This window comes from Oncorhynchus kisutch, linkage group LG23 (genome assembly GCF_002021735.2).
Source record: "Oncorhynchus kisutch isolate 150728-3 linkage group LG23, Okis_V2, whole genome shotgun sequence".
In the NCBI taxonomy this organism is placed as follows: domain Eukaryota; kingdom Metazoa; phylum Chordata; class Actinopteri; order Salmoniformes; family Salmonidae; genus Oncorhynchus; species Oncorhynchus kisutch.
The window spans coordinates 17,284,588-17,511,536 of record NC_034196.2 but is presented as its reverse complement, the minus strand read 5'-3'; the positions used below and the strand labels follow the sequence as shown (position 1 = coordinate 17,511,536).

The following is a 226,949-nucleotide window of genomic DNA, read 5'->3' as shown; positions in this document are numbered from 1 at the left end:
GTTCAGAGGAGACTGCGTGAATCAGGCCTTCATGGTTGAATTGCTGCAAAGAAACCATTCATAAAAAGAAGAGACTTGCTTGGGCCAAGAAACACGAGCAATGGACATTAAACCTGGTAGAAATCTGTCCTTTCGTCTGATGAGTCCAAATTTGAGATTTTTAGTTCCAACTGGCGTCTCTTTGTGAGTCGCAGAGTAGGTGAACGGATGATCTCCGCATGTGTGGTTCCCACCGTGACGCATGGATGGAGGTGTGATGGTGCTTTGCTGGTGACACTATCTGTGATTTATTTAGAACTGATTGAAGGCACACTTAACCAGCATGGCTACCACAGCATTCTGCAGCGATACAGCATTCCATCTGATTTGCGCTTAGAGAGTGATGGAGTGCTGCATCATATGACCTAGCCTCCACAATCGCCCGACCTCAACCCAAATGAGATGGTTTGGGACGAGTTGGACCGCAGAGTGAAGGAAAATCAGCCAACAAGTGCTCAGCATATGTGGGAACTCCTTCAAGACTGTTGGAAAAGCATTCCTCATGAAGCTGGTTGAGAGAATGCCAAGAGTGTGCAAAGCTGTCATCAAGCAAAGGGTGGCTACTTTGAAGAATCTCAAATATAAAATATATTTTGATTTGTTTAACACTTTTTTGGTTACTACATGATTCCATATGTGTTATTTCATTGTTTTAATGTCTTCACTATTATTCTACAATGTAGAAAATAGTACAAATAAAGAAAACCCCTTGAATGAGTAGGTGTGTCCAAACTTTTGACTGGTACTGTGTGTGTATATATATATAGAAATATATATATACACATATATAAATATATTTTTTTAAAGGAACTCAAGTCAGGCTTTGGGTAGTGCGTCATGTTAGTCATTGCATACATGATCAACTATGTCCATGTCAGCTAACATTATTTTAATTAGGTTTTTTGGCCCATTGATATTGTTTAAAAAAAAATGTCACTCAAATATCACATTAATACACATTAGACATAGTATAGAATTGAAAGAAAATTTGCGTTAATACTGCAACATGTCATGAACAGTGCTGGTGCCCATAGAAATGGACATGGCGTGTGGGCTCAGGATGTGAAATGTGGGAAGGCCCCCCCCCCCCCCCCCCACCGAGTAAAAAAGTTTGGGAACCCCTGTAATAGAAGATGCACTGAAGAAAGAAAAGAAAGTCAAAGAATGAAATGAGGAATGAGTAGTCCTCAATGCTGTTTTTTGTTTTCATTTGATTTTCTTTGAGATGTATTTGAGCAAATATAAAAATGAGCAATCTGCAGTTGCTACATACATTTTGGGCTTATAAATCAATTATACACTGCTCAAAAAAATAAAGGGAACACTAAAATAACACATCCTAGATCTGTATGAATGAAATATTCTTATTAAATCATTTTTTCTTTACATAGTTGAATGTGCTGACAACAAAATCACACACAAATTATCAATCGAAATCAAATTGATCAACCCATGGAGGTCTGGATTTGGAGTCACACTCAAAATTAAAGTGGAAAACCACACTACAGGCTGATCCAACTTTGATGTAATGTCCTTAAAACAAGTCAAAATGAGGCTCAGTAGTGTGTGTGGCCTCCACGTGCCTGTATGACCTCCCTAAAACACCTGGGCATGCTCCTGATAAGGTGGCGGATGGTCTCCTGAGGGATCTCCTCCCAGACCTGGACTAAAGCATCCGCCAACTCCTGGACAGTCTGTGGGGCAACGTGGCGTTGGTGGATGGAACGAGACATGTTGTCCCAGATGTGCTCAATTGGATTCAGGTCTGGGGAACGGGCGGGCCAGTCCATAGCATCAATGCCTTCCTCTTGCAGGAACTGCTGACACACTCCAGCCACGAGGTCTAGCATTGTCTTGCATTAGGAGGAACCCAGGGCCAACCGCACCAGCATATGGTCTCACAAGGGGTCTGAGGATCTCATCTCGGTACCTAATGGCAGTCAGGCTACCTCTTGCGAGCACATGGAGAGCTGTGCGGCCCCCCAAAGAAATGCCACCCCACACCATGACTGACCCACCGCCAAACCGGTCATGCTGGAGGATGTTGCAGGCAGCAGAACGTTCTCCACGGCGTCTCCAGACTCTGTCACGTCTGTCACATGTGCTCAGTGTGAACCTGCTTTCATCTGTGAAGAGCACAGGGCGCCGGTGGTGAATTTGCCAATCTTGGTGTTCTCTGGCAAATGCCAAACATCCTGCATGGTGTTAGGCTGTAAGCACCACCCCCACCTGTGGACATCGGGCCTTCATACCACCCTCATGATGTCTGTTTCTGACCGTTTGAGCAGACACATGCACATTTGTGGCCTGCTGGAGGTAATTTTGCAGGGCTCTGGCAGTGCTCCTCCTGCTCCTCCTTGCACAAAGGCGGAGGTAGCGGTCCTGCTGCTGGGTTGTTGCCCTCCTACAGCCTCCTCCACGTCTCCTGATGTACTGGCCTGTCTCCTGGTAGCGCCTCCATGCTCTGGACACTACGCTGACAGACACAGCAAACCTTCTTGCCACATCTCGCATTGATGTGCCATCCTGGATGAGCTGCACTACCTGAGCCACTTGTGTGGGTTGTAGACTCCGTCTCATGCTACCACTAGAGTGAAAGCACCGCCAGCATTCAAAAGTGACCAAAACATCAGCCAGGAAGCATAGGAACTGAGAAGTGGTCTGTGGTCACCACCTGCAGAACCACTCCTTTATTGGGGGTGTCTTGCTAATTGCCTATAATTTCCACCTGTTGTCTATTCCATTTGCACAACAGCATGTGAAATTTATTGTCAATCAGTGTTGCTTCCTAAGTGGAAAGTTTGATTTCACAGAAGTGTGAATGACTTGGAGTGACATTGTGTTGTTTAAGTGTTCCCTTTATGTTTTTGAGCAGTGTATGTACCAAATTATTATATATATTTTTTACTTACTTCATGAGCTTAGTTCAACTGTCGTACCCCATCAAAACTAAAATATAAGCTTGTTTTACTCCAATGTATGTAAACAAAGAAAATGTAAACAAACACTGTATAGCCTCAAAACATAGTTAAAACTATCTGCTCCATGTGCTAGATCCAGCTGTGTGTGCCTCCTTCTAGCGCAAGTGAAGTGAGTTTCGGAACAACTGAAGGTATGCCTTTTAGAAGTAGTTTTCACATACAAATGTTATATGTCCGAATCAAAAAGGATTTCCAAAACGAACATGGTCGCTGTAGTAGAATTTAGATTTGGATTGGTCCCATCAGGTAGCCTGATTTCAGATATGCCCATGTAAACAGAATTATTAGGGAAATTGTTCTTCTTGCAAAGCAGGTAAACGATTTAATCAAAACTATTACATTAATCTGACTATCCTCAATAATTGTATTATTGTGTGCATGTAACGGTAATCAATGACTAATTTCTCTGAACAGGGGTAAATAACCATCATCAAATTGAATTTGGCATCCTCGTATCTTAATCAATGTTAAGAAAAGGTTTGGTCCAAATTGGATGTTGGGTACTATATTTATTGAATATTACCTACAGTATATGAATCCTGTACATTGAAATTGCCAATTTGGGTGCAAACTACTAGCTTAATTTAGTTCAAATTGTCTTTCAACAAAATACTTTTGCCGGAATTACCTTATTTGTTTCTAATTACAGAAACGATTTCAGAGACAATCTGAGATGTCGAAATCTTCTTTCTTGAGTTTTTTGAGGTGGAACGACCCTAGAACTACTATGATGCTGACAAAGATTCAATGCTGGCTACTTATGGCTCTCATCTGGAGCTATTCACAAGGGGGCAGAAGGTAGCCTAGTGGTAAGAGTATTGAGTCAGTAACCGAAAAGTTGCTCAATAAAGGTATACATATAAAGTAGTTGCAAACTGTTAGCTAGCCATCACCTGAGCCATGTAGCTTACTATTTATAGGTAAAATAGCTCGTGACAATTGTGTTCATTTAGCTGACGTTAGCGAACTACAGCACCTAGTATCTCAGGAATATAACTAGATAAATTAGCTAGCCACTAGCTTCAAGCAAAAAACAAGCTGGCTAGCTTGTTAGCCAGTTAATATAGTTATAGCTACAGAGATATAACAAACGTGTCATTGAGCTTTATCCATTATTGAGTCAATTATAGATGCATCTCATAATGTTTTAATTGTAAGTAACGTGTAACTAGCTAGGTAATACATTTTGTTACGTCAGATTCCCGCTCGTGCGCCTGCAGAAGTTCGCAAACACTGCATTGATGAGACGTCACAGACACCCTAGGGGTGCGTCCCAGTAAGTTTTGCTTCCACTACTTCGTCTGTAAAACGTTCCAGTTATGAATTTAGAACAAGCTTACTTGTCTCGTCCGTAAACTGTATTATGTCACTGTCAATGCCAGAAGCAACCCCTACGTACAAGGGAAACACTTCTCACGCCATTTCGATAACTAAGTTATTTTTTCGTAGCAGGTTAGGAGAACGTATGCAGCAGGTTGGGAGAATGAGCGTAAACAGGTTATATGATACAGATTGAGGTTACGGTTATGAAAAGAGTTGGGTTTAGCGAAAAGCCTCTCCTAACCTGCTACGAAAATCACTTAATGTTGAAGTTGCGTGAAAAGAGTGCCCCCCCCCCCCCTACTTCTAAGCTCATGTGTTGATCTGAAAGGTTTAGATAGTACTGAATAGGTGGCGTAACAAATGCTACCCATTTGTGACACGATAGATCCCCACGTTTTGGTCAGTGTTTCCCAGAGGACTCTAGTGTGAAATTGTGTAAAAGGTATACAACCACCCCTTCCTTCATTCCCTGCTCTTCTGGCTTATCCTATTATATCCTTTTAAAATTTAGATAAGGGCTCCCCCTCCTGGACATATGCTGTAGGCATACTGTTGATTATACCTTTTCTAACAGCAGAATACTTGAGTGTACACTGTCATATTAATTGAAACCATAAGAAATCTGTAAAGAAGCTTTTACTGTCAATTGATGTCAAAACCCTGAGCATGTGGAAAAACATCCCTAAAGTTATGTCTACTTTGTTTTTTAAAAATGTGTGGAGAATCAATTGTGCTAAGCAATAGCTCCTCTCCACCACACTCATCCCACTTTAAAGGCCACTTCCACCACTTTTCAACCTCATTTTTATTATCTCCAGCATAATACCAGTCTTATGTGAAAACTGCACATTTCTACAATAATATTAAGTTAAAAAGTAAGACTCGATGACATCATCAAAAGTTTAAACATTTGAATAACTGGTTTTCAAACACTATGAGATTCGCAGTGACGTGTGGAGCTAGAAACTCATTGCAGGTTTGTTTTACTTTATAATCCTACCCTGTGATGTCACAGAATTATTTTTTAAGACCTTCCTTCATATCTTTTTAACCACAGATCATAGAAACATGCTATTTTCACATGTTTATACACTGGTTTGGTGGTGGAGATAATGAATATGAGGTTGAAAATTGCCGGAATTGCCCTTTAACCTTGCTTAAATACTAGCAATTGTTGATGTAGACATAATCTGTCTGATCTGAGTCACAGCACAAATGTATGAGGTGGAAGAATGAAAGCAGAGGTTGTTTGGTGAACTACGTGGTGGGACCTTGTCTGAGATGTGATGCCTTGAACAGAAGGTGCCTAGGAGTCAGCTCAGTGGGCTAAATGCAAAGTCACGCAGACACCCAGGCTCACTACCTTGTCAGTAGACTTTCAGCAGTAAAACCAGGAGCTGAGTGGTCAGTGAAAGGCAGAGTAGAGTACAACAGGGGGAAAGATCCATCCTCCCATCCACCAACTACATCTGGACCCCTTTTGTGATAGCAAATTCATCAGAGACCCCCTCATAATCAGAACACAACTTGAGTGACATAAAAAAATAGCATACAATGACTTTGGCAGTGCTTGGCTGGTAAAACCACGTCTCGGCCCTGGGAAGGAACACTTTAAAGGCCCAATTCTCTACTTAATTTTAACCACGGCAGGTAGCCTACCAGTTAAGAGCGTTGGGCCAGTAAACAAAAAGTCACTGGATCGAATCCCTTTAGCCGACTAGGTGAAAAATCTGTCGATGTGCCTTTCAGCATGGCATTTAACCCTAATTGCTGCTGTAAGTACCTCTGGATTAGAGTGTCTGCTAAATTACCTAAATCTAATTCTACACATTTTGTCATGGGGCATAGAGAACTTTTGTTGTTGCAGCTTTGACGCTTATATCCTGCAATTCTACACAATTTTCTATGAGGCAGATAGACCATTTTTGGGGAATACAAGAAGTATTGAGTTGCAAAATGTATAATTGGTGGAGTACTGTGGATATCGATATCCCTGTGAGCCTCCCAGGCACATGTTACTCAGGGTTAAGAACATCAATTGTAGATTAATAATATGACATTTTATGGTTTTCCACACTTTAAACTTATTCTGGGGATCCCTTGGCCAACATTTGTTTCATCTGTTGTTGTTATAAATATTAATTTAAAAAAATTATGTCCAATTGTTTAAAAAAAATATTATTAAAAAAAATATATTTTGAGATTTGGCCGTGACCCCTAGAGTAGTGGTCCCCACTTTGAGAACCCTTGCTGTAAATAGCTCACAGCCAACATACATTATTACTTATTACTTCAGGTATTCATGTTTCATCAAAGAAATGCATGTTTCATCAATGAAGTGCTTTGTTATTTTGCAACAACATGTGGTGAACTTTATTGAGGAGCCTCTGTTTAAAATAATATCTCGGCTATCTATGTTGGTTTAAACCCATAGAATCAATTTTCTATATTTAAATATCAAATACAAATGTGCAGTCCTTGTGCATACTCACACAGTTTTCATGCTGCCCAGGACAATATCCCATGTCTTAATATAAAGTGCCTTTCTCTGCTAGACTGTCGAAAATCCAGCCCTTTTACGCACTCACCCACTGAGATCTATGTAAAGCTAGCTACAATAAGGATTCACCACATTAGTGGGATTTTTGGTTTGCCTTCTAAATAAATGTTCCCATTGAAAGTGATGTAAATGGATACAAATACTGTAATCGTGCCATATTTGGACTATATAATGCTCAACAAGGTTAGAATGTTATATAAATTCAACAAAAGACAATAATGAGTTAATTTGACAACAAAGTAAAAATCTTTTGTAATTGCACTGTTAATATATTCAAATTGGGGCAGCAGGGGTGGCAGGGTAGCCTAGTGGTTAGAGCATTGGACTAGTAACCAAAAGGTTGCAAATTCAAATCCCCGAGCTGACAAGGTACAAACCTGTCGTTCTGCCCCTGAACAGGCAGTTAACCCACTGTTCCTAGGCCGTCATTGAAAATAAGAACTTGTTCTTAACTGACTTGCCTAGTTAAATAAAGGTAAAATAAAAATTCAGAATTGTATTGGGGCATACTTGTGTGCAACCTTGCCTATGGATTGTAGATCAATGAAATTGGCTAGCAGTCTACTCAGTGACACCCACAGGACACAACTATAAAGAGTTTACACAAATATTTGTGTTTTTGTGTTCTGTGGGTGTCACTGAGTAGACTGATACCACATTTTATTGATCCACAATCCATAGGTAAGGCTGTACAGATTTGGGTTGTCATCTAAAACACTCGCAAACTTCTACAGATGCACAATCGAGAGCATCCTGTCGGGCTGTATCACCGCCTGGTATGACAACTGCACCGCCCTCAACTGCAAGGCTCTCCAAAGGGTAGTCCGATCTACACAGCACATCACCGGGGGCAAACTACCTGCCCTCCAGGACACCTACAGCACCCGATGTCACAGGAAGGCCAAAAAGATCATCAAGGACAACAACCACCCGAGCCACTGCCTGTTCACCCCGCTATCATCCAGAAGGAAAGGTCAGTACAGGTGCATCAAAGCTGGGACCGAGAGACTGAAAAACAGCTTCTATCTCAAGGCCATCAGACTTTTAAACAGCCATCACTAACATAGAGAGGCTGCTGTCAACATAGAGACTCAAATCTCACGCCACTTTAATTAATGGACTTAATAAAGGTATCACTAGTCACTTTAAATAACGCCACTTTAATATTGTTTACATATCCTACATCAATCATATGTATATACTGCTCTATACCATCTACTGCATCTTGCCTCTGCCGCACGGCCATCGCTCATCCATATATTTACATGTACATCCCTTACATTTGTGTGTATAAGGTAGTTGTGAATTTGTTAGATTACTTGTTAGATATTACTGTGTTGTCGGAACTAGAAGCACAAGCATTTCGCTACACTCGCATTAACATCTGCTAACCATGTGTATGTGACCAATAAAATTGGATTTGGTTTACAGAGAAAATGAATGTCCAATACACATAGTAGGTTGACTTGTAGGCTTAATGTGGCTCATTTCACATGGATTTCAGTGTTCTGTAACAAGAGCTACGATGCTAGTATTTGTGTAAACTCTCCACAGCTGTTTTCTGTGGGTGTCACTGTGTAGACTGATACCCCATTTCTTTGATCCACAATCCATAGACAAGGCTGTACAGTGAAATATGAATGTCATTACGCACAATAGGCTGCCTGGGGAAGTGATTTCCCACAGTTAAAGTCCCGTAATAAGAGCTAGGACGCTAATATTTGTGTAACTCTTCACAGTTGTGTTCTGTGGGTGTCACTGAGTAGACTGATACGCCATTTCAATCCATAAGTAAGGCTGCACAGTGAAATATAAGTATGCCCCCAATGCAATTCTGAAGTTGAATACATCCATAGTGAGATTTCTAATCAAATCAAATGTATTTATATAGCCCTTCGTAGATCAGCTGATATCTCAAAAGTGCTGTACAGAAACCCAGCCTAAAACCCCAAACAGCAAGCAATGCAGGTGTAGAAGCACGGTGGCTAGGAAAAACTCCCTAGAAAGGCCAAAACCTAGGAAGAAACCTAGAGAGGAACCAGGCTATGTGGGGTGGCCAGTCCTCTTCTGGCTGTGCCGGGTGGAGATTATAACAGAACATGGCCAAGATGTTCAAATGTTCATAAATGACCAGCATGGTCGTATAATAATAAGGCAGAACAGTTGAAACTGGAGCAGCAGCACGGTCAGGTGGACTGGGGACAGCAAGGAGTCATCATGTCAGGTAGTCCTGGGGCATGGTCCTAGGGCTCAGGTCCTCCGAGAGAGAGAAAAAAAGAGAGAATTAGAGAGAGCATATGTGGGGTGGCCAGTCCTCTTCTGGCTGTGCCGGGTGGAGATTATAACAGAACATGGCCAAGATGTTCAAATGTTCATAAATGACCAGCATGTTCGAATAATAAGAAGGCAGAACAGTTGAAACTGGAGCAGCAGCACGGCCAGGTGGACTGGGTACAGCAAGGAGTCATCATGTCAGGTAATCCTGGGGTATGGTCCTAGGGCTCAGGTCCTCCGAGAGAGAGAAAGAAAGAGAGAAGGAGAGAATTAGAGAACGCACACTTAGATTCACACAGGACACCGAATAGGACAGGAGAAGTACTCCAGATATAACAAACTGACCCTAGCCCCCCGACACATAAACTACTGCAGCATAAATACTGGAGGCTGAGACAGGAGGGGTCAGGAGACACTGTGGACCCATCCGAGGACACTGTGGACCCACCCATTCTACAGATGTGTTTGTCAAATTAACTCATGATTGTTTTTTGTTTAATTTATATAACAACATTCCAAAATGGTTTAGTAATAACTCATTCAAATATGTCATAATTCCACTATTTGCATCCATTTTCATCTTTCAAGTAGGGAGTTTTATTTTGAAGGCGAACCGCAAATTCCGCTATTGTGGCTAATCCTTATTGTGGCTAGCTTCACATATGTCCCACTGAGTTTCGGTCGACACTCACTCCACAGCAGTTTACCCAAAGCTTTTTAACGCCTCTCTATTCGCGACTTTCGGGGTTAACTTTTACGGCACGTGCTGCACCTTCCTTTTTGCAGATGTGAATTAAACCGAAGTTTATATTTGATTCTATTCAATCCGATGTCGGGTAGTAAGTCGACACTTACGGGAAGTGTGATGATGAGGCAGTTACTTCGTTGAGAATGAATACTTGGAGGGGTAGTAGCTTAGCACACTAGTTACGGTATTCAGGGAAGATCATGGCGGCGGTGGAGGTGAGTGTGAGTAGCGGCAGTAGTGACACATCTAGCACCGGCGAAGAGGAGAGGATGAGGCGGTTGTTTCAGACTTGCGACGGTGACGGTGATGGATACATCAACAGGTAAGTCTATTTTATCAACGACACGGTGGGGTTAGAATTGAAGGCTAACGAATGCAAATAAACAGATTTTTCCAGACATGTATATACGATCTGGAAATATGATCACTTGTTTAGTTAGTTTTGTAATGTGAACAAATTGCCAGTGACTTCCGTAGCGAACAAGTCCTCGGATTTTGATTCGAAGACATCGAACCATGCCCAGTCTCGATAACTGGCAAGGGCAAACTATCGAAAAACATCTGCATGCCATGGAAGTGTTGGCTTGAGTTTTTGAAAGCAACTCAAAATGTAATTTGACAATGAAAATGTTGCAACAGTGTATTTAGTTGAAACTAAGAATGTAGCTAGCTAACTAAAAAAAGCTAGTCTCCAGACAATCATACTCATATAACGTTACTAACTCCAGACTAGAAGAAACTGTTGGCCAATAACATACTTCCTATTATGTGACCAATATCATAATCATAACCATTCAGTTTGTAGCTTGTTGCAAAAAAAAAAAGTATGGACATTGCGTATGTTCTAAAAACTTGTGCACTGAGTCAGAACTGCTTTCACACATGCTCATTGAGGAGGGCTACTGCATAGTGTAAATAAACACCAACACTCCAACATAGTACACAGCAACTGGATTTGATGCAGCATCCAAAGACCTTTTTCATTTCATGTGCAGGCTGCAGAAAAGTGGCATGAGCCAGGCAAGATCACGGAGAAGACTCCTGAGCACAGAGAACCTAAACATTTGTCCATACCTCGGAATAGGGAATCTAGGCCTATTCCTGTCCTAACATATTCTTGTGAGTGTGAGTTATGGTGTTATTAAGTTACAGTTTACACAGCGATATGAGTTATAATCATAGTGGTGGTCTGTAATTATAAAATGCTCATGAACTCTGAAGTGTTGAATGTTCTTTCTTGGCAGTAAAGTAGGCATGCTTCAGGCTATACACAAGCAGAGAGAGCGGTGAGCAAAATTAAAACATGCAGGAGAGGAGAGCTTAAGAGCATTGGTTACTTTTGATTAAACTCAAACACATCTTTTTCAGCCCTCTCTTTTGTTACAGAAAAGCCCATGGTTTGCTTAGTCATTTGAGATGCATGTTTTTATGTATATTTGTGGCATAGAACACACTGCTAAATGGATTGGTTGCCCCTGTAAGGCATCAAAGATGATTCATGGAACCAGTTCTGTGAAAATGTATGCTTTGGCTATATTCTCCATGCATTCCAGCTGTTAGACATGAAACTGACGAATAAGATATCCATTGTGCTGAATAACTACAGCTGGAGGGGCATAATGTTCAATTTCCATGAATAGGGGAATATCGTTTGCTGTAATTGTATATGCCTTTCCACTTCATATAGGAAACCTATTTTTCCCCCTCCAAACCTGTCCTAATATTTGTTTATTTTCATTATTTTGAGAAGTGAAGACAATTCCTCAGGCTGCTGCCCTGGCTAACGTATCAGCAATTCAACTTGGTGCTGCAATTTTTACACCACTCTTCAATTGAAAACAGTTATCTTCCTGTCCTTCTCCCCCCCCCCCCCCCCCCCCCTCTCCTTTTACCTCTGCCTCTCCCTCTTCTTTTCTCTCTGCCTCTCCTTCACCATGTCCCTCCTTCACCATGTCCCACTCATGTTCTCCCTGTTTCTTTGCTTATCACCATACTTTTCCTCTTGCCTGTATCTCCTTCCCTCTCTCCTGCAACTTTTCCATCTTCCTAAAAACCTCCTTCTCTCCCTGTCTCCTGTTAGGAATGACCTGCTGATGGTGTGTAGACAGCTAAACATGGAGGGGTCTGTGGCAGAGATCATGGACCAGCTGGGAGCAGACGAGCGAGGCAAGATCTCCTTTGAGGACTTCACCCGCTGCCGCATGCAGCTGGTCAATGAGATCCGTAAGGAAGAGGGCGAGATCTCCCAATGCTCCCAGGACTCTGACACTAGGAAGCTCAGGGAACACATCACCTCCTGGCCAACCAGTAGTGAGATTAGCAGGGGTGAGTTTGGGGATAGCCAATCAAGATTAGCCAGAATTTTGAGTTACATTGTTAAACAAGAGATGCCAATTAATCATAGCTGCCTACAAGCATAAAACCAGCTAAGAACAGGCAACACCAAAAAACTAAATCTAATACCCAACATTCAACAACTAACTGCAAACAACCACTAACCCTTATTACACAGTCATTATTAACCATAAACAACTGACACCAAAGTGCTAAAATGAAACAACCAAAACATAACCTGCATGACTGAGGCTAGAGTTTTTAGCTCTGTTGCTAAACCCACAGAATTGTTTGGGAGTGCCAAACCTTCACACTGCTTATTAGGTATGAGTTATTACCTGTTATTTCTAAGTTTACTACCTGTTAGTTATCGAGTTATCATGTGTCCCCTAGGGGCCTTGTCAGGAGCCAGAGAGAGCTGGGAGTACTACTCTGGGGCCCGGGACCTTCAGAGTTCAGACATCCAGCCTCAGCAGACACAGACCCAGCAGCAGCCAGCCATTCTCCAGAAGCTCCTGGAACAGCCTGGGACGGTCCTAGAACAGCAGGCTGCTCTTCATAAACTCCTGGCCCAGACCAGCACCCGCTGTGCTCCCCTGGAGGGAAACTACCTGGAGCTGGCCAACACAGTGAGTGGACTGCTGTTGGTGTTGAGTGCGTACTGCATAGTGCTGGTGATAGCATTTGATGGATTCCTGATATGTTGCCTTTTGAATTATTTTGTTAGCCACCCAATGGCCAAAATAGTTGTTTCTAGTCAAAAGCCAGACTGCAACTGCGATACTCTCAGCTGACTGCTTAGCCTCTGAGTTACTGGATGTTTACTGCCAACGATGAAGGAATGAGTGTGCAATGAATGGTGGAGTCTGGAGATATTGCAGTTACAGAAAAGACAACCGTGTTGTCAGCTGGCACCTCCAACACTTATACAATGTCTAGTTGGTAACACACAGAAACCTAAGAAGTGTTGTGATGCTGTGTAAAATTTGAACCATTGAAAATCAATATAATCTTCCTGGGAAAAGACTTTCACCATGAAGATAGGGGGAAATTAATTAATTATAGGTGTAGTAAGCGTGGTTATGCTGCAGAGGGCAGTGCTGCTCATCATAACTCAATCTTCTTGCATTTACCTCTCCTGCTTAGAGCAGTCACTGGGCCTGAATGGCTTGACATCAGGGTGCCCCCTCATTATGGTTAGGATTTGAAGATACTGATCTTAACTGCGACACCGTCCCTGTTGTCTTTACTCTTCAGCAAGATAACTGTCAAACCTACAGACCTCTTCTGACGCTAGAACCACAGCGAGGTATCACAATGCTTTTTATGCTTCATCCAGGTAGGGATTCAAACTCTGCCTAAGTGTTGACCTTGGCTCTCTCTGTCACTTAGCCTTAAGGGGTATCATCATCAGGGTATCTGTATAATCTCCATCACCTCCCCTGAGCAGTAATCACACCCCTTTATTAATGCATCCATATTTATTATTCATCACATTGGGCTGTCATATCTCCTTCCTATATCAGGTTTCAGGGCTGGGCGCCTTTATGGACCCATAGAAATCATTTAGAAGTTTATTACTGACATTCACATCTTGACACCGTCCCTCTGTAGATTAGCACAGGCACCAGAGAGAATGGGAGGTTAAACGCTGTCGGTTGTGAGTGACAGAAAGTGATGTTTGTGTCTGATGTAGAAAGTGTAGTGACTAGTCACTTTCCAGGCCTAACCATTATGTGTGATAAGGTGCGGTGGTGTAGCAACTGTTTTTAGCCCCCCCACCCCCCACGCAATTAGGAGTCCCACTTTACGGGTTTGACCTGCTGGTAGCTGTGTTTAATGCGGCCGCCAGGCTTCGACCACAGGTCCAATGGAATATCTGGCTCCTGACACAGGAAGTGTCACGCCTTGGTCTTAGTGTTTTGTGTTTTCGTTATATATTTTGGTCAGGCCAGGGTGTGACATGGGTTTACGTGTTGTGTTTCGTATTGGGGTTTTATAGGATTTGGGATTGCTAGGTTTAGGGGTGTGTCTAGTTAGGCTTGGCTGCCTGAGGCGGTTCTTGATCAGAGTCAGGTGCTTCTCGTTGCCTCTGATTGGGAACCGTATTTAGGTAGCCTGAGTTCGCTTTGTCTTTCGTGGGTGATTGTTCCTGTCTCTGTGTAGTGTTCACCAGATAGGCTGTAATAAGTTTCACGTTCCGTTTGTTGTTTTTGTATTTATTATAGTTATTTCATGTATCGTCACTTTATTTTCATTAAAGATCATGAGTAACCACCACGCTGCATTTCGGTCCGACTCTCTTTCTACAAACGAAGAACGCCGTTACAGAATCACCCACCACATACGGACCAAGCGGCGTGGTAACAGGCAGGAAAAGCGAAAGGAGGACGTTATGGACAGCAATGGCATGGAGTATACGACGTGGGAAGAAATCGACAGGTGGGCGGCCGACCCAGAGAGAGTGCAGGAGCCCGCATGGGATTCGCTGGAACAGTGCGAAGAAGGCTATAGGCGAATGGAGTTGGAGAAACAGACACGGCGGCGCAGAGCGAAACCCGAGAGTCACCCCCAAAAATGTATTGGGGGGGGGGGCTCAGAGGGAGAGTGGCTGAGTCAGGAGATGGACCTGAGCCAACTCTCCTTGTTTATCGTGAGGAGCCAAGGAGGAGACCAGAACCAGAGCCGGTGTTAGAGGTGAGCGAAGCAGAGACTGTGAAGGAGTTAATGGGGAAAGTGGAGTGGAGAGTAATGAGGGAGTTGCTAGCTTGATGCTATAGATATCATATTCGTCCGACGGATCGTGTCGGGGATTTGATGGCACCTGAGTTAGCGCTCCATACTCGTCCATACTCGTCCATACACGCACCGTGTTAGTCGGCTGGTGAAGTTGGTGCCAGCCTCACGCACCAGGCCTCCTGTGCACATCCCTAGCCTTGCACATCCTGTGCCACCTCCACACACCAGTCCTCCGGTAGCAGCTCCCCGCACCAGGCTTCCTGTGCGTGTCCTCGCTCCAGTATCACCAGTGCCCGCACCACGCATCAGGCCTACAGTGCGCCTCGCCTCTCCTGTGCTGTCGGAGTCTCCCGCCTGTTCAGCACAGCCAGAGCCTTCCTTCCCTCCTGCGCTGTCGGAGTCTCCCGCCTGTTCAGCACAGCCAGAGCCTTCCTTCCCTCCTGCGCTGTCGGAGTCTCCCGCCTGTTCAGCACAGCCAGAGCCTTCCTTCCCTCCTGCGCTGTCGGAGTCTCCCGCCTGTTCAGCGCTATCAGAGCCTTCTTTCTCTACAGCGCTGCCGGAGCCTCCTGCCTGTTTGAAGCAGCCTGAGCTACCAGTCTGCAGGGTGCTGTCAGTCTGCAAGGAGCTGCCAGTCTGCAGGGAGCTGTCAGTCTGCAAGGAGCTGTCAGTCTGCAAGGAGCTGCCAGTCTGCAAGGAGCTGCCAGTCTGCAAGGAGCTGCCAGTCTGCAAGGAGCTGTCAGCCTGCATGGAGCAGTCAGAGCTGTCAGTCTGCATGAAGCAGCCAGAGCTGTCAGTCTGCAAAGATCTGCCAGTCTGCAAGGAGCTGCCAGTCTGCAGGGTGCTGTCAGCCTGCATGGAGCAGTCAGAGCTGTCAGTCTGCATGAAGCAGCCAGAGCTGTCAGTCTGCAAGGAGCTGCCAGTCTGCAAGGAGCTGCCAGTCTGCAAGGAGCTGTCAGTCTGCAAGGAGCTGCCAGTCTGCAAGGAGCTGTCAGCCTGCATGGAGCAGTCAGAGCTGTCAGTCTGCAAGGAGCTGTCAGTCTGCATGGAGCAGTCAGAGCTGTCAGTCTGCAAAGAGCTGCCAGTCTGCAAGGAGCTGTCAGCCTGCATGGAGCAGTCAGAGCTGTCAGTCTGCATAGAGCAGCTAGATCCGCCAGTCAACCAGAATCTTCCAGATCTGCTAGTCAACCTGAATCTTCCAGTTCCGCCAGCCAGCCAGGATCTACCGGAGCCTACTACCTACCTGAGCTTCATCTCAGTACTGGGCTTCCTCTCAGTACTGGGCTTCCTCTCAGTACTGGGCTTCCCCTCAGTTCCGGGCTGCCCCTCAGTTCCGGGCTGCCCCTCAGTTCCGGGCTGCCCCTCAGTCCCGAGCTGCCCCTCAGTCCCGAGCTGCCCCTCAGTCCCGAGCTGCCTCAGTCCCGAGCTGCCCCTCAGTCCCGAGCTGCCCCTCAGTCCCGAGCTGCCCCTCAGTCCCGAGCTGTCCCTCAGTCCCGAGATGCCCCTCAGTCACGAGCTGCTCCTTAGTTCTGTGGGGTTCTGGGTAAGGACTATTAGGCCATGGTCGGCGGCGAGGGTGGATTATCCCAGGACGCGAAGGGGAGGAACTAGGACATTAATGAAGTGGGGTCCACATCCCGAGCCGGAGCCGCCACCAATGACAGACGCCCACCCGGACCCTCCCTATGGTTTTGAGGTGCGTCCGGGAGTCCGCACCTTGGGGGGGGGGGGGGTTCTGTCACGCCTTGGTCTTAGTGTTTTGTGTTTTCGTTATATATTTTGGTCAGGCCAGGGTGTGACATGGGTTTACGTGTTGTGTTTCGTATTGGGGTTTTATAGGATTTGGGATTGCTAGGTTTAGGGGTGTGTCTAGTTAGGCTTGGCTGCCTGAGGCGGTTCTTGATCAGAGTCAGGTGCTTCTTGTTGCCTCTGATTGGGAACCGTATTTAGGTAGCCTGAGTTCGCTTTGTCTTTCGTGGGTGATTGTTCCTGTCTCTGTGTAGTGTTCACCAGATAGGCTGTAATAAGTTTCACGTTCCGTTTGTTGTTTTTGTATTTATTAGTTATTTCATGTATCGTCACTTTATTTTCATTAAAGATCATGAGTAACCACCACGCTGCATTTCGGTCCGACTCTCTTTCTACAAACGAAGAACGCCGTTACAAAGGCTGTGAAACCATCAATGCTTTGGTTCTCTAGGTAGCACAGGGACTTTATGGACATGGTCCCTGTCATGTTTTGGGATGTTTTCAGAGTAGGGGGAGCGTATAGATGCTGTATAGCCTATGATTGTATTTGTTAGTTATTTTTAATGCCTGGGTTGGTTCTTTTTATTTGGGTTTATGAAAAGTTGAAATGTAAAAGGTCTAAATGACAAATCAAAGTTTATTTGTCACACGTGCCGAATATAACAGGTGTAGACTTTACTGTGAAATACTGACTTACAGGCTCTTTCCCAACAATGCAGAGTTCAAAAGTAAGAACATTTTCTAAATAACAAAAAGGAAATAGTAACACAATAAAATAACAATAACGAGACTATATACAAGGAGTACCGGTACCGAATCAATTAACAGGGGTATGAGAGAGTTGAGGTGATTGATGTAATATGTACATGTAGGTAGAGGTAAAAGTGAATAGGCAATCAGGATAGATAATAAACAGATAATACGCAGAGTAGCAGCGTGCGTGTGGCGTCAATATGCATGTGTGTATATGTTTTGTGTGTGTTGTAGTGTCGGTGTAGTATATGTGTGGGTAGAGTCCAGTGCAAGAGAGTCAGTCCCCCTCCAAAAATGTAGGCTAACATGCTGACTAGACCGGGCACGCACCATCATGCGCATGTTGATTTTGTCCTTCCACACCAGATGCGTGCGATTAGGACACGCAGGTTAAAATACCAAAACGAACTCTGAACCAACTATATTAATTTGGGGACAGGTCTAAAAGCATTAAACATTTTACCTGAAATGCACAAGGTCCTCTAATCCTACAATTAATCCACAGATAAAATGTAAAACCGTGTGAGTTTCTAGTAATCTCTCCTCCTTCAGGCTTCTTATTCTTCTTTGGGCTTTATATGGCGGTTGGCAACCAACTTTAAGGTGCATTACCACCACCAACTGGAGTGTGGACCTCTGTTCATCTTTCAATCACCCACGTGGGTATATGCTCCTATAAACCAATGAGGAGACGGTAGAGGCGGGACTTGCAGCGCGTCAAGAACCACGTTTTAATTTAGCACCTGGCTACGTAGACGCTCGTGGGCAGTTTGGATTTAATGATTGAGTAACATGCATGTGTTACTCAATTGCAATGCTCGTGCATGTCACGCTAGTGGTTTGGTCAGCATGTAAGTTTTATCTTACTTCATGCACTCATGTAGACCATGTTAGTATGTGGAGGCCTTGTATGGAATTACGTTCTGACCTTGAAGGGCATTTGCAAATATTAAGAGATTATATACTGAACAAAAATATAAATGCAACATGCAACAATATCAACGATTTTACTGAGTTACAGTTCAATTGAAATACATTCATTAGGCCCTAATCTATACAGATATGCATCTATTGGTCACAGATACCTCAAGAAAAAGGTAGGTGCGTGGATCAGAAAACCAGTCAGTATTTGGTGTGACGACCATTTGCCTCATGCAGTGTGACATATCTTCTTTGCATAGAGTTGATTGTGGCCTGTGGAATGTTGTCCCACTCCTCTTCAATGGCTGTGCAAAGTTTCTGGATATTGTCGGGAACTGGAACAAGCTGTCGTACAAGTCGATCCAGAGCATCCCAAACGTGCTCATTAGGTGACATGTCTGATGAGTATGCAGGCCAAGGAAGGTCCTTGTGAGATGGGTTCATGCATTATCATACTGAAACATGAGGTGATGGAGGTGGATGAATGGCACAACAATGGGCCTCAGAATCTCGTCACGCTATCTCTGTGCATTCAAATCGGCATCGATAAAATGCAATTGTGTTCGTTGTCCGTAGCTTATGCCTGCTCACACCATAACCCCACCTCCACTATGGGGCACTCTGTTCACAACGTTGACATCAGCAAATCGCTCGCCCACACAACGCCATACACGTGATCTGCGGTTGTGAGACCGGTTGGATATACTACCAAATTCTATAAAACGACGTTGAAGGTGGCTAATGGTAGAGAAGTTAGCGTTCAATTACCTGGCAACATCGCTGGTGGACATTCCTGAAGTCAGCATGCCAATTACACGCTCCCTCAAAACTTGAGACATCTGTGGCGTTGTGTTGTGTGACAAAACTGCACATTTTATAGTGGCCTTTTATTGTCCCAAGCACAAGTTGCACCTGTGTAATGATCATGCTGTTTAATCAGCTTTTTGATATTCCACACCTGTCAGGTGGATGGATTATCTTGGCAAAGGAGAAATGCTTACTAACAGGATGTAAAAAAATATATATATATATTAAAAAAAATGTGTGCACAGAATTGGAAAGAAATAAGCTTTTTGTGCGTATGGAACATTTCTGGTATCTTTTATTTCAGCTCATGAAACATGGGACCAACGCTTTACATTGCATTTTTATATTTTTGTTCATTGTACATCAGCTGCTGAGTGGCGAGTGAATGCTACATTTTCTCCTGTGTTAATAGAAACATTGAGTGTGTGTGCGTGGCGTGCGTGAGAGAGGGAGAGCGTGTGTGTGTTTGTGCGTCAGCCAGCGCTGTGTATAGCAGAGAATACATTGCCATCCCTGGTTGAATAGAATCCCATGCCCCCTCACCCAACAGTCATTACCCAACTCCATATCCCTCCACACTCAGTAAACAACATTGTGTTTGGGGAAAATAAGCTGCATATCATTATCCCCCTGAGAAGAAACTTAATCCCTGGGTTTGCAGATTGCTTTCTGTGGCATTTTGAGTTTATTCACACCCCTGTTCATTATCTGGTATTTTGTTTGGCAAGTTAGGGGGAAGCTAATCACTATACGGGAATGATGTTACCCCGTTGGCTGCAGCCAGCATCTGGCCAGGGCTGTAAAGGCAGATTAACACTGTCAATGTAGACATGGGACATATGCAGCGGCCACCAACAGATTCAACAATGAGGACGGTACCTCACTGTCAAAGGGACTTTCCAACAGTATTGGACTAAAACTCACACTTTTCTCATTCCTCTTTGATTTGGATACCTTTTATTTTTCTACTCTTTTTTCTCAATTTCGTCGTATCCAATTGGTTGTTAGTCTTGTCCCATCGCTGCAACTCCCATACGGACTCGGGAGAGGCGAAAGTCGAGAGCCGTGCGTCCTTCCGAAACACAGCCCAGCCAAGCCGCACACCAATTTGTCGGAGGAAACACTATACACCTGGCCACTGTGTCAGCGTGCATTGCGCCCGGCCCAGGAGTCGCTAGTGCGCGATGGGACAAGAAAATCCCTAACCCAGACGACGATACCTTTCTGATTAGATTTTATTCGTCACATGCTTTGTAAACAACAGGTGTAGACTAACAGTGAAAGGCTTACTTAGAGGCCCTTCACAACAATGCAGAGAGAAAGAAAATAGAGAAATAATAAGACGTAATAATAAATACACAATGAGCAACGATAACTTGGCTCTATAAACAGGGTACCAGTACCGAATCGATGTCCGGTGGTATGAGGTAATTGAGATAGATACAGTGCCTTCAGAAAGAATTTACACCCCTTAACTTATTCCACATTTTTCAAAATGAATTCCGTAGATTTTTTTTCTCACCCATCTACACTCAATAATACCCCATAATGACAAATTGAAAACATGTTTTTAGACATTTTTGCAAATGTATTGAAAATGAAATACAGATATACTGTATATAATTGACATACCCCCCTGAGTCAATACCTTGTAGAAGCACTTTTGGCAGTGATTACAGCGATTTGTCTTTCTGGGTATGTCTCTAAAGCCTTGTTCACATTGGCAGTTTTGACTCAAATCCTATTTATTTGCATATCTGATTAAAATCTGTTCTTTTTTCCTGCAGTCTGAACAGCCAAAAAGCACATGGAATCAGATATTTCAAGCCACGTACAAATCGGTCTTGTCTGAACAGTCAAATCTGATTTATTTCCCCTCAAGTGGTTTTTATTGTAAAGGATTTCCTCCTCTTCGTCTGAGGAGGAGTAAGGATCGGACCAAAGTGCAGCGTGGTAAGTGTTCATGATGATTTTAATAAAGAAAGCACTGAACACTGAATCAAAACAATAAACGATGACGTGAATTTACAAAAACCGAAACAGTACCGTGTGGCCCAAACACTCACATGGAAACAAACACCCACAACTCAAAAGTGAAACCCAGGCTACCTAAGTATGATTCTCAATCAGGGACAACGATTGACAGCTGCCTCTGAGAACCATACTAGGCCAAACTCAAAACCCCAACATAGAAAAACACACATAGACTGCCCACCCAACTCACGCCCTGACCATACTAAAACAAAGACAAAACAAAGGAACTAAGGTCAGAACGTGACATTTATACTGTTATTTGGCATATCTTGTTGCTTGCTAGCTACTCTGTTGACAGTTTTGACAATAACTTGTTGTAGCTAACTAGCTTGTTAATCGTTTACAAACAAATGAGTTAATGTGCTAGAAAGCTAAACGGCTAGCTAGCTAGTTGACTGCTGTGGCTAGCCAAAAAGGACTCATTTTGAAAGTTGGATCATCTTATCCTTTGAGGCTTTAAAAGTGTTCTTACACTATGATTTTGAACATTCAAAGTAACTGGGAAACTTCCATGACAGGCATTGTTGTCACCATATCTTGCTACGTAACTTTTGAATGATAGGAAGCACGAGCACCACCACCAGTCAGCCTACAACATTGTGCACACACCAGGACTCGAATTTACAGGCGACGGTGACAACAGCGTTCTATGCCCCCATGTGTGGCCGTAATTCACCCCCAAGAAATCCATGCTTTGCAGCCAAAGTGGCCGTTGTGCCCTTGGGCTGAATATAATAATTCTCTTCTCACGGCTGCCAATTGCCTTACTCCGAAGCTCTTCTCACTCATATCGCTCTCTCAGATATCTAAATTCTGATTATAAACTGGGTGGTTCAAGCCCTGAATGCTGCTGATTGGCTGGAAGCCATGGTATATCAGACCGTATACCACGTGTATGACCAAAATGTACTTTTTACTGTTCTCATTACGTTTGTAAACAGTTTATAATAGCAGTAAGGCACCTCGGGGGTTTATGGTATATTGCCAATATACCACCGCTAAGGGCTGTGTTCAAGCACTCCGTGTTGCATCTTGCATAAGAACAGCCCTTAGTCGTGGTATATTGGAAATATACCACACCCCCGGGCCTTGTTGCTTAATTAGCCAATGCCTGTCACATGATTGGCTCCTTCTCACAGGCATCGCAGCTCCGAAGTAGACTAAAAGAGGACAGACACACATCGGGGTCCTTATCGAATTCCGAGGTGCTAATTGATGTTAGAAGAACTGTTGACATTTACTTTTCTTCAGCCAACAAGATGAGTATGCCTAACGAACAGCAAAAGCACTAGCCTAAGTCAATCAACAATCCCCCATAGTACACAAGTTTACCTATTCTATTGGTTAGCTTGACCTTCTGTACGAGAAATACATCTTCCAAACATACTCTCAAACAGTTGTGGGACGCGATAGATCCCAAATTAATACAACCACTGTAGCCTACAACAAAAAAAACATTTAAAATAAATTAGGCTGATGCAACAGATCAGAATGTTAAGCTTAAAATGTTACTAAACTGTTAGGCTTATTCTTCACATTATAAGTGCAGCAATGCGCACATGGCAGTAGGCTATAAGAGGGACTGCGGGCGCTTTCATATAAAAAAAGACAAAGAAAATATCCTTCAGAAATGTGTTGTTAATATGACTAGGATTGTCTTTTTAACAGAATAGCTGTTTTTTTTTTCATTTTTTCAAATCAATTTCATTGGCTATTTTGGTTAATGGCTTTGGTGCTCAAGCAGATGGCCTTGGTGCCCTGGCAGATTGGGCACCTCTTGAAGGCCAACATGAAATTCCAGGCCTGGCACACACCCATTGTTACTATGACAACTACCGTAGCCATGTCAGCATATTTTTGCAGTGCTGTCTGTACACACATCCGATTTGAAAAACCAAACTGAGTGAGCATTAAAACCTGCAGTGTGTACAAGGCTTAACAGCTTTGCACACCTGGATTGTGTAACATTTGCACATTTATATAAAAAAAAAAATTCAAGCTCTGTCAAATTGATTCTCAAGTAGATTTAAGTCAAAACTGTAACTCAGCCAGTCAGGAACATTCACTGTCTTCTTGGTAAGCAACTCCAGTGTAGATTTGTCCTTGTGTTTTAGGTTATTGTCCTGCTGAAAGGTGAATTAATCTCCCAGTGTCTGGTGGAAAGTGGACTGAACCAGGTTTTCCTCCAGAATTTTGCCTGCAGCTCCATTCCATTTCTTTCTTTATCTTGAAAAACTCCCCAGTCCTTAACGATTACAAGCATACTCATAAAATGATTCAGCCACCACTATGCTTGAAAATATGGAGAGTGGTACTCAGTATTTTTTTTATTGGATTTGCACAAAACATACAGTAACACTTTGTATTCAGGACAAAACGTTAATTGCTTTACCATGTTTTTTTGCAGTATTACTTTAGTGCCTTGTTGCACCCAGGATGCATGTTTTGGAATATTTTTTATTCTGTACAGGCTAACTTATTTTCATGCTGTCAATTAGCTTAGTATTGTGGAGTAACTATACTGAGCAAAAATATAAACGCAACATGTAAAGTGTTGGTCCCATGTTTCAAAGATCACATAATGTTCCGTACGCACAAAAGCTTATTTATCTAAAATTTTGCGCACACATTTGTTTACATCCCTGTTAGTGAGCATTTCTCTTTTGCCAAGATAATCCATCCACCTGACAGGTGTGGCATATCAAGAAGCTGATTTAACAGCATGGGCATTACATAGATGCACCTTGCTGGGGACAATAAAAGGCCACTATGCTGGGTGTTGAGGAGTGTTTCTGTTTATAATAAAGTACTTTTGTGTGGAAAAACGAATTATGATAGGCTGTGCCTGGCTCCCCAGTGGGTGGGCTTGGCTCTCAAGTGGGTGGGCCTAAGCCCTCCCAAGCCCACCCATGGCTGCGCCTCTTTCCAGTCATGTGAAATACATACATTAGGGCCTAATGCATTTATTTCAGTTGACTGATTTCCTTATATGAACTGTAACTCAGTAAAAGCGTTGACATTATTACATGTTGCATTTACAATGTTGCTCAGTAAACAATGTTGTTGATCCATCCTCAGTTTTTTCTATCACATCCATTAAACTCACAACTGTTTTACAGTCCCCATTGGCCTCATGGTGAAATCCCTGAGTGGTTTCTTTCCTCTCTGGCAGCTGAGTTAGGAGGGATGCCTGTATCTTTGTAGTGACTGGGTGTGTTGATACACCATCCAAAGTGCAACTAATAATTTCACCATGCTCAAAAGGATGTTCAATGTCTGTTCAATGTCTTTTTAATTTTTACCCATCTACTAATAGGTACCCTTTGCCAGGCATTGGAAAACCTTCCTGGTCGTTGTGTATTAAGTTCACTGCTTGACTGAGGGACCTTACATGTAATTCTATGTGTGGGGTACAGAGATGAGGTGGTCATTAAAAAAATCATGGTAAACACTATTATTTCACACAGAGTGAGTCCATGCAACTCTATTTGACTTCTTAAGCAAATGTTTACTCTTTAAATTATTTAGGCTTGCCGTAACAAGGGGGTTGAATACTTATTGACTCATGACATTTCAGCTTTTCATTTTTTTATTAATTTGTAAACATTTCTGAAAACATAGTAACACTTTGACATTATGGGTTATTGTGTGTAGGCCAGTGACCAAAATAATTATTGACTCCATTTAAAATTTAGGCTGTAGCACAAGAAAATGTGGGAAAAGTCAAGGGGTGTCAATACTTTCTGAAGGCATTGTACATGTTCTCTGTGAGTGCAGGCATGATTCATGCCTACATGCTCACATTGGTGTGTGTGTGTGTGTGTGTGTGTGTGTGGTTAAGTGTGATCTCATCAGCACTGCTGGATTACCCTCTGATCACACCCATGATTCATGCCTGACACACAGTTTATTGCCATCTCATTATCGGGCTCATTATCCTAAGAGCTCTCATCCGATGACCCACTGCATTCAGCCACGTTTACCTTAGTCGATGGTAGTTTTCTGAATGCTCAAGTAGTTCACTTTATCTTTATGCAACCAGAGATTGGCCTCGGAAATCAAGATTCCTTGAGTCAAATGGTTGATGACTTGATACTTGATTATTGACCTTGGAAAGTGAGATAAATGTTTTATCTATTTAACGGTTGTTACCAGAGTTGGCTTGGGGTTTCAATCTCATAGTGTGGTCAAAGCATTAACACATGATTCAATATTAACTCTACAAACACTGAAATAGGTTTGGAAAGTGATGTTTGCTCTGTAATGCTGTGCTGTAATTATGCTCTACTACTTTACAACATGATGTATGGTAAGCTAATGCCACAAGTTGCAACCATACGGACTGATCTAGGCTATCCATAGTCAGAGATGTCTCTTTACACTAGTGTTTTGCAGAGACTTTTGTATGATCTTGATTCCATGCCACATACAGTAGCCTATATTAACCTATATAGCAGTTTCTCTTTCAGCATGTGTAATATAACCACTGGTGTGGATGGTGAGGTTTTGTCCGTAGCAGAAGTGCAGAGCTGGCTGTATCTTTCTCACTGCTGTTCTCCATCTGGTGTCTCAGTATGAAATCCCCCTATGATATGACACTAGGTTCTCAGCCAAGCCCCAAAATAGAGCAAAGTAATCCTAATAGATAAGCCTATTTTCAAGACAGCAAAAAGCTAAATCAATATCTGTTAATTAGCCCTTTACACTCGTACCTGTATATGGGTTGAAAATGGCAGATGTGGGCACTGATAAACACAATGGTTGTACAGTAACATGCTATACATGACATCAGCGCTCCGGCTCTGCGCGTCACAGGTTTTTGACATTCTTCTCACAGGAGAGACATTCTGAACTTGAGCACCGTGCACGACAAGAATTTGCCTCCATCTCTCCTGCTAATTGGGCATCTTTTGCAAATGTTTTGTCGTCTGGGTGAGGGAAATGCTGTAAATTAAGAGGACTCTTGTGTATTTAGAAAAATGAGACGTTGAGGATTATAATAATTACAGCTTTGATGTCATACAAGCAAACCAAACACCTGTGAGTCCAAATGTGGACTTGACATTTCCATATCATAAAACGACTGTCATATACAGTGTCAACGTGTATGACCACTATGTTTGATGTACAGTTACAAGATTAAATCATACCCTGGGTTGTTCTGAACACAATGATCCTATGTTTGTCTATTGTGAAGAACATTTGCCATGGCAGACGTTCTTGTATGCACTCATAACTCCTTTCTATGTGCACCAAAATTAGGATCTGACCCAGATTGCGATTTATAATGGACTGTTTTTGGATTGCGAACAAAACAACTACAAGAGTTGAAGACTTCTTTGAGTCATAAAAGTGCATTGAAATGACTCAGGAACTGTGCACACTTTGGAGAGGTGTATATGGCCAATTGGAGACACCAGTTAGTCCTCTCACTCAAACTTGTATCATTTTTTTGTCTTATGTTGTACCTATCCCATATTCTCCAGGAATACTCTTATCATGTTACTAATTGTATCCAGAGTATGTTCAGATTTCGTTATAAACAAATGCTGCGAAAGTCCTGTAAATATAAAATGAACATCACATCAACTGTTTCTTTTTTAGATTCAGTCTTGTGTCAGGTGAAATGTCTTTGGTCTAATAATTTCCCCATAATCTCCAAAATGTTCCCTTTCAATTGCTACCATGGTTATGCATATGCTTTTCATATTTATTCTGTAAGAAACATTTCAATTTAGCCCAGTTGATATAGGCCAATTCCCATGACTGTAAAAAGGTTAACAGATGCATGCAGTATCTGATGGATTTAGGGAGGAGGAAATTTTATTTTGACTAAATGAGCCAGCACATGTCGCTCTCTTCGATATTGCAGTGGCTTATGAGGGAACAGTGTTTCACCAGAGGAAGAGAAGTGAGTGATGTTTGGAGGAAGATGATGAGAGAAGAGGGGAAAGGAGGAAGCAGAGGATGTAGACGCAGCCGAGCCGTCGCACCACATGTTCATGGAAGAGGGGAAGGAAGACACAGAGGAATGGGAGGAAGAGTGGTAGGTAGAGAAGGAAGAGGTGGACGATGTACACGCAGTCACCAAGGGAGTGATCCAGAAAGGAATGTGCTTACAGACAGAGCCTTCTGCTTCTTCTTCTGCCTCTGGAGGTACACACAACACTTACACATAGCAGGCTATCCCTTTACCACACCAGCCTTGGTTCATGACCTGTGTCTTGTAAGTTGTGAGCTAGTTTGGCTCCTGGTCTTACAAAGCCTGCTCCCCCATTAATTACCGTGCTCCCAAAGAGCCTAACCGAAAGAGCATAGCCTAGGTTTCTACATAGCTTAACCAGTATGAATCTAGACACACACAGGCTGCTAAAGGGCACCAATATACACTGAACAAAAATATAAACGCAACATGCAACAATTTCAGCGCTTTTACTGAGTTACAGTTGATATAAATAAATAAATCAATTGAAGTAAATTCATTAGACCCTAATCTATGGATTTCACATGACTGGGAATACAGATATGCATCTGTTGGTCACAAGTACCTTTACAAAAAAAAGGTAGGAGTGTGGATCAGAAAACTAGTCAGTGTCTGGTGTGACCACCATTTGCCTCATGCAGCGCAACACATCTCCTTCGCATAAAGTTGATCAGGCTGTTGATTGTGGAATGTTGTCTCACTCCTCTTCAATGGCTCTGCGAAGTTGCTGGATATTGGTGGGAACTGGAACACACTGTTGTACACGTCGATCCAGAGCATCCCAAACATGCTCAATGGGTGACATGTCTGGGGAGTATTCAGGCCGTGGAAGAACTGGGACATTTTCAGCTTCCAGGAATTGTGTACAGGTCCTTGCGACATGGCGCCATGCATTATCATGCTGAAACATGAGGGTATTGCTGCGAATGAATGGCACAACAATGGGCCTTAGGGCTGGGCGGTAAACCGTATTTATGATATACCGGTATTGATGCATGGACAATTTTGGGTTTGTGCTTTACTTTCTATAGCGGTATTTGAATGTTTGGTTTGTTAAATGTGATAGCTGTGTGTAACGTCCATTTTTATAGTTTACTTGAGTCCTCTCTCTCCATGCCGCATCCCATAGATTTAGCCCCGCCCAATTTGTGCCTAACTGCTGGTCAAAATTGCACAATTAATCGTTGTGACCAGTTGAGGATGTCATAACCAGTTGTGACAGGTGTTATGTCAGTCTTATAACAGTATTATGCCTATTTCCTGCTTTGGTGGGAGTTGTTTTTCTATAGATCAGACAATGTGATTAAAGGCCTTTCACTCAGCAGGTAGTGAAAGAATGACACCACCAGGCTGGCCGTGAGCCAGTCCTCCCTCTTTGGGGGCTAGCTGCCACTGTTTGGATTAGCGTCTGTAACTCTGGCTAGCGCTAAACCCATAGCCCCCCTGTGTGCTAGCTAGGCTAACTCTATCGTTATCTGCCCTCAACCCATAGCCCCCCTGTGTGCTAGGCTAGCTGCTATATATGCCCTCAATACATAGCCCCCCTGTGTGCTAGCCAGGTTAGCTCTATCGCTATCTGCCCCGCAGCAGATTTGATTTCACACACAGTCAAGTTGGGTTTCACTGTGGCACTGACACTGTCCCTTTCCCTGTGCCACTCCTCTTTTCTCACCCCCTTGGAAAAGTGCCCAGAAAAGCATAATAGAGTCTCCTGATACATCCTCCCAGCCAGCACCACTGCAATGCACAGTCACTGTGTCCTCCAAGCTCTGTGTTGGTCGCTAACAAGGTGTTAGCCGTAATGTGTTAGCCTAGCTTGTCTTTTTATATAGCTCTTTTGGACTAACATGTTGATGTTGGAGGGCTGTTGAGAGGACTGTACGTTGGTGATGAGGTAAGCAAGGCTGGGCAGGATGAAAGAGATGGGTGGTATTTCTGTGGGGAAAGTCGCTTTAGGCCGTGCCGGCCCTATAGCCTAGAGCTGATTTGCCAGGTTGGAGTGGATGTAGCTCGAGACCAGAGACCACTGCAAAGGGTAACTGTTGGGACTTGGATATCTATGTGGGTGAGATTGTTGGACATTTTAGACTGCTGTGTGGATTTGATGGGAAACATGCTGTCGATCTTCAGGGATGCCTCTCATTTTAGTCTGTTTGGAGAATCACTTTCTATTGAGGCCTATGTTATTTTATGTTCATGTGTATTTCAGTCTATAGCAGTATGATATGTGTACATATATGCCGTGCTGTATTACTTTACATTGATCTGGGAGATTTTATTTCCCTGTTGTATAGTGATGGTTATTTGAGTTTTCTTCCACTACTAGTAACAGCCAAATAATTTTTTGATCTTGCTATCTAATTATTTTTCTATCTGCCTAGAAAACCTCTTAGAAAAAAGAAAACTCTTGAGTAAAGAAGGGGTCTATTCTCCATATCATTGTTCTCGTTTAATTTTCACTGGTCAGGGAGAGAGGGAGACCAACTAGACTTCCTGCTCCATTCCATTTCTTTGAGTCACTCAATTAGAAAGTGAACCAGCTCCCAATGTACCGTAAGTCCAGCTTCATAAATGATGCATGCAGGTGTTTTTGCAAGGCCAGAGCAGTACTGTCTAAACGTAGCCCAGCAGCACCTCTGATATATTACTCCGAGTGCAGAGTCAGAAAATAAAAACTTTTTGTCTCCTGCTACGGCTCTCATCTTCTCAACTGTCTCCTGCTGTTAGAATTCTTTTAAATTTATTGTAATATTGTTCTCATAGAATATCAACTGGGAATGGTAGTTGAACTTGTTTCAGCACAGTTCTTTTAATATATTTCTTTTTTTTACCCCCTAGTGAAATGGATGAGAGAAGACATTGAGTTTATTTATTGAGTTTATTTTTATTTTTACAGGGACAGTGCACATTAATCAACATTTCAGTAAAAGTGCCGGTTTTAGCCAACCGGCTAATTTTCAACCGCAGTCCCTGGGCAGGTTATTAAAAACAATTACAATATAGACAATAGCAACATAGAACAAGGGTGGGAATGAATTACATTTACAATGAAATATTAATTTTGGATGAAGCTAGGGGGAACCTTGGGCTATAGGGTGGTAGGTTGAAGTATTACGACTCACTTGCCTTGAAGCAGACTTCTAATTAGGGGCATATGCCAGCAGGTGCCTGACTGTGTGCGTTTCCCCTCTTTATTCTGCTCTTTGTGAGTTTGCAGTGTCCAGCTTGGGGAGCAGCATGATTTGTAGCTGAGCTTAAAGGTCAGGATCACCCAAACGCTGAAACACCCCTTCTAAATGAAACGTCCTCTCACTGTCAATTGTGCTTATTTAAAAAAAACTTAACACGTGTAAATATTTGTATGAACATAACAAGATTCAACAACTGAGACATAAACTGAACAAGTTCTACAGAAATGTGACTAACAGAAATGGAATAATGTGTACCTGAAGAAAGGGGGGGTCAAAATCAAAGTAACAGTCAGTATTTGGTGTGGCTACCAGCTGCATTAAGTACTGCAGTGCATCTCCTCCTCATGGACTGCACCAGATTTGCCAGTTCTTTCTGTGAGACGTTACCCCACTCTTTCACCAAGGCACCTGCAAGTTCCCAGGCATTTCTGGGGGGAATGGCCCTAGCCCTCCCCCGCCGATCCAACAGGTCTCAGACGTGCTCAATGGGATTGGGTCCAGGGTCTTCGCTGGCCATGGCAGAACACTGACATTCCTGTCAAGCACAGAATGAGCAGTATGGTTGGTGGCATTGTCATGCTGGAGGTTCATGTCAGGATGAGCTTGCGGGAAGGGTACCACATGAGGTAGGAGGATTTCCTCCCTGTAACGCACAGCGTTGAGATTCCCTGCAATGACAACAAGCTCAGTCCGATGATGTGACATACCGCCCCAGACCATGACGGATCCTCCACCTCCAAATCGATCCCTCCCGCGAGTACAGGCCTTGGTGTAACGCTCATTCCTTTGACAATAACGCGAATCCGACCATCACCCCTGGTGAGGCAAAACCGCGACTCGTCAGTAAATAGTACTTTTTGCCAGTCCTGTCTGGTTCAGCGACGGTGGGTTTGTGCCCATAGGCACAAACGTTGTTGCGTTGCCAGTGATGTCTGGTGAGGTCCTGCCTTCCATCCTCTCTCAGCCTGTTGTGGACAGTCTGAGCACTAATGGAGGGATTGTGCGTTCCTGGTGTAACTCGGGCAGTTGTTGTTGCCATCCTGTACCTGTCCCGCAGGTGTGATGTTCGGATGTACTGATCCTGTGCAGGTGTTGTTACACGTGGTCTGCCACTGTGAGAACGGTCAGCTGTCCGTCCTGTCTCCCTGTAGCGCTGTCTTAGGTGTCTCACAGTACGGACATTGCAATTTATTGCCCTGGCCACATCTGCAATCCTCCATGCCTAAGGCACATTTGCGCAGATGAGCAGGGATCCTGATCTTTCTTTTGGTGTTTTTCAGAGTCAGTAGAAAGGCCTCTTTAGTGACCTGAGTTTGAATAACTGTGACCTTAATCGCTGTCTGTAAGCTGTTAGTGTCTTAACGACCATTCCACAGGTGCATGTTCATGAATTGTTTATGGTTCATTGATCAAGCATGGGAAACAGTGTTTAAACCCTTTACAAGTTAATTCCAAATATCTTTGAAAGACAGGGTTCTGAAAAAGGGATGTTTCTTTATTTGCTGAGTTTGTGTGTGTGTGTGTGTGTATGTGTGAGCATGTCTGAAATAGCTGCTTGTGTTGTTGTGTCCATCCACATCTTTGTGTGTGTGTGTGTATATGCTACTTTGCTATGTGGTCTCCTTGACACCTTGGTCGTTCCCCTAATGTGGCTTCCGGTCACATCTCAACATGTCATATCAAAAATCAAACCAATATCAATAGGGGGAGCAGTTTATTCTATGTTCCATTCAAAGTGCCGAGCAAGAGGTGGTCGTACTACGCATTTTTTCTAATCCTTATGTGACTGCCTTTCCCATTACCAACATAATCTAACCTATCTGAATTAGCTAGGCTTATCGGCTAACAAATATTGCGTTGATCCATGTAGTCAAACGTTCATTACTGGTTGCTCTAAACACCAGTCATCAATATATTAATGAAGTGCTCCAATCTGTTCATATTTAATGAGGCCTGAATGGGCTGCTAATGAACTGGTCTATTAGCGTACCCTACACACTATAATTAAGTCTACGAGAGGAGCCACAATGCCAGAAGTGCACTTTAATTGCTTTAACATCCTCCAAGAGTGGAGATGAGGGAAAGTTCTGGAATGCTGCCATTTCTAGAGCTCAGGGAGGGAGGGAGAGAGGGAGAGAGCATGCACTCTGTTGAACATACCATTAGTGCCGCGGCACTCTTTGGTGTGAGTGCTTGTCTGAGTTTCAGAGAGAGAGCGAGAGAGAGGTCTGGGAGTGGCACAGACCGACTGAAGGAATGAGAGGGGGGTGCTGCTAAAACTTGAATCCATATCGAAGAGAGGAGGTGGAGAGAACAAGGGGAGAGGGGGATAAGGAGGAACAACTGTAGACTGGAATCCGACAGACAGTCGAGCGGCAGAGACGATAACCCACTGGGGAACGCTGCCCGCTACACACACACACACAGACGCACTGAGCCTGGCCCCGGGTGGCGGCAGCGCGTGGAGATGACGGGGGAGCGGCAGGGAAAAGGCGAGCCAGCCAAGAGAGACTCCATCAGTTTTCCTTGGTTACACTCGGGAACGGTTCTCCTGAGGGGCAGCAGGAGCGCTAATGACTTAACTGATAACGGATCATGGAACATGTGCCGGTGTGTGTGACTGTGCACTTCTGAACGCGAGTTTGTGTATGTGTATTTACCTCCACCTTTTGGTTTTTGCGTGTATGCGTGCGTGTGTGTTCATTCTGATCACAGTGTGGGATTTTTCTTAATGAAGGTGGTTTGCCACAGCAGCCAGCAGCACTGGAGACTACATGCAACTGAAGACAAGGGACTAAGGGACTGCGTTTTTCTTTCATCGCATTTCTGTCGGGAGAGAGAGCTCTGGAATCTTAATATATTTTGAGAGTTTGGGGAAGTCATGAACTCTTCCGGAACAGTCGGAAAATTGGGGATCGAAGGGGGCGAGGTAAGACTGCACATTTCTGTATAAGTGCCACATCAAAACTGTCTACTGGCCACATCAAAAGTGTCTAATGTCTTGCTTGGAGGCTTGCCTCTTAGGTCTTTCAGGTCCACTGTGTAAGAGGTAGTAGTTAATTTGAAAAGGGTTGGATCTGAGTTTTCTCTTACTTTGTCTTAAAGGTTTGGTTTGGAAGTGGTTACTAGTGTCGTTAGGGTTTCTGTGAAATTCTCTTGTCACCCATTTCTAGGTCATTTCAAGGTTTGGCCAAGAAGTAGGACTCCTTTCTTATAACCCAAGCGAGTTGGCTGTCATTTCTGGAAGGTTTCAGTCAGAGCTGTCTGTCTTTCGTCCCTCTGTAAACACTTGTGCCCCTCCAGCTCATGGCTCAGACTCATCTGGGCTAGTCCTCTACCCCTTTCTCTCTCCCCGCAGTCCCCCCTGCTTGCAGCATATTAAATCCAGGTGGGAGAGAGTTAGGTTCAGGCGAAATACCTCTCAAAAGGGAGGAGGAGAAGGGGTAGGAAAATGTAGGCGAAGTGCCTCGGGTATGTTACGCTCCCACAGTGAAAATATAAGACCAGATAGCTTCCAAATCAGCACTCGCTCCCTCTTTTTCTCTGTCTCTGTCCTTCTGACTCTGTAAAACAAGCTGTTTGTTTTCCAAGGGCTTTCGAGAGGGATAGTAAGCAAGCTCTGACTGTTAGTGTAAGGTCTTCGACAGAAGTGCTTCTTTCAGTTTCAAGGTCTTCATGGCCCTTTTCCCTTCTACCCTCACATCGTCCACAGATGAGAACGGTTAAATCTCCCAGAAAGTCACAATGGCCATCTGTTTCTGAAGACACAGGAAGTGAGGCTCTGTGTAGAGGTGCATTGTTGAGTGCCTCAAGTGGCCCAGGGCCCCTAAGTCTCCATGTCTCTACATGCAGGGCCGGCCCTAGCCTTTTGGGAGCCCTAAGCAAGGTTTGATTGGAAGGCACCCCTACCTCACTGGCAAAGCATTTTAGTGGGCCTCCCCCCTCTTGACAGCGATTACATTTTTTTTTTAAACTACATTTCCTTCAATTCTACATATTTGTGACTCGTTTCAGGAAACTAGGCTTATGTCGCACCCCACTACTTCACAGGAGAGGCATTTGAATGCAAACATTTTTTTAATCAAAATGTGTTTTCTGGCAGAAATGCCTTCGGAAATGTGGCCTTTCATGCAAATTAAATTGTTAAATTACGAGGAGAAGTCGGACGATTTAATCAGAATAGCCGATTTAATTAGGGCCGATATCAAGTTTTCATAACAATCGGTAAACGTCATTTTTGGACACCGATTGTGGCCGATTACATTGCACTCCACAGGGAGCCTGAGTGGCAGGCTGACTCCCTGTTACGCGAGTGCAGCAAGAAGCCAAGGTAAGTTGCTAGCTAGCATTAGCTAGCACGGGTGATGATTTAACAAGCGCATTTGTGAAAAAAGCACTGTCGTTGCACCAATGTGTACCTAACCATAAACATCAATGCCTTTCTTGAAATCAATACACAAGTATATATTTTTAAACCTGCGTATTTAGTTAATATTGCCTGCTAACATAAATGTATTTTAAATAGGGAAATTGTGTCACTTCTCTTGCGTTCTTTGCAAGTAGTCAGGGTATATGCAGCAGTTTGGGCCGCCTGGCTCGTTGCGAACTGTGTGAAGACCATTTCTCCCTAACAAAGACCGTAATTAATTTGCTAGAATTGTACATAATTATGACATAACATTGAAGGTTGTGCAATGTAACATAAATATGTAGACATAGGGATGCCACCCGTTAGGTTCTGTATTTCACTGAAAGGATGAACGTTTTGTTTTGAAATGATAGTTTCCGGATTTTACCATATTAATGACCTAAGGCTCGTATTTCTGTCTGTTATTATGTTATGATTTGATATTTGATAGAGCAGTCTGACTGAGCAGTGGTAGGCAGCAGCAGGCTCGTATGCATTCATTCAAACAGCACTTTTGTGTGTTTGCCAGCAGCTCTTCGCTGTGCTTCAAGCATTGAGCTGTTTATGACTTCAAGCCTATCAACTCCCGAGATTAGGCTGGTGTAACCGATGTAAAATGGCTAGCTAGTTAGTGAGGTGCGCGCTAATAGTGTTTCAATCGGTGACGTCACTCGCTCTGAGACCTTGAAGTAGTTGTTCCCCTTGTTTTGCAAGGGCTGCGGCTTTTGTGGAGCGATGGGTAACGATGCTTTGAAGGTGGCTGTTGTCGATGTGTTCCTGGTTCGAGCCCAGGTAGGGGCGAGGAGAGGGACAGAAGCTATATTGTTACACTGGCAATACCAAAGTGCCTATAAGAACATCCAATAGTCAAAGGTATATGAAATACAAATGGTGTAGAGAGAAATAATCCTATAATTCTTATAATAACTACAACCTAAAACATCTTACCTGGGAATATTGAAGACTCATGTTTAAAGGAACCACCAGCTTTCATATGTTCTCATGTTCTGAGCAAGGAACTTAAACGTTAGCTTTTTCACATGGCACATATTTCACTTTTACTTTCTTCTCCAACACTTTGTTTTTGCATTATTTAAACCAAATTGAACATGTTTCATTATTTATTTGAGGCTAAATTGATTTTATTGATGTATTATATTAAGTTAAAATAAAAGTGTTCATTCAGTATTGTTGTAATTCAGTTGAGCACCTGGGCCTCCTACTCCTCTTTCTATTCTGGTTAGAGACAGTTTGCGCTGTTCTGTGAAGGGAGTAGTACACAGCGTTGTACGAGATCTTCAGTTTCTTGGCAATTTCTCGCACTGAATAGCCTTCATTTCTCAGAACAAGAATAGACTGACGAGTTTCAGAAGAAAGGTCTTTGTTTCTGGCCATTTTGAGCCTGTAATTGAACCCACACATGCTGATGCTCTAGATACTCAACTAGTCTAAAGAAGGCCAGTTTTTATTGCTTATGATCAATTAGTCTTGTAAAATGAAACTTGGATTAGCTAACACAACGTGCCATTGGAACACAGCAGTGATGGAAGTATTCACACCCCTGAGTCAATACATGTTAGGATCGCCTTTGGCAGCAATTACAGCTGTGAGTCTTTCTGAGCAAGTCTCTAAGAGCTTTTCACACCTGGATTTTTACAACATTTGCAAAAATTCTTCAAGCTCTGTCAAGTTGGTTGTTGGTTAATGGTAGACTGCCATGTTCAAGTCTTACCATATATTTTCAAGACGATTTAAGTCAGAACTGTAACTAGGCCACTCAGGAACATTCAATGTCGTCTTGGTAAGCAACTCCAGCGTAAATTTGTTCTTGTGGTTTAGGTTGTTGTTTTATGATATCCTGCTGAAAGATTAATTTGTCACCCAGTATATGTTGGAAAGCAGACTGAACCAGGTTCTTCTCTAGGATTTTTCCTGTGCTTATTGTTTTCAGTTTTTTTTTTTTTATCCTAAAAACCTCCCTAGTCCTTTCTGATGACAAGCATACCCATAACGTTGATGTAGCCATCACCATACTTCAAAATATGAAGAGCGGTACTCCGTTATGTTTGGTTTGCCCCAAACATAACGCTTTGTATTCAGGACATAAAGTTTATCACTTTGCCACATTTTCAGCTTTACTTTAGTGCCTAATTGCAAACAGGATGTTTTAGAATATTTTTATTCTGTACAGGCTTCCGTCTGTTTACTCTGTCATTTAGGTTAGTATTGTGGAGTAACTACAATGTTGATCAATCCTCAGTTTTCTCCTATCACAGCCATTAACTCTAACTGTTTTAAAGTCACCATTGTCCTCATGATGAAATCCCTGTGTGGTTTCCTTCCTCTCCGGCAGCTGAGTTAGGAAGGATGCCTGTATCTTTGTAATGACTGGGTGGATTGATACACCATCCAAAGTGTAATGAATAACTTCACCATGCTCAAAGGGATATTCAATGGCTGCTTTTTAATATATTTTTACCAATAGGTGCCCTTATTTGCGAGGCATTGGCATGCCTCCCTGGTCTTTGTGTTTTGATTCTGTGTTTGAAATTCACTGATTGACTGAGGGACCTTACAGATAATTGTATATGTGGGGTACAGAGATGAGGTAGTCATTAAAGTTCAAATTCATGGTAAACACTATTGCACACAGAGTGAGTCCATGCAACTTATTATATGACTTATTAAGCACATTGTTAAGCACATTTTTAACCCTGAACTTTATTTTGTCTTGCCATAACAAAGGGGTTGAATAATGAATAAGTTGACATTTTTAATGAATTGTGTAGGGCAGTGACACAAAATCTAAATGTAATCATTTTTAAATTCAGGCTGTAACACAACAAAATGGTGAAAAAGGCAAGGGATGAGAATACTTTCTGAAGGCACTAAAGTAATACTGCAAAAAATAGCACAGCAAAAATGGAGCTTAAATTCAAAGCCTTATGTTTGGGTTAAACACAACACATCACTGTGTAATTGCCTTATTTTCAAGCATGGTGGGGGCTGCATCACGGTGTGGTTATGCTTGACATCAGCAAAGACTGGGGAGCTTTTCAGGATTTCAAATAAATAGGATGCAGCTAAGCACAAGAAAAATCCTAGAGGTAAACCTGCTTCAGTCTGCTTTACACCAGACACTGGGAGAGGAATTCACGTTTCACCAGGAAAATAACCTACAAAAACAAGGCCAAATCTACACTGGAGTTGCTTACCAAGACAACATTGAATGTTCCTGAGTGGCCAAGTTACAGTTTTTACATAAATCTGCTTGAAAATCTATTGCTGTCTAGCCACGACCCCTAACACCTTGACAGAGTTTGAGGAATTTTGAAAAGAATAATGGGTAAATGATTTCATAATACAGGTGTGCAAACCTATCATGTGACTTACCCATGAAGACTCGCAGCTGTAATTGCTGCCAAAAGTGTTTCTAACATATATTGACTTATCTAATCAAGGCATATCAGTGTGTTATTTTTCATGAATCTTTCAAAAATGTCACTTTGACAATAGTATTTTGTGTAGATGGTTGACAACAAATGACAAATCCATTTTAATCCCACTCTGTAACACAATAAAATGAGAAGAATTCCAAAGGAGGCGTAGACTTTCAATCCTATGGATACTTTGTCATGCCTGGCCTGCAGCCAATTTCAATGGCCAGATGGGGTGAGCGGGGGAGAGAGAGTGAGTAGACAGAGTTCAGTTTTCGTAACCAACAATGTGTGTTCGAGCTCTTTAGGGACAGAGCAGGGGCTAGAGAGAACATTATACATGAACGTGTTGACACTTTTATTTCTTCCCCTAACTTACCCTGCAGCTCTGGTATATCAATGTTCAGTTACTTACCCTGCAGCTCTGGTAAAGCAATGTTCAGTTACTTACCCTGCAGCTCTGGTAAAGCAATGTTCAGTTACTTACCCTGCAGCTCTGGTAAAGCAATGTTCAGTTACTTAACCCTGCAGCTCTGGTAAAGCAATGTTCAGTTACTTACCCTGCAGCTCTGGTAAAGCAATGTTCAGTTACTTACCCTGCAGCTCTGGTAAAGCAATGTTCAGTTACTTACCCTGCAGCTCTGGTAAAGCAATGTTCAGTTACTTACCCTGCAGCTCTGGTAAAGCAATGTTCAGTTACTTACCCTGCAGCTCTGGTAAAGCAATGTTCAGTTACTAACCCTGCAGCTCTGGTAAAGCAATGTTCAGTCACTTACCCTGCAGCTCTGGTAAAGCAATGTTCAGTCACTTACCCTGCAGCTCTGGTAAAGCAATGTTCAGTTACTAACCCTGCAGCTCTGGTAAAGCAATGTTCAGTCACTAACCCTGCAGCTCTGGTAAAGCAATGTTCAGTTACTAACCCTGCAGCTCTGGTAAAGCAATGTTCAGTCACTAACCCTGCAGCTCTGGTAAAGCAATGTTCAGTTACTAACCCTGCAGCTCTGGTAAAGCAATGTTCAGTCACTAACCCTGCAGCTCTGGTAAAGCAATGTTCAGTTACTAACCCTGCAGCTCTGGTAAAGCAATGTTCAGTTACTAACCCTGCAGCTCTGGTAAAGCATTGTTCAGTCACTAACCCTGCAGCTCTGGTAAAGCAATGTTCAGTTACTTACCCTGCAGCTCTGGTAAAGCAATGTTCAGTCACTAACCCTGCAGCTCTGGTAAAGCAATGTTCAGTTACTAACCCTGCAGCTCTGGTAAAGCAATGTTCAGTCACTAACCCTGCAGCTCTGGTAAAGCAATGTTCAGTCACTAACCCTGCAGCTCTGGTAAAGCAATGTTCAGTCACTTACCCTGCAGCTCTGGTAAAGCAATGTTCAGTTACTAACCCTGCAGCTCTGGTAAAGCAATGTTCAGTTACCTACCCTGCAGCTCTGGTTAAGCAATGTTCAGGGCCTTAGGCGATTCCCCAGAACCACCAGCCAATTCAAACACAACGCTGGCTTTTTCCAAACTAGGATCTTCAGAAAATCACATTCCTGCATGCACGAGCGCATACTCTGAACCTAAACAGGGAAAGCACACACTTCCTTATCAGATGAACTGTACTTAGACCATCAAAGACAGCCCGTCTCCCATGTCGTTTAATTTTTTTCACTACCCTCACATCAACTAGAAAAACATATATTGTCTGGGCAGATGTTTTAGAAGCCCTTTACCTTCAATGTATAGTGAGGGAAAGCAGACTGGATCTATCAGTGACTTAACAGCCGTAGTATTGTAAATGTAGCATTCAGTCATCGTTTGCGCCGCTGATGTACTACAGTGGAGCGTAGAGCATCATAAACTATGGTCGAGGCACTCGATCGATGCAAGGGTGGATTTGGAAGAGACGACATCACACCGGACACGAAGGCTGCACGAACGTAGTCTCTGTCCCTCCACCGGTTGGTACGCAACCTTGATTTCCGGCCCCTCTGAATTGGTCTTCTAACTCCGCCAACTGAAAACAAGCGAGAAGCAGGGGCTGCAGGTAGAATTTATGAGCTTCTCCTGGTAGGTAGAGTAAACCAGAACAATGACCCAGTGCAGGAATGAATTAAATTATTACATTTTATTTATCCTCATATTTAATTATGGGTCCCCTCTGTATACTTGATGGTCTCTTTCAAATGTCCTGTCACATATTTCTGAATTCATTATGGGAAGTGAGGGAGCATATTGATTGAGACAACATTGAGTGCTATAATTTAACAGTCGCCTTCTCTGACGTTTATTGTTCAAGTGACAGTGATAGGCTACTTGCTAAACAAGACATTTTCATCTACATTTTGATTAAAGTTAGTTTAATAACATTAGGAACTAGACCTACATAATGTTAGGATCCCGAGTTGCGTATAGTGCGGCGCACAATTGGGCCCAGCATTGTCCGGATTAGGGGAGAGTTTGGCTGGGGTAGGCCGTCATTGTAAATAAGAATTTGTTCTTAACTGACTTGCCTAGTTAAATAAAGGTACAATAAAAACAATACAATTAATCATTGATAGTAGGTGTTGTGGTTTTATGTTCCCTTGTGGAATAGTCTGCATAGTGAAACACTTTAGTGTTCAGTCTCTAGGCCAGGCTCGCCAACCTTGTTTCTGGAGAGCTACTGTCCTGTAGGTTTTCCCTCCAACCCTGTTCATCCTGTAGGTTTTCCCACTAACCATGTTCCTGGAGAGCTACCCTCCTGCTCTAGGCCTATATATTTGACCAAGGTATCAGTAACTTTATAACAGGCTGTTTTTCTTAACAGTAGTTTAATGAGCTCTGTTTCTCCCTGGTAGCCTTGATAACAGAGGTTGTTTCATGCTAATATTTTCCTACTCTGTACAAACATCAAAGGGTTGTATGTGGAGATACGTCATACATCACACAGAAATAGTCAGGGGTTACTTGTGCTATGCATCATATCCATTCGTGTACATGGAGAGAAGGTGAGAGCATGGACTCCACCACTGCTTTATACGGAACATATACAGTGGGTATAGATTAGAGGTCGACCGATTTAATCGGAATGGCCGATTTAATTAGGGCCGATTTCAAGTTTTCATAACAATCGGAAATCGGTATTTTGGGCTCCGATTTGCCGATGTAAAAAAAAAATATATATATATATACCTTTTATTTAACTAGGCAAGTCAGTTAAGAACTCATTCTTATTTTCAATGGCGGCCTAGGAACGGTGGGTTAACTGCCTTGTTCATTGGATCCCCCGAGCTGACAAGGTGAAAATCTGTCATTCTGCCAATCTTCGAACCTTACAGTTAACTAGTTCAACGCAATAATGACCTGCCTCTCTCTCATTGCACTCCACAAGGAGACTGGCAATTACGTGAATGCAGTAAGCCAAGGTAAGTTGCTAGCTAGCATTAAACTTATCTTATAAAAAACAATCAACCATAATCACTAGTTAACTACACATGGTTGATGATATAACTAGATATTATCTAGCGTGTCCTGCGTTGCATATAATCCTACTGAGCATACAAGTATCTGACTGAGCGGTGGTAGGCAGAAGCAGGCGCGTAAACATTCATTCAAACCACTTCATATAATAACTACAACCTAAAACTTCTTACCTGGGAATATTGAAGACTCATGTTAAAATGAACCACCAGCTTTCATATGTTCTCATGTTCTGAGCAAGGAACTGAAACGTTAGCTTTCTTACATAGCACATATTGCACTTTTACTTTCTTCTCCAACACGTTGTTTTTGCATTATTTTAACCAAATTGAACATGTTTCATTATTTACTTGAGGCTAAATTGATTTTATTGATGTATTATATTATGTTAAAATAAGTGTTCATTCAGTATTGTTGTAATTGTCATTATTACAACAAAAAAATTAATCGGACGATTAATCAGTATCGGTTTTTTTGGTCCTCCAATAACTGGTATCGGCGTTGAAAAATCATAATCGGTCGACCTCTAGTATAGATCACTGTTTCCTTAGGGTTCACGTGACCGACCAGAAAAATGCAAAAAGCCAGTGCCAGCGCACCAGAGGTGTGTCGTCGTGGTGATAGTGCTCGAGCTCCATACATAATGTTCCCGTGCTGCTCAGTCAGATATGGCCATGTGCTTGTTGCTAATTACTTGCTTAAGTGGTTCTCCTTCATAGCTCTCATCCTCCATTCCCTCTCACCATAGGCATAGTCTTATGATAAGGAGGGCTAGAGCCACCCCAGATGGCAAAGGCATCCTTCTTAGTATAGACATAGACCCAGCACTGACTCTGTTCTAGTTCTGTGACGGTGTGTAGTGCATCTTCTCCATTATCGGCGTTCAAAGTCTGCTTGTGCGTTGCAAAGCCCGAAAGGCATGGTCTTGAACTGCAAGAGCCCTCAACATGTAGTGTGCTATTTAGGCAATCAACGAACTAGCGGTAGCAGCCAACGAACTAGCGACAGCAGCCAACGAACTAGCGACAGCAGCCAACGAACTAGCGACAGCAGCCAACGAACTAGCGACAGCAACCATTAAAGACCAATATCAGCAAAAGATATGATGAAAGATACAGGTGTTCTATTGAAGCCCGGAGTGTTTATTAGCTAGTCCTGGAAAACCTGTTGTAGGCTTTTCCAGTGCAGCTGCTCCTAAAATGTGGTCAATCCAGCGCTTTGAAAGAGACATCATGCCATTTTAAAGGAGAATCAAGAGACAATTTTATATTCTGTACTTAATATTTACCAGAGTGAACCGCTTACTTATCAAAGTAAGGCTTCATCTGAACACCAGCCATAGGCATTTTTATGGTTGTTAAGTATATATTTATGTTTGTCATACAGTATATTAATGTTCATAGAGTTATTTGAACTATGTTTGATAAAGATTTGATTCACGGTTAGTCCTTGTTGTTCTGTCTTTGTCATCAGTTCAAGACTGCCATAGAAATCTGCACATCAACCAACTCCTTGCCACTAATAACTAGTTTAACTCTGACACACTACATTAACACATTTCAGCCAATTCATTGAAATTCCATCTCTCTCAAACAATTCCACTTTAAATTACTCTGAAGGACTCTTACTGTATTTCTGTGACGTATTTGAATAAGGTTTGAAAGTATATGTACAAGGCTGAAAGTAGGGAAGTTAACCAAGGTTTCCCCTGACTAATGACCCATGTCAGTCTGACGTTGCAGTATCCTGGAGCAGCAGGACTGACTGGGGCCCTTACCTCAATGTACCTAATTGAAATCATTCATTTACTGGGGGAGCCCTCATTAACTCCCTTCTCTAGGTCTTTAGCAGGTAATTAGAGTGAAGTACCAGGGCCCCAGAGAGTGGAACACTGAGAATCACACACACCAATGAAAACATGCATGTTCATGTGCACGCACACACACACGTGTTCTATGCACGTGCACACGCACACCGACACTTATAGATTTACAAATTCACACACTTTCACATAGGCACACATTCAGAAACACACAATCACACATACATGCACTTTTGTAATCAGAAACACACATACACACTTTTGTATCTCCTATACTCACTCACACGCAGACTTTCTCACTCCATTTCTCTCTGAGAGAGAGGGTAGATCCACTGCCAATTAGGGCTGCACAAGTACTGTATAACCCTGTAACCGCCAGTTATGGATGGAGACGTCATGAAAATTAAATAACCGTCAAAACATTTATAAATAGATTACAAATAGCTGACTGAAAATGGGACGGCTGGGCATTTGTACAGTTATTTATTTTTGGTGTTATTCAAATGGTTATTACAGTGACCGCGGTATGGACCTGGAGCATTTAACAATTGGAAATGAGGCTTGAGAGTGAGGAGAGGGAGATAATTCACCTTTCAGTCTATTAAGCTGCAAAACCAAAATTTGAGCCTGTTTTCTCTGTTCCTCCCTCTTTCTCTCCTCTCTTTCTTTCCACCAGTCAAAACAAACCGGGCTATGTATAGAAATGAAATGATAAAATCTCTAAAGCTACTCAGTGAGAACATTAACAGGAGAGTAAAAAACCGAATGCTATAATGATGTTTTTTCTTGGTACAGCTCTGCGCAAGTCTCTGTAATGGAGGGGTGTGTGTGTGTGTGTGTGTGTGTTATTGTGGAGGCTTCTGTCACCCATGATGGAACATCTCATCCTACATCCAGGACAACACTCCTTGGTATCAGACAGATGCAGCTACTGCAACACTGGCCTGAGGCTGCAGGGGAAACTCGCTGCTCTGGACTGTGCTGACCACTCTGTCTCCCATTCCATGTACCAGAATACTGCCATTGGCGAGGACATTCTCACCTTTACTGTTAAGGCGAGGCTGCAAGTTCTACCAACAAAATATAGTATAGTACTCTGGTACCCTGCAAATCAAATCAAATGTATTTATATAGCCCTTCTTACATCAGCTGATATCTCAAAGTGCTGTACAGAAACCCAGCCTAAAACAGCAAGCAATGCAGGTGTAGAAGCACGGTGGCTAGGAAAAACTCCCTAGAAAGGTCAAAACCTAGGAAGAAACCTTGAGAGGAACCAGGCTATGAGGGGTGGCCAGTCCTCTTCTGGCTGTGCCGGGTGGAGATTATAACAGAACATGGCCAAGATATTCAAATGTTCATAAATGACCAGCATGGTCATAATGGCATGATAATAATAATCACAGTAGTTGTTGAGGGTGCAACAAGTCAGCACCTCAGAAGTAAATGTCTGCTGGCATTTCATAGCCGATCATTAAGAGTCTCTACCGCTCCTGCTGTTTCTAGAGAGTTGAAATCAGCAGGTCTGGGACAGGTAGCACGTCCGGTGAACATGTCAGGGTTCCATAGCCGCAGGCAGAACAGTTGAAACTGGAGCAGCAGCACGGCCAGATGGACTGGGGACAGCAAGGAGTCATCATGCCAGGTTGTCCTGAGGCATGATCCTAGGGCTCAGGTCATTTGAGAGAGAGAGAGAAAGAAAGAAAGAAAGAAAGAAAGTGAGAGAATTAGAGGGAGCATACTTAAATTCACACAGGACACTGGATAAGACAGGAGAAGTACTCCAGATATAACAGACTGACCCTAGCCCCCAGACACACAAACTACTGCAGCATAAATACTGGAGGCTGAGACAGGAGGGGTCAGGAGACACTGTTGCCCCATCCAATGATACCCCAGACAGGGCCAAACAGGCAGGATATAACCCCACCCTCTTTGCCAAAGCACAGCCCCCACACCCATAGAGGGATATCTTCAACCACCAACTTACCATCCTGAGACGAGGCCGAGTATAGCCCACAAAGATCTTCGCCACGGCACAACCCAAGAGGGGGCGCCAACCCAGACAGGAAGATCACGTTAGTGACTCAACCCACTCAAGTGACGCACCCCTCCTAGGGACTGCATGGAAGAGCACCAGTAAGCCAGTGACTCAGCCCCTGTAATAGCATTAGAGGCAGAGAATCCCAGTGGAGAGAGGGGACCCGCTCAGGCAGAGACAGCAAGGGCGGTTCGTTGCTCCAGAGCATTTCCGTTCACCTTCACACTCCTGGGCCAGACTACACTCAATCATATGCCCTACTGAAGAGATGAGTCTTCAGTAAAGATATAAAGGTTGAGACCAAGTCTGCGTCTCTCACATGGGTAGGCAGACCATTCCATAAAAATGGAGCTCTATAGGAGAAAGCCCTGCCTCCAGCTGTTTGCTTAGAAATTCTAGGGACAATTAGGAGGCCTGCTTCTTGTGACCGTAGCGTACGTGTAGGTATGTACGGCAGGACCAAATTGGAAAGATAGGTAGGAGCAAGCCCATGTAATACTTTGTAGGTTAGCAGTAAAACCTTGAAATCAGCCCTTGCCTTAACGGGAAGCCAGTGTAGGGAGGCTAGCACTGGAGTAATATGATCACATTTTTTGGTTCTAGTCAGGATTCTAGCAGCCGTATTTAGCACTAACTGAAGTTTATTTAGTGCTTTATCCGGGTAGCCGGAAAGTAGAGCATTGCAGTAATGAATTTTTCTGCCAAATGTTTGGACAGAAAGTTTCAGATTTTTGCAATGTTTACGTAGATGGAAAAAAGCTGTCCTTGAAACAGTCTTGATATGTTCGTCAAAAGAGAGGGTCCAGCGTAACGCCGAGGTCCTTCACAGTTTTATTTGAAATGACTGTACAACCATCAAGATGAATTGTCAGATTCAACAGAAGATCTCTTTGTTTCTTGGGACCTAGAACAAGCATCTCTATTTTGTCCGAGTTTAAAAGTAGAAAGTTTGGAGCCATCCACTTCCTTATGTCTGAAACACAGGCTTCTAGCGAGGGCAATTTTGGGGCTTCACCATGTTTCATTGAAATGTACGGCTGTGGGTGAACCGCATAGCAGTGAAAGTTAACATTATGTTTTTGAATGACATCCCCAAGAGGTAAAATATATAGTGAAAACAGTAGAGGTCCTAAAACGGAACCTTGAGGAACACCGAAATGTACAGTTTATTTGTCAGAGGACAAACCATTCACAGAGACAAACTGATATCTTTCCGACAGATAAGATCTAAACCAGATCAGAACTTGTCCACGTAGACCAATTTGGTTTCCAATCTCTCCAAAAGAATGTGGTGATCAATGGTATCTAAAGCAGCACTAAGGTCTAGGAGCACGAGTACAGCTGCAGAGCCTCAGTCTGACACCATTAAAAGGTCATTTACCACCTTCACAAGTGCAGTCTCAGTGCTACGATGGGGTCTAAAACCAGACTGAAGCATTTCGTATACATTGTTTGTTTTCAGGAAGGCAGTGAGTTGCTGCGCAACAGCTTTTTCTAAACATTTTGAGAGGAATGGAAGATTCGATATAGGCTGATAGTTTTTTATATTTTCTGGGTCAAAGTTTGGCTTTTTCAAGAGAGGCATTATTACTGCCACTTTTAGTGAGTTTGGTACACATCCGGTGGATAGAGAGACGCACAGGAAGCAGCTCTTTCAGTAGTTTAGTTGGAATAGGGTCCAGTATGCAGCTTAAAGGTTTAGAGGCCATGATTATTTTCATCATTGTGTCAAGAGATATAGTACTAAAAGACTTGAGTGTCTCCCTTGATCCTAGGTCCTGGCAGAGTTGTGCAGACTCAGGACAACTGAGCTTTGGAGGAATACGCAGATTTAAAGAGGAGTCCGTCATTTTTCTTTCTAATGATCATGATCTTTTCCTCAAAGAAGTTCATGAATTTATTACTGCTGAAGTGAAAGCCATCCTCTCTTGGGGAACGCTGCTTTTTAGTTAGCTTTGCGACAGTATAAAAATACATTTCAGATTGTTCTTATTTTCCTTAATTAAGTTTGAAAAATAGGATGATCGAGCAGCAGTGAGGGCTCTTCGATACTGCACGGTGCTATCTTTCCAAGTTATTTGGAAGACTTCCAGTTTGGTGTGGCGCCATTTCCGTTCCAATTTTCTGGAAGCTTGCTTCAGAGCTCGGGTATTTTCTGTATACCAGGGATCTAGTTTCTTATGACAAATGTTTTTCGTTTTTAGGGGTGCAACTGCATCTAGGGTATTGCGCAAGGTTAAATTGAGTTCCTCATTTAGGTGGTTAACTGATTTTTGTCCTCTGACGTCCTTGCAAACCATGATCCATTTTGTATTCTAGATGAGTCAAATGTAATGGAGTCCATTGCCCATGTTGTAAATGGCTGCTGTTCATACAAGGATTTGTACATTGCTAGACATGACTGCCTTGTTGACCTTATAGCCAGCGAGGTGAGGCCAGGGATCTTGCCAACAGCACGCATGCATAAACATTCTTGTAAGGGAAAGCTGGTTTGATGTTGATGATGTGTTTTCCTGTGTGCCAAATACACCAGGTATTCTTGTTGCTAGGCCAAGGGAAGGTGCTTATTTTACAAGTGGGTTGCTCATTTGACGGCTGACATTTGGCAGTCTCGGCCATGTTCACAGGCTTGCAGTGCGTTGCCTCCAGATTGTGGACCTGACAAAAACTAGGGCAAAGCAATTGGCTAGGTACTGGTCTGTTTCAGCTGTCGTGGGCAGCCTAGCTGTTTGGAGAAGGAGGTGCATGCAGAGACCTTTGAATTGTTTGGATCCTTTTTTTGTAAATATGATTGATTGGATTCAAATAAAGTATTTAAAATGTGTGTGAGCCTTCAGATCTGGTTCTGTAACAATACCTTTAGTGGTTTGTTTTTTTGGAGCGCGAACAAGCTAGCATGCAGAAGTTGAGTTGATTGCTCATGCAGACCCCGAGAACCCCTTTCAAGGTCGTAAGCCTATGTTTGGGCAGACACTGAAATTTGCAAATGTGTTTCCCCTATATTAATCAAAACTAGACAGTCGGGGACAATTTAAAGTAAAATGGCATGGCATGGTGCCCCAATTGATTTTGCTATAATGTTTGTGTCTCTCAGAAAGCATAGAAATATGGAATAAGCCTTGGCAAAATGTGTATTGGCGGAAATTGGCTTTAAAACTGAAAATGGTCACTGCAGCCAAGAGGGCCGCTACAATTGTGGTCGGACACAGCGCTATTGCCACTGCTGCTGAATAAAATTCTAGATTGTTGCCAGCACAAAAAAATAACAAATTTAAACATTTGCTTTTACATTTCTGCTGAGATGCGCTTTTAAGATCAGAGTGACAAGTTACAACAAGTTACATATCTTCCTCAGATTGTCAACAGATCGTCAGAGAAACGTCGAAGGTATAGCTAGCTTGTAATCCTGGAAGCGTAGCCAACCCATTGAGATAGATGGAGAACTCTAGTGTCCAAAAGCCAGTTTTAGTATGGGCAGCGCCAATTGAGGACTTTCACCATTTTGAAGTAGTCAACTAGGTGAGACTTCCTATGGGTTAAGGAAGGATCACATAATTCTATCCAGGTCATCAGGAGGGATCAGTCAATAAATGATTCCCTTGAGTAAACATTCCATAACTGCAGGTTGGAAGTAAATCACCAACCTTGGCTTTATATCTGTTCAAAGAACACACTCCAGGTGGCAGTATGCACCCTTTCAGTTTGTTTACCAACTCATAAAAGTAGTAGAAGAAAGAATTGACTACTTCAAAATGGAGATGGTCTCAATGACGCTGCCCATGCTCTCACTGACGCCATAATGGAACAGATACAGTGTTGCGTCCTCTAACACTATCTCTAATGACTGGTTGGTTGTTTAGCAACAAAACCGATGTGTTCGCAACTATGCGGCAAAACAGACCAGGTTGGCTTAGATTGTTGACAACATGTAAGCTGTATTTCGTCTTCAATGTTTATTGAAAACATATACATTTGCACAATGAGCACTTGTTGTCTCACTGATACATCAGTGATACACGCAGACGACACCATTCTGTATACTTCCGGCCCTTCTTTGGACACTGTGTTAACAACCCTCCAGGCAAGCTTCAATGCCATACAACTCTCCTTCCGTGGCCTCCAATTGCTCTTAAATACAAGTAAAACTAAATGCATGCTCTTCAACCGATCGCTACCTGCACCTACCCGCCTGTCCAACATCACTACTCTGGACGGCTCTGACTTAGAATACGTGGACAACTACAAATACTTAGGTGTCTGGTTAGATTGTAAACTCTCCTTCCAGACCCATATCAAACATCTCCAATCCAAAGTTAAATCTAGAATTGGCTTCCTATTTCGCAACAAAGCATCCTTCACTCATGCTGCCAAACATACCCTTGTAAAACTGACCATCCTACCAATCCTCGACTTTGGCGATGTCATTTACAAAATAGCCTCCAATACCCTACTCAACAAATTGGATGCAGTCTATCACAGTGCAATCCGTTTTATCACCAAAGCCCCATATACTACCCACCATTGCGACCTGTACGCTCTCGTTGGCTGGCCCTCGCTTCATACTCGTCGCCAAACCCACTGGCTCCATGTCATCTACAAGACCCTGCTAGGTAAAGTCCCCCCTTATCTCAGCTCGCTGGTCACCATAGCATCTCCCACCTGTAGCACACGCTCCAGCAGGTATATCTCTCTAGTCACCCCCAAAACCAATTCTTTCTTTGGCCGCCTCTCCTTCCAGTTCTCTGCTGCCAATGACTGGAACGAACTACAAAAATCTCTGAAACTGGAAACACTTATCTCCCTCACTAGCTTTAAGCACCAACTGTCAGAGCAGCTCACAGATTACTGCACCTGTACATAGCCCACCTATAATTTAGCCCAAACAACTACCTCTTTCCCAACTGTATTTAATTTTAATTTATTTATTTATTTTGCTCCTTTGCACCCCATTATTTTTTATTTCTACTTTGCTCATTCTTCCATTGCTAAACTACCATTCCAGTATTTTACTTGCTATATTGTATTTACTTTGCCATCATGGCCTTTTTTGCCTTTACCTCCCTTCTCACCTCATTTGCTCACATTGTATATAGACTTGTTTATACTGCATTATTGACTGTATGTTTGTTTTTACTCCATGTGTAACTCTGTGTCGTTTTATCTGTCGAACTGCTTTGCTTTATCTTGGCCAGGTCGCAATTGTAAATGAGAACTTGTTCTCAACTTGCCTACCTGGTTAAATAAAGGTAAAATAAAAAAATTAAAAAAACATCGTTACAGTTGTTGGTTAGCTAGCTAGCAAATGTTAGCCATATTAGCATTGACATGAAATCAGTCAAAACAAGACATATCAAGAACAAGATGAAATTAGCTTAAACGAGCCACTTATGATTCCACACATGGCAGTTTCTTGTCATTTTTGCTAGAAATCTGTCCATCCAGAATCACAACAACACACTGACTTCTGCCCCATGTAAGCGCGCACATCATTTTCATTACGTTGTCAGCTAACCCAACTATGACGCAACCCTATTAATAGATGTCTGTAATCATTGTTTTATATAAGATACAGTAACGTTACACTAGCTAAATTATTTTTGGGGTTAATTTAGAATTGGCTGGTGACGTTATTGGGATCAAATGAAACTGTCCTTGATTTTCCGATGAGTGTCAAAGGAATAATTACATTTTCATGCATTTTGGAATAGAATGTCTTTTTTTTGTCCTCAGAAGTGACCTTCTCAGTCATTTAACAAAAAAATCCCCCTCTGCCACCTACTGAAATAAATCCTAGTTTAAACACTGCTATTGTTCTGGAATGTGCTTTCATCTTTATTAGTCTTATTTACAAATCATAAAGTCTAACCTCGTAGAGAAGACTACATTTTGTATGAACAGACAGATAATAAAATCAGGTCTGAAGGTTGTGTAATTATGTATTTTAACAACCTCTTTGTCTTTTGATTCCAACAGAAAACAACTCTTTGATTGCATTTCAAGCTGAGATGTTGCTTAGAGGCACATCCTGTGGTGCTAGTAGTTAAATTCTCGCAAAACTAGATTTGTTTTTGTACAATAAGTCATTCCACTCAAGTCGAGTTGCCCCAAAGATCATTGTTATTTCCACCCGAATATCTTGGAATCGTTTTGGCTTTGTTTGCATCCGTGGCAATATAGTGTTTTTATTAGATGTTGGTTATATACCACTGCATCTAGTTGATCTCAGTTCGATTTCTCTTTCATCCGGGGTGAGGTGATCACAAGTTCCATTGTCCAGTGCCGAGCCTCCTGCGTGTGGAAACGCCTCATTTAAATAAAAACACTTTGACCTGCCCACAGCCTCTTGTATACTGGCGGGCCTCCACTTCCCACAGGAAGTCCTGAGGAAAATAATGGGCTGGGCTGTGTTCTCCCTCCAAGTGTTTACTTCCTGTCCGAATGCCTTTGGTGTGAGAAGTGAAGGAACAGACAGACTGTGATACTAGCCCTTACTGGGCTTTGTTGTGGTCACCACATAGGCTAAGCCTACTTATAGGGTTGCTTTGTCCACCAATTGTCTATGGTTTGAAGGCTGTAATCATTTGTCTGAAACATATGTCTTGTGATTGTGTCTTCAGCATTTCCAGACAAGTGTTTTGTCTGTACATTAGTGAGTTTTTAAAAATATTTTTATTTTACTGTATCAATGTTGAAAACATTATATTTAGGTGTGACTATAAGCACAGAACACTTACAGTACCTATGTGTTTTCCCCTAGAGACCTGACAGCTGATTTGCCTTTGATTTGTTTCCAGTTGCCTCCAAGGAGTTATATCGAACAGTGTTCAGGCAAGGAGGCTACTTATGTTATTGTGATTCTGCTAAAGGCCAGTTAAGGCTATATCTTACATTATGCTGTTACAGCCTAGTCTAGCAGTACATTTGTATGTTTCCTAGAGTGAACGTGGAGGGAGTGTTAATCACTTTAATATAAAGAAAGGGAAAAGGGATGTTGTGTCCCCTTATGCTATTTTGATGTTTTCTGAGAGGAATGAGCGGTGTAGTACTTTGTTTCTATACTTTGTACTGAGGTAGGTTTTGCTAGGTAACATGTGTTTTCTTGACTGGAAGGGATCGGAGCAAACAAGGTAATAATTCCTTTGCGGTCGTAAAAGTAGTGGGGAAAAGGAAAACAAAGTATAACCTTGAGGTATTTATTGTTTTCTTGTGAGAGAAATAAGGGATTCAGCACTTTACATACTTTGAAGTGAAGTTCTTGTTTTCAAGGTGGAAGCTACACTGCTAGGTCCTGGAATACAGTGGGGCAAACAAGTATTTAGTCAGCCCCCAATTGTGCAAGTTCTCCCACTTAAAAAGATGAGAGAGGCCTGTCATTTTCATCATAGGTACACTTCAACTATGACAGACAAAATGAGAGAAAAAAATCCAAAAAATCACATTGTAGGATTTTTTATGAATTGATTTGCAAATTATGTTGAAAATAAGTATTTGGTCACCTACAAACGAGCAAGATTTCTGGCTCTCACTGACCTGTAACTTCTTCTTTAAGAGGCTCCTTTGTCCTCCACTAGTTACCTGTATTAATGGCACCTGTTTGAACTTGTTATCAGTATAAAAGACAACCTGTCCACAACCTCACAGTCACACTCCAAACTCCACTATGGCCAAGACCAAAGAGCTGTCAAAGGACACCAGAAACAAAATTGTAGACCTGCACCAGGCTGGGAAGACTGAATCTGCAATAGGTAAGCAGCTTGGTTTGAAGAAATCAACTGTGGGAGCAATTATTAGGAAATGGAAGACATACAAGACCACTGATAATCTCTCTCGATCTGGGGCTCCACGCAAGATCTCACCCCGTGGGGTCAAAATGATCACAAGAACGGTGAGCAAAAATCCCAGAACCACACGGGGGGACCTAGTGAATGACCTGCAGAGAGCTGGGACCAAAGTAACTATGCCTACCATCAGTAACACACTACGCCGCCAGGGACTCAAATCCTGCAGTGCCAGACGTGTCCCCCTGCTTATGCCAGTACATGTCCAGGCCCGTCTGAAGTTTGCTAGAGAGCATTTGGATGATCCAGAAGAAGATTGGTTTCTCATTTTGTCTGTCATAGTTGAAGTGTACCTATGATGAAAATTATACAGGCCTCTCTCATATTTTTAAGTGGGAGAACTTGCATAATTGGTGGCTGACTAAATACTTTTTTGCCCCACTGTATGTGGTCTCAGGAGAGGTCTATGTCCAGACTCTGTGTCTGCTATGTCCAGCAGAAGGTCCAGGTCATGGCCACTCACTCCTGACCTTTCACCCTGGACGCAGCCTGTCCTTTCCACTTCACTAATCTTTCTCTCTACCCCTTTATCCAAACATGCACACACAAACAAACACACACGTGCTCTCATTACGTATTCCTGTCTCCACACTGTGCTAACCCATCCAACTACCTCATCCCCATACTGTTATTTATTTGATATATTTTGCACCTTTGCACACCAGTATCTCTACTTGCACACTCATCTTCTGCACATTATCACTCCAGTGTTTAATTGCTATATTGCCACTATGGCCTATTTATTGCCTTTACCTCCCTTATCCTACCTCATTTGTACACACTGTATACAGACTTTTTCTATTGTTTTATTGACTGCATGTTTGTTTATTCCATGTGTAACTCTGTGTTGGTGTTTGTGTCGCACTGCTATGCTGTATCTTGGCCAGGTCGCAGTTGTAAATGAGAACTTGTTCTCAACTAGCCTACCTGGTTAAATAAAGGTGAAATAAATAAAACAAATTTTTAAAATCTTGTAGAGTCCCCAGGGACCATTCTTTTTCTGACCAGGGCTCAGTCCAATAGCAGGCAGCCCCAACCCTGCGATCAACACCCCCCCACTCGGACAGGAAGGAAAGGGCGATGCTAACAACAAATTCAAAAATAAATGGAGAGAGAGCAGCGCAGCCCCTTGTTTCAGAGGGAACTCACACAGTCAAGCCTCCACAGCGGACAGAACTCCAACAACTACAAGGAAACATAATGGAATGCTGGGTGGACCTTGTGCTACCCCTGAGCAGGAGATGATAACGAACCACAGCTTGGAGGAGAAACGCACACAGAGCGCCTTGGTCAGGGGAGGAGGAGGAGAGGGGGAGCACAGGTAAGGATAACAGAGGAGCAAAGGGGGGAGAGGAAGAAAGACTGAGAAAGGAGGATGAGTCGAGACTGAGGAAGTAAGGAGACACAGAGGAGTAAAGAGTGGAAAGGAGGGAAGACGTAATCTCTTCAGAGAAGAAGAGATCCAGAAGGGATACCAATGAGAGGAAGGTAACAGAGGCCCTATTTGGGGAAGAGAAACAGAGGAGAGGAATTGGGAAGAGAGTCGAGGAGAGGGGGAAAAATGGACAGGGAATGAGAGGAAGGGAGTAGGAGGCTTTTCCACAACAGGCTGCGTGTGTGTTTGTTTGCGTGTGTTGATGAAAGGTGAGTTTGTTCATGCCTAGCAGCCAACCGTTGGGGTAATCACGGCTGAGGAGCCTGTAGAGGTTTGCTGGGAGGGTGGCACAGATGCTGGAGTTTGATATATATACTATTATTATTATTTATTTATTTTAAACATTTTGTCCAATCCAAGAAGCACGTTCAGTTTGCCTTGTCTCGGTCAAGTGGTGGTGCTTTAGGTTGAGTGTAGGGAGACACTTTGTTATCTTGCCTTTTTAAATTTCATTTATTCAGACCATCAGTTGTATTATTGCTGTACTTTGTCTAACAATAGCTTTTTCACTGTGCTCAGGCATCTTATAACCGTCACAGTGACCATTCAATTTTACGGCACTGTTAAGCTAAACGAGAAGGGCTTTGTGTGAATGGTAATGAAGTGGATTATTTAATTATCTATGTCTTTGTCCCTATGACTTGGCCTGTTATTTGTGCTGCTCCAGATGTATCCTGTAGGATGTCACTGATTCCTTCCTTATCCCCCTTGTTAGAGGTCATCCTTCATGAAAGGACAATACTTCTAAAAGCCTATATCTGCGTTAGTTATTTCTGTAAAACAATAATGCTATAATTCATGAATCCGCTGTCAACCAGGTTTTTGACTTCTAGAGAGTATAGATCAATTGGCCTGCTAACCATTTTCAGAAATACCTAAAATATTGGCATTATTGTGTATTATAATATCCACTTATATAGGCTACTAGTGCTCCCTCAGCTTTCTCGTTACAGTTCCAACGCAAGGTCATGGTGAGTGTGTACACATCTTATTAACTGGTGTGTATTCCTCCGGCACCACTTTGGTTCCACTTGAGTAGCCGTGTTAACCATTAGCATTTTCATGGGCTGGTGGGTCTGTCAGTGTGTAGCAGCCTAGCCCCTGTCCTCAGTTGTAGTGTAGGCGGTTATGTATACTGCTGTGCTGAGGTAAGGCTTTGGAAGCAAAAGTGCTTGGCTGTGCTCTGTCCGAGACCTTGTGTCAGCATGGAGCTAACTTTCCCTCACTCCAGTCTACACTCTAGAATCTCATTTAGGGACTCACGCTACGGTAAGGCTGGGCGATATGGCCAACATATCATATCAGTCTTTTTCAAATTTATGATGGTATTTGATGTTTTTGAATAATACAAGTTCTACATTTGCTTCAGGAGTAGTGCATGACCTGACACATAAATTCAGATTGATTTCATCGGGTCTTTTTCCATTATGATTGTTTTATACTGTTCCTTTAAACATTTTCATAAATTTCCTGCACTCGCTTGAAATCTTGAAATTTCCACACTGCCACGTAGGGCTGCACGACATGGGCAAAAAATGTAGGCCTTAGTTGCCAAATGTTCCGATTTGACTTGCAATTTAGATCAATACACTTGGGTGAACTGTTGGAATCATGGAAATATAATTAGTATTCTAATTCTATAGTTAGAATATAATTGTTGGCAGTTTGAACACACTGTTGTTTGACATGACAGTGACTGAACATTCCAGGGAGGAATTATTCTGACAGGGTAGGAAGTATTGATCAGTGTTTGCTAGGGGACCTTATAATCTTTGGCTATATTTAAATGTTTTCTCTTAGCTACTTCATATAGCTAACATATTCATGCTTCGCCTATTCCCCTTTGATTTAGAAGATACTGTTGCACAAACAACGTGCAGATTTAGGCCTAGTCATGCATTTCACATGACTAGGTAAGGGCGCAGCCATGGGTGGGCATAAGCTCACCGACTTGAGAGCCATGCCCACCCATTAGGGAGCCAGGCACAACCAATCAGAATGAGTTTTTCCCCACTAAAGAACTTTATTACAAACAGAAACACTCCTCAGTTTCATCGGTTGCCCAGGTGGCTGGTCTCAGATGATCCCACAGGTGAAGAAGCTGGATCTGGAGGTTTTGGGCTGGCGTGGTTACACGTGGTCTGTGGTTGTGAGGCCGGTACTGACAAATTCTCTAAAACAACGTTGGAGGCAGCTTATGGTAGAGAAATTAACATTCAATTCTCTGGCAACAGCTCTGGTGGACATTCCTGCAGTCAGCATGCCAATTGCAGGCTCCCTAAAAACTTGAGACAACTGTGGCATTGTGTGATAAAACTGCACATTTTAGAGTGGCCTTTTACTGTCCCCAGCACAAGATGCAGCTGTGTAATGATCATGCTGTTTAATCAGCTTCTTGATATGCCACGCCTGTCAGGTGGAGGGATTATCTTGGCAAAGGAGAAATGTTCACAAACAGGGATGTAAACAAATCTGTGCACAGAATTTGAGAGAAATTAGCTTTTTGTACATATGGAGAATTTCTTGGATCTTTTATTTCAGTTCATGAAACATGGGACCAACACTTTACATGTTGCGTTTATATTTTTGTTCAGTATAGATAGCCAGCTAATTAGTGATTAGCATTAGCAGCTAGCTTTAGCGGCTAAGGCCATTTAGCCATAACTTTCTAAGAAAAGAAAAACTAGCTGTTTGCAGATGTAAAAAAATATAATATATTTTTCGTTTGTGGATTTATATTAAGAAGAAAAGCAGAAACAACATCATCGTAAGTGTCTCGTGGTCAAGCAACTACAAATAAGCTCCTTGAATGACAGGGCGGGGCTAGGTCTGTGTGGAAAGTGGCATGGAGAGAGAGCAGAGTAAACTATAAAAATGGATGTTACAACAGCGTATCACATTTAACAAACCAAACATTCCAATACCATTCTAGAAGTTAAAGTAAAAACCCAAACCGGTCCGTGCATCAATACCGGTATATAGTAAAATACAGTACACTGCCCAGCCCTACACTTCGGCCATTACTGCTGTTTATGCTGTCACTGACCAATGTAGCCTAGCTGTCGTAGTAAGCAACAATTTCGATAATTGTTTTGGGGGGGTAGGTAATCAAACAGGCGTGGTCTCAATTGTGGAGTATGTTCTTTTCCAAAGGGATACCTATGGGCCTAGATCGGGAGGGTTGGAGGTGTTGCAGAGAGGTGGAGGTATTGAGGGTTGGATGTGTGACGTGTGTGGGTCTCTCTAGAAATTCCAATGCTTTTATGGTAATTATAATCACGGAGAATTGATCAGTGAGGTATGGCTGGAATGCCGAGAGGGGGAGGGCCACTTCATGTGGCACATAGGCATGTCATTAAAGGAAATACAATGTGGGTGAATGTAGGCTGTCAGCATGTCACACAGACACATACCACTGGGAGAACCTTTAAAACCTTTCTGAGCGCTAACGTGCTAACCTGTTTGCACTTTCATAATGAGAAATACCTCAGCAAAGTTGTCTGATCCAAGGTCAGTTGTGTATGTTAACCTGATACACACACCCTGCAATACAGGTAAAGGGAGTTGTCAGCAGCGCCATATACTGGGCGAAAACGATAACAACAAACCAATTCATCACTAGGTACAACACAGTACTACTGAATAAGATGGCGATGCTGAGGAGGGTGCGTGTCTTGCCGGTTCCTGCCCGACTGCTTTTTTGGTGGCTATTTTTGCATTAATTATTACTTTGTTTACTCAGAATGTTCTTGCAATAATGTCCTATGGCCGACAAAGACTTCTGGATCATGAATAGGAAGCTACATACTTATTTCTCAGCCTCCCAGATCTGGAATACTATATTCCCTCCTTTGTTCCCCACACAGCGGGCTTACCTGTTGCTGCTGACCAAGATGACTGAAGGCAATGCCCACGATGGTGAAGAGGAAGGAAAGTGGGTCTCCAAGCTAGGCTGAAAAGACAGGCTACATGGCCTCCTCCCTAGTATCTTGATGGCTAATGTCCAATCGCTGGAAAATAAACTTTGAACTCAGAGCAAGGCTTCAATCGTAGAGGGACATCAGGGAATGCTGTGTCTTTGTTTATTCAGAGACATGGCTTACGAACGATACACTCGACTCTGGTTGAATAGCAGACTGCTTTTCCATTTTCCATGTAGATTGAACGCTGGTTCTGGTAATAGTAGGAGGGAGGGGTATGTTTCCTCAACAACAAAATAACTCAAGCTCCTCTTCACCCAAACTGGAGTTTCTGATGCTTAATGTGCCGACCCCACTATATGCTGAGGGGATTCACATGGGTTATTATCACAGCTTTGTACATACCGCCACAAGCAAACATCAAGGCGACACTCAGCGAACTGTACAAGATCATTAGTTAGCAAAAATCCTCTAACCCAGAGGCAGTCTTTATTTATTTATTTATTATTTTAAAAATGTAACCCCTCCACCTCCTTCGGAGGACAAATGTCTTTTTTACAGCTTTCTTGCTACGTATACATATATTTTACATACATGGTACTTTTATATAAAAAGCCACATTACAATAATACATTACCAAACATTTTCTTCAAAATATCCCCAACATGTATTCTGCCGCACAATAAAAAAAATAAAAAACCGCTCTGGACCATGTACACCGAGTACAAAACATGATGAACTCCTGCTCTCTCCATGCCAGACTGACCAGGTGAATCCAATGAAAGCTATGATCCCTTATTGATGTCACTTGTTAAATCCACTTCAAATCAGTGTAGATGAAGGGGAGGAGACAGATTTAAGAATAATTTGAAAGCCTGTGTTAAGAACTGCACCGCTGCTGGGTTTTTCACGCTCAACAGTTCCCGGTGTGTATCAAGAATGGTCCACTACCCAAAGCTTCAAGATTGAAGAGTTACCATATGATAATTTGTCTCTGTCTTCTTCTGGCAATAACACAAGTTAGATGTATGAATCACATTTTCCCTCAGCATGTGGAGCACCAAACTATTTTTGGTGCCTGGTGGCGAGGTGAAATTGCTTACAGCCTCTTTAGGAGCATCTGTTTGCGGACCCTGAGAGGGCAATTAATTGTTCTGTTGGTTAAGTAGGGCAGCTACAGTGAGTGCCTTCAGAAAGTATTCACACCCCTTGACTCTTTCCACATTTTGTTGTTACACAATGATTTAATTGTAATTTTTTCTGTCAGCAATCTACACAAATTACTCTGTCAAATTGGAAGTAAAATTCTAACATTTGTAAACTATTAATGAAAAATAAAACACTCATATTTAACCCCCTGAGTCAATATACAGTACCAGACAAAAGTTTGGACACACCTACTCATTCCAGGGTTTTTCTTATTAGGATAAGTGCCATGGGATCTTTAGTGACCACAGAGAGTCAGGACACCTGTTTAACATCCCACCCGAAAGACAGCACCCTACACAGGGCAATGTCCTCAATCACTGCCCTGGGGTGTTGGGATATTTTTAGCTGTTTTTTTGACCAGAGGAAAGAGTTCCTCCTACAGGCCCTCCAACACCACATCCAGCAGCATCTGGTCTCCCATCTAGGGACTGACCAGGACCAAACCTGCTTAGCTTCAGAAGCAAGCCAGCAGTGGGTACTCAGGACATGAAGTTAATTACTTTGCCACAATTTTTTGCAGTGTTACGTTAGTGCCTTATTGCAAACAGGATGCATGTTTTTGAATATTTTTTATTCTGTACAGGCTTCATTCTTTGCACTCTGTCATTTCAGTTAGTATTGTGGAATAAATACAATGTTGTTGATCCATCCTCAGTTGTCTCCTATCACAGCCATTAAACTCGGTAAGAGTTTTAAAATCACCATTAGCCTCATGGTGAAATCCCTGAGCGGTTTCCTTCCTCTCCTGCAACTGAGTTAGTATCTTTGTAATGACTGGGTGTATTGATGCACAATCCAAAGTGTAATTAATAACTTCACCTGTCTGCTTTTACATTTTTTACCAATAAGTGCCCTTCTTTGTGAGGCATTGGAAAGCCTCCCTGGTCTTTGTGGTTGAATCTGTGTTTGAAATTCACTATTCAACTGAAGGACCTTAATTGTATGTGTGGGTTACAGAGATGAGGTAGTCAATCAAAAATCATGTTATACACTATTATTGCACACAGAGTGAGTCCATGCAACTTATTATGTGACTTGTTAAGCACATTTCTACTCCTTAACTTATTTAGGCTTGTCATAACAAAGAGGTTGAATACTCATTGACTCAAGACATTTCAGCTTTTCATTTTTAATTAATTTGAAAATAATTCTAAAAACATAATTCCACTTTTTTATTTATTTATTTATTTATTTTACCTTTATTTAACCAGGTAGGCAAGTTGAGAACAAGTTCTCATTTACAATTGCGACCTGGCCAAGATAAAGCAAAGCAGTTCGACAGATAAAACGACACAGAGTTACACATGGAGTAAAAACAAACATACAGTCAATAATGCAGTATAAACAAGTCTATATACAATGTGAGCAAATGAGGTGAGAAGGGAGGTAAAGGCAAAAAAAGGCCATGATGGCAAAGTAAATACAATATAGCAAGTAAAATACTGGAATGGTAGTTTTGCAATGGAAGAATGTGCAAAGTAGAAATAAAAAAATAATGGGGTGCAAAGGAGCAAAATAAATAAATAAATAAAAATTAAATACAGTTGGGAAAGAGGTAGTTGTTTGGGCTAAATTTTAGGTGGGCTATGTACAGGTGCAGTAATCTGTGAGCTGCTCTGACAGTTGGTGCTTAAAGCTAGTGAGGGAGATAAGTGTTTCCAGTTTCAGAGATTTTTGTAGTTCGTTCCAGTCATTGGCAGCAGAGAACTGGAAGGAGAGGCGGCCAAAGAAAGAATTGGTCTTGGGGGTGACTAGAGAGATATACCTGCTGGAGCGTGTGCTACAGGTGGGAGATGCTATGGTGACCAGCGAGCTGAGATAAGGGGGGACTTTACCTAGCAGGGTCTTGTAGATGACATGGAGCCAGTGGGTTTGGCGACGAGTATGAAGCGAGGGCCAGCCAACGAGAGCGTACAGGTCGCAATGGTGGGTAGTATATGGGGCTTTGGTGATAAAACGGATTGCACTGTGATAGACTGCATCCAATTTGTTGAGTAGGGTATTGGAGGCTATTTTGTAAATGACATCGCCAAAGTCGAGGATTGGTAGGATGGTCAGTTTTACAAGGGTATGTTTGGCAGCATGAGTGAAGGATGCTTTGTTGCGAAATAGGAAGCCAATTCTAGATTTAACTTTGGATTGGAGATGTTTGATATGGGTCTGGAAGGAGAGTTTACAGTCTAACCAGACACCTAAGTATTTGTAGTTGTCCACGTATTCTAAGTCAGAGCCGTCCAGAGTAGTGATGTTGGACAGGCGGGTAGGTGCAGGTAGCGATCGGTTGAAGAGCATGCATTTAGTTTTACTTGTATTTAAGAGCAATTGGAGGCCACGGAAGGAGAGTTGTATGGCATTGAAGCTTGCCTGGAGGGTTGTTAACACAGTGTCCAAAGAAGGGCCGGAAGTATACAGAATGGTGTCGTCTGCGTAGAGGTGGATCAGGGACTCACCAGCAGCAAGAGCGACCTCATTGATGTATACAGAGAAGAGAGTCGGTCCAAGAATTGAACCCTGTGGCACCCCCATAGAGACTGCCAGAGGTCCGGACAGCAGACCCTCCGACTTGACACACTGAACTCTATCAGAGAAGTAGTTGGTGAACCAGGCGAGGCAATCATTTGAGAAACCAAGGCTGTCGAGTCTGCCGATGAGGATATGGTGATTGACAGAGTCGAAAGCCTTGGCCAGATCAATGAATACGGCTGCACAGTAATGTTTCTTATCGATGGCGGTTAAGATATCGTTTAGGACCTTGAGCGTGGCTGAGGTGCACCCATGACCAGCTCTGAAACCAGATTGCATAGCAGAGAAGGTATGGTGAGATTCGAAATGGTCGGTAATCTGTTTGTTGACTTGGCTTTCGAAGACCTTAGAAAGGCACGGTAGGATAGATATAGGTCTGTAGCAGTTTGGGTCAAGAGTGTCCCCCCCTTTGAAGAGGGGGATGACCGCAGCTGCTTTCCAATCTTTGGGAATCTCAGACGACACGAAAGAGAGGTTGAACAGGCTAGTAATAGGGGTGGCAACAATTTCGGCAGATAATTTTAGAAAGAAAGGGTCCAGATTGTCTAGCCCGGCTGATTTGTAGGGGTCCAGATTTTGCAGCTCTTTCAGAACATCAGCTGAATGGATTTGGGAGAAGGAGAAATGGGGAAGGCTTGGGCGAGTTGCTGTTGGGGGTGCAGTGCTGTTGTCCGGGGTAGGAGTAGCCAGGTGGAAAGCATGGCCAGCCGTAGAAAAATGCTTATTGAAATTCTCAATTATGGTGGATTTATCAGTGGTGACAGTGTTTCCTATCTTCAGTGCAGTGGGCAGCTGGGAGGAGGTGTTCTTATTCTCCATGGACTTTACAGTGTCCCAGAACTTTTTTGAGTTAGTGTTGCAGGAAGCAAATTTCTGCTTGAAAAAGCTAGCCTTGGCTTTTCTAACTGCCTGTGTATAATGATTTCTAGCTTCCCTGAACAGCTGCATATCACGGGGGCTGTTCGATGCTAATGCAGAACGCCATAGGATGTTTTTGTGTTGGTTAAGGGCAGTCAGGTCTGGGGAGAACCAAGGGCTATATCTGTTCCTGGTTCTAAATTTCTTGAATGGGGCATGTTTATTTAAGATGGTTAGGAAGGCATTTTTAAAAAATATCCAGGCATCCTCTACTGACGGGATGAGATCAATATCCTTCCAGGATACCCCGGCCAGGTCGATTAGAAAGGCCTGCTCGCAGAAGTGTTTCAGGGAGCGTTTTACAGTGATGAGTGGAGGTCGTTTGACCGCTGACCCATTACGGATGCAGGCAATGAGGCAGTGATCGCTGAGATCTTGGTTGAAGACAGCAGAGGTGTATTTAGAGGGGAAGTTGGTTAGGATGATATCTATGAGGGTGCCCGTGTTTAAGGTTTTGGGGAGGTACCTGGTAGGTTCATTGATTATTTGTGTGAGATTGAGGGCATCAAGTTTAGATTGTAGGATGGCTGGGGTGTTAAGCATGTTCCAGTTTAGGTCGCCTAGCAGCACGAACTCTGAAGATAGATGGGGGGCAATCAGTTCACATATGGTGTCCAGAGCACAGCTGGGGGCAGAGGGTGGTCTATAGCAGGCGGCAACGGTGAGAGACTTGTTTTTAGAGAGGTGGATTTTTAAAAGTAGAAGTTCAAATTGTTTGGGTACAGACCTGGATAGTAGGACAGAACTCTGCAGGCTATCTTTGCAGTAGATTGCAACACCGCCCCCTTTGGCAGTTCTATCTTGTCTGAAAATGTTGTAGTTTGGAATTAAAACTTCAGAATTTTTGGTGGTCTTCCTAAGCCAGGATTCAGACACAGCTAGAACATCCGGGTTGGCAGAGTGTGCTAAAGCAGTGAATAGAACAAACTTAGGGAGGAGGCTTCTAATGTTAACATGCATGAAACCAAGGCTATTACGGTTACAGAAGTCGTCAAAAGAGAGCGCCTGGGGAATAGGAGTGGAGCTAGGCACTGCAGGGCCTGGATTCACCTCTACATCGCCAGAGGAACATAGGAGGAGTAGAATAAGGGTACGGCTAAAAGCTATGAGAATTGGTCGTCTAGAACGTCTGGAACATAGAGTAAAAGGAGGTTTCTGGGGGCGATAAAATAGCATCAAGGTATAATGTACAGACAAATGTATGGCAGGATGTGAATACAGTGGAGGTAAACCTAGGTATTGAGTGATGAAGAGAGAGATATTGTCTCTAGAAACATCGTTGAAACCAGGAGATGTCATTGCATGTGTGGGTGGTGGAACTAATAGGTTGGATAAGGTATAGTGAGCAGGACTAGAGGCTCTACAGTGAAATAAGCCAATAAATAAACACTAACAATAACACTTTGACGTTATGGGGCATTGTGTTTAGGCCAGTGACACACAATCTCAATTGAATCCATTTTAAATTCAGGCTGTAACACAACAAAATGTAGAAAATGTCAATGGGTGTGAATACTTTCTGAAGGCACCGTATGAGATAAATAGGCTGCATAGCTACTGCGCCTCTGTTGAATTGTTTGCCTCTCCTGTACTTTGTAAAGGTTGTAGTTGTACTGGCTTAATTCTGCCTTAGTGATGGCTAATGAACAATGTTGCCCTCTTCATTTGGTGGATTTAGTACACATTTCCACAGTGCAAACACAGAGGTTTCAGTCAAGCATAGTCCCGAGTACAAAACCCACTGTACTGTAGGTCTAATACCTTTTTACAATGGGGACAGTGGCAACAAGACCTTGAGTTAATAGCTCAGACACAGATTGGGGACAACCTTTTATAAGGTCACTCACTATCGTAGCCTTTTATATTACACCTGACCAGATATCATTTTGGTATGTGGCACTCTTGTATTTGTGAAGGTTTCACCATATGGGGAACATATAGTCCTACATGATAATTTTTTGTTGTTGCTGGTTTAGGCTAGATATGACATGTCTATAGTAATGATAATGTATCTCTACCAGTGGAGGCTCCTCAGAGGAGGAAGGGGATCAATCTAACTACATTCACATGGCACCAAATAACTGATTAAAACACCATGGTGTAGCTGGAGTCCTCCTCTGGGTTCATTGACGTCAATACAAAAATACAAAACCTAGGAGGCTCATGAGAGATTTTTTTGTTGGGGTGAATGGAACATGATTGACAGTTATCCAATATGCTGTAATAAAAATAAGGCCATGCTCATTAAAAAAAACATTGATATTGCTGAGAAATGATATTAAACTGAAAGGGTAAGGCTTTGATTCATGCTTTATTTCAAACCTTTTAGACTTAAAGTCCGCTGTTTTGAGACCTGCATGGTTCTGTCCAGATGATAAAACTATTTTTATCATCCAGATATTTCATAATATTTTATAATTATTAGATGACGCTTACCAGGACACACTTGTCTAAATTAATGGTTCATGTGAAAGAAATGCTATAACCACCCCTCAGCCACATCTAGCTAAGTGGATGGGTCACTGTAGTCTAGACATGTACACATGTTCATGAAATACAGTAGATGGTCGTAATCAGCCCCAGACACACCTGGCTAATTTGATGGGTCATGTGATCATCTGGCCGAAGTGGATTCTTTTTTTGTTTAGACACTAAACATACAAATATATTATAAGGAAGGCAAAATCTTATATTTAGTTGTATGCTATATTTAGAAAGCACATGTCATTTCATGTCTTATTCATCCAGTTCTCTTGAATAGGAAATACATTATATCAAATATTTCATATTTTCATATTGTCCTCAATTGTGATTTATAACAATGTTTTACCAGAAAGGTGAGCTTGAACCTTTCTTGAAGTATGCAGCCTTTCTAGTTGTTGTTTATGGCCCTCTCATGATAAATAATTACTTTTGAATTACGTACATTACATTTTCGATTACATTTAGTTACATTTAACAGGTTTTAAGGTTTGTGTGTAAGGTTGACATGGCAGTGATGGAGGTGTTAGAGGATTGCCCTCCGTCGGAAAAGAAGAACCCTGAATTCCCGGGAGTGGAATGTGTAGAACGGCCCTCTCCTCCCCAACCCCTATCTCCCTGCCCCCTACTCCCTCAAATAGATAATGGAAGTGCATCATGGAGCTCTAATTAATATCATTTTACCCATGAGATAGGCCTAACTCCCCCCGGAGCCTGAAATGGGCCCTAGCTGTGTGTTTGTATGCGTGTGTGTGTGTGTGAGGGAGAGATATGAGAGAGGGCTAAGAACCTTCCCAGGCAGAACTCAGTAAACACATCAGTGCCAGCTTGTCGCCTCCGACTGCAAGGGTCACTTGTCTGCCAGAAAAATTATATTAAATGGCACAGACAAACACACACATAAACACACACGCACACACACACTGAAGGCCAGGTCAGCCAATCATTGAGCGCTAAATATCAGGTCAGAGGAAAACTCAAATCATTTATTTAGGAGGAATTATGTAATTAACTCCAAGCCTCTTAGAAATAATAGTGCGGAGAGAGCAAAACATTGGCCTGTATGATTACTACTACTCATGATTTGTGGCCACGGAACTAGCTTTGATCATAACTACTCAGGCAAATTATGTAGGCAACAAGACTTGTCTTTTGGCACCAAATAATTACTGTTAGTGCTGAGCAATTAGTGCTTTATGAGGTTGGATCGATTATTAAACAACATCACAGATTTCGTTTTCGCTAAAAAATGTAGGACACTAAATGCGCTATGCATTATGTGGGTTGAATGCTGTAACAACTCTTCTTGAACTGCACTGTTGGTTAAGGGCTTGTAAGTAAGCATTTCACGGTAAGGTCTACACTTGTTGTATTCGGCAGAAGTGACAGATAAAGTTTGATTTGAAAACAGAATAAAACAATACAATTCCCTTGATGGTAGTGACTGCCCATTACTGCTTATCACTTATTAATCATCATTTATTCACATTACTTTACTTTAATTAAATATTTCAGTTGCTGTGTATATATTACATTTAGTTTTATTTAATTACATTATTATTTCCTTCCAAGTCATCTCATCTCTCTATTGCTGCTGCCTATGCGGTCTGACAAATTTTTTATTTTAGTTGATCTTCAAAGTAAATGGCATACTTTTATGACTGCTTGAATGTATTTTTTGGGTAGAGATACTTTGTGAAGAAAAGATCACCCGTTCTACTCTCTTCTCTCTGTCCCCTTGTCTGTTTCACACAAACTGGACAAGTAGGAGCGCAATGGATTATTGTTATTGTAGTTAATTACCATCATTTATGCGCTAAACTATGTAGAATATTGGCCTGTTGGAAACTACAACTCCCTACTACATCACACAGTTCGTGCTTGATCTGATTTATCTCTAGAGAAACTGAGCATTGAGAGAAAAAAATAACTAAACTAAATGGAATTCAAATAATTGAACCGATGTTGGTGAAATAGTTTCAAAATTGAAAATTACAGACATTTCAGTTAATCCCTCAGCACTAACTACTGTATTCAATAACTCCATTTGAAGAACTGTCATTGAAATAGAGCAGTGGTCCCCAAACTTTTCTGAGCCGAGAGCATACATTGAAATAATGTGCTTTCTTTATTTTACTGGACTGATTCTGCTTGCATCTGATGGTCATTCTCTGCGGAGGGAGAGCATCAGAGGTTCTGCCTCTCATAGTCAGACCGTCCCTCAGTTCTCACCCCTCTGCAGATACTGAGCGAAAAGGGGACACCGTCTTTGAGCTGATGGCAAAACACCACATTATTTCTGCCTCATGCATTCATGTTGTTAGTCCTATGACCAGAGAAAGTGAAATATTCCCGCGATATTAAAAAACACATCCGCTAATAATAACAACACAATCCTATCGCTACAATTTGCTACTCATTCATTGAAACTGCAGTGCTGGTTGCAGCGCAAGTGGAAGAGAGAATATCATGCTTCATAAAAGTATTGAATAAAAACATGAACTCAATCATAACAGGACCTCTTGGCAGTATTTGTTGAAAGTCTCTCTCTAGTCATGGTTTTAGACTTTTTGAAATCAAAGTATCAACTTTTCTGCACACTCCAGCAAACTGCAGACAGACATGGTGATCTGAGCAATCCGATTGGCTAGCGGTAGGCCTATGGGTTCACTTGATTTGCTCTCCGGGCATGCAGAGTGTGTGTAGTTTTTACCTTGAGACACATAAAATGGTTGAAAATGTGAACACTTCGCCTACCCAGGGCACAATACAGCTGAAATAAGTGCGCCTACTGCCAACAGCGCGAGACAGAAAAAATAAGTTATGCAAGGCTTTATCTTTGTTTTTTATATAATTGTTTCGCGATCGACTTGGAATGACTTGGACCAGTCGATCGCAATCAACCATTTGATGACCATTGAAATAGATTAAGGAGGTCAAGGCTACCCCGTCCTTTTCTCTCCTCATGGTGAATACCCAACACCGAGAACAAGGGTTGTGCTTGTGTACTGTATGGTGTCACTAATTACCTCTACTTCATACCTCTGCCGGCCTGATTTTCTGTCTGTCTTTCGTGTAATTTCCTCTTTCCACCGCTGATCTCTCTCCCGACTCTTATAGATTTTGGATGTGGACCAATGGTTAGTTCTGGTGGTTGGCCCCTCCAGTTGAGTGAATGATGAAGATGACTGTTTAAACGATACATTGATTTATGTCATTGTCTCACTCATTTACTTATCATGCAAGCCATTTCATACAAACTACAGTGTTTTATTTAAATATATATAATGGCCAATGCTGTGTATCTAATGCCGAATTGATTTAGATTATACATTTTGTGAACAGTCACATAGCAGCGTGCTTGCAGGTGCAAAGAGGCTCACTGTTCAGTATCAGGAGAAGATGTTTTACTATCCACTTCACCTGGATCTTCCCCACTGGATCTTCCCCACTGGATCTTCCCCACTGGATCTTCCCCACTGGATCTTCCCCACTGGATTTTCCCCACTGGATCTTCCCCACTGGATCTTCCCCACTGGATCTTCCCTCTATCTACGAAATAAGGCCTTTAATAAATGTCCCTTATTTGAAATGCTCCCTCCATCTCTCTCTCTCTGCTTGAGTGTTAAATGGTCCATTTGGAACAGCAGGTGAACCTTGTGATCCATCTCTGATGTTTCCGTTTTTTTTCACTTCCTGAGAGGATTCATTCAAAGCGTTTCTTCCGCTCAGGGCTCATCAGAGACGGCAGAGGAAACACACTATCGCTGGTTAATTCATTCAAATCGCTGCCGACGCAGCAATGTTCTATCCATAGTTATGGTGTTAAGAGTCCGTGTGTATGGAGTTCTTTGTATAGAGAAAATGTAGGTAAAGTGGGGGAAAAAAGATTCACCTTGAAGTTGTGTAAATTAATAACACTTTCCTTTTGTGCAATTGACTTTTCACCAAGAATGTACTATTCAGGAGTTATCGTCAAAAGTACTGAGTCCAAAATATTCACTGTTAATTATTGTAAGCCTGTTCTTTGTGTAGCCTGTTTGCTAAATAGTAGGTGGACACACTTGGTGGGTCGCGGACAATTCTTACTGCCTTTTGGCTTGTGCTGATTGTGCTGTGGTCACTCGTTAGGCTTACAACATTGCTTTGTCTAGAGGTCCACAAGAGAATTTGTTTTAGTTTGGTATCCAAAAAGTTTTGGAACCACTAGGCTATACTGCAAACTCAAGCAGTGAAAATCTTCAGGGGCTGGTTTGAGTTAGGTTAGCAGAAGAGGCTAATTTAAGAATCACAGGCCAGGATTGGATATATTTGGAAGTTGGTCTTTCTTCCCTTGAAAACCAAGTCAGCTCCCCTGTCTCGTTTGGAAAGGACTCTCCTTGCAGCTTAGTGGCATGCAGTCCCATGTGATGTGTCTGGACTTGGTCTCTGCTTAGTCACGACAGCTTTAGTTCCTCTGAGCGTTAAGCCTCCCCGCTGTATGGCGAAACAGAAACCTTGTCGCAGAGAAGATAGCAGTCTTTTTCTTATCCCGCCTTTCCTAGAGTTTTCTGTTCTTCTGTTGCTATATGCTGAGTTAAGGGGTAAGAGCAGAGTTTCTGAATGCCCCTGGGCTTATATTTAGTTTGAGAGACTTTTCCATGATATGAGAAAGCATGACTGTGCTGTTTAAAAAAATAAGTTTAAGCCAAGGCAGTCCTCTCCTCTGTAACTAACTTAACCTGTACTATTTAAAAAACTTGGTCATATTTTTTTTTTTATACCAAAGTTGCCTTTGGTATTAGGAAAGCATAGGGCTTAAAGCATGACTGTGAGCAGGTTACCTGACTAGAGGAGTGTGTATAGGACATTTGTGATCCCTCAGATAGTTGAACAGGCGTGTGTGTGTGTGTGTGTGTGTGTGTGTGTGTGTGTGTGTGTGTGTGTGTGACACCTCGGCCCACCCAAATGACAAGTCTGCGTGATCCACATGCTAGTGTTAGCACTCTCTCTGTTCTGCTTTGGGCTTAAACCCTTCCCTAGAGTGTCTATGTGTGAGGACAAAGAAGTGCGTGTGCTCTGTACTCACTGAATCTGTTTTAACTTGGTGTGTGTTATGGTTGTAACACTCTCTCCTCTCCCCTCTCTCTTTAGCTCCACCTGGCAGCCCTGGCCTCATTGAAGGGGGACGTGGTGGAGCTGAACAAGCGGCTGGTGCAGACGGAGAGAGAGCGAGAGATGCTGGAGAAGAGACTGGCCAAAGCACAGGTACTCTACTCTACTGGGCCGTAGACATATACTCAGTTTATTAGGTACACCACCTCGTTCACAAAATGGATCGCTCCTACAGACAGTGAGTCAGGTGGCCGTGGCTTGCTATATAAAGCAGGTAGACAGGCATCAAGACATTCAGTTACTGTTCGATTGAACGTTAGGATGGGAAAAACAAGTGACCTCAGCGACTCTGAGCATGGTATGGTTGTTGGTGCCAGGCCGTCGTGCCTTGCACCAACAACCATACCATGCTCAGAGTCGCTTAGGTCACTTGTTTTTCCCATTCCAGTACATCAGAAAGGCCCGGCCAATTGGGCTTTTCACACACGACAATGTCTAGGGTTTATCGAGAATGGTGCGACATACAAAAAACATCCAACATGAATGGCAAGAAATGTGGCAAGCTGACAGGCGGGACACAAACAGGCAAATAACGGTGCGGTACAACAGTGGTGTGTAGAACAGCATCTTGGAATGCACAACTCGTCTATCTTTGTCACGGATGGGTTTTTGCAGCAGACGAACACACCGGGTTCCACTCCTATCAGCTAAAAAGAACAAGCAGCTCCAGTGGGCATGCGATCACCAACACTGGACAATTGAGGAGTTGAAAAACATTGCCTGGTCCTGACGAATAGACTGGTCACTAGAAACACACGTCGATTTCAGAATTTTGAGAAGGTTCTGAGGATATGGATATACAGTGGGGCAAAAACGTATTTAGTCAGCCACCAATTGTGCAAGTTCTCCCACTTAAAAAGATGAGAGAGACCTGTAATTTTCATCATAGGTACACTTCAACTATGGCAGACATAATGAGAGAGAAAAAAATCCAGAAAATCACATTGTAGGATTTTTTATGAATTTATTTGCAAATTATGGTGGAAAATAAGGATTTGGTCAATAACAAAAGTTTATCTCAATACTTTGTTACATACCCTTTGTTGGCAATGACAGAGGTCAAACGTTTTCTGTAAGTCTTCACAAGGTTTTCACACACTGTTGCTGGTATTTTGGCCCATTCCTCCATGCAGATCTCCTCTAGAGCAGTGATGTTTTGGGGCTGTTACTGGGCAACACGGACTTTCAACTCCCTCCAAAGATTTTCTATGGGGTTGAGATCTGGAGACTGGCTAGGCCAATCCAGGACCTTGAAATGCTTCTTACGAAGCCACTCCTTCGTTGCCCGGGCAGTGTGTTTGGGATCATTGTCATGCTGTAAAACCCATCCACGTTTCATCTTCAATGCCCTTGCTGATGGAAGGAGGTTTTCACTCAAAATCTCACGATACATGGTCCCATTCATTCTTTCCTTTACACGGATCAGTCGTCCTGGTCCTTTGCAGAAAAACAGCCCCAAGCATGATGTTTCCACCCCCATGCTTCACAGTACGTATGGTGTTCTTTGGATGCACTCAGCATTCTTTGTCCTCCAAACACGACGAGTTGAGTTTTTACCAAAAAGTTCTATTTTGGTTTCATCTGACCATATGACAATATGACATTCTCCCAATCTTCTTCTGGATCATCCAAATGTTCTCTAGCAAACTTCAGACGGGCCTGGACATGTACTGTCTTAAGCAGGGGGACACGTCTGACACTGCAGGATTTGAGTCCCTGGCGGCGTAGTGTGTTACTGATGGTAACACATTACTGATGGTAGGTTTTGTTACTTTGGTCCCAGCTCTCTGCAGGTCATTCACTAGGTCCCCCCATGTGGTTCTGGGATTTTTGCCCCAGATCGAGGGAGATTATCAGTGGTCTTGTATGTCTTCCATTTCCTAATAATTGCTCCCACAGTTAATTTCTTCAAACCAAGCTGCTTACCTATTGCAGATTCAGTCTTCCCAGCCTGGTCTACAATTTTGTTTCTGGTGTCCTTTGACAGCTCTTTGGTCTTGGCCATAGTGGAGTTTGGAGTGTGAATGTTTGAGGTTGTGGACAGGTGTCTTTTATACTGATAACAAGTTCAAACAGGTGCCATTAATACAGGTAACGAGTGGAGGACAAAGGAGCCTCTTAAAGAAGAAGTTACAGGTCAGTGAGAGACAAAAATCTTGCTTGTTTAAGTGGGAGAACTTGCACAATTGATGGCTAACTAAATACTTTTTTGCCCCACTGTATGCTGTCCTCGGTGCTCACCCCAAAAATACAACAATTATAGCACAGCACTGGGCTCCAACTCACGGCGCTTAGACCAGTTCACAATTGTCTATCAAGCAAGGAGAGTACTTGAAGATACGAAATGGAAACAACAGATTTGATTTGATTTAGTTTTATGCTTTGCTGAAACCATAGCCCTAACCTAACCTTAATACCTAAACTTAACTTTTTGAGTTGTTTCTGTTTTAACCCTGTAACCATGTGAAATTAACCCGGTAACCATGTGCAATTAATGGGTCAAAAATCAACGTTCATCCAATTACATCAAAGCCGAAGTGAAGTTATAAGATCAAGTTGCTGACGAATCCCGGTTCCTGTTGCGTCATGGTGATTGCAGAGTCAGGATTTGGTGTAAGCAGCATGAGTCCATGGCCCCATCCTGCCTGGTGTCAACGGTACAGGCTGGCTGGGTGATTTAATGGTGTGGGAAATGTTTTCCTGGCACACGTTAGGTCCCTTGATACCAATTGAGCAACGTTTACATGCCCCAAATGTTGTTCTGGAGGCAAAGGAGGGTCTGAACCGGTACTAGATGGCTGTACCTAATAAACTGGGCACTGAATGTATATTCACATAGACTCATGTTCATCATTGTATTGGACACTCACTTAGCTAAGCTAGCCATTCAAAGTACCATGCCCAGAACGTTGGTGTAATGCAGTGGTTACTGCCACCACTCCATTTATAAATGACAAATCTTAATAATAATTCTGTCTACAAGCCAGTTGCAGTGGATCTCTCATGACCCATAATTGGAAAAAACACTGTAAATAGTTCCTCTTTTCTGCACCTGAGGATTAGACCTCTGGTATGGAAACTTTATTTTATAGGGTTATCTTTGCATAATAAACTGCTAAATAATGTTTTATTTGTTTAACCTTTATTTAACTAGGCAAGTCAGTTAAGAACAAATGATTATTTACAATGAAGGCCTACACCGGCCAAACCCTCCCCTAACCCGGACGACGCTGGGACAATTGTGCGCCATCTAAATGGACTCCCGATCACGGCCAGTTGTGATACAGCCTGGGATCAAACCCGGGTCTGTCGTGACGCCTCTTGCGATGCAGTGCCATAGACCGCTGCGCCACTCGGTCCCCCAATGATGGATATTAAAGAACTACAGTAGAAACCTGTGATGGAATTGAACTGGCTTCACATGAGTGAGATTTATTTAGTTTTTTGAAGAATATCCTGGAATAGCTGACATTGCACACAGGCATTTGAATTGAATGGCTCATCTATTACAATGTGTCTGGAAATCCTCCCCTCTTCCCTCAAAACACCCAGTCCATATGCTCCAATCAGAGTACATAGAGAAGAGGTGCAGAATGCTGATCATTTTTTTTGTCGTTACTATCATCCTAGCATGCTCGAAATTACCTGCTTTCTTTTCAGCTGTCGGTTATCACCTTCCCATAACATTACATTGTCTTCAGTGTAATGTTATTGTCCCAGTGACAGTGATTCTCTGTGACCTTGGGTGTGTATTAGAGGAGTAGGAGGATTTAATTCCAGCTCTGGTTCTCTGGATACCTGCTCTCATACAGTGATGAGAGACTGGAAGCTTTACTTTTTTAAATAAAGAGCAAATAGATTTTGGGATTATTTGGCATGAAGCAACACACCCCATATGTCACTGAAACCAGGAACGTCAGTAATCATGCCAACTGCTCAGCTTCGATCTGCTTTGTAGTTTTCCCGGTCCCAGTGTTTGGCACGGTCTCTCTCAGAGGATGGCGTTTTGGGCTTGCTTGGTGTGTGCGAGAACGAGAAAGGGGGAGAAAGCTTGTTTATGGAGAGAATTATTGGGTGTTTATGCATTTGTGTAATGGAGCGAGTGTGATAGAGGGAGAGAAATAGAGAGACAGATTGTGTGAGTACCTGTTCTATAAATGCCCTGGCCCCTTTCCCCTTGGACCTAGAAACAGACGCTGCTTCAAAGAGCTGTGGAATACCTCTGGTGGCAGCTGAATCAGCTATGGGTATTTACCTAGTGGTGGCGGCTGTAAACAATATCTGGTACTATTATTTGTGTCAAATATTAATGCTAGAAACATTAGTTTTTTATTCTAGTTTCCCATCAGTTCCACTGGAGTTAGATGAAGAGGGATAGACCATTCATTTTAAGATGAAGAAATGGCTTGGAATATACTTGTACTTGCCATTGTTGTTAGATTCCATTGTGATTAGGGTTGGGCCGTATCAACATTTTCTTATCGTCATTACTGTCCTTCTCGCATCCCGGTTTAGTACATAAGGGTCGCCAAAAAGCATCTGGGTGTCTATTACCAGAATGCTAACAAAATTAGAACAAGTAATAACGAATTTCCATGGAAGCTGCTAGCTAAATATGCTAATGAGCGCAAACGTAAATAAACTAATTGCAAAGACAGGCAGTCCAGCTCATAAAGTTATACATATATAGGTAGGAGCTACCGAATGTCATTTTTGGTGAGTTTGGACATTTACAAGCGAATGTGAATGGGAGACAGAGGAGAAAAAAACGCAAGGAAATCAAGATAGCAGTGGCAGCTGTACAGATTTCTCAAACTCTGCAGAAAGCTTAACACTATGATGCCCCGTCTCAAGATTAACTTTAAGCAAAACATTAGGAAATGTAGCTGGCTACATTCTTTCTATGATAATCATTAGAAATATGGCCATTGTTTTTCATTGTGAGCTCATGTACTTTTTTGGCTGCCAGACAAATAGCGTTGCACTTCTGTTGTCATCTGCTGAAAATGAAGCTATTTTCTGCCGAATGTGCTGCACAAATGTTTTCTGTGAAGGAAAACTATAGTTGCATGTCCCTGATCACTCTATTGAAGCAACAAAAAAACACTGTTGGCTCTATGCGACCCTTGTCGATTGTTATTTACAAATCAACACACTGTGTGACATGACAATGGCTGACTGGAAGCTGCTCTTTGTCACTGCAGCTCTCCCTGGGGCAAGGGAGCTAAACCACTCAGCTCTTCTAATTGTCACCGCTGGCCAGTTGACTGGTGGACTCCTGACTCAACACACAGGATAACACACAGACACATTGGGGCTCTGTCTCTGCGTGGGGACTCTGATGGCTGTGTCAGCCTGAGGCTCATATCTCGTCACCTGAACCCCTGACCTTTCATACACAGATGTTTTTGTTTAGGGTGAAGTATACCCCTGACTCCTGACTACCCGATCTATTGACCTATGACTCCCACTCTCAGAATCCCGGGGCTGAGACTTATTCAATGGGGCTCTAGTTTAGAAGGTCGCAGAACGATTCCACACGACCTCATGTTTCTCATGACAGAGGTTTGTCTTTTCATCATGTAATTCTATGACATGTTTCACATTCTTCTGGCAGTGTAATGTCTGTATACAAAAACATTATTTTCATGACGTTAAACCTTTGTTTATAAGTCCATAGTACTTGTATGGGACCGCTTCAAATCAAATAAAAGTGTATTTGTCACATGCGCCGAATACAATAGGTGTAGACCTTACTGTGAAACTCTTACTTACAAGCCCTTAACCAACAATACAGTTTTAAGAAAATACCTATCAAAAAAATGTTACAAATTAAAGTAACAAATAATTAAAGAGCAGCAGTTAAATAACAATAGCGAGGCTATATACGGGGGGTACTGGTACCAAGTCAATGTGCAGGGGCACCAGTTAGTCCAGGTAATTGAGGTAATATGTACATGTAGGTAGAGTTATTAAAGTGACTATGCATAGATAACAACAGAGAGTAGCAGCGGTGTAAAGGGGGGGGGGGCAATGCAAATAGTCTGGGTAGCCATTTGACTAGATGTTCAGGAGTTTTATGGCTTGGGGGTAGAAGCTGTTTAGAAGCCTCTTGGACCTAGACTTGGCGCTCCGGTACCGCTTCCCGTGCGGTAGCAGGGAGAACAGTTTAATGACTATGGTGGCTGGAGTCTTGGACAATTTTTAGGGCCTTCCTTTTCAGTCTTTTCAGTCTCCTGAGGGGGAAAAGGTTTTGTCGTGCCCTCTTCTTGTCTGTCTTGGTGTGCTTGGACCAGGTTTGTTTGTTGGTCATGTGGACACCAAGGAACTTGAAGCTCTCAACCTGCTCCACTGCAGCCCTGTAGTGCACAATCTTCTCCTTTGTCTTGTAGTGAATTTAGTGCTTGATTAATGTCAAATTGTATAAAGCACTAAGCAGACCCCTCTGTCTGTCTTTGTTTTATTTTCATGTTCAACCTCTGATGCAGGCCAGGAAAGGTCATTCTGAGGTCATTCTAGGAAGCATAGTATGACACACACGCTCAAGCCAGATCTCTCTCACACACACACTCTCTCTCTCTCTCTCTCTCTCTCTCTCTCTCTCTCTCTCTCTCTCTCTCTCTCTCTCTCTCTCACTCACACACACTCTCTCTCTCTCACACACACGCACACACACACACACATATATATATACATACCTCTTCTCCCCCTTCACTTGTAATATAGCTGAGTGGAAAGCGGATACCTTTCCCTCTCTCCCAGCCTCTGAGCTCTATGTAGACAATCCCCAGAAAAGCCCTTAGGCCTGACCTTGTACACAACGGTGCAGTGTGTGTGTGTGTGTGCATTTGTACGCCAGAGACAAAAATCTGGCAACCCAGCAGAGAATTTCCTCTGGATTTATTCCCATTCCAAATTACACGCGACTGTGTAGAAAGATACCTTTTGTTGAAATGCCATTCTCCACACTTCAGCATTGAATGGGCGTCATTGTTATGGGTTTTGAATGGTGGCTTTTTACAGTAACATGATTCAATCTCTAAATTGTGATGTCAGTTAAGAAATGTTGGATGTTTTTAGATTGCATTCCTTCCAAAATTCCCAAAATAACAGAATAGGTCGCCTCTCAGATATCAAGGCATTAGCTCAGTGGGATAACACGGTTAATGTGTATGCGTGTGTTTTGCCAGTGTGAGCAGTCCTATCTGATGCGGGAGCATGAGGACGTTCAGGAGCGGACCACCCTACGATACGAGGAGAGGATCACAGAGCTGCACAGCATCATCGCTGAGCTCAACAAGAAGATAGACGTGCTACAGGGCTCTACCATCAGGTGGGTGGTAGACACAAATGCACACTCACACACACACAAGCAGACACATACATGCGCACATAGGCAGGTATGCAGGCTAGGGTTGGGCAATATGGCCTAAAAATCATATCTCTATTTTTTTTTCAAACTTAAGGGCAGTTCAATTAAAACATATATTATTTTTTTCTCTAAATAAGCTTTGTTGTACATTTAAAGGTCAAATACACTGTATTTCAAAGAGTCAGCAATAATCTAATGAATTCAGGGCTTGTGAAATTATACCTAGGCTAAATATAAGCCTTCCACATCCGTAAGACCCACTAATAATTCAATGTTATCAAAATAGTTTAACCTGTTTTTTTGTTGTTGCAATAATCACTCATCTGGCTTTCACGTCTGTCTATGAAAATGCCCTATTTTGTTACCAATTTAACTAGAACCATGCGTAATGCACATTCACAAGTAATGACTAACTTCTTGTAGCAGGTATTATAGAAAATTAGCACAGGTCTCATAAACAATCTCTCAAACCTAACATGCCAGTGAGTAGCCAGCTAATCTTTATATTTCAAATTTAACCAAATTGGATCGATGTGTTAGCTAACAAGGTAGAACAGTTGAATTGTTATGAACACACTCTTCTGTCCATCTCCAACTGTTTGAACAGCATGCTAGCCTGTCCACTTTGTTCAGATGTTAAAATCAAGTGGTCTACCTAATTTCTCAGACTGAGAACGAGTTGCCAATTCCTTATCGAATTGTGTTTTATGCTTATTGCACATTTAAAAACACAGACCAGACAGCTAGTATAACAGTCTTGAGCTAAAATGCTGCTTGCGATATGTGGTACCCCAATGCCACGCGACAACCTGAGCATGAATTTTCCAGAATCAATGTTCATTGATACTCTCGTTTTAGTAGTGTCTGCTCTGCACGCAACTATATGAGTAGTAGAGACGTAAAAATGGTATCGTTAGAAAAGGTAACTTCTCTATTACAGTAAAATAATGTCTCTGTGTTTCGGTTTCCATGTGGACCAAACCTCAAACGCAAATAGCGAGTTGAAACTGCTTGTCAGAAAGGAAAATATGAACTCTCAACTTTGTTAATGTGAGGGGGGGGACGGGCTGTGTGTGTATGTGTGTGTGTGTGTGTGTAAAGCATAGAGGAAGAGGTGAAGTGAGAGGTTTCACTCTTGTTAAAATCTGTCCAAAATAAGGCCAATGGGTTTATGTTGGACCTAAGCTTTTTGCCTGCCTACCCGTCTTTGGGAGGGCGACTTCCATTGTTAGGGTGGAGACGTGCATCTCGTCATTATACACGGATCTCTGGTGTAAATGGGAAGGTGCACAGAGGAGCAAAGGAGACGAGACCAAATATACAACATGAGAACAAGCGGACATAAATGCTCAAAATAACAGGCATTTGGAATATTGCGCAAAAACATACATTCAAATGAATCTAATGAATTGAATATATCGCCCAGCCCTAATGCAACACACACACACACCACCTCCACCCTCAATCCCCTTAGGTGCCCTAATTGTGCCTCCCTTTGATTGGAATCCCTTTTTCGTACGCTGTCGTATAACTCTCTTCCTCTTCCTTCCTCTTCCTCCGTTGTTTACTTACTGTAGTGAAATCAAAATGGCAGCATTTGCATCAGAGGCCTCCTAAATGTTTGTTTTCCTAGCTCAAGTGCCCTCTCCAGCCCTCTCCATAGGTGCTCAGCACACCGGAACAAACTCCTCTGACATAACAGGCATGGTTTTGAGTGCTAAGCAGGAACATTACCAAACAATTCATTAGAATGAACTCAAGCATGGCAACCCCCCAAAATTCCTCCATCTCCAAAATGTGTACTGGTTTTTGATTAGGTTCATTATAAAGTCTGTTTTCTTTCATGCTCTGGTCATTTGTGTGTGTATGTGTTTGCATAAATTGTGCCATACCAATTCAGTGTATCCTGCGACATGAACAGAACAGCACATAAGTCTGTAAGTCAGTACTTTCTATTTGCCGACCTTGTGAGAACTCTGCGATGTGAAATTACTACCTGGCTATTTATTTCACAGATGTACAATAAAGATTGTATCAAATCAATGAAATGCAGTCAAACGACCCTATAATTCAGATCTACTGCCAGGACTTGACATATCAATGTTTGGTGGTAGCAGCAGTGAGGTTGTCTGTGCAGTACTACTTTCACCAATATAGTTTATTATTTCAATATCACATGCATACGGAATATTCACATAGCCCTATATGCTTGTGCATATATTTAAATACTAATGCCGAGAAGTTCATCTGAAGCACGTACTGTACATATGCGCGCACACACACACATACAGTATTCACACCACTGACTTATTCCACATTTTGTTGTTTCATCCTGAATTCAAAATGTATATATATATATTTTTAAACCCATCTACACACAATACCCCATAATGACAAAGTGAAAGCATGTTTTTAATTTATTGAAAGTGAAATATCAAATGTACATACAGTAGGTATTAAAACCTCTGAGTCAGTAAAATCAAATCAAATCAAATTTATTTATATAGCCCTTCGTACATCAGCTGATATCTCAAAGTGCTGTACAGAAACCCAGCCTAAAACCCCAAACAGCAAGCAATGCAGGTGTAGAAGCACGGTGGCTAGGAAAAACTCCCTAGAAAGGCCAAAACCTAGGAAGAAACCTAGAGAGGAACCAGGCTATGTGGGGTGGCCAGTCCTCTTCTGGCTGTGCCGGGTGGAGATTATAACAGAACATGGCCAAGATGTTCAAATGTTCATAAATGACCAGCATGGTCGAATAATAATAAGGCAGAACAGTTGAAACTGGAGCAGCAGCACAGTCAGGTGGAAGTTGAAACTGGAACAGCAGCATGGCCAGGTGGACTGGGGACAGCAAGGAGTCATCATGTCAGGTAGTCCTGGGGCATGGTCCTAGGGCTCAGGTCAGTTGAAACTGGAACAGCAGCATGGCCAGGAGGACTGGGGACAGCAAGGAGTCATCATGTCAGGTAGTCCTGGGGCATGGTCCTAGGGCTCAGGTCAGTTGAAACTGGAACAGCAGCATGGCCAGGTGGACTGGGGACAGCAAGGAGTCATCATGTCAGGTAGTCCTGGGGCATGGTCCTAGGGCTCAGGTCAGTTGAAACTGGAACAGCAGCATGGCCAGGAGGACTGGGGACAGCAAGGAGTCATCATGTCAGGTAGTCCTGGGGCATGGTCCTAGGGCTCAGGTCAGTTGAAACTGGAACAGCAGCATGGCCAGGTGGACTGGGGACAGCAAGGAGTCATCATGTCAGGTAGTCCTGGGGCATGGTCCTAGGGCTCAGGTCCTCCGAGAGAGAGAAAGAAAGAGAGAAGGAGAGAATTAGAGAACGCACACTTAGATTCACACAGGACACCGAATAGGACAGGAGAAGTACTCCAGATATAACAAACTGACCCCAGCCCCCCGACACATAAACTACTGCAGCATAAATACTGGAGGCTGAGACAGGAGGGGTCAGGAGACACTGTGGCCCCATCCGAGGACACCCCCGGACAGGGCCAAACAGTACTTTGTAGGAGCGCCTTTTGGCAGCGATTTAGAGTTTTCCACACCAGGAGTGTGCAACATTTGCCCATTATTCTTTTTTCAATTATTTAAGCTCTGTCAAATTGGTTGCTGATCATTGCTAGACAACCATTTTCTCAGGTCTTGCCATAGATTGAAGTCAAATCTGTAACTCGGCCACTTAGGAACGTAAGCATCTCCAGTGTAGATTTGGCCTTGTGTTTTAGGTCATTGTCCTGCTGAAAGGTTCTCCTCTAGGTTTTTGCCTGTGCTTAGCTCCATTCTGTTTCTTTTTTTATTTAACAACTTTCAGTCCATAATGATTACAAGCATACCTATAACATGATGCAGCCACCACTATGCTTGAAAATATGGTACTCAGAGAGTGGTACTCAGGAATGTGTTGTATTGGATTTGCCCCAAATATAAAACTTTGTATTCAGGACTAAAAGTTATATTCCACTTTTTGTTTGTAGTATTACTTTATTGCCTTGTTTAAAACAGGATGCATGTTTTGTAGTATTACTTTATGGCCTTGTTTAAAACAGGATGCATGTTTTGGAGTGTTTTTATTCTGTACAGGCGTCCTTGTTTTCACTCTGTCAATTAAGTTAGGTATGTGTGGGGTACAGAGATGAGGTAGTCATTCCAAAAATTATTTTAACCACTAGTCCATGCAACTTATTATGTGACTTGTTAACCACATTTTTTACTCTAACTTATTTAGGCTTTCCATAACAAAGGGGTTGAATACTTGTTGACTCGAGACATTTCAGCATTTTTATTAATATGTAAACATTCCTAAAAGCATAATTCTACGTTGACATTATGGGGTATTGTGTGTAGGCCAGTGACACAATACCTCAATTGTAATGAATTTTAATCAAACCAAGCTGTAACACAACAAAATGTGGAAAGAGTCAAGGGGTGTGAATACTTTCTGAAGGCACTACGTGCGGTATAGGGTCAGTCAGCTTGCATTTCACATGGAAAATTTCCATATTTGAAAAGGACAAATTCTCACAACTGGTATATACTGTATGAGAGGTATATATTTCCATATTTAATAATGCATAGCTAATCACATGAAATGGCTGTATATTGCCGTTTTACAGATGAACTAATGTTAAGCCTACAGTATATAGGCTGCATCTCAGAGGGGTCAAAGAGACATCTAAAGGTTCTCTCAGGTCATTTTTTCCAGATATTAACCATGTTAACTATATTCAAAGCTTTTAGGATTCACATGATGCATGGTTACTGTGTCTGCTATTATTAGATGAATAGCTCATACCCTACAAAACAAAAATATCTGTAATTTCTTCTTCAAGATCCTGTACACCATCATCTGGGGTGTGTGTGTGTGTGTGTGTGTGTGTGTGTGTGTGTGTGTGTGTGTGTGTGTGTGTGTGTGGTCATGAAAACAACATTGAAGTAAAAAACTGGAATTTGTTAGAATTCCTTCTTTTGAAAATATGTGTGAGTCGTCTTGTTGCCAGATCTGTTTATGCTTTAGCCGATGCCATTTGCCATGACAGCGTTATCCAAGCACAAACATATCTGGCAACAAGGCTACTGTCATATCTGTTGGACCTAACTCAGACATAACTTTGTGACCCTCTGTCTCCCAGGGAGGAGGATGAGTTTTCGGAGCTGCGTTCGGAGCTCAGCCACAGCCAGCAGGAGGTCAATGAGGACGGACACAGCCTGGACCAGGACGGGGCGTCCGTCTCACTGCCTGAAAACCACTCCACCCTGGTGACCGCCGACATGGGTAAGGAAGGACCCAATGTGCCTGTCCTGCTTGACTGTATATCAAGTTAAAACTTCTTACGGCTGCAATCCCGTTAACGGGATCGATATGACAACAGCCAGTGAAAGTGCAGGGCGCCAAATTCAAAACAACAGAAATCTCATAATTAAAATTCCTCAAACATACATGTATCTTATACCGTTTTCAAGGTAATCTTGTTGTTAATCCCACCACAGTTTCCGATTTCAAATAGGCTTTACAGCGAAAGCACCACAAACGATTATGTTAGGTCACCACGACACAGAAAAACACAGCCATTTTTCCAGCCAAAGAGAGGAGTCACGCATATCTCATTATGCATTGGTGAGTTACGTTCACTAGTTCCAAAAACATCCAGTGATATTGCAGAGAGCCACATCATTTTACAGAAATACTCATTATAAATGTTGATGAAAATACAATTGTTTGACATGGAAATATAGGTATACCTCTCCTTTGTGCAACCGCTGTATCAGATTTCAAAACAACATTACGGAAAAAGCAAACCATGCAATAATCTGAGAACGGCACACAGGAAGAAAAAAAAAATATCCGCCATGTTGGAGTCAACAGAAATCAGAAATAACATTATAAATATTCCCTTACCTTTGATGATCTTCATCAAAATGTACTCCCAGGAATCCTAGTTCCACAATAAATGTTTGATTTGTTCGATAATGTCCATTATTTATGTCCAAGTAGCTACTTTTGTTAATCCAAACGCTCGTGCAGGTCCAGCCAAATGTTGGACGAAAACTTCAAAAAGTTATATTACAGGTCGTAGAAACATTTCAAACTTCATTTCATCCGGCCCCACGTCACAGTAGAAGCCTCATTCAAGTTTCTAAAGACGGTTGACATCTAGTGGAAGCCTTAGGAAGTGCAACATAACCAATATCCCACCGTGTATTCAATGGGGGCTGGGTTGAAAATCGACCAACCTCAAAAATCGTCCCACTTCCTGTTTGGATTTCTTCTCAGGTTTTTGCCTGCCATATGAGTTCTGTTATACTCACAGACATCATTCAAACAGTTTTAGAAACGTCAGTGTTTTCTATCCAATACTAATAATAATATGCATATATTAGCAACTGGGACTGAGGAGCAGGCCGTTTACTCTGGGCACCTTTCATCCAAGCTACTCAATACTGCCCCTGCAGCCATAAGAAGTTAAGCTAAACCCATGTACAATCAACTCCTGATAACGGCACGTTACTTAAGTGCAAACTCTGTTTAAGAGCAGTGAAATTCACCCAGACCCGATTGCATTCTTTTGACTTGCTCCAAATATCTTCATACTCCGTTTTAGTGGACACATTTTTTTTTTTTTTACCTTTATTTAACCAGGCAAGTCAGTTAAGAACACATTCTTATTTTCAATGACGGCCTGGGAACAGTGGGTTAACTGCCTGTTCAGGGGCAGAACAACAGATTTGTACCTTGTCAGCTCGGGGGTTTGAACTCGCAACCTTCCGGTTACTAGTCCAATGCTCTAACCACTAGGCTACGCTGCCACCCACATTCACAACAGTCCCAAGCCATTGGCTTCTACACAACCAGTAAAATGAATGCACATACAAAAGTATGTGGACAACCCTTCAAATTAGTGGATTCTGCTATTTCAGCCACACCCATTGCTGACAGGTGTATAAAATTGAGCACACAGCCATGCAATCTCCGTAGACAAACATTAGCAGCAGAATGGCCTTACTGAAGAGCTCAGTGTCTTTCCATGTGGCACCGTCGTACAAGTCAGACTTTCCAACAAGTCAGTTAATTTAATTTCTCCCCTGCTAGAGCTATGCTAGAGCTACCCCGGTGACCTGTAAGTGCTGTTTTTGTGAAGTGGAAACAACTAGGAGCAACAACTGCTCAGCCGCGAAGTGGTATGCCAAGTGCTAAAAATCGTCTGTCCTCGGTTGCAACTCTCACTACCAAGTTCCAAACTGTCTCTGGAAGCAATGTCAGCACAAGAACTGTTCATCAGGAGCTTCATGAAATGGGTTTCCATGGCCTAGCAGCCGCACACAAGCCTATGTTCACCATGCACAATGCCAAGCGTCGGCTGGAGTGGTGTAAAGATCGCCGCCATTGGACTCTGGATCAGTGGAAACGAGTACTCTGGAGTGATGAATCACGCTTCACCATCTGCCAGTCCGACTGACGAATCAGGGTTTGGAGGATGCCAGAAGAACGCTACCTGCCCCAATGCATAGTGCCAACTGTAAAGTTTGGTAGAGAAGGAATAATGGTCTGGGGCTGTTTTTCATGGTTTGGGCTAGGCCCCTTAGTTCCAGTGAAGGAAAATCTTAGCGCTACAGCATACAATGACATTCTAGACGATTCTGTGCTTCCAACTTTGTGGCAACAGTTTGGGGAAGGCCCTGTCCTGTTTCAGCATGACAATGCCCCTATTCACAAAGAGAGGTTGATACAGAAATGTTTTGTTGAGATCGTTGTGGAAGAACTCGACTGGCCTGCACAGAGCCCTGACCTCAACTCTATCGAACAACTTAGGGAAGAGTTGGTCCGACCTCGCTAATGTTCTTGTGGCTGAATGTTAGCAAGTCCCCGCAGCAATGTTCCAACATCTAGTGGAAAGCCTTCCAAGAAGAGTAGAGGCTGTTATAGCAGCAAAGGGGTGACCAGCTCCATATTAATGACCATGCTTTTGCAATGAGATGTTCGACGAGCAGGTGTCCACATACTCTTGGTCATGTAGTGTATATACTCTCACTGATCAACTGCTTTGATCAGTGGTTCTTTTGAATCATCTCTCCCATAGAGAAACTGTTCCCTATCTGTGTATGTCCTCCCTTGATGGATGGCCTGTTACAAACCAGTGGCTATAGGGTTGATGGCACACAATACACATTTATAGGCTTCTACAGGAGCAGTTATGTGTGTGTGTGTACATGTGTGTCTCTGACAGAGTGAGTGTGTGTGTATGTGTGTGTTTGTGCACTCTCCCACAATATACAATTGATTCAGCACTCTGCTAAATCAATTTTCCACTGTGGAGGAGTGCACAAACACACTGTTGGGTCTGTAACAGAACCATTTCCCCCAAACAACACTGCACTGCATGGCAGTTCCTTCAAGATGCTATTAATAGTCCCCTCTATCAGTGGTGCTGAGAGCACCCAGCAATCAGTTGTCAACGGTAAAGAGCTTCATCGGTTTTTCTTATTCATCATCCTCAACGTTTAGCAGAGCGCTAGAAGAAAAACATCTTTCAATCTTCGCAGTCCTTCGTCCCTGGCTGTAGCCGTGGCAACCTTATCCCCACACGAACAGGATTTCACCAGTCAGGAAATTGTTTTCAACTTTTGTTCATCTTCACATTCCTTCGCACTGTGCTAATTGCATTTGCATTGTTGGCAGAATCTGCACTTAAGGGGGGCACTTGGGGAAATACATCCGCCACTCTCCACATTTTAATTTCCCACACAATGTACCCAGGCTCTGTTTGGTCTTGGACAATAATAATCATCATCATCTTCATTATTATTTTGGATGCAATATGGAAGCAGATGCTAACCATCGACATGCATGTCTTTGCTGCTTTGCAGGGATTGTATTAATATGCTAATTGAAATGAGTTTCCGATGAGCTCATTTGATTACCTCTGGAGATAAGAAGTTGAGAGTGAATAGTGAATAGGGAGCGGAAGCTCTGAAAGTGATGATGAAGCTTTGGTTGGAGCTAGTTACAACCCCAGGGTTGTGGGTTTGATTCCCGCAGGTCTTAACTGTAGGTTAATGTACGGAATGACAATATTGTCATAATATATCATAAAAAAAGAGTGGTCCTGCTTGTATCTTCATCACTGTTGTCTTTCAGATAGTTATGTGGTGTGTGTTGTGCTCTAAGCAGAAGATGTGTGTGATGTGTTTTACTAGCCTGCAGCATTCCTCCAGTCAGCCTCGGTTATTCAGTTAAACCATTAAGCACATGGCCGGTTATTAGTATGTCACTAGTTTTCTTTCTTTCTTTTATTTGACCTTTATTAAACTAGGCAAGTCAGTTAAGGACAAATTCTTATTTTCAGTGATGGCCTAGGAACACTGGGTTAACTGCCTTGTTTAGGGGCAGAACAACAGATTTTTACCTTGTCGGCTCGGGAATTCGATCATGCAACCGTTCGGGTACCAGTCCAATGCTCTAACCACTAGGCTACCTGCCGACTAGTACACAATAAATCATCACTATGCTGCTATGCTAACAAGGTCACCTTACCCATGCAGACTACAGTAGTTGTGTTGTTCTTTGCACATTGAGATTTTAACTATTTTCTCCTAGGTCTGTGTATCTGGCTCTAGCCCTATTATTTCTCCCTGTATCAGACACACTGGCATTCATTCATCTGATACCAGATCAGTTTATTTGACCCTGGCCCTGGGCTTCCTTGTTGTAGACTACTGCAGTGACCTCAACTCTGTTTGTAAACATTGATCTGTTCCTAGACCAGTTACATCTGACCCCGGCCCTGTGTTTTCTCCGTGTAGACAACTGCAGTGACCTGAACTCGGAGCTGCAGCGGGTTCTGACGGGGCTGGAGAGCGTTCTGTGTGGGAGAAAGAAGAGCACATGCAGCCTGTCTGTGGCCGAGGTGGACCGCCAGATAGAGCAGCTGACCACCGCCAGCGAACACTGTGACCTCGCCATCAAGGTAAGACACCAGGAAATGACTTGCGGCGAAGACTGAGACCCGTTCTAGAAAATCAATTTCCTTCCTCATTATAAACACAATTAATTGGGAGTTAACAGTAAAGGATGATAAAGAGTGGCCAGAGTGAGAAAAAAACAACATGCAGGATAGATGAATATAGGTGAACCCAATACTGGTGTGCAAACCTCTCCTATCAAATGCATTCACAGACACTGTAAATAAAAGAGAGTGAGATTAGTTATAATAACACACACTGTCATATGATGTTGAACTGTCCTGCTGGAAAACCTGAGCCACTTCCAGTAATCAGTCAGTAGGGGTCCTGGGGTGACCCTGGGTTGGACCCAGCAGTAACCAACCGCCTGTTTCAGCCTGGGGGCCGGGGCCTGTGTGAGTCAGACTGATGTCAGCCTAATGTCTGACTGATGGGGGCGTGATGGTGGTCCCCACGGTGCTGCTTCAACTCTGGTAATGGAACCCTGTCTGCCTAGTTGTCGTCTTCGCAGCGATGTGAGTGCCAGCAGTCCTGATGGGAATTCAGTCTGCTAGCTATTGGTTTCCTCGCAAAATTAATATACAACACACACATACACACTGAAAGATGAGGGGGGGGGGGGGGTGAGAGAGGCAGAGTGAAGGACGTAGAGAGAGCAAGCGATAGACTGAAGGGAGCTCCTTGCCTCATACACCTAGTGATTTCACTGAATATGAGCTGACGGCTCAATGGAAATATGTCCTTGGTGTTAAGACTACTAAAGGCTTGACAGACAATCACCATCACTGGCATTCCTTTAGTGACAGTCACAGCCCACTGTAATGTGGGATAATGGATTTACTTGGCTTTATTTAGCCAAGTAATAGATAGCCAGCAATAGATAGCTAAACAAACTAAAAGTATGTACACACCCCTTCACATTAGCAGATTTGGCTATTTCTGCTAAACCTGTTGCTGACAGGTGTATAAAATTGAGCGCACAGCCCTGCAATCTCCATAGGAAAACATTGGCAGTAGAATGGCCCATACAGAAGACCTCAGTGACTTTCAACGTGGCACCGTCATACAGTAGGATGCCACATTTCCAACAAGTCAGTTCGTCAAATTTCTGCCCTGCTAAAACTGCCCCAGTCAACTGTAAGTGCTGTTATTGTGAAGTGGAAATGTATAGGAGCAACAACGGCTCAGCTGCGAAGTGGTAGGCCACACAAGCTCACAGAATGGGACCGTTGAGTGCTGAAGAGCGTATCGCATAAAAATCGTCTGTCCTCGGTTGCAACGCGTTAGCACAATAACTGTTCGCTATAGCATACAATGACATTCTAGACGGTTCTGAGCTTCCAACTTTGTGGCAACAGTTTGGGGAAGGTCTTTTTCCTGTTTCAGCATGACAATGCCCCCATGCACAAAGTTAAGTCCATACATAAATGTTTTTTTATGACTGATGTGGAAGAACTTGACTGGCCTGCACAGAGCCTTGACCTCAATCCCCCCGGAACACCTTTGAGATGAATTGGAATGTCGAGTGTGATCCAGGCCTAATTGCGCAACATCCGTGCCCGACCTCACTAATGCTCTTGTGGCTGAATGGAAGCAAGTCCCTGCAGCAATGTTCCAACATCTAGTGGAAAGCCTTCCAAGAAGAGTGGAGGCTGTTATAGCAGCAAAGAGGGTAGCAACTCCTTATTAATGCCCATGATTTTGGAATGAGATGTTTGACGAGCAGGTGTCCACATACTTTTTGCCATGTAGTGTATCTACATTTTTTAACAAACTAATTGAACTTGGCTATCAAATTCAGTTTGTGATTCCAAAACTAAATCCTAAATCCTAAAACGTGATGTGAAAGAAGTCATTGAACACTGTTCTTGTATTTAATTTCTCTCCCTTTTGTTGGCTGGTCACAGTGGACACAACCAGTGCTAATCGATTAGGATGAGGACAAGAGCTTTCTCCTTGTGCTTGAAAGAGAGGATATCGAGCTGGCTTTTTCCATTATGAATCTGACCTCACTTAATCCTAATCCAATTACCTTTTGTGGGAAGAAAAATGGACGCCTTCACATTTCCAGTTGAGGCTTAATCCCAAACCGATCCCTGGAGTCGTCTCTAGACTGAGTTGTCCTAATGGTGTCACCCTCACAAAAACACATCTAAAATAACGGAATGTATGTCATTTGATAGAAACAATTATTGTCCAATGAGTATGAGAGGTGGATCGGATACCATTTTTCCTACATCGACCTATCCAGTCCTTTCAGATTTGCGAGGAGAGTCAGCCAAGGGTCTAGGGATGGGTTTTGGATTGGGCCATGGTATCCCGTGAATGTGGGCCCAATCCATTACCATGTACTAAGCCTATTAATAGATATTGGGTGTTCATTTGGCACAGACAAGGTTAAGTTACTCGATGTTCCATAGTGGTAGTTGGGCTTCTAAAACAGTTTCGATGCGGTTGATAAAGCCGATCCATACCTCATACAGAGAGAAAGGCGATGTACTTCATATTATATAGAGCCCATAGACACCATGCCTTCTTAAACCCACCAGAATACGCTACCATGAAGTCTGAAGTTTAACAAGAGAGTGTAAAATACATATGTAAAGTGTTTGAGCGTTTTAAAATGATTTATCAGAGTGAATTCAGGACATATTGGACCACACTCTGCTAATTGGGGGTATTTCAGTGCGTTTTCAAATATGTTACAGATTTCAGATGTTCTTCGTTAGAAAAGAACTGTGTACTACTACTGTACACAATGTATAAGTTCAAGCCAATACTAGGCCACAGAAATAGAGAATATTCTATACAGTACCAACCATCAGTATCACTGGGGCTTATTTTAACCATGCTGGGAGGACGCATGGCTTTCGACCTTCGTCTCTCCCGAGCCCGTATGGGAGTTGTAGCGATGAGACAAGATAGTAACTACTAACAATTGGAAACCACGAAATTGGGGAGAAAAGGGGGTACAATTCAAACAAAAAATATATGAGTATGAGGAAGGGAATGAGAATGAAATCCCAAGTCTCATTGACTGTTGTAGATCCCAGACCAGCCTAGCACTCAATCTCCCTAACCCGCGTGATGAGACAAGGATATCCCTACCAGCCAAGCCCTCCCTAACCCGGACGACGCTAGGCCAATTGTGCGTCGCCCCATGGACCTTCCTGTCGCGGCCGGCTGCGACAGAGCCTGGGCGCGAACCCAGGGTCTCTGGTGGCACAGCTAGCACTGTGATGCAGTGCTCTAGACCACTGCACCACCAGGGAGGCCCCTCCTTCTGTCTCTGTGTCTCTTTGTCTGTCTATTTCTGTCTCTCTGGCTGTCTGTGTCAGCTGAGAGGGAGATGGAGGGATGAGAGGGCTAGCTGGATGGAGGGATAAGCGAGATTGATGCTCTGTGGTGGAGGACAGATGAAGGCAGGACTCAGGCCTGTCTACACACCTATGAATCACTCACCAGAGATGAGGATCTGTAGAGGCAGACATGGTCATAGACTCCATCCCTCTGCCATATCTCACACTCACTCACGCACACACATGCGCACACACATACAGTTATACACTCTGAAATATGGGCACTTTGGGAGATCAGGGGTTTGTTCCACTGGATAAAAATAGGAAAAAGACACATGTACATACATCATAGTCTAGGATGCTTTTTCTACTCGTGTAAATTGAGACACATGGTGTAGGGCTACACTACCCACAAATTATGAACATGAAATTGGTGAACTGACAGGGGGAAATCCTGTGTGAAAATGTATGTGCCTGACGTGTTTGTATTCTTGTTTTGTCTGTCTCACTTTTGTTTTGTCTCTGTTCTTTGTTGACATTTTTTTCATTCATTTTTCTCATAATTTTCTTCTCTTTCTTGGGACTACTTCAAGGTACCTAAAGGTTCTTATTTTTGATGCCATTTTCATTGAGTCCCAGAGAAACCAGAGTCATTCACATTTGGTTACTAGAATTGTGACCATGTAATCGCAATCTCAACACTATACATACTGCTCTGTAAAAAGGTGTGCCATGAAACAACATTCCCCCTCTGTCCTTTCCTCCTTTCCCCAGACGGTGGAGGAGATCGAAGGGGCCCTGGGCCGGGACTTCTACCCCAGCCTGTCGGAGGAGCGGGTGCGCTGGGAGAAGGAGCTGGCAGGCCTGAGGGAAGAGAACGAGAGCTTAACAGCCATGCTGTGCTCCAAGGAGGAGGACCTGAACCGCACCAAGGCCACCATGAACGCCATCCGGGAGGAACGCGATCGCCTGAGACGACGGGTCAGTCAGCTGTGTCCCGTTTATTTATTTTTCATTTGGTCATTTTGTCTGGAGCGACACAATAGAGCTGTGTACCTATGAACCTTTCTATGTGACTGTGTTGGTGGCTGATAAACTGGGATGTAATGTTGCTTATTACTAAGGCAGGTTTAATAACATTTTGATTGCCTCTAGCCCATAACAGAAAATACATAGTGATACATAGTACCTTGTATCTAGCGAGGTGTGAGGAAAAAAGAAGTGGATCAAATGAGCAATGCATGTTTCTCAGTTTTCTTTCTATGTTTCATGTTTTTATTGGCTCCCAAAACTTGAGCCTGTTGCCAAATCTCCAGTAAATGTGTCCTAGTGTGAACCAGTTCTAGGCAGAGAACGAAGACCTGAATCAGACTGAATCAAAGAAATCTCTACAAAGAGGCTCTAAAATGGAAATGGCGGACCATAATTACATTGTTGGATTGAATGATCTGCGGCGAGGGGTTAATATATACACATGATCTCTGATGCGTTGTCGCTAGGCCACCGCACCAACGTACGCGGGCTTCCGTCTCTAATTACAACATGTTTATTCAGGGACGTCTGAAGGAGAAGAAGACATTACTGGGCAGGAGCGGTCAGACACATGTATTTATCCACACTTCTACAAGAATGAACCCTTTGAATTCTCCAGCTGCAAACTGAGACCTGTGTCTGAACCAAACAATGGTTCCCCGGTTAGGGCGGGCCTCCGAATTAATATGTAGAGCACTTTTAGACACATAATCAAATCTGGTGTCCTAAGGCTTGCTGAAGCTGGTTAAGGCGGTAATGCAATTGGGTCTTTCCATAAACTAGGGTACCAGTGATGATTTCCTACACTGGACAACTTGTTACAGCTGTTGATAAGTCATGTCATTAGTTTAAGATATAAGGAGGATCATAGGTATATTCGATAAAATTAACGAGTTGATTTAACATCTATGTTTAACCCTTTATCATGGTTGGTGTCTTGACGGAGTGATAAGTATAATTTTTTTGTCTTTATCTGTTGTGGTCTAGTACTGTATTTTTGCTATCTAGGGCCATCAACTTTAAGTGCTGCCTGTCTTCCCAGTGACCTACTTGGTTTGTGAACTGCTGACTGTTCACAATTTGCAGATAGTTGTTGACACATCAACCAGGATTAAGATGCAGGGCAATTTGTGACTTGTTTTGGTAATCAGTGGCTGTATTGGAGGGGGAGTGGTTTCAACTTTCCTAGGCAGTCAGCAGTTAGTACAGGAAGGTGTGCTTTCCACCTCTGCTAAGCAATTAGTGTTAGTTCTTCAGTTTCCCAGCTGCGGCTGTAAGCGGCGGTTGTGGTGGTTTTGTCGCAAAACAAAGACCGTTGCCAAAACAAAGACGGTTCTACCGAGTTGTTCGAGGAAGGAAAGAGAGGAATGCTCCACACCACTCTCTCACTTGAGAATCTTACCTAGTTATTTATAGATGATCTCATTTTTCTCTTTTGTAGCTTTATCAACTGTGTGTGTGTTTTCTATACCTGTTTGCACCTGTAGGCTTCACAGACGCTCTCCACCCCTTGGCTGCAACCCTTCTAGTTTAGTGTAGCCTGCGTGCACAACTCATGTGGAATTCCTGATCTCTGGCAGCGTTTGGAACTGCCGATATTGGGTAAGAACGCCGAGTTCATCTCAGCCTATGCTGCCCTTCAGTCCCTTGCCTTTTTGGACCTGACCGAGACATGGATCACCCCATTTGAATTTCATGCTGTCACTTGTCCACTCAAGCTTACCATTATTGTCATCTATTGCCCACCAGATGCCCTTGGAGAGTTCCTCAGTGTGCTTGACACCTTGATAAGCTAATTTCCTGATGATGGCTCACCGCTCTTTGTACTTGGCAATTTCAACCTCCCAACGTGTGCCTTCAACTCATTTCTTTCCAACTCTCTCTTCCCCCCCCACTTGTCTCTCTTGACTTCACCCTTACCCAATCCCCAACAACTTACAAGGTAGGCAATACGCTTGACCTCATCTTTACTGGAGTCCGCTCCTGCAGGTTTGTGCGCTACAACATCCGTAAAGTATGGCCCTATCCCACACAGGAAGCGGCGCAGATCCTAATCCAGGCACTTGTCCTCTCCCATCTGGACTACTGCAACTCACTTTTGTCTGGGCTCCCTGCTTGTGCCATCAAACCCCTGCAAGTTCTCTCATGTCACCCTGCTCCTCCACACACTCCACTGGCTTCCAGTCGATGCTTGCATCCACTACAAGACCATGGTGCTTACGGAACAGCTAGAGGAACTGCCCCTCCCTACCTTCAGCCTATGTTCAAACCCTACACCCCAACCGAGCACTCCGTTCTGCCACTTCAAGTCTCTCGGCCCTTCCACCCCTACAGGAGGGCAGCTCCCACCTAGCTCAGTCCAAGCTCTTCTCTGTCCTGGCACCCCAATGGTGGAACCAGCTTCCCTCTGAAGGACAGCAGAGTTCCTGCCCGTCTTCCGAAAGCATCTGAAATACTACCTCTTCAAAAAGCATCTTAAATAATCCTCTTCCCCCAACCCCTCTTCCTAGCTCTGACTCGACTGATAGCTATGTTATTGAGATTTTCTATTCTATTCCTGTGATATGTGGTTGTACCACCAAGCCTTCTTAAGATGAATGCACTAACTGTAAGTCGCTCTGGATAAGTGCATCTGCTAAATAACTCAAATGTAAAATGTATGGCCGTGTAAATTGTCATTTATATCATATATTAAGCATTAGTCTGTTAAATTAGACATCGCTTGAACCCTGTAAGAATTCCATATCTAGCTGTCAGACAGTGTTTTTGTATAGAGGGTTCAGACATGTAGTGTAACTACTTAACATTTCGTGTCTCCTTAGTTTTCACCCCATAACATGTTTTCATGGGCACACAAATACAAAATAATGTATGCATTGCAAAATTGAATGCTTCTAACCGAAAGAGTCACATACTTAACCTAAATCGATACTGTCATTAATGTGATTCTTTAATAATTATACATAATACTTGTTGGATGTGCATTTGGTGTCCAGCTGATTGGTTACGCCATGATATTTTCACACATCTTCAGATCCCGGAAGGAATTTTCCGAATGACAGTCAAGTGACGAACAGCTGTTGTGATAGCGCATGCGATGCAGCCAACAGCCCAAGTGCTGGAGAAAAGTTGATTGCGAGGAATGTCCAGAATCTTTTGGTGTCTCACACCAGTGAATATAGTTGTGCCTGGATCCACGTTGGTTCTACACTGAAGAAAAAAAATCCCAGATTTCCATACGCACAAAAGCGTATTTGTTGTGCACAAATTTGTTTATATCTCTGTTAGTGAGGATTTCTCATTTGCTAAGATAATCCATCCACCTGACAGGTGTGGCATATCAAGAAGCTGATTAAACAGCATGGTCATTACACAGGTGCACCTTATGCTGGGGACAATAAAAGGCCACTTTAAAATGTGCAGTTTTGTCACACAACACAATGCTACAGATATCTCAAGTTTTGAGGGAGTGTGCAATTGGCATGCTGACTGCAGGAATGTCCACCAGAGCTATTGCCAGAGAATTTAATGTTAATATCTCTACCATAAGCTGCCTCAGTGTTTGCTGAGGAGTATTTCTGTCTTTAATAAAGCCCTTTTGTGGAGAAAAACTCATTCTGATTGGCTGGGCCTGGCTGGCAAGTGGGTGGGCCTATGCCTTCCCAGGCACAACCCTGCCCAGTCATGTGAAATCCATAGATTAGGGCCTAATTAATTAATTTAAATTGACTGATATCCTTATATGAACTGTAACTCGTTAAAATCTTTTTGTGTTCATATTTTTGTTCAGTATAATATCCCTAGAGAATTGATGTTGAACATCTGTTGTCTGCTTGATTTACAGCAGGCCCGTTAGATTGAACAGAGAACGCTTCACGCAAATGAATTCATGTCTTCATATGTTTTTGTGCTTTGAATTGGACACTGAGTCTACTGTGTGCAATTGTGTAGGATAGACTATCGCGCAACACTCTATTCCTATGAATTATTCTGAATATAATGACAACAAATGACATAGCCTAGTGGGCTTATTCTAGTAATGGGTCATTCGTGAACGACTCTAAGAGCCGGCTCTTGTAGGTGAACGTTGTGAGCCTGCTCGCATATTAGAGGAGCCGAATCTATTTATAAAAATATTTAAATTAAGATATGAATAATCAAAAGATTTAAATGAATTAAGTAATAGAATTAAGTAATTCAAAGAATGAAAAAATAAATAAAATAATACAGGCCTAAATGCTCAAGCGCACACATTCGTTCTGACTGTCTGCTCAGACTAACAGCCTCACCTGTTGTTCCTGTCAATCAGACACGCAGTGTCAACCAATGAACCAAAGGTGTGTGAGGGATGGCCGAGCCAAATCACTCAGTCACACACTTAGCAGCCGAGGAGAGAGAGGAAGGACAGCTGTGATAACAACAGCTGGAAAATGAGTTAGAAGCACAGTAACATTTGGATGCATTTTAATAATGTACACAATGTTAGAGCACAGTGTAGAATTTGCCAAAACTAAATCTCATATAAAGCCGGTTCTATACACAACCTACACCGGCATATGTGAACTGTGCACCCAACTGTGAAGCTAGTAGCTGTAGCGGAGCTTCGAGAAACTAGCGGGCCTGCTAGTGATAGTGGTGGAGCCAGGTATCCACTCAGTCAAGTAGGCCTACTCCGCGACCCACAGTAACGCAGTCTTCTATGGACCAGTGTATGCCAAAGTCTATGTCTGTAGCACAACAAGGCTAAATTGATATTGCATTAGCTAAAATTATTGCCACCGATTTCCAGCCATTTTCGATCGTGGAGGACAGAGGTTTTTACAAATTATAGCAATAGTCTAATTCCAATGTACCTTATTCTAAGCATGAAAACCCTTTCAAAATCATTTATTCCACAACTGCACGAGAGCACACAGGCTTCAGTGCGGGAACGAGTCCAAAAAGCACTGCAGTTTGCCTTACCACTGACTTCAGGACATCAATGGTAACCACTTCTTACATGTTGGTTACATGTCACTTCATTGAAGATTTTACGATGTCTAGCTGACTGCTTTGAGTTCAGCGACAGACACACTTCAGAGAACTTGGCAGAGGAACTGTTGAGTGACCAGAGAATGGCAAGTAGATTGAAAAGTGGTCTGTTGTGTTAGCGACAATGCAGATAACATAACCAAAGCCATGAAAATGTTAATATGGACCCATCATCCATATCTTTCCCACACAATCAACCTGGTTGTAAGAGATGCTCTGAAGGTGATGAAGCCCACTGTGGACAAAGTGAAAGCAGTTGTGGAATACTTCCACAGGATCACAGTAGGTGCTGAACTAAAGTCGACACAAAGCCAGATGGGGATGCCTGAGCTAAGGCCTTAACAAGACTGCACTACAAGGTGGAATTAAAAATGTTATTTGTTGAAGTGGTTTCTTGAGTCCAAGGATGCCATCATCTCTACCCTGGCCATTGTCAATGCACCTGTTGATGCTCTGACCCAAGAGGAATGGGAGGTGGTGGAGGAGGTGTGCAGAGTCCTGGGACCCTTTGAGCAGGTCACTATGGAGATCAGTGGAGAGAGGTACAGTAAGCAGTTATTACAACATCATTACTTAATCCAGTATTATATATGTATTTGAGCAGTAGATGAGAATCAGTTGACACAACACGAACCTGAACTAATAAGTTACTGTTCTCTCTTTTCAGCTATGCGACAGCCTCAAAAATGATACTCCTGTGTAAGGGTCTGCAGCGAATCACAGCCAGCCGCTAGAGAGAAGCAAATGTAACCACAGGACATGTGACAGAGTTGATGGACACCCTATGTTCATCAATGGACAGAAAGTTTCACAGAATGGAATATAACCACGTGCTATCAGAAACCGCTGCACTTGACCCCAGGTTTAAGAAGTTAGCCTTCAGTGATGCCAGAGCGATTGATGAGGCTCTTTAAAGATTAACCTCAGCAGCAGGGACGGACACTCCCAACAGTCAGCTGGCTCAGGCACCAGGGCAACAGGAAGAAGAGGGAGCAGATGGAGCAGAAACACCAGCAGTAGTGCCACAAAAGTCTGATGTTTGGATGCTGTTTGACGAGAGAGCAACTGGGGATGCAGCACGAAGGAATCCCTCAGCAGATGCCATAATGGAGGTCCGATCCTATTTGGAGGAGTAGATCCTCTGAGCTGGTGGAAGAACAAGGCCTCTGTCTACCCACGACTTACTAAAGTCATGACAGGGAGACTGCATAGTGGGCACATCCGTTCCCTCTGAGAGGGTCTTCTCGAAAACGGGACAAATAATTACTGAGAGAAGAAACCGCATAAGCCCTTCGAAAGTGAGGCAGCTTGCATTTCTGAATGCAAATCTCTCATAAAAGCAAAATATGGTCAGCATTGCTGTGTGCTGCTGGTTATAACATGGCATTAAAGAAGAGAGAGAAAAGAGGGACCAGTTTAATGTTTTAAGTGGGATGCTGCAGTTGTGCACATTGTTATTTATTTTTCTTTGATATGGTGCAATATTCTATTATGCTGTTCAGATTGTATTAGTTTTGAATGGTTAGATTTATATGCACTTGTTTATATACATTAAAAAGTTATACTTTAAATGTAATGTTTAATAGCATTCTTTTTCATAAAAAACCAATGCATTTTTAAATACATTGTGGTTAAGGTAGAGTAGGATTTTATTTAATAATTAAATTAGAATCGTTTTAACACCAATCATAGTCAAACTATCGCAAACTGTTTGACTTGAAAAAATACAAAACATGTATTTTTTTAAAGAGCCGTTTGGGATTCAAAAAAGAGCCAGCTCTTTTTGGTGAGCTGAGCCGAACGGGCCTGCTCACTGGAAAGAGCCGGAATGCCCTAGCTAGCTTATTCACAATATGATCTGGTAATGAAATATAACAACAAATACTTTTAGTATTCCATGTTAGACCTGCAATTGTAAACAATAGAAGGGGCTTGAAGTAGCCTACTAGAATTTGGAGCTCAGAAATTCAAGTACTGGAATAGGCTTGCTTGAAAATCTGACATTTCCTCAATTTTGGTGCTTAAAAAGTTATTGTAATTATTGTAGCCAATTTATAAATTCTTCTACACCCTTAAATGTATCGGATGTTTTCAGTCTTTATCCGTTTTTGTGAGCGATGTGACCACTTTCATTTGTTTCCCGCCACTTCATATGAAGGGTGTTGTGCTACTCTGTTGCAGTAAAACCATGTGGTTATTATGAGGACAACATTAATGTTGGCTTCAACCTGGCCATACATACAAATCCTTCCATTAAAAAAGGAACATGGTTTTTGGTGTCTTTCTCATTATAAAAACAGCAATGGTGAGATTCAAATGGTGAGATTAATGCTACAGCAAGTCATGGTTTTATTATGTGTGCCTGCGTTGGCCACATAGGCTACAGAAAAATCACCATGTATGCATCCAATCTATTTATCTAATTGTAATCTAATTGTATGACATTGGGGGCTTTGAAAATTACAGTTAAGTGCTTGGAAAAGGCCCCTGAAAGTCCTTGAATTTGATTTGCCAATGTCTGTATGAATCCTGATTAAAGGATGTGTAATCCTAGGCCTATGATGTTGTATAGGTGAAGTTATGGGTCAATTTCTTTTAAGTACACATATGGAGGCATAGCAGTTCAGACGTCTTTTGTCCTCGTCTTGTCGTGTCCTGTATATATATATATTTACAACTTTTTCACATACATTTTATTTTTATTTTCCATCAACTCATCTTCAAAACACTCTCCTGCAACCCGCCTCACCAATGTATATTTATAAAAAAGTATTATTTACCTCAGATCTGTAATCCTCCAAGAAGCTAGCCAGAAACTCCAAGAAGCTAGCCTGAAACTAGCCAGAAGCTAATCCAGAAGCTAGGTCAGAAGCTAGTTAGCTCCTTTACTGGCAAATCGTTAGTATCCAGCTAACCACGGTTTGTGGTCATCAGCTATCCTTTAGCTCGAAAATCTATCGCCAGTTCTGTACGGCGCAGCGCGGCTCGGAACGGAACATACCGGACCAATTTTTCTCTCCATGTCCCTGGATTTCGACTGCTCTCTGGACATTCATACCCGGATCTCACAGCTAGCTAGCTGCTATCCGTGTGACTATCGGCCTTCGTCGATTCCGGAGCAAACATCAATTATTCCGGAGCTAGCAAGCTCCGTCAATCACTCCTGAGTTCCATCAATCACACCTGGGCTGCAGTCACCTATCCGGACCCGTTTTACTGCTTTCGCGGAGCCCCACCGGGCCTTCACAACTGGACTGCCGACGTTATCTACCCGAAGGAGTTATTCGGCTGGCTCCTCCGTCGCGACGTTACCTGAACGCCCATCTGCGGCCTGCTAACCGTTAGCTGTCTTACCGGCTGCTATCTGAATAGACAATCGGACATATTTTTTTATATATATATATATATTTTTTTTTTTTTTTTTTTTTTTTTAATTATTATTATTATGTTTTCTTCTTGGGCCTCTATAACTATATCTATTGTTTTTATTTTTGTTGTTGTTGTGTGATTTGGATTAATCCCCTCTACCACACGGAACCCCACTAATCTACTGACGCAAGAGGTAGCTAACAACAGACCTCCATCCTATGCTAGCTTGCTACCGATGCCCTGGCTAGCTGTCTAAATCACCAACCAACCTCTCCACTCACCGGACCCTTTTGATCACTCGACTAAGCATGCCTCTCCTTAATGTCAATATGTCTTGTCCATTTCTGTTCTGGTTAGTGTTTATTGGCTTATTTCACTGTAGAGCCTCTAGTCCTGCTCACTATACCTTATCCAACCTATTAGTTCCACCACCCACACATGCAATGACATCTCCTGGTTTCAACGATGTTTCTAGAGACAATATCTCTCTCTTCATCACTCAATACCTAGGTTTACCTCCACTGTATTCACATCCTACCATACATTTGTCTGTACATTATACCTTGATGCTATTTTATCGCCCCCAGAAACCTCCTTTTACTCTATGTTCCAGACGTTCTAGACGACCAATTCTCATAGCTTTTAGCCGTACCCTTATTCTACTCCTCCTATGTTCCTCTGGCGATGTAGAGGTGAATCCAGGCCCTGCAGTGCCTAGCTCCACTCCTATTCCCCAGGCGCTCTCTTTTGACGACTTCTGTAACCGTAATAGCCTTGGTTTCATGCATGTTAACATTAGAAGCCTCCTCCCTAAGTTTGTTCTATTCACTGCTTTAGCACACTCTGCCAACCCGGATGTTCTAGCTGTGTCTGAATCCTGGCTTAGGAAGACCACCAAAAACTCAGACATTTTAATTCCAAACTACAACATTTTCAGACAAGATAGAACTGCCAAAGGGGGCGGTGTTGCAATCTACTGCAAAGATAGCCTGCAGAGTTCTGTCCTACTATCCAGGTCTGTACCCAAACAATTTGAACTTCTACTTTTAAAAATCCACCTCTCTAAAAACAAGTCTCTCACCGTTGCCGCCTGCTATAGACCACCCTCTGCCCCCAGCTGTGCTCTGGACACCATATGTGAACTGATTGCCCCCCATCTATCTTCAGAGTTCGTGCTGCTAGGCGACCTAAACTGGAACATGCTTAACACCCCAGCCATCCTACAATCTAAACTTGATGCCCTCAATCTCACACAAATTATCAATGAACCTACCAGGTACCTCCCCAAAACCTTAAACACGGGCACCCTCATAGATATCATCCTAACCAACTTCCCCTCTAAATACACCTCTGCTGTCTTCAACCAAGATCTCAGCGATCACTGCCTCATTGCCTGCATCCGTAATGGGTCAGCGGTCAAACGACCGCCACTCATCACTGTAAAACGCTCCCTGAAACACTTCTGCGAGCAGGCCTTTCTAATCGACCTGGCCGGGGTATCCTGGAAGGATATTGATCTCATCCCGTCAGTAGAGGATGCCTGGATATTTTTTTAAAATGCCTTCCTAACCATCCTAAATAAACATGCCCCATTCAAGAAATTTAGAACCAGGAACAGATATAGCCCTTGGTTCTCCCCAGACCTGACTGCCCTTAACCAACACAAAAACATCCTATGGCGTTCTGCATTAGCATCGAACAGCCCCCGTGATATGCAGCTGTTCAGGGAAGCTAGAAATCATTATACACAGGCAGTTAGAAAAGCCAAGGCTAGCTTTTTCAAGCAGAAATTTGCTTCCTGCAACACTAACTCAAAAAAGTTCTGGGACACTGTAAAGTCCATGGAGAATAAGAACACCTCCTCCCAGCTGCCCACTGCACTGAAGATAGGAAACACTGTCACCACTGATAAATCCACCATAATTGAGAATTTCAATAAGCATTTTTCTACGGCTGGCCATGCTTTCCACCTGGCTACTCCTACCCCGGACAACAGCACTGCACCCCCAACAGCAACTCGCCCAAGCCTTCCCCATTTCTCCTTCTCCCAAATCCATTCAGCTGATGTTCTGAAAGAGCTGCAAAATCTGGACCCCTACAAATCAGCCGGGCTAGACAATCTGGACCCTTTCTTTCTAAAATTATCTGCCGAAATTGTTGCCACCCCTATTACTAGCCTGTTCAACCTCTCTTTCGTGTCGTCTGAGATTCCCAAAGATTGGAAAGCAGCTGCGGTCATCCCCCTCTTCAAAGGGGGGGACACTCTTGACCCAAACTGCTACAGACCTATATCTATCCTACCGTGCCTTTCTAAGGTCTTCGAAAGCCAAGTCAACAAACAGATTACCGACCATTTCGAATCTCACCATACCTTCTCTGCTATGCAATCTGGTTTCAGAGCTGGTCATGGGTGCACCTCAGCCACGCTCAAGGTCCTAAACGATATCTTAACCGCCATCGATAAGAAACATTACTGTGCAGCCGTATTCATTGATCTGGCCAAGGCTTTCGACTCTGTCAATCACCATATCCTCATCGGCAGACTCGACAGCCTTGGTTTCTCAAATGATTGCCTCGCCTGGTTCACCAACTACTTCTCTGATAGAGTTCAGTGTGTCAAATCGGAGGGTCTGCTGTCCGGACCTCTGGCAGTCTCTATGGGGGTGCCACAGGGTTCAATTCTTGGACCGACTCTCTTCTCTGTATACATCAATGAGGTCGCTCTTGCTGCTGGTGAGTCCCTGATCCACCTCTACGCAGACGACACCATTCTGTATACTTCCGGCCCTTCTCTGGACACTGTGTTAACAACCCTCCAGGCAAGCTTCAATGCCATACAACTCTCCTTCCGTGGCCTCCAATTGCTCTTGAATGCAAGTAAAACTAAATGCATGCTCTTCAACCGATCGCTGCCTGCACCTACCCGCCTGTCCAACATCACTACTCTGGACGGCTCTGACTTAGAATACGTGGACAACTACAAATACTTAGGTGTCTGGTTAGATTGTAAACTCTCCTTCCAGACCCATATCAAACATCTCCAATCCAAAGTTAAATCTAGAATTGGCTTCCTATTTCGCAACAAAGCATCCTTCACTCATGCTGCCAAACATACCCTTGTAAAACTGACCATCCTACCAATCCTCGACTTTGGCGATGTCATTTACAAAATAGCCTCCAATACCCTACTCAACAAATTGGATGCAGTCTATCACAGTGCAATCCGTTTTATCACCAAAGCCCCATATACTACCCACCATTGCGACCTGTACGCTCTCGTTGGCTGGCCCTCGCTTCATACTCGTCGCCAAACCCACTGGCTCCATGTCATCTACAAGACCCTGCTAGGTAAAGTCCCCCCTTATCTCAGCTCGCTGGTCACCATAGCATCTCCCACCTGTAGCACACGCTCCAGCAGGTATATCTCTCTAGTCACCCCCAAAACCAATTCTTTCTTTGGCCGCCTCTCCTTCCAGTTCTCTGCTGCCAATGACTGGAACGAACTACAAAAATCTCTGAAACTGGAAACACTTATCTCCCTCACTAGCTTTAAGCACCAACTGTCAGAGCAGCTCACAGATTACTGCACCTGTACATAGCCCACCTATAATTTAGCCCAAACAACTACCTCTTTCCCAACTGTATTTAATTTTAATTAATTTATTTATTTTGCTCCTTTGCACCCCATTATTTTTTTATTTCTACTTTGCACATTCTTCCATTGCAAAACTACCATTCCAGTATTTTACTTGCTATATTGTATTTACTTTGCCATCTTGGCCTTTTTTGCCTTTACCTCCCTTCTCACCTCATTTGCTCACATTGTATATAGACTTGTTTATACTGCATTATTGACTGTATGTTTGTTTTTACTCCATGTGTAACTCTGTGTCGTTTTATCTGTCGAACTGCTTTGCTTTATCTTGGCCAGGTCGCAATTGTAAATGAGAACTTGTTCTCAACTTGCCTACCTGGTTAAATAAAGGTAAATAAATAAATAAAATAAAATGGAACTGCATGAAAATCCTTATTTTTGTTTCAAACCATTTTAAAATGTTGATCCCAATCTCTCCCATTGGCCCCATTTATTTATAGAAAGACCCAATTAGACTGTGAGATGCATCAAGCGAAAACAGTCAGGCGGACCAGTCCTGCTAACCAACCTCACGGATTCTGTTTGCCTTGAGAAAGGAGATCCAGACGCAGCAGAAGAATCACTCCAGCTCAGCTCAGAGCGCTCGTTCCTCTCTCTCCTCATCCTCTTTCCTCTAATGAAATCTGTCCATTTTGCCGACTAATTGGACAAATGCATTGCATTGCTGTTTCAATGCGAGGCTCCTTGAAAGGATTTGCTATGCACACACCGGCGCATCCTTGGGGGCCCGTGTCCTCCGGCTCAGCGTTTAAAAGATGGATTCAACCTAATTTGAGTGTCGAGGTCCGGAGACTATCTTAACTTCCCTTCCTTAGGCTTTTACCTTCCATTGAAGGAGAGGTATTTACTTAGGTAGTAAGCATATTTTACACCTTTTCTAGAAACGGTACTGTATGTCGCAAGCCCACATATTTCCTCTGCGTCAGCAGTTTGTTTACGATAAAAAAGAGACTATTCTTGTATTATTAATAGCTTGATTTTTGAGGTCAGATACAGACCTCTATATTGTCAGGTCGTTGTAAGCATTCTAAGCTTTTACAATTCTCTCCACTCATAATACAACTCACAGATATGTAGGAATCAACCACTGCCGGTGGTAAAATTCAGTGGGACATTAGTCTTTTTAAAGATCTGTTGAATTCAAGACCTGTCCTTGGACAGATGTGCATGTGAGTTAAACCTGTTCACTCCCTCAGGCAGAGTGTCACAGTCGTAGTTCCTTTTGAAACCAGGAAATTACACGGAAGTCCTCGATTACATAATTACTGGCCAGGACTGAACAGAACCTATCATTTTCTTTGCCATTTCTTTTCTTGGGGATCATGAGGGAGGCAGCTGGCCAGGGGACTGGTTCATGATGGTACAGTCACAGTCCTCTTTGTGTCCTTTGGCAGCACATGGCAGCCATGTTGGCTTTTTTAGACCCACGGCTCCAAGGGAGTTTGGCAGGAGAGGAGAGCAGGAAAAACCGCAGTGTTCAAAGTCATGGCCAAGTACTCTCTCGCTCTCTCTTCTGCGCGCTCTCTCTCTCTCTCCCCCCTATGTTCCTTCTCTCCCTCTCTCTCTGTCACTCTCTCCTTCCCCATCTACCCACCCCACCCTTCTCCCAGTATCTCTCTGCTACACTGTCAGTCTTCCCCATCTCCATCTTCTCTCTGTCACTCATTCTCTCTTCTATTCTGTCTCCGCCTGTCCCTCCCCTTCTGTCTTCTGTCTCTGAAATTCATCCTGTCTCTTTCCTGAGGTCCCTGTGAAATAGAGGTGGGGAAAATCACTGACCGAGTTAGAGGCAGGCTTATCGCCTCATCTGTTTTCCAGACCATTATGTCTGGCTCTAGAGGAAGCCTGATTTACACACCTGCGTATGGCCGGGTAGCATACAGTGCATTCAAAAATTATTCAGACTCCTTGACTTTTCCCACATTTTGTTTCGTTAAAGCCTTATTCCACAATTAATTAAATCAATCATTTTCCAATCGACACACAGTACCCCAAAATGACAAAGCAAAAACAGGTTTGAAGACATGTTTACAAATTTATATAAAATACTAAACAGGCTGTATCACATCCGGCTGTGATTGGGAGTACCACAGGGCGGCGCACAATTGGCCCAGTGTCGTTCGTCATTGTAAATAAGAATTTGTTCTTAACTGACTTGCCTTGTTAAATTTAAGGTTTAAAAAAAGACAGATACCTTATTTACATACGTATTCAGACCCTTTGCTATGACACTTGAAATTGAGCTCAGGTGCATCCTGTTTCCATTGATCATCCTTGATGTTTCTACAACTTGATTGAAGTCCATTTGTGGTAATTCAATTGATTGGACATGATTTGGAAAGGCACACACCTGCCTATATTAGGTTCCACAGTTGACAGTACAGGTCTGAGCAAAAACCAAGCCACGAGGTCGAGGGAATTGTCCGTAGAGCTCCAAGACAGGATTGTCGAAGCATTGAAGGTCCCCAAGAAAACAGTGGCCTCCATCATTCTTTAATGGAACAAGTTTGGAACCACCAAGACTCTTCCTAGAGCTGGCCTCCCAGCCAAACTAAGCAATCGGGGGAGAAGGGCCTTGGTCAGGGAGGTGACCAAGAACCCAATGGTCACTCAGACAGAGCTCCAGAGTTCCTCTGTGGCGATGGGAGAACCTTCGAGAAGGACAACCATCTCTGCAGCACTCCACCAATCAGGCCTTTATGTTAAAGTGGCCAGACGGAAGCCACTCCTCAGTGAAAGGCACATGACAGCCCACTTGGAGTTTACCAAAAGGCACCTAAAGGACTCTCAGAATATGAGAAACAAGGCTCTTTGGCCTGAATGCCAAGAGTCACGTCTGGTGGAAACCTGGCACCATACCTATGGTAAAGCATGGTTGTGGCAGCATCATGCTGTGTGGATCTGTTTCAGCGGTCAGGACTAGGAGACTTGTCAGGATCGAGGGAAAGATGAACGAAGCACAGTACAGAGAGAACCTTGATGAAAAACTGCTCCAGAGAGCTCAGGACCTCAGACTGGGGCGAAGGTTCACCTTCCAACAGAACAACGACCTTGGCACACAGCCAAGACAACGCAGGAGTGGCTTCGGGACAAGTCTCTGAATGTCCTTGAGTGGCCCAGCCAGAGACCGGGCTTGAAACCACTCGAACATCTCTGGAGAGACCTGAAAATAGCTGTGCAACGACGCTCCCCATCCAACCTGACAGAGCTTGAGAATATCTGCAGAAAACTCTCCAAATACAGGTGTACCAAGCTTGTAGCATCATACCCAAGAAGACTCAAGGCTGTAATCGCTGCCAAAGGTGCTTCAACAAAGTACTGAGGAAAGGGTCTGAATACTTGTGTAAATATGATATTTCAGTTTTGTATTTTTAATACGTTTTGGAAAAATCTATAGTAACTTGTTTTTCCTTTGTCATTATGGGGTATTGTGTGTAGAGGGGGAAAAAATATTTAATACATTTTAGAGTAAGGCTGTAAAGCAACAAAATGTTGAAAAAGTCGACCGGTCTGAATACTTTCCGAATGCACTGTATACTGCAGACAACGTGCTGATGTTACATTTTTTATATACAGTGAGCTACAAAATCACTTTTATATACAGTGAGCTACAAAATCCTACAATGTGATTTTCTGGATTCTTTTTCTCTCATTATGTCTGTCATAGTTGAAGTGTACCTATGATGAAAATTACAGGCCTCTCTCATCTTTTTAAGTGGGAGAACTTGCACAATTGGTGGCTGACTAAATACTTTTTTGCCCCACTGTACACGTACTGATGTTTGTACAGATAGTTACAATGATGTAGATATACTGTACCTTTTTCTATAATGCCACATGTATATATACAATGTAAAAGATTGGCCATATTTTTGAAAACATGCAGGTAGCTAACATGATTTAGGCATCTTGACATGTCTGTGTATGCAGCTATATCCCGTTCTGCTAACAGCACATGCCAGTAGATGGCTGTGTGTGGTATGTTTGCGACATCAATGATTTATAATTCCATATATCTCCTCTCTGTCTGTGCAATGGGTGCTGTGAAAGCACAAAAGGCCGTTGTATCGTCATTGTTTATATTTTAGTTGGCCAGCGTTCAAACTAATGTTCCTTTCCACGCTCTTCCTGGCAGAGGAAGCTCTCTCCCTCCGACACACACACATACACACACCCAACATACATGCATGCACGCACACACACCTAGGGCCTAAACTGCTGTAGTGTTGTGAAGAGATAACAACAATTAAACAGCGTATGTATTTTGTACACTAGCTGCAAGCATAATGCTGACAAATCCAAGCTCGCATAACAAATTCATTGCAAGACCTGGCAAGTCTTTCCATGAGTTCTCTGATGCTTAATATAGAGTGAGAGAAGAAGCCTGTCAGCAGTGGAGCGACTCAAGTACCCTGTTTCCTCTGCATCATCACTGTCCCAAAATTCCTGCCTTTGCCCACTGCACAGAAGAGATCCGATGGATCCTCACATTGTCTCAAACTGGAGCAAGAAGTGCCTTAAGTAGCAACAAACTGAGTCCTTCTGTAAATCGTCTGTATGATGAGATTATAAGCAGGTGTGTGTGTTCTCAGCAGATCTGCGCCCATGAACCTCAGCCTGTGTGTCTGTGTGTCCCATAGAATTAAATAGAACACATTCACAATAAAATAGTGATATAAGGTATCTCTATGGTGTCTTTTCCCCAGGTGCGAGAGCTGCAGACGCGTCTCCAGAGCTCCCAGTCTGCAGGCCCATCCAGCCCTGGGCGTCTCACCCCCGCCTCCCGCCCCATCAATCCCAGCACTGGGGAACTCAGCACCAGCAGCAGCAGTAACGATATACCTGTGGCCAAGGTAGAATGCACACACATGCTATGTCATGCATAGTAAGGTACAAAACACCAAAGTAGTGGAATGATGGAGTAATGAAATTGGAACAATGGGATGTTGTACATTCGTATGAGGGACACACACACTGTGGGGATATTCTGAACTCTCCTCTGGAATGTTCTCCATCTCTCTTTTCTCTCTTATTGTATTATCACTTGAATGACACAAACACACACATGCTCGCACACACACCAATATGTGTACTAGCCTTGAGCTAGTCCAGCCAGAGAGGGACAATTGTAATCAAAGAGTCAGTCTGATCAACCATATTGCTCCTCCCCTTTCCTGTGTGTGTGTCCTTGACATTGACCCTCAGAAGGAATTCAATATATTAGAGATCCAGTACAATCCCTAAATTTATTTATTTTAGGGGCCAAGCACTTTTTATCAGTAATTCACAGTAATGTATTGAGTGTGTTGTCTTGTTGCTAGGTGGCAGAGCGGGTGAAGCTGTCTAAAACCAGGTCAGAGTCTTCCTCTACCGAGAGGCCTGTTCTGGGCTCAGAGATCAGCAGCATCGGGGTAAGGAGATACTGGATGGATATTCAATACTGAAGGCTTTGAGAGGGGAAATATGCAAACGGGTTTAAAGAAAGGAAGAGAGGGATGTAAGAAAGAGAGAGCGGAAGAGAGAGTGGGGTGGACAGGGAGAGTATGAGAGAGCGACATTAGGTAGGGGCACATTTCCCTGTAGCAGCTGGCCGAAGGTAACGGCAGCATCAGCAGATGTGTCAGAGATGGGTATCTCCAGTGAAGTGTGACAGACCTGGTGTCACTCATTCCCCACTGTTCCCTTCCCCTGGCACCCACACAGCCTTGTTGACACTAAAGGTGACCTGCCAACGTCCCCTCTAACAGTTATCACTTTCCTCTTCTGGTGCCCTTTTTTTCTCTTGTGCCTCCCTCCCTCTCTCTCTCTCTCTCTCTTTCTCTCTCCCTCGCTCCTGTCGGTGTGTGTTCGTGTGTGAGCGATTGGAAATCAATCCTAATGATTCCAGGGCTTGTCTTTTCCCTGAAAGCTCCGGCCATTAAAATTCTCCTCTCAATCTTTAGCCGGAACCCATCTGCTCCAAAATAGACTGAAAAGAGAGGAAGAGGGAAGAAAGAGAAAGAGAGGCAGACTGTTAGCATTCCTCTGGGACTAGGCAGCGACGGATTATGTAAAGTTCAGTTGAAAACCGGTCTCTTTCTGCTTACAGTCTCTCTTGAAAAAGAGATTTGATCTCAAGGAGACTAACCTGTATAAGTAAAGATTATAAACACTATCTGTATACACTGTGGATTAAGAGAGTGGAGGATCACAAAGAAATGCCCTCAGTCAGTCTGACCCACTGAATTCCTATTGTGTCGTTTTTACATTGTGATTTTTGGCTGCACCTTGACTCACATTGGTTGAAGCGCTGTCTACTCCCCTCCTCTCCTTGTTTGTACCCCAATTTACTATTTACACAAAAGTAGTGCACTTCATATGGTATAAGTTACCATTTGAGACTGGGAGGCGACCTTAGATCTATGTAAATGTCTGTCCTTGAGCTGTTCTTGTCTATTACTGTTCTGTATTATGTTATGTTTCTTGTTTTGTGTGGACCCCAGGAAGAGTAGCTGCTGCTTTTGCAACAGGTAATGTGGATCCTAATAAAATACCAAAATACCATGTAACCCTGTTCCTCCTCCTCCCAGGTGTCCAGTAACGTGGCGGAACACCTGGCCCACTCCCTCCAGGACTGCTCCAACATCCAGGAGATCTTCCAGACCCTCTACTCCCACGGATCAGCCATCTCTGAGAACAAGATCAGGGAGTTTGAAGTGGAGACAGAGAGACTCAACAGGTGATACTCAAACCATGCTGTCATTGTCCTTATTATGTCCTTATCATTTTTTTATCCATTCGTCGGTCCATCCATGCCTAATTAATACTGTTAAAGTGGAACTGACAGCATTTTAACAAACTGAAATCGTATTCAAATCTTTTCATATACACGGGAAGAATATGACACCTTTTTTTCATTTTCTGACAAGCGAGCACTTAGATATGGTCATTTTCACCTTTTCATAAATTCATAGAATGTTTGGTAATGACGAATAGAAAGGCATTTGAGAAATGTATATAGCAATATAGAGTAGGAAAGCGGCTGTGCGTTTGGACAATTAAGACACTGCAGTAAATAAAACCAAATAAAAATGTGTCTTGTCCAGGACCGGAGTCTATGCATACCATGAGCCATAGCCAATTGAGCTACAGTAGGTCTATATGCTAATAAGCCATTTGCCACATGGGCAGTGTTGCCTACAATATTTAACAAGTTTTCAGTACCCTCCAGCTACTTTTATTGGTAATAGATTCTAGCAAAAAATTCAGCTACTTACATGGGCTTGCCATCATTCACTTTGAACTGGACTGTGTGTTTACAGGCAGTAGCAACAACACGATTTTAGATCATTAGAAAGCATTTGCCAAAAGCCACATATTTCTGCAAATATATAAATACCGCGGGAGTCGTCTTTTGGGAACAACAGTCTTATTGATCAAACAGCCATGAAATGGTAGGCTGTTTCCCTCAGTTGTCTATGCACATCAACAATAACAAGATCATTAACTAATGTTAGCCAGAGTGAGATGAGCTAAAAATCTACAGAGAGAACAGTAGGTGAACCCTCTCAAACTGTTTTAGCTTATAGTTGGCTGTCAAAATTGCACTGCTAAACGATGGGAAATAGTAGCCTGCTCGCCCTTCTGCAGCTTGCCTGCCAACGTGCGGTGTAGTTATCTCTATGTTAAAGATTCAGACTCATTAATAATAATATGAATATCTCTTCATCGGAACGTGCAAGAATGATATAATTTACATATTCTGAATCAGCTGACAATAGCAAAAAAATTACACCCCTTGTTTTTGCAATTCGCCGTCCTTTTCTTTTTGGAGGTGAAATGTAGCTTAAACATTACTCTCCTCTACTCAAAGGGTTAAGGGGGACAGTCTTACAACTCAAATGCCTACTTTTGCATGTTAATGAATAGCTTCTCAACCACATGACATATAGCTCTCAAATCAATTTGACATCGTTCAGAGGCCTCTTCTTTTGAATTCACAGCAATTTGTTTAGCGTTGTTTTACTTGCTAGCTAACCAAATGACACCTGCATCTCTAGCTGTAGCCACAGAAAAACGATATGGGGGGGGGGGGGGGCGTCATTGTGATCATTGCCCATGCTTTGATTGTGTTGACATTCCCAGCCCTGGTTACATTTGTCAATTTTTGTCCAAAAATGAACAAGCTAAGATGAATGTTGTCAATATAAATATTTGTTCAGCACTTTTCAAATGCACAGCAACAGAAATCAGAACATGGACCGTTCTTACAGTATTCTCCCTGTACACCAAGTCAGAACTGTAGAATAGATAAAGGGGGCATATAAGCAGACAAATAAAGCTCTTATAATATTCAATGATGACATTTCTCTTAAGCAGCCTATAGGCTACATGTGCACCACCAGGTCAGAACAGTAAGCTATGTTCTGAGGGGGTAAGTGATCACATTATTAGGGTGAGGCACATGGGCTACTAACAGCTTACTTCACAACATACACTTATTATTACTTTCTTAGTTACAGTATACATAACTCCCTGACATATAACATATTTTATGCAGCAGCTTTTCATTTTTGGACATCATATTGTTGTGCTGTGCTCACTTGAACAGGAAGGTGGCGCGGCGGGTCTTCTTGTGGGAAAATATTGTCATCAAAGTCTGGTGTTCTCTGGATTTATCATGCTTTCAAAACAACTGGGAGCTCGGGGGAAAAAACAAGGTCTAATCATAACGCCAGTGAATCGTGACATTAGGTCGGAGCTCTAGAAAGAGGCCCGAGTTCTCGACTTGGAATTCCGACTTGGATGAGTTCAAAACGTATTTTCCCAATTGAGCTCGTTTTTTTCTGAGTTGTCTTGAACTCACTGAAGTCTGAGATTTCCCAGTTCTGAGTTTCCAGTTGTTTTGAAAGCGGCAGAAGTCATGCTGGATTGACAGCATGGTCAATCTATTCAACCTTTTTTGGCACATGGTGTTGCGTGTGAATGTTTATCATTTTAAGCTTGGAAAAGAGACCCTTTCAGACAGATGTTTTAAACCGTTAAACCCAGACTTGGACCACACACACTCTCCACTGAATAGTAGGCAGGGGAAGCAAAATAGTTAGCCACTGATTCCTTCCAAAACTACTCATTGTTGAATTTGTTTATGTCCAATGGCCATTGAGCACTGATACTGATACGTTTTATCTATAATTTCTCTTCATATAAAAAGGATTTGCCAGTAGATTGACAATGTGATTCATGATGATGAATGCTTGTCTAGCTTGCTAGCTAAGATTTTGAAAGTGTGATGTTGACATTATCAAATATACGGTGTATATATATAACGTGATTTGACGTCATTTTATCTGTGCCCAATGACCTTGAGCCTTCTTGGATGGTCACTTCTAATGTAAATCTATGGCAGCACCCAAGGGGGCTTGACCTGCCTAGCTCTCCCTGTAGATTCTGCGGTGATGTAGTGTCCCCATGAGTGGCAGAACACTGAGTCAATCACAGCGCAACTAAAGACGATTACCAATGCCTACCAATGCCTACCAATGCCTCCCTGCTCACAGGGAGCACTGAGCTTGGCTAAAAAACCTGATTTTTGGAGCTGCCTTACTCAAGAAAGCAAGAAAGAGACCATGTTTGTATGTGGCTTTATTCACTCAATAAATGTGTTTTTACATTGTTTGCAAAATGATATGTGACATGAATAAATGCCCAAATAACATGCTAAACGGGCAACAACAACAAACAAACAAATTGATGGGTCACCAAATCACTTAAAGGGATAGTTCACCTTAAAATCCAACCAGAATTGGTGTAATGGAGTCAATCCAAAATTAATGGGAAAGATCAGCACCTGATAATCTGTGACAAAACTTTGAAACTTTACATTTTGGTGTGTACTATCCCTTTAAGGTTGTTATTATGTGTTTTATGGGATATCCCATACGTTTACCACTAACGACCAAGCTGCTGACACACTATTTTCTCTTAATTAAGCCCAGAGTGCTTTATCGACGTCCTTGATTAGATGGATAGTTACGCGTCATTAGCTACTCTCACATAATCTACCCATAAAACCAAGGCCATTTGAGTTCTGTAGAGGGGGGTGGCTATAGTTTCCCTGTCCCTTTTTCCCCTAGCACTCACTTAAACTGCAATAGATAATGTGTGATGAGCGACCTGGCACAAAATGGATGCCGTGAATCACCCAGGTGGGTGCTTTATATCGCTGGTGGATGGGTGAGTCTCAATGTGAGATATTGAGATATGCTTTGAGATATGACAGGCACTTTATACAATAAATGTACCCCAATGAAGATTTTGTGTGTGTGTGTGTGTGTGTGTGTGTGTGTGTGTGTGTGTGTGTGTGTGTGTGTGTGTGTGTGTGTGTGTGTGTGTTCCAGCCGCATCGAGCATCTGAAGTCTCAGAATGACCTGCTGACCATCACGTTAGAGGAGTGTAAGGGCAACGCAGAGAGGATGAGCATGCTGGTGGGCAAATACGAATCTAATGCCACCGCCCTGCGACTGGCACTGCAGTACAGGTATACACACACACACACACACACACACACACACACACACACACAGCAATGCCTAACCTAATGGAGCATGTAACATACATAAGACATTTGCGCAGTCCTGGTTGGATTCACGCATCAGCCAGAAAGAAACACACCAACAGGATGAAAGCCTGAATGCAAATTCCCTGCTCCACTCATAAGCCTTGCATAGCTAACAAACACCTTATCAAGCTGTAAACATCAGAACCACACTAATGTTCCTCGTTAGAAGCCTCCTCCAGTAATTATAATTAAGCTGTACTCTTCGAGGTCAGGGCCTTTTTGTAGGTTCCATACGGAAGCGGCCATTTGCATCTTATTAGTATTCGCATCCCCTTGGTCAATCAAGTGTGTTTGTGTACGGCCCTTGGCCCCCATCTAATAAGGTGCCCTGAAGGTGCCCATTCAGCAAAGCTAACGAGATACGAAAGGGAAAAACAGATCTAATCTAAGTGGTATTTCTAATTAGCATCATGCTAATCATCCAACCATGATAATCCTGTGGGGATGTTATGAATTGCAGAAAGGCTGTTAATCCTTTTCTTTTCAAAGTTTAAGCAAACTGAAATGGAAATAAGTTGTATTTTCAGCTGTTGATATTGGCTGAATGTAATATTGTGGTGGCATGGTAACGTTACGTGTGTTTCTCATAGCATTCTGCATAGCATGTCTCAGGGAGACGGATTGCCTCAAAGCAAAGCTATGAGTAGATGAATAAACAGATACAAAGATAGATGACCGATACATAAATAGAAACGTTATAGCCAATAAAGATAATTATTAGTCTTGCCCATTACACCAGAGTACACAACACTTGAATAGTCCTCAAATGCATTATTAATATAACACCAGTTCCATTAAAAACACAAACACACACTAAGATTCATACTGTGTGTTTTTCCCTGTATGATATATTCATGAAGCCATTGATTTTATGTGATGTGGGGGACTGTAGTGTGTTTGTACCTGGAGGGAGAGAGGGTTTGGCCATCTGTGTCTGGTTTGTTGTTCACTAAAAGCCCAGATGTCAGTGCTTTGATTGAATTTCAGCCCCGCCAAGTGGGATGTCAGCGAGGGCACCCCATTGGGCCATTTGGGGAGAGATATAGTCTTTCATTGGATGGGGGAGTGTGGTGTGTAGGATTGCAAAGCTACCGGAATCTTCAGTAATTTTGGTAATTAACAGAAAATCTATGCCAATCGATCGGAATTTAGGTAATTTATACTTGAATTAGGTATTCAAAAATGTATTCGTATATACTGAACAGAAATATAAACGCAACATGTAAAGTGTTGGTCCCATGTTTCATGAGCTTAAATAAAGATCCCAGACATATTCCATGTTCCAAAATGTTATGCACACATTTACCAAGATAATCCATCCACTTGACAGGTGTGCCATATCAAGAAGCTGATTAACAGTATGATCATTACACAGGTGCACCTTGTGTCGGGGGCAATAAAAGGCTACTCTAAAATGTGCAGTTTTGTCACAAAAGACAATGCCACATATGTCTCAAGTTTTGAGGGAGCGTGCCATTGGCATGCACACCGCAGGAATGTCCACCAAAGTTGTTACCAGAGAATGTAATGTTAATTTTTCTCTATCATAAACCGCCTTCAATGTCATTTTAGAGAATTTGGTATTACTTCCAACCGGCCTCACAACCACAGACCACGTGTATGGTGTCGTGTGGGCGAGTGGTTTGCTGACAATGTTGTGAACAGAGTGCCCCATGGTGGCGTTGGGTTATGGTATGGGCAGGCATAAGTTATGGACAACGAACATAAGTTACGGACAAAGAATAAAATTGCATTGTATTTCCTGTCATGTGAAATCCATAGATTAGGGCTTAATTGATATATTTCAATTGACTGATTTCCTTATGTGAACTGTAACTCAGTAAAATCTTTGAAATTGTTGCATGTTGCTTTTATATTTTTCTTCGGTATATTTTACATGTGATAAGACCACACAGAGAGACAGAGATTATCATCTCTCTAGATGTCTTGTGATAAATACAATTCTTGAAAGATACTGCAATTCTGGTAGTTTACTGGTGAACTTTTCCCTAGTGGTGTGTGTATGTGTGCATTTAATATTTGGTGGAAGAATCTCCAAGGAGCTCTCTCTGTCTCTCTCTCCCTGTCTCTTTCTGTCTCTGTCTCTCTCTCTCTGTCTCTCTCTCTCTCTCTCTGTGTGTCTGTGAGAGAGACACTGTTTGTATATAAAAAGCAGTGTGTAGCCAAGCTAGTAAACGGTGGTATTAATCAGCAGTCTGGAAAGCAGTGTAATGTTATAAAGAATCAATAGAGGGCTTGGAGGACAGCAAGTGAGTGTGTGTTTGGCTGTGTGTGTGCGTGCATGGCTGCATTTGTATATGATCTATGCCAGTGTGTGCGTGTGACTAAAACTATAATCATAAGATTGAAACATCAAAAAGAGGAACACTGTGGTGTATGTTGATAATGCCGGCTAATTTATGGTGTTTTTGCAGGCAGAAACTTGCTGTGTGTGTATTTGCGTTCTTGAGAGAGTGACTAACTCGTAGTGTTGGCGTGAGCTATTAAAGTGTGTAAAAGTATCCACAGGATTTGTTTTGGTACAGCTGAACTAGCAGGGGACTGGAGTCGAGGTTGTGTGTGCGGGGATGTGTGTTTATGTGTGTAAATGGTCTGCCCCTTTAGCGTCATCCATCAAAACACACACACACACACACACACACAACAAATATAGACTAGCTATGAGGAGAAAATAACTTAGAGATGATAAATGTTTAAATTGAATGCAGGCTTCCTCCGTGGATGAATGACACGTTTTTAGGCTTAATAGTTAATTACCCTAGCTCTCTCTGTATTCGTTTGGAGAAAAGGTGGATTTTTTCCTGATGTGTAATCATTACCTGATTAAACGATAGAGCCTCGCTGTTTTTCTTCCATCCCCGGGCCCCAGGCAAACACGCACGCGCTATGATGACTGTAGTTAAATAGACATCAGCACCTCTCGGCCGCGTTCCTTTTGAACACGATGAAAGGGCAACACAGAGGAAGGATAAGTGGAAGCGAGAGGCCTCCACATTCCTCGTGTGCGTGAGAGCGCGCGAGAAAGAGGGAGAGAGAGCTTATGTGCGTTTTAATTTAGTAGTGCAAATAGGTTGTGTTTTCTGTCAGTCAGTGTATAGAGGCCTTTGAGCTACTGTGTGTGTGTGTGTGTGTGTTAACTGATTTGCATGTGATCTTTCCTCAGTGAACAGTGTATAGAGGCCTATGAGCTGCTGTTAGCCCTGGCGGAGAGTGAACAGAGCCTGGTACTTGGCCAGTTCAGAGCTGCTGGAGTGGGGACTGTAGGTGAGTCACACTTCGTGCCCACACAGGCTTGTTTGTTCTTTGATCAGTGCTGGTTTGCTCCTCCCTGCATTAAAAGACCCACAGTTGAACTCCTCCAACCAATCAAAGCAAAGAGGCCACCTCCCAAAAACACACACTTCTAATTTATTACTCTTTCACAAACTGCTCCACTCACCCATTTAATTCCTTCGCAAACCTCTCCTCCATCACTCCTCTTCCCTATTCACTACTCTCATCCGCCCATCATAAACGTCTATATCCTACTCATTTGTTTCCCTCCTTCCCCAACTCTCCTTCGGCTGTTGACAGGTGTCATGTCTTCAGTGAGGAATGTCATGCCTCATGACTCCCTTGTCTCACACACTTCCCCCACTCCCAACCTCACCTTTTCCCCTTCAACACAAAAACACTCTCTCAGAAGAACATCCCCTTAGGGTAAATCCATTTGAATTCAATCACTTTTTGACAGCACCCCTTTTTATTTGAATGAAATCTTCCATACATATTTTTCCCATTGTAGAAGTGCTCAGTAAGTTACTTTTTTGGAACTGAATGCCAAACTATTCAAGAGATTAAGGTGCTCAAAGTGGACCCATTTTTGCATACCCTACCATAACATGAGACATCCATGTCTTCAGCACTGGAAAAGATAAACGGTTGAATTTTATATAATTTAAAAGCTTACAAACAGGGCTGTCAAACAAAACAAAAAAATCTCTTTCCACTCACAGCCCTTTCATCCCGTATGTCAGATTTGTCATTGATCGGCGCCTCGCCTAAATTGGAACACAGTGCTCAGGTTCTCCTCTCCACAGCGCAGGATCGGTTTTTGACTGACATCTGTTATAGACTTGAGCACTGTGCGCGACAAGAAACCCCCATCCCTCCTGCTAATTAGGCTACCTTTGCACATTTTTTGTTGTCTGAGTTAGGAAAATACTGTAAATTGAGAGGAGTCGATGTGTTCTGAAAGATGAGACGTTGAGGATTATATTAAATACCGCTTTGATGTCATACAAGCAAACCACACACCCATGAGTCCAAATGTGCACTTCACATTTCCATATTTAAAAACTCATATACTTTTACAGTTCTTCTGTTACAAACATTTCAATTTGGCCCTATCCATATAGGCCAATTTCCACTAGTCTAAGGGGTTAATTAACCTTTAATGGCAATTATTAAGCTGTTGATTTTTATATTTACATACAGTACCAGTCAAAGGTTTGGACACACCTACTCATTCCAGGGTTTAACACATATGGAATCATGTAGTAACCAAAAAATATAACGTCTCCTCCAGGCTGTGTAAGGGCTATTTGACCAAGAAGGAGAGTGATGGAGTGCTGCATCAGATGGCCTGGCCTCCACAATGGTTTGGGATGAGTCAGACCGCAGAGCAAAGGAAAAGCAGCCAACAAGTGCTCAGCATATGTGGGAACTCCTTCAGGACTGTAGGAAAAGCATTCCAGGTGAAGCTGGTTGAGAGAATGTCAAGAGTGTGTAAAGCTGTCATCAAGGCAAAGGGTGGCTACTTTGAAAACTTTTTTGGTTACTACATGATTCCATATGTGTAATTTCATAGTTTTATTAATGTCTTCACTATTATTCTACAATGTTGAAAATAGTAAAAATTAAGAGAAACCCTTGAATCAGTAGGTGTGTCCAAACTTTTGACTGGTACTGTATGTTGTAGCTTAGATCCTATTTTACGTCATCTAAGGTTCTTGTGATGTGACCGCCATTGGTTGAGACACATGCTCTTGAATACCGAGTTGGTGTCATGTTTTGCCTGATGAATGTACTAAAATGGGAATCAAATTGATATGTCAGCTTTCAAATGGTACCACAAAGATGGTTGCAGGTCCACACATAAGAGAATGCTGACTTGAATGGGAATGTCTGTCGTTTTAAATTATACTTTCAATCCTCCATAGGAAACCTATTGAAATCATGGAAATATAGATAATAAAATAGACAAACATTTAAGTTGACATTTGACGGTGGGTTGTTGTAGTAATTAGAAGTTACAATTTCAATTAATTTAAAATGTCAGTGATATACCAGCTAAATTGCGGTAGGCCCATTCTATGAATTCTATTTCTATGATTGAAATGACACCCACCCTGCAATAAAGAGCAAGTTTTGTCTCAACTGATGGCGGGAACAACACAAAAACCTCAGATGTGAAATAAGGTCTAAGTTACAACATATGCGAATATGAAAAAACCCAGAGTTTACATGTTTTTGGCAGCAGGTATCCTAGCGGTTAGAGCATTGGGCCAATTGGGCCAGTAACCGAAAGGTTGCTGGTTCGAATACCCTAGCCGACTGAAAATCTATCTGTGTCCTTGAGCAAGGCACTTAACCTTAATTTGCTCCAGGGGCGCCGTACTACTATGGCTGACCCTGTAAAACGACTTATCCGGTGTATGTGACAATATATATTTTTTTATATATATATATTTTGTGGATAATTGACGTTAAATGTAAAAAATTGCCAATTTTCTTAAAACATTTTTTTATGAAATAATAAAATAATGTAGTTTGTACAACTTTTAAATGATATCAAACTCAATTGTTTATCTTTTCAAATGATAAAGGCATGGATGTCTCATGGTATGGGGTATGCAAAATGGGTCAACTTTCAACACGAATGTTTTGGTATTCGGGTCCAAAAAGTTACTTTCTGTCCACTTCTAAGATGGGATGCTGTAAAAAAAAAAAAGTGATTGAATTCAAATGGATGTGGTGCAGCGGTCTAAGGCACTGCATCTCAGTGCTAGAGGCTGTATCACAACCGGCCGTGATCGGGAGTCTCATAGGGCGGCGCACAATTGGCCCAGGGTCATTAGGGGAGGGTTTGGCCAGGGTAGGCCATCATTGTAAATAAGTATTTGTTCTTAACTGACTTGTCTACTTAAATAAAGGTTAAATAAAATTTAAATAAACGTATTCATCTAATGCTGACCAACTTTACATACAGTATTTATAGCCTTTTGTAGCCATATTTACGTTGTCAGTTTGAATGCTCCATTCAATCATTTTGTTCATATGGCATATCTCATTGGCCTTGTGAGAGCCCTAAAATGACTGCAGCGAATGCAAGTTATTTGACAGTTCTGTCTGTATGTGTGTTTGTGTATGCAGGTGAGCAGTCGGGAGAGGAGAGCATTACTCAGATCCTGAAGAGGGCCCACGACTGCAGGAAGACAGCAGAGAATGCAGCCAAGGATCTGCTGGGCAGGCTGGACGGTAGCTGTGGAGCTGCATTCGCTGTGACCGGCTGCAGCGTTCAACCATGGGAGAGCCTGTCCTCCAATAGTCACACTAGGTTTGTGTGTAAATGTACATGTGTGTGTGTATGTGTGTAGAGTGTCTTCTATCAGCTGTGTGTGTGGTGTGTGTACCTGTTTGAAAATGTCTGCACATTGGTAATTATCCCATGTGCAATACGTGTTTAACTCACCAATGCATTCTTGTTTCTTTTCTATGAGAATCTTTCTAGTTCATTACTTATATGGCAATCCATCCCCTAAATATTCTGTATTGAAACATAATTGCGGTCAACCCTCTGCTCACGTGCCCATGACAGCTCAGGCAAGGAAGCTGCTCCCTAAACAAATCATTAATCTACAACCACTGCGCCAGGAGAGAGAAGACAAGACATTCATATGTGGCTCACATGTTCAGGAGCACAGCAGACAATTGACAATTAATGTAGGAGATGAGAGTCCACGGTGCTGTGCTGTCAGACCAGTACACTAACGGACATTCCCTATGCTGGATCCACATCACTGATCCCACGAACGCACACACGCACAGCAGGGAATCACACGCTGGCTTTTTAGTCATAGACACAAATTCATAATCAAATCTTTCCCTCCCTCACACATGTACATACAGTTCATTCGGCAAGTTTTCAGACCCTGCAACTTTTCCCACATTTTGTTACATTACAGCCTTATTCTAAAATGGGTGAAATAAAAACATGACCTCGTCAATCTACACACAATACCCCATAATGACAAAGAAGAAACTGGTTTTTCGATTTTTTTGCAAATGTATTCAAAATAAAAAACAGATCACCTAATTTACAAGTCAGAAGTTTACATACACTTAGACTGGAGTCATTAAAACTAGTTTTTCAGCTACTCCACAAATTTCTTGTTAACAAACTATAGTTTTGGCAAGATGGTTAGGACATCTACTTTGTGCATGACACAAGTAATTTTCCCAAGAATTGTTTACAGACATGTTATTTAACTTATAATTCACTGTATCATAATTCCAGTGGGTCAGAAGTTGACTGTGCCTTTAAACAGCTTCAAACAATTCCAGAAAATTGAAGGCTTGCAAGCCAAGGAACACCATCCCAACTGTGAAGCATGGGGGTGGCAGCATCATATTCATGTTATGGGGGTGCTTTGCTGCAGGAGGGACTGGTGCACTTCACAAAGTAGATGGCATCATTAGGACGAAGAATTATGTGGATACATTGAAGCAACATCTCAAGACATCAGTCAGGAAGTTAAAGCTTGGTTGCACAATGACCCCAAGCATACTTCCAAAGTTGTGGCAAAATGGCTTAAGGACAACAAAGTCAAGGTATTGGAGTGGCCATCACAAAGCCCTGAGCTCAATCCTATAGAACATTTGTGGGCAGAACTGAACAAGCGTATATGCGAGCAAGGAGGCCCATAAACCTGACTCAGTTACACCAGCTCTGTCAGGAGGAATGGCCCAAAATTCACCCAACTTATTGTGGGAAGCCTGTGGAAGGCTACTCGAAACGTTAGACACAAGTTAGACAATTTGAAGGCAATGCTACCAAATACTAATTGAGTGTATGTAAACTTCTAACCCACTGGGAATGTGATGAAAGAAATAAAAGCTGAAATAAATCATTCTCTCTACTATTATTCTGACATTTCACATTCTTAAAATAAAGTGGTGATCCTATCTGACCTAAGACAGGGAATTTTTACTAGGATTAAATGTCAGGAATTGTGAAAAACTGAGTTTAATTGTATTTGGCTAAAGTGTATGGAACTTCCGACTTCAACTGTACATAAGTATTCAGCCCCTTTGCTATGAGACTCGGAATTGAGCTCAGGTGCGTCCTGTTTCCATTGATCATCCTTGAGATGTTTCTACAACTTGATTGGAGTCCACCTGTGGTAAATTCAATTGATTGGAGATGATTTGGAAAGGCACACACTTGTCTATATACGGTCCGACAGTTGGCAGTGCATGTCAGAGTAAAAACAAAGCCATGAGGTCGAAGGAATTGTCCGTAGAGCTCCGAGACAGGATTGTGTTGAGGCACAGATCTGGGGAAAGGTACCAAAAACTGTCTGCAGCATTGAGGGTCCCTAAGAACACAGTGGCCTCCATCATTCTTAAATGGAAGAAGTTTGGAACCACCAAGACTCTACATAGACTGAGCAATCAGGGGAGAAGGACCTTGGTCAGGGAGGTAACCAAGAACCAATGGTCACTGACAGAACTTCAGAGTTCCTCTGTGGTGATGGGAGAACCTTCCAGAAGGACAACCACCTCTGCAGCAGTCCACCAATTAGGTGGTAGAGTAGCCAGGCGGATGCCACTCCTCAGTAAAAGGCACATGACAGCCCGCTTGGAGTTTGCCAAAAGGCACCTAAAGGACTCCGACCATGAGAAACAAGACTCTTTGGCCTGAATTCCAATGATGGTGGCAGCATCATGCTGTGGGGATGTTTTTCAGTGGCAGGGACTGGGAGACTAGTCAGGATCGAGGGTAAGATGAACAGAGCAAAGTACAGAGAGATCCTTGATGAAAACCTGCTCCAGAGCGCTCAGGACCTCAGACTGGGGGCGAAGGTTCACCTTCCAACAGGAAGCACACAGCCAAGACAATGCAGGAGTGGCTTCGGGTTTCTGAATGTCCTTGAGTGGCACAGCCATAGCCCAGACTTGAACCCGCTCGAACATCTTTGGATAGACCTGAAAATAACTGTGGAGCAACACTCCCCATCCAACATGACAGAGCCTGAGAGGATCTGCAGAGAAGAATGGGAGAAACTTTCCAAATACAGGTGTGCCAAGCTTGTAGCGTCATACCCAAGAAGACTTGAGGCTGTACTTCAACATAGTACCGAGTAAAGGGTCTGAATACTTATGTTAATGTGATATTTCATACATTTTCAAAAATGTCTAAAGTATTTTTGCTTTGTCATTATGGGTGTAGATTGATGAGTGGAAAAAATGATGTTATCAATTTTACAATAAGGCTGTAACGCATCAAAATGTGGAAGAAGTCAAGGGCTCTGAATACTTTCCGAATGCACTGTATCTGCGTAGACACATCTTTCTTAGTTAACAGATTTGAGGCTGATTGACAATAATAAAGAGTTGTTTTGCAATCATGTGTCCAACCAGCTTACTATAGTTTGGTATCAGTCTTTAGCAGGATTTCTACACAGTGCTTGGTGACTTAATTTCTCCATGTGTCAGACTTGCTTTGGCTTAAATCTGCTCATAAGGCACAGATCTAGGAACAGTTTAGCCTCTCTAATTCTGATGTTAACTGTTCAGGGGGATATAAAGGCTAGATTCTAGATGCTACAGCTATCATCCAACAGTGCATAATGTTATGATACTATCTCTCATCTCTACCTGTGTGTGCGTGCATGCGTAGCACCACCAGTTCCACGGCCAGCTCATGCGACACTGACTTCTCCAGGGATGACGAGCAGCGGCTGAAGGACTACGTGCAGCAGCTGAAGAATGACCGCGCGGCGGTCAAACTGACCATGCTGGAGCTGGAGAGCGTTCACGTCGACCCCCTAAGCCTGGAGATCAAGCCCCGGGGAGACACACACAGGCTGGACCTGGAGAATGCTGTGCTGATGCAGGAGCTCATGGCCATGAAGGTGAGCGAGGGAGGGAGGGAGAGAAGGGAGAGAGAGAGAGAGTATATACGTAGGCTTGTATGAATAAACACACAAAACGTACCCTTCAGTTTAGGGAGTTAGTTAGAATCTGACACTTTGTCCCCACAGTCCTCCTATTTTAATGACATGAAAACCTAGTCCTCATGTCCTCCCCTGACCTTGGCGATCCGTCGGGTTGATAGGATCTTGTGGTGATGGCTCCACAGGAATAGGATTACACTTCCCCTCTGAAATACTAAAGATTGAAACACTCTCACCTCACCATGGATGGCTGAACGTTCTCTAAACAAGATGACTTGCATCAGAACTGTCCCTGTTTGACATTGACTTGCACATTATTTAGTGTTGTGGTGACATTGATAATTCCATGGCCTTCATTCTGCTATTGGCTGTACTGTGCACCATCAACTCTCTTCACTCAACCCTGACTGTAGTTAATCCCTCCCTTCTTTTCTTCCTTCCTTCCCTCCTTTATATACTTCTTTCCTCCCTCCATTTTTCCCTCTCTTTCCCCTTTCCTTCCTTCTATGTGGTTAACATCACTTGATCAGAATAATTTGTGGCTTGTGTATATTAACCTGTTTAATCCTTTCTTTCCTTGTGTGTGTTAAGCCTTTCTTTCTCTCCCTCCTCCCCCTCAGGAGGAGATGGCGGAGCTGAAGGCCCAGCTCTACCTGCTGGAGAAGGAGAAGAAGGCGGTGGAGCTGCTGCTGAGCACGCGGGAGGCCCAGGAACAGGCCTACCTGGTGCACATCGAGCACCTCAAGGCTGAGGTGGAGGAGCAGCAGGAGCAGCGCAGGAGATCCCTCGGCTCCACTGGGAGTGGTAGTAAAGACAAGAGCCAAGCCGCCAAGGTGAAGGGACACTCATACACACACACAAGAATTCACCTCAAACAACCCCCCAGCGCTAACAGGGACAAGTGCCAGGTTGAGGGTGCGCCCACATTTACGCCCTCAATTCTCGACCTCGAAGTAGACCTCTTCCACCTCATCGAAAACCCTAGCCCCAAACAGCCCTAGCCCCTAACAGGTCTACCTCAGAGCCACAGAACAGGGTTTAGGCTTGGATTGAGATTGAGACTTGTAGACCGACCTTATAGACAGTGTCTCTCCTGTATACAGCAGCACTCACTCTGACCCAGTCAGTCACATTAAATATTCAAGAGGCTCTCTGCTCTCTTTGCAGTAGTCTCTCTGTCTCACTCACACACACACACACACACACACGCACACTTTGTCAGTCTGTATGTATTGGGCTCCTGGGATGAATGGTGTTTGAGCCCCCATAGTCAACAGTCCTGAAGCTGTGAGGAGCTGTCACTCTGAACGGTTGGCGCACTAGTACCCCCGTTAGTGAGAATCTCCTCTGTGAGAAAGCGGCCTCTACTCTACTCCTAAAATAATTGGAGTCTTTCTTATTCTGTTGGGGTTTTCTTCTGGGGAGCTGTCCGTCATTCACTCTGAGCTGGGGCCCTAGAGACGGGGACACTGTGTGTCTGTGAGAGTCCTACTGTCTACACAGAGTGACAGAAATAAAAAGAAAAGACATGCAGAGGGAGAGAGGCGAAAGGGAGAGTTTAGGAAAGGACTATTGAGAGGAAGGAAAAGTATAGAAGGGGGAGAGGAGAGAGAAGCGAAGGAAGGAAGGCAAACTAAGATAAAGACTGAGTACTACTGTACTGCGTAACAGGAACTGACAAAAGGAGGATAAGAAAATGGGAGGAGTGGGTGAGAAAGTAGACAAAGGGGAGGACTTACAGAGTCTGAACTATCAAAGTCTTTTACCTGAACTCCAAAAGGTCTGGGAGGTCAATTCCATATCAGAGTGCTAAGCCCCGCACACCATCCCTGCCCTGGTCTTCTCTACCCATTTCTTTAATCCAGATAGATAGAGATCAGCTGTCTGTGGGTTGCCAAGATTAAGAAAGGGAGAACACAGGTGTGCTTTTCTCTGATCACAGCCTTGAGCTTCCAATGCTGGTGGCACTACATTAACCTTATAATCCACTGGATACGATAACAGTGTCCTTCCATATGTGAACACATGCACTTCACATCTCTTGGCATGTAGACACACACACCTCTATGTATGCACACACACCTCTATGTATGCACACACACCTCTATGTAGACACACACACCTCTATGTATGCACACACACCTCTATGTAGACACACACACCTCTATGTATGCACACACACCTCTATGTAGACACACGCATCTCTATGTAGACACACACACCTCTATGTAGACACACACACCTCTATGTATGCACACACACCTCTATGTAGACACACACACCTCTATGTATGCACACACACCTCTATGTATGCACACACACCTCTATGTATGCACACACACCTCTATGTATGCACACACACCTCTATGTAGACACACACACCTCTATGTATGCACACACACCTCTATGTAGACACACACACCTCTATGTATGCACACACACCTCTATGTATGCACACACACCTCTATGTAGACACACACACCTCTATGTAGACACACACACCTCTATGTAGACACACACACCTCTATGTATGCACACACACCTCTATGTAGACACACACACCTCTATGTATGCACACACACCTCTATGTATGCACACACACCTCTATGTATGCACACACACCTCTATGTATGCACACACACCTCTATGTAGACACACACACCTCTATGTATGCACACACACCTCTATGTAGACACACACACCTCTATGTATGCACACACACCTCTATGTATGCACACACACCTCTATGTATGCACACACACCTCTCCATCTGTATTCACACATAACATATACACTCCCCCCCCACTCCTTGCTATCACCGTAGCTCCTTTGGTTCAATAAAGCTTAATCCTCGGTTGCTAGGAGCAACCGGCATTGAAGATGACAATCACAGGACCATCTGTAAATGAAGGTGCTTTTCAGAGTGAATGCCAGAGCAGCGGCTATTATTGCCTTTCACCCTTCTCTGTCCTTTTCAAACCAGCCACCTTTTACATCTACAGACCAGTTCTCATTGTTAGGGTCTAGAAATGGCCTGCTTGATTGGATCTCGCATACTGGGAACACTAATAGGCACACACACCTCCTGCTGTCGGAGAGTATACATGCACACACACACACACACACACACACACCATCATTCCACTCTGTCAGAGCCATTCATCATGCACACACAAACACTGCAAGCCCAATCAAGCATAGTTCACACAACAAAGGCTATTCCCCAACACACACACCAACAAAACACTAACCAGCATCTCCCAGTATCTTCCCCTCCTCCCTGGTCTCTTCCCATATCCATTTCTCCACTAGCTTTAATGGAAGCCATGTTCCAATATCTATCAACAGCCCTATAATAAAATCAGGCAAGCAGCATAGCAGGCCCTGAAAGTATGACAGCATACCTGTAACTCGATAAGTCATGTAGCATGCTAAATGAATGCTCTGACATGCTAGTCCGTTGTGAATCAGGCTGTATTGTTCTGTAGTCCAGGTGTAAGGAAAATACACTGGGATAATAGGTTGAAGTGGTAGTGCTGCCACCTCATGAACCGGGTGTGCATGTAACAGCTTGAGGTAAACGTTGCGCCTAACCACAGATCTAGGATCAGATTACCCTCTTCAAATCATTACGTCAACCAGTATGTTGAGACATGCAGAGCTGACCTTAGATCACTGTCTTTAGAGGCAACTCATCCTTCTCTGGCAGGTCTGAGAGGGAATGTCCTGCGGAGTAATCAGTGTTTTGGGATTGGCGACATGGACTTGGTTTATTAATGCGATTTAGTTATATGGCTGGTTATGTAATGGTGTCTTGAGCTCTTTTCCTTGTTCTGTTGTGTGTTATGGTATTGAATTAGAGTGATTGAGGCCAATGTTTTGTATCTGTAGGCAGCCTAATCACCTCAGCCCATCACGTCACCAGGCCTGGTCTGAGAATGGTCATTAGTAGCACTGTGGGGTTGTAGACCAGCTCCTCCTCATGGAAATGTTATGTTCCAGGATTGTGGAGACTCTCCGGCCATCAGCTTGTCAGATCTGAGGACACTTAATGACAGCGACCTGGCAGCAGAGCTCACCAGCGCACTGAGACGGTAAGAAACCCAACACACTGTGTGTGGTTTTTGTTTTTGTTTTTACTATCCTTGTGGGGAACATAAGTCCTCATAAGAATAGTAAAACAAGGAAGATTCGGGGACATTTCACCAGTCCCCACAATGAAAAATGCTATTTTAGGTGTTAGGTTTAGGGTTAGGGAAAATAGGATTTGGAATCAATTATTTGGTCCCTATTTTAGGTGTTAGGTTTAGGGTTAGGGAAAATAGGATTTGGAATCAATTATTTGGTCCCCACAAGGATAGTAAAACAAACGTGTGTGTGTGTGTGTGTGTGTGTGTGTGTGTGTGTGTGTGTGTGTGTGTGACCTGGGATAACTATAATTCTAGCTATGCTTTGTGTAAATATTTTTGTTTTCAGGGGAACAGATAGTTACTTTGGAGGTGACTACAACTATCTGAATACAGATCTGAGAAAGCAACTACTTAAAAAAAAAAATGAATACAGATACAGATCGCTCTGCCATTTCCTGGTTGCTAAAATTCTAATAGTTTGCCTAATATCAGTTTGTGACAAAACAAGTAAGTATAGTGTAGAGAATCATTGTACCATCTAAACCGCTGTGAAATATATTTTCCAGAACCAAAACTATAGTATTTTCTACAGTTTGAAACCCAAAAGTAAGCGCAGGAAATAGTGCACATAGAACAGATCTACCGCTTCTTATACTTGCTTTCAATGAGTGACACATCTATAACACATATTTCTATGTGCATTTGGTCGGATTTCCCAAAAAGTTATATATGGCAGTTTTAAAGGAAGTGACGACTTTTCTGAAATGATTGAATTGGCTGCCTTCAACTAATGTCAGGGCTGTATCTGGAACTGCATGTTGAATATAGAAATAGAATGAATAGAGCACACATAATTGCATACTATTCCAATCTATCTGACAGTCATATTTGATCTACACAATACATTTCCATCAGAACATGTTGTAAATGTCCATTCTCCTGAATGTCCATTGCCCCAAGTGTACATAATTAAGTCAAAGCAATGATATTTTGTACAGATAAGTATAAATAACTTGTATTGCTCAACTACTGTATGACTCTTTCAACATGCCACTGAAAAGGTAGAATGCTGTAATACGTTATATGATACCTGTAAATACTGCAGAGTAATTCAAATACATTTGCAAACATTGCAAACAGCAAGTTGAACACTGAGCAAAAACAAATTCCAACCTCTTTGTTGTTCTGAGGGTAAGTGTTCTTGTTTCAAACACACTTTATACCATTTTTATTTTTTATTTAACCCTTATTTAACTAGGCAAGTCAGTTAAGAACAAATTCTTATTTACTATGACGGCCTAGGAACAGTGGGATAGCTTACTCAGAATACAAACTAGCATGATTTTCCACCTACCTTGGCTATAGTTGATTCAAGAAGGCAGTTTGGGGATATTTAGTTTCCTTTAGACACTTAATAGCCATATTTTGTTACTGTTAGCATTCTCAGTAACACTTAACATGAAACTGTTCTTGTGCCTGTGTAATAAAATGGTAATTACATAAGGAACAACATTTTATTAGCATGTTGTTGCATTATAACTTGGGAATTGCATTTTAATTGCATAGCAACAAGCTGCAAGTTTTTGTAAGTACTATACACAAGAGGAATGGTGACTTACTTATTCCATTCGTGTAAAAACTCCAGTATTATGCAATTATAAAGCAATTTCCAAAGTCCTATGTGACAACAATGCTGCTATTGTAATAATCAAGTTACTGCACCAGTATAGGACCTGGATGTCAAGTGTTACTGTATTGCCTTATGTCTCACTCATTATGAAACTACACTGCTCCAAAAAAATTAAGGGAACACTAAAATAACACATCCTAGATCTGAATGAATGAAATATTCTTATTAAATACTTTTTTCTTTACATAGTTGAATGTGCTGACAACAAAATCACACAATAATTATCAATGGAAATCAAATTTATCAACCCATGGAGGTCTGGATTTGGAGTCACACTCAAAATTAAAGTGGAAAACCACACTACAGGCTGATCCAACTTTGATGTAATGTCCTTAAAACAAGTCAAAATGAGGCTCAGTAGTGTGCGTGGCCTCCACGTGCCTGTATGACCTCCCTACAACGCCTGGGCATGCTCCTGATGAGGTGGCGGATGGTCTCCTGAGGGATCTCCTCCCAGACCTGGACTAAAGCATCCGCCAACTCCTGGACAGTCTGTGGGGCAACGTGGCGTTGGTGGATGGAACGAGACATGTTGTCCCAGATGTGCTCAATTGGATTCAGGTCTGGGGAACCGGCGGGCCAGTCCATAGCATCAATGCCTTTCTCTTGCAGGAACTGCTGACACTCCAGCCACATGAGGTCTAGCATTGTCTTGCATTAGGAGGAACCAAGGGCCAACCGTACCAGCATATGGTCTCACAAGGGGTCTGAGGATCTCATCTCGGTACCTAATGGCAGTCAGGCTACCTCTGGCGAGCACATGGAGAGCTGTGCGGCCCCCCAAAGAAATGCCACCCCACACCATGACTGACCCACCGCCAAACCGGTCATGCTGGAGGATGTTGCAGGCAGCAGAACGTTCTCCACGGCGTCTCCAGACTGTCACGTCTGTCACATGTGCTCAGTGTGAACCTGCTTTCATCTGTGAAGAGCACAGGGCGCCAGTGGCGAATTTGCCAATCTTGGTGTTCTCTGGCAAATGCCAAACATCCTGCACGGTGTTGGGCTGTGAGCACAACCCCCACCTGTGGACGTCGGGCCCTCATACCACCCTCATGGTGTCTGTTTCTGACCGCTTGAGCAGACACATGCACATTTGTGGCCTGCTGGAGGTCATTTTGCAGGGCTCTGGCAGTGCTCCTCCTTGCACAAAGGCGGAGGTAGCGGTCCTGCTGCTGGGTTGTTGCCCTCCTATGGCCTCCTCCACGTCTCCTGATGTACTGGCCTGTCTCCTGGTAGCGCCTCCATGCTCTGGACACTACGCTGACAGACACAGCAAACCTTCTTGCTACAGCTCGCATTGCTGTTTCATCCTGGATGAGCTGCACTACCTGAGCCACTTGTGTGGTTTGTAGACTCCGTCTCATGCTACCACTAGAGTGAAAGCACCGCCAGCATTCAAAAGTGACCAAAACATCAGCCAGGAAGCATAGGAACTGAGAAGTGGTCTGTGGTCCCCACCTGCAGAACCACTCCTTTATTGGGGGTGTCTTGCTAAATGCCTATCATTTCCACCTGTTGTCTATTCCATTTGCACAACAGCATGTGGAATTTATTGTCAATCAGTGTTGCTTCCTAAGTGGACAGTTTGATTTTACAGAAGTGTGATTGACTTGGAGCTACATTGTGTTGTTTAAGTGTTCCCTTTATTTTTTTGAGCAGTGTATATTTGTTAGTCATTTTGAAGCTGCAAAAGTGGTCTACTCGAATGATGAGGGGATTCCATGTCCCTCATGTATTTAATTATAGGCTGTATTAAGATTCATATCTAAGAGCCCTCCAAACCATGTGCTTTTGATCGTATATATTTAGACTAATTCAACAAACTGTTGTAGTTATTGGTTCTTCATTCTTCATTCATTTGGCAGCCATCACATAAATATTTGTTTCTTTTCAAATAATGTGCATATATTCACATACCTTCAAATATTATTTCGTTTTCTGACAGGTATTCAAAATACTTTAAAATGTTATTTGTTTTTCTGAGAACTGTATTTGAATATCAAATAAAATAGTTGCCTTTTAGTTGAAACCCTACATAAACTGCTGTATATTCGACTACCTTGAGTATTTAAAAAGTTTGGTATTTTCAAGTAAATTACAAAAATACAACTATTTTCTGCCTAGGTCTGGTGTGTGTGTCTTCCTGACTCATCCCGTGTGTGTGTGTGTGTCTCAGAGAGAAGAAGCTGAAGGGGCGTGTCCAGGAGCTGGTGGCAGCGCTGGAGAGACTAACCAAGAGCAGCGAGGTCCGCCACCAGCAGAGTGCCGAGTTCGTCAACGACCTCAAACGGGCCAACAGGTAACCACGACAACACACACAGGAGGGGAGGAAATATGTTTAGTGACTAAAAGTGGAAATGTTTATTGTTAAGACTTAATTGTGTGTGGGGTGGGGGGGGGGTTTGTTTATGACTACCAATAGATAAAGAATGAAAAGGTTTTGGAAAAATGAATACAGTTCAGTTCAGACCCTTCTTATTTGTTTTCCTGGAATTGTTTTGTTTTGTAATACAGCATTGCCATCTAGTGGGAAAGGGGGTGAATTGATATAGAACAGCACTATTCTTTATGAATTGCATCAACACAATTTTCCACCTAAACACATTCAAGTTAATTACTACATCTCACTATTTCACTTTCACTGCAACCCCTCAGCACCTCTTTCTCTGTGACTGAACTCAACAAATCAGAACCAACTGAAGCCAATCCATCCATCTGTCTGTCTGCATTGTCCTGTCTAGCCATTTGACTCTCTCTTTCTCTCTAACTCTCGAGTAACCTGGTGGCAGCATACGAGAAGGCCAAGAAGAAGCACCAGGGCAAGCTGAAAAAGCTGGAGGCTCAAATGATGGCCATGGTGGAGCGCCACGAGACCCACGTCCGCATGCTGAAACAACGCATCGCCCTGCTGGAGGAGGAGAACTCACGGCCACACACCAATGAGACGTCCCTATGAGAACTGATGCGATGCCCTAATGAGAACTGATGAGACGTCCCTATGAGAACTCACCAGACGTCTCTATGAGAACTCACCAGACATCACTATGAGATCTCACAAGAATACATGGCAATGAGAGACATCACTATGAGATCTCACAAGAACTCACTAGGAGAACTCCAAGCTCCACACCGACAGGACCTCCGTGTGAGCATTATTATGAGCGGGTTAGAGGAGGGGACGAGGGAAAGGAAAGACTGATGTGTGTTGAGAATGTAACCCTTTCCTACCAACCCAGAGATACCCTGCCGTCCTATTGGGCACATACACGTGGGGGAGGACACTGCGGTGATAGCTGCAAGGTCATTGGCCAGCTGATGGACTGGGAGAACTGCCAGGACCTATCAGAGTTGACACTACAAATGAACACTACTCTATCAATCATCTCTGGAGAACAACACGTAATCATAATGTACTTTTTTTGAAAGCACTACTATCCTTACTGGCAAATGATTCGCTATTATGTCTCCCACTTTATTTCATATGTTTATGGTAGTCTTTAGTAGCCTTTTTGTTATCTCAAGGTTTGACTGCAAATTATTTTGGAAATATTTTAGATCGGTGTTGTCATTTAAAGTTATTCCTTTTTGTTGCCATTTGGCACTATTTTGAGCGATTCCCTTTTTAAGGAATTCCATTCTCTCAGCTCTACTTAACAACTTCACAGTTTTCAGTCTACAATGTACACTCTGCCATAGTGAAGACTCACTGAACACAAGGGCTCTATTCACTCCAACCTGTCACTGGGTTTGATGTCTGAATATGTCAAAAACATCATTCTTCTTGCACTGTCATTTGAATTGTCACACAGGTAACAATGTTGTCTTTGATGTAACTGGCAAGCCTGCTTCCCAGATGGGGATAGGGCCCTAAGTCAATACCTCACAGTGTGCAAAATGTCCTTCCAATATGTATGGCAGTGTTTCAGCACGGGCCTTGAACTGTACAGCAGTGAATCAATCACAAAATACTGTAGTGGGTGTGTGCATGGAGGGGAGATAACAATAGGGTTTTAAGTGTGTGTGTGTGTGTGTGTGTGAGAGAGAATGTTTGAGACAGAGATACAAGATTATGCCTTGTCATCCCCTTCATACACACAGAGTTGTTGTACACACACAAACATCCTTTCCAGCCACAGCACTCTTCACTTCCCGCTGGATAATATCACCACATTGCCTTGTTGAGGACTCTTTGTTTTTCTGCAAGACTTAAACCTGCAAGACCTGTTAACCAATGGCTGCTCCACTTTCTCTGGACGAGGGAACCACATACTATTCTATAGCAATCTGAGATGCTGCATTCTCCCACTCTACCTGACTGCTATATTGTTCAACATACTGTATCTACAAGTATACTTAAGCAGGGACAGACTGGTACCCAGATGACACCCATGTTTCTAGATAACCCTCAATAGCCTGGTATACAAACATTTTAATTAGGCAGGGGTGGGTCAATTGCATATAAATTCCATCTAATTTATTCATGGAAATTGTATTTGACAATATTTTTGCTTCGATTCATTAACCAAATGTCCTTTTCATTCCTTGAGTTTCAATGGATTTACCCCAGTCCTGCTATTTGGTAAGACCACAGCATATGAAAGCAAGCACTGGCATGTAGACTATTAGTATAGTAGTGATGTCATTTCCTCTTAATAAACTGATTATAATATTACTTATCACGCAAATACCTGTATTCTGTTTCTGTTGCGCATCTCGACCAGACCACACTCAGGTGAATCTGGGGAATAATCCAGTTGAGTGGGTGGTCTCACCTTCTGTTCTGTGAATGAGACGAGGGGTAGTGTAGCAAAGGGGGGGGGGGGGTTGGCAAACTAATGACCTTATTTGCACAGATATGTTTTGTAATCAAATCTTGGCAATCATTGTTTTGTTGGTTTTAATACAGATAGTATTTGTTTATATTATAAAGTAATAAACCAATTTTAAAGTAAAAGGCCAATTGAGTGCTTCTCTGTTTTTCTTATGCTACAATAACGCCTGTCACGCAAATCAGCATTGATACATTCAGAAGACCAGGTTTAAAGTATAATTGTAAAAAACATGTCTGTCTGTATTACGAGACTACTCTATTTTTAGTAATGTACAACTTATTTCTCACTTACAATTATTCTTTGGAACGCTACTTCTCTTACACCGTTTAAGCTAGAAACGCCATTTAAACGTAAAAACGTGTAGACTGGTCAGGAACATTTTGATATCTTTTATACTTTTTAAAACTATTGTCATGTTTTGTGGGTGATTGTCCTTAGTGTCTTGATGTCCTTGTTCTGTGTGTATGTGCACCAGTATTAGGCTGTTTCGGTTTTCGTTACGTTTATTGTTTTTGTAGTGTTTGCATTTAGATTCGTGTTACTTCAGTTTAGTAAACATGGATCGCAATCTACACGCAGCATTTTGGTCCGACTCTCCTTCACCACAAGAGAACTGTTACAGAATCACCCACCACAACCGGACTAAGCAGCGTGTCAACAGGCAGGAGCCGCAGGAGAGGCAACAGAGGCAGCAGCAGCAACTACAGTGGGAGAGGCTGCACTACTTGGAGAAATGGACTTGGGAGGAGATTCTAGACGGGAAAGGACCCTGGGAACAGCCTGGAGATTATTGTCGCCCCAAAGCCGAGCTGGAGGCAGCAAAAGCAGAGAGGCGGCATTATGAGGAGCTAGCATGGCAGAGAGGATGGAAGCCCGAGAGTCAGCCCCAAAAATGTATTGGGGGGGGGGGCTCACAGGGAGTATGGCTATGCCAGGTAGGAGACCGGCGCAAACTCCCTGTGCTTACCTTATGCAGTGGTGCGCACGGTGTCCCCAGTGCAGGTGCATAGCCCGGTGCGGTATATTCCAGCTCCTCGTATCGGCCGGGTTAGAGTGGGCATCGAGCCAGGTAAGGTTGGGCAGGCTCGGTGCTCAAGAGCTCCAGTGCGCCTGCACGGTCCGGTCTATCCAGTACCACCTTCACACACCAGCCCTCCGGTGGCAGCTCCCCGCACCAGGCTTCCTGTGCGTGTTCTCGGTCCAGTACCACCAGTACCAGCACCACGCATCAGGCCTACAGTGCGCCTCGCCTCTCCAGCGCTGTCGGAGTCTCCCGCCTGTTTAGCGCAGCCAGAGCCTTCCTCCTCTACAGCGCTGCTGGAGTCTCCTGCCTGTTCAGCGCAGCCAGAGCCTTCCTCCTCTACAGCGCTGCTGGAGTCTCCTGCCTGTTCAGTGCAGCCAGAGCTGCCAGCCTGCATGGAGGAGCCAGAGCTGCCAGCCTGCATGGAGCAGCCAGAGCTGCCAGCCTGCATGGAGCAGCCAGAGCTGCCAGCCTGCATGGAGCAGCCAGAGCTGCCAGCCTGCATGGAGCAGCCAGAGCTGCCAGCCTGCATGGAGCAGCCAGAGCTGCCAGCCTGCATGGAGCAGCCAGAGCTGCCAGCCTGCATGGAGCAGCCAGAGTTGTCAGTCTGCATGAAGCAGCCGGAGATGCCAGTCTGCAAGGAGCTGCCAGTCTGCAAGGAGCTGCCAGTCAGCACGGAGCTGCCAGTCTGCACGGAGCTGCCAGTCTGCACGGAGCTGTCAGTCTGCACGGAGCTGCCAGTCTGCACGGAGCTGCCACTCTGCACGGAGCTGCCAGTCTGTAAGAAGCCGCCAGAGCTGTCAGCCTATATGGAGCAGCCAGAGCCGCCAGTCAGCGTGGAGCAGCCAGAGCCGCCAGTCAGCATGGAGAAGCCAGATCTGCCAGTCAACCAGACTCTTCCAGATCCGCCAGTCAACCGGACTCTTCCAGATCCGCCAGTCAGCCGGACTCTTCCAGATTCGCCAGTCAGCCGGACTCTTCCAGATCCGCCAGTCAGCCGGACTCTTCCAGATCCGCCAGTCAGCCGGACTCTTCCAGATCCGCCAGTCTGCCAGGATCCACCAGTCTGCCAGGATTCGCCATTCAGCCAGGATTCGCCATTCAGCCAGGATCTGCCGGAACCACCAGCCAGCCAGGATCTGCTAGATCCATCAACCTGCCTGAGCTTCCTCTCAGTCCTGAGCTTCCTCTCAGTCCTGAGCTTCCTCTCAGTCCTGAGCTTCCTCTCAGTCCTGAGCTTCCCCTCAGTCCCGAGCTTCCCCTCAGTCCCGAGCTTCCCCTCAGTCCCGAGCTTCCCCTCAGTCCCGAGCTTCCCCTCAGTCCCGAGCTTCCCCTCAGTCCCGAGCTTCCCCTCAGTCCTGAGCTGCCCCTCAGTCCGGAGCTGCCCCTCAGTCCAGTGGGGTCCGTTGTTAGGTTTCCTAGGCCAAGGTTAGCGGCGAGGGTCGCCACTCAAGGGACGCTAAGGAGGTGGACTAAGACAATTATGGAGTGGGGTCCACGTCCAGCGCCAGAGCCACCACCGCGGACAGATGCCCACCCAGACCCTCCCCTATAGGTTTAGGTTGTGCGTTCAGAGTCCGCACCTTGGGGGGGGGGGGGGGGGGGGGGGGAACTGTCACGTTCTGACCATCGTTCGTATGTGTTTTCCTTGTTTTAGTGTTGGTCAGGACGTGAGCTGGGTGGGCATTCTATGTTGTGTGTCTGGTTTGTCTATTTCTATGTTTGGCCTGATATGGTTCTCAATCAGAGGCAGGTGTTAGTCATTGTCTCTGATTGGGAACCATATTTAGGTAGCCTGTTTTGTGTTGGGTTTTGTGGGTGATTGTCCTTAGTGTCTTGATGTCCTTGTTCTGTGTGTATGTGCACCAGTATTAGGCTGTTTCGGTTTTCGTTACGTTTATTGTTTTTGTAGTGTTTGCATTTAGATTCGTGTTACTTCAGTTTATTAAACATGGATCGCAATCTACACGCTGCATTTTGGTCCGACTCTCCTTCACCACAAGAGAACCGTTACAACTATTAAGCTTTTTGTCCATCTTTTTATCCTCCATCCACTTATGGGATTTCTTCAGCATTCTAAAGGCCCCCATCCCAGCCCACTTCCAACATTCTATTCACAGTAAACAATGTAACTTTTGACAAAGATCAGCTACTTTGACCACTTTCCCAACAACTTAGTCAAGAACGTATAAAATCTTTGTCTACTTCTCTGCTATTGACATCTGAAATCAGAACTGAATTATCTGTTTTAAAGCTGTTTTAGAACCGCATCAACTAGTTTCATTAAGCTAACTTCCCTATGTTGAATATAACTGGAACTTTGAAAAATGTCAAATAGCAATGGAGAGCACAGTTATTTATACTGCACTCTAACTGCAGTAACACTGCAAAATTACTTCAGTAAAAATAGCTTATTTTGGATGCAGTGTTTGCACCATACTGCAGGTGTACTGCACTCGAACTGCATTTATACTGAAGTGTACTGCAATTATACTGCACTCTGACTGCAATTTTGTTTCGTAAGGGGGCCTTTCATGGCAAATAGTGTGGCCCTCTACGTCACAATGGGATTCGATGAGTTCTAGCTTCTGTTGCTAGAACTGTTGCTAAAACTTTCAACATTCTGACCGGATTACATAATGAACCAAAGTGTCTGTTGCTATGCTGGTTGCTTGGCTCTATTTTACCTCGTAGGAGGATGCAGGCAGTTATAGATCTATTTCACCTCGTAAATTATTACCTCAGAATTACTCAAAGGAGAGGTAGAGGGGGACACTATTTGGCCGGGAGACATTATTTGGCATGACAGGCCCACATTCAAAAGTAATAAGGTTGATATAGTATTCTATTAAAGTAATCAGACCAGATATTTTAATATATTCTACTGCTTCACTTAAAGAAAAACATTTTAAACTTCTTCAACTACCACAAAAATACATTTAAAGAGCTGAAGCAAGTCACAAATTGTTTCTTCATGGGAAATTACCATCTAGTTTGTAGTGCTACACTGCTACTTGCAAGTCTTAAGTATCTGTCTCCATAGTAACGTATCTGTCTCCATAGCAACTTAGGTAACATAACTAAAGTCTACTGTCTACTGCACCTATGAAAGGTAAGTGAGAATAGACAGTTAAACAAAAATAATTCTAATAATTCTTCTGAAGAAGATTGTAAATGTTTGATTCACTGTTCATGTCTGTCAGCTCTTGTGAGTGGGCCTATGTTTGTTAGATTCCCTGTTTGTGTCAATTTTGGCTACCTGTTGTCTGTGTTTGTATTACCTCTTGTTTGTCACAGTTAGTCGGTGTGTTAGTGCTTATGAATGGCTTCTGAGGACCAAGGTTTGCAGAACAGAGCTCTGGTGACCAGCTCAGGGAAGAGGAAGGAGAAACTCCGTCACAGTGTAGTGGCAAGGCCAGTCCACCTCAGCCCTGCAGGTAGGCAGCACACATGCATACACACACACACACCCCAGCTAGAACATCATGTTCTGAGAACCATATGTTTCTTAGAGCTTGGTAAAAGTGTGGTAGTCTGTTATTTTGCATACAACCTTCTCACAATTTTCTGGGTATGGTGCAGGATAGTTGCTTGGCTTTGGAACATTCTCAGCACATTTATTCTGTGGGAATTTTAGTACTCAGCGTAACGTTTCCTCATGGTTCTATTTAAAGTCATGATCTCATTGTTCAGAAAATGTTACAAAAACTTGCTGTAAAAACCACAAGAATACTTCAGTAACGTTCAGAGATCGTTCTAAGAATGTTATTTAAAAACATATACATTCCGTTCTCAGCATCAACAAAACACTCTGTCCTCTATCTTGTTAAGTGTGTTCAGGTGTGTTGGCTGCGCCCACTAATTGGCCACACCTGATCTTAATGAGTGCTTGTTTCCTTTGAAATGGGGTCTGTTGGAATAGACTAAAATGGACAGCTTTGTATGACTTTAAAAAAACATGTCATGCTAACGCCATTTTGGTTCTAAATCCATGGATAGATAACAGAATATCATACGTTCGAATCTCTGATGCCGTGTCACAATAGAAAATACATATTTTTGCGCGATTAATGCCTAAGCAAATTAAATGTATTGTGCCCTATCTGTGCCTGGAGTTCAACACAGTAAACCCAAACTAAGCTAGCAGTGTTATTAAAAGTCTTATTGTGACATTACCTTAAAATAACCTATAATTTCCGTTCTCAGAAAGTTAATAAAGCCTCCCAGGAAAAGTTTCAGGGAATCATAGTAAAATGTTCTCAGAACCTCCCTGCAACCTACAAATTCAGGTTCCAAGAACAAGCAACATTTTCACTTCCGTTCTCAGAATTTTTAAAAAGCTTTCGATTTTACCGGTCAGGAAACGTATGGCTACGTTCCCACAACTTCCAAGGAACCAAATGTGACACACACAGACGCACACAGAGAGAAACTTGATACAACCAAACTTTCTTGTGGTGTCTTTGCCTTGTTTACCTTTACTCCCTGTCCAACTGTACCTCAGTATCTACAGATACCAATGGAACAGTGGCAGTTCCCAAGTGGATACACAGTCACACACAGAGGCCTGGACAAAAGGTCAAGGACCTCATCGGCCCTGAGAGAGAGGCAGCACTGAAAGCTATACAGACAGGTACCACCATCCTCTGCTCACATTTACAACTAACAGATAGGCTCCTACAGTATTTTTGATGTCGCTGCTCTGTGGTGGTGTTGTATTCAGGTGTGTATGTGGGCTGGAGATGTCCAGACTTGACCTGGGATTGTTTTAGAGTGGGTGACTCCTCCATGTGCTTCTGTGGACATCACCTGTATGAGCATGGGAAATACACAGGTACAGACCATCTGTCTAAAAAATTAATTTAAAAAATGGTATGGTGTATATGCCTGGTCTACACGAGTGTACTTAAACTAGTTTGTGATTACATAATGGTGTGTCTGTGTGTGTGCGTCAGGCTCCAGTGTACGTGTGCCTTGCTTGGTCCCGTCCTGTAGCTGCGGGGCCTTTGCCTTCATTCCGTCCCGTCCAGAAGAGGTGGGGGAGCCATGGGTTAGAGGGAGACCTGGGTTTGACTCCCAGGTCTGGAGGGCCCTCTGTCGGTGCAAACACCCCCACCAGCAACACTCTCCCAGGGCAGGACACTCCTGCAGGGTGGGAGGTACGGTAGTGAACAATAAATGGACATGTGAGCCGCTCAATGATGTAATAATTGCAAACATAAATGACAGGACTGTATGTGTTCATACATTTCCCAAATGGTGGGACAGGACCCAGTAGTACAGTTTGATAGGGTTTCACTTTGTTTCATGGCACCCTTACATGGGATAAATCAAATAAATCAAAGCATATTTTATTAGTCACATTGCCGAATACAACAGGTGTAGGTAGACCTTACAGTGAAATGCTAACTTGCGAGCCCCTAACCAACAATACAATACAATACAGTATGGATAAGAAAAGAGATAAAAGTAACAAGTAATTAAAGAGCAGCAGTAAATTAACGAGACTCATATAGCAAGACTATATACACGGGGGTACCGATACAGAGGCAATGTGTGGGGGCATCGATTAGTTGAGGTAGCATGTAAATGTAGGTAGAGTTATTAAAGCGACTATGTATAGATGACAATAGAGAGTAGCAGTGGTGTAAAGAGGGGGTGGGGGTGGACAATGCAAATAGTCTGGGCAGCCATCTGACTAGATGTTCAGGAGTCTTATGGCTTGGGGGTAGAAGCTGTTTAGAAGCCTCTTGGACCTAGACTTGGCACTCCGGTACTGCTTGCCTTGCGGTAGCAGGGAGAAGAGTCTATGACTAGGGTGGTTGGAGTCTTTGACCATTTTTAGGGCCTTCCTCTGACACCGCCTGGTATAGAGGTCCTGGATGGCAGGAAGCTTGGCCCCAGTGAGGTACTGGGCCGCAGGCACTATCCTCTGTAGTGCCTTGCGGTCGGAGGCCGAGAAGTTGCCATACCAAAGCAGTGATGCAACCAGTTAGGATGCTCTCGATGGTGCAGCTGTAGAATCTTTGGAGGATCTGAGGACCCATGCCAAATATTTTCAGTCTCCTGAGGGGAATAGGTTATGCTTGGACCATGTTAGTTTGTTGGTGATGTGGACACCGAGGAACTTGAAATTCTCAACCTGCTCCACTGCAGCCCCGTCGATGAGAATGGGGGTGTGCTCGGTCCTCTTTTTCCTGTCGTCCACGATCATCTCCTTAGTCTTGATCACGTTGAGGGAGAGGTTGTTGTCCTGGCACCACACGGCCAGGTCTCTGACCTCCTCCCTATAGGCTGTCTCATCGTTGTCGATGATCAGGCCTACCACTGTTGTGTCATCGGCAAATTTAATGATGGTGTTGGAGTCGTGCCTGGCCGTGCAGTCATGAGTGAACAGGGAGTACAGGAGGGGACTGAGCACGCACCCCTGAGGGGCCCCTGTGTTGAGGATCAGCGTGGCGGATGTGTTGCTACCTACCATTACCACCTGGGGCCAGCCCGTCAGGAAGTCCAGGATCCAGTTGCAGAAGGAGGTGTTTAGTCCCAGGGTCCTTAGCTTATTGATGAGCTTTGAGGGCACTATAGTGTTGAAAGCTGAGCTGTAGTCAATGAATAGCATTCTCACATACAGTTGAAGTCGGAAGTTTACATACACTTAGGTTGGAGTCATTAAAACTAGTTTTTCAACCACTCCACAAATTTCTTGTGAACAAACTAAGTTCGTTAGGACATCTACTTTGTGCATGACACAAGTCATTTTCCCAACAATTGTTTACAGACAGATTATTTAATTTATAATTCACTGTATCACAATTCCAGTGGGTCAGAGGTTTACATACTCTAAGTTGACTGTGCTTTTAAACAGCATGGAAAATTCCAGAAAATTATGTCATGGCTTTAGAAGCTTCTGATAGGCTAATTGACATAATTTGAGTCAATTGGAGGTGTACCTGTGGATGTATTTCAAGGCCTACCTTCAAACTCAGTGCCTCTTTGCTTGACATCATGGGAAAATCAAAAGAAATCAGCCAAGACCTCAGAAAAAGAATTGTAGACCTCCACAAGTCTGGTTCATCCTTGGGAGCAATTGCCAAACGCCTGAAGGTACCACGTTCATCTGTACAAACAATAGTATGCAAGTATAAACACCATGGGACCACACAGCCCTCACGCGTTCTGTCTCCTAGAGATTAACGTACTTTGCTGAGAAAAATGCAAATCAATCACAGAACAACCGCAAAGGCCTTATGAAGATGCTGGAGGAAACAGGTACAAAAGTATCTATATCCACAGTAAAACAAGTCCTATATCGACATAACCTGAAAGGCTGCTCAGCAAGGAAGAAGCCACTGCTCCAAAACCGCCATAAAAAATCCAGACTACGGTTTGCAACTGCACATGGGGACAAAGATCATACGTTTTGGAGAAATCTCCCCTGGTCTGATGGAACAAAAATAGAACTGTTTGGCTATAATGACCATCGTTATGTTTGGAGGAAAAATGGGGAGGCTTACAAGCTGAAGATCACCATCCCAACCGTGAAGCACGGGGGTGGCAGCATCATGTTGTGGTAGTGCTTTGCCGCAGGAGGGACTGGTGCACTTCACAAAACAGATGGCATCATGAGGCAGGAAAATTAGGTGGATACATTGAAGCAACATCTCAAGACATCAGTCAGGAAGTTAAAGCTTGGTCGCAAATGGGACTTCCAAATGGACAATGACCCCAAGCACACTTCCAAAGTTGTGGCAAAATGGCTTAAGGACAACACAGTCAAGGTATTGGAGTGGCCATCGTAAAGCCCTGACCTCTATCTTATAGAAAAGTTGTGGGCAGAACTGAAAAAGCGTGTGCGAGCAAGGCCTTCAAACCTGACTCAATTACACCAGCTCTGTCAGGAGTAATGGGCCAAAATTCACCCAACTTATTATGGAAAGCTTGTGGAAGGCTACCCGAAACGTTTCACCCAAGTTAAACAATTTAAAGACAATGTTACCAAATACTAATTGAGTGTATGTAAACTTCTAATCCACTGGGAATGTGATGAAGGAAATAAAAGCTGAAATAAATCATTCTCTCTACTATTTTTCTGACATTTCACATTCTTAAAATAAAGTGGTGATCCTAACTGACCTAAGACAGGGAATTTTTACTGGGATAAATAAAAATTCCCTGTCTTAGGTCAGTTAGGATCACCACTTTATTTTAAGAATGTCAGGAATTGTGAAAAACTGAGTTTAAATATATTTGGCAAGGTGCATGTAAACTTATGACTTCAACTGTCGGTGTTCCTTTTGTCCAGGTGGGAAAGGGCAGTGTGGAGTGCAATAGAGATTGCATCATCTGTGGATCTGTCGGGGCGGTATGCATATTGGAGTGGGTCTAGGGTTTCTGGGATGATGGTGTTGATGTGAGCCATGATCGGCCTTTCAAAGCACTTCATGGCTACAGACGTGAGTGCTACGGGTCTGAAGTAATTTAGGCAGGTTACCTTTGTGTTCTTTGGCACAGGCACTATAGTGGTCTGCTTGAAACATGTTGGTATTACAGACTGGTTCAGGGAGACGTTGAAAATGTCAGTGAAGACATTTGCCAATTGGTCAGCGCATGCACAGAGTACACGTCCTGGTAATCTGTCTGGCTCTGCAGCCTGGTGAATGTTGACCTGTTTAAAGGTCTTACTCACATCGGCTGTGGAGAGCGTGATCACACGCACATATTGCCTGTTTGATGGTTCGTCAGAGGGCATAGCGGGATTTCATATAAGCTTCCGGGTTAGAGTCCCGCTCCTTGAAAGTGGAAGCTCTAGCCTTTAGCTCAGTGCGGATGCTGCCTGTAATCCATGGCTTCTGGTTGGTGTATATACATACGGTCACTGTGGGGACGATGTCATCAATGCACTTATTGATGAAGCCAGTGACTGATGTAATGCCATCGGAGGAATCTCTGAACATATTCCAGTCTCTGCTAGCAAAACAGTCCTGCAGCTTAGCATCTGCTTCATCTGAACACTTTTTTTATTGATCTAGTCACGGGTGCTTCCTGCTTTAACTGTTGCTTGTAAGCAGGAATCAGGAGGATAAAATTATGGTCAGATTTGCCAAATAGAGGGTGAGGGAAAGCTTTGTTTGCGTCTTTGTGTGTGGAGTAAAGGTGGTCCAGAGTTCTTTTTCCTCTGGTTGCACATTTAACATGCTGATAGAAATTTGATGATACAGATTTAAGTTTACCTGCATTAAAGTCCCCGGCTACTAGGAGCGCCATCTCTGGGGGAGCATTTTCTTGTTTGCTTATGGCGGAATACAGCTCATTCATTGCTGTCTTCGTGCCAGCCTTTGACTGTGGTGGTATGTAAACAGCTGCAAAGAATACAGATGAAAACTCTCTCGGTAGGTAGTGTGGTCTACAGCTTATCATGAGACGCACTACCTCAGGCGAGCAATAGCTCGAGACTTCCTTTGATATCGTGCACCAGCTGTTGTTTTCGAAAATACATAGTCCGCTGCCCTTTGTCTTACCAGACCCCACTGTTCTATCCTACCGGTACATCGTATAACCAGCCAGCTGTATGTTGATATTGTCGTCGTTCAGTCATGACTCGGTAAAGCACAAGATGTTATAGTTTTTAATGTCCCGTTGGTAGTTTAATCTCCCGCGTAACTCATAGATTTTAATCTCCAAAGATTGCACGTTTGCTAGTAGAATGGAGGGAAGTGGGGGTTTCTTCGATCGCCTACGAATTCTCCGTCCCCTCTTTCTCCGTCTCCACTTCACGCAGATCACGGGGTCCAGGAACTGTTCCCGAGGAAGCAGTATATCCTTTGTGTCGGGCTCTTCAGAGTCTTGAATTTTAAAAAAGGATTCTGCTAGTCCGTGGTGAGTAATCGCAGTCCTGATGTCAAGAAGTTCTTTTCGGTCATAAGAGACGGTAGCGGCAACATTATGTACAAAATAAGTCTCCGGCGCCATGTTTACTCCTGTGTGTAATGGTGTCTTATGGCCCCCAGGATGTCGCTGTGTTATCTTCCAGTCCAGCTTCCTGTGTGCTTCATGTGACCAGCACTGGGAGAAGCATGAGACGTTCTTCGAAACTGAGCAGTCCAGGAGAAAGCAGGGCCTGCCATACGGTGAGCTCGGAGAAGTCCTGGAACATTATACCAAATGGTCCACCCAGCCACTAAAAAACGTTGTTTGAATAGAAATATCTGTAGGGGAGAGTAGGGTAAGTGGAGCCATTTTTTACATTCAGCATCACTCCGTCAAGGGAAATACAGTGGGGCAAAAAAGTATTTAGTCAGCCACCAATTGTGCAAGTTCTCCCACTTAAAAAGATGAGAGAGGCCTGTAATTTTCATCATAGGTACACTTCAACTATGACAGACAAAATTAGAAAAAGAATCCAGAAAATCACATTGTAGGATTTTTAATGAATTTATTTGCAGAATATGGTGAAAAATAAGTATTTGGTCAATAACAAAAGTTTCTCTCAATACTTTGTTATATACCCTTTGTTGGCAATGACAGAGGTCAAACATTTTCTTTAAGTCTTCACAAGGTTTTCACACACTGTTGCTGGTATTTTGGCCTATTCCTCCATGCAGATCTCCTCTAGAGCAGTGATGTTTTGGGGCTGTTGCTGGGCAACATGGACTTTCAACTCCCTCCAAAGATTTTCTATGGGGTTAAGATCTGGAGACTGGCTAGGCCACTCCAGGACCTTGATATGCTTCTTACGAAGCCACTCCTTCGTTGCCCGGGCGGTGTGTTTGGGATCATTGTCATACTGAAAGACCCAGCCACGTTTCATCTTCAATGCCCTTGCTGATGGAAGGAGGTTTTCACTCAAAATCTCACGATACATGGCACCATTCATTCTTTCCTTGACACGGATCAGTCGTCCTGGTCCCTTTGCAGAAAAACAGCCCCAAAGCATGATGTTTCCACCCCCATGCTTCACAGTAGGTATGGTGTTATTTGGATGCAACTCAGCATTCTTTGTCCTCTAAACACGACGAGTTGAGTTTTTACCAAAAAGTTCTATTTTGGTTTCATCTGACCATATGACATTCTCCCAATCTTCTTCTGGATCATCCAAATGTTCTCTAGCAAACTTCAGACGGGCCTGGACATGTACTGGCTTAAGCAGGGGGACACGTCTGGCACTCCAGGATTTGAGTCCCTGGCGGCGTAGTGTGTTACTGATGGTAGGCTTTGTTACTTTGGTCCCAGCTCTCTGCAGGTCATTCACTAGGTCCCCCCGTGTGGTTCTGGGATTTTTGCTCACCATTCTTGTGATCGTTTTGACCCCACGGGGTGAGATCTTGCGTGGAGCCTCAGATCGAGGGTGATTATCAGTGGTCTTGTATGCCTTCCATTTCTTAATATTTGCTCCCACAGTTGATTTCTTCAAACCAAGTTGCCTACCTATTGCAGATTCAGTCTTCCCAGCCTGGTGCAGGTCTACAATTTTGTTTCTGGTGTCCTTTGACAGCTCTTTGGTCTTGGCCATAGTGGAGTTTGGAGTGTGACTGTTTGAGGTTGTGGACAGGTGTCTTTTATACTGATAACAAGTTCAAACAGGTGCCATTAATACAGGTAACGAGTGGAGGACAGAGGAGCCTCTTAAAGAAGAAGTTACAGGTCTGTGAGAGCCAGAAATTTAGCTTGTTTGTAGGTGACCAAATACTTATTTTCCACCATAATTTGCAAATATATTCATTAAAAAACACACTGCCCAGGCAACGAAGGAGTGGCTTCGTAAGAAGCATTTCAAGGTCCTGGAGTGGCCTAGCCAGTCTCCAGATCTCAACCCCATAGAAAATCTTTGGAGGGAGTTGAAAGTCCGTGTTGCCCAGCAACAGCCCCAAAACATCACTGCTCTAGAGGAGATCTGCATGGAGGAATAGGCCAAAATACCAGCAACAGTGTGTGAAAACCTTGTGAAGACTTACAGAAAATGTTTGACCTCTGTCATTGCCAACAAAGGGTATATAACAAAGTATTGAGAGAAACTTTTGTTATTGACCAAATACTTATTTTTCACCATAATTTGCAAATAAATTCATTAAAAATCCTACAATGTGATTTTCTGGATTCTTTTTCTAATTTTGTCTGTCATAGTTGAAGTGTACCTATGATGAAAATTACAGGCCTCTCTCATTTTTTTAAGTGGGAGAACTTGCACAATTGGTGGCTGACTAAATACTTTTTTGCCCCACTGTATATTATTCTTTCTAACAAAGACTTTGATGGGGTTAAGGTCAGGGCTCTGTGCAGGCCAGTCAAGTTCTTCCACACCGATCTCGACAAATCATTTCTGTATGGACCTCACTTTGTGCACAGGGGGCATTGTCATGCTGAAACAGGAAAGGGCCTTCCCCAACTTGTTGCCACAAAGTTGGAAGCACAGAATCGTCTAGAATGTCATTGTATGCTGTAGCCTGAACCATAAAAAAACAGCTCCGCCACCAAACTGTACAGTTGGCACTATGCATTCGGGCAGGTAGCGTTCTCCTGGCATCCGCCAAACCCTGATTGGTCCGTCAGACTGCCAGATGGTGAAGCGTGATTCATCACTCCAGAGAACGCATTTCCACTGCTCCAGAGTCCAATGGCAGCGAGATTTACACCACACCATCCGACACCAGCCGACACTTGTGTTCGGCTGCTCGACCAAGGAAACCCATTTCATGAAGCTCCCGATGAACAGTTATGGTGCTGCTGTTGCTTCTAGAGGCAGTTTGGAACTCCGTAGTGAGTGCTGCAACCGAAGACAAACGATCTTTACGCGCTTCACGCTTCAGCACTCGGCCGTCCCGTTCTGTGAGCTTGTGTGGTCTACCACTTCGTGGCTGAGCTGTTGTTGCACCTAGACATTTCCACTTCACAATAACAGCACTTACAGACCGGGCAGCTCTTGCAGGGCAGAAATTTTATTAACTGACTTGTTGGAAAGGTGGCATCCTATGACGGTTCCACGTTGAAAGTCACAGGTCTTCAGTAAGGCCATTCTACAGACAATTTTTGTCTATGGAGATTGCATGGCGGTGTGCTCGATTGGCTGTGTGCTCTGTTAGCAACGGGTGTGGCTGAAATAGCCGAATCCACTAATTGTATATATAGTGTGTATTTCAGGATGTTGTGTATCCCTGGAAATAATCGGAATTCATGTAAACAGTTTTGAAACATAGCTTGTCCAAAAAGTGGTCTCTTTACTCCATACACCCCGAGTATGGAGTAAGTTGAGCCATGGGACAGTGTAAGTTAAGCCACCTACAAACGTCTGTACTGAATTAAATATTACCACTGCCTTTTTTAAAGGTTTTATTTCCCAAACATAATTCAACACAATCACAATAGCTTTTTTTTGTCTTTTAGTAATATTTTAACACAGGCTTAACACCTAACAAACACTTTGTACTTTTTAAAACAATTTAAAAATAGGCCAGCCCCTGTTGTTACCTCGTATCCTAGCGATAATGCCTTGTATCACGCTTGGGAAGAAAACATAAATTTGCTCAACTTACCTCACTCTCCCCTGCAGGATTTCTAATGGTTGTGGCCCACTGGTGGGTTGCAACTGATTCCTCTTGGTCCTATAGAATTAGATATTGGTGATGTTCCAGGTTGTCTTTTTTTGCAGTCAAAATGTTTAAAGCAACAAACTGACATTTCCCTCTGCTTGGTTTCAACAGGAGACGCATACATGCCTTTTGCAGAGGTCCCCACCCTGAGAAATGCTGTTTTAACAGGCAGATTGAAGGACACCTATGACTTGTCAGACAGCACAAGAAAGGCTGTTTAATCATCATCATTCAAGGGGGGGGGGGGGTCTGGAATCAACTTTAAACTAATGACATGCACATTACTGCTTATTATCCATTTTGTCTACAAAAACATATTTACAAAAAATGACACAAGCCAGATACAAATGAACAACAACTTACAGACACACACAAACAATGTCTACATCTCATCTCCCCAGACCCGCATACTCACACCTCCATCCCTAGTGCCTCCATTATTGTTTGCCACTTGGCCTTAAATTGTGCCAATTCGTTTTTCTCGGTCGCCCATGCTATTTCAATATTTAAATAAGAAATAATTAAAACAGATTAAAAGTATGTTTACATTGTAATTCTTCTGACAGCCAACTTTCTAGCTCCACCCATAACTTCCGGACTTTATAGTATTCCCAGAAAGTATGGATTATTGAGTCATTGTTAGTTGACTCATTGTTAATTTTCAGAATTTTGTCTCTTGTATAATTAATTCTATACTTTAGTTTATACTGGATTAAGCATCAATTTTCATTAACTTGAATTATGTTATTTATGTTCCAACATTCCTCCATCTTGTGCTGATATCAGTTCTTTTTTAGTCTTGATTCCAATAGTTTAAAAAAATTCTAAGAGATTGTCAGTTGGATAGGCTCTCTGCAAGGTTTTGTATATCTTACCTATCATATGAACATCATTTTCTGACTCAAATATGGTTCCCTCAAGGTTGCGCTGATGTCTAAAAGATGTCAAATAAACATTTTGTGACGTGTAACTTTTGGTCAGTCCAAAATTACTTTTTAATTTGGTCATGGAAATAAATGTATTTACTGTTACCAAGTCATTCACAGTTTCTATGCCTTTAGTTTTCCATCTTGATCAATTTATTGGTGAATTCTGAATTAGTGAGTGATATTGGTTCTTGTAGAATACATTTAATTTTCTTCCATATTGTTATAGTGTTCTTAACTATGAAGTTGTTAATGTCCTTAGCTTTATCCTTTTAAAATAGACACGTACAAAGATTCTGGGGAGAGCATGTGCATCTTCAAAATGTACCCATTGTTCCTCCATATAGTATCACGACCCAGTGAGACCCAAATGCAGACACAGGAGGCAGATGGTTAGAGTCTCTGATATTTAATGATAGACAAGGCAGGTCGAGGACAGGCAGAAGTTCGTAAACCAATTCAGAGTCAGATGGGAACTGGATGGCAGACAGGCTCGAGGTCAGGGCAGGCAGAATGGTATGGCAGGCGGGCTCAGAGTCAGGGCAGGCAGAAAAGGCAAGAACCGGGAGGACTAGAAAACAGGGACTGGAAAACAGGGGTATGGAAAAACACACTGGTAGACTTGACGAGACAAGACGAACTGGCAACAGAGAACACAGGTATAAAAACAGGAGACAGAGGGCATGTGAGACGTAGGTTTAATTCTGGACACATGAAAGATGTATACGGAGGGTACGGGGCAACAGAAGACGAACAGCAGGAGGGGCTAAGGATCTTGGAGATGGGGAAAGGGCCGAAAAGTAGTTCAGTAGGTCCTATAATTGAGTGTAGTCTGGCCCAAGGGTGAGAAGGTGAACAGAAAGGCACTGGAGCGACGAACCTCCCTTGCTGTCTGCCTGGCCAGTTTCCCTCTCTCCACTGGGATTCTCTGCCTCTAACCCTATTACAGGGGCTGAGTCACTGGCTTACTGGTGCTCTTCCTTGGCGTCCCTAGGAGGGGTGCGTCACTTGAGTGGGTTGAGTCACTGACGTGATCTTCCTGTCCGGATTGGCGCCACCCTCGGGTTTGTGCCGTGGGGGAGATCTTCGTGGGCTATGCTCAGTCTTGTCTCAGGGTAGTAGGTTTGTGTTTGAAGATATCCCTCTAGTGGTGTGGGGGCTGTGCTTTGGCAAAGTGTGTGGGGTTATATCCTGCCTGTTTGGCCCTGTCCTGTGGTATCGTCGGACAGGGCCACAGTGTCTCCCGACCACTCCTGTCTCAGCCTCCAGTATTTATGCTGCAACAGTTTGTGCAACATGTATTTGAACTCAGCTTTGACTGTATGGAGGTTTAATCACAATAGTCTAGTGGCTTCCTTTCCTAGTGTTCTGTGCTTCATCTGCAGTAATCTGAAAACAAACAAAGAGTTAGAGATAGCAGTACGGGGGATTTCAGAAATGTGACATTTATTACCTTTCAGGATCTTTTATATCAGTGCAGACGAGGGGAAGCAGACAAACAGGAATCTCCTTTAGACCATTGAGACTAAGTATAGCATTGTTCAGCAATCTTATGCATTTCCTAAAATTATATAATAAGTAAACATAATAGCCTATTTATTGTCCCAATAAACCATTTGGATGGAGGAAACCAGGTTTAGCTTTCTGATTGGTGTGTCTGTGCAATTTCTTCTTTGCTTTTGCATATCAGACTTGGCTGTTCATATTATGCTGATTCATTTTGGAAGACCCTATGAAATAGGAAGTAGATATGTCAGATATTATGTGATATATTATGTTTTTGTATCGAGAGAATGAAAAATAGAAAAGTATATTGTTTACTCACAGATGGGTTTTTGTTGAGTTGGTGCCACATCGCAAATGTATGATTTAATAATATTTATTTGGCTGTGGCTATAAATAAATCTTCTTCAAATCCATTCTTATGTAATAGCATAATGTATTCTTATCCAATGAGTCAGGACCATGGATTAAATTGAGAATTTGGAGGAGCCTGATTTAGAGGAGTTAAGGTAAGGGTTGATCCAAGGTTGAACAAAAGGCTAGGGTTATGCCAATATTAGGGTTAGGGTTGTAGATGAGGCTAGAATAAGGTTTGTACCGGGATGTGGATATGAAGCTAGGGTTGTGGTTGAGGGTTAGGTTTGAATCAGGATGTGGATACGAAGCTAGGGTTAGGGTTGTGGTTGAGGCCAGGGGCGGTCCTGGACATAAGTGACATAGACGGTCGCCTAGGGCCCCCGGCCGCCAGGGGACCCAACCACCCAAAAATAAATAATAATGTAAGAACTCAGTCAGGATCTCAACTTACTGTTGAGTGTTAGAATAGTATGCACAAGGTGCTATTTCAAAATTTGGTTGTACATTAGTAGTTTTCCTCTTATGTTTTTAGATTGGTAAAGTGGTCTACCCAGCTATCTAAACTTATAGAAATCATGGTCAAATTACTGCCTGGGCACGAAGGGCACGTGCCCAGGGGCCCTGACCTCGAAGGTGCCCCATTGATTTTGTTAGTCACTCAGATATCATATTAACATGGCATAAGTCATGGCAAAATGTGTAGAATTTCAGGAAATTTGCTTAAAAATGGCAAAAATGTTTATCCATCTCATGTCAAAATGTGTAGAATTTCAGGAAATAATCTGTAAAACTACGAATGTTTCTCTCCGCACCATAGCATAACGTCATGAAATTAGAAGAAAAATGTAGAAATGTTCTCTCCGCCCCATGGCAAAATGTGTAGAATTACAGGAAATTATTATTTATTTATTTATTCTTGCCATCTAGAGGTGGGCCACTAAAATGTTTTGCCAAATCTCAACTAGGGCCCCCAAAAGGCTAGGGCTGGCCCTGGTTTAGTCTAGGGTTAGGGTTGTGGCTGAGGTTTAGGTTTAGGGTTGCACCAGGAGGTGGACATGAAGCTAAGTTTAGGGTTATGGCTAGGGTTACTGCTGTAAGGAAAATGTATTCCATTCTAGGGTTAGGATTAGTACTTTAATACTTTTATCCTTCTTCTACTCTTTGACCCAAGGTGCAGTAGCTCAGCTCTGGGTAGCTCAGCTCTGGGTAGCTCCGCTCTGGGTAGCTCCGCTCTGGGTAGCTCAGCTCTGGGTAGCTCCGCTCTGGGTAGCTCCGCTCTGGGTAGCTCCGCTCTGGGTAGCTCCACTCAATGTAACGGACGTTTCTTTGAAGATAAAAGAAAGGTTACCATAAGGTCTTGTAGTTGGGGATATGTTTGCATTATTTATGAATTTATGTGTGTGAAATGCTTGATTACTCAACTACAATAAAAACATGAACACTGAAAAAGTTTGGCAAGATCCTGCCAGTCATTTACCTATTTTATGACCATGGGATCTATGACCGAATGAGAGAGAAAGACACTCCTAGGTCATAAAAACCTAAGTATTGATAAGGGCTACAAATGACGTTACATACCTGTGGACAGAAGCTTATAGAACAGGATTTGAAAAGAAATCAACATCTTTCTGTTGGGGGGAATTTACGGTCTTGGTCTACCAGCGACAAAATGATGGCAAATCCACTGTTGAATATCTTTTTCCTGGGAGTTATGCTTCCTATAGCTTTGTCCATTGGTGAGTATATTCTATATGTCTTTACATTTCTGCATTCTCTCAATGAACCCTTCTTTGCTTTATCACCCTGATTTAACTACAGCATGTGTGTGCTACTGTAAGAAGTACCTGCACTCCTACTTTGTCATCATTTCTTTATGCCAGTTATATCAAAGCAAAATCAAGTAAGGCCAACATGGTTACTAAATCTAGTAGTGGAAATAATGTATTTTTTTTCCCTCGGTAATGAATGACTGATGATATCATGTATTCCATCCCATCTTACATGTAAGGCTGGGTTTACATTGTGAATGGGGTCCTTTCTCAATATTATTCAGATGCATATTGAATTTTTTTTGAGGTGTGTCAGAAATAAAGAAGGAAACACACAACTGAGATGGTTCAAACTAGATTGAGAATGCAATTGCAAATCATGAATCCACACTGTTTTTACTGTTAAAGAACTCAGTCCAAACTGTCAAGAGAACATGGGCTGTCACTACTCAGTTACTTCTTCGGTGTTGGGGAATTTACTCTGAAAATATAGTTTCAATTGTTAACAATTACTTCAAGCGATACTTAAGCTACCATTAAGAAAAACATAGCTTATTTAACTAAAGTGACTTAGAAAAAGTAGTCCAAACTACTTTGTGAAAAATTATATCTAAATCTGAAATGTCATAGACTACAAATTGCAAGAAAAGATCACTCTGAAGTCAGATGTTAACAGAATGTGCAATTTAGACTATTAAAAACAAAAAGTGAGAATTAGGCACACATAAAGTGAGAATTAGGCTTGAATACTTCACCCATATTTTATTTTTGCTAAAAAAGATGTGTAGTTCCAGTAATTAGCTACACCACTACATGGCAAAAAAAAGTAATTAACTACTGAAAATTGCAACTTGAATTTAGTTAAACTACCACCAAGCTACTGCAAAATGTAATTAAATTACTAGTTGAACTAAATGTAGCTCACTACTCCCCAACGCTGATCTTCTTCTCTCAGAACCGTTTTGCAGTAGGAAGATGGACGAGGGAAAGCCAGCGGAGGGAAAGGAAGATCTCACTAAACTGCAGTATTACTACGATGAGAGGGCAGGCATCTGCTTTCCTTTCATCTACAAAGGACTGGAAGGGAATGAGAACCGCTTCGACACAGACAGGACGTGCATGGAGGCCTGCTCTGCCAAGTTTGACGAGCTCTACCCAGCTGCAGGTAGGCTGCTACAGAGAGTGGGGAGAGAGAGTGGCTGCTGTATGGTGGCCATTTTTTTTAGGTGTAGATTCAAAGAGGACTAACAAACAGGAAGTCTATATGACAGATACAAACTGTACAGTGTTGCATTGGTGTATTGGATTTTATAATAATGGTTAGTGATTGATGAACTCATAATGGACAAGATATTGTCCAAACCATATAATAAGCAAATAGACATAGCATACACAGCAATTCTATAATCAGATTATTATGCTACGCTACTCTCTCAAAATGATCCATCCATTTAAGGAAGAATTGTTGAGCTATTCATAGAAGTTCATCAAACCCATAATTACCCCTCATATGTTCTCTCTGCTCTCTCAGGTGCAGTGTGTGACCTTCGATTAGACCATGGCAGTTGCTTTGCCATGTTGTTGATGTACTACTACAACGCAGTAGAGGGAACCTGCCGTATCTTCCACTACGGGGGCTGTCAGGGCAATGGCAACCGTTTCGAGACCAGAGAGCACTGTCAACAGACATGCATGGGTCAGTTCACGATCAATTTTTGTGATACCACTGTTTCTTATCTCTCCCTCTACATCTGAGGTAATGATAATATGTACCCAAAGATAACAACACCCCATTTTCAATATAAAGAACATACATATTTCTCTTTCTCTCTACTGCTATATGTAAATGCATCTTTATGTATGAAATGTGCATGAAAATAGTCTGTAGACACTAAAGGGCATTTTAGACAATGAGGTGCATTTCCTCCTTACACTGCACAACAGACACTCAGCTGACTTCCACTGTCTTGACAGTTTTTCTTTAGTCCACTAGAGGTCCTTCCTCCACCACTACATTACAACTACAGTATATTACTGATGCTTGTTCATCCTGTTCATGTGAGCTGTTCTTCTTCTGCAGCCAAAGGAGCCAGGGGTGGTGCTGCTGCAGAGCCAGGAGCTAACCCAGATGAGAGTTCCACTAATGCAGGTACATCAATACTTCTTGTGCCATTTTTGTAGAGTTCATTATCTAGAGTTGGAGATCATGTTGACCCTAACAAATTAGGTAGTATCTTGATGATTATCTTGGTAATGGACCCATATCGTCATTATGAAAGATTTATTTTTAACTGTCTGTTGTGTTTTCCCTTTTCTCAGGACTGATCGTGGGTATTTTAGGAGGAGTTGTGTTCACCGTGGCAGTGATCTCTGCTATTGTTCTCTTTGTTGTCCAAAGGTAGTAGGTATTCTTACAAAGTCAATACAGTAACCTTTTTTTAAGGAAAGGGATGAGAACACTATTTAAATGTCATGGTAATATCAATAAGTGTGTTACATTCTGACATTTTATAACATTCTTTTTCAAATTCACAGGAAAGGGACATCAAGCAAAGATGGGAGAGAGCAGGAACTACCTATTGAGATGTCCTAGAGATGTATTACCCTCGACACCATTTTCAAATTCCTTTTTTGTTTAGGATTTCATTTACATTTGATAGGAATTAAAATGTTGTACTCCATTTAGGTTGAATAAAAAATGTTTATTTTTTTTACTGTGGAATGTTTTTGACATTGGATAGACATGGCTAGACACTATCCCCCTTGTATTTGCTGTTGACATAGTTAGTACAGTAGGTAATGAACATTAACCAACCTGTAAATAATACAAAACTGCAGGTTGAATGTAGTAACAGGACTGATCTTATCAACTCTGATCTGATCAAAAGCATTGATCAACTCTCAAACTGGCCTGATATACTGTATATGTATATACTATCGGTCCAAAGTTTTAGAACACCTACTCATTCAAGGGTTTTTCTTTATTTTCACTATTTTCTACATTGCAGAATAATAGTGAAGACATCAAAACTATGAAATAACATATTGTAGTGACCAAAAAAGTGTTAAACAAATCAAAATATATTTAACATTTGAGATTCTTCAAAATAGCCACCCTTTGCCTTGATGACAGCTTTGCACACTCTTGGCATTCTCTCAACCAGCTTCACCTGGAATGCTTTTCCAACAGTCTTGAAGGAGTTCCTACATATGTTGAGCACTTGTTGACTGCTTTTCCTTTGCTCTGTGATCCAACTCGTCCCAAGCCATCTCAATTGGGTTGAGGTTGGGTGATTGTGGAGGTCAGGTCATCTGATGCAGCACTGCATCACTCTCCTTCTTTGTCAAATAGCCCTTACAAAGCCTGGAGGTGTGTTTTGGCAGGGCGACCGGGAACATTCAACCAGGTAAGGTTGGGCAGGCTCGGTGCTCAAGAGTTCCAGTGCGCCTGCACGGTCCGGTCTATCCAGTGCATCAGCCCTCCGGTGGCAGCCCCCGCACCAGGCTTCCTGTGCGTGTCCAGAGCCCAGTACTCCCTGTTCCTCCTCCCCGCACTCGCCCTGAGGTGCGTGTCCTCGGCCAAGTACGGCTCCACGCACCAGGCATACAATGTGCCTCGCCTATCCAGAGCTGCTAGAGTCTCCCGCCTGTCCAGAGCTGCTAGAGTCTCCCGCCTGTCCAGAGCTGCTAGAGTCTCCCGCCTGTCCAGAGCTGCTAGAGTCTCCCGCCTGTCCAGAGCTACTAGAGTCTCCCGCCTGTCCAGAGCTGCAAGGAGCCGCCAGAGCCCCCAGTCTGCCAGTCAGTCAGGATCCGCCATTCAGTCAGGATCCGCCAGAGCCGCCATTCAGACAGGATCCGCCAGAGCCGCCATTCAGCCAGGATCCGCCAGAGCCGCCATTCAGCCAGGATCTGCCAGAGCCGCCATTCAGCCAGGATCCGCCAGAGACGCCATTCAGCCAGGATCTGCCAGAGTCGTCAGCCAGTCCGGAGCTGCCCTTCAGCCCGGAGCTGACCTTCAGTCCGGAGCTGCCCCTCAGTCCTGAGCTGCCCCTCAGTCCCGAGCTGCCCCTCAGTCCCGAGCTGCCCCTCAGTCCAGTGGGGCCATTTAGTAGGGTTGCCAATACTAGGTCGGTGGCGAGGGTCGCCGGTTTAGGTTTGCGGACGGGAGTCCGCACCTTTGGGTGATTGTGGAGGCCAGGGGGGGGGGGGGGGGGGGGGTACTGTCACGCCCTGGCCTTAGTTATCTTTGTTTTCTTTATTATTTTGGTTAGGTCAGGGTGTGACATGGGGGATTTATGTGTTTTGTTTCCTGTCTAGGTCAATTGTAAATTGTATGTCTATGGTTGCCTAGATCCAAACTGTTACAGACCTATATCCATCCTGCCCTGCCTATCTAAGGTCTTCGAAAGCCAAGTCAACAAACAGGTCACTGACCATCTCGAATCCCACCGTACCTTCTCTGCTGTGCAATCTGGTTTCCGAGCCGGTCACGGGTGCACCCGAAGAGGGGGATGACTGAGGCAGCAGGGTTTAACAGGGTTCATTGCCTGTATCCGCTACGGATCCGCAGTCAAACGACCACCCCTCATCACTGTCAACGCTCCCTAAAACACTTCTGTGAGCAGGCCTTTCTAATCGACCTGGCCCGGGTATCCTGGAAGGATATTGACCTCATCCTGTCAGTTGAGGATGCCTGGTAATTCTTTAAAAGTAACTTCCTCACCATTTTAGATAAGCATGCTCCGTTCAAAAAATGCAGAACTAAGAACAGATATAGCCCTTGGTTCACTCCAGACCTGACTGCCCTCGACCAGCACAAAAACATCCTGTGGCGGACTGCAATAGCATTGAATAGTCCCCGCGATATGCAACTGTTCAGGGAAGTCAGGAACCAATACATGCAGTCAGTCAGGAAAGCAAAGGCCATCTTCTTCAGGCAGAAATTTGCATCCTGTAGCTCTAGCTCCAAAAAGTTCTGGGACACTGTAAAGTCCATGGAGAACAAGAGTACCTCCTCCCAGCTGCCCACTGCACTGAGGCTAGGTAACACGGTCACCACCGATAAATCCATGATTATCGAAAACTTCAACAAGCATTTCTCAACGGCTGGCCTTGCCTTCCTCCTGGCTACTCCAACCTCGGGCCAACAGCTCCGCTCCCCCCACAGCTACTCGCCTCTCCAGGTTCTCCTTTACCCAAATCCAGATAGCAGATGTTGTGAAAGAGCTGCAAAACCTGGACCCGTACAAATCAGCTGGGCTTGACAATCTGGACCCTCTATTTCTGAAACTATCCACCGCCATTGTCGCAACCCCTATTACCAGCCTGTTCAACCTCTCTTTCATATCGTCTGAGATCCCCAAGGATTGGAAAGCTGCTGCAGTCATCCCCCTCTTCAAAGGGGGAGACACCCTGGACCCAAACTGTTACAGACCTATATCCATCCTGCCCTGCATATCTAAGGTCTTCGAAAGCAAAGTCAACAAACAGGTCACTGACCATCTCGAATCCCACCGTACCTTCTCCGCTGTGCAATCTGGTTTCCGAGCTGGTCACGGGTGCACCTCAGCCACGCTCAAGGTACTAAACGATATCATAACCGCCATCGATAAAAGACAGTACTGTGCAGCCGGCTTCATCGACCTTGCCAAGGCTTTCGACTCTGTCAATCACCATATTCTTATCGGCAGACTCAGTAGCCTCGGTTTTCTAACGACTGCCTTGCCTGGTTCACCAACTACTTTGCAGACAGAGTTCAGTGTGTCAAATCGGAGGGCATGCTGTCCGGTCCTCTGGCAGTCTCTATGGGGGTGCCACAGGGTTCAATTCTCGGGCCGACTCTTTTCTCTGTATATATCAATGATGTTGCTCTTGCTGTGGCGATTCCCTGATCCTCCTCTACGCAGACGACACCATTCTGTATACTTCCGGTACGTCCTTGGACACTGTGCTATCTAACCTCCAAACGAGCTTCAATGCCATACAACACTCCTTCCGTGGCCTCCAACTGCTCTTAAACGCTAGTAAAACCAAATGCATGCTTTTCAACCGTTCGGTGCCTACACCCGCACGCCCGACTAGCATCACCACCCTGGATGGTTCCGACCTAGAATATGTGTACATCTATAAGTACCTAGGTGTCTGGCTAGACTGTAACCTCTCCTTCCAGACTCATATCAAACATCTCCAATCTAAAATAAAATCTAGAGTCTGCTTTCTATTCCGCAACAAGCCTCCTTCACTCACGCTGCCAAACTTACCCTAGTAAAACTGACTATCCTACCGATCCTCGACTTCGGCAATGTCATCTACAAAATAGCTTCCAATACTCTACTCAGCAAACTGGATGCAGTTTATCACAGTGCCATCCGTTTTGTTACTAAAGCACCTTATACCACCCACCACTGCGACCTGTATGCTCTAGTTGGCTGGCCCTCGCTACATATTCGTCGCCAGACCCACTGGCTCCAGGTCATCTACAAGTCCATGCTAGGTAAAGCTCTGCCTTATCTCAGTGGTCACGATGGCAACACCCACCCGTAGCACGCGCTCCAGCAGGTGTATCTCACTGATCATCCCTAAAGCCAACACCTCATTTGGCTGCCTTTCGTTCCAGTTCTCTGCTGCCTGTGACTGGAACAAATTGCAAAAATCGCTGAAGTTGGAGACTTTTATCTCCCTCACCAACTTCAAACATCTGCTATCTGAGCAGCTAACCGATCGCTGCAGCTGTACATAGTCTATCGGTAAATAGCCCACCCAATTTTACCTACCTCATCCCCATACTGTTTATATTTATTTACTTTTCTGCTCTTTTGCACACCAATATCTCTACCTGTACATGACCATCTGATCATTTATCACTCCAGTGTTAATCTGCAAAATTGTAATTATTCGCCTACCTCCTCATGCCTTTTGCACACAATGTATATGGACTCTCTTTTTTTTCTACTGTGTTATTGACTTGTTAATTGTTTACTCCATGTGTAACTCCGTGTTGTCTGTTCACACTGCTATGCTTTATCTTGGCCAGGTCGCAGTTGCAAATGAGAATTTGTTCTCTACTAGCCTACCTGGTTAAATAAAGGTGAAATTAAAATAAAACAATTAAAGAGGCAGCTGTCTATCGTTGTCTCTGATTGGGAACCATATTTAGGCCGTCATATTCTTTGGGTATTTTGTGGGTGATTGTTTCCTGTGTCAGTGTTTGTGCCACACGGGACTGTTTCGTTGCCAGTTCACTTTATTATTTTGTAATTGTGTTCATGTTTAGTTTTTCTTATTAAAAACCATGGACACCTGCCACGCTGCGTATTGGTCCGATCCTTGTTTCACCTCTTCTGAGGAAGAGGAGGAAATCTGCCGTGACAAGCTTTTGTGTATATCTGAAGCGGAAGGGTGTTAAAAGCCATGGTAAATTAAAATCACATCAAATCAAATTGTATTTGTCACATGCGTCAAATACAGCAGGTGTAGACCTGACAGTGAAATGCTTACTTACAAGCCCTCAACCAACAATGCAATTAAGACATAATGGGAAAATCAAAAGAAATCAGCCAAGACCTCAGAAAAAAAACTGTAGACCTCCACAAGTCTGGTTCATCCTTGGGAGCAATTTCCAAACACCTGAAGGTACCACGTTCATGTGTACAAACAATAGTACGCAAGTATAAACACCATGGGACCACCCAGCCGTCATACTGCTCAGGAAGGAGACGCGTTCTGTCTCCTAGAGATGAGCGTACTTTGCTGCAAAAAATGCAAATCAATCACAGAACAACCGCAAAGGACCTTATGAAGATGCTGGAGGAAACAGGTACAAAAGTATCTATATCCACAGTAAAATGAGTCCTATATCGACATAACCTGAAAGGCTGCTCAGCAAGGAAGAAGCCACTGCTCCAAAACCGCCATAAAAAAGCCAGACTATGATTTGCAACTGCACACGGGGACAAAGATCGTACTTTTTGTACTCGTACTCTCCTTTGGTTTGATGAAACAAAAATGGAACTATTTGGCTATAATGACCATCATTATGTTAGGAGGAAAAAGGGGGAGGCTTGCAAGCTGAAGATCACCATCCCAACCGTGAAGCACGGGGGTGGCAGCATCATGTTGTGGGGTGCTTTGCTGCAGGAGGAACTGGTGCACTTCACAAAATAGATGGCATCATGAGGAGGAAAATGATGTGGATATATTGAAGCAACATCTCAAGACATCAGTCAGGAAGTTAAATCTTGGTCGTAAATGGGTCTTCCAAATGGACAATGACCCCAAGCATACTTCCAAAGTTGTGGCAAAATGGCTTAAGGACAACACAGTCAAGGTACTGGAGTGGCTATCACAAAGCCCTGACCTCAATCCTATGGAACATTTGTGGGTAGAACTGAAAAAGCGTATGCGAGCAAGGAGACCTACAAACCTGACTCAGTTACAACAGCTCTGTCTGGAGGATTGGGCCAAAATTCACCCAATTTATTGTGGGTAGCTTGTGGAAGTCTACTCAAAACGTTAGACACAAGTTAAACAATTTGAAGGCAATGCTACCAAATACTAATTGAGTGTATGTAAACTTCTAACCCACTGGGAATGTGATGAAAGAAATAACAGCTGAAATAAATCATTCTCTGTACTATTATTCTGACATTTCACATTCTTAAAATAAAGTGGTGATCCTATCTGACCTAAGACAGGGAATTTGTACTAGGATTAAATGTCAGGAATTGTGAAAAACTGAGTTTAAATGTATTTGGCTAAGGTGCATGTAAACTTCCGACTTCAACTGTACATGGTTCATTCTGCCTCAGTCGATAATTTCACTGCTTTGCCCTTAGTAACGTGCACAGAATGGTAATTAGTATTTACAAAATGGAGGTGACAGGCATTTTAGTCATATGAGAGAATAGAGATTTTATATAATGTTGTTATATAATGGTGTAAGCAGCTTTGGTCATACATGAATATCATCTGTAAACATTTCATCTGGAAAGATATCCAGATATTCTAACATGTTATCTCTACTGCCTTGCAGTATGGTATCGCATATAAACTACATGACTGCATTTGAGTAAATCTCTAACCTCTAAAAAAGAAAGAAGTCACTTTTAATTCTGATGAATGACGCATGCCGAGCATGGGTGTGGAGAGGCAAGAGTTAACTTCTCCTCTCTAAGAAAGGGGAGGGGAGAGAGAACCCTTGCTTTGCTCGCCTTTTAAATTCACTGCTCCCCTGGGAATAGAGTAAACTCAGCTCACATACGCTGTGTGCGCTGCTGTCACAGTGTTTACATTTATTTTATTTTAATTACGGCACAACCTTGTCGTTTTTTTTTTTTTTTTTAATCAAGCTTCAGTATTGTCCAGTACATATAATATTGCGCCCACGTTTTATTGAATAGATACGATTTTGAAAGAAATGGAGGTGCTCCTCCACGAGGATTTGGCAGCTTTGTCAGATTTGGATGAACAAAGTTTGTTGGAATCCCTGAGTCAACGGTTCAGACAAGATCGTATCTATGTAAGTAACTTTACAAGTTCAGATTTATGTGCATGTGACTGCTGTGAAAGATATACAATTTGTTCCCCCATTACGAGGATATTTTGTATCTGACCAATGATTAAATGTTAACACTGATACTGTTATGTTATTGTGATGAGACCATTACTGTGCTTCAGGTTATATCGCTTTGACACTACAGTACAATCCCTGGACATGACCCCCCCCCCCCCCCCCAATGTTCTACCACGTCACCCATGTGTACACAGGACTTTGCACTCTGTAAAAATCCCTGTAATTTGATGTATTTTAATCTGCAACAAATCCCAACAAATCAAATACCTCAACCCTTAACATACTGACAGAACAGCTAGATTATCTAAATCTGTTTCAATGTATTTTATTACTTGACACGGCAGTAAACTCAACAGTGTTGAAGGGTCGGGATCGATGAATAACACAAATAGGCAGTCTAGTGGAGGCTGCTGAAGGGAGGCTGCCTCGTAATAATGGCCGGGAATTGTATCAAACACACCATTCCAGACATTATTATGAGCCGTCCTCCCCTCCGCAGCCTCCACTGATGCAGTCATATATCAACATGCCATTTTATTTCATGTCATTGTTGGCTGACAGAACAAAGAACTTTGTGCAGTGACACGAGTGGTGTTTGTCTTTGAATGTACAGTACACATTAATGACCCGCCAGCTGTATGTTCTTAATGTCGTAGTTCAGCCACGACTCTGTGAAACATAAAATAGATTAGGATATAAATTATTAGGATAGAAATGGCCTGATTTCTATTAAGGTGTTTCCATTTTTCAAGTAAGGAAAACCGGTTTACTCTGCTAATGTGTAAGGGAGGTTTCGTTAACAGTGGAGGCTAACAATCTGAGCTGACTTCAGTTTGAAAGGGAAACACTTGAAAACCAGTTTAACCTTGTCATTGATGGTAAACTCTTTCTCGCTCTCTTTCTTCCACTGCCTATCTCTACCAGACCTACATTGGGGACATCTTGGTGGCCATAAATCCATTTAAATACCTTCCTCTGTATGAGAAAGAGGTAAGTACTCCTACAAGACAAATAAGCATTCAGCTGTGCTGGCAGATTTAGTCCTAAAAGCTGCCCTAGCTGTCCAATGACTCCCTATGACCTGGAAAACATAGAAGTTCCACCAAGTATTTTCAAAGGCTTCTACACTTAAGCTTGCCTTATGGATTTAACCAACATAACTGACCAGTAATCTTTAGAAAAATCGACTAAACTGTTTGTAGACAGTGGCTTTAGAGATGTTCCTCCTTCTATCTGTTCAGGTATCAGAGAGCTATAAGTACCATGAGAAGACCAAGCTACCTCCTCACATATTTGCTGTGGCAGACAGGGCCTACCAGTCCATGCTGGGACGGTTGGCCACAGGACCCCGAAACCAATGCATTGTGATCAGGTGGGTCCATTAACAGTCTACAGTAGTACTTTACTGAGCCAAGCTGTATTGCACCAGCCTGTCACACATCCACTATAATAGTTTCTGGAAACATGTTATAAAGGATAATGTGAACCAAAAATATCCATGCCGGCACAGTTTAGTTTGGGTTGGCACGATTGTGTCTAAAAGATATATAAGGTTTCCTGAACACCACCCTAACAAATGGCAACAGACACCAGTGGCAGGTGTGTCTGCCCTGCTCAGGTCAGCGGTTATTTTTCTCTCTCACATTGACATTCCACTCCCAGTACAGCAGCTGCTTAGCTGTGTTAGCCTGTGTTTGTGGTGCCTGCAGACCAGCAGACCCAGGCTTGAGTCATGTCAACATGACCTTGCTGCTCTACACTGTAGCAGTAAATAGGTCTTGTGTAGCCTCCTGGTGAGAACACCGATTTCCTTGTCTGCCTCTGGTGACCTTCATCCAGCGTGAAATATGGAACCCTTTAATTGCAGAGGGAAGAGAAACATACTTCTGGCCATGTAGTGTATGTTGACACCTGCTCGTCGAACATCTCATTCCAAAATCATGGGCATTAATATGGACTCTTCTGGGAAGGATACCTCGTCAGTTGTACAACTGAATGCATTCAAATATCTTCCACATTTAACCAACCCTTCTGAATCAGAGAGTTGCGGGGGGCTGCCTTAATCGACATACACATCAGGGGCAGAACGACAGATTGTTACATTTATTGTATGCTGTCGCATTAATATTTCCCTTCACTGGAACTAAGGGGCCTATCCTGAACCATGAAAAACAGCCCCAGACCAGTATTCCTCCTCCACCAAACTTTCCAGTTGGCACTATGCATTTGGGCAGGTATCGTTCTCCTGGCATCCGCCAAACCCAGATTGGTCTGTCGGACTACCAGATGGTGAAGCATGATTCATCCCTCCAGAGAATGGGCTTCAAACTGCTCCAGAGTCCAATGGTGGCGAGCTTTACACAACTCCAGCTGCCGCTTGGTGATCTTAGGCTTTTTTGCGGCTGCTCGGCCATGGAAACCCATTTCATGAAGATCCCGACAAACAGTTATTGTGCTGACGTTACTTCCAGAGGCATTTTGGAACTCTGTAGTGAGTGTCGCAACCGAGGACAGAAGATTTTTACGAGCTGTACACTTCGGCAGTCCCGTTCTGTGAGCTTGTGTGGCCTACCACTTCACGGCTGAGCAGTTGTTACTCCTAGAGATTTCCACATCACAATAGGGATGCAACGGTACAGTGGGCCCACGATTCGGTATGTATCACGGTTTGTGGGCCACGGTAACGGTACAGTTTCGGTGTCTTTTTATATTTAAGAAAAAAATAAAAACATTACCCTTTAAACAATGAACTCTTTATTTTTCCTGTAGACAATTAAACTTTCCATTACGAAAAATGGCAGTACTAGGCCTGGTTTCTGTCTCTACTGTAGGTAATCAAGGGGAGAAAAACATTCAAATTAAAAGTGCTTCTTAGCTTTGACGACCTGACCTGTAGGTGCTTTGCCTTCTCTATTTTAAATAAACAGGGTACATACTTGTATAGGCAATATTAAATGTAAAAATAACAAAGTGCAACATTAAGTTGGTACCCTATATGAGGTATCTATTACTTTATGTTGAGGTTCTTCTGTAAAAAGATAAGCATGTCAACATTCTCTGAAGCAAGACAAGAACGACTGCACTGACAATGTCCCCTGCGGTGGAGAGAACGTTTACTTGCAACAGAGGTTCCCAGGACACTCGGGCAAGTCTTGCAACATGGGGAAACATTGACTGGTTTGTTTTCCACCACACAAAAGGATCAGCATCCACATGAAGGCAATCTGCTGCCTTGTATGAGGTGACCACCTCCTCAATCATTTTGGAAAAGGGCTTGGTCTGTTCCTATGCTTTGAAAATCTCCCCAAATAAACTCTAAATAAATTAATTAAAAGAGCCTGTCACTTGAATATCGTAGCACTCTCTTGCTGTCTTTCTCTCTCTCTCCATCAAATTGCATCTAAAATGGTTCCAGATTGATATATAGCCCTATATATAAATGTCCTAGCCTACCTCTTTTCACGTAATACATTCAATGCAGTATTTAGCTTATATTTAGCTAATTAATGATGGGTTATGCATAATAATCTTCTAATTTTAGCCTCTGTCTTTTGCGCAGTAGGCACGCACCTGGGCTCCGCTGGCCGCTCTCCTTATTAAATACTCCTCGGCTCTTGGAGTCAAGCTAGACTACATTCACTTGCTGGACATAATGTTTTTTATAAAGACTATTCGAAGAGGGACGCAAGCTCTTGTTTGCTAAATGTTAAATACAGCATCCAATAGAACTCACAGGTAGTATGAAAGAGTGAACGCGCAATGACGGTAGGCTTAAGGTCTTTTATTCAAACCCATAACCATTCAATCTTCGTGAAGAGAAGTCAAAGCCTTCTGCATCTATTAGTGAAGACAACAGAACTTATTTCATTTAACTGTTGAAGGCATGAAGCAACAATGGAGAGAGAGGTAGGCTAATAACATTAGGGGAAATATTATGAAAGGTGTGTATATATGCGTCAGCCTACTAATTATACAAATAGGCCCTATTATATTTTCAAAATCGCTAGCCTATACTTGTAACTTTGAAGGCCGCATGTGCTGCACCAGAATCACATGTTCTCTTCTGCTTTATCATGGTTTGAACGATGTGCGTAATTCAAATGTATTTAATTTATTTACCCAAGAGAACATATACTGTAGCTAGCTACATCTATGGGCTTTAATGTTTTTCTGTAATGTGCAGTAGCCTATATCATATGTATTGGATAAAGGCACAATCATTTGGTCTTTTTTTGGGCTTGGGCTCCATAAATGTATTTTAATGTAGGACTCATAATGTATTTAATATATGGCTCATGTGGCATCAGGCTTGAATTTTTGATCAAAGCTCTAATCAAATCATTAAAGAGCAGCAGTAAAAAAACAATACTGGGACTTTATACAGGGGGTATCGGTACAGAGTCGATGTGCAGGGGCACCGGTGTCAAGGTAATTGAGGTAATATGTGCATGTACAGTTGAAGTCAGAAGTTTACTTACACCTTAGCCAAATACATTTAAACTCAGTTTTTCACAATTCCTGACATTTAATCCTAGTAAAAATTCCCTGTCTTAGGTCAGTTAGGATCATCACTTTATTTTAAGAATGTGTAATGTCTGAGTAATAGTAGAGAGAATGATTTATTTCCTTAATCACATTCCCACTGGGTTAGAAGTTTACATGCACTCAATTTGGTAGCATTGCCTAAAACAATTTTAAGCTTGGGTAAAATGTTTCGGGTAGCCTTACACAAACTTTCCACAAAAAGTTGTGTGAATTTTGGCCCATTTCCTCCTGACAGAGATGGTGTAACTGAGTCAGGTTTGTAGGCATTCTTGCTTTTTCAGTTCTGCCCACATATTTTCTATAGAATTGAGGTCAGGGCTTTGTGATGACCACTCCAATACCTTTACTTTGTTGTCCTTAAGACATTTTGCCACAACTTTATGAAGTATGCTTGGGGTCATTGTCCATTTGAAAGACTCATTTGCAACCAAGCTTCAACTTCCTGACTGATGTCTTGAGATGTTGCTTCAATATATCCACATAATATTCCTCCCTCATGATGCCATCTATTTTGTGAAGTGCACCAGTCCCTCCTGCAGCAAAGCACCCCCACAACATGATGCTGCCACCCCCGTGCTTCACAGTTGGGATGGTGTTCTTCGGCTTGCAAGCCTCCAAACAATTGTCCTCCAAACATAAATGGTCATTATGGCCAAACAGTTATATTTTTGTTTCATCAGACCAGGGGAGATTTCTCCAAAAAGTATGATCTTTGTCCCCATGTGCAGTTGCAAACCGTTGTCTGGCTTTTTTTTATGGCGGTTTTGGAGCAGTGGCTTCTTCCTTGCTGAGCGGCCTTTCAGGTTATGTGGACTTATTGGACTCGTTTTACAGTGGATATATATAATTTTGTACCTGTTTCCTCCAGCATCTTCAAGGTCCTATGCGGTTGTTCTGTGATTGATTTGATGGTGTTTATACTTGCGTACTCTGGTTTGTACATATGAACGTGGTACGTTCAGGCATTTGGAAATTGCTCCTAAGGATGAAACAGACTTCTGGAGGTCTACAATTTGTCTGAGGTCTTGGCTGATATATTTAGATTTTTCCCATGATGTCAAGCAAAGAGGCACTGAGTTTGAAGGTAGGCCTTGAAATACATCCACAGGTACACCTCCAAATGACTCAAATGATGTCAATTAGCCTATGAGAAGCTTCTAAAGCCATGACATAATTTTCTGGAATTTTCCAAGCTTTTTAAAGGCACAGTCAACTTAGTGTTTGTAAACTTCTGACTCACTGGAATTGTGATACAGTGAAATAATCAGTCTGTAAACAATTGTTGGAAAAATGACTTGTGTTATGCACAAAGTAGATGTCCTAACCGACTTGCCAAAACTATAGTTTGTTAACAAGAAATTTGTGGAGTGGTTGAAACACCTTAGGTTGGAGTCATTAAAACTAGTTTATGTAAACTTCTGACTTCTAACTGTAGGTAGAGTTATTAAAGTGACTATGCATAGATGATCGAGATTAGCAGTGGTGTAAAGGAGGGAGTGAGGGCAATGCAAATAGTCTGTTTTAGCCATTTGATTAGCTGTTCAGGAGTCTTATGGCTTGGGGGGTAGAAGCTGTTTAGAAGGCTCTTGGACCCAGACTTGGCGCTACGGTACCCCTTGCCATGCGGTAGCCGAGAGAACAGTCTATGACTAGGTTGGCTGGAGTCTTTGACAATTTTAGGGCCTTCTTCTGACACTGCCTGGTATAGAGGTCCTGGATGGCAGGAAGCTTGGCCCCAGTGATGTACTGGGCCATAGGCACTATCCTCTGTAGTGCCTAGCGTTCGGAGACTGAGAAGTTGCCATACCAGACAGTGATGCAACCAGTCCAACCATCCTCTCGATGGTGCAGCTGTAGAACCTTTTGAGGATCTGAGGACCCATGCCAAGTCTTTTCAGTCTCCTGATGGGGAATAGGTTTTGTCGTGCCTGTTCCACGACTGTCTTGGGTGTGCTTGGACCATGTTAGTTTGTTGGCAATGTGGATGCCAAGGAACTTGAGGTCCTCAACCTTCTCCACTATAGCCCTTCGATGAGAATTTGGGCATGCTCGGTCCTCCTTTTCACAATCATGTCCTTTTGTCATGATCACTTTCAGGGAAAGGTTGTTGTCCTTGCACCAGACGGTCAGGTCTCTGACCTCCACCCTATAGGCTGTCTCATCGTTGTCGATGATCAGGCTTACCACTGTTGTGCCATCGGCAAACTTAATGATGGTGTTGGAGTCGTGCCTGCCCGTGCACTCATGAGTGAACAGGGGAGAGGAGGGGACTGAGCACACACCCCTGAGGGGCAACCTTGTTGAGGATCTGTGTTGCTACCTACCCTTACTACCTGGGGGCGGCCCATCAGGAAGTCCATGATCCAGTTGCAGAGGGAGGTGTTTAGTCCCAGGATCCTTAGCTTATTGATGAGCTTTGAGGGCACTATTGTGTTGAACGCTGAGCTGTAGTCAATGAATAGCATTCTCACATAGGTGTTCCTTTTGTCCAGGTGTGAAAGTGCAGTGTGGCGTACAATCGAGATTGCGACATTTGTGGATTTGTTGGGGCAGTATGCAAATTGGAGTGGGTTTAGGGCTTCTGGGATAATGCTGTTGATGTGAGCCATGACCAGCCTTTCAAAGCATTTCATGGCTACAGATGTGAGTGCTACGGGTTGGTAGTCATTTAGGCATGTTACGTTAGTGTTCTTGGGCACAGGGACTATGGTGGTCTGCTTCAAACATGTTGGTATTACAGACTCCGAAAGGGAGAGGTTGAAAATGACAGTGCAGACACTTGCCAGTTGGCCAGCACATGCTCGGAGGACACGTCGTGGTAATCCGTCTGGCCCTGCAGCCTTGTGAATGTTGACCTGTTTAAAGGTCTTACTCACATCGGCTGCGGAGAGCGTGAACATACTGTCATCCAGAACAGCATATATTCTCATGCATGTTTTCGTGTTACTTACCTCGAAGCGAGCATAGAAGTTATATAGCTCATCAGGAAGGCTCATATCACTGGGCAGCTACCGGCTATCCCTTTGTTGTCTGTAATAGTTTGCAAGCCCTGCCACATCTGACGAGCGTTTGAGCCTGTGTAGTGGGATTCGATCTTAGTCCTGTATTTAAGCTTTGCCTGTTTGATGGTTCGTCGGAGGGCATAGTGGGGTTTCTTATAAGCTCCTTGGAAGCGGAAGCTCTACCCGTTAGCTCAGTGCGAATGTTGCATGTAATCCATTGCTTCTGGTTGGGATATGTACGTACAGTCACTTTGGGGACTATGTCATCGACACACTTATTGATGAAGCCAGTGACTGATGTGGTGTGCTCTTCAATGCCATCGGAAGAAACCCGGAATGTTTTTCAGTCTGTGCTTGCAAAACAGTCCTGTAGTTTAGCATCTGCTTCATCTGACCACTCATTTTTATAGACCGAGTCACTGGTGCTTCCTGCTTTAATTTTTGCTTGTAAGCAGGAATCGGGAGGATAAAATTAGGGTCAGATTTGCCAAATGGAGGGCAAGGGAGAGCTTTGTATGCATCTCTGTGTGTGTGGAGTAAAGGTGGTCTAGAGTTATTTTAATTTATTTATTTATTTATTTTCTCCTCTAATTTAAGTTTCCCTGCATTAAAGTCCCCAGCCATTAGGAGCACGACCTCTGGATGAGCATTTTCTTGTTTGCTTATGGCGGTATACAGCTCATTGAGTGCGGTTTTAGTGCCAGCATCGGTCTGTGTTGGTATGTAGACAGCTACCAAAAATAATGGTATGTAGACAGCTACCAAAAATACAGATAGTGTGGTTTACAGCTTATGCTCTACCTCAGGTGAGCTAAACCTTGAGACTTCCTTAGATATCGTGCACCAGCCGTTGTTTACAAATATACATAGTTCCCGCCCTGGGACTTACCAGGGGCTGCAGTTCTATCCTGCCAGTAGAGGGAATAACCTGCCAGCTGTATGATATTAATAGCCATCGTTCAGCCACGACTCGGTGAAACATAAGATATTACAGTTTGTAATGTATCGTTGGTAGGTTATACGTGCTTTCAGTTCGTCCCATTTATTAGCTAATATAGTATTAGTTAGCTAATAGTACGGCTGGCAAAGGCAGATTAGCCACTCGTCGCCTGATCCTCACCCCGATCTCCTTCTGTGAAATCTCAGTTTCTTTCTCCAGCGAATGACGGGGATGAGGGCCTGTTTGGAGTATATCCTTCCCGTCCGACTCATTAAAGAAAAGTTATTTGTCTAATTCGAGGTGATTAATTGCTGTTCTGATGTCTAGAACCTCTTTTCGGTCATAAGAGATGGTAGCAGCAACATTATGTACAAAATAAGTTACAAACAATGCGAAAAAACAAACAAAATAGCATGGTTGGTTCCGAGCCAATCAAACGTCAGCCATCCTTTCTGGCGCCATCTTTCATATCACTCTTCTTTTTTCTTTTTTTTCTTTCTCCCTGCAAATCCCCTCTGAGTTTTTCATCATAACCCCTTCTCCTCAGGAGTCCTATGTGGTATCCTAGATTCCTGTAGTTGTCACAAAACAATCTCCTGGAAAATATTTTTGAACAGATTTGGGATCCATAATTACAATAACACTATAGCAATGGAGCATGTTCAGATCACTGCATACTTCGGTATCAAGCTACAGAGGTTTCCACTACAGTAATATGGATTGCTCCCTAAGGAATTAATTTACACTGGGTCTGCCCCGGCATAAACCTACAGTAAACTTGGTAAACATGACGGAGGTTCTCCTCAATGTGTTTAGCAGAGGTTTAGGAGTTTAACTGTAATGTAGTCCTGTCAATCATTCTAGTGGAGGATATATTGTACTGTACTTTGCGGATGTTTGCTCGCCACTGCTGCAGGCTACAGCGTCTCCCTGTTTTTTAAATGTAGGTGTAGGGATTTTAATACTGCAATTTCACTTAGTAATTTCCATGAAAGTGAAACATGCAACCTTCATGTTAATGTTTCATTAATGTTTGTCAAAAGACACGTCTTATCCCTTTTCTCTAAGATAAAATGTTCTTGAAATTGCAGAACTGGTACTGCAGACGTTTACAGGATATACACTGAGTGGACAGAACATTAGGAACACCTTTCTAATATTGAGTTGCACCCTATTTTTCCGTCAGTACAGCCTCAATTTGTCGGGGCAAGGACTCTGCAAGGTGTCAAGCATTCCACAAGGACTCTGCAAGGTGTCAAGCATTCCACAAGGACTCTGCAAGGTGTCAAGCATTCCACAAGGACTCTGCAAGGTGTCAAGCATTCCACAAGGACTCTGCAAGGTGTCAAGCATTCCACAAGGACTCTGCAAGGTGTCAAGCATTCCACAAGGACTCTGCAAGGTGTCAAGCATTCCACAAGGACTCTGCAAGGTGTCAAGCATTCCACAAGGACTCTGCAAGGTGTCAAGCATTCCACAAGGACTCTGTAAGGTGTCAAGCATTCCACAAGGACTCTGTAAGGTGTCAAGCATTCCACAAGGACTCTGCAAGGTGTCAAGCATTCCACAAGGACTCTGCAAGGTGTCAAGCATTCCACAAGGACTCTGCAAGGTGTCAAGCATTCCACAAGGACTCTGTAAGGTGTCAAGCATTCCACAAGGACTCTGTAAGGTGTCAAGCATTCCACAAGGAGGCTGGTCCATGTTGACGCCAATGCTTCCCACAGTTGTGTCAAGTTGACTGGATGTCCGTAGGGTGGTGGACCAATCTTGATACACGGGAAACTGTTGAGCATGACAGGTTGATGGATAAGCTTTTGTTGAAACCATATAGAACCTACAATAAAAGTGAGATGTTGCTCTGTTTCACATCCATGGAAGCTTGTGGATCCATCTGAAAAGAGGGGTGCTTGATATTAATACATGAATGCAAGATTGGAAGGACTTGTGTACGGTTGTTGGTTGTATAGTATTTGGCAGTTTGTTTTTTCAAGCACATGCCTACCAGCAGTCTCTGCAGTGGTTGAATGGGGCCAGTCGTCCCGTGTTACAGCGCTGTCACTGATGAATGAGCCGGTCAGCCAGTCAGGGTGGGAGGGGCTGGATGAGGCCAAAAGTTGCTTGCGGTAACAAGGAAAGAATGTGACAACTTACTGTACCATGACTTATACAATGATAGGGAGAGAACACCCGCCTAAATGCATAGGTATACCCACACATTAGCATGTAAATAACACCTCTATTTTTAACAATGAGAAAGGGTCCGACAAAGGGAATGTATGTCTCATAGGTAATATATCTATTTTATAACATGGGTGTTGATCTCGCTTCATTGGAGGCCGATAAACATGCTAAAGAGTTGCAATGGAGTCTCGACTCTAAATGGGATAAGGAAGTAATTCATTCAACAGCCAGGCATTATCAGTTCTCCCAGGATTTTGAACTATAAATGTAGTTCTTGGACTTGCAGTTGGAATGTAGAGTTCTGAAGCAAACATCATGCAGAAAGTCAAGACTGAGGCTATACTGGAAAAACAACCAGCGATGATGTCATGGAAACATGCCCAGCATTGAAATGAAAAAAGGTTTAAAAACATATTTTGGTAAAATGCCATTTGCAATCAGAGCTTATCACAAAAGCCCTAGGCCATGCTTGGCTTTCTCCCCTTGGCAGGAAGCAGCATGGTGGCATCAACAGAGTGTAGACTACATACAGTGAAGGCACTATCAGCAGCACATGCACATTTGCAAGTCCTATTGCTCATGCAAAACCCTGCACTGGTTTTCAAGTACTACTCATGTGTACAGCTTATCAATTTGGGAGAGACATATCAAGCTCCTGCAATTTGGCTGCCAAATGTCTTTCTAATTATTGGTCACTAGAAACCCGAAAAGGTAGGATGGCGTTCTGAGCTGATATTGTGTTATCTGTGCCAAATTTAATCTTGCAGTCACAGTGTTCAAAAGGTATATAGTGCCCTCCACTAATATTGGCACACTTGGTAAATATGAGCAAAACGGGCTGTGATGAAAATGTCTTTGCTGTTTGTCCTCTTGGTCTTTCATTCAAAATATTCACAAAAATCTAACCTTTTAATTGAAGTGTAATGATTCAAATAAATGTGAAAAGTTTGTGTGCCACATTCTTATGAGTAAAATGTAACTGAAGTATCTTCCCATTCATATTTTAAGTTAACCTGAGTGGTTAGGAATAATTAAGAGGTAAGCCATGACTTCCTGTTTCACTGGGGTGTATATATATGAGGTGTGACAGGCCAAGTTACCATCGTCATCCATCACTATGGGAAAGATCTGAGAATACAGTAATGATGTGCGACAAAAGGTTGTTGAGCTGCACAAATGAGGAAATGGCTATAAGAAAATGGCTCAACGGTTGAAAATGCCCATTTCCAATATCGGGGCAATAATTAAGAAGTTTAAAGCAACTGAAGATGTTAACAATCGGCCAGGAAGAGGACGTGTGTCTATATTGACCCCACGCACAGTGAAGAGGATGGTTAGATTGGCCAAAAAATCTCCAAGGATCACAGTTGGAGAATTGCAGACGTTAGTTGGGTGTTGGGGTCAGAAAGTCTCCAAAACTACAATTAGACGACGCCTACATAACCACAAGTTGTTTGGGATGGTTGCCATAAAAAGCCTTTGCTGTCATCAAACAACAAACTCAAGTGTTTACAGTTTGCCAAACGTTACTGGAACTTTCAATGGGACCGGATTCTATGGTTAGATGAGGACGAAATAGAGCTTTTTGGAAACAAACACCAGATGTGGGTTTGGCATAGTCAGAAACATATCCATGCAGAAAATGACCACATCCTCATTGTGAAGTATGGTGGTGGATCTTTGTTGTAGGCCTGTATTTCTTCCAAAGGACCTGGACAACTTGTTAGGATACATGGTATCATGGACTCTATCAAGTACCAGCAGATATTAAATCAAAACCTGACTGCCTTTGCCAGGAAGTTTAAACTGGGCCGTGGTTGGATCTTCCAGCAGGACAATGATCCAAAGCACACCTCAAATCAGCACACATTGTTCACTGACCACAGAACCAAGGTTTTGCCATGCCATCTCAGTCCCCTGACCTAAACCCCATAGAAAACCTGTGGGATGAGATGAAGAGGAGAGTCCACAAGCGGGAAATCTCAGAATCTAAAGGATCGGGAGAGATTCTGTATAGAGGAATGGTCTCAGATTCCTAGCCATGTGTTCTCCAACCTCATTACTCATTATAGGAGAAGACTCAGATGTTAATTATGTTAAACAGTAATATAAAAAAATCACTGCCCATTTTTTTGCTCATATTTACCAAGCATGCCAATATTAGTGGTGCGCTCTATCTTGGTAGTCTGTGTATGATGGCAATACACAGCTTTTTTTTTCTTTACATTTGAGAAATTGATCATGTCTATATTCAACGTCATACTACAGACGTACTACATAACTCAAATGATACACTGCCAGTTATTTCTAATGGAGTCTTTTTACCGTGACCGTAGTGGGGAGAGTGGAGCAGGAAAGACGGAGAGCACCAAGCTGCTGCTCAGACAGATCATGGAGCTGTGCAGAGCCAACTCTCAGCTGGAGCAACAGATATTACAGGTAAGACCTCATACCTACCCCAATGTATGTCACGAAAGACATTTGTAATTCTCTTATCTAATGCTAACACGGAGCAACATATATTGCCAGCTAGAGCTCTATTATATCTATAATAATGCTCACTTACACTGAGTATTTCAAACATTAGGAACAAGTTCCTAATATTGAGCCAGGGATGCTGGCCCATGTTGACTCCAATGCTTCCCACAGTTGTCAAGTTGGCTGGATGTCCTTTGGGTGGTGGACCTTTCTTGATACACACGGGAAACGATTTAGTGTGAAAAACCCAGCAGCATTGCAGTTCTTGACACAAAGCGTTGCGCCTGGCACCTACTATCATACCCTGTTCAATGGCACTTAAATATTTTGTCTTGCCCATTCATCCTCTGAATGGCACACATACACAATCCATGTCTCAAGGCTTTTTAATCAGTCTCCTTCCCTTCATCTACACAGATTTTAAAGTGGATTTAGCAAGTGACTTCAATAAGGGATCATAGCTTTTACCTGGATTCACCTGATCACTCTATGCCTGTGCCCAAGAACACTAAGATGAAATGACTACCGTCCGTCCCGTAGCACTCACGTCTGTAGCCATGAAGTGCTTTGAAAAGCTGGTCATGACTCACATTATCACCATTATCCCAGAAACCCTAGACCCGCTCCAATTCCCATACCGTTGCACAGACGATGCTATCTCTATTGCACTCCACACTGCCCTTTCCCAACCGGACAAAAGGAACACCTATGTGAGAATGCTATTCATTGACTACAGCTCAGCGTTCAACACCATAGTGCCCTCAAAGCTCATCAATAAGCTAAGGATCCTGTGACTAAACACCTCCCTCTGCAACTGGATCATGGACTTCCTGATGGGCCGCCCCCAGGTAGTAAGGGTAGGTAGCAACACATCCGCCATGCTGATCCACAACTTAGGGGTCCCTCATGGGTGCGTGCTCAGTCCCCTCCAGTACTCCCTGTTCACTCATAACTGCACGACTCCAACACCATCAAGTTTGCCGATGACACAACAGTGGTAGGCCTGATCACCGACAATGAGGAGACGGCCTATAGGGAGGAGGTCCGAGACCTGTCCGTGTGGTGCCAGGACAACAACCTCTCCCTCAACGTGATCAAGACTAAGGAGATGATTATGGACTACAGGAAAAAGAGGACCGAGCACACCCCCATTCTCATCGACGGGGCTGCAGTGAAGCAGGTTGAGATTTTCAAGTTACTTGGTGTCCACATCACCAACAAACTAACATGGTCCAAGCATACCAAGACAGTCGTGAAGAGGGCACGACAAAACCTATCCACCCTTTATGCCGCTGCTACGCTCTGTTCAAATCTATACATGGTTACTTTAACTCTACCCACTTGTACATATTGTGACTAATACGATTTTGATTTGTCATGTTAATGTTTTGTATGCTCAGTGTATATCAGACAAATAAGAGTAATAACAATTGAGTTGGGTGCTGCAGATATGGGAGACTGATACTGCAGCTAACAGAGTAGACTGATTTCGACACAACCCTTCTACCACACCTCAGGCTTGCTCTCATACCTCAATTTAAATGAACATGGAATGGAACATTCTTCTTTTTGCCTCGAGCATAGCTGAATGGGCGTTGGATGAGGTTGCCCTGAACACTGATCCAGTTTGTCAACTTGTATACAGCAACCGTAGCACTGGCACATGAAGGATGTGTGATCACACCTTGATGACATCACCACCTTGATGCTCAGCTCTGTGTGCCAAAAATTATAGGGTTGGCCGGGGACTCGTGACCTGCTCAGAACACTCATTCCAACGTCTATGAGTCAGCCATTTTTGAGTCATTCAGTGGAAAACGGGCCATTTATTGTCCTACTTTGTTCTTTTACGGTCCCACCTTCAGGTTGACATGGCTTTTATGGGAGAGAAACCATGACATGTAATGTTTGCATTAAAAAAAAAATGGCCTTGATTGTTGTATTTATCATAGTCTTGCCCACTGTTTAGTCAGAAGATGTAGCAGTGATAAAGATGTGTGTGTTCTAGAGGGTATAATAATCTTGAACAGGTTAGATTACCTGATGCCCCAGTGTTCACACTTCTGTTCCAACAAACAGAGCACACCATGCACTATGCAGAGACTCACACTTGGGAAATTAACCAATTAGCATAGACCTCAGTTCATTGCACACCTCTCGTAGGAACTAGTCTCCGGTTGCCTATTGTTTGCCGCAGGCAAGACTCGGCAAGTTCAGTTGGCCCTAAGGCTGCCCAATTCTGATATTTTTTTCACTAATTGGTCATGTTTCTGGTTTTCTGCCACAACCCAAGAGAAACTTCCTTCCCACCATTTTGGAAACGCAAATTAAATATCATACCTGTTACATCCTCTTGGCGTCCCGACTGTGAGTACAATGGTAAACAAACAGACATGACCGATGTCTTTCTTTGGTCTCTCCTCTCTCACGCTCGAGAAGCTCTCTGTGGGAGATGAGATGGTCTTGAGGAAAATTCTTGAAGTGTGGGAAATTCTGCCGGCCTTTCTAGGGAAATGTATCTCTGGGACTTGGTGGGAGTGATTGGCTGGCTCCTTGGCTATGAGCTAGGGTTCAGCGAAAGCCTGTGTTTGACAAAACGTTTATATTACACTAAAGTTATTCAAGGGTACATACAGTATTGATGTGATTAGAGTAGATATGGAGTTGATTATCTTGTACAGTATTTCTTAAGTCAGTATTCTGTAGTACTAGGTCCATGTACATTCACTACTTATTCTCTTACACGGAAGTGTTACAGATGCATGTTCTCTCTAGTATTCTACACCTTTTTGGAAGAGTGGGAAATGTAGTTTAACTGACCAATACTAGACGACATACAGTAAGAATGGAAATATGCTTTGCCAGAGATGGCCACATGTTCAAAGTCACTACTTTCTCTATGCCACACAATTGTGTGTGTCTGCTGAGCGGAGCAGGGAGAATTGGAAGAGCCGTAGAGGGAGCACAGAGACTTCCAGCAGTCAAAACAACATATTTTCCAGACTTTTACATCTTCCATTTCCTCCTGCTGTTCTCTTGCGTTCTTCTGATGAGTTTGAGACTAACTTAGGTTCTCCGAGTCCAAATAAACACTCATGCAAATTCTACAACTATTTTTCATAACTCACTGTTCACACCAAACAATTATGTTTTATAAAGGTGCTCCCTGGAACAAGTAAATAGTATTTACAACCTCACTTGACTGATCCAAAATATGGTAGAGTTTCTACCCTCTGACTGTTCTCAACAGTTGTCCGTGTAATTGAAGGGATGGAGGAAGTGAGCATTTAGATGTGAAGTTATACGGGTGACATACTGTATGTTGACAGGATGTCCTGTGTCATTGATTTGCTTGCAATCCTCTGTGTGGGGACAGCCAACTAGAACATTGGTTGCATTACAATTTGTTTAACAATATTGTTGAAAAAAAAACAAGTCTAGTGCTCTTACTGCATTCTTCTGTATGTTTACTGTTAACTTTTGCACACTGGTTAAGTCCTCACCACCACATCAATTCCAATGGCCTGTTAGATTTCAACACACTGACATGACTTGTAATATCAAGTAAAAGATGTCCATTTATTTTTACAGCTACAATGAGCCTGCTGTTTGTCCCTGAATAAGAGCATGTATTGTCTTCTACTTTCAACTTCCACTTCCTCTATTCTCCTGAGGTGTCAGATATAATTAATTTCCTAATTAATCCAATGACCTTTGTCTTGGGTATTCATTTCCTCCATGCAAAGTGGAGAACTCTTGATGTTGCTGCTCTGGTATTGGGGTTTCATATTAACACAGACTTTACCTTAAAGGTTGTTTCTAGTAAAGAAACAAGAGACACTGGTCATGAATTTCATATTGTATTGCGTCCACACTACAATGTTTTAATTCTCCCCTGTGTATCAGATAATAAACCCTCGGTGTGTTTTGATGCCTAGCCTCATGTGACAGCTGGCCAATGTTCTCTCTGTAATGTCGTCAGGCACACGGCTAGTGAATTACTCTAGTACTGTTGATGCCTCATGGAAGGTTGCAAATGGATGTCAAGAATCTATTTATGTCTTTATGATTGGGGCTTGGTCACGGCAAACTCCTGGCACCCATTTAGGATCACTATCATGTAAGTTCTGGAGCTGTACTAATCTTGTGCTGTATGGTATTTCTAGGTGAATCCTCTGCTGGAGGCCTTTGGCAATGCCCAGACTGTGATGAATGACAACAGCAGTCGCTTCGGGAAGTACATTCAGCTGCGCTTCCACAACTCCTCAGGTGTGTGTGTGTATATGAGTGTGAAGTTTTTGAATCATCTATTGCCGTGTGCTTATGTTAAAATGAGTTTATTTATACACTTGCGAGAGAAAGTATTTCCTGTGAATTACGTGACGATTGCATTGATACGACAAAGACATTCAGATGCAGGACGACTTATTTTCGCGTATAATGTGTTGTAACACTGAACCTGTATGTGTATGGTGCTGTGATCTAACAGTCAAAGGAGCTAAGATCAACGAGTACCTCCTGGAGAAGTCTCGTGTGGTCCACCAGGATGAGGGCGAGAGGAACTTCCATATCTTCTACTGCATGCTGGCGGGCATCTCCCCGGAGGACAAAGACATGTATGGCCTCCTGAACCCCACGCAGTACAGGTGGGTCCGACTGTGATGTAATCACTCTGCAACGTTTCCTCAACAGGATACAGTGAGTGTGGTCTGGGAATCAGTTCAAAAATACCACACTGTGTGTCATAGTTCACACACTCTCAATAATCACTAATAGCCATGATGTCATCTTACTGTAATGTTCTCTGCAGGGTGAGATACTGACTTTTTTAAAATTTTTATTCAAGCTTTATTTAGCTAGACAAGTAAATTAAGAACAAATTCTTATTTACAATGACTGCCTAGCCCGGCCAAACATTAACCCAGACAGGGCTGGGCCAATTGTGCGCCGCCCCATGGGACTCCTAATCGCGGCTGTGATACAGCCTGGAATCAAACCAGGGTCTGTAGTGACACCTCTAGCACTGAGATGCAGTGCCTTAGACCGCTGCGCCACTCGGGAGCCCAAGCTGATTAAGCTGACTATCTTCCTGTAATAACTCATATAATATGATACAAAATATTGTATTTTCTTCTTGTCACTTTCTTATCACAGTTTCAAGCTGTAAGTGTCTAAGTAATTCATATTTTTTCCTGGCATAACCAAGGTGTTTGTTTTGAAACTCTGCTATCTAGGTCTAATATTACTGTCTTTTTTTGGTTCTCATGGCTTATACGAGTAGCGACCACAGAGTTCTCAGTGTTCTACAGTATGTATATGCTACTTGTATTTCACTTCTTCTTCTTCTTCTTGACAGTTGAACAGGCCTGGAGGGAAATGCTAGGTATTCAAACAATGTGGTGTTTGTAGAGGCCTACCATACAATGTAGTTGTTGTGCCCTACAATAGTGGGTGCCCTACTATGTTGTACAGCCTTTACAATACAGTGCACCAATGTAGAAGCCTCAAAGTGTTTGTCTATCCGAGATGCATAATGTATTGACCCTCATTCCTTCATATGAAGCCTGTGTGTGTGTGTGTGTGTGTGTGTGTGTGTGTGTAGTTATCTGTGCTCAGCCATCAGATCTGTATAAATGTGTTTCTGTGGCTATGTGTCTGTCAGGTATCTGAATGGGCGGTATGGCTCCGAGGACATAGTAAGGAAATGGGGGGAGAAGTACAGTGAGGTGTGTAACGCCATGGACATGGTGGGATTTGAGGAACAGGTAAGACCTCTCATTGGAAAACTATCTTTCTCATCCTCTTACAGTATATCGGTCATAAAAGCAAACTCCGTATTGTCCGTATTGCCATGGGCTGGGATTTCACATTTTCTCCATGAACATCTGAATGTACTTTAATGTTCGACTAATTGGTTGATTGACTGATAAACGAATGGGTTGATGAATAAGCTGATTAACCAAAAGATAATGGACCAATTGATTTTATGATTGATTGACTGACAAAATGGACTGATATATATGTATATGTTGTGTCATCAGGAGAAGGTAGACATGATGACTATTCTAGCAGGGATCCTTTCTCTGGGAAACATCATGTTTGAGCCCACAGAGACCGACGCTCTCAGAGTCACCGACAAGTCCATGGGCTGGCTCAAAGCCACAGCCGTGAGTCTACTCTACAGCCTCCTCTCCTCTTCTTTCATCCCGTCTTATTTTACTTAACAAGAAAATGATTTGGATCAGGGCTTTCCAACTTTCCTGGAGAGCTACCCTCCTGTCGGTTTTCGTTCCAGTTACTATAACCTGATTCAGCTTACCAACCAGCTAATTACTAGAATCAGTTGAGCTAGATAACCTACAGGACGGTAGCTCTCCACGAACGGGGTTGGAGAGCCATGGTTTAGATACAGTCTCAATTATTACCAACTTGAGGATGATCTCTTTTTTTATGTTTATGGATTGATGAATAATCCATGAAAATTCACCTTTGTCCTTTTTGTCAATTTATTCACCTTTGTCCTTGTTTGTTAACGGTTCCCTTTATCTGAAGTACAGTAATTACAGAAGCAACTGTCTGTTAACATTTACAATTTCCTTATTGACCTGTGGGTGTTTTCCAAATAGGCTATTCACATTTAGCTTGTTTTGCTCTAATAGTTTCATCCCTGACATTGACATAACAAAAGAGAGACTTTAAGAACAGTTCCAACAGTAGAAGAGTCCATGTGTTGGACTAATAATAATAGATTTGAATAAGTTACAATTCATATAAGCAAATCAGTCAATTGAAAGGTCTAATTTCTATCTATGGATTTCACATGACTGGGCAAGAGTGCAGCCATGGGTGGGCCATTTGGGAGCCAGGCCCAGACAATCAGAATGAGTTTTTCCCCACAAAAGGGCTTTATTACAGACAGAAATACTTCGACGCACCCCCTCAGACGAAGCTGTATGTGGAGATCCTGGGCTGGCGTGGTTATACGTGGTCTGCTGTTGTGAGGCCGTTCGGACGTACTGCCAAATTCTCAAAAACGATGTTGGAGGCAGCTTATGGTAGATAAATTAACATTAAATGATCTAGCAACAGCTCTGGTGGACATTCCTGCAGTCAGCATGCCAATTGCATGCTCCCTCAACTTGAGGCATCTGTGTTGTGTGATAAAATTGCACATTTTAGAGTGGCCTGTTATTGTCCCCAGCACAAGGTGCACCTGTGATCATGCTGTTTAATCAACTTATTGATATGACACACCTGTCAGGTGGATGGATTATCTTGGCAAAGGAGAAATGCTCACTAAAGGATGTAAACAAATGTGTGGTCAATTTGAGAAAAATAATATTTTTGTGCATATGGAACATTTCTGGAATCTTTTATTTCTGCTCATGAAACATGGGACCAACACTGTACATTTTGTGTTTATATATATTTTTCTATATATTTTATATAGTGCCTTTCATTACAATGAGCATCTCAAAGTCCCTTACAAAATAAACTTATAGCGTTCTGGTAGTTATTGGACGATGGTCTTCCACAACTTCAGATGAAAGGTTGAGACCGTTCAGAAGGGCAGTAGGCCTAGCTTGAGTGGCGGGAGCTGCAATGGTAGCGGGATGGAGGGAGATCAGTCCGGTCCGGAGCTTATCATCGGGCACCTTGTCTCCTGTTCCTCCTCCTCCGTAGGTAGGTTGGTTGGTTCGTTAACTAACGAAATTGTAGCAACCAGCTGGGTGAAGCTTCGGCAATTGTTAAAGCGGCAGAAGACTAGGCGAGCCTCAACTCCTCACACTGCAGGCCACAGCCTTCTAGAAACCGGTGCAGGTGGCACAAAAAGCCGGTGCTGTGTTTCATCATTTAAAATGCTGGCGTAGCCAGCCAGCTAGCTAGCCAATCCAAACAAACAAACTGATTTGCCACTAGCCCAACAACTCCATTAGTCAATACCACCAGTCAGATATTTTAACTTGGCAACAGTCAGGAAGTTGTATATTTACATACTTATGTACAGGAGCTCTCAGCTTAGGCTGCTTCATTGATCCATTATAGTGGTTTAAACAGCAGAAGAGAGGTGTCCAAGGACTACGGTTGGGGGGAGTCCTAAGCATTCATAGTAAAATAAACAAGGGGATTGTTGAGCTAATTGCTACAGTCCTCACATAATGACCATGGACCGTTCTAACATGGGCAGCTGCTTGGTCCTGGAGACACCGTGTAGACACTTTTTTTAGCGAAAGGGGTGTGTTTTTCTTGGTGTGCTGTTCAACTAGTTTGCGTGTGTATGTGAATTATATTTAAACGTTCTACTGTGTCCATTAGTTTGTGTATGCATAGATCCACATGCATAGATCCACATGCATAGATCCACATGCATAGATCCACATGCATAGATCCACATGCATAGATCCACATGCATAGATGCACAGATCCACAGGTGATAGTGGCGTGTGTGTGTGCATACATATGTATGCCTTCTATTTAAACAGGTGAATGATTGCCCCCTCCTCCACAGTAACTCCCCCATAAGCAGCCTCCCAGGGAGGCAGGCTGGCGGTGGTGGGCTGAGCCGACATCTGGCCAGCTCAGATAAGACACAGTGCTTGTAAAAGGTCACGAGGGGCTATATTTGGAGTTGAATGGAGAGGTATTGCTCACAATGCTAGGTGTACTTCCAACTGACGTAGGATCAGCTGCCCTTTGCCCAGTTTTAATATGAGCAAAACAACTTCACAGATCCTGGTTATTGAGGTGATTCTAGCTCTAACAGCAGAGGTGATTTATTTGTATTTATTTAACCTTTATTTAACCAGGTAGGCCAGTTGAGACAGGTTCTCATTTACAACTGCGACCTGGCCAAGATAAAGCAAAGCAGTGCAACAAAAACAACAGAGTGGCACATAAACAAACCTACAGTCAATAACATAATAGAAAAGAAAAATATTAAATCTATGTGCAGTGTGTGCAAATGTAGGGAGGTAGGCAATAAATGGGTCATTAATACTGGAGTGATAGATGTGCAGATGATGATGATGTGCAAGTAGAGATACTGGGGTGCAAAGTGCAAGAGGTTATGTAATAATATGGGGATGAGGTAGTTAGGTGTGCTATTTACAGATTGGCTGTGTACAGGTACAGTGATTGGTAAGCTTCTCTGACAGCTGATGCTTAAAGTTTGAGAGGGAGATATAAGACTCCAGCTTCAGTGATTTTTGCAATTCGTTCCAGTCATTGGCAACAGAGTAATTGGGGTGGCAGGTAGCCTAGTGGTTAGATCTTTGGACTAGTAACCGAAAGGTTGCAAGATCAAATCCCTGAGCTGACAAGGTAAAAAAAAAATTACAAAATTATCTGTTGTTCTGCCCCTGAACAAGGTAGTTAACCCAGTGTTCCTTGGCCATCATTGAAAATAAGAATTTGTTCTTAACTGACTTGCCTAGTTAAATACATAAAAAAAAATGTTTTAAGTGTTCGGGAATGCAATATACCTGCTGGAGCACGTGCTAGGCTTTCCCTAGCAAAGACTAGATGACCTGGACGAGAGCATACAGGTTGCAGTGGTGGGTAGTATTATGGGGCTTTGGTGACAAAACTGTGATAGACTACATCCAGTTTTCTGAGTAGAGTGCTGGGGGCTGTAAGTTGATTAAACAGGTGCACCTTGTGCTGGGGACAATAACAGACGTCACCGAAGTCGAGGATCGGTAGGATAGTCCGTTTTAATAGGGTATGTTTGGCAGCATGAGTGAAGGATGCTTTGTTGCGATATAGGAAGCCAATTCTAGATTTAATTTTGGATTGGAGATGCTTAATGTGAGTCTGGAAGGAGAGTTTACAGTCTAACCAGACACCTAGGTATTTGTAGTTGTCCGCATATTCTAGGTCAGAACGGTCCAGAGTAGTGATGTTAGTCAGGAGGGTGTGGGCAGCAATCGGTTGAAGAGCATGCATTTAGTTTTCCTAGCGTTTAAGAGCAGTTGGAGGCCACGGAAGTAGGGTTGTATGGCATTCAAGCTTGTTTGGAGGTTTGTTAACACAGTGTCCAAAGAAGGGCCAGAAGTATACAGAATGGTGTCGTCTGCGTAGAGGTGGATCAGAGAATCACCAGCAGCAAGAGCGACATCATTGATATATACAGAGAAAAGAGTCGGCCCGAGAATTGAACCCTGTGGCACCCCCATAGCGACTGCCAGAGGTCCGGACAACCGGCCCTCAGATTTGACACACTGAACTCTGTCTGAGAAGTAGTTGGTGAACCAGGCGAGGCAGTCATTTGAGAAGCCAAGGCTATTGAGTCTGCTGATAAGAATGCGGTGATTGACAGAGTCGAAAGCCGTGGCCAGGTCGACGAATATGGCTGCACAGTACTGTTTTATCGATGGCAGTTATGATATTGTTTAGGACCTTGTGGCTGAGGTGCACCCATGACCAGCTCTGAAACCAGATTGCATAGTTGAGAAGATATGGTGGGATTCGAAGTGGTCGGTGATCTGTTTAATGGCTTTCGAAAATTTTAGAAAGGCAGGGCAGGATGGATATAGGTCTAACAGTTTGGGCCTAGAGTGTCTCCCCCTTTTTGAAGAGGAGGATGACCGCGGCAGCTTTCCAATCTTTGGGGATCTCAGACAATACGAAGAGAGGTTGAACAGGCTAGCAATAGGGGTTGCAACAATTTCTGCTGATAATTTTAGAGAGGGTCCAGATTGTCTAGCCCAGCTGTTTTTTATGGATCCAGATTTTGCAGCTAGCAGCAATGGTGATTAGAGCATGCTAGCAGCAAGGGTGATTAGAGCATGCTAGCAGCAAGGGTCTGATCACTGTAAGTGTTGCTCCTTTCGTGATGCTAAACTGTTGCTAATATAGACAAACCCAAAATGTTGGGTTGCTGACTCTGGTCCGCTGAATACTACTGGGTATACAGACATGAGCCGAATGTATATTTTGGGCTAATTAGTAATAAACTAGTACTACATTGTGAAATCTACAGCACTTGGTCTGTTTCCCCTTTTTGACATTGATTTCATTGAAAGTATCGTTGTCTGAGGATGGCCTTTTGTTTGATATCTGGCAGGAATTTTGCATGCCTAGCATTGCCATGACCTTAGCTTTGCATGTTCAGTAGGGCCACTTCTGGGTTAAAGGGGCCTTGGGGCTAGCATGGAGGTTGCTTTTGGTTAAAATGTGTGTCACTCACTATACCAGTGTATCACTTTATCAGTGGTCTAAATGTTTCTGTGTTTATTTATGAACCTAGGCAGTGATTTTTTTTTTTGTGTGTAAAATATAACTTGTCTGCTTTGTGCACTTTCTATTTAGATGTTTTTGTGTGATTTAATATTTGTGTGTGTTTGCCTTCTCAGGGTCAGTTTGGGGTGCAGGAGGAGGAGTTGCTGAGGAGTCTGACCTGTACTCTGTCTGTAATGAGAGGAGAGGCCATCCGCAGGCTGCACAACCAACAGCAGGCTGAGGGTAAGGAGAAAAACACTCAAGCACTGGTCCGGGATCAACTTTCCCTACCACCGTCACCTTGGTCATTACGAAGGAGGGCCTGAGTTAGTATTAACCACCATGGATACTAACTGTTCCATGGTGGTTAATGCTGGGTCCGGTTTCCTCTTTCACTGGGTCTTTCCATGAAACTGGAGAGCACAATGTTTGTGTAGCTACATACCTGACAATGCTAGAACACAAGTATGAACATAACAGGATGCGGTTTCGTACAATCAATGTGGTGTTTCTTTAGCGCTTATTACTAGTGCCAACCAGGCATGTCCTTGAGGTACTTGGACAGCTTTGAGTTTTCACCCGAATGGTTAAGGCTGGGATTTAGGGAGGGTAAGCTGACCACAACTTCCTTCTAGAGTATTTAAATAAGGCCCATGTTTGTCTGACCAACTAGTGCAAATAGAGACAGCTTTTAGCATCAATGGGAGTGGGGAAAAAGGAGCAAAAGCTCAATATGGAAATGCTATTAATGTTTTTTCAAGAGGTTGACTCCATTAATATGTTGTGTATTTACAGATGCCAGGGACTCCATCGCCAAAGTGGCTTACGGGAGAGTATTCGGCTGGATCGTCAGTAAAGTTAACGAACTGCTGGCTCCCAACGTTGACTTTGACGTTGAGCTCAGTGAAATAGGTGAGTTTCAAGGGGAAACATTTTAAGGCTTCAAATGTAACAAAATGGCTAAACTCTTCATATGTTTTCTTCATCGCAAGTAGAGCTGGTCGACGTCAGATTGACTGTTCTGTTTTCTTGTTCTATAATACAGGTATCCTCGACATCTTCGGGTTTGAGAATTTTGCTGTTAACCGTTTTGAGCAGCTCTGCATCAACCTGGCCAATGAACAGCTGCAGTACTTCTTTAACCATGTAAGTGTAAATATCATTGCCACAAGGAAGTAGCCCTGTAATCTAGGGTGTTTCTCTATTTAAGTCCCATAAAATGACAGCCTGTGGAGTTTGTTAACTTGAGACCCAAACGTTTAACAGAAACATGTGGCCAGCTTGTCTCTTTATTTAGTATTAGTAGAGGAACAGGAAAATTATGAAGATAGTCTACAATAGGTTCTGCTTTTTGAAATGGCTATAAATGCATATTCAGTGAAAGGCTTCAGAAAAATGAATTAGGTCCGAAAGTATTCAAACCCCTTGACTTTTTCCACATTTTGTTGTGTTATAGCCTGAATTTAAAATGTATTTAATGTAGATTTTGTGTCACTGATCTACACACAATACCCCATAATGTCAGTGGAATTATATTTGTGATTTAATGGCTGTGATGGGAGACAACTGAGGATGGATCAAAAACGTGTTTACTTCACAATACTAACCTAAAAGAGTGAGCCTGTAAAGAATACACATATTCCAAAACATGCCTCCTGTTTGCATTAAGGCATTAAAGTAAAACTACAAAAAAAAGTGTCCAAGAAATGTACTTTATGTCCTGCGTACACAGCCTTATGTTTGGGGCAAATTCAACACAACACATTACTGAGTACCAGTCTCCATATTTTCAAGCATAGTGTTGGCTGCATCATGTTAAGGATATGCTTGCAATCGTTAAGGACTGGGATGTTTTTCAGGATAAAAAAGAAACAGAATGGAGCTAAGCACAGGCAAAATCCTAGAGGAAAAGCTGGTTGTCTGCTTTCCACCAGACACTGGGAGATGAATTCACCTTTCAGCAGGACAATAACCTAAGGCCAAATGTACACTAGGTTTGCTTACCAAAATGACAGTGAATGTTCCTGAGTGACCACTTGAACATCTATGGCAAGACCTGAAAATGGTTGTCTAGCAATGATCAACAACCAATTTTACAGAGCTTGAAGAATTTTGAAAATAATAATGGGCAAGTGTTGCACAATTCAGGTGTGGAAGGCTCTTAGAGACTTACCCAGAAAGACTCGCAGCTGAAATTGCTGCCAAAGCTGCTTCTACAAAGTATTGACTCAGGGGTGTGAATACTTATGTCAATGTCCTATTTCTGTATTTAATTTTTAATACATTTGCAAACATTGAGTTTTGTGTGTAGATGGGTGAGAATTTATTTTATTTTATACATGTCCAGTTCAGGCTGTAACGCAACAAACTCTGGAATAAGTCAAGGGGTATGCACACTTTCTGAAGACACTGTACATATGCATGTGATTATGGAGTTAAAGACAACTTATTTTTACTAGTCGTGCTGCTGTAGTTTGGAGCACCATGCTCTACTAGTTAATATTACACAATTTACCTGTTGGGCCTTTTTGTCAGAACCATGTGAGCACTGAGTATATTGGTTCAAAAATATTGTCCACAAGTCCCACAAACAGTATTTGATACAAATGCCATATAGGAAGAAAAAAATCCAACAAATGCCCACAAACCTTTTTGAGTACATTTCCTGATATACTTGACTTGCACATTGATAAACATGACACCAGATCAGGAAGCGCAGGCTTTACTTTCGCCCTTAGGACTGAAATGTGAGGCCTCATCACCACTAGCCATGAAATCTCCCTTAACCCCTTTTCTTTTTGACATACAAAATGTTTATATGAAAGGGGGTCTGTGTTTAATCTCTCGTTCCGCTTTCTCAAATTGCAGCACATATTCCACTCTGTCATTTACAGCTTTTGAGTACTTCGCTGGGTGGGGGTAGAAATCTGCTTGTGATTATTTATCATTGTCGGATCACTACACTGCATTATACGCTGAGTGTACAAGACATTAAGAACAATTTCCTAATATTGAGTTGCCTCCCCCTTTGCCCTCAGAACAGCCTCAATTCGTTGGTGCATGGACTCTACAAGGTATCAAGCGATCCACAGGGATGCTGGCCCATGTTGACTCCAATGCTTCCCACAGTTGTGTCAAGTTGGCTGGACGTCCTTTGTGTGGTGGACCGTTCTTAATAGACACAGAACCCAGCAGCATACCCCATTCAAAGGCACTTCAATCTTTTGTCTTGCCATCTTCACCATCTGAATGGCACATATACACAATCCATGTCTCAAGGCTTAAAAATCCTTCTTTGACCTGCCTCCTCCCCTTCATCTACACTGATTTTTAAATGGATTTAAAAAAGTTACATCAACAAGGGATCATAGCTTTCAACTGGGTTCATCTGGTCAGTCTGTCATTGAAAGAGCAGGTGTTCTTAATGTTTTGTGCTGTCATTCTATTGGAGTGGACTACATTATTTACACTGAACAAAAAATATAAACTGCACATGCATCAATTTCAAAATGTTTACTGAGTTAGAGTTCATATAAGGAAATGAAACAAATTCATTAGGCCCTAATCTATGGATTTCACATGGCTGGGAATAGAGATATGCATCTGTTGGTCACAGATACCTTAAAAAAAGGTAGGGGCATGAATCAGAAAAATAGTCAGTATCTGGTGTGACCACCATTTTCCTCATGCAGCACAACACATCTCCTTCGCGTAGAGTTGATCAGGCTGTGATTGTGTCCTGTGGAATGTTGTCTCACTACTCTTCAATGGCGATGTGAAGTTGATGGATATTGGCAGAAACTGGAACACGCTGTCGTATGTGTTGATCCAGAGCATCCTAAACATGCTCAATTGGTGACATGTCTGGTGAGTATGCGGGCCATGGAAGACCTGGGACATTTTCAGCTTCCAGAAATTGTGACCAGATCCTTGCGACATGTGGACATGGGGAGGATGAATGGCACCACAATGGGCCTCGGATTCTCGTCACAGTATCTCTGTGCAGTCAAATTGCCATCGATAAAATGCAATTGTGTTCATTGTCCGTAGCTTATGCCTGCCCATACCATAACCCCACCACCACCATGGGGCGCTCTGTTCACGATGTTGACATCAGCAAACTGCTGGCCCACATGACGCCCACATCTGCCATCTGCCCGGTACAGTTGAAACCGGGATTCATCCGTGAAGAGCACACTTCTCCAGCGTGCCAGTGGCCATCGACGGTAAACATTTGCTCTCTGAAGTTGGTTATGACACTGAACTGCAGTCAGGTCAAGACCCTGGTGAGATCAATGAGCACGCAGATGAGCTTCACTGAGATGGTTTCTGACAGTTTGTGCAGAAATTCTTTGGTTGTGCAAACCCTCAGTTTAATCAGCTGTCTGGGTGGCTTATCTCAGATGGTAGAGAAATTAACATAATTATTTGGCAACAACTATGGTGGACATTCCTGCAGTCAGCATGCCAATTGCGCGCTCCCTCAACTTGACAAATCTGTGGCATTGTGTTGTATGACAAATTGCACATTTTAGAGTGGCCTTTTATTGTCGAGAGCATAAGGTGCACCTGTGTAATGACCATGCTGTTTAATCAGCATCTTGATATGCCACACATGTCAGGTGAGAAATGCTCACTAACAGGGATATAAACAAATGGAGCAATAGCTTTTTGTGCGTACGGAACATTTCTGGACGTTTTTATTTAGACTCATGAAACATGGGACCAACACTTTACATGTTGCATTTATATTTTGGTTCAGTGTAATTAAATGCATAAGGCTTCTTATGGCAATTTTGTGACTGAAGGCCACACACAATTGAATGTGCCAACTTCTAATGAAATGATTAGGCAAAGCACTTCTGAAAGAAAGTGTGAATACCTGTTGTAATTTTGCATACGTCTTCGCATGTATTTGTTGTCCTGCAGCACATCTTTCTGATGGAGCAGAATGAATACAAGGAGGAGGGCATCGAGTGGGAATCCATTTCCTTCAAAGACAACAAGCCTATCCTGGTAAAAATACATTTCCTCTCGTTTCTCATCACTTAGTACTCTTTTTCTCTCTCAACCTTTTTTCTGTCCCCCTTTTTCACCCTCCCTCTCTCAATTTCCCTCCCATCTCTCTCAGTAATAACACAGACTGGTTGTTTAAACACAGTGTGAGTCTGCCAGACAGACCAGAACAAAGTGACCAAGACCCCAGGAAGGGGTTATGCTGACGGGGCAGTGTTCAGTCACATACCAGGAGCTTAATGGGCACTTCTGCTTTTAGCCTGTGGCATCATCATCTGTCTATATGGATGCATGAGTACAGCCAGTCTGTAAGCTATGGGATAAGATGGACACATTAGTTGTTGTGGGAAGGATCTTAACTCGAGGTAGGATTGGGCCTAGGGCGAGTAATGCACAACCGGGATCCACAGCTCCTGTTCTGTGTACCCACTCTAAGTCCTAATGCCTACAGAGCACTATACAACTTGTAGAGCATTTTACAGTGCAGGGGCCATAGTCAATAAAGATCGGGGAACAAGGTTTTCAGGATAGGACTAAAATATATGATCCTTGTACTGTGAGAAGGCATGTTTTAAAGTCATGTAGTTGTGTACCATGTTTCAATCAGTGAACAGTTGGCAAGATTAACTCAAATATGCATTTTCACAGTAAAGAACTGTATTTGTTTAGGTGTTTTTCCTACAACTAATTAATTTGATGTGCTTCTCTCCCGCAGGACCTGTTCCTCACTAAACCCATTGGAATCCTTTCTCTCCTGGACGAGCAGAGTGCCTTTCCCCAGGTACCTAAGTGGTCTCCATACAGTTTTTGGGGGGAAATGACCTTCCCCTACATCTTTGTCTTAATGTATATGTATTCATTCTAATTTCTTTTCACTATTTGTGCCCTCAGGCGTCAGACAGAGACTTTGTGGACAAGTTGAACAGTAAATTTAAAAGCAGCCCCCACTATGAGGTGGTCCGGAGTCACAGCCCCCTCTTCACTGTGGTTCACTATGCTGGGAAGGTGAGGTTACATTCATACATTACTTTATAATAATAGTTCATTTAACTGTCCAGGGTATTCCAGTTTTCTATTAAATTTGATGTATAATTAATTATGTTAAACCAGCTTTTCTGCGAATTTAATGATGTGGGCACACACCGGTCTTTAAAAATATTCATGCAAATATTCAAGTAGACCACTGATTGGCCAGCTCATCCTTCTCAGGATTTGTGCTCTGGGCACAAATACGAGTATAAGATGAGTCAACAACATTATTTGGGTATGAGTTAACATAATATTAACTCTTAAAAGTGAGATTTTCACTGGACAATTACTTGTATAATGCCTAGGAGTTATGTGTGTTTTATAACTGCATCTATACTACATCATGACTGCATTATAACTCATTATGAGTGTGGTTATGAAGCATAGCTAATTCTCTCCTTTCTGTGTCCAGGTCCAGTATAATGGACTAGGCTTTCTAGAGAAGAACAGAGACACCATCCCAGCCAGCATCAGAAGCCTCTTCATTAACAGTGTCACGCCCCTACTCAGTCTCCTCTTCGCAGGTACATGAGGGAATCTGAATGTTTCTGTATTCAGCAGCTCTGCACTTTGCCAGAAATTACCCATGTTTTTATTACTGCACAATCGCTGATTTATCTATAGTACCAGTCAAAAGTTTGGGCACACCTACTCATTCAAGGGTTTTTATTTATTTGAACTATTTTCTACATTGTAGAATAATAGTGAAGACATCCCAACTATGCAATAACGCATATGGAATCATATAGTAACCAAAAAAGTGTTAAACAAATCAACATATATTTGAGATTCTTCAAAGTAGCCACCCTTTGCCTTGATAACAGCTTTGCACACTCTTGGCATTCTCTCAACCAGCTTCATGAGGTAGTCACCTGGAATGCATTTCAACAAACAGGTGTGCCTTGTTAAGTTAATTTGTGGAATTTCTTTCCTTAATGCGTTTGAGCCAATCAGTTGTGTTGTGACAAAGTAAGGGTGGTTTAAGAAGAGAGCCCTATTTGGTAAAAGAACAAGTCCATATTATGTCAAGAACCGCTCAAATAAGCAAAGAGAAATTAGTCCATCATTACTTTAAGACATGAAGGTCAGTAAATCCAGAAAATGAAGTACTTTGAAAGTTTCTTCAAGTGCAGTCGCAAAAACCATCGAGCGCTATGATGAGACTGGTTCTCATGAGGACCGCCACAGGAAAGGAAGACCCAGAGTTTCCTCTGCTGCAGAGGATAAGTTCTTTAGTTACCAGCCTCAGAAATTGGATCCCAAATAAATGCTTCAGAGTTACAGACACATCTCAACATCAACTGTTCAGAGGAGACTGCATGAACCAGGCCTTCATGGTTGAATTGCTGCAAAGAAACCACTACTAAAGTACACCAGTAAGAAGAAGAGACTTGATTGGGCCAAGAAACACGAGCAATGTACATTAGACCCGTGGAAATCTGTCCTTTGGTCTGATGAGTCCAAATTTGAGATTTTTGGTTCCAAACGCTGTGTCTTTGTGAGATGCAGAGTAGGTGAATGGATGATCTCTACATGTGTGGTTCCCACCGTGAAGCAGGAGGAGGTGGTGTGGGGGTGCTTTGCTGGTGACACTGTCAATGATTTATTTAGAATTCAAGGCACACTTAACCAGCATGGCTACCACAGCATTCTGCAGCGATATCCCATCAGGTTTGCGCTTAGTGGGACTATAATTTTGTTTTTGAACCAGACAATGACCCAAAACACACCCCCAGGCTGTGTAAGGGCATTTTGACCAACAAGGAGAGTGATGGAGTGCTGCGTCAGATGACCTGGCCTCCACAATCACCCGATGTCAACTCAATTTGAGATGAGTTGGACCGCAGAGTGAAGGAAAATCAGCCAACAAGGGCATAGCATATGTGGGAACTCCTTAAAGTCTCTTGGAAAAGCATTCCTCATAAAGCTGGTTGAGAGAATGCCAAGAGTGTGCAAAGCTGTTAAGGCAAAGGGTGATTACTTTGAAGAATCTCAAATATGGGCCTTTTTGTCAGATCTACAAGACCCTGCTAGGTAAAGTCCCCCCTTATCTCTGCTCGCTGGTCACCATAGCATCTCCCACCTGTAGCACACGCTCCAGCAGGTATATCTCTCTAGTCACCCCCAAAACCAATTCTTTCTTTGGCCGCCTCTCCTTCCAGTTCTCTGCTGCCAATGACTGGAACGAACTACAAAAATCTCTGAAACTGGAAACACTTATCTCCCTCACTAGCTTTAAGCACCAACTGTCAGAGCAGCTCACAGATTACTGCACCTGTACATAGCCCACCTATAATTTAGCCCAAACAACTACCTCTTTCCCAACTTTGCACATTCTTCCATTGCAAAACTACCATTCCAGTATTTTACTTGCTATATTGTATTTACTTTGCCATCATGGCCTTTTTTGCCTTTACCTCCCTTCTCACCTCATTTGCTCACATTGTATATAGACTTGTTTATACTGCATTATTGACTGTATGTTTGTTTTTACTCCATGTGTAACTCTGTGTCGTTTTATCTGTCGAACTGCTTTGCTTTATCTTGGCCAGGTCGCAATTGTAAATGAGAACTTGTTCTCAACTTGCCTACCTGGTTAAATAAAGGTAAAATAAAATAAATAAATAAATAAAAATATAAAATATATTTTGATTTGTGTAACACTTTTTTTTGGTTACAACACGATTCCATATGTGTTTTTTTCATAGTTTTGATGTCTTCACTATTATTCTACAATGTAGAAAATAGTCAAACTAAATAAAAACCCTTGAATGAGTAGGTGTCTTTTGACTGGTCCTCTACGTTTGTGTACACCGTGACTGTTGATCTGTAGCTATTAAATCAGTTCTGTAAAGATGCGTAACATGGATCAGAGCTGACACAATGACGTGGGCTTGTTTCCAATGTGGATTTGTGTACAAATATACCCCCTGACCTCTTCTTAGAAAATTATGTAGGATTTTAAATAAATAAATAAATGGGTACTCTTATCTTAACACAGCAACATAGCATTCACAGACTCTGTTTGAGAATTGTTCTAGTTTAAAACATTGATCACTGTCTGTCATCTCGCATCTAATATTCACTTATGATTCGTATTTGATGTCTTTTCAGCCACAATCTCCAGAACAGGCACATTGATGCCACGCAAAGCCAAGGTAGGCACTGTAGATCATAAAATATTCAGAAGTCCATTTTGAAAAAAATATGATATACAGTAGATTCTGTAGAATGAATTGCTATTGGTTCCAAACAGCCAGGGTCATATTTGGACCTTTCTTACAGTGCAAAAGTCAGAGCCAGAATGTGGGTTTAAATTATTAAACAACTATTTTTCTTTTAGCTCATGCAAAAGGCGGATGACAACTTTAACTCAACTAGGAAACAGTCGGTCGGGGCCCAGTTTAAGGTAAGGCGGACGTAGACTTTGTTACTCATCTGGATTTATACATTTCCTATTTCTGAGTGTTATATTTCAAAATGATGTATGAACAATAATGAAAACCCCTGTAAATATGCCTACCTATAGACTGAACTGCTGTAAAATATAAATATAATGGTTAGTGTGTCATACCTTCAGCACTCTCTGGCTGTGCTGATGGAGAAGATGTTTGTTGCCAGTCCTCACTTTGTCCGCTGCATCAAACCTAACGGCAGAAAGCTTCCTGATCAGGTGGACAACAAAATAGTCATGGACCAGGTGAGAACCAATATTTAATATGTTATTTTAGATGTACTGTAGGCATGTCTATCTTACATTGGTGATGAAGGTAGCAGCCTTCATCAGTAGCAGCATTTCCTTTAGATTATTTCCTATGCTTGGATGCACAAGCCTGAAATAACACCAGTCGTTTTGTGAATATACAGTTTGACCCCTTTTTCAGAATAATCCATGCTTTCAAAAGCTAAGGAAATGGTACATCTACACTACCGTTAAAAAGTTTGGGGCCACTTAGAAATGTTCTTGTTTTTGAAAGAAAAGCACATTTTCTGTCCGTGAAAATAAAATGGATCAGACATACAGTGTAGACATTGTTAATGTTGTAAATGACTATTGTAGCTGGAAACGGCAGATTTTTTTTTGTGTGTAATATCTACATTGTAGAGTTGCAAAGAAAAATACATATCTCAGACTGGCCAATAAAATATTGAGATGGGCAAAAAACTGGGACATGCTTAACACCTCGGCCATCCTACAATCCAAGCTTGATGCCCTCAATCTCACACAAATTATCAATGAACTTTCCAGGTACAACTCCAAATCCGTAAACACGGGCACCCTCATAGATGTCATCCTAACTAACTCGCCCTCCAAACACACCTCTGCTGTTTTCAATCTCAGCGATTACTCCCTCATTGCCTGCAACCGTAATGGGTCTGCGACCAAACGACCACCCCTCATCACTGTCAAACGCTCCCTGAAACACTTCTGCGAGCAGGCCTTTCTAATCGACCTGGTCGGGGTATCCTGGAATGACATTGACCTCATCCCGTCAGTAGATGATGCCTGGCTATTCTTCTAAAAGTGCCTTCCTAACCATCTTAAATAAACATGCCCCATTCAAAAAATGTAGAACTAGGAATAGATATAGTCCTTGGTTCACTCCAGACCTGTCTGCCCTTGACCAGCACAAAAACATCTTGTGGCGTTCTGCATTAGCATCGAATAGCCCCCGTGATATGCAACTTTTCAGGGAAGTTAGGAACAAATATACACAGGCAGTTAGGAAAGCTAAGGCTAGCTTTTTCAAACAGAAATGTGCATCCTGTAGTAGTAACTCAAAAAGGTTCTGGGACATTGTAAAGTCCATGGAGAAAAAGAGCACCTCCTCCCAGCTGCCCACTGCTCTGAGGATAGGAAACACTGTCACCACCGATAAATCCTCTATAGTTGAGAATTTCAATAAGAATTTCTCTACGGCTGGCCATGCTTCCCACCTGACTACCCTTACCCCAGTCAACTGCCCGGCACCCTCCACAGCACACCCCCAAAGCCCCCACCATTTCTCCTTTACCCAAATCCAGATAGCTGATGTTCTGAAAGAGCTGCAAAATCTGGACCCCTACAAATCTGCTGGGCTAGACAATCTGGACCCTCTCTTTCTAAAATTATCTACCAAAATTGTTGCAACCCCTATTACTAGCCTGTTCAACCTCTCTTTCGTATCTTCTGAGATTCCCAAAGATTGGAAAGCTGCCGCGTTCATCCCCCTCTTCAAAGGGAGTGACACTCTAGACACAAACAGATATAGGTCTGTAAGCAATCTTACCCTGTCTTTCTAAGGTCTTCGAAAGCCAAGTTAACAAACAGATCACCGACCATTTCGAATCCCACCTTACCTTCTCCGCTATGCAATCTGGTTTCAGAGCTGGTCATGGGTGCACATCAGCCACGCTCAAGGTCCTAAATGACATCATAACCTCCATCGATAAGAGACATTACTGTGCAGCCGTATTCATCGACCTGGCCAAGGCTTTCAACTCTGTCAATCACCACATTCTTATTGGCAGACTCGACAGCCTTGGTTTTTCAAATGATTGCCTCGCCTGGTTTACCAACTACTTCTCTGATAGAGTTCAGTGTGTCAAATTGGAGGGCCTGTTGTCCGGACCTCTGGCAGTTGCTATGGCGGTGCCACAGGGTTTAATCCTTGGGCCGACTCTCTTCTCTGTATACATCAACGATGTTACTCTTGCTGCTGGTGATTCTCTGGTACACCTCTACGCAGATGACACCATTCTGTATACTTCTGGCCCCTCTTTGGACACTGTGTTAACTAACCTCCAGACGAGCTTCAATGCCATACAATTCTCCATCCGTGGCCTCCAACTGCTCTTAAATGCAAGTACAACTAAATGCATGCTCTTCAACCGATCACTGCCCGCACCTGAGCGCCCGTCCAGCATCACTACTCTGGACAGCTCTGACTTAGAATATGTGGACAACTACAAATACCTAGGTGTCTTGTTAGACTGTAAACTCTCCTTCCAGACTCGCATTAAGCATCTCCAATCCAAAATTAAATCTAGAATCGGCTTCCTATATCGCAACAAAGCATCCTTCACTCATGCGACCAAACATACCCTATTAAAACTGACCATCCTACCAATCCTCGACTTCGGTGATGTCATCTATAAAATAGCCTCCAACACTACTCAACAAAGTGGATGCAGTCTATCACAGTGCCATCTATTTTGTCACCAAAGCCCCATACACTACCCACCATTGCAACCTGTACGCTCTCGTTGGTTGGCCCTCGATTCATACTCGTCGCCAAACCCACTGACTACAGGTTATCTACAAGTCTCTGCTAGGTAAATCCCCACCTTATCTCAGCTCACTGGTCACCATAGCAGCACCCACTCATAGCATGCGCTCCAGCAGGTATATCTCACTGGTCACCCCCAAAGCCAATTCCTCCTTTGGTCGTCTTTCCTTCCAGTTCACTGCTGCTAATAACTGAACGAACTGCAAAAATCTCTGAAGCTGGAGACCCATATCTCCCTCACTAGATTTAAGCACCAGCTGTCAGACCAGCTCACAGATCACTGCACCTGTACATAGCCCATCTGTAAACAGCCCATCTATCTACCTACCTCATCCCCATACAGTATTTATTTATTTATCTTGCTCCTTTGCACCCCGGTATCTCTACTTGCACGTTTATCTTCTGCACATCTAACATTCCAGTGTTTAATTTCTATATTGTAATTACTTCGCCACCATGGCCTATTTATTGCCTTAACTCCCTTATCTTACCTCATTTGCACTCACTGTGTATAGACTTTTTGTTTTCTTTTGTTCTGCTATATTATTGACTGTTGTATTTATTCCATGTGTAACTCTGTGTTGTTGTATGTGTCAAATTGCTATGCTTTATCTTGGCCAGGTTGCAGTTGCAAATGAGAACTTGTTCTCAACTAGCCTACCTGGTTAAATAAAGGTGAAATATATATATTTTTTAAAGAACACAGACACTGGACAGAGGAACTCTATTTAGAAGGCCAGCATCCCGGAGTTAATGAAGCTGCAAGTTAAGGACTTGTGAGGCGTCTGTTTCTCAAACTAGACACTAATGTACTTGTCCTTTTGCTCAGTTGTGCACCGGGGCCTCTCACTCCTCTTTCTATTCTGGTTAGGTCCAGTTTGCGCTGTTCTGTGAAGGGATTAGTACACAGCATTGTACGAGATCTTCAGTTTCCTGGCAATTTCTCGCATTGAATAGCCTTCATTTCTCAGAACAAGAAGAGACTGACGAGTTTCAGAAGAAAGTTATTTGTTCCTGGCCATTTTGAGCCTGTCATCGAACCTACAAATGCTGATGCTCCAGATACTCAACTAGTCTAAAGAAGGACCGTTTTATTGCTTCTTTAATCAGGAAAACATAATTGCAAAAGGGTTTTCTAATGATCAATTAGCCTTTTAAAATGATCAACTTGGATTAGCTAACACAATGTGCCACTGGAACACAGGAGTGATGGTTGCTGATAATGGGCCTATGTAGATATTCCATAAAAATCTGCCATTTCCAGCTACAATAGTCATTTACAACATTAACAGTGTCTACATTGTATTTCTGATCAACTTGATGTTATTTTAAGAAAATTTGCTTTTCTTTCAAAAACAAGGACATTTCTCAGTGACCCCAAACTTTTGAACGGTAGTGTATGTGAACTGCACAGTTTAATGCGATACGTTTTATAAACACAGTATCGGTCTATATTGTGGTTTGGGCCAACTCCAGAGAGGGTTGTGTTCAGTACACATGAAATGGAAGAAAATGGACTGAAACTATCTGAACTTGACCAATAAGAAACACTTTGCAAAGCGTTTTGCTTCAGTGTGCCCTAATGAACAAGACCCAGTCCCCAGTATGGTAATCAGTGGTTAGCTAAGCAGCAGAATCTAGGCACTAGGCTAGTGTGTCAGTGTCTGACTGACGGGTGGTGTGTTAATAGGATGTGGATTTGGCCCCAGGGGAGGGTTAGTATAGCCCTGATGAAACAATGAAGCTGGTCAATACCCTGCCGTCAGTGAACACTGCTGTCTAATCTGACAGCAGGGTTCTTTCTTCCCTCCCTCTCATCTATAATCAATGCTTTTTAATGTGATTGTCTAGGCCTGAACTGATATAACAGTACAATGCAGTGTTGGCGGTTGGGTAGACAATGGTTTAACTGAAACAATGGTTAATAACTGTGACATTTGTGGTGGGTAGTCTGTGTTAAAGCTGATTTAACTTCTTATTCATTACATATGTATGTGGTTATAATGGCATGATGTTTACAATGTTCATCATTGAGCTCTCTGCTCTATCTCTATTGCCCTCCATACGCAAGACTAGGTTAAGACTATGTTAAATCTTTTTTTTTTTTTTTAACAATCCCTCCCCCTCATCACCATCATAACTGTGCTTTATGTTACATCGCCACCTGCTGTTCAGCTTTGACATTGCATTTAGTTGTTGAAGTAAGTCCTGTAGGTCTCTGATATGGGCATCAATTACACCTGATTCTGCTTGGGGTATGTGGAACATACACTGCTCAAAAAAATAAAGGGAACACTTAAACAACACAATGTAACTCTAATTCAATCACATTTCTGTGAAATCAAACTGTTCACTTAAGAAGCAATACTGATTGACAATCAATTTCACATGCTGTTGTGCAAATGGAATGGACAACAGGTGGAAATTATAGGCATTTAGCAAGACACCCCCAATAAAGGAGTGGTTCTACAGGTGGTGACCACAGACCACTTCTCAGTTCCTATGCTTCCTGGCTAATGTTTTGGTCACTTTTGAATGCTGGCGGTGCTTTCACTCTAGTGGTAGCATGAGACGGAGTCTACAACCCACACAAGTGGCTCAGGTAGTGCAGCTCATCCAGGATGGCACATCAATGTGAGCTGTGGCAAGCAGGTTTGCTGTGTCTGTCAGCGTAGTGTCCAGAGCATGGAGGCGCTACCAGGAGACAGGCCAGTACATCAGGAGACGTGGAGGAGGCCGTAGGAGGGAAACAACCCAGCAGCAGGACCACTACCTCCGCCTTTGTGCAAGGTGGAGCAGGAGGAGCACTGCCAGAGCCCTGCAAAATGACCTCCAGCAGACCACAAATGTGCATGTGTCTGCTCAAACGGTCAGAAACAGACTCCATGAGGGTGGTATGAGGGCCCGACAAATTTGCCACTGGCGCCCTGTGCTCTTCACAGATGAAAGCAGGTTCACACTGAGCACATGTGACAGACGTGACAGAGTCTGGAGACGCCGTGGAGAATGTTCTGCTGCCTGCAACATCCTCCAGCATGACCGGTTTGGCGGTGGGTCAGTCATAGTGTGGGGTGGCATTTCTTTGGGGGGCCGCACAGCCCTCCATGTGCTCGGCAGAGGTAGCCTGACTGCCATTAGGTACCGAGATGAGATCCTCAGACCCCTTGTGAGACCATATGCTGGTGCGGTTGGCCCTGGGTTCCTCCTAATGCAAGACAATGCTAGACCTCCATGTGGCTGGAGTGTCTTGCAGGAACTGCTGACAGGAAGGCACTGGTGCTATGGACTGGCCCGCCCGTTCCCCAGACCTGAATCCAATTGAGCACATCTGGGACATCATGTCTCGCGCCATCCTCCATGCTTTAGTCGAGGTCTGGGAGGAGATCCCTCAGGAGACCATCCGTCACCTCATCAGGAGCATGCCCAGGCATTGTAGGGAGGTCATACAGGCACATGGAGGCCACACACACTACTGAGCCTCATTTTGACTTGTTTTAAGGACATTACATCAAAGTTGGATCATCTGTAGTGTGGTTTTCCACTTTTAATTTTGAGTGTTACTCCAAATCCAGACCTCCATGGGTTGATAAATTTGATTTCCATTGATACATTTTGTGATTTTGTTGTCAGCACATTCAACTATGTAAAGAAAAAAGTATTTAATAAGAATATTTCATTCATTCAGATCTAGGATGTGTTATTTTAGTGTTCCCTTTATTTTTTTGAGCAGTGTATATTATATGATGATAAAGGGTAATTCAAATGTTTCCAGCTAAGATACAACGGCCTGCTAGAAACCATCAGGATACGAAGAGATGGCTTCTCCTGGCGACCGTCGTTCAAAGAATTTGCTCAGAGGTGTGTGTGTGTGCATGAATTGTGACATGACTACTGCAATCTTGGCCAACACAAAAAATTGGATGCATGATATTGCTGTGCACTGCAGTTTTATTTTCAGCACACCGTGTTAAAATCTTCTGTCTCCCCTCTTCAGGTTCAACATTCTGCTGATCAAGCCAGATTTACCACTAACCAAGGAAAGGTATGTATTTATTATTATTTATTTTTGTACCTTTTATTTAACTAGGCAAGTCGGTTAAGAACAAATTCTTATTTTCAATGATGGCCTGTATATAAAGACACTTGCACCTGTTCGTTCCTGCAATTAAAAAAAGATGCCATACACCATGTTAGGTGATTTCGTAGACATTTGTCCATCTTATGAAATGTACCCTGTGTGGTTGGTGTCTTTTTTTCAGCTGCATGTCCATCCTCAACACTACTGAGATACATGGCTGGAAGTGTGGGTAAGGGTTCATTAGTTGCTCTTGTTGTGTTCAATGAATTGGTTTAGACAATGATTTGCCACAATCAGTCTGAGAAGACTAACTTACTTACTGCTGACTCTTCCTGTAACAAGTCTTTCATAACTTCATCCAAGCATGTCGTTTGGGCTGTATTCCAATCAGATTATTCAGGTTTTTATGCTGGAAGGAACAAGTCAGTGAATAGTTGATTTAGAGTTCAGTTTCAATATATTTGGATCGCTGCCTCCATTGAGACATGGGAACACTCATCACTAATAATTCTCCCAGGTTCCAACTTGCCTAGTCCAAAATGCGGTCTTATAAAACTGTCAACTGAGAATCAGTCTGTCTCATTCTTCAGTTAACAGCTGTGTTGTCTTTGGCTTGTGAGGACAGCTCAGGGTTTATATTGAGTAAAGATCTTTATCTCAATTGTACTCTTTCACCCTTCTCGGTTCCCGCTCTTGGTTTCTCCTGCTGTGTGGCTCTTTAGAAATGTCCATAAATTACACTACATGACCAAAGGTATGTAGACAGACAAGGCTCGTTGAACATCTCATTCCATAATCATGGGCATTAATATGGGGTTGGTCCCCCCTTTACTGCTATAACAGCCTCTACTCTTCTGGGAAGGCTTTCCACTAGATGTTGGAACATTGCTGTGGGTACTTGCTTCCATTCAGCCACAAGCATTAGTGAGGTCAGGCACTGATTTTGGGCGAATAGGCCTGGCTCGCAGTCGGTGTTCCAATTCATCCCAAAGGTGTTCGATGAGGTCAGGGCTGTGTGCAGGCCAGTCAAGTTCTTCCGCTCTGATCTCAACAAACCTTTTCTGTATGGACCTCTCTTTGTGCACTGTAGCATTGTCATGCTGTAACAGGAAAAGCCTTCCCTAAACTGTTGCCTCAAAGTTGGAAGCACAGAATCGTCTACAATGTGTATGTTGTAGTGTTAAGATTTCCCTTCACTGGAACTAAGGGGTCTAGCCCAAACCATGGAAAAACAGACCCAGACCATTATTCCTCCTCCGCCAAACTTTACAGTTGGCACTATGCATTGGTGCAGGGTACCGTTCTCCTGGCATCCGCCAAACTGATTCGTCCATCGGACTGCCAGATGGTGAAGAGTGATTCATCACTACAGAGAACTCGTTTCCACTGCTCCAGAGTCCATTGGCAGCAAGTTTTACACCACTCCAGCCAACGTTTGGCATTGTGCATGGTGATTAGGCTTGTGTTCGGCTGCTCTGCCATGCAAACCCATTTCATGAAGCTCCGTACAAACAGTTATTGTGCTGATGTTGCTTCCAGAGGCAGTTTGGGACTCGGTAGTGAGTGTTTCAACTGAGGACAAAGAACAGATGTGCTGTTGTTGCTCCTAGATGTTTCCACTTCACAATAACAGCAATTTTACAGTTGACCGGGGCAGCTCTAGCAGGGCAAAAATTTGACAAACTGACAATCCTGTGACGGAGCCACGTTAAAATTCACTGAGCTCTTCAGTAAGGCCATTCTACAGCCAATGTTTGTTTTGTCTATGGAGATTGCATGGCTGTGTGCTCGATATTATACACCTGTCAGCAACAGGTGTGGCAGAAATATCCGAATCCACTAATTTGAAGGGGTGTCCAAGTACTTTTGTAAATATAGTGTATGAATATGGCTTAATGACTACTGAAGTTGATTGGAAATCTTTCTCAAATTTTCTCTCTGATTGGAAATCTTTCTCTAATTTTCTCTCTGATTGGAAATCTTTCTCTAATTTTCTCTCTGATTTAACAGTGCTTTATGCAACAATTCCCCGTGCAAATAATGCTCAATATCTATAAACATTGTTTTAACTGTCTCCCTCTTTTTGTGGCAGCTCGTCTCGTATGTTCTTTAAGTATTGGCACCAGGAGGAGTTGGCCAGGCTGTTAGAGAGACTTGGCAAGGCAGCACTTGTCATCCAGAAAGGTAAGGGCCACAAACTGTAGTCTCTGGAACATAATCTCTCAAATGTCTGTCAAAGTAATTTAATTGCCATCTGTGAGATGTTGCTGCTTTTGAACTCAGGCCTGAGGGTAAAAACCCTTTTCAGGTCTGTGGACTAGGTTATAAACATTGAAATCAATCATGATGGGACATGATTAAACAAACATTACCATCAGCAAGATGCATGCAGTTTTAAGGGCTACCTTCAGTCTTTGCGTTGCGACCCCTCACCCCACTGCAAGATCGATGATGATTTCTCTGGCATACTGTCTGGTATCTTGATTTCATGGCCTGTGTTTACTGTAGCATCATTTTGCATCGTAATGTGGTCCTTTATCACAAATCCCATTCATTAATGTTTCTCTCCTCCCCATGTCTCTCTCCTTTCTATGTCTCTTGTCACTGCATCTCTCTCTCTCTCTTCACATTCTCACTGTTGCTGTGTGTTGCAGACTACCGTTCACTGCGCTGCAGGAGGAAGTACCTGTCCTTGCTGGTGGAAGTGCACAGACAGAGGCAGGCCCAGAGAGAGAGGGCAGAGAGAGAAGCCAGGGAGGAGAAGAGGAGGGAGCAGGAGCTGGAGGAGGAGATGAGGAGGCGACTGGACATGGAGCAGGAGAACAAGAGTAAGGAAGCAGAATATCTCTCTCTCCCTCTCTTACTCACCTACAGTGCATTCGGAAAGTATTCAGACCTCTTCCCCTTTCCACTTTTTGTTATGTTACAGCCTTATTCTTAAATGTATTCAAAAAATGTTTTTAGAAATATGAGCAAATTTATAAACAATTTGAAAACAGAAATACCTTATTTACATAAGTATTCAGACCCTTTGCTATGAGACTCGAAATTGAGCTCAGGTGCATCCTGTTTCCATTGATCATCCTTGAGATGGTTTTACAACTTGATTGGAGTCCACCTGTGGTAAATTCAATTGATTGGACATGATTTGGAAAGGCACACACCTGTCTATATAAGGTCCCACAGTTGACAGTGGGAGAGCAAAAACCAAGCCATGAGGTCAACGGAAATATCCGTATAGCTCTGAGACAAGATTATGTCAAGGCACAGATCTGGGGAAGGATACCAAAACAAATGTCTGCAGCATAGGTCTCCAAGAACACCATGGCCTCCATCATTCTTAAATGGAAGAAATTTGGAACCACCAATACTCTTCCTAGAGCTGGCCACCCAGCCAAACTGAGTAATCGGTAGAAAAGGGCCTTGGTCAGGGAGGTGACCAAGAACTCGATGGTCACTCTGACAGAGCTCCAGAGTTCCTCTGTGGAGATGGGTGAACCTTTGAGAAGAACAAACATCTCTCCACCAATCAGGCCTTTATGGTAGAGTGGTCAGACAGAAGCCACTCCTCAGTAGAAGCACATGATAGCCTGCTTGGCGTTTGCCAAAAGATTGATGAAGAGAAAAAAATAACTATTTCATTCATTTTAGAATAAGGTTGAAACATGGAAAAAGTCAAGGGGTCTGAATACTTTCTGAATGCACTGTATCTCCCTTACTGACATTCACCTACCTGTTCTGTTTCTCCCTAACGCTGTTCTAAATTTGTTCTTTACCTCCACCCTTCTCCAAACTCTCTCTCTACCCCTCTGTGTACGTTGACAAACACATTTCAGTCTGACTTAGATCAATAATTCAGCATTCAAGAATGTGTAATGATTCTTGTCACTCATTGTATGACTACACTGAGTGTACAGAACATTAAGAACATTGTCCTAATATTAAGTTACACACCCCGTTTGCCCTCAGAACAGCCTCAATTCATCAGGGGTGTCGAAAGTGTTCCACAGGGATGCTGGCCCATGTTGACGCCAATGCTTCCCAAGGTTGTATCAAGTCCTGTGGGTGGTGGACCATTGTTGATACACATGGGAAACTGTTATGCGTGAACACAGCAACATTGCAGTTCTTGACACAAACCAGTCTGCCTGGCACCTACCATACCCCGTTCAAAGGCAATTAAATATTTTGTCTTGCCCATTCACCCTCTGAATGGCACATGTACACAATCCATGTCTCAAGGCTTAAAGATCCTCCTTTAACCTGTCTCCTCCCCTTCATCTACACTGATTGAAGTAGATTTAAAAAGTGACATCCAATAAGGGATCATAGTGTTTACCTGGATTCACCTGGTCAGTCGATGGCTTTGAAAGAGCAGGTCTTCTTAATGTTTTGTACAGCCAGTGTAGCTTTGAGTGCTGTGTTAATCTGTGTGTGTGTGTGTGTGTGTGTGTGTGTGTGTGTCTCAGGGCCATTCTCTCCACCTGTGCCCCTACCCAGGAAAAAGAAGCCACAGCCCCAGCCTCGCTCTACCCTGCCCACTGCTACCCTGCCCACTGCTACCCACCTGGCTCCTGTCCCACGGCCCCGCAGCAAACAGTTTGAGGTGAGCCATACTCAAGAGTCTACACTGGTAACCTTGATTTTAATTGAGAACTGTAAGAAGTCATTTGCAGGAAGTAATCTCATGTTGAGCCTCTCTGTTTTAAATATCTCTGGTGCTAGCCAGCACTGGCTAGCCCACAGACAGCATGTTGGTGGGAACCATGCTATTGACTGATCTTGTACCCTTTGGCAATCGATGTCCCACTCTATACCCTGACATCCACTCGCAGTCTTTGATGACTAAATTTGACCCTAAGATGTTCGGTACACTCACTCTTAAACGACCCTACGATTTATGGTTCCCTCTGTCTCTCCCAGGCCACTCCCTTTGACAACCTGGAGGTGCATATTGAACTGGCTGAGCTGGTGGGCCAGGTAGGGGGAGAGGAGCGAGCTAGGGAGAGGAGCAAGAAGAGGAAGAACACCATCCGCTGGTTCAAGGAGACGCAGGCCCGCAAGGTGGTCCACAATGGAGCCTTCCCCTGCTGGTTCCATGGCATGATTACACGCAGGTCAGTAAGAGAGGATGTCAAATGCACATGTATGCAAATTCTCATTCAGATTTCATTGTGGTTTTAACAAGTCTCTCTGTGTATGTCTCCTCTACAGACAAGCAGAGGATTTGATGAAGGACAAGCCTGTGGGCTGTTTTCTGATTCGTGTGGGACAGAGCCGGGAGGGCTACACACTAACATATAAGTAAGACTGAGGATGACAAACTGGATTTAAACACAGATTCATCCACCAAAGACACATGAGACATTAAACCCCAAACCTCCCGTTTGGACCTCATCCTTTGTGACCTATGTGTACCCTTTACCCTCTGACCTTGGCCTCTCCGTCTATCCACTGTCAGGGGGGCGAACCGCTCCAGGCACTTTATGATTGAGATGCAGTCCAACGGGAAGTATGTGATCCTGGGGGAGGATAAAGCCCACCCCTCCCTGCCTGATCTGGTGCAACACCACAGCCAGGTGGGCATCAAGCCCTTCAACGAGCTGCTCAGCACGCCCTGTGGACAGGTCAGCATCAGGTCAAACCCCTTTTAGGGTCTGGCTCCTGTCAAATACCGTATTGAATATACCCACAGTTGAACAGGGTCTGCCAGGACCTGTATGCAATACTGAACAGTAACAATGCATCATCAAACATTTATGCATTTTATGTCGTCTGGGAAGAGCCATAAGCTGTTCAGAAAGCCTATAGCAAGTATTTTCCAATCTACAATCTACATGCATGGACTGTTCCAGATTTAATGTAAGCAAATTTTAATCTGCTGTTTCAGACATGTGACCAGAACACAGACTACGAGGACTTGAAGGGCCTGGACCTCCTGGCTACAGCCAACCACAGGAGCCCCAAGTCTGGGGAGGAGGGTGAGTCCACCCCCGACCCTGTCCACCTGGAGCTCCAGCGGCTCTTCCTGCCCCCGGGGCAGGGCCCCAGCTTGGAGTCCCAGAGACCACCTGTCCTCAGGCGGATATCTGACCGAAGACACCGGGCCGTGGCTGGAGGAGGGGAGGCCCGCGGAGGGAGTAGAGGGGAGAGAGGAGAGGAGGAGGAAGAAGAGGAGGACGAGACTGACCACAAGAGCAGGTCATTCCCCCGGTTGTATCCTTCCATCCGATTGGCTATGAGGGAGATCCAACAGGTGAGAGGCAATGATAAGGAGAGGGAAGAGTGAGAAAGGATGGATAAATGGAGGGAGCGAGAGATGTAGAGGCAGACTTTAATGTGTGATTGGACACATGGAAATGTCACCTTGACACCTTAATGTCAGTCTATAGAACTGATTGGGTACATTTTGGTCTATTGCTAGAACTGGTGTAGGTACATCTGCGTATAGATAGCAGTCATTATATGGTGGTGTTGAACCATTAAAGGGCGTCTGCACTTCCTGATTTGACCTTGTTTTTCATCCATGCTCATTAAGAAATGCCAGTGGCCATGGCTGGAGGCAAATAAGAGTTGTCTTGGCGGGTGTGGTATGTGGTTGTTTCTGCCATTCAATCACAACAGAAGGACAGTAGCTAGTTGAAGTTGAAACATTATTGAAAGCAAGCTGGCAACATGCATCAAATATGTAATAGGTTTGCATGATTATGAGCTAGCAGGGAGCAAACCTGTCTTCAGGTACAATGTTAGCTATGCATATCTTCCTCTCTAATTTGTATTTATTTATTTAACTTGTGCACCACCCTATGGGACTCCCAATCACATCCGGATGTGATAAGCCTGGATTCGAACCAGGTACTATAGTGATGCCTCTTGCACTGAGATGCAGTGCCTTAGACCGCTGCACCACCCAGGAGCCCTAATAAGGCTGATGGAGCAGTTCAGAATGCTCCATCGTTCACATTTTAGGCGCAGCAATGTGCACACGGCAGTAGACCTGCACGCAAATGTTACCGAAAAACACCGTTCTAAAATGCACACCACTCATGCAAGAGGTTTCATGGACAGAGATGGAAATGTAGAAAGAGGGAAGATCTAAAGATGCAACAACCATCATGGGTTGCTAATATAACTAGGATAATGTCTTTGACTGATAGACAATGATAGAAAGTTGAAAGAAAACCAATAGAACTCATTGGTATGAGGAACTCAACTCATATGAGGAAGTCTTTATAAAATAAATGTCTCCACATTTCTATGGTGCATTTTGGCTATAGGCTTCTTTGAAGCAAGGTAAGACATGCCTCATAATATGAAGTAAAACGTCCAGCTTTCTCATTTTAATTAATAAGAGGGCGCCTTTCCTTTGACACCAGTCTCAGGTTTGATTGTTTGACAGCCCATATCCATATCCTGGCAATCTGTCCAGGTTTGTTCAATAACTTTATGGACTCCCATGCACACAGCCAAAATGGGAATCCCATTTTCACTAGAGTAGCTACTTCCCAAGAAAGGGCAAGTACTAACCACACGCCTTGTCTGGGGAAGAGGTACCAGTCGGCAAGTTTGCTTTGAGTGACCCGGTGCCCCATGTGGTCAGGGTGTACTGATTTTTGACCGTTCTTTTGGTCCTCCTAAGGAGATGTCTCCGCCTGCCCAGGGTACTGTGCCATGCAAAGCGACGCAGTCACTTACCAAACTCTGTTTTGGACGACACTTACTTTATGAACAATAGTGGTGTGGGTAAAATCACTGGGGGGAAAAAATAAAATAACATATTACAACCTATGTGTTGTGATACACACACATATACAGTTGAAGTCGGAAGTTTACATGCTTCTTAGCCCAATTTTTTTTTACTCCATCTTTCACAATTCCTGACATTTTAATCCTAATAAAAATTCCCTGTCTTAGGTCAGTTAGGATCACCACTTTATTTTAAGAATGTGAAATGTCAGAATAATAGTAGAGTGATTTTTATTTCAGCTTTTATTTCTTTCACCACATTTCCAGTGGGTCAGAAGTTTACATACACTCAATTAGTATTTGGTAGCATTGCCTTTAAATTGTTTAACGTGGGTCAATCGTTTCTGCAGCATTTTCCAGATGGCCAGGATCAGAGCCCCTCTATCTCTCACAGTACCACCAGCCCCTCCTGGAGGAGGACCGGTAGGTCATAGTTCTGGCATGCAGGGCATAACATTGTGCAATATATTGTTTTTAGACATGTCTCGAACAAGTAGAATAGGGAATGATGTCAGCTCTATTCATTTACATTTCATTACGTTCCCACGCAGCCTCCCAAAACACCCTAATGTTGTGCAAGTCTGAGTGTACACGCCTTTCTTCTTGCATGTATTTTATATACATTATAAATAACCAACCCCTTTTCAAATAGAATCAAGTATTTAGCCAAGCAGTGGTTTACACTGACTTATGCTATTTTTTTGTGTCTGTTGCAGATTCATAACCCATGGGATGGAGGGAGTTAATGCTATTTGTTGTTTTCCCCCAACTGAATGAGTTAACTGGACCATATTCTGTCTAAGCTTTATCCATGAACAAATTGTAAGGAGATGCATCCTTGTTTACTAGTATTTTATTTTGTAACGATTGAAATTGATGTGTGTTAAGGGGTTTTATGTTTCTGATTGTATTGTTGTTTATGTTTATTTAAATGTAAATTATGCAGTGGGAATGTTTACATTCTGTGATTTACTGAATATTTTTATTTGTTTACATTTTAGATATCTGGTTGTCCTCAAGTTAGTTTTTTCCCCCATGATAATAAAATCTGCATGAAAATGCTTCGGTGTTAACACATCATGGCTCTCTTTCACTTCAGTCATCAGTGAGTTTTTTTTACTGTTAAAGAATCAGCCAATAGGCACGCAGACCTGTAGAGAGGAGTGGTTTTGTTTTTTTAGCTGATATATTTCCATCCAGTGACCACATTCAGAGTAGTAGACGGATCACAACAGGCAAACAGGAGTCTGACACTGTGACATAGATCTAAATCAACCAAATTAGACAGTGGCATATATCTAATCAACCAGATACTGTAGGACTCCAAATCTCCTTGATGGATCTCAGGGTTCTGGCTTTTGTGCTGTGTGTCACCATATACTCCATCCAAGGTAATGTGATGCACCAGTGAAATGTTTTATTTCTATATTGTGTGCACAACTCCAGTCCTTGAGGGGCGTGATCTTGCTGGTTTCTAATTGATTCAGTATTGATGGATTTTCATTAGGCATTTTTGGGGATTGGTTATTAATCTGTTACTCTGGAATATCATGTGAATTCTGGATCTTTGTGTAGTTCTGACATGGTTACTGTAATGAATGAACTGCCTCTTTCAGGAGCCATCCCAAAATGTTGTGTTGGGACATCCAGGAACATTCCTTTGAGCATACTAATGCGAGTGGAGCGATATGAGGTCCAACATAACCATGGTGCATGTGAGATCGACGCTGTTGTGTGAGTTCTCACCACTTGTTCTGTAATGTCACAATTTCTCAAAAGAAAATAGTGCATGTAGGCAGTGGTGGAAAAAGTACTCAATTCTCATACTTGAGTAAAAGTAAAGATATATCTTTTAATAGAATATGACTCAGTCACCCAGTAAAATACTACTCGAGTAAAAGTCCAAAAGTATTCGGTTTTAAATATACTTAATTCCATTTACTTTTGATACTTAAGTATCAAAAGTATAAATACTTTGAAATTCCTTATTAAGCAAACCAGACAACACAATTTTTTTATTGATCGATAGCCAGGGGCACACTCAAACTCTCAGACATCATTTACAAATGAAGTGTTTGTGTTTAGTGAGTCCGCCAGATTAGAGGCAGTAGAGCTGACCAGGGATGTTCTCTTGATAAGTGTGTGAATTTGACCATTTTCCTGTCAAAATGTACTGTAACGAGTACTTTTGGATGCCAGGGAAAATATATGGAGTGGAAAGTATATTATTTTTCTTTAGGAATGCAGTGAAGTAAAAGTTGGCAAAAATATAAAAAGTAAAGTACAGATACTACTTAAGTAGTAGAACGCCACTGCATGTAGGGCAGGCTACTGTCTTTGCTAACACAACAACCCCATAGGCTTGCCAGAAAAGATAGACAAGCTACTCTAACTTGATTATCCTGAAATGGCTTGGTAGCTAGTTATTAGGTTGGGAGATTGAGAACCTGACTAGCTAAAACCAACTTCATAAAATTGCTAGGTGGCTTGTAGTACACAGAAACATTAGTTTTTTAAAATGTATTTATCATGAAGGAATAAACAGGCTACTGTACATGGCTTGTTCTAATTAATTAATTTACAAACATACCTCCTGTGAATCCTGCCCATCACTTGCAGCTAAAATCATAAACTCTTTCTCCTCTTCCACTGATGATACTGCCTGCACCACAGGAGGCTGCTGAAGGGAGGACATCTGAAGGGGGGGGGGGGGGTAGTACTCTTTGCCTGGTCCAGTCATTGTGCCCCCTCCTGAAAATACGGCTGACAGATATTTTTTTTTATAAACAATTATAAAACGAAGTTTAGTAAATCATTTAACATCTGGAGAAAAACATGTGGACAAATCTGAGCAGATCGATGGGCATGACACCTCTGGTCTTATCTTTCAAGATTCTCTATTCGCTACTTCTGTTACACATTACGTTACACGCCAATAACCATAAGACTGGTGCGGGTGCATTCCAGATACACATTAGAGTTCCATCATCATATTAATGTGGTTGATTAGATGCAAAATACTTCTCCAGGCATTGTAAAGATCAGAGAAGTACCTATATCTGGACTGCACCCTCAACATCCCACTCTCTTCTTGTACTGTAGATTACATGCCAATGGGAGGAAGTACTGTGCAGACCCAAGAGTGAAGAAGGTCCTGGGTGTTGCCATGCAGATTAGGAAAGCTCAACTGATGCGGGAAAAACTGAACTCAATCATGAAAAGATGAGGATATAGATCCTGCCAGTTCCCGACAGTGGAGTCACCATGACAACTTTGATTAATGTGTTTTAAATTCAAGTCTTTTTGTTCTGTTTACACAAAAAATATTTTATAATGTTCATATTTCACAGAAGTATGACTGATTTGAATCATTAATAAATTAACTGTGATTTTCAATTAACCCTAATTAACTTTTGCTTTATTAGCCAACTCAAATGTGGTGAGTGACCAGCAATAACAACTCAAAATTGGTGAGGCTGAACAAAATGCACATGGATAGATTAAACAGCTTGTTGAACCTCCGATCAGTGAATTACTTCCTCTTCAACATACAGTCCGTTTAGTGATTAAATGAGTCAGGTTGGTGATCTGATCGAGGGTTTCCACTCAAGCAGCGTACTTTGTGTTAATTAATTACTCTCTAGAAGGCCCTGCATTCCACGAAACATTGATTATTGCGTTTACCCATGAAATTATTGGGAGCATATAGAGTATATGTGACTTATTTGGCTATTTCTTTTAACCATATGGGTTACACCCCAGTGAAATATGAGAAATGAAGTATTAAAACAATGGAAAGGATTTGAATGCATAATTTTTTTTAAATAATAAGTCTTACACGTTCTTGTTGATGGAACGTTTTGAAGCGATTCCGCAAGCCTTTGCTGACAGCAGACGACATCCTGAAAAATAGTGTTTGTGCTTCTCCTCGGGTTTAGAACGAGGACTCTACTCAAGTGTAAATGTGACAGACGGGAGAGAAAGGTGATATGAATATCAGCGGACCTACATAGTTTGTGTTCATCAAACGTGTTGGATTTGACATTTTGAACATTGAGATATTAAAGACATGATAGATCAGACGCATATTATATTAAGGAGTGACATCCGTAGAAAGACGGAGTGGCTTTGGAATGTGTTGGGGGATGGGAGGAGAGCACCGTGTTGATACAGGAAAGACAGACATCTGTGGATTAGGTAAGGTCAGGAGGTGAGGTTAGATCCCTTTAAGGGAGTAATAAGGGTTTGGTATCCTGTTACCCTTTTCTTGTTGAACCATAAGATGTAAGGATTGGAGAGAAGGAGGAGTGTCTTAAGTGGGATGTATATAACTGTGATGTACCGAACCTTTGGGCAGAATTAAACTTGATTAAAAAGCTTCTCTAGTGTCCATGAGTTATTGACTCTGAAAAATAAGAACCTAACAGATGGCGCTGCGAGCAGGATTCACCACGATTTGTAGTCAAACCAAAGAGTCCAGATCAGTGGAGCAGAGCTGGCAACAAACAAGGTAGCCTAGTTCCTATATCTGTTTCCACTCATTTTGACATCTTGGGAATCTTTGGCTGAACTAATTATGGGATACGGACCTGGAGAGCCTAAATTTAATTCTATAGGCCCATTGTGTAACGACCGGTCGTAGCTTTATAGTAAATGATAAGGCCCGGAAGGTAAACTCATACAGGCTGTAGGGTAAGTCCTAGGGGGTAACTCCCTAGTAGGTTGGTTCCTGCTAGTACTATAAAGTCAATAGTAAATCCCAGTAGGTTGATACCTGTGATTACTATAAATATAGGGTGAGTCCCGGAAGGTAAGCCCGCCAGACTGGAACCTGCGAAGGGTAAATCCTAGGGGGTAAATCCGGCGGGATTGGTTCACAGCATAGCTAGAACGGGGTGAGAGCCTAGTTGTACTGGCCATAAGTGTGTGTGTGTGAATGGAAGGTTAATTTTGTGCCCTGTTGGGGTGGTGAACCATGGCAGATTATGTGGAAATAGGAAGACAAGTGTGAATAATTTTGATGTGGGTTAGCAATAATAGTGATATTTGAGGAAGTACTGGAATAGGACATAAAGTCCTGTCCGTATTCTCCAGTAATAGATTCGCGGACGTGTATGTTATCGGTTCTAATACAAGGTATTAGGTCCCGGGACCAATGAACTATTATCCAGGGAAGTGTGTAGTGCTATCTTAGAAAATAGTTAATAGAAGGTATGTATTATAGACTGGAGTGAAGAAATCTAAAATACCCTGAACACTGTCGGGAGTGTAGGGAGTAATAACTATTGATTGACTATTGAAAAATGTAGCAAATTAGATCAAATTGGACAACATTTTCCCGCTGACGAAGAATTTCAAATCTAATAAAGAATTCAGGGAGGCAATTATGACTTGGCATAAAACCAGAATCAAGAGCTCAATATACCAATGTTTTGATGTCAGCATTCTAATCAACAGAAAATGCATCACGATAAACCTGGAATGAGTACTGGTACGCGGCTACATAAGGATTGGGAATGGGAGTGTATTTAATTCAAGACGATGTTTTGAGAGTGGAATATAACTCAACTCAGACGTGCAAGGGGTTAATAGGGCCATAGAGAAAATGCCTACCTATAGTTTCAATGGCCAAGATAAGACAAAGAAAGGTAGCGGAAAAGCATCAAAGCATAGGGAGACAGTCAGTATTGCCAATTTAGCGACTTTGTTGCTATATTTAGCAAGTATTCAGACCCCTGTAGCGAAACATTTTCAAAAAAGTGACGAGCAACAAATCTAGCGACTTTTTCTGATGTTATTGGAGACTGACGTGAAAGCATGTATCCTTCTTACTCTTCTCAACTAGCAGCGGGTGCTGCCGTGGACCCCGTCTCAAAACACACAGGCGGCCCGCTGTTCACCCTTCCACGTCCAGACTGCAAATGAATCGCGCACGCGGGAAGCCTCATCCCGCCCTGGTTTACATGAAAAAAAAACTGAATTAGGGCCAGACTAGTTACCATAATTTTCTCACATTGCCATTGACAGTTTTTTTTCTGTTGTCTCTTTTTGGTCCATTTAGATTGTATACTTAAAAATGTTAGGTTCACCTTGACTTGTTGTAGGTTCCTAAGTGGACCACAAGGTTAAAAACCAAACCAAATTAGAAAAAAAAACGGAGTAACTCTGCCAGTCTCTTGGGTCACTTTTGCCGGTCACTTTTGCCGGTTCCAAGCCCGTATAAAGGAGGAGGGTTGGAATTGTGACATAAAAAAAAACAAGAATCGACAGAAGAAAGTTAATTTGTAGTTCACTTTTTGTCTCTCCCACGATGTTATTCCTCTCCTACGCGTCCATCAAAACTACAGTGGGGACAAGAAGTATTTGATACACTGCAGATTTTGCAGGTTTTCCTACTTACAAAGCATGTAGAGGTCAAATTTTTATCATAGGTACACTTCAACTGTGAGAGACGGAATCTAAAACAAAAATCCAGAAAATCACATTGTATGATTTTTAAGTAATTAATTAGCATTTTATTGCATGACATAAGTATTTGATACATCAGAAAAGCAGAACTTAATATTTGGTACAGAAACCTTTGTTTGTAATTACAGAGATCATACGTTTCCTGCAGTTCTTGACCAGGTTTGCACACATTGCGGCAGGGATTTTGCCCCACTCCTCCATACAGACCTTCTCCAGATCCTTCAGGTTTCGGGGCTGTCGCTGGGCAATACGGACTTTCAGCTCCCTCCAAAGACTTTCTATTGGGTTCAGGTCTGGCGACTGGCTAGGCCACTCCAGGACCTTGAGATGCTTCTTACGGAGCCACTCCTTAGTTGCCCTGGCTGTGTGTTTCGGGTCATTGTCATGCTGGAAGACCCAGCCACGACCCATCTTCAATGCTCTTACTGAGGGAAGGAGGTTGTTGGCCAAGATCTCGCGATACATGGCCCCATCCATCCTCCTCTCAATACGGTGCAGTCATCCTGTCCCCTTTGCAGAAAAGCATCCCCAAAGAATGATGTTTCCACCTCCATGCTTCACGGTTGGGATGGTGTCTTGGGGTTGTACTCATCCTTCTCCTTCATCCAAACACAGCGAGTGGAGTTTAGACCAGAAAGCTCTATTTTTGTCTCATCAGACCACATGACCTTTTCCCATTCCTCCTCTGGATCATGCACATTGCCAATTATGCAAATTAGGTTATGACATCATTTTGCGACTTTTAGGACAGCCAATTTCTACTTTCCTTACTGAGGAACACTGGCTGTTTTAGGTGTGGGGCTTTTGGCCATTGGAAAAGGGAGTGTAAAGTGGGTATGGAGCCTGCTGTATTTGTAGCAAATGCTGCCAGGCAAGAGTTTGCATCTTTTTCAAAAGATGAGATTAGCAAGTATGGAACTTTCACCGAGCGGTGTATAGTCTCTGTTCGATTGATAAGTGGTTCATAGAGATTACAGTTTCTATGTGATGGAAGACAAGACGTAAGAAAGCATGTTTTATCTAATTTTTAGTAGAGTACCGATGGGATTTACAAAAAGTCCCACTTGGTATCATTTTGCATTGAAACAATCATTTAAAGGGTGTCAATTGTAGGTTATGTGATGGTACAATAATCAAGAGTGTGAGGGAAGTGTTTGTCGAGTTAAAGAAGCAATTGTGTCAAGTGCCAGCATTGGGATTTCCAAACATAAAATGATCTTTTAAAATGTTTGTTCATGAACAGGAGGGACGTTGTGGCGCGGTGGTTGCGCAGAGTCGTGGGAGGAGAGAGAGCCCAGTAATGTACTGGTGTAAATAGCTAGACTTGGTGGCAAAAGGAATGCCACCGTGCTTTAGGGCGGTACAGGCGACTGAAATGGTGTTGCATAACACGGCTTCCATTATAATGGGTCAAAAAGTAGATTTGTATGTTCCACACGCATTAGAAACCATAGTGAACAGCACGAAAGCACAACATGTTAGTAGTGCAAGATGGACAAAATGGGAGGTAACGTTAAATGGGGAAAATCTACAATTTCATAAGATTGGTGCTTTGAAACCTGCGTCGTTAATGCTGTTGTCTGGGGAGGGTGAATAGCCTACATGTGACCCAGATCAGATTACTCCTAAACCTAGGCCTGATTTGCAAGAGACAGCATTGGAATTTGGAAAAGTATTGTATACAGATGGCTCTAGTTACATGAACACAGGAGCGAATAGAGTAACGGGGTACGCTGTGTGTCGTATGCATTTGGAGTAGTTCATTATTTCGGACATTGTGGTCACAACGGGACATGTTAACAGTGACAGGAACACCAATAAAAAAAAATAGTCTGGGGGTAGAGGCATTATTAGAAGCATGTCAGTTACCCAGTGAATTAGCAGTGGTGGAATGTGAAGGTCATACTAGCCATACAGATAAAATCGCCATAGGTAATCGTAAAGCAGATGAAATGGCTAAGGCGGCTGGCTGCCTTGGTGGGAGAAGGTGTTAGAGAACCACATATAAATGTTGCGGTTTCTTTACGAGGAGAAATTGGCTAAATTTGCCACAGGAAAACGTATTTTGGGTTGGAGATTCTAGGCGAAATGCCAGGAGAATGGATTCTAAATTATTCATTCATTCATTTCAATTATATGGCCAAACACTCCTTGCAAATGCAGAAGGCCTTAGGGTTTGTTTAAACCATTAGACATTTTATGTGGTTTTATTTTGAAAGAAATTTACGTTTGATGTCGTCTTATTCTGGAATGGAATTCTAGAATGGATGAAAGGAGGGAGGGGTCACAAGGAATTAGCATAGGGGTTACCTAACCTAAAGTTAACTTCACATTATTTTTGATGTGTATGGTGATTATGGAGAATCACGTGGGGAAAATGAGACCAGTGAATCGTTGGAGAGAGACTGTCGCTGTGTTGGGGGATTTATTGGATGGAGTCTTTTCATTTCAGTTAAATTGGGTATGCAGGAGGATGGAAATTAGGGGTATTTAACGGGTTTCCGAAGGAAAGGGAAAGGAAGGGATAGGAAACATTTTAATAGTGTAGAAAGCCCTGTATACTAAAAAATCCTAATGAGAAATGATCATCCTCATTAGAAATTGACGGAACAGCGGGATTTCATTATAAAATTAATGAGAAACACCATTCTCTATCCAAGTTGTACCATTACTTTAGGAGATTATTCTAAATTGATTGGTTATTCGAATTGTTTTATTTTTGATTTAATATGTTTTTTTAAATCACGTGTTTGAAAGGGGAAAATGACCAGTACCCTGAGGTCCTGGTCTTTGGGTACTTATACAGTGGTACTGTGTTCAGGCTGCATATAGAAAGACAATTATATGTTAATAAGGGATGGCAGTTACATCAAATGGATTGTGATATAGGTATTGCTAATTTCATGTTGTTTTTGTTTTGATACAAATATCACCAGATTGGGATCCTGGAGTGGGAATTCTGTGAGGGGTTAGGGTGCTATCTTCATGATCTGGTAACTCTTCCTAGAGATCACCAGTAGAATAAGGGAGTATGGAGTAATTTAGAAAATAGTTTTAGCAGTAACATTATGTTATGCTTTTTTAGAGATGTTATTAAGAAAAGTTGAATGTCATAATTCGTCATATAGTCAATGTTTGTCTGGTTTCCTGAACAAGAAATGTACTGAACTTAACTGTTGTGATCTGTGTTTTTTTTAGGTTATCATGGAAGGTGACGTCAGATCGTATCTTAATGCATGGTAGGATAATTTGACCATAGACAGTGTGTGTAGACCTCAAAACCCTCCCTAACCGGCTGAAGAAAGAGCGACAAAGGTGTGCAATGAGAGACAGTGACTTTTACCACTCCTATCTGAGTCCGAGCCATAAACCAGGGCCAGGGTGCTGAGAGCGCGTGTGGAGTGAGCGTGGAGAGAGAGAACAAGCTCAGGTGAGAGAATCCTGTACGTGGGAGAAAGGGAGGTGTCTACTTGGATATTAAAATCAGGACATTATCAAGGGCCATGAAATGTGACAGGCAAAAGTTTTACATGTGCCGTTGGGAAAATGAACTGTAAACGATATCTAAAGAAGACACACTAGAACGATAAGTGCCAGGTGAAGGAAAGGGGGGTGGGGATTATACGCCCTGCAAACTATTTAGACTAAGAATGCAATGAGATACTGATCTTTCTTTACCAGGCCAATCATGACAGGAAAACAGGGACAAAGGGGGGCTGTAATTGAGAAGTGTTATGACCAGCAATAAAAAGATGTCTATAAATGTATGTTCTAACAAAGAGGATCTGTGCTAAGTTGATAAACCGGAATTTGAGCCCTAGACTCAAAGTAAGCATTGAGGTCAGTCGATCTAAATTTGGGTTGGATAATTTATCAAATGTTTTAGTTGTGATTGGGATACAGCAAGAGAGAATTGCGAAAGCACGATGAGGGGTGGGGGTTCTGCCAACATTTATTTGGAAGAGAGGGTCTCCAGAAACGTATCTCTAAGTGTCATCCTGAGGGGAAGTGGTTTGTTTGGGGGAATCACTGGATCATAGCTTGGGACAACCATGAAAGTTTTTGTTTTGTTTTACCCTGTATTCAGAATTGTTATGTTACATTGCATCAATGAGTGGTGCTAAGTTATTAAACATGTACTTTGTTTCTCTTTTCTATTCAAGTCAATATGTTTTTAGGTTTGGTGGAACATGAGTGTTCATTGTTCGAGAGGAGGGAATGATGTATATTGACTAACTGATTTGAGAACGTGTTAGTATGTTTATAACTGTAGAAAATGCATTAGAAGTATAGTGTGTTATGGGTTAGATGTAATGATAGAGGAGTATCATTCCCAGAGACTGAATATTGATATAGGAGAAGCTCATAGAAGAGGGATAGCAGCTAGCTGTACACAATATGGGGATTTAGTTTAACATTATGGTAAGAGTAGAAGAGATAGTGGTGGCAATTCAGACACTATGGTAAACTTTCAGGATGGACACCTGTGACTCAGAGTTTTGTTAGGTTGGATATTAATTAATTAATTCCAATTTCTAACAGCCGGGGAACATTTGACAGATTACATGCAAGAGGTATTCTCACGGCAGTCGCTGTAGGGACAGTAACGGAAGGAGCTGTAGGGACAGTAAAGGAAGGAGCTGTAGAGACAGTAACGGAAGGAGCTGTAGGGACAGTAACGGAAGGAGCTGTAGGGACAGTAACGGAAGGAGCTGTAGGGACAGTAACGGAAGGAGCTGTAGGGACAGTAATGGAAGGAGCTGTAGGGACAGTAATGGAAGGAGCTGTAGGGACAGTAACGGAAGGAGCTGTAGGGACAGTAACGGAAGGAGCTGTAGGGACAGTAACGGAAGGAGCTGTAGGGACAGTAACGGAAGGAGCTGTAGGGACAGTAACGGATGGAGCTGTAGGGACAGTAACGGAAGGAGCTGTAGGGACAGTAATGGAAGGAGCTGTAGGGACAGTAACTGATGGAGCTGTAGGGACAGTAACGGAAGGAGCTGTAGGGACAGTAACTGATGAAGCTGTAGGGACAGTAACGGAAGGAGCTGTAGGGACAGTAACTGATGGAGCTGTAGGGACAGTAACGGAAGGAGCTGTAGGGACAGTAACAGAAGGAGCTGTAGGGACAGTAACTGATGGAGCTGTAGGGACAGTAACGGAAGGAGCTGTAGGGACAGTAACTGATGGAGCTGTAGGGACAGTAACGGAAGGAGCTGTAGGGACAGTAACTGATGGAGCTGTAGGGACAGTAACGGAAGGAGCTGTAGGGACAGTAACTGATGGAGCTGTAGGGACAGTAACGGAAGGAGCTGTAGGGACAGTAACGGAAGGAGCTGTAGGGACAGTAACTGATGGAGCTGTAGGGACAGTAACGGAAGGAGCGACAGTAATGGATGGAGCTGTAGGGACAGTAACGGAAGGAGCTGTAGGGACAGTAACGGAAGGAGCTGTAGGGACAGTAACGGAAGGAGCTGTAGGGACAGTAACGGAAGGAGCAGTATTAGTAGCGAAGGATACTATATTGACAGCATGGAATTGGGCCACTGCGCAAATGAGGGGTATTATGAGACTATAGTCGAGGGCCATGTTGGAAGTAGCAATGGTTACTAAGTAGCAATGGTTACTTTAGTAGCATTGTTGGGATATCAGTTTATGACGACTCATGTCACATGGACTGGTAACTGGGGGACCGATGGGAGGACAGTGGATGCGGTTATTCAAATATCACAAATGATGTTGTCAGGAAATGACCCATGTGTTGCAGTGTGTATATCCTCAGGTGAAAGCAGAGATATAACCAATGGCACAGGCTGAATACTGGAGAATGAGTGTACATCAAGAGACAGCAGGCCGGGGAGTTGGGACAGCGTTGGTTTTGGACACACACTACTCCGTACAGTACCTGCAGTGGTAAAGATCGTTATGTGTCTCGTCATGTGAAGTGAGGTTCAACTGCATAATGGGTGAGTGAAAATACCATGATAGAGGAAGCGGAGCGAGAGAGACTAGATTCCACTGTAAGACATACAGATGGGTTGAGTCTGGGAGCTACTTTACACATCATAGTTGGGTTGGGTTAGATGTTTTATTGGTTAATGCATCATATGATAGAGTCGTAATTGTACTCTGAACAAAATGTTGAAGGCATTGATGTGTAAGCAGATACAGTGCTGAGTTACCTCAAGAGGATGTAATGTTGATTAGGGATACACACTTGCATATCAGGTGACGTGGGAACACCTCTCGGAACCGGGGGCCGAAAGGGGTAGACTGGGCGTAAGCATGAGGAAGCTTTTTAGAGCTTTCATTTTTGTGGAACTCGGCAGGAAAGTATCTGGGAGGCATAGAGTCAGGTGAAGAGAGAGTGGGAATTGTCAGGGTCTCAGACTTTGGTTTTCATGCATATATAATTATGCATAGCTTATCACATTGTTAATACTGTTATGTTTTGTGTGTCTTTTTGTTGCTTTCCAAGTCTTGTGCTCTGACTCTCTTAGGAACCAGAAGGGGGAAGTAGAGAATCTAAAAGCTGCTCCATATGACATATAACAAGACCGCAGATTCAGCTAGAATGGAATTTTGTTATGTGTGAAAGATGGAAATAAAAGAGGCCATAAGTCTCTGAACTTGTGAATGTTTGTTCATTGTTTGTTCCATCTGTTTGTTTAATTCATGTTTTATAATCATTGTAGTTTATTCATGTTTTATTATCATTTTTTTATCCGTTTATTAGTCATTTCCAAGTTTATATAAATGGCGTGGCTTTGAAATGTGTTGGGGGATGGGAGGAGAGCACTGTGTTGATACAGGAATGACAGATGGACATCTGTGGATTAGGTAAAGTCAGGAGGTGAGGTCAGATCCCCTTAAGGGAGTAATAATGGTTAGGTATCCTGTTAACCTTTTCCTGTTGAACCATAAAATATAAGGATTAGAGAGAAGGAGGAGTGTCT

The 226,949-nt window shown here is 42.9% G+C and overlaps 4 protein-coding genes across 10 annotated transcripts; all 4 read left to right on the top strand.

The window, feature by feature from the left end:
* The first annotated feature begins 9,832 nt into the window (after positions 1-9,832).
* On the top strand, positions 9,833-136,416 carry LOC109868480 (colorectal mutant cancer protein). Of its 4 annotated transcripts, none has more exons than XM_031802839.1 (19): positions 9,833-10,247; positions 12,006-12,250; positions 12,653-12,888; positions 71,043-71,156; positions 78,254-78,396; positions 83,578-83,720; positions 88,247-88,410; positions 92,479-92,685; positions 109,498-109,644; positions 110,113-110,202; positions 111,361-111,509; positions 115,171-115,311; positions 118,577-118,677; positions 121,828-122,011; positions 125,402-125,591; positions 126,254-126,466; positions 129,636-129,727; positions 133,633-133,755; positions 134,232-136,416. In XM_031802839.1, exons 1-19 carry the CDS (start codon positions 10,126-10,128, stop codon positions 134,410-134,412), a joined length of 2,985 nt encoding a protein of 994 aa, XP_031658699.1. In that variant the 5' UTR covers positions 9,833-10,125; the 3' UTR covers positions 134,413-136,416. The 4 variants fall into 4 exon arrangements, with proteins under 4 accessions (XP_031658699.1, XP_020313660.1, XP_020313659.1 ...); XM_020458071.2 differs by having other exon boundaries at positions 9,834-10,247; positions 12,006-12,148; positions 125,357-125,591; XM_020458070.2 differs by having other exon boundaries at positions 9,834-10,247; positions 125,357-125,591.
* Positions 136,417-140,155: 3,739 nt separating this feature from the next.
* On the top strand, positions 140,156-151,862 carry LOC109868560 (protein FAM221B). 3 transcript variants are annotated; one of them, XR_004204934.1, is made up of 8 exons: positions 140,156-140,421; positions 140,607-140,746; positions 141,814-141,942; positions 142,033-142,143; positions 142,265-142,468; positions 147,088-147,185; positions 147,317-147,436; positions 151,004-151,862. XR_004204934.1 is itself a non-coding variant. In XM_031802233.1 (7 exons), the coding sequence occupies exons 2-7, from the start codon at positions 140,632-140,634 to the stop codon at positions 151,111-151,113; spliced, it is 789 nt and encodes a 262-aa protein (XP_031658093.1). In that variant the 5' UTR covers positions 140,156-140,421; positions 140,607-140,631; the 3' UTR covers positions 151,114-151,862. The 3 variants fall into 3 exon arrangements, 2 of the variants coding, with proteins under 2 accessions (XP_031658093.1, XP_031658094.1); XM_031802233.1 differs by lacking the exon at positions 147,088-147,185; XM_031802234.1 differs by lacking the exons at positions 147,088-147,185; positions 147,317-147,436 and having other exon boundaries at positions 140,158-140,421.
* Positions 151,863-155,244: 3,382 nt separating this feature from the next.
* On the top strand, positions 155,245-158,157 carry LOC116352836 (tissue factor pathway inhibitor-like). Its single transcript, XM_031803140.1, has 6 exons — positions 155,245-155,414; positions 156,403-156,612; positions 156,979-157,143; positions 157,528-157,596; positions 157,767-157,845; positions 157,983-158,157. Exons 1-6 carry the CDS (start codon positions 155,348-155,350, stop codon positions 158,038-158,040), a joined length of 648 nt encoding a protein of 215 aa, XP_031659000.1. The 5' UTR covers positions 155,245-155,347; the 3' UTR covers positions 158,041-158,157.
* Positions 158,158-164,633: 6,476 nt separating this feature from the next.
* LOC109868590 (myosin-IIIb) lies at positions 164,634-217,905 on the top strand. Of its 2 annotated transcripts, none has more exons than XM_031802929.1 (32): positions 164,634-164,964; positions 165,943-166,008; positions 166,260-166,390; positions 178,026-178,128; positions 182,334-182,436; positions 182,657-182,813; positions 183,830-183,932; positions 184,209-184,334; positions 189,522-189,630; positions 190,183-190,299; positions 190,433-190,533; positions 194,317-194,403; positions 195,119-195,184; positions 195,295-195,408; positions 195,845-195,956; positions 198,547-198,590; positions 198,776-198,841; positions 199,013-199,132; positions 205,474-205,559; positions 205,696-205,743; positions 205,961-206,008; positions 207,872-207,963; positions 208,434-208,607; positions 210,249-210,385; positions 210,703-210,896; positions 210,994-211,083; positions 211,241-211,406; positions 211,670-212,035; positions 213,876-213,948; positions 214,242-214,916; positions 215,142-215,259; positions 216,628-217,905. In XM_031802929.1, exons 1-30 carry the CDS (start codon positions 164,863-164,865, stop codon positions 214,247-214,249), a joined length of 3,309 nt encoding a protein of 1,102 aa, XP_031658789.1. In that variant the 5' UTR covers positions 164,634-164,862; the 3' UTR covers positions 214,250-214,916; positions 215,142-215,259; positions 216,628-217,905. The 2 variants fall into 2 exon arrangements, with proteins under 2 accessions (XP_031658789.1, XP_020313850.1); XM_020458261.2 differs by having other exon boundaries at positions 164,680-164,964; positions 214,242-214,347.
* The last annotated feature ends 9,044 nt before the right edge of the window (positions 217,906-226,949 follow it).

Bases quoted from the DNA above. Each gene is read 5' to 3' on its own strand.
- LOC109868480 (XM_020458070.2), top strand. From the start codon at position 10,126: ATGGCGGCGGTGGAGGTGAGTGTGAGTAGCGGCAGTAGTGACACATCT. The intron at 12,889-71,042 runs GTGAGTGGACTG...CTCTCTCTTTAG, and splicing joins ACCTGGAGCTGGCCAACACA to CTCCACCTGGCAGCCCTGGC. The intron at 88,411-92,478 runs GTAAGACACCAG...TCCTTTCCCCAG, and splicing joins ACTGTGACCTCGCCATCAAG to ACGGTGGAGGAGATCGAAGG.
- LOC109868560 (XM_031802233.1), top strand. From the start codon at position 140,632: ATGGCTTCTGAGGACCAAGGTTTGCAGAACAGAGCTCTGGTGACCAGC. The intron at 140,747-141,813 runs GTAGGCAGCACA...ACTGTACCTCAG, and splicing joins AGTCCACCTCAGCCCTGCAG to TATCTACAGATACCAATGGA. The intron at 142,469-147,316 runs GTACGGTAGTGA...TATGGCCCCCAG, and splicing joins ACACTCCTGCAGGGTGGGAG to GATGTCGCTGTGTTATCTTC.
- LOC116352836 (XM_031803140.1), top strand. From the start codon at position 155,348: ATGATGGCAAATCCACTGTTGAATATCTTTTTCCTGGGAGTTATGCTT. The intron at 155,415-156,402 runs GTGAGTATATTC...TTCTTCTCTCAG, and splicing joins TCCTATAGCTTTGTCCATTG to AACCGTTTTGCAGTAGGAAG. The intron at 157,597-157,766 runs GTACATCAATAC...CCCTTTTCTCAG, and splicing joins TGAGAGTTCCACTAATGCAG to GACTGATCGTGGGTATTTTA.
- LOC109868590 (XM_031802929.1), top strand. From the start codon at position 164,863: ATGGAGGTGCTCCTCCACGAGGATTTGGCAGCTTTGTCAGATTTGGAT. The intron at 166,009-166,259 runs GTAAGTACTCCT...CTATCTGTTCAG, and splicing joins TTCCTCTGTATGAGAAAGAG to GTATCAGAGAGCTATAAGTA. The intron at 189,631-190,182 runs GTAAGGAGAAAA...GTGTATTTACAG, and splicing joins CAACCAACAGCAGGCTGAGG to ATGCCAGGGACTCCATCGCC.